The 288,358-nt window shown below is 39.8% G+C and overlaps 1 protein-coding gene and 1 pseudogene across 1 annotated transcript; one reads left to right on the top strand and one right to left on the bottom strand.

Annotated features, from left to right (window-relative positions):
• Nucleotides 1–59,531: 59,531 nt before the first annotated feature.
• Nucleotides 59,532–256,466, top strand: EFHC2 (EF-hand domain containing 2). Its single transcript, XM_027534499.1, has 14 exons — nucleotides 59,532–59,720; nucleotides 115,835–115,985; nucleotides 127,305–127,528; nucleotides 130,481–130,732; nucleotides 133,167–133,280; nucleotides 133,667–133,805; nucleotides 140,385–140,550; nucleotides 154,265–154,407; nucleotides 156,892–157,088; nucleotides 159,824–159,954; nucleotides 218,071–218,268; nucleotides 220,194–220,286; nucleotides 233,530–233,635; nucleotides 256,149–256,466. Exons 1-14 carry the CDS (start codon nucleotides 59,532–59,534, stop codon nucleotides 256,245–256,247), a joined length of 2,202 nt encoding a protein of 733 aa, XP_027390300.1. The 3' UTR covers nucleotides 256,248–256,466.
• Nucleotides 100,956–102,881, bottom strand: LOC113887470 (annotated as a pseudogene).
• Nucleotides 256,467–288,358: the final 31,892 nt, after the last annotated feature.

Here is a 288,358-nt window from a genome sequence, read left to right as displayed (position 1 = left end):
CAGCTCACAGCGTTTTGTGCTTTCCTGGTCTACACTGCTCAGGCTCCAGGTTGCTCTGCAGGGGTACTGCCCAAAGTGGGCCTTGCATTTTGTGCACTTCCCAGGTCTGAGTTGCTCAGATTCAGGTTTTCGGGTACTTCACAAGGACACAGACTCAGTTGGGTGTGCATTTTGTGCTCTTCCCAGGTCCAAGCAGCTCAAGTGACCAGGTGCTTGGCTAGTGTACTGTCCCAGGTGGGCATCTTAATCACCTTCCCAGTCTGGGCCGCTTGGGTTCCAGAGCCAAATACATAAATATTTTTTTAAAAAGTATATGTTGGACCCTTTCATGCTTTTCTACATGCCTCTTTCCTTATCTCTCATTTTATTTCCCAGCTCTTAATGTCTTTGTGTTGCATTCTGGGAAATTTCCTGAGAAATGTCTTTCAAGTCACCAGTCCCTCTTCAAATATATCTAATTCCTTCAATTGTCCATTGAGGTTTTTAATTTTAGTGATAACATTTGTCATTTCTAGAATTCATATTTCAATCATTCCTTATCTGTTTTCTGTAGTATTTCTGTCCTCAAATTTGTATCTTTTTACTTTAAAAATTGCTTTAACACATTTATTTTACAGTGTTTATTTGTGATATGGTTCTAAGATCTGTTCTATTTCCTTGCTTTATCACTCCTATGATTCTCTCACTTAGAGAAGAAAAAAAAGAAAGAAAAGGCAACTCTACATAGAAGGGAAATAAATCAAAGTAATGTTTACACAGGTGGTGCTTGTGATAAAGAACCTGCCTGCCAATGCAGGAGACCTAAGAGACACGGGTTTGATCCCTGGGTTGGAAAGATCCCCTGGAGGAGGGCATGGTAACCCACTCCAATATTCTTGCCTGGAAAATCCCATGGACAGAGCAGCCTGGAGGGCTACAGTCCGTAGAGTCATGAAGAGTGGGATATGTTTGAAGTGACTTAGCATGCATGAATGAGTAAAGTGATGCATAATTTGGTAACTGGGTGGCAAGGGAGAGATTAACTTGCTATAAGAAATGGAGAACTTTTATAAAAATATCAGGAAAGAGGACACTTCTTTGGAATTTCAACAATATCAGGAAAGAGGACATTTCTTTAGAGTGTCAACAAATATGTTTATGTGACTAAGTACTACTTTCTCAGCCTCTGATCTTCCCATTTCTAACACAAGATTTAAAACAAAGTGGCATTCTATTGAACACCCAGTATCTGACTGCTATAATACTAAATACTTCACATATATTTTCATGTAATTATCATGACCATCTATTTTACAGATATGCAGTTTTCCCTGAGAACACCTAGCTAGTGACAGAGCTGGAATTTGAACTCAAGTCTTTCTCTTAATCTTGTCACTTCTATCAAGTCACTTGACAGTGTTAAGATAATAGCAGCAGTAAAAGGGTCTGTTTTCTAAGATTTATTCTTCAGATCTATGCTTTGTATCATTTGTAAACTATCAGAGAACTCATTTTTAGTTTCAACAGCTATTTCTTGGCCACCCAATCAAGTACTCTTACCTGGAAAATCCCATGGACACAGGAGCCTGGTGGGTTACAGTCCATGGGGTCACAAAGAGTCAGACACGACTGAAGCAACTTAGCACGCACACACACAAAGGATTGCACTGTGTATTCTGTCCTTGGTACTAACATATCCTTTAAACTCCCCTGACCATGAATATCAAAGAAGTGGAACTGGACATTGCTTAACAGATAGTAAGAGGTACAGGTGTGTAGCAGTTAAGCACAAAGGCGCTGGATGTGGACAGCAGGGATTTGAATTCTACTTCTATCACTTGACAGCTGAGTAACTTGGACAAGTTGCTCTATATTCTCATTTATGGAGAATGAAGTAAGTTTGCTCTTATATCTCAGACATATAATTTCTACCTCCCCCCTACCTCCCCCTAAAAGCATATGGGGCTTCCCTGGTGGCTCAGTGGTAAAGAATCCACCTGCAATGTGGGAAACATGGGTTCGATCCCTGGGTGGGGAAGATACCCTGGAGAAGGGCATGGTAACCCACTCTAGTATTCTTGCCTGGAGAATTGCCATGGACAGAGGTCCCTGGTGGGCTACAGTTCATGGGGTCACAAAGGGTCAGACACGACTGAGTGACTAAGCACACAAAAGCATACCTTCCCTCTTTGTACCTTACCCCTTAGATTTAGGCACTTTCTTCTACTGCTACTTGTCTCATTGCCCCTGGAGCCCTTCCATGAAGAGTTTTGAATCTAACCGTCTTTTCAGTTCCTCGGCCATCACATTTTATCTCAATCCTGGATTACTTTAAGGCTCCCTCCTTTTTGGCTTTGCTCTCAAGCTTTTTCTCTTTTAATTCACCTGGTCTTTTCTCTGCATAATATAACTTGAATATTTCCTGCAATTTTATGATTCTTTGTTATTACATTTTTTTTCTTTTTGTTTGTTTTATTTTTTTCCTGATGGTAAATAACAAAAAATGCATCCCCTATAGAACAGAGAAAATTAAAGACAGTCAAACTTTCCCTAGGACATAACTAGTATTAACAATTTGGTGCACATTTTATTTAATATTATACATAACTATGATTAAAACTGGGTGCATATTTTATTTAATATTATACATAAGCACTATGAACATGTTTGTGCCTAGTTCCTCTATTAACAATTTGTGTATATTCTATGTAATATATGACACAACCACTATTAACATTTTGGTACACATTTTAGCTAATGTTGTGTATAAGTGTATAAAGGTTTTCAGCATTATCATTTAACCATATATGTTGTTGACATATTTCCATGGTAGTATTATAGATGTATATCAATATTTTTTAAAAATTTGTTTTTTATTAACTACTGATTGAACACAAAAGACTATTTATAAAGCATGCATAAGATAAAAAGAATTTTCATGCAGTGGACACTCATGTTGATATCACTCTGTTTAAGAAACAGAACATTGTCATGTTACCTTTGAATTCCTGTTCCCTTCTTCCTCAGTTGTAACTCTTACCATGTATTTCCTCTTATCATATTCTTACTTTTCAGTCTAGCTTGCATATATGTTTGTATACCTAAGCAATAAGTTGCTTTTGTGTGTTTTTGAAATTGACGTAAAAAGATCATTCTGTACGTTGAAATTTGATTTCCCCCCTCTATTCTATGTCTCTTTTGGGGTTGTTAAGGAGAATTGGCATCTTCATGATATTGAATCTTCCAGCCCATGAACGTAATATATATCTTCATTTATTCAAGTCTTTTTAAAATGTCTTTCAATGTAGTTTATCATTTTCTCCCTAAATGTCTTGCTTATCTTTTGTTAGATTTATTCCTAGATAGATATTACTTTTTGATTTATTCTAAATGGTCTCTTTAGAAGTTAGCTTTCTAGCTCTTTGTTGTTGGTAGATAGAAGTGCAATTGATTTTTTTAAAAAAATGAACTGCTTATTTAACACCTGGAAACAGAAAAGCAACATATTTATTGTTTATGAATACTTATAGCTGTAATGAATTTTTATAAATTTGGTTGGAAAGATGGACACAACCTTCAGGATGTGTTTTTTGGAGAGGCAGAGGGAATGAGATTGAGGAGAGGCAGAAAGAGGACATTAATGGTATCTATAACATTTTATTTCTTTATGAAGGAAATAGAACTAAATATTATGGTTTGTTAAGGCTGCATAGCAGGTGCATGAGTGATTGTTTTATTATTCTTTGTGCCTTTTTGAAATAGGTCATAATTTTTAAAAATTAGATACACAATATTAATTATGTTTTCAAAATAAATCACTTTCATGATGGATGACCTCAGAATCTATTAATTCTATTGATTATTCTAAATTGGACCTTTTTTTAGAGTGGGAGTTGTGAGCTGAACGCAAGCTCCATGTGTGATTGTTTTTTATGCCTTATAATTAAGTAAATCAACCAACAATGAAATGCCAAAGATTTTACATGAGGATCTGGATTTCTGAATTCTCTCAGAAAGTTAGAAAATCTGACAACACTGTGTTTTCAAGCAGTAAATAGCTAATTAGGTATGAATAAGTAGTGGCTGCCTGGTGACTGTTTATTATGAAAAATTTCAAATATTTTCAAGATAGAAAGAAGAGCATAAGAGCTCCCTGATATCCATCATCAAAATTCAACAATTATTGACTCATGGCCAATTTTGTTATATCTATTTTTGCTGATCCATGGGTTATTTTGAAGCAAATCCCAGACACTGTATTATTTCATCCTTAAATACTTTAGTTATTATTGTTGTTTAGTCGCCCAATCATGTCTGACTCTTTTGTGATCCCACAGATTGAGATTTTCCAGGCAAGAATACTGGAGTGGGTTGCCATTTCCATTCTCCAGGGGTCTTCCTAACGTAGGAATTGAACCTGAGTCTCCTGCATTGCAGGTAGATTTTTAGTATTAATCTCTAAAAGATAAGAACTTTAAGAAAATGTAACCATGATTTTATTGTTGTACCTAAAAAATTTAGCAGTAATTCTTTAATATAATCAAATACCCAATCAATATTCAAAATTTCTCCATTTTCTCAGCTTTATTTTACTGTTTGCCCAAATAAGAATTCAATTAAGGTCCTTACACTGCATGTGCTTGATATATTTCTGAAACCTCTGGGAGCTTGTAGTAAAGCTTATATCCACACTGTCCAATAAAATTATCTGTGATAATAAAAAATGTTCTATATCTGTGTATCCAGTGTGGTAGCTACTAGCCATAACATGGCCATTGAGCACTTGAAGTGTGACTAGTACAACTGAGGAAATGAATTTCTAATTTTATTTAAGTTTAAATAATTAAAGATGTTTGCTTATAGTTTATTAAAAGAAAATTCACATACCACAAACTTCACCCTTTGAATTGTAACAATTCAGTGACTTTTAATATAGTCACAAGTTATACATTGATTACCACTAATTCTAGCACATTTGTGTCATCTCTAAAAGAAACCCATTCACAATCACTACCCATTTCCCCTGCCCCCAACCCTCAGCAACCATTAATCTACAGTCTTTCTCTATGGATTTGCCTATTTGGATATTTCATATGAGGAACTTTTACAATATATAGCCTTTTGTATCTAGCATTTTTTACTTCACATAATGTTTTCAAGGTTGATCAACTGATGCATTAATGCATACCAGTTAATTTATGTAATTTGATGGCCATATAATGCTCCATTGTATGCATATACCATAGTTTGCTTATCTTTTCACCAGCTGATGGACATTTGAGTTAGTTCTACTTTTTAACTCATATGAGTAATGTTATGATGAACATTCATTACAAGTTTCTGTGTGGACATATGTTTTCAATTCTCCTGAGCATAATACCTAAAGATAGAATTTCTGGATCATATGGTAACTCTCTGTTTGACTTTTATGAAGTGAAGTCGCTCAGTCGTGTCCGACTCTTTGTGACCCCGTGGACTGTAGCCTGCCAGGCTCCTCTGTCCATGGGATTCTCCAGGCAAGAATACTGGAGTGGGTTACCATTTCCTTCTCCAGGGGACCTTCCTGACCCAGGGATCGAACCCGGGTCTCCCACATTGGAGGCAGACGCTTTAACCTCTGAGCCACCAGGGAAGCCCTAGAAACTGTCAAATAGTTTTCCCCATCAGAAATATATGCAAGTTCCAAATTTTCCACATCTGCATCAACACTTGCTATTGTCCATCTTTTTGAGTGTAACCAATTTAGTGTGTGGTTTTGATGTCCATTTCCCAAACAACTAAAGATAGTGAACATTTTTTCATGTGTTTATGGCCATTTGTATATCTTCTTTGGAGAAATATCTATTCAAATCCTTTGCCCATTTTTAAACTGGGTCACTTTTTTTGGTTGAATTGTACAAGTTCTGTATATATTCTATATATAAGTCCTTTCACAGATATATTATTTTCAGATATTTTCTCCCTTGCTGTGAGTTGTCTTTTCATTTTCTTGATGATGTCCCCTGAAGCATGAAAGTTTTAAAATTTGATGAAAGCAATTTATCTATTTTTGTTGCTTGTGCTTTAGGTGTCATACCAAGAAAACCATTGCCTAAACCAAGTCCAAGCTTTACTCCTATATTTTCATTCAAGAGTTTTATAGTTTTAATTCTTATATATAGTATTTGGTCCATTTCAACTTAATTTTTGTTTATGGTGTGATGACCATGTGTTAGTGTGTAACAGGGGAACGAACTCATTCTTAGGATATGGAGACCCAGGTTTTGCAGCACTATTCATTGAAAAGATTATTCTTTCCCACAATGAATTGTCTTGGCACCCTTGTCAAAAATCAATTGGCCATAAATGTAAGAGTTTATTTCTGGACACCCAATTTTATTCCACTTATCTGTATATGACCTTTATACCAGTGACACACTGCCTTGATTATTGTAATTCTGTAGTAAGTTTTGAGTGACTTCACTTTCACTTTTCACTTTCATGCATTGGAGAAGGAGATGGCAACCCACTCCAGTGTTCTTGCCTGGAGAATCCCAGGGATGGGGGAGCCTGGTGGGCTGCCGTCTATGGGGTCGCACAGAGTTGGACACGACTGAAGCGACTTAGCAGCAGTAAGTTTTGAAATTGGGAAGTGTGAATCTTCCAATTTTGTTCTTCTTTTTTTATTTTATTTTTTAACTTTACAATATTGTATTGGTTTTGCCATATATCAACATGAATCTGCCACAGGTATACACGTGTTCCCCATCCTGAACCCTCCTCCCTCCTCCCTCCCCATACCCTCCCTCTGGGTCGTCCCAGTGCACCAGCCCCAAGCATCCAGTATCGTGCATCAAACCTGGACTGGCGACTCGTTTCATATATGATATTATACATGTTTCAATGCCATTCTCCCAAATCATCGCACCCTCTCCCTCTCCCACAGAGTCCAAAAGACTGTTCTATACATCAGTGTCTCTTTTGCTGTCTTGTATACAGGGTTATTGTTACCATCTTTCTAAATTCCATATACATACGTTAGTATACTGTATTGGTGTTTTTCTTTCTGGCTTACTTCACTCTGTATAATAGGCTCCAGTTTTATCCACCTTATTAGAACTGATTCAAATGTATTCTTTTTAATGGTTGTCCTTTGTGTTTCCATGAGAATTTTCAGATCAAATTTTCTGCAAAAAAAAGCATTTTAAATTGTTAGTGATTGCATTAAATTTTTATATCAATTTGAAGAGCATTGTGATCTTCCAAATCTTAAGCCTTCCAATCCATGAAATTCATATCTTTCCATTTACTCAGGTCTCTTTTAGTTTCTTTCACTGATGTTTTGTAGTTTACATGTCCAAGTCTTGTACTTCTTTGGTTAAATTGATTTCTCAGTATTTCATTCTTTTTGATGCCACTTTAAATGTTAAATTAGCTTTCAAATAGTTCATTGTTAATGTATAGAAATACAATTGATTTCTGTGTGTTGATCATGTATCCCTGAGAGCAATGTTGAATGGAGTGGCAAGAATAAACATTCTTGTCTTGTTTCTGATCTTAGAGAGTGAGCATCTAATATTGCACTGTCAGATATGATGTAGCTCTGTGTGTGTGTGTGTGTGTGTGAGAGAGAGAGAGAGAGAGAGAGAGAGGCTTTTATTAGATTGAGGAAATTCCTTCCTATTCCTAGTTTGTCAAGTGTTTTTATCAAAAAAGGCTGTTGCATTTTGTCAAATGCTTTTTCTGTATCTATTGAGATGCTTATGAAGTTTTTGTTCTTTATTTTATTAAAATGATACGTTACGTCAAATTTCAGATGCTAAACCAACTTTGCATTCTTGGAATAATTCCCACTTGGTCATGATGTATAATCCTTTTTATACATTTACTGGATTTGGTTTGTTAGCATTTTGCTGAGGATTTCTATATCTCTATTCTTAAGGGATATTCATAAATTTTCTTGTGATATCTTTATCTGGTTTTGGTGTCAGGGTAATACTGGCCTAATAGAATGAATTAGGAAGTGTTCCCTTCTCTTCTATGTTTTGGAAGAGTTTATGAAGGATCGGTGCTAATTCTTCCTTTAAATGCTCAGGATGAGGACATGAAATGTGGATATAACCCAAGGGAGCACAAAATAGTGAAAAGCATCAAGCTTTAGGATCTCAGAGCAATGGGGCAGTGCTATTTATGAGGACATCAGGACAAGGGAGACTTGAGAGGCAAGGCTTCAGTGGAGGAGAAAAGGAAGTTCCTGCAGAAATACTGTCAAAGGTACTCCCTCCTGCTGCCAAGGGCTCTTGTGTCTTGTAGAAAGGCTCTAGACTGCACGATGACCTCATTCCTCAAAAGAAATTCTCCAACCAGGTATATCTTTCCTTTTTCACAGGCTAGTTTGGGCTTGCTCAGAAGTGTTAGCTCTGCTGGCCTCCCCTGTGCTTTCTTTATCCATGGGTGTGTGTAACACAGATTCTTTGAACATCAATAGCAGTGCTTCCCCAGGACTGGTCCTGACATGCCCCAAAGTGTTTTCAGTTACTTCAGGGGGATTCTCAGAACTGGTTTACTTTCAGTTTATTTATTTGTTTAAAAAAGATGCATGCCATTTCAGATGTTCCTTTGTGGTAGATGTGTCAGAGGAGGAGGAATTGGAAGCTAGGTGTCATAGAAAGAAAACAAAGCTAGAAGAAAAGTTACAAGTTACAGAAGACTGAGAATCTTTGATCTGAGGTGTTTAGAAGTATTCACTCTGTCCTAATCACTGATTTATCCCAGTGTTTGGAAGAAGTCCTGACACATCAGAGTGGATGCTCAGTAAATATTTGCTAAATGGAAAACTGGTCTTCCTAGGTGGCTCTAGTGGTCAAGAGCCCAACTGGTAATGGAGGAGACCTAAGAGATGCAGGTTTGATCCCTGGGTGAGGAAGGTCCCCTGGAGAAGGGAAAGGCCACCCACTCCAGTATTCTTGCTGGAGAATCCCATGGATGGAGGAGCCTGGAGGGTTACAGCCCATAGGGTTGAAAAGAGTCAGGCTCAGCTGATGCAACTTTGCATGCATGCACACAAATGGAAAACCTTTGAATTAATGAATCTAAGACTCTATGTGTTTATAGGAGACAGTATGTGGGAAGTACCTATAGAAGTACAAAAGTGAAGGAATCAAAATGCTCAGAGGAGATAGCACATGTGAACAACCAGGGCAATAGATGGATGGGTGTGTTAGACTCAGGCCCTAGATTTTTTGGACAGATTTGATTTAAGATATTTTGTTCTGTTACTTCCTTAAGAGAGTCATTCTTATTACACTTGCTTTTCTGTTTGGAAAATATCCTCCCTTAGAAGACAGAGACCATCTGCATGTGGACTGTGTGAGATGTGGTGTATTAAAGAGGACACTGGACTTGGAATCAGAAAGTAAGAGTTCCAGCTCTACTACTTGCCCCACAGAAACATGTGTAAACACACAGGGCAGCAGTCGTCCATGAATAAGAGTCAGCCAACACAGGAAAAAGGGAAAATGAACATCAAAGGGTAGAATTGTTGTTTAAGGACCCTAAACTAAGTATTTTAAAAATAATTAAAGAGAAAATAAGTGAGAGAAATTATAAGAGAAGGATCCCACTTTTAAGAACATATAGATTTAAAGAGAAGAAGGGAAACTTCTAGAAATAAAAGTATATTTATTTAAATGAAAGTTTCCGTGTATTGGTTATAATCACTTTTAAAACATTTAATATTATTTGGTAAAACTGGAGATACTCAGTTGTCTTAAAGAAGTTATAAGTACAAAAGTAAGCACTAGAAAAAAAAATCACAAGTCTTCCTGAACACTAAGAGAATTTATAAATTACAATAGCAAAGAAAACACATAATGAAGGGAAAAAACCAGTTACATGGATATACCTAGAGAGTGTCATACAGAGTGATATAAGTCAGAAAGAGAAAAATGAATATCATATTTTAATGTATATATATGGGACCTGGAAAAATGGTATGTGCTGTGCTGTGCTAAGTTGCCTCAGTTGTTTCCAACTCTTTGTGAACCTGTGGACCATAGCCTGCCCGGCTCCTCTGGCCATGGGATTCTCCAGGCAATAATACTGGAGGGGGTTGCCATGCCTTCCTCCAGAGGATCTTCTGGATGCAGGGATTGAACCCACAGCTCCTGTGGCTCTTGCATCGCAGGCAGATTCTTTACTTCTGAGCCATGGGGGAAGCCCAGAAAAATGGTATAGATAATCCTATTTGCAAAGCAGAAATAGAGATACAGATGTAGAGAACAAATGTATAGATACCAAGGGGGAAAGGGGAAGGATTGGAGGAACTTGGAGATTGGGATTGACATGTATACACTATTGATACTATGTATAAAATAGATAACTAATTAGAACATACTGTACAGCACGGGGAACTCTACTTAATGCACTGTGATGACCTGAGTGGGAAGAAGTCCAAAAGGGAGGGGTTATATGTATATATATGGCTGATTCATTTTGCTGCACAGTAGAAACTAACAACATTGTAAAGAAACTATACGCCAATGAAAACTAATTGACAAAAAGAAAAACAGTAAATATACATGGTACACATGGTGATTACAATATAAACTAGTACATTAGAGTTGAGATAAAAAATATGTCCTATCAATGTGTGAGGGCTTCCCTGGTGGCTCAGCTGACAAAGAATCCGCCTGCAATGCAGGAGACCTGGGTTTGAGACCTGGGTTCAGTCCCTGGGTTGGGAAGATCCCCTGGAGAAGGGAAAGGCTACCCACTCCAGTATCCTGGCCTGGAGAGTTCCATGGACTACAGTCCATGGGGTTGCAAAGAGTTGGACATGACTGAGTGACTTTCACTTTCACTTCATCAATGTGTGAATAGGCTTAGACAGTACATTTGCTTTAAAAAAAAGTGTGAATGGGCTTAACTCACCTACTAAAAGAAAAATATTTTCTTTAAAAAAATAATTTTAGTTATTTATTTTTGGTTGTGCTGAGTCTTTGTTGCTACACGGGCTTTCTCTAGCTGCAGAGAGGGCTACTCTTGGTTTGAGTGTGCAAACTTCTTATTGAGGTGGCTTCTCTCATCGTGGAGCACGGCCTCTAGGGTGCACGCATTTCAGGAGTTGCAGCACGTGAGCTCAGTAATTGCAGCACCCAGGCTCTACAGCAAAGGCTCAACAGTTGTGGCACACGCGCTTAGTTGCTCTGTGGCATGTGGGGTCTTCCAGGACTAGGGATCGAACTGATGTCTTCTGCACTGGCATGGAGCCATCAGGGAAACCTGAAAAATATTTGCAATATGGCTTAAAAGCAAGACTCAAATGTATGGTGTATGGAGATACATCCAAGTTGAGTCATACAGGCTAAAAATAAAGACATGGGCAAACGGAAATAACAAATAAGTGGGGATTTTGATCCTTGATATCAAATAAAGTAGAATTCAGGCCAAAAATAATTAAATGTGACAGAAATAGATAACTTATAATGCAAAAAATCCAATTTCATAATGTTAAGTATAACATTTATAAATCTTTAAAAATCTTTTAAAAGCAGAAACTATAAATGCAAGATGATACAGATAGAAATAGATTGCTAGTAGGAAACTTCAACAGGTCATTCCTAGTGCAGAATAGATCAAGTGGCAGAAACATAAGGATACAGAAAAAGTAAACAACATAATCAATAAAATAGATCTCATTGATCTATAAGGAACTTTAGGACCTAATAATAGTGAGTATGCATGCCTTCCTTCTTAACTGCACATAGAACAGTTACAAAAATCCATCAAATATTAGGTCACAAAGAAAGCTACAGTAGGTTCTATATAATGGAAATATTACAAACAACACTTTATTATCACAGTGAAATAAAACTAGAATAAAAAAGTATGAAAACACTACATATCAGAAGCTATTGGATACATTTAGAGATCAGAGGAAAGATTCATACACTTAAACACTTACATCAATAAAATAACAGTGAATGAATTGTATCAACTTAAAAAGTGAGACAAAGAACAAGAAATGCACTGAAAGAAAGCACAAGGAAGAAAAAAATAAAGGTAAGAGTAGAAAATTAGTGAAGATTAGGATTAGAAACCAATAGGTCAGAGTAATCAAAATTCTGGTTCTTTGAAAAAAGTTACAAAATATATAAACCACTGGCTACATTAATCAAATGGAAATAGGAGAAGCACAACTACAAAATAAGAAAGACAAAGAAGAAATAGACAAGGATGGAGCAAAAAATTTGAGTGTGGGCTACAAATGGGAACAGAACGAAGCAGTTCAGTTCAGTCGTTCAGTCATGTCCAACTCTTCAAGACCCCATGGACTGCAGCACGCCAAGCTTCCCTGTCCTTCACCATCTCCCAGAGTTTGCTCAAACTCATGTCCATTGAGTAGGTGATGCCATCCAACCATCTCATCCTCTGTCATCTCCTTCTCCTGCCTTCAATCTTTCCAGCATCAGGGTCTTTTCTAATTAGTCAGTTCTTTGCATCAGATGGCCAAAGTACTGGAGCTTCAGCTTGAGCATTAGTCCTTTCAATGAATATTCAGGACTGATTTCATTTACAACTGACTGGTTTGATCTCCTTGCAGTCCAAGGAACTCTGAAGAGTCTTCTTCAACACCACAGTTCAAAAGCATCAATTCTTCAGTGCTCAGCTTTCTTTATAGTCCAACTCTCACATCCATACATGACTACTGGAAAAACCATAGCTTTGACCAGACGGACCTTTGTTGGCAAAGGAATGGTCTCCGCTTTTTAATATGCTATCTAGGTTGGACATAACTTTCCTTCCAAGAAGAAAGTGTCTTTTAATTTCATGGCTGCTGTCACTATCTGCAGTGATTTCGGAGTCCAAGAAAATAAAGTCTGTCACTGTTTCCATTGTTTCCCCATCTATTTTCCATGAAGTGATGGGACCAGATGCCATGATCTTTGTTTTTTGAATGTTGAGTTTTAAACCAGCTTTTTCACTCTCTTCTTTCACTTTCATCAAGAGGCTCTTTTGTCCCTCTTCACTTTCTGCCATAAGGGTGATGTCATCTGCATACCTGAGGTTATTGGTATTTGTCTTGGCAATCTTGATTCCAGCTTGTGCTTCATTCAGCCTGGCATTTCACATGATGTACTCTGCATATCGGAGAAGGCAATGGCACTCCACTCCAGTACTCTGCATATAAGTTAAATAAGGAGGGTGACAATATACAACCTTGACGTACTCCTTTCCTAATTTGAAATCAGTCTGTTGTTCCATGTCAGGTTCTAACTGTAGCTTCTTGACCTACATACAGGTTTCTCAGGAGGCAGGTAAGGTGGTCTGGTATTCCCATCTCTATTAAGAATTTTCCACAGTTTGTTGAGATTCACCCAGCCAAAGGCTTTGGCGTAGTCAAAATGAATGAAGCTGACTATTTTTCAAATGAGTAACAAAAGTAACATAATCACTCTAAACAGGGAGGGGAGAATTAAAGTGGGGAAACACCCAAGTTATTTTGGTACACAGTATTTTGACTAAATACATTGAATAAAGGAAAAAAAAAAAAACTGAACGCCTATATTGAACTTTGGTTAGTAAGCTTGTTTTCACAATGATATGAGTTAGCTGTTCTGTAACCATTTTGCGGGGTCTTACTATTTTGAAGGTAATTGGAATCAGACTTCTTACAGTTTGAGAAGGGCGTTATAGATGTGGAAAGGGGAACTCGAACACGTACTCTATTGTGTTGACTGAAACTGGACATATCAGTATAAACTCATGGGTTTTAATATCTATCTGTCTATCCAAAGACAGAAATTGAAATAGATGAAGCTATCTGTGCCTATCTATAGCCCACCAGGCTCCTCTGTCCATGGGGATTCTCCAGGCAAGAATACTGGAGTGGGTTGCCATGCCCTCCTTCAGGGGATCTTCCCAACCCAGGGATTGAACCTAAGTCTCCTGCATTGCTGGTGGATTCTCTACTATCTGAGCCACCAAGGAAGCATATCTACCTATATCTACAGATATCTCAAATATCTTGTAATGGCAGAGTACAAAGAGGTGCTTGAAAAATGGACAAAAGGACAGAAGAGTCAGCTTAGAGGGAGTTTCACTGACTAAATGTAGGACATTTTTTACATCAAAATAAATAATAGTAACATATTATAATACACTGAATAAAACAAGAGTCTATAGAACATTCTGATATAAATGAATGAATAAATAAATAATTAGGAAAAAATTATTGCTTGTATTAGAATGCCAGCTAAAATCTGTAGAAGGAATGGTGGAGTTATATCCTTTGGCCATCACAATAGTAATAAATGATGTGGGCAAAATAATCAATTGACACTAGTAATTTAATGAGTAACTTGGTATTTACATAGTTCCAAATGATCTCCTGACAGAATTCTTACTAATTAAAAAAGGCAAAAAAAAAAAAAAAAAAAAGACACTACAGTGGAGAAACTTGGTATGCAGTACCTTAACCAAGTGACTGAAGTTAACTTCACCATTGATGGTTAAAATACACATTATGCACCTGCTCCTTTGATGACTGAGAAGGACACAGACTTTCTCTTGTGGTGTTCCTGGTAAAATGCCATAAACAAAAAGCTAGTAATTTGTGATGTTAGATGAGATCTCGACCAGATATTTTAAACTATTTTTTAATTTTTGCTAAAAAGAACATTTTGGGGACAGTTGACAATATTTACATTAAATATTTATAGTGAGAAAAAATATTTTATTAATTAATACCAACTTTATAATTTTGATTATTGTACTTTAGTTATATACGAGCATGTTTTGTTATTAGGAAATATAAACTGTAGTATTTAGGGGTAAAAGGTATGATATCTGGTGTTTACTCTAAAATGGAAAACTTGTGTATACAGAGCGAATGATAAAATACATGGTAAAACAAAAAACAATTGGGGAAATTTGGGTGAAGGGTAAACAGGAGTTCTTTGTACTATTCTTCCAACTTTTCTATTGGTTTTGAATTATTTCAAATTTAAAAAGTAAGAAAAAGAAACATTTAAAAATATTTGTAAGAAGATATAGGAGAATAATTTTGTTCTATAGGAATTTTTGAATTCATGTACAAAGCACAAACCATAATGGGAAAGAATTATCTATTTAAGTAGAGTAAAATGACATATTCATGTACAATAAAGAAATCTATAAATGGAGAAACCAAAACGCAAATGATGAGAAAATATTTGCTATGCCTAAGATTCGTATCCAGAAGATAGTTTTAAAATTACAAATGATCAAATAGAAAAATCAGCAAAGGATATGAATGGACGAGTCACAGAAGAAGATAACAAGCCTGTGAAAAGATGACTAGCTGCACTAGGAATTAGGGAGAAACAAATTAAAATAACAGTGGCATACCATTTCATATTTATTCAAATGATTGTTCAAAATGACACAATTTGGTAATAACTTTTGTTGAAAGGATGTAGATGAAAGGGGACTTTCTTAATTGGTTTAAAGATTCTGGAGATCTAGTATAGTTGAATGTGTGAACAATTCCACCTTTAGATATGTAGCCTAGATAATCTCCAAAGAAACAGGAGAGGGTTGCTCTCTCCAGCATTGATAACTAGTGAAAAATTGGAAAAAACCTCATAGTCATCAACAGATGACATCAACAGATGGATCAGTGATTTGTGGTATAATCATACAATTCGTTTAAAATGAATGAAACAGCTACATGTGTTAAGATGTAGAAATCTCAAAAACAAAATCTTAGGTGAAAAAAGCAGGTAGCAGAAATTCATAGGGTGAAATTTATAAAGACAGAAAATCCATAATGTATATTTTTAAGGAATAAGAAGAGAGAGAAGAGAGTTACTGCCCTGGGAGAATTGGTGGGCATTTGAAGAGGGTCAAGTAAAGGCGTGATTACATTGCAGTACCACAAAAGCCACCATTAGAACGGGCAGCTAATAACTGGCGAGTGGAGAAGGTGGAGGAACGCTTCCCGGAAATGGCAAAGCCTTCCACACGTCTCTCCCCCACTGAACCAAGCCCTGAAAGACAAGAAGGGGTTACCCAGGTGAGAGATGGCAAGGAAGGGTGTTTCCAGCAGATAGTGAAATTTGCAAAATCTCAAAGGCCAGAGACTGTAGAGTTTGGTTTAGAAACTGTCAGTGATTCCTCGGAGCTGGAGTAGAGGAACGGGGCAAAGAAAGGGATGGAGGGCGTTCGTGGGCACCTACTGACATAGGCTCTGACCAGGCTAAGGAATTGGCCTGCCTCGTGATAGCTAGAAGAATATTGAAGCTGAAGAGTAACAGGTGCACCATGAATTATATAAGAGGATGGCTCTGGAGGCAAGATTAGTTGTTTTGTTTCTGTTTTAAAAGAAAACCAGACAAGAAATAATAGGGTCTCGACTGAGACAGAGGATGTGGTGGCTGAGAGTTACCCGGAGTGTCCAACCAGTAGAGTAGGACTCGGGGAGGGAGTAGCTGTAGGTGTGGGGAGAGGAGCCGCTGGCTTGGGTATCTTGGGTGCCTGATGGAGTGACAGAGGCCACTTTTTGTGCCACCTGACCCCGCCCTTGGCCACCATGACTGCACCAGGAAGGAGCATCTTAAAAAATGTTTCGTTCAAACGGAAAAAAGTACAGAGGAAGAACTGAGGATGATGGTTACCGCTAAATGGATTTTCTTGGTGGTAGTGGTGGTGGGGGGCGGGATGGGAGACGCTTGGGGTTTGTGTGGCTTGGGATTCATCCGGAACGTTTTAATTACAAAGTAAAAGCTGATGTAAATGTAACGTGCACTGGTGTTACATTTCTGTGAGGACACGGGTGTCATTTTATTTTCTGCACTCTTCTGTATGAACTAAATTTAATAACCAAATGGCGAGAAACAGAAATCTGCAAGAAACAGAGGAGCTTCAGTGCAGGAAGGGCTTTGAGCTCTATCAAAGGGTTAAAACAGCAAGCAGCCGGGGCGGGGAATGGTGCGGTAGACAGCCTTTGTGTGTGCACAACGCTTGTGGAGAGAAAAGCCTCCGGGGAGACCGGTACCCGGCTAAGTGGGTGGGGTGGGCGGGGGGAGGCGCCCGCGCGGAGCTTCCGCCTAGCCCCGCCCCGGTCCCGCCCCGGTCCCGCCCCGAGCCCCCGGCCCGCGGAAGCCCCTCCTCCTTCCGTGACACTGTCTCCGTCTCTAGGTAACGTGGAGTGGGGGTGAGGGGGGGCTCAAACAAAGCGGCCGAAAGGTGGCCGCTGCCTGCTGACTTCTTTTCTCGGACCCTTGACCCTCGGACGCTCGAAGCCATGGCCCTACCGCTGCTGCCTGGCAACAACTTCAACCGTAATGTGAGTAGAGAGGGCACCCGAGGTCAGAGGTCCCAGCCAAAGTTTGGGGTCCAGGTGTGGCCACTACCTTGGCCTCCTAACGCTGCTTCGCCTTCTGTGGATTGGGCACAGCTTGGGTCAAACTTTGTAGGCTCTTGGGCTACCTCCCCTTCCTCTGTCCAGCTGCATCTAGATGCTTTCCCTACATTAGATACAGAAGTAGAGTCCTTATAGATGCTAAGACCCTCGCAGGTAGGGTTGATGATAGTCATCGATGAGCGTTGAAGGTGTGCCAGGGGCTGTGCTTTAAACACCTTACACGGCATTAGATGCTCCCAACAGCCCTTTGTATCAGCTATTTATTTTTATTTTTTTAATATAAATTTATTTTAATTTTTAATTCCTATTTTACAGTCGAAGAAACTGAGGCACAGAGCGATGAGTCAGTCACTCACTGGCCAGAGCTACACAGTCTCAGTGGTGAAGCTGGGTTTCCTCCAGGCAACCGGTCTCCACAGCCCAGGAACCTAATCACTCTCCTTAATACCCTTTGTCAAAGAGTTTGTTATTAAAGTGAAGAAACCTGGCACTCTCAAGGCTGGTAGGGGGCGGATAAGGGTTCCACTGGCCTATAAAGTTTGATCCTAAACGTTACAGAGAGCAGGATCCAAACTTGTAGTTCTTTCTTCATTTAGGATTGGGAATGGTTCATTTCAAAACAAGACTGAAAGTACCAAACAACACAACATTAAAAACCCTGAGCACGCAAGAACTTTTGCCAATAAATACCATCTTCTTTAATCCAGAACAGAAAAATGATTCAGGTTTTTGTTTGCACTGGTCCCTACTCTTTACTTGGGTTTTCCAGATGTATCTGTAAGAAGGGAAATTGATGGAACCACTCAAGGTATTTGTGTAAACCTCTGGTAAGTTTAGAAAACAGGCTGCAGATTGAAGCATTCGACTTTATGGATGCTGAACAGTGTCTGTATCCAAGTTGTTGGCCCTAAGGTGCTAGTTTTCTTGTAGCTTCAGGCCAGTGCATTCTTACCCCTGCAGGTTGGCTGGTCAGTTCAGCTTGTTTCTTGACCACGGGTTTGTGCTTTCTCGGCTGATGGATAGAGGCTGGCCTTCCATCCTAATGTTGCCCTTCGGTAAGATTATTGTTGTTTAGTTGTGTCCAACTCTTTGTGACCCCATGGACTGTAGCCTGCCAGGCTCCTCTGTCCTTAGGATTTCCCAGGGAAGAATACTGGAGTGGGTTGCCATTTCCTACTTCAGGGGATCTTTCTGACCCAGGGGTCCCACCCACGTCTCTTGTGTCTCCTGCATTGGCAGGTGGATTCTTTACCACTGAGCCACCTGGGAAGCCCTTGGTAAGATTAAGCCAGTCACAAATTAAGTAAAACCCCTGAAAGGCAGGGCATGAAAAAGGATTCCAGAAATAAAGAAACATGCTGTGTAAAAGTAATTCTAATCAAAGTTGAATGTAGAGCCCACAGCTTTGGACATAGCAACACTTCAGATCCTCAGCTCTCACATACAGTGATTAAGAGTGGGAAGAACAGTGGTTGGATGAGATATTTTAAAATCTGTAAGGCTGTACTGAGTGTACTTTTGCTTTTTTAAAGTTTTTTTTTATTGTGAAGTATAACACATGTACAGAAAAATGCACAATGAATGCTTATAGAATGGATATCAAGAAGGAAAATATTACCAGGACTCCCAAAACATCAACCTTGACTAGAGGTGCCAGATTTAACAAGTAAAAATACATGTCCCAAATAGTGCATGGGATCTACTTATATTAAAAGATTCTCTGTTGTTTATCTGAAATTCATATTTAACTGAGCAGCTTGTATTTTACATGGCAACCCTACCTATGACCCTTTCTGGTCATTACACCTTCTCTATTCTCCGAAGGCAACTACTCTTCTGGCTGCTATCACCGTAGTTTGGTTTGGCTTGCTTTTGAAATTTGTGTTAATGGAAACGTCTGGTTTTTATTCTTCTGTGGCTGGCTTTTTTTTTAAGCTCAGCATTATGTTTGTGAGATTTGTTCATGTGTCTGTCTGTAGAGATAGTTTGTATGTTTTCACTGCTCTAGAATATTCTACTGTATGGGTGTTGAAAGTGAAAGTGTTAGTCCCTCAGTTGTGTCCAACTCTTTGCAACCCCAAGGACTGTAGCCGGCCAGGCTCCTCTGTCTATGGGATTTCCCAGGCAAGAATACTGAAGTGGGTGGCTATTCCCTTCTCCAGGGGATCTTCCTAACCCAGGAATTGAACCCAGGTCTCCTACATTGCTCCCAAGATTCTTAACCATCTGAGTCACCAGGGAAGCCCTGTATGTATACAGGAAGATACTGTATGGGTATGGCATCATTTATATACAGTTTACTCTTGAGAGATTAGGTTTGTTTGGGGTTATTAAAAATAGTTTGCTGTGACTGTTGTTCATGTCTCTGAGTACAATTGCCAGATCAAATAGTATTCTTTTTTTAAAAGTCAAGTTCTTTTTTTTATATAATTTTAAAATTTCTCACATGGCATTCTTGGGTTCAGATTTGATAGATGCTGTCATAGTGCTTCAGTTCAGTTCAGTCACTCAGTCATGTCCAACTCTTTGTGACTCCATGGACTGCAGCACGCCAGGCTTCCCTGTCCATCACCAACTCCTGGAGCCTACTGAAACTCATGTCCATTGAGTCGGTGATGCCATCCAACCATCTCATCCTCTGTCATCCCCTTCTCCTCCTGCCTTCAATGTTTCCCAGCATCAGGGTCTTTTCAAAAGAGTCAGTTCTTTGCATCAGGTGCCCGAAGTATTGGAGTTTCAGCTTCAGCATCAGCCCTTCCAGTGAATATTCAGGACTGATTTCCTTTAGGATGGACTGGTCATAGTGCTTATATAAATTTAAATTCCCACCAGCATTTTATTTTCCTGTTGGATCACAACAAAGTGTGGAAAATTCTTTAAGAGATGGGAATACCAGACCACCTTACCTGCCTCCTGAGATACCTGTGTGTAGGTCAAGAAGCAACAATCAGAACCAGACATGGAACAACAAACTGGTTCCAAATTGGGAAAGGAGTATGTCAAGGCTGTGTATTGTCACCCTGCTTATTTAATATATATGCAGAACACATCACGTGAAATGCTGGGCTGGACGAAGCACAAGCTGGAATCAAGATTGCTGGGAGAGATATCAATAACGTCAGCTACGTAGATGACACCACCATTATGGCAGAAAGCGAAGAATGAAAAAGCCTCTTGATGAAAGTGAAAGAAGAGAGTGAAAAAGCTGGCTTAAAACTCAACATTCAGAAAACTAAGATCATGGCATCTGGTCCCATCACTTCACGGCAAATAGGGAAACAATGGAAACAGTGACAGATTTATTTTCTTGGACTCCAAAATCACTGCAGATGGTGACTGCGGCCATGAAATTAAAAGACACTTGCTCCTCAGAAGAAAAGCTATGACCAACCTAGACAGCATATTAAAAAGCAGAGGCATTCCTTTGCCAACAAAGGTCCATCTAGTCAAAGCTATGGTTTTTCCAATAGTCATGTTTGGATGTGAGAGTTGAACCATAAAGACAGCTGAGCACCGAAGAATTGATGCTTTTGAACTGTGGTGCTGGAGAAGACTCTTAAGAGTCCCTTGGACTGCAAAGAGATCAAACCAGTCAATCCTAAAGGAAATCAATCCTGAATATTCATTGGAAGGACTGATGTTGAAGCCAAAGCTCCAATACTTTGGCCACCTGATGCAAAGATCTGACTCATTTGAAAAGACCCTGATGCTGGGAAGGATTGAAAGCAGGAGGAGAAGGGGACGACCGACAGAGGATGAGATGGTTGGATGGCATCACTGACTCAATGGACATGAGTTTGAGCAAGCTCTGGGAGTTGGTGATGGACAGGGAAGTCTGGTGTGCTGCAGTGCATGGGGTCGCAAAGAGTCGGACACAGCTGAGCTACTGGACTGAACCATATTCTAACACTCAATTCTGTTAGTCTTTTGAATTTAATTATTATTTATTTGTTTTTAAGGTAATTTTATTTATTTATTGGCTGTGCTGGGTCTTCATTTTTTTGTTGCACATGGGCTTTTCTGTAGTTGCAGTGAGTTGAGGCTATTCTTCAGTTGTAGCGCACAGGCTTCTCATTGCGGTGGCTTCTCTTGTTGCGGAGCACGGGCTCTAGCATGCATGGGCTTAGGTGGTTGCAGCTCTCAGGCTCTGGAGCATGGGCTTAGTTGCCAGGCGGTATGTGGGATCTTCCTGGACCAGGGGTGGAATCGCTGGATGGGTAAGGCAGATTCTTACCCATCAGGGAAGCCCTGAATTTTAGTTATTTTGATCAGTGGGTGTAGTGCAGCTCTCTAATTTTAATCTGTGGTTCTCCAATTCCTAGTGAAATTGAGCACATTTCACACATTTTTTGGTCCTTTGGATAGTTTCTTTCATGTGGTGCCTATTTGTCTTTTGTCTAATTTCTATTGGGCTGCTTGTCTTTTTCTTAGTGATCTGTAGGAGTTCTGTATAGATTTTGGATATGACTCCTTTGTATGTGTTGTAAATATCTTTCAGTCTGTGGTTGGCCTTTTTACTCTCTTAATGGTGTTTTTGATGAAGAATTTGTCCTCAATCAAATTAGTACTTTTTGTTTCCTATTTGAGAAATAGCTCCTTACATGAAGTTCATGATGATATTTGCCTGTGTTATCTTCTGGAAATCTGATTGTTTTTACCTTTCACATTTCGATCTATAATCTAACGTAACACATTTGTAGGTGTGTGTGTGAAAAGAGGTAGGGGTCAGGTTGTATTTTTCTGCATGTAGCTATTCAGTTAACCCAGACCATTTGTTAAAGAACAAAATTATGAGTAAATTTTAAAGAGCTTATTGACTTTATTCAGTGATTCATGAATCAGGCAGATGGAAAGGAGCTCTAAAGAGCTATACAAGGCAAGAGATTTTGGGAAGTTTTACTAGGCAAAAAATTGGATTGGTTATTGTAAGGTTACTTTCCTTATAGGGAATGGCAGGGGTTTATCAGGCAGATTACCTAACTAATGCTGATCAGGAGATTCATGGTTGACTGGTTTAAGATTCTATTTCTAGGAGAGCTGAAACTGTAACAACATTAAATTTCAGTTTGGTGACGGGGGGCTTAGCATAAGCAACTCCATTTGGGTCCTGTTGTCTTTAACACATTTTTGGAAATGGCCAACTTTTTTCCAGTTCTCTGTAGAGCTACATTTCTCATAAATCAAGTATCCAAAATATGTGTGGGTCTGCTTTTAGACTTGTGAATGTATTTTTAAAAAGTATTTATTTACTTTATGCTTTAGACCAATAGGAGTGTGTGTGTGTGTGAACTAGGGAGTGATAGTATACTTACTGGATGTCTTAGGCTGTCCTTCTACAAATCAGTATTTATATATTGAGTATCCTAGTATGTGCCCAAAGCAGGTGGCTACACTGAAAAATTGTTACACTAGCCTTGGGACTAAACGTGCTATGTGTTGCCAAAAAATTAATATTTTTTAAAACTTGCACTTAGATAAAAGGTTGAATGCTGTCTGGCACAGATTGGTCACAGAGTCCTAAAGCCAATTCTGGCCTTTTTATCCCTGCCTCCTTCCTGCCTGTTACAGAGCTCTGCTTGCTGAATTAAATTATTGAGAGAAAAACCTTGGCCTCCTGGAGATAGCATAATTATTGGCTGTTTGGGTTTAAATTATAACACAAGCTAACTAACTTTCACTGCTTTTTCTTAGAAATTGAAAAAAGAACGTACTCCCCATCTTAATTAGTTGCTGGCCTGGAGAATCCCAGGGATGGGGGAGCCTGGTGGGCTTCCGTCTATGAGGTCGCAGAGTCAGACACGACTGAAGCGATTTAGCAGCAGCAGCAGTCAATCATGAGCAATAGATTGATTTCTGTCCACAGCCAGGTGATGTGCAACCTCTCCTTTCATCTCTGAAGGACAAGAAGTATTGTTCTTTCTAAGATACAGGCATTTGTATCACTGATGATGTTCACATTATTTTAAAGTGAATTAATTAATTAAACCTAGGGGAAAGATCACAATTTCTGATACAAAATATCCTTTTTTTTTTCTCCCAAGAATTTACATGCTGGATTTGTATTAAGCTAAGAGAATCTCAGGCATATTGTCAAAAATGATAGGCTATTCAAGTTAAAAGGCACAGTTTCAGTCAGAGCTGAAAATCCCTTCTTATGCATTTTGGACAGATGGTTGTGTAGCTGATCCTGAATGCCTCTAATGAATAATGAGGAGCACACTTTCTGTTTTTCATGAAGATACCCCACCACCATCTTAGGAGAGTTTGTTGTAAATAGTCCATCCTCTATAAATGTTGTAAACAGTTCATCCTCTAATTTATAATGAAGCAACTGTTTCCTTAATAAGAAAAAGGAATTATTTGAATTTACGACAGTAAAATAAAACAAATTTAGAATTTGTCTCTCTTGTAGAAATACCTTGAATATTCTTATCCAGACTAATGCACAGAGAAGGCAACGGCACCCCACTCCAGTACTCTTGCCTGGAAAATCCCATGGACGGAGGAGCCTGGTAGGCTGCAGTCCATGGGATCACTAAGAGTCGGGCACGACTGAGTGATTTCACTTTCACTTTTCACTTTCATGCATTGGAGAAGGAAATGGCAACCCATTCCAGTATTCTTGCCTGAAGAATCCCAGGGACAGAGGAGCCTAGTGGGCTGCTGTCTATGGGGTTGCACAGAGTCGGACATGACTGCAGCGACTTAGCAGCAGCAGTAGCAGCAGCAGACTAATGCAAGCCTCCATATTAACATAGGAAAAATCATTCTCTGGGAAATTGACCAGCAATTTAAATGATAAACAGCTGAGAGAGAAAAACTATGAGTAATACATAGTACACATATTGATTTCATCATGTGGTGTTAGCTAAGTTAATTTAAATTTATCTCAGTGACAAAATCATAAAACAATCACTTTAATCACAAGGTAGAGGGTTTTCCAGCCTAAAATTCTGCCTACAGATTCCTGACTATGTTCTTAGTGGTCAATTCCATGGCCTTAAAATAACCTGCATCAGGTCCAAACCTCTTAACTTGGCACTGCAGGCCATTAGAGTTTGTCACTCATTTTGTGAGATCAGTGTAATGAATTATGACCAGGACTTAGAGAAAAAAGAAAAAGAAAAAAAATAGCGTAGAATAGAATTTTAAAAAATCAGTTTATTATGCTTGGGAAGAGTAAGTATTATTTCATGAACCTTTGTGTCACATGTGTATAAGTGAACTAGCTTGCACTAAAATCTATTTGTTATTGTGGCTGCAGTCAGCGTTTGGAAACCACTCTCATTAGAGCCATCTTCACCAATTTCTTGCCTCTGACTTAAATTCTTATCTTCAACATCCTTCAAGGCCAAATCTAGTCTCTCACCATTCAGGAAGTCTCAGCTGATCCTAGTCAGTCTTTCTTAGTGTTTTTCTTTTGTTTGTTTGTTTTTGATGAAGGTGAAACTCACATAATATAAAATGAGCCATTAACCATTTCAAAATGTACAATTCAGTGGCATTTAGTACATCCACAGTGTTTTGTGACTGTCATCTCTATCTAACTAGTTCCAAGACATTTTCATCCCCTCACAATCTTTTACCCCAGGAGAACCTTTGAAATGATTTTCAGGTCTTGGGGGAACTCCTGCATAAAAATGATTTCTATAGCCCATGGTATGTTAGCAAGATCCATGAGTTGTAGATATAGTGATCCAATAATAATTGTCTCTTTTGAGTAAAGAATAATGGTTTTCTGTGGATTTGTTGATTTTGGCCAAGTAATTCACCTACTCTGTGTGATTTTCTTTTCTCACAAAGGATCTCAACTCGAATGGGAGTGCCCTAGGGGAAACATCAGGGCTTTTTTTTTTTCTTACTGTAAAATTTCCTACTTGATTTTCTCCCCTTTTTTCCTTACCCAAGTAGACCTAAAAATCCTCTCACGGTTTCTACTATAGAGGGTTGCTAGTAAGGTATGAAATGTGGTATGAGCAAGAATAGTTTTCTCCCTCATTTAAAACTAAAAAAAGGACTTTTAGCCAGGTTTTCTTGAGAAACAAACAGGTAGTTAAGCTTAGCTTACCTTTCTTTTCTTTTCATACTTTTAAAAAATTCATAAAGCAGCATGATACATTTCTGGTAAATAACTATTTTAATCCAAGATGGGCTTTACTTTTTCAAAAAAGTAGGCTTAGTTGGTTTAATTTAAATAAAGGTTGTAAGTTCACTTTACTTAATGCTGTTTATAACATGAAAATATAGACAGTGTTAAATAAGCAAAACTCCTAAAATCATACTGACAAAGCAATATGAATAAAAATATAGCCTGAGACATAATTTTATGTGAGACCTAAAAATTGTGTTTTTTTTAATGGCTGATATGATCAGGCTCAAATATTAACAGTTATACAATCATTATAATCTTGATCTCCTTGTAGACCTTTATATACATAAGAAAATAGTTTTTTAAAAAACCAAAAGAATGAAAATTAGATCTTCAGGGTGAAACCTAGGCTTGTATTTTGTCATATAGACATGAAATTCTGAGTCAAATTTGAGATAAGTACATACACATTTCGTTTTCAACTGAGATGGGGTTTCTCACCTTTCTCTTGATACTTGTTAAGCAAGGAAAGCTTTGCTTATATTTGTGAGAAGTTAAAAACTGCAGCACAGTGCTCACTACTTTTGTATGAATGGCAGGACACTTGATTTTCATATAAATTTGGAACTGGTCATATGTGTGTGTTTAATTTTATAAGAAATTGCTGAACTATCTTCCAAAGTGGCTGTACCATTTTGGATTCCCACCAGCAATGAATGAGAGTTCCCGTTATTCCAAATTCTTGAGAGCATTTGGCATTGGCAGTGTTTTGGATTCTAGCCAATCTCATAGGTGTGTAGTTCTTTTTTTTTAACATCATAAATTCATTTTATTTATTTTACAAAACTTTATTTATTTTTTAAATATAAATTCATTTATTTTAATTGGAGGCTAATTACAATATTTTATTGGTTTTGCCATACGTTGACATGAATCCAGCATGGGTGTACATGTGTTCCCCATCCTGAACCCCCTCCCACCTCCCTCCCCATCCCATCCCTCTGGGTCATCCCTGTGCACCAGCCCCAAGCATCCTGTATCATGCATTGAACCTGGACTGGTGATTCATTTCACATATGATAATATACATGTTTCAATGCCATTCTCCCAAATCATCCCACCCTCGCCCTCTCCCACAGAGTCCAAAAGACTGTTCTATACATCTGTGTCTCTTTTGCTGTCTTGCATATAGGGTTATCATTACTATCTTTCTAAATTCCATATATACGTGTTACTATACTGTATTGGTGTTTTTCTTTCTGGCTTGCTTCACTCGTATAATAGGCTCCAGTTTTATCCACATCATTAGAACTGATTTAAATGTATTCTTTTTAATGGCTGAGTAATACTCCATTGTGTATATGTACAACAGCTTTCTTATCCATTCGTCTGCTGATGGACATCTAGGTTGCTTCCATGTCCTGGCTATTATAAACAGTGCTGCGATGAACATTGGAGTACACGTATCTCTTTCAATTCTCATTTCCTTGGTGTGTATGCCCAGCAGTGGGATTGCTGGGTCGTATGGCAGTTCTATTTCCATTTTTTTAAGGAATCACCACACTGTTCTCCATATGGCTGTACTAGTTTGCATTCCCACCAACAGTGTAAGAGGGTTCCCTTTTCTCCACACCCTCTCCAGCATTTATTGCTTGTAGACTTTTGGATAGCAGCCATTTTGACTGGCGTGAAATGGTACCTCATTGTGGTTTTGATTTGCATTTCTCTGATAATGAGTGATGTTGAGTATATTTTCATGTGTTTGTTAGCCATCTGTATGTCTTCTTTGGAGAAATGTCTGTTTAATTCTTTGGCCTATTTTTTGATTGGGTCATTTATTTTTCTGGAAATGAGCTGCATGAGCTGCTTGTATATTTTTGAGATTAATTTTTTGTCAGTTGCTTCGTTTGCTATTATTTTCTCCCATTCTGAAGGCTGTCTTTTCACCTTGCTTATAGTTTCCTTTGTTGTGCAGAAGCTTTTAATTTTAATTGGGTACCATTTGTTTATTTTTGCTTTTATTTCCAATATTCTGGGAGGTGGGTCATAGAGGATCCTGCTGTGATTATGTCGGAGAGTGTTTTGCCTATTTTCTCCTCTAGGAGTTTTATAGTTTCTGGTCTTACATTTAGATCTTTAATCCAAGATCTAAAATCTAAAATCTACACTTTTGAGTTTATTTTTGTGTATGGTGTTAGAAAGTGTTCTAGTTTCATTCTTTTACAAGTGGTTGACCAGTTTTCCCAGCACCACTTGTTAAAGAGATTGTCTTTTCTCCATTGTATATTCTTGCCTCCTTTGTCAAAGATAAGGTGTCCATAAGTGTGTGGATTTATCTCTGGGCTTTCTATTTTGTTCCATTGATCTATACTTCTGTCTCTGTGCCAGTACCATACTGTCTTGATGACTGTGGCTTTGTAGTAGAGCCTGAAGTCAGGCAGGTTGATTCCTCCAGTTCCATTCTTCTTTCTCAAGATTGCTTTGGCTATTCGAGGTTTTTTGTATTTCCATACAAATTGTGAAATTATTTGTTCTAGCTCTGTGAAAAATACTTTTGGTAGCTTGATAGGGATTGCATTGAATCTATAGATTGCTTTGGGTGGTATACTCATTTTCAGTACATTGACTCTTCCGATCCATGAACACGGTATATTTCTCCATCTGTTAGTGTCCTCTTTGATTTCTTTCACCAGTGTTTTATAGGTTTCAATTGCACTCATCTTAACATGCTAGTAAAGTAATGCTCAAAATTCTCCAAGCCAGGCTTCAGCAGTATGTGAACCATGAACTTCCTGATGTTCAAGCCGGTTTTAGAAAAGGCAGAGGAACCAGAGATCAAATTGCCAACATCCGCTGGATCATGGAAAAAGCAAGACAGTTCCAGGAAAACATCTATTTCTACTTTATTGACTATGCCAAAGCCTTTGACTGTGTGGATCACAATAAACTGTGGAAAATTCTGAAAGAGATGGGAATACCAGACCACCTGACCTGCCTCTTGAGAAACCTGTATGCAGGTCAGAAAGCAACAGTTAGAACTGGACATGGAACAACAGACTGGTTCCAAATAGGAAAAGGAGTACATCAAGGCTGTATATTGTCACCCTGTTTATTTAACTTATATGCAGAGTACATCATGAGAAACGCTGGACTGGAAGAAACACAAGCTGGAATCAAGATTGCCGGGAGAAATATCAGTAACCTCAGATATGCAGATGACACCACCCTTATGGCAGAAAGTGAAGAGGAACTAAAAAGCCTCTTGATGAAAGTGAAAGTGGAGAGTGAAAAAGTTGGCTTAAAGCTCAACATTCAGAAAACAAAGATCATGGCATCCGGTCCCACCACTTCATGGGAAATAGATGGGGAAACAGTGGAAACAGTGTCAGACTTTATTTTTCTGGGCTCCAAAATCACTACAGATGGTGACTGCAGCCATGAAATTAAAAGAGGCTTACTCCTTGGAAGGAAAGTTATGACCAACCTAGATAGCATATTCAAAAGCAGAGACATTACTTTGCCAACAACGGTCCGGCTAGTCAAAGCTATGGTTTTTCATGTGGTCATGTATGGATGTGAGTGTTGGACTGTGAAGAAGGCTGAGCACTGAAGAATTGATGCTTTTGAACTGTGGTGTTGGAGAAGACTCTTGAGAGTCCCTTGGACTGCAAGGAGATCCAACCAGTCCATTCTGAAGATCAGCCCTGGGATTTCTTTGGAGGGAATGATGCTAAAGCTGAAACTCTAGTACTTTGGCCAGCTCATGCGAAGAATTGACTCATTGGAAAAGACTCTGATGCTGGGAGCGATTGGGGGCAGGAGGAGAAGGGGACGACAGGGGATGAGATTTCTGGATGGCATCACTGACTCGATGGACGTGAGTCTGAGTGAACTCTGGGAGTTGGTGATGGACAGGGAGGCCCGGCATGCTGCGATTCATGGGGTCGCAAAGAGTCAGACACGACTGAGCGACTGATCTGATCTGATCTGATATATAGGTATTTTGTTTCTTTAGGTAGATGTATTCCTAAGTATTTTATTCTTTTCATTGCAATGGTGAATGGGATTGTTTCCTTAATTTCTCTTTCTGTTTTCTCATTGTTAGTGTATAGGAATGCAAGGGATTTCTGTGTGTTGATTTTATATCCTGCAACTTTACTATATTCATTGATTAGCTCTAGTAATTTTCTGGTGGAGTCTTTAGGGTTTTCTATGTAGAGGATCATGTCATCTGCAAACAGGGAGAATTTTACTTCTTTTCCAGTCTGGATTCCTTTTATTTCTTTTTCTTTTCTGATTGCTGTGGCCAAAACTTCCAAAACTATGTTCAATAGTAGTGGTGAGAGTGGGCACCCTTGTCTTATTCCTGCCTTTAGGGGAAATGCTTTCAATTTTTCACCATTGAGGATAATGTTTGCTGTGAGTGTCAAATATAGCTTTTATTATGTTGAGGTATGTTCCTTCTATGCCTGCTTTCTGGAGAGTTTTTATCATAAATGGATGTTGAATTTTGTCAAAGGCTTTCTCTGCATCTATCGAGATAATCATATGGTTTTTATTTTTCAATTTGTTAATGTGGTGTATTATATTGATTGATTTGCAGATATTGAAGAATCCTTGCATCCCTGGGATAAAGCCCACTTGGTCATGATGTATGATCTTTTTAATGTGTTGTTGGATTCTGTTTGCTAGAATTTTGTTATGGATTTTTGCATCTATGTTCATCAGTGATATTGGCCTGTAGTTTTCTTTTTTTGTGGCATCTTTGTCTGGTTTTGGTATTACGGTGAAGGTGGCCTCATAGAATAAATTTGGAAGTTTACCTTCCTCTGCAATTTTCTGGAAGAGTTTGAGTAGGATAGGTGTTAGCTCTTCTCTAAATTTTTGGTAGAATTCAGCTGTGAAGCCGTCTGGTCCTGGGCTTTTGTTTGTTGGAAGATTTCTGATTACAGTTTCAATTTCTGTGCTTGTGATGGGTCTGTTAAGATTTTCTATTTCTTCCTGGTTCAGTTTTGGAAAGTTGTACTTTTCTAAGAATTTTTCCATTTCTTCCAAGTTGTCCATTTTATTGGCATATAATTGCTGATAGTAGTCTCTTATGAGCCTTTGTATTTCTGTGTTGTCTGTTGTGATCTCTCCATTTTCATTTATAATTTTACTGATTTGATTTTTCTCCCTGTGTTTCTTGATGAGTCTGGCTAATGGTTTGTCAATTTTATTTATCTTTCAAAGAACCAGCTTTTGACTTTGTTGATTTTTGCTATTAGCTCTTTTGTTTCTTTTGCATTTATTTCTGCCCTAATTTTTAAGATTTCTTTCCTTCTACTAACCCTGGGGTTCTTCATTTCTTCCTTTTCTAGTTGCTTTAGGTGTAGAGTTAGGTTATTTATTTGACTTTTTTCTTGTTTCTTGAGGTATGACTGTATTGCTATGAACCTTCCCCTTAGCACTGCTTTTAAAGTGTCCCACAGGTTTTGGGTTGTTGTGTTTTCATTTTCATTCGTTTCTATGCATATTTTGATTTCTTTTTTGATTTCTTCTGTGATTTGTTGGTTATTCAGCAGCGTGTTGTTCAGCCTCCATATGTTGGAATTTTTAATAGTTTTTCTCCTGTAATTGAGATCTAATCTTACTGCATTGTGGTCAGAAAAGATGCTTGGAATGATTTCAGTTTTTTTGAATTTACCAAGGCTAGGTTTATTGCCCAGGATGTAATCTATCCTGGAGAAGGTTCCATGTGCACTTGAGAAAAAGGTGAAATTCATTGTTTTGGGGTGAAATGTCCTATAGATATCAAATAGGTCTAAATGGTCTATTGTATCATTTAAAGTTTGTATTTCCTTGTTAATTTTCTGTTTAGTTGATCTATCCATAGGTGTGAGTGGGGTATTAACATCTCCCACTATTATTGTGTTATTGTTAATTTCCCCTTTCATACTTGTTAGCATTTGTCTTACATATTGTGGTGCTCCTATGTTGGGTGCATATATATTTATAATTGTTATATCTTTTCATGGATTGATCCTTTGATCATTATGTAGTGTCCTTTGTCTCTTTTCACAGCCTTTGTTTTAAAGTTTATTTTATCTGATATGAGTATTGCTACTCCTGCTTTCTTTTGGTCTCTATTTGCATGGAATATCTTTTTCCAGCCCTTCACTTTCAGTCTGTATGTGTCCCTTGTTTTGAGGTGGGTCTCTTGTAGACAGCATATATAGGGGTCTTGTTTTTGTAGCCATTCAACCAGTCTTTGTCTTTTGGTTGGGGCATTCAACCCATTTACATTTAAGGTAATTACTGATAAATATGATCCTGTTGCCATTTACTTTATTGTCTTGGGTTCAAGTTTATACACCCTTTCTGTGTTTCCTGTCTAGAGAAGATCCTTTAGCATTTATTGAAGAGCTGGTTAGGTGGTGCTGAATTCTCTCAGCTTTTGTTTGTCTGTAAAGCTTTTGATTTCTCCTTCATATTTGAATGAGATCCTTGCTGGGTCAGTAATCTGGGCTGTAGTTTATTTTCTTTCATCACTTTAAGTATGTCCTGCCATTCCCTCCTGGCCTGAAGAGTTTCTATTGAAAGATCAGCTGTTATCCTTATGGGAATCCCCTTGTGTGTTATTTCTTGTTTTTCCCTTGCTGCTTTTAATATTTGTTCTTTGTGTTTGATCTTTGTTAATTTGATTAATATGTGTCTTGGGGTGTTTCACCTTGGGTTTATCCTGTTTGGGACTTTCTGGGTTTCTTGGACTTGGGTGGCTATTTCCTTCCCATTTTAGAGAAGTTTTCAACTATTATCTCCTCAGGTATTTTCTCATGGCCTTTCTTTTTGTCTTCTTCTTCTGGGACTCCTATGATTCGAATGTTGGGGTATTTAACATTGTCCCAGAGGTCTCTGAGATTGTCCTCATTTCTTTTAATTCATTTTCTTTTTCCTCTCTGATTCATTTATTTCTACCATTCTATCTTCTACCTCCCTTATCCTATCTTCTGCCTCCGTTATTCTACTGTTGGTTCCCTCCAGAGTGGTTTTGATCTCATTTATTGCATTATTCATTAGATATTGACTCTTTTTTATTTCTTCTAGGTCCTTGTTAAACCTTTCTTGCATCTTCTCGATCCTTGTCTCCAGCCTATTTATCTGTAACTCCATTTTTTTTCAAGATTTTGAATCATTTTCACTATCATTATTTGGAATTCTTTATCAGGTAGATTCCCTATCTCTTCCTCTTTTGTTTGGTTTGGTGGGCATTTATCCTGTTCCTTTGCCTGCTGGGTATTTCTCTGTCTCGTCATCTTGTTTATATTGCTGTGTTTTGGGTGGCCTTTCTGTATTCTGGCAGTTTGTGGAGTTCTCTTTATTGTGGAGTTTCCTCGCTGCGGGTAGGGTTGGGTGGGTGGCTTGTCAAAGTTTCCTGGTTAGGGAAGCTTGTGTTGGTGTTCTGGTGGGTGGAGCTGGATTTCTTCTCTCTGGAGTGCAATGAAGTGTCTAGTAATGAGTTATGAGATGTCAGTGGGTTTGGTGTGACTTTGAGCAGCCTGTATATTGAAGCTCAGGGCTATGTTCCTGTGTTCCTGGAGAATTTGCGTGGTATGTCTTGCTCTGGAACTTTTTGGCCCTTGGGTGGTGCTTGGTTTCAGTGTAGGTATGGAGGCATTTGATGAGCTCCTATCAATTAATGTTCCCTGGAGTCAGGAGTTCTCAGGTGTTCTTAGGATTTGGACTTAAGCCTCCTGCTTCTGGTTTTCATTCTTATTCTTACAGTAGCCTCAAGACCTCTCTACCTGTCACTTCCAGGGTGGTTCCCTCTGTTTTAGCTTCTTCTGTTTGCTGGTCTCTTCAGTGTCTAATTTCCGCCCTGACACAAGGGGGCGGTGGTGGACACTTTTTTAGGCTCACTTGTTCAGTCGTGCTGTGGGGAGGGAGGAACCCTGCAAACAAATAACACTGGTGTCTGTGGGGAGTGCTCGCAGTGTCTTGACCATACTGGTTTTGTCCTCGCTCACGGTGTGTGTGCTTTCCCTGTCTACACTGCTTAGGCTCTAGGTTGCTCTGCCGGGAACTGTCTGAGGCCGGCCCTGGGTTGTATGCACGTCCCAGGTCTAAGCTGCTCAGGTTCAAGTACTCAGGTACTCCACAAAGGCGCAGACTCAGTTGGGCCTGTGTTTTGTGTCCTTCCCATGTTCGAGCAGCTCAGCTAACCAGGTGCTTGGCGGGCGCAGTTGCTACGACTTACCGCCTCCCCATCCCTGCCGCTCAGTTTTCTGGGTGTACAACTGGCACACCTTCTCAGGCGGATGTCAACCATCCAGAATCCCAAGAAGTCTTTGTTGGCAACGAAGCCTGCTTGCAGTTTGGTATAGGATGCCTCTCTGGGGCCGCGATTGCCCCCTTCCAGCTCTGGCTGCCCTCGCCTGCTTGTCTCCAGTGGGGGATGGGCCAGTCTGCAGCCAGCTAGCTCTGCTCAGTCCTTTGTTCTGTGAGCAGGCCTGGAGGTGTCTAGGGTTAGGGCTTTTTGCTGTATAGCTATCCCACAGTCTGGTTTGCTATCTCAAGTTAGTTCCCTCAGATTGCCCTTGGGGCATTCAGGCCCTGTCCTTACTCTAAGCAATGCAGCCTGCGCCTCCCTGCCCAGCTCCTGCTTGCTAGTGGTGGATGCAGGTGTCTGTGCTGCTTCTCCCCTGGGAGTTACCGTTGGGCATGTAATCTGTGGTTTTTAATTATTTATTTATTTTTCCTCCCAGTTTTGATGCCCTCTGAGGTCCAAGGCTCTCCACAGACTCACCAGTGACAGTGTTTCGTGGTGTTTCGAAACTTCTCTCTTTTTTAAGACTCCCTTTCCAGGACAGATCTCTGTCCCTACCTCTTTTGTCTCTATTTTAATCTTTTATATTTTTTCCTACCTTTTTTCGAAGACAATGGGCTGCTTTTCTGGGTGCCTAATGTCCTCTGCCAGCATTCAGAAGTTGTTTTGTGGAATTTACTCAGCGTTCAAATGTTCTTTTGATGAATTTGTGGGGGAGAAAGTGGTCTCCCTGTCCTATTCCTCTGGCATCTTAGGACCGCCACCCTCAGGTGTGTAGTTCTTGATTTAAACTTTTATTTCCTTAGTGGCTTAAGAATGATGTTGAATGTCTTTTTGTGTCCTTATTTGCCATCCATATATCCACTTTGGTGAAATGTCTGTTCATGTTTTTTGCCCATCTTTCATTGGGTCGTTTCCTTACTGTTGAGTTTTGAGAGTTCTTTATATATTCTAGATACAAGTTGATTGTTGGATCAGTTCAGTTCAGTCGCTCAGTCATGTCCAACTCTTTGCGACCCCATGAATTGTAGCACGCCAGGCCTCCCTGTACATCACCAACTCCCGGAGTTCACTCAAACTCATGTCCATCAAGTCAGTGATGCCATCCAGCCATCTCATCCTCTGTCATCCCCTTCTCCACCTGCCCTCAATCCCTCCCAGAATCAGTCTTTTCCAATGAGTCAACTCTTTTCATGAGGTGGCCAAAGTACTGGAGTTTCAGCTTTAGCATCAGTCCTTCCAAAGAAATCCCAGGGCTGATCTCCTTCAGAATGGATTGGTTGGATCTCCTTGAAGTCCAAGGGACTCTCAAGAGTCTTCTCCAACACCACAGTTCAAAAGCATCAATTCTTTGGCACTCAGCTTTCTTCACAGTCCAACTCTCACATCCACACATGACCACTGGAAAAACCATAGCCTTGACTAGATGGACCTTTGTTGGCAAAGTAATGTCTCTGCTTTTGAATATGCCATCTAGGTTGGTCATAACTTTCCTTCCAAGGAGTAAGCCTCTTTTAATTTCATGGCTGCAGTCACCATCTGCAGTGATTTTGGAGCCTAAAAAAAATAAAGTCTGACACTGTTTCCACTGTTTCCCCATCTATTTCCCGTGAAGTGATGGGACCAGATGCCATGATCTTCATTTTCTGAATGTTGAGCTTTAAGCCAACTTTTTCACTCTCCTCTTTCACTTTCATCAAGAGGCTTTTTAGTTCCTCTTCACCTTCTGCCATAAGGGTGATGTCATCTGCATATCTGAGGTTATTGATATTTCTCCCAGCAATCTTGATTCCAGCTTATGCTTCTTCCAGCCCAGCGTTTCTCATGATGTACCCTACATATAAGTTCAATAAGCAGGGTGACTAGATACAGCCTTGACGTACTCCTTTTCCTATTTGGAACCAGTCTGTTGTTCCATGTCCAGTTCTAACTGTTGCTTCCTGATCTGCATACAGGTTTCTCAAGAGGCAGATCAGGTGGTCTGGTATTCCCATCTCTTGAAGAATTTTCCACAGTTTATTGTGATCCACACAGTCAAAGGCTTTGGCATAGTCAATAAAACAGAAAGAGATGTTTTTCTGGAACTCTTGCTTTTTCCATGATCCAGTGGATGTTGGCAATTTGATCTTTGGTTCCTCTGCCTTTTCTAAAACCAGATTGAACATCTGGAAGTTCATGGTTCACGTATTGCTGAAGCCTGGCTTGGAGAATTTTGAGCATTACTTTACTAGCATGTGAGATGAGTGCAATTGTGTGGTAGTTTGAGCATTCTTTGGCATTGCCTTTCTTTGGGATTGGAATAAAAACTGACCCTTTCCAGTCCTGTGGCCACTGCTGAGTTTTCCAAATTTGCTGGTATATTGAGTGCAGCACTTTCACAGCATCATCTTTCAGGATATGAAATAGCTCAACTGGAATTCCATCACCTCCACTAGCTTTGTTCACAGTGATGCTTTCTAAGGCCCACTTGACTTCACATTCCAGGATGTCTGGCTCTAGGTCAGTGATCACACCATCGTGATTATCCGGGTCATGAAGATCTTTTTTGTACAGTTCTTCTGTGTATTCTTGCCACCTCTTCTTAATATCTTCTGCTTCTGTTTGGTCCATACCATTTCTGTCCTTTATCGAGCCCGTCTTTGCATGAAATGTTCCCTTGGTCTCTCTAATTTTCTTGAAGAGATCTCTAGTCTTTCCCATTCTGTTGTTTTCCTCTTTTTCTTTGCATTGATTGCTGAGCAAGGAGAGATAAGAAAGCCTTCCTCAGCGATCAATCCAAAGAAATAGAGTAAAACAACAGAATGGGAAGGACTAGAGATCTCTTCAAGAAAATTAGAGATACCGAGGGAACATTTCATACAAAGATTGTTGGATATGGGGTTTACAAATATTTTCTTCCAGTCTGTGGCTTGAATTTTCATTCCTTAAAACAAGGTTAGAAAATATGTATACATTTTTAAAGATAAAATACCACATGAATGCACACTGATATTTGAAATGCTAATTAAGGATTACAGAAATTTTGTTTAACTTCTTTGATTCTTTACTTACATCGAAAATCTTGACTCATAAAGACATTACCATAATTACTTGCTTTTGTGCATGCATCTGTGTCTGCTTGGTTGTTTCTGACTCTGCGACCCCATGGACTGTAGCCCACCAGACTCCTCTGTCCATGGAGTTTTCCAGGCAAGAATACTGGAGTGGCTTGCCATTTCCTACTTCAGGGGATCTTCCTGACCCAGGGATCGAACCCACATCTCCTATATCTCCTGCATTGCAGGCAGATTCTTTACCACTGAGCTACCTGGGAAGCCCAATTATTTGCTTTATCTGACCATAAATAAGAGGCTTCCCTGGTGGCTCAGACAGTAAGGAATCTGCCCACAATTCAGGAGACCCAGCATCATTAGTCATTCAGTTCAGTTCAGTTCAGTCACTCAGTCGTGTCCGACTCTTTGTGACCCCATGAATCACAGCACGCCAGGCCTCCTTGTCCATCACCAACTCCTGGAGTTCACCCAAACTCATGTGCATCGAGTCGGTGATGCCATCCAGCCATCTCATCCTCTGTCGTCTGCCGGGGTCCAGCCCCGGTGGATCCAGGGAATTCGAAGCAGGGACCAGGAAACAATAGATCAATTAAGTGTTAATTAAAGATATGAAGAGTGGTTAAATAAGGATAGCTCAGCAAAGAAATTCAGTGGAGAAAAGAGGCTGAATAACTTGGTTTACATGGAAAGCCAATAAAATTCCAAGACAAGGAATTTGCGTCACCTACATAGGCCACAGGCGTCCTCCCATTCTCCCAAAGGAGAGGAGACACTAAGGCCTCCCCGGTCAGATCTTAGAAGCCCAGGCATAATTAGTAGGCTTGACGAGCCTCCATGTTCCAGATGGGAATTCAGCCTGAAAGTGAGAGAAAGGACAACATGAGGAGATGAGTCTTTCTAGGAACTGATCCCATTCTTTATTTTCCAGGGTCCGCTTTTATACACAGAGATGTAATACAAAAGTCACGCGGGGTCAGCAGTCCTGACTTTTATCAAAATCAGGTGCTTCATACAAATGTATACAAAGGTCTTAGGGGTGTTACATCATCTTCTGGCCAGGGGGCCTGCTAACAATTTATGACCCTCTCCTTGTGACAGTGGTCAGTCAACCAGAACACTTATTTTTCCAGGGGTGATTATTCTTAAAACAGACGCCACCTTCCGAAGGCACCAGATAAAGTTACATTCCTTATAGGGTGAGGGTGTAGTGGGTTTTAATTAAGGAAAGAATTTGCTTAGCCTAAGGTCTAACGTGATTAATATCAAAGGTTAATACTTATTTCTTCTATATATTCATTAATGTGTATAAGGGGCAAGGGATATGGAGATGTAGCAGCAAATCTTGGCTCAACAATGAAACCCTCCACCAGTATAATTCCTAACTAGCCCACTAATACTATACTAATAATTTTCTAACTTCTCAAAATAATCTGTTTTTAGAAGGTTTAAAGCATCTTGTGCCTCTCACGGTTGGGAGGCTGTGAACAATCACATGTGGCTAGACAAACCTGTCAGGCAGGCTAGAGAACCTTCAGAGGAGTTTATAGGTTGAAACACTCCTGTCACGCCCAGGAATTATTATTAACTGGAGCTGTAAGTTAACTCTTTTTCAGAGAGAGGTAGTGGGGGACAGCCCCCCGTAAAGTCAGAGGTGTAGATGAGAGCACAATGCAGTAAAGTAGGCAGACTCTGGTTTTGGGGGCAGATGCTCGAGAATTTCCAGGGGGACTCCTGAGGCTCGATCACGCCTTTGCGTATGCCGAGCCTCCTTCCTCATGACCTTTGCCATGGGCAGAGTTCCTCACGCTGGCTCCCGGCAGTCGTCCTCTTCTCCTCCTGCCCCCAATCCCTCCCAGCATCAGGGTCTTTTCCAATGAGTCAACTCTTCGCATGAGGTGGCCAAAGTATTGGAGTTTCAACCTCAGCATCAGTCCTTCCAATGAACACCCAGGACTAGTCATTAGAGAAGTGTAAATTAAAACCACCATGAGATATTGCTTCATACCCACAAGTGTAGCTATAACAAAAAAAAGGTAATACCAAGTGTTGATGAGGATATGTAGTAATTAGAACCCTCTTATACAGAAGAGTCTGCAGTTGCACAGAAGTTTAAACATGCAGTTACTATATGATACAACACTCCTAATTATATACCCAAGAGAAAAGAAAGAATTTATTCACAAAAAAATGTGTACATGATTGTTCATAATAGCATTATTCATAGTAGACAAAAAGTAGAAACAACCCCAATGTCTGTCAATGGTAAATGGGTAAACAAATGTGGTATATTAATACAGTAGAATATTATTTAGCCATAAAAAGGAATGAAATACTGATACATGCCACAACATAGATGAACCTCAAAAGTATTATACCACATATGATATGTAAAAGGCTCCATATTATATCACCTTATTTATGTGAAATGTACAGAATAGGCAAATCTATAGTAACAGAAAGATGAATAGTTGCCTAGATGTATGTGTGGATGAAGGGAGGAAGTGGAGAGTGACTGCTAATGGGTATGGGGTTTTTTTTTTTTTTTGATGATGAAATTACTCTGAGATTATGACGAAGATTGCACAATTTTGTAATTATAGTGAACTCCATTGAATTGTATATTTTAAATGGGTAAACTTTACAATAGACATTTATTTTGCTTCCATAGCTTAGCTATTGTAAATAATTCTGCTATGAACATTGAAAAAGTGAAAAGTGAAAATGTTAGTTGCTCAGTTGTGTCTGCTCTTTGTGACCCCATGGACTGCAGCAGCCAGGCTCCTCTGTCCATGGGATTTTCCAGGCAAGAATACTGGAGTGGGTAGCTATTCCCTTTTCTAGGGTATTTTCCTGACCCAGGGATTGAACCTGGGTCTCCTGCACTGCAGGCAGATTCTTTACCATCTGAGCCACTGAACATTAGGGTGCAGGTAATCTCTTTGAATTAGTGTTTACATCTTCTTTGGATATATACCCAGATAAGGAATTAATGTTCAAAATATATAAACAGCTCATATAACTCAATGTATTAAAAAAAAACCCAAATAGTCTGATTTAAAAATGGGCAGAAGCACCTCAGTAGACATTTTTCCAAAGAAGTCATACAGATGGCCAATAAGCACTTGAAAAATATCCTCAACATTGCTAATCATCAGGGAAATGCACATCAAAACCACAATGAGATATCACCTCACATCTGCCAGAATGGCTATCATCAAAAAGACCACAAACAACAAATGTTGGCAAGGATGTAGAGAAAAGGAAACCCTTGTACACTGCTGGTGGGAATGTAAATTGGTTCAGCCACTATGGAAAACAGTATATGGAGGTTCCTCAAAGATGCTAAAAATAGAACTACTATATGACATATAAATTATACCTCATGAAACTGTTTAAAAAAAAAAAACAGCCAAAGAAAGGAGCTGGTGGGGGTGTATTGCTGGACAGTCAAATGATCGGTGTTTACTGTGCCAGATCACAGGATTGTTTTGATTTACTTTTCAGTTACTCGTTCCTGTTAACTTTTGAAATGTCCTTGAAATCACATGATTTCAGACTGAGCCACTTTGTTTGAGAGCATTTTTTTTTTTTTTGCCATGCTGCATGGGTTGTGGGATCTCTGTTCCCTGGCCAGGGATTGAACCTGGGGCATGGCAGTGAAAGCACCTAATCCTAACCACTGGATCACTAGGGAGCTCCAGATTGGGCTACTTCTTGTGACTGCTGTTCATACTTTGGAAATGATGTAAAACTCTTATTGCTATTACTAAATATTAATTTTCATTTCAGAAAGCAAAGTCTCTTTGCCTATTCAGGTATCAAATATGTGATTTTGGTTATTTTTGTATTCTGTCCTGAACTTTATAGTGACTTAATCTAAATTATCTCATATGTTAAGAAGTCTAGAGATGTGACAGTTTTAGGTTTAGACAGTGGATGATGAACGTCATAAATGGTTCAGATTCTTTTTATCTCTCCATTTCACCATCTTCAGAATGTTGGGTTTTCTATCTTAGGCTTGTAACTTCATGGTTGAAATATGGTTGCCTCAGTTCCAGACATCACAACTTCCTATAACCATGTTCAAGACAAACAGGAAGGAGGGATGGGGTAAGGCTCTTATATCAGAAAACAATGTGTTTCCAGGCTGCCAGTAGGTTTCTGCCCTACATCTTATTGTCTAAACTTCAGTCACTTGGCTATCCTTTGCTACAAGGAACATTGGGAACTTGGTTTTTCACCATCTATTTTTGGAGCTGGGAAAGAGAAAAGGGAACAAACAGTGGCTGTTTGGAGCCAGCAAATTTTGTTTGCCACACCAGCCACAGACTCAGTACCTGTGAGTCTAAATGCTCTTCTCAGCCTTAGCATCCCTTTCTTTGAACTTTTTTGTTTTTAAATTATACAGGTATCGTGAGTATATTGGGGCTTCCCAGGTGGCTCAGTGGTAAAGAATCCACCTGACAATGCAGGAGACCCAGCCAGGTTTGATCCCTGGGTTGGGAAGATCCCCTGGAGCAGGAAATGGCAACCCACTCCAGTATTCTTGCCTGGGAAATCCCATGGACAGAGGAGCCTGGCAGGCTAGAGTCCCAGGGGGTTGAGAAAGAGTCATACATGACTTAGTAACTAAACAACAGCATGAATATATTATTAATATCATTTAAAAATTCAAACAATACCATCTTTTCTTAACCATGTTCTTTTTCATAATGAAAAACAAACCTAACACTTCAGTTAAACCGGTGAGCTTACTATCTATGTTTTGAATATATTTTGGATTTTTCCACTCAACTGTTGGTTTATTTGCCCCCTTCCCCAATGACATTCTCGTACCTTTCCTCTTTTCCATCCAGATGCTAGCCTTCCCTTGAAACTTGTCTCTTATCCCCCTTCATTAAAACCTTCCCTGATCATCTCATCAGAAGCCGTCTCTCTGGCTCCATAACTGTGAACACTCATATTGTCCAGACTACTCATTTGCCGCCTTACTGGCTGTGTTGTATTTTGCATTCTTAATGTGTGATTGTAACATCCCTCAGCCAACTGAGAAACCCATTGTTGAGGCCCTTTGGGTTGGTCTTCCTTACCCAGGGCAGGCCCTCAATAGGTGCCTGTCAATTGCCCCTGTCTACCTGTAGCAGCCATGCCTAAAAGGTAGTGAGATAGATGCAGTTTTGGGAGAATCATCTCTGGAATGCTTCTCACCAGTGTCTTCCACTGATGCCGTGTGACAAATGCTTCTTCTTTTAGCAAGAGTGAATATAAAGGAGGAAGAAAGACATTTGCTTTTGTGACATAAATCAGCAATAAGCCTCTCAGGATGCATGGCTTATACAAAGCAGCCAGGACATCACATAGATGTCACCATGCAGGTTGTGACCCAAAGCCTCTCTGCCATGCAGTGGGATGCTCCTTTTTTCTTGTTAGCATCCAGTTTGTTTTTTTCTGGAGGCAGCAGATTTTTCTCTGAACATTCATCAGGCAGTGCCCTGTAGGAGACCAGTCTCCCAAGAACAGGATTCCAGGTACGCAGGAGTGCAAATGTAAAGGGATTTCTTTGTTCATTTCCTGAGGTTTTCCTGTTCCTACCATTGTAGGAAGGGCAGAGTCAACTTTGTAGGGGGGATTCCCTGAAGCAAAAAAGAAAGGAGAGGCAGACATTTTCACTCTCTCATTAACCAAAGCCCCAGAATGCCCAAATTTGACCTGGGAACTCCACTATGACAAAGTGACAAGTTTGGCCAGTTGAAGACCAAACAAATTCTTTGCTTTCCTGACTACATGTTTGGCATTTCAAAGAAGGGAATGGTCACGAACTGCTGGAGTTTTGGGGGCTATCAGGTCAGTTCACATGGCTAAATGGTTAATTTAGACCACCTTCTCTTCTTCACTTGCCTTTGGTATTTGAAACAGAGATGTTTGTTTTGTCATTTATAGGACTGTGTTTCATCTCATTTCTGTGAGACGTCAGTCATTCACTGCTCATCTGTATTCGTGTTCATACTTAGTACCTTATAAAAGGCAGCTGAGTAGAAACTCGCCTTGTTACTGAGGAAAGTAAACCCTCTCTTGCCTTTTATTGTTAATGGAAAATTTTATGGAGATGATTGTAGATTTACATGCAGCTCTCAGAAACAATACAGAGAGATCCTGTGTATACTTTACCCACTTTCCCATTGGTAATATGTTGCAAAACTACTATAGTAGCACAACCAGGATATTAACATTAATATAATCTGTCGATCTTATTCAGATTTTCCCAGTGTTATTAATACTTGTACTCATTTGCATGTGTGCGTTTTATCGCTACAGTTCATCACATGTGTTGGTTACTGTGGCCATCTTGACAGTGAAGGTGCAGAACAGTTTCATTATCACAAGGATCCCTCCTACTATCACAAGGATCTCTCCTATTGCTCTTTTATAACCATACTTCCTTCCTTCCCATCAGCCTCCCCCCACCCCTTACCCCCACTCCTGGTCCTGCTGTTCCCCACGGCTTCCCTAACCCCTGTTCTCCATTTCTAAAATTATATTACTTTGAAATATTACATAAATGAAATCATAAAGTATGTACCCCTGGGGATTATTTTTTTTTCTCACTTGGCATAATTCTCTGGAGCTTTATCCAGGTAGTTGCATGTATCAATTATTCATTTCCATTGCTGAGTAGTACTCTGTGTGTGTACCACAGTTTCTTTAACAGTTTACCTGTTGAAGAAGTTCTTGCCTATTTCCAGCTTTTGGTTGTATGAATAAAGCTTTTACAAATATTCATGTACAGGTTTTTGCGTGGACATGTGTTTTCATTTTCTGGGATAGATGCCTGAGAGTGCAATTGCTGGATCTTATGATAATTGCCTGTTTAGTTTTATTTAAAAAAACCTAGCAAGCTGTTTTTGAGAGCAAATGTACCATTTTACAGTCCAGCAACAGTGCATGAGTGATCTCGTTTCTCTGCATCTTAGTTAGCATTTAGTGTTGTTACTGTTTTTTATTTCAGTTATCTCGATAGGTGTGTAGAGATATCTCATTCTAGGTTGAGTTGTCATTTCTCTGATGGCTAATGAGTTGAATATCTTTTCATGTGCTTATTTGCCATCTGTATATCTACCTTGGTGAAATGTCTTTTTATGTCTTTTGCCTGTTTCTAATTGGATTGTTTTGTTTAACTGTTGAATTTTAAGAATTCTTTATACATTCTAGATACTAGCCCTTTCTCTAAGATGCGGTTTGCACATTTTTTTTTCTCCCAATCTGTGGCTTGTCTTTTTGTCCTCTTAATTGTCTTTTGCAGAGCAAAAAAATTTTCAAGTTTTAATCAACTGTAATTTATCAAATTTTTTCCCTTTATGGCCACGCTTCAGTAGTAAGCCTAAGAGCTCTCTGCTCAGCCCTAGATTCTGAAGTTATTTTCCTAAAATTTTTGTAGTTTAACACTTTCTATGCAAGCCTGTGACCTGTTTTGAACTAATTTTTGTACAAAGTGTGAAATTTAGGTCGAGATTCATTTGTTGAAAAGGCTAGCCTTCCACCATTTAATTGCTTTTACAACTTTGTAAAAAAAATCATTTGAGCATATTTGTGTGGGTTTCATTCTGTTCTCTATTCTGTTCCTTTGAACTATGTCTATCCTTCTACCAATGTCACGCTGTTTTTATTCCTGTAGTAATATGTGTGTGTGTGTGTTAGTCGCTCATTTGTGTCCAACCTTGCTTCCTCATGGACTTTAGCCTGCAAGTCTCCTCTGTCCATGGGATTCTCCCGGCAGGAATACTGGAGTGGGTTGCCATTTCCTCCTCCAGGGGATTTTCCTGACCCAGGGATCCAACCCACATCTCCTGCGTCTCCTGCATGGGCAGGCGGATTATTTACTACTGAGCCATCTGGGAAACCTATATACTTTACGTAAGATTAATAATCTTATTCTGTTTAAAAAGGGCATTAAAGCAAGCTTTTAAAGACTAAGTGCATTAATTTGTAATACTTTATATTGCAAGTAATGGAATACCTGACCAACAGAGGCTTAAACAAGAAGGGGTTTATTTTTTTCACCAAGCAGGGAGTCTGGAGGTAGGTGGCTGCTGGCACACATTTAAAGGCTCTACTTTGAGCCAGTATCTCTGCAGTCCTACCCACCTTCCTGCCATGATCCCAAGATGGCTGCTGTAGCTCCAGACATTATGTATACATCTCAAGGCAAGAAAAAGTGAGCTAGAGGCAGCATCACTTGTATTTGTTCCTCGGCTTAAGAGGACAAAAGCCTTTTCCAGAATCCCAGAACAGAACTCTGAAAAGGAGGCTGAGGAAGCAAGTGGAGTGTTTAGCTTTATCTAGCTTTTAAATGGAGTCCAGCAAGGGAGAAGGAATTTGGGAATGGATGTACTAATCTGCTAGGGACTTCCCAGGTAGCACTAGTGGTAAAGAACCTGCCTGCCAATGCAGGAGACTTAAAAGATGTGGGTTTGATCCCTGGGTTGGGAAGATCCCCTGGAGCACGGCATGACAACCCGCTCCAGTATTCTTGCCTGGAGAATCCCATGGACAGAGGAGCCTGGTGGGCTGCAGTCCATCGGGTGGCAAAAAGTTGGACATGACTGAAGCACACTGATTATGGTTTCAGTGTGTCTGCCCTTGATGGCCTCTCGCAACACCTACGGTCTTACTTGGGTTTCTCTTACCTTGGATGTGGGGTATCTCTTCATGGCTGCTCCAGCAAAGCGCAGCTGCTGCTCCTTACTTTGGACAAGGGGTATTTCCTCACCGCTACCCCTCCTGACCTTGAACGTGGGAGTTGCTCCTTTCAGCTCTCCTGCGCCCGCGCAGCCACCGTTCCTCGGACATGGGGTTGCTCCTCCTGGCCGCTGCCCCTGGCCTCGGGCGTGAGGTAGCTCCTCCCGGCTGCTGCCCCTGGCCTCGGCTGGGGGGTAGCTCCTCTCGGCCGCTCCTGTGCTGTCGCAGCCTGGCACTCTCAGCTGCCACCCCTGACTTCAGATACATGGTAGCTCCTCTCAGCTGCAGCCCCTGACCTTGGACGTGGGGTAGTTCCTCTTGGCCGCCACCCCTGACCTCGGACATGAGGTAGCTCCTCTTGGCCACGCTTCTGCTAGGTCCATCGCAGCCAGCGCCCTTCTGCCACACGGTCTGTCACTTATATCTACTACTACCTACTACTACTACTATCTATGGCACTTATATCTACTACTGTGGGCAGGAATCCCTTAGAAGAAATGGAGTAGCCATCATGGGCAACAAAAGAGTCCAAAATGCAGTACTTGGATGCAATCTCAAAACGACAGAATGATCTCTGTTTGTTTCCAAGGCAAACCATTCAATATCACAGTAATCCAAGTCTATGCCCCAACCAGTAATGCTGAAGAAGCTGAAGTTGAACGGTTCTGTGAAGACCTACAAGACCTTTTAGAACTAACACCCCCAAAAGATGTCCTTTTCATTATAGGGGACTGGAATGCAAAAGTAGGAAGTCAAGAAACACCTGGAGTAACAGGCAAATTTGGCCTTGGAATATGGAATGAAGCAGGGCAAAGGCTAATACAGTTTTGCCAAGAGAACGCACTGGTCATAGCAAACACCCTCTTCCAACAACACAAGAGAAGACTCTACACATGAACATCACCAGATGGTCAACACTGAAATCAGATTGGTTATATTCTTTGCAGCCAAAGATGGAGAAGCTCTATACAGTCAGCAAAAACAAGACTGGGAGCTGACTGTGGCTCAGATCATGAACCCCTTATTGCCAAATTCAGACTTAAATTGAAGAAAGTAGGGAAAACCACTAGACCATTCAGGTATGACCTAAATCAAATCCCTTATGATTATACAGTGGAAGTGAGAAATAGATTTAAGGGCCTAGATCTGATAGATAGAGTGCCTGATGAACTATGGAATGAGGTTCATGACATTGCACAGGAGACAGGGATCAAGACCATCCCCAGGGAAAAGAAATGCAAAAAAGCAAAATGGCTGTCTGGGGAGGCCTTACAAATAGCTGTGAAAAGAAGAGAAGTGAAAAGCAAAGGAGAAAAGGAAAGATATAAGCATCTGAATGCAGAGTTCCAAAGACTAGCAAGAAGAGATAAGAAAGCCTTTCTCAGTGATCAATGCAAAGAAATAGAGGAAAACAACAGAATGGGAAAGACTAGAGATCTCTTCAAGAAAATCAGAGATACCAAGGGAACATTTCATGCAAAGATGGGCTCGATAAAGGACAGAAATGGTATGGACCTAACAGAAGCAGAAGATATTAAGAAGAGGTGGCAAGAATACACAGAGGAACTGTACAAAAAAGATCTTCATGACCAACATAATTACGATGGTGTGATCACTGACCTAGAGCCAGACATCCTGGAATGTGAAGTCAGGTGGGCCTTAGAAAGCATCACTACGAACAAAGCTAGCGGAGGTGATGGAATTCCAGTTGAGCTATTTCAAATCCTGAAAGATGATGCTGTGAAAGTGCTGCACTCAATATGCCAGCAAGTTTGGAAAACTCAGCAGTGGCCACAGGACTGGAAAAGGTCAGTTTTCATTCCAATCCCAAAGAAAGGCAGTGCCAAAGAATGCTCAAACTACTGCACAATTGCACTCATCTCACATGCTAGTAAAGTAATGCTCAAAGTTCTCCAAGCCAGGCTTCAGCAATATGTGAACCATGAACTTCCAGATGTTCAAGTTGGTTTTAGAAAAGGCAGAGGAACCAAAGATCAAATTGCCAACATCCACTGGATCATGGAAAAAGCAAGAGTTCCAGAAAAACATCTCTTTCTGTTTTATTGACTATGCCAAAGCCTTTGACTGTGTGGATCACAATAAACTGTGGAAAATTCTTCAAGAGATGGGAATACCAGATCACCTGACCTGCCTCTTGAGAAATCTATATGTAGGTCAGGAAGCAGTGGTTAGAACTGGACATGGAACAACAGACTGGTTCCAAATAGGAAAAGGAGTACATCAAGGCTGTATATTGTCACCCTGCTTATTGAACTTATATGCAGGGTACATCATGAGAAACGCTGGACTAGAAGAAGCACAAGCTGGAATCAAGATTGCTGGGAGAAATATCAATAACCTCAGATATGCAGATGACACCACCCTTATGGCAGAAAGTGAAGAGGAACACAAAAGCCTCTTGATGAAAGTGAAAGAGGAGAGTGAAAAAGTTGGCTTAAAGCACAACTTTCAGAAAACTAAGATCATGGCATCTGGTCCCATCACTTCATGGGAAATAGATGGGGAAACAGTGGAAACAGTGTCAGACTATTTTTTGGGGGCTCCAAAATCACTGCAGATGGTGATTGCAGCCATGCAATTAAAAGACACTTACTCCTTGGAAGGAAAGTTATGACCAACCTAGATGGCATATTCAAAAGCAGAGACATTACTTTGCCAACAAAGGTCCATCTAGTCAAGGCTATGGTTTTTCCAATGGTCGTGTATGGATGTGAGAGTTGGACTGTGAAGAAAGCTGAGCGCTGAAGAATTGATGCTTTTGAACTGTGGTGTTGGAGAAGACTCTTGAGAGTTCCTTGGACTGCAAGGAGATCTAACCAGTCCATTCTAAAGGAGATCAGTCCTGGGTGTTCTTTGGAAGGAATGATGCTAAAGCTGAAACTCCAGTACTTTGGCCACCTCATGTGAAGAGTTGACTCATTGGAAAAGACTCTGATGCTGGGAGGGATTGGGGGCAGGAGGAAAGGGGGAGGACAGAGGATGAGATGGCTGGATGGCATCACTGACTCGATGGACATGAGTTTGAGTGAACTCCGGGAGTTGGTGATGGACAGGGAGGCCTGGCGTGCTGCAGTGCATGGGGTCACAAAGAGTCAGACACGACTGAGCGACTGAACTGAACTGAACTGAACTGAACTGAACTGAACTGAAGCAACTTAGTGTACACGCATGTACTTATCAGCTACAATGAGCCAGTGATGTTAACTGACTTTGGTGGAAGTCTTTAGAATTCTTTTTATTGTTTGGTGCTCTGAGTTTAATTATTTAGAGGGAAAAAAAAAAACAGTGTTTTCTGAGGAAGGGCTGCACAACTTTCTAGATCTTACGGATTTAAGTTTATTTTTTCCTTAACCGATTTAAATACATTATTAAATATATAAAACCACCCGTATTGTTACATTGAGTTGATGGCTGAGAATCATGAGCAGAACATTTTTCCAAGTTAGGATTGGAAAGAGAAGAAAATTAGTTTAAAAATGTTTGAAGTTTTCTTTGACATGACTTTTTAAAATTTTCACATTTGGGATTTCTTTTTGAGTGATTTAGTTTTATTAATAAGTAATGATAGCTTTCATGCTCCTCTGGTCCTGAGCTCTACCCAAGGCAATTTTGTTATTATTTTCTCTGGGGGGTTCATAGGATTTGCTCAGTTATTTCTTTTTTTCTATAAAAGTACAGAAAAGAAGAAAAGAGAAAATGAATTTCTAAAATAAATATGCTCTGAAGAGAGAGGTAAAAAAATTCTATTCATGGAACAGAAACAAACTAGTCCCAAATCTAGTCAGACAGGACTACCTATGAATGATGTGTGTGTGTGTGTGTATGTGTGTGTTACCCCATGGACTGTGTACCCTGCCAAGCTCCTCTGTCCTTGGGACTTTTCAGGCAAGAATACTGAAGTGGGTTGCCATTTCCTCCTCCAGAGGATCTTCCTGACCCGGAGATTAAACCCACTTCTCTTGTGTCTCCTGCATTGATGAGTGGATTCTTTATCACTGAGCCAGCTGGGAAGTCCACCTAAGAATGATAGTTTTACATATACATTAGCATATGTAAAATAGATAAGCAGTGTGTTTGATGTATGATGCAGGGCACCCAAAGCCAGTGCTCTGTGACAACCTGAAGGGATAGGGTGAGGAGAGAGGTGGGAGGAGGGTTCAGGATGGATGGGGACACATGTATCCTATGGCCAATTCATGTTGATGTATGGCAAAAACCATCCTGATATTGTAAAGTAATTATCCTCCAAATAAAATAAATAAATATAAAAAAGAATCATAGTTTTAGGTAATTTGGTATCAGATTTTCCACCAACCTCAAAAAGTAGTTAGAAAAGTAAGTTTTGTTGACATATATTAAAATATTAAATATTAACTGGCTCTCTTCAGGCCCTGAATTTTTAGTAACTTCTGGTGGCTGTAAACGGGTATCTGCAGTACTCTCTAGTACCTATTCTGCTTTTAAGAGATTGAGTCTAGGTCCAATTATCTGATCTGTTCCCTCCCTCCCACATCATGGTGGTCATTTTTGTTATTACATTTGTCAAAAGCGAAAGTGGTAATTCAACCCTGATGACTTAAGCAAGGGGCGATCTATTCCTTTCTCTAAGAGGGCACACACAATGCAAGGCCTAATATTTGTGGGCTCAGGTATTGAGTTTTCATCCTGGATTCACTATTTATATTAGTTGACTGGCATTGGGCAAATTACTTAAACTCTGTTCCTGAGTATCCCCATCTTTACTCAGAGATTTTTTTCTGATAATCGATTCATGGGGTCGCAAAGAGTCAGACACGACTGAACGACTGAACTGAACTGAACTGATCACTTCTAAAGTACTTAGAGGACTGCTACACATGTCAGCTTTTGGCTATGAGAATGGTATTTACATGTGCAAAGATGTGCTTCTAACTAATGGTGGCCCTAATGACCTGCCAGGTTCTTACCAAACACCTTATTCTTCTTACCTTGGTCATAGCAAGGTTGTCAAGCATCTGGGCTTTGGATGCAGTCTGCTGCTGCTACTGCTGCTAAGTCGCTTCAGTCGTGTCCGACTCTGTGCGACCCCATAGATGGCAGCCCACCAGGCTTCCCCGTCCCTGGGATTCTCCAGGCAAGAACACTGGAGTGGGTTGCCATTTCCTTCTCCAATGCATGAAAGTGAAAAGTGAAAGGGAAGTCGCTCAGTCGTGCCTGACTCTTAGCGACCCCATGGACTGCAGCCTACCAGGCTCCTCCGTCCATGGATTTTCCAGGCAAGAGTACTGGAGTGGGGTGCCATTGCCTTCTCCGGATGCAGTCTAGGTAGAAACAAAGAGATTCTGATGTGCTGGAGCTCTGAAAGAGATTCTACATGCATAAACAACTCCCAATACTGGTGATCATAACCTGCTTCTTAGTTTGGGTTAGCTTTATGGTTTTTATGGTGGTCCTGGCAACTTATGATTATTTACTAATCAATTCAATCATGTGATAAACTGCTCTTCCAATCTCTAGCAACAGAGAAGGGATGGTGGGACCAGTTATTAATGTGATGTGAAACATCAAGGAGAGTCTGGCTTTGGCTGCTCCCTTTCTGGTGGTGGCGCTGTAAGTGTGATGGGACCCAAGGAGTTGAGGTATCAAGGAACACTGGATCTGTGGATAATATGTTCCTGATGTTATCATTCGCTAAGACATTTGCCTAATCTCTTTACACTGAGATTGAGCACCATTTCACAGCTACCATGGCATAGGGCAGGTTGACATCTGATCCTAAGAGATTGTAATGGCAAATCTCAAGCTTGTGTATATGTATGTGTATGTTGGGAGGGGCAAACATTTGAAACAGGTCCCTATGTACTTTTATATCATACCAAACAAATACTCCAAGCAATTAGTTTCTGAGCTATAGAATTTTGAATTGAAATTTCAAGTTAATATTCTGATAGTGCAAAAATGGAATTTTTGCATGCTGTGCTGATGAAAATAATGATGTCAATGAACTTAAGGGAGCATAGGTATATTGTTGTTGATTGGGGTTTGGATGTGTGAATTCACAACTCACAAATCAAGAGTTCTGGAAAGGATTTAGTAATAGTTCCTTTCATGTTGAAAGTATTCAAGAATCTTGTCTGGCTGACTTGATTTTACTTAGCAAAAGATTTGAAAATATTTGACAATATCTAGCTAATAGTCGGAGAAGGCAATGGCACCCCACTCCAGTACTCTTGCCTGGAAAATCCCATGGACGGAGGAGCCTGGTAGGCTGCAGTCCATGGGGTCACTAAGAGTGAGACATGACTGAGCGACTTCACTTTCACTTTTCACTTTCATGCATTGGAGAAGGAAATGGCAACCCACTCCAGTGTTCTTCCCTGGAGAATCCCAGGGACGGGGGAGCCTAGTGAGATGCCGTCTATGGGGTCGCACAGAGTCGGACACGACTGAATCGACTTAGCAGGAGCAGCAGCAGCAGCTAATAGTCTGCATAGAGAAATTGCTCATCAGTTTAGCAGGAACTTGATTGAACTACATTCTGAACTTTACGCATTGTGGTTTCTCTTCAGTTTTCATCGCACTGGTTGTTTAGAAAAAGGCCCCCTTGTATGGTATACTTAGTCATTGTCACTAGCTGGATAGAAATGTATTGACAGGAGTTCATAGCACTTGTGTAGGTGTATGGTGGGGGAAGCCCTTTGCTTCTTCCAGTCTCTGCTCTTTGCCTTGCTGCTGTGATGGTGACCAGGAACAGGAAGGCCAGCCTTGCTGAGAGCTCTTTAGGCTCAATCCAGTGCCTTAGTTTCCTTCAGAAATTTCAGAAATGAGAAACTCAGCCAATGCTGTTACATCCATATTTGGGAGCTGCAGCAATATATAGGCTAAGAAGCCAGGTGATAGAAGTACTTTGTTGTCCTTATTGCTTTTTCTGCTCTCCTTCCTACCCCTTCCCAAGTGGAAGTGAGGCTGGCATGAAACTTGCAAGTCACCTCCCATGTCTCTTTCTTTCTTAACACACCCAGTCACACATGTCAGTTTCTTTACCTGATGTCTACTGTAGTAGTGCTTCTCCAAGTGTGGTGTGTATCTGTGACACTGAGAGTCTTTAGAAACTTCTGTAGCAAATTGACCTTGCCATGATATCTGAGGGTGTGATCAGTGAGCTTGTAAGTTTTTATGTATTTGTTTTTATTTCAAATTTTTATAATTAATTTTATTGTATTCTATAAAAGTACCAGTCTGAGATGATTTGGGAAAATAAACAATCAAACTTGCCATTCCTCAATGAGAGTTTGAAGGTCCTGTCCCATATGATGTCTTTTCCTTCCCATTCCCATTGTCTTTACCCTCTTCAGGCCTTTCTCACCTTGTACCTGCTTAGCTGCACTAGCAGCTAACTTCACCTGCCTACTTCTCACTTCTCATTCAAATCCATCCTTTTTTTTAATGTCAGGTGGAAAGAGGTGAATTAATTATATTTCTTCATTTATGACACAATGCCATCATTGATTTGTGCAAGGTCTCTCTCTTGTTTTATGTATTTTTATTCCTTATCATTCCCAATCCCTGATCTCTTTCCCTTTTGACTTTATATAGGCTTCCATACAGATGTCTTTGATGCACATTTAAAAAAATTAATTTTACTTTTGGCTGTGCTGGGTCCTTGTTGCTGTGTGCTGGCTTTCTCTAGTTGTGGCAGTCGGGGGGCTACTCTTCATTGTGGTGAACAGGCTTCTCATTGCCGTGACTTATCTTGTTGCAAAGCATAGGCTCTAGGCGCCCAGGCTTCAGTAATTGCAGCTCAAGTGCAGGCTCTAGGGTATGTGGCCTTCAGTAGTTGTGGCACACAGGCTTAGTAGGTGTGGCTTGTGGGCTCTAAAGCACAGGCTCAGTGGCTGTGGCATACAGGCTTAGTTGCTTCGTGGCATGTGGGATCTTCCCGGATCAGGGATTGAACCTGTATCCCCTGCAATGGCAGGTGGATTCTTATCCACTGACCACCAGGGAAGTCCTGATGCACATTCTTGAATCTCTGTGTGTTCTTGCAAAATATGTAGCATTGTTTTTTAAAAATGTGCAAATGATATAGTATGCTACAGATACCATTTTTCACTCAACAGTATGTTTTAAGAATCTATGTTGCTATATGTACATCCAGTGCTGTGCTGCTGCTGCTAAGTCGCTTTGGTCGTGTCCAACTCTGTGCAACCCCATAGACGGCAGCCCACCAGGCTCCTCTGTCCACAGGATTCTCCAGGCAAGAACACTGGAGTGCGTTGCCATTTCCTTCTCTCTCCAATGCTATGTGTCCTTCCCAAATCCGTGTGTTGAACCCTAACCCCCCAGTGTGATGGTGTTTAGAAATGAGGTCATTAGGTTTAGATGAGATCATGAGGATGGGACCCCCCATAATGAAATTCAGACCCTTATGAGAAGAGACACCAGAGAGCTTGCTGTCTCTCTCACTGCCCTGTGAGGACACAGGGAGACACTGGCAGTCTTCAAGGCAAGACTAGAACCCTCACTGGGCAACTGAATTGGCCAGCACTCTTGTCTTAGACTTCCCAGGCTCCAGAACTGTGAGAAATTAGTTTCTGTTGTTTCAGCCATGACATCTACGGTCATTTATTATGACAGCCTACATACGTCTGGTTTATTGCTTCAAAGAAGTGAAATGAAATGAAGATCCAACATAGTGTACTTATCCATGAAGCCATATTTTCTTATCCGTTTCATCAACATATTTATCAAGCTTATCTCCAACTTTCCCAAAATACAGTGTGTCCCATATGTACAAACCTTCAAGTTGTGGGCTTTCAAAGATGCGAATGTGTGTTCTACCAACACTAGGCATGAGTGAAATTGTAGCTTAGACTTACAAACTTACTTTGTTGGACTTCCAAATTGGACTTATGAATGTGCTCTTTGAATGGAACTTGTTTGTATGTAGATGACCTACTGTACCTTTACACATTGTCATATATCTCCATTTATTGGCTACTGTGAGAATTTCTCTGAGATACATATCCAGGAGTAAGATTCTTGAATCACAGGGAATACACATCCCTAGTTTTGCCAAGTAGTACCACATTGCTTTCCAGAATGTCCCAACTGTCCCATCAGCAGAGCATTAGGGTTCCTGTTTCCTTCTTCTCCTGTCCAATTCATCCCATTTCTCCAGGCTCAAGACAGTATCCAACTACCTGAAGGACCTCAACACTGTTACTCCAGCCCATCAGTTTATGGCTCAGGGTAGATAGACTTAACCAGAGATTAGGGTCAATGAGCTTAGATTCAGATACAGGCTCCACTATTTACCATATAACCATGGATGTGCTAGTCAACTTGTCTCTGCCTCTGTAAAATGGCTGTAATAATGCCTATCACATAGTTTTGTGATGGCAAAATTTGGTAATGCATATAAAGATTCCCAGGTGGCAGAGTGATAAAGAATCCTCCTGCCAATGCAGGAGACCCAGGAGATGTGGGTTTGGTCCCTGGGTCAGAAATATCCCCTGGAGGAGGAAATGGCAATACACTTCAGTATTCTTGCCTGGAAAATCCCATGGACAGAGGAGCCTGGCAGGCTATAGTCCACGGGGTTGCAAAGAGTTGGAGACGACTGAGCGACTGAACATGTATGCAAATGGTATAGCTCATGGTAAGTGGTCAAAAATGGAAGTCTACTGCTTCCTATTAGTTATCTAAATCTTGACTCCTCGGCCAGATGGTGGGTTTCCTCTTCAAGGCACGGCTGAGTTTTATGCTTATTTTAAATACTATATCTGGCGCAAGGCTTCCCAGGTGGCACTAGCGGTAAAGAACCTGCCTGCCAATGCAGGAGCCACAGGAGACTGGGTTTGATCCTTGGGTCGGGAAGATTCCCTGGAGGAGGGCACAGCAACCCACTCCAGTATTCTTGCCTGGAGAATCCCATGGACAGAGGAGCCTGGTGGGCTACAGTCCATGGGGTTGCAAAGAGTTGGACATGACTAAGTGACTTTGCATGCATGCATGCGTATCTGGCAGAAAGTTAGGAATATAGTAAATGTTTAACAAACATTTGTTGGTTTGACCTGAGATGAGTTTGTGATTACCCAAAATACTTGCTTTGAAAGAGGGACATTATTATAAAATTCAATGTTATTCCACCATTCATTTTAACCAACCCAGCTTTTGCTTTGCTATGGTGATTTGGGACTGACTTATGGTAAACTGAGTGTTGTGTGAGTGTGTGTCAGAGGGGAGTGGGGTGGTGGTGGAGGTTGTGGCAATGGATTCTCTATGGGACAGAGCCAAGCTGCTGGTCACCATCCTAACCACTGTCTCTAGCTTTCCTTCAGCAGCCTTCTGCCTGGGTTGTTTGTCTTCCTGGGGCATCTGTGTGGCCCTGACTTTCCTGAGCAAGGCTACTCAAGCCCTTCCCTGTTCTTCCAGGCTGCCTTCACTATAAGAAAAAATGAGGTCTTGTATTTGCCTTTTAATTTTTGGGTATTTAATTTTTATTAATATTAATTAATTTGTTGTTGTTCAGAGGCTAAGTCATGGCCAACTCTTTGTGACCCCATGGACTGCAGCACACCAGACCTCCTTGTCCTTCACTATCTCCCAGAGTTTGCTCAAACTTATTTCCATTGAGTCGATGATGCCATCCAACCATTTCATCCTCTGCCACCCCCTTCTCTTCCTGCCCTCAGTCTTTCCCAGCATTAGTGTCTTTTCCAGTGAGTTGACTCTTTGCATCAGGTGGCCAAAGTATTGGAGCTTCAGCATCAGTCCTTCAATGAGTATTCAGGATTGATTTCCTTTAGGATTGACTAGTTTGATCTCCTTGCAGTCCAAGAGACTCTCAAGAGTCTTCTCCAGCACCACAGTTCAAAAGCATCAATTCTTCAGTGCTCAGCCTTCTTTATATAACATTATATTAGTTGTAGGTGTAAAATGTAATGATTCCATCTTTGTATATATCGCAAAATGATCACAATAAGTCTGGTTAGCATCTACTATCACACAATAGTTACAAGTTTTTTGTTTTCTGGTGATGAGAATTTTCCAGATTTACTCTATTTGACACTCTAAAATATATACCAATAGTACAGTATTAACTATAGTCACCATGCTGTGTATTACATCCCCATGACTTATTTATTTTATAATTGAACGTTTGTACATTTTGATCACCTTCACCCATTTTGCCCACCCCCACCCTCCACCTCTGGCAACCACCAGTTGGTTCTCTGTATCTATGAATTTGTTTATTTTTTATTCTTTTTAAGATTCCACATATAGGTGCAATCATATAATACTTGTTTTTCTCTGTCTGACATTTCACTTAGTGTTATGCCCTTAGGGTTCATCCATGTTGCTGCAAGTGGCAAGTCTTTTTTATGGCTGAATAATATAATAATATTAATTCATCTGTCAGTAACCACTTTAGGTTGTTTCTCTTTTGGCTATTGTAAATAATGCGACAGATGGACATGGGGTGTACATATCTTTTCAAGTTAGTATTTTTATTTTCTTTGAATAAATACCCAGAAGTAGAATTGCTGAGTCATGTGGTAGTTCTATTTTTAATTTTTAAAGGAACTTCCATACTATTTTCCATAGTGGCTACACCAATATATATTCTCACCACCAGTACAGAAGGGTTCCCTTCTCTCCACATCCTTGCCAGCACTTGTTATTTCTTACCTTTTTGACAAAATAGCCATCCTAACAGGTGTGAGGTGGTATCTCATTATGGATTTGATTTGCATATCCTTGATGATTAGTGATGTTGCACATCTTCTTATGTACCTGTCGGCCAGTTGAATATCTTCTTTGGAAAAATATGTGTTCATATCTTCTGTCCATTTTTTAATCAGATTTTTTGTTATTGAGTTGTATGAGTTCTTTTTATATTTTGGATATTAATTCCTTTTCATGTATATTATTTTCAAATATTTTATCCCATTTCATAGGTTGCCTTGAAACAAAGTATTTTTGAACTTCCTTTCAGACTTCCTGCCAATGCATCATGCTTTGCAAGAGGCTATTGCCCTGGATCTACATAATCCTGGCAAAGTATTCAAGTTCAAGCAGCAAATTCAGGATACTTGTTACCTCTGGAGAGGGAGACAAGGAGCATGAACTCTGAGAGAGGGCTTATATTTATTTTTTTAATATTTTATTTTTATTGGAACATAATTGATTTACAAGACTGTGTTACTTTCAGTTACACAGCGAAGTGATTCAGTTTTACATATATGGTGGGCTTCCTAGGTGGCTCAGTGGTAAAGAATCCACCTGCCAGTGTAGGAGATGCAAGAGATGTGGGTTTGATCCCTGGGTTGGGAAGGTCCCCTGGAGGAGAAAATGACAATCTGCTCCAGTATTCTTGCCTGGAAAATTCCATGGACAGAGGAGCCTGGCGGGCTACAGTCCATTGGGTCACAAAGAGTTGAATATGACCGAGCAGACACACAAACACATACACACACACACATATAGCAAAGTGATTCAGTTATACATATATGATACATATGTTCATTCTTTTTTATATTCTTTTCTCAGATAGGTTACTGCAGAATATCAAGTAGAGTTCCCTGTGTTATACAGTAGGTCCTTGTTGGTTTTCTGTCATATATATAGTAGTGTGTTCATCCACAAATAATCATATGATATCACTCATATGTGGAATCTAGTTTTTAAAAAAATACAAATGAATTCATTTACAAAACAGAAGCAGACTTACAGATATTGAAATCAGGAACGGGATGAGAGACAGCTTTAATTGTATCTGAAATGTTCTATTTTTTTCTACAGGGCTGTGGTGTACATGGATGTTCATAATATGATATATGATACAACAAATATATTAATATATCACATATAAATATCATGTGATATTTATTATATCATGCATCATCATGGATATTATATTAATTTGAATTTGCTGCTTATCATTTATATGCTTACATTATCCATAAACAACCCTGTGTTTTTGAATATTTTCAGACTTCATATAAGATGAAGTGATCAAATTTTGTGTCCTACCTTTTTTTTGCTTGATAGTTTTTGAAATTTGTCCATATTGATGCATATAATTTTAGACCTCTGTATTTATATTCCATTTTATAAAGAGAACACAATTGAGGTATCTTTTCTGCTACTGATAGACATTTAGATTGTTTCCTATTTTTCACTCTTACTAACACTGCTGTAACAAATAATCTGATTTATAGCTCCCCATGCAAAGGGCAGAAGATACTTAGAAGTGGACATGCTAGGTGTCTGGGCAAGCATATGCCTTTCACTTTGCTAGGTATTACCATATCTTTCCTCAGATTGATTTTTCTGCTTTACTTTTCTACTAGCAGTGCATGCACATTGCTGTTGGCCCACATCTTTGCCAGTCCTTGGAAGCATTATCTGGGCTTTGCCCTTTCTGGTCAGATCCTCAGAAAAGATGTGAGGGGAAGTGGGGAAGAGGGAGGGCAAGGTTCTACAGTTAGGAGGACAATGTCAGCTCTGACAAATTTCCTGTGACACTTATTTAATGAGGAAAAGATTTTATTCTCCATTTTGATTAAGATAATATTTCGATTTCTGTGGGAAAACTGTTACATTTTTTACTCTGAAGTAGAGAAGTTTCTTTTTTTCCCCCTGTTTGCATTCTTGGCAAATAAGTGGAATAGACCAATTAGCAAGTTAATGTCCTAAATGTTCACTTGCAGTAACAGTTATTTTGAAATGTTTTAAATAGCATGGAGCATTGGATTTGTTCTTATTGCTTTTCAAGGTTTTGAATTTGTTAAAATGAACTGAATTTAAAATGAGGCACAAGTTTATGGTGAAGATTGATCATAATTATTTGCCACTCTAATTTGCATTTTGTAATGGGAAAAATAAATGATGGGAAATATGTTTACCTTTTAAAGCAAATATGAAAAGGCAGAAAGAATAACTTTGGCCATTTTGGGTTGTCTCTTGTGTTCACAGATGGGAAAAGAGAAATTCCACAAATCTCAACACTGGGGCTTTTGCAACAATGTTAGGATGCTGGTGGGTGAAGATAAACCAGGAATAGGTGGAGAACTGCTTTTCGGACAGAAGATAAAGCCAAAATACAGTGTATTTCCTAAAGGAATGGGAACTGACTCACCATCTTGGGTGGCTTTCGATAAACAGGTAAGTCACGTGACATTGGGAGACATGCAGTCTTAAAATGTTACATGTACCTAAATATTAAGTAGATTTGAGAAAATGAGTCCTCAACGTAAATGTTCATTTGAAATGACATAAAAGTACTCTAAGCAAAGAAAAGTTATCCCTGATTCTGTTTCTGACCAGGCACATTGGTCACAGGATGCCTAATGTTCATCACCTTTCATGGTGAATGCTTATCAACCATTCTCTTATCTCCTGTCCTGGACAGGATAGTGTCCTTCTATAGACAGTAAGGGTCTAGTCAGACTGCCACTTTTGCTTAGCGATTGCCATTAACTAAAGAATTTTGTGTGATTCTGAGTGTGCCATTGAATGCAACAGGAAAATGCCTCCTTGTCTTTTCTCCATACTAATTATGGTTCCCCACCCTTGAAGACCAAGGGTGATAGGCCAGAATTGTGGAAGTGAGGGAAAGAGGTGCCATTATTAGACAGCAGTCTGGAGTTTTTGTGATGTGTGTTTGTGTGCATAACACATGCACATATACTGGCGTATTTACAATTGAAGTAGGCAGTCCATTTGAATCTCTAAAAAGGGACCAAGAGCAAAGGGAGAAAACCCAAAGTGGCCAGTTGTTTCCCACAAGGCAGCTGTGTGGATATGCTCTGTTTTGTCACACAGCCCTGTGTCACCATGGCCCCGCGGTCTGTTTTCCGAGAATTTGTTATTAAATTATTTAGGTCCTATAAATAAAAACTAACTCAGGACTAAAGAATTCAAACATTAGTATGCTAAACTTACCAGGTAGTTTTTAGCAGCCTTAACATGGGGACTAGTTGGCAATGCTTTGATTCCAATTAAAATGTCTTCAGATTTGGCAGAAGTGACATATTCCATGTCATCCAAGTTAGGGTCAATCAGAGCACACACTTCTTTTGAAGTCCAGTTCTGACACTTATGGAGATTTAACAGACCATGGGAAAGCTTCTTTCTTAGGAAACCTTCTCTACTTTGAATGTGGACCAATATTTCACTCTCTCTCTTTTTAAAATTTATTTATTTGCTGTGTGGGATCTTCATTGCATCATGTGGGATCTTGCACAGACTTTCTAGAGGTGGTGTGTGAGCTAAGAAGTTGTAGCACGTGGGTTTAGTTGCTCTATAGTATGCGGGATCTTAGTTCCCCAACCAGGGATTGAACCCTTGTCCCTGGCATTGGCAGGCAGATTCTTAACCTCTGGACCCAACCACCAGTGAAGTCCTCAATATTTCTCTTTTTTGGATTATTTTTAGTATATACCTTGCTTAATGCTGGACCTAGGGTTCAGAAACACTTTCTGGGCTGACTTACTTGAGTGGCTCATGCATAGTTTCCTGTTAATATCAATCTTATAGGTGTTTGCACATCATCATTCTAGAATATTTAACTTGCAAGCATCAAAGAAAAGATTCTATTTTTACTTATGTCAAAAAGAGTGTATTGAGAATAGTTTAATCCTCCAACTGATAAATAATGTAGGCCACAATATATTAAACTATTCTCTTGTATTTAAAGTTGAAAATTCATTTTATTTCATGTTTTTCTCAATATTTAATATGTGCTTTTGAGTCTATTTTACAGTCTTTTAATTACTTATAAAATTGTGTAGAATATTTCATGAAGTTGGAATAATTTTAGCTTCAAACTACTTGAGAAAATGAAGAGCTTGCTCATTTCAGGCCTAACTAAATGTAACATAATTCAGTTATTTTGTTGGTCAACTTCAATTAAATATTCATTGAGCTTTAAATGAGACACTAAGACTATGAAATATTTACATGCTCTGATGAGATTGTGAACTACAGATTGGATCCTGGTTAATACCCAGAGCAAATTATAAAGTGCTTTTGGCATTTGTGGCTTAACAAAACAAGTCAACACCTGTTAATCGTTTTTCTTGAAAATGAGACACTTTTCTAACAGCTTTTAATCATAGCAATATATCTAGGGCTACTTTCTCAAACAATATAAGGTAGAAATAAAGGCAGATTTTTGGAAAGTGCATCATAATTAATATCTGTAGTAAGTGCTTTTGATCCTCCCCACCCCCAACGGGCACCCCACCCCCCACAGCTAGTGCAGCAAGTGCTTTGGCTAACAACTCATTCTTGTAACCCTCCATGGAGTGTTGTCTTGGCTAGTGGACATTGCATCACCCAGAGAGTTCACCTGGGAGGTTACCATGGCCACTTACTTCAGCATAGGATGGGGTAGCAAATGGCTGACTGATTTGTCAACGGTGAAAGGCTGAGCTTCTTTAACATGGAACAATTCTGTGTCATGCTTGATTTAGGCTCATGGCCCCTTGTGCGTTACAAAAGTAAAGTGTTAGTTGCTCAGCTTTGTCCAACTCTTTGCGACCCCATAGATTGTAGCCCACCCTATATGGGCTACATATATGGGCTATATACAGAGAGCCCTCTGTATATGGAATTCTCCAGACAAGAATACTGGAGTGGGTTGCCATGCCTTCCTGCAGGGGATCTTCCTGACCCAGGGATCGAACCCAGCTCTCCTGCATTGCAGATTCTTTACTGTCTGAGCTGTGAGGGAAGCCCTCCTTGTCCATTAAGCCTCGGCAAAATTTCATATGAGAATGCATCCTCCCTTGGATGATTTCCCTTCCCTTGGCTGTTCCTCTCACTCCCTTTCAAGTTTGTCCCAAGAGTATGCCCTTAATAATAAATCAAACATACCTAAACCCCTGTTTCAGACTCTGCTTCTACGGAGCCCAACCTGAGATAATATTCCAGCTTCTGTCCATAATTCTAAAAGTGACCATGAAAACATTCTGCTCAGGCAGACCATCAGATTATAAGCAGAGAAGAGACTATTTGCAGTGATCCTCATGGCAGACATTTCTAGCTCTTTTATCTTTTCTTCACTCTCCCCTTTAATGAGGCCAGTTTTATTCAGGCTGGAGATGTGCCCACTTACATGCGTTTGTGTTCCCAGGCTCCCTACAGCTAAGGCTGGCCACTTGGCTCACTTCTAGCTAATGACACGTGAGTTAAAGCTTATTAGGGTGGTTGTGGTTGTTCAGTCGCTCAGTCCTGTCCGACTCTTTGCAACCTCGTCAGGCTTCACTGTCCATCGCCAACTCCTGGAGCTAGCTCAAACGCATGTTCATTGAGTCAGTAATGCCATCCAACCATTTCATCCTCTGTCATCCCCTCTTCCTCCTGCCTTCAGTCTTTCCCAGCATCAGAGTCTTTTCCAATCAGTCGGCTCTTTGCATCAGGTGGCCAAAGGGTGGGGCTCTTGGGAAAGTGATTTTTCTAATTAAAGGTGTCAGGCTCAGCTGATATGTTTTTACTGCTGTGTTTTCCTGTCTGGAAGTAGGACGTAATTCCTCGGGGCACAGCAGCCATCTTGTGAATGCAGCAGAGATAAAGGAAATCTAGGGCCCTGATGGCATCAAGTGACTACCGTTTCAGGCCTGAGCCATGTCTCTCGGACATCCTATTAAATGAGAAAAATCAATCCCTATTTTAGAGGTCCTCAACCTAGGGAGACCTTTGGAAATGTCTGGAGGTGTTTTGAGTTGTCCCAATGACTGGGAAGAGAACTGGACTATGATAAAACAAGTGAGGCACTTGTCTTGAGTACAGAATTTAAGGGGTGCCCCTAAACTCAGTAATCAGCCAGGTAATATTTTAATGAAATAATTAAAAAATTTTTTGCTTATATTTTTTAAATTATGGAAATATGACAACACATTTACAAGAAACTTGGGAAAATACAGAACAAGTTTACATATACTTCCACTATATATTACAATTATTTTTTAAAGTAGATTAATTAAGATTTTTAGTTGGCGTTTCAATATCAAACTCTCAAAAGCCAATAGATTGAATATACAGAGAAGTAGAAGGATATAGTAGACCTGAAAAGCACTATGAACCAATTCAACATAATTAAGATTTATACAATTTTCACACAACAGTAGGATACAAATTCTATTCAAGTTCCCATGAAGTATCTTTAAAATTAATGCAAAAATTCAGGATGAACAAAATAGCATGTTAAATAAAGACAGGATCAGTAACTGTGTCATGCTGAGCCATATTGGAGCCTGAGGCAAAAGGGAAAATCAGTAGTGCTGATTCTGTCTTTATTTAACATGGTCGTATTTTGTTCATCCTGGATTTTTGGCATTAGTTTTGATGTTTTCAATTGCCTCGCCCTAGGGCCAGACCTGACACAGAAGTGCTGCTGCTATTTGAGTAGCTGGGACCCAGCCTTGTATTTTACATCCTGCAACTTGGGGAGGGGAACCCCCCAACTGAATATTCTACCTAAAATGCAAATACCGTGCCCATTGAGAAACACAGCCCTAATGTGTTTTAAAGCTTCCCTTGTAGCTCAGTTGGTAAAGAACCTGCCTGCAATGCAGGAGACCCAGGTTTGATTTCTGGGTTGGGAAGATCCCCTGGAGAAGAAAATGGCAACAGACTCCAGTATTTTTTTCTGGAGCATCCCATGGACAGAGGAGCCTGGCAGGCTACAGTCTATGAGGTTGTAAGAGTAGGACATGACCTAGCGACTAAACCACCACCAATGTGCTTTTAAAACCCTTGCCAGTGGGAGGATTTATGCAAGTAGCCAAACACAATTTTGCCTGATACTGCACCCACTGCCCAAAGACTAGTTATTTCGTGAATTTGTTTAAATATAAGCAAGTGCATATTCACTCAACAAGTTAGTTCCAGTCAACATCCCAGGAAGAAGCAAACATGGATGACTGTTCTCATTCTTTAAATGAGGAACCACTTGCAAAAAGTGTGGCAGAGATAGTGTTCTGAGGATGCATGTTGGAGGCACTGGAACTAATATCTTTATGATTGTGGCTTTGTCACCTTCCCTCTCTGAGCCTCAGTTTCCTTGACTATGAGGGGGGAACTTGGCTAGATGCTTGCTTAATACCCCCTTACCTTTAGCAGTCTGTGCCTAAGACTTGAGTCTTAGTCTGTGGCATGTAGTCTGTGACTAAAGGCAAACTGATCCTAAAACTAAGCCCAGACCCTGAATCTCCTGGCCTGGGGCTCTTTCTAATTACATCAGGTACCTACTGCTTTATTGTTAATTGAAGTTTGGCATTTAGTAGTTTATAATATGCTGCCATTGCTATTGTTAGCTGCTTTTATAAAAAGTCAGTCTAGTTAGAAATACTCAAATGACTGAATGTTTTTTAATGACTTTTATCTGGATGTTAAGCATCTTTTACATAGACTACAATTATGGTTTCATTTCTCTTCATTTGTCAATAGCTCCTAGTTAGCCTAATTTGTTTGCTGCTTTGCAAATGACTCTATTATAGTAAGTGGCAGGGTAAAGGTTGATCCTATGGGGTATGCATGCATTTAAAATATTATTTTTTCCATCTACTGTGAACATAATGATTATAATCCAAACTACTGACCATAGAATTGGAATTTTAATAACTTTGGATTTGTTTATAAGGGGTTTATGGTGAGCTGATTGTATATGTAGTACTGTGTGGCTCTTTATGCTTTGAACAATATAAAAATAACAATTTAAAATATAACCTCATCTCTTGGGTCACCTTGATGTGTGTTTTTCATTGAGCAAGTTGGTTTGTTACTCATTGCAGTGAGGAAAAACATCTACTATGAGTAACTGTGGGATGTCTAAGTAAGCAAGTGTTAGAAAAGACTTACTATAAGATTTGGGCTCATGTTAGGTAATTTTGGAGAGGATTTAAAGAAGTGAGGCCTTGCTCTAGATTGGGTGCTGTCAGGAAGTGGGGTTACTGCTATGACTGTGTATCTTTTAAATTGAAATATAGTTGTTGTACAGTATATAGGTTACAGGTGTACAATATAGTGGTTCACAATTTTAAAGGTTATACTCTATTTATAGTTATTATAAAATATTGGATATATTCCTTGTGTTGTACAATATATCCTTATAGCTTATTTTATTGTCCATCCCCCTTTTCTCCCTGCACTGGTAACCACTGGTTTGTTCTGTGTATCTGAATTTGCTTCTTTTTGTATATTCACTAATTTATTATATTTTTTAGATTTTCACATGAGTAATATCATACACTATTTGTTTGATTTATATCACTTGTCATAGTACCCTGCAAGGCTATTCATGTTGCTGCAAATTACAAAATTTCATTCTTTTTTATAGCTCAGTAGTAGTCGTATGTGTGTGTGTATATACACATCTTCCTGCAGGGAGATCAAGGAGCGATCAAGTAGGTTAGTATACACACACACACACACACACACACACAAACACACCCCACATCTGTATTCAGTCATCTGTTGATGGACACTTGGGTTGTTTTCATAGGTTGGCAATTGTAAATAATGCCACTGTGAACATTGAGGTACATGCATCTTTTCGAATTAGTGTTTTTTGTTTGTCTTTCAGATGTATATCCAGGAGTAGAATTGCTGGGTCCTATGGTGAAAAAGTGAAATCCAAAGTGAAGTCGCTCAGTCGTGTCTGACTCTTTGCAACCCCCTGGACTGTAGCCCCCAGGCTCCTCCGTCCATGGGATTTTCCAGGCAAGAATACTGGAGTGGGTTGTCATTTCCTTCTCCAGAGGATCTTCCCGACCCAGGGATCGAACCCGGGTCTCCTGCATTGTAGGCAGAGGCTTTATGGTCTGAGCCACCAGGGGTCCTATGGCAGTTCTGTTTATAGTTTTTTGAAAACCCTCCATACTGTTTTCACAGTGGCTGTACTAGTTTACATTCCCACCAACAGCACACAAGGATTCACTTTTCTCCACATCTTCACCAACATTTGTTATTTGTTGTCTTTGTGATCATAGTCATTCTGATAGGTATGAGTTGATATCTTATTGTGGTTTTGCATTTCCCTGATGATTAAGTGATGTTGAATGTCTTTTCATTTGCCTGTTGGCCCTCTGTGTTTCCTCTTTGGAAAAGTGTCTATTCAGTTCTTTTGCTCATTTTTTAAAAAAGATTCTGTATCTTAAGTAATCTCATTTATGGAGAGAGGAGACTAGATGTAAGACTATATCTGTAATTGGGACAGAAGCAGCCCTTACTCCTAGGACAGGGGGATATTTGGCGTTTTGTGGCTTGGACAACATTCATGTTCTGTGTTCAGATGTAGCTATGGTCTGATCTCTCTCTTTTTTTCATCTTGATCCATTGTGTTCACAAAGTGGCCTTGTCTGAAAATAGTATCCTCTGGAAGTTTTCATGTTTAGCAGACCAGCTTGTAGCAGCACCAAAGCCAGCTGATAGTGTCAGGTTGGCTCCTGGATATCAGGGGCTGTTTTTCTCTTTCTTATCCAATACCAGCCAAAATGTTTAATTTTCCTGCAGGGTGATCAAGGAGCCATCAAGTAGGTTAGAATTTCATATGATTGGCAAAGAACAATAAACTACTATAGACACTCAAAGTTTTGCCTAAAGCCAAATCAGGAATCTTACAAAATATAATGAGTATATATAAATTAAATACAATTAAAAATATTATATGTGTCAGACATTATACCTTTAAACCATGCCCAAAATGTCAAATGAAAAATGTTCCATAGGTTTATGTAATTTTCAGGTTATCTGAAACCTATGGGGATCATTTCATAAAAGACAGCAATATATATAACATAATGTAATCACAATAATTGCCATTTAAACCCAAGTTTTAAGTCACAATTACATACTCTTCAGCTATTTAGTTTTAAAGAAGAAATCAAAAGGCTTGCCTGAAATCAAGCACTTCATATCCCAAATTCCCAACTGTATGTTCTGTATTTATCATTAAAACACATAATTACCTTCATTAAATTTGTTAAACTGATAAAATTTCCAGTTTCATCATATATTATGGCTTTCTCTAATCTTTTGAAATTCAAAAGGCACTTTATAAAAATATCTGCAAATTTGGAATAAATGGTTTTAGAATAAAAATAATGAGGTTCATAAATGAGTCTTTTATTGAAGAAGAGTTTTTCCTCCCCTCTTTGCTAAAAACTAGAGTTTAGTTACTAGAAAAATTTTAAGACCTTCCCCTCAGGGTTAAACGTTTTAGCAGTAGTAGGCCTGTGGCTTATTCTTATTAGCTCAAAGTTAAAATTGTCTTTTTGAGCTTAAACCTGAGTAGATACTACTGCACACCCATTAGAATGGCTATAACTTAAAAAGACTGACATACCAAGTGTTGGCAAGGCTGTTAAGAAGCTGAAACTTTTATATATTCCTGAAAGGAATGTAAAATGGTATTGCCATTTTGGAAGACTGGTTGGCAGTTTCTTAAATAGTTAAATATGTGCTCATGACATATTTAACCATTAGTCACGACCACATGACTCAGTTAATTCTACTCCTACATATATTTCTAAGAGAAATTGAAACATACGTAGCCCACAACAGGGAACAACCCAAATGTCCATCAGATGATGAATGGATGAACAAAATGTGGTACAGCCATACAGTGGAAACCATTTGTCAAGAGGAAGAAACTACTGATGTGTAGTATTAATACAATGTGGATCAGCCCCAAAAACTTACTAAGAAATCAGATACAGAAGACTTCATATTGTATGATTCCGTCTATCTGAAATCCTAAAAAAGGCAACTACATCAGAGAAAGCAGATCAATAGTTTGCCTGGGGCTGGCAGTAGGAGAGGGAATTTTGAGGGGGTGATGGAAATGTTTTAAACTAGGTTGTGGTGATGATTACACAACTCTATAGATTTATGAAAAGTCATTGAAGTGTACTTATAAGAGGTAAATTTTATGAAGTATAAATTATAGTTTAATATATTAATCTTCTGGACTGCCATAGCAACATACCATAGATTGAGTGCCTTAAGCCACAGATATTAATTTTCTCACAGTTCTGGAGGTTAGAAGTTCAAGATTACTGTGCTATCAGGGTTGATTTCTCTTAAGGCCTCACTTCTTGGCTTGCAGACCCTCCCTCTTGCTGCTTCTTTGCATGGTTGTTCTCTGTACACCCTGATTTTTTTTTTTTTAACACAAAAACCTTTGTCATGTGTAACACTGTAGCTCACAAATTCAGAACTAATGATTACTATTTGATTTGTTGACTTATATTTTAAAGCTCATTTATATTTTGTTCTGAATTTTTCATCTATAGAGTAATGTTTATGTACTTTCCCCTTCTGAAATCAGACCAGCTGCAGGTTTTTGGAAACATTTAAACAATTATTTACCTTCCTGAATTTTGTTCTTGCAGGATTCTGCCCTGTAGTAAGCTCACCCTTTTTGTAACTCTGATGGTGGGTAATGGTACAAATACGAACTATATAATCCACGTTCTTTTTAAAAAATATTTTTGAAATTATTTTTAACTTATAAGAAATCACAAAAATGGCATAGACTCTTTCCCCAATCTTATCTTAGACAAATGCAGTACATTATCAAAAGCAGGATATTGACATTGGTATAGTACTAAACTTCCAGACCTTAATTGAATGTCACCAGTTTTTACATGCACTCATATTTTCCCATTAGTTTATAGTTCTGCGAAATTTTATCACAGAGATTCATGTAACCACCACCACAATCAGGACACAGAAAACTCTACTCCTTTAGGGTTTTATTGTTTGAGTCTTTATTTTAATCAACTTTATTGAGATACAATTTATTTAGGATAAAATGTACCCACTTTCAGCATACAGTCCTATGAGTTCTACCAGTACACATAGGTAGCCACCATTCTGGACAGCATTTACATCTCTCCCACCACAAAGTCCCCTTATGCCGCCTTCCATTCAGCACTCCTCCATTGCTCTGACTTCCATCACTATAGATTAGTTTTGCCTGTTCTTCACCTTCATATTAGTGGAATCTTACTTCTCTGGAGTCTGTTTGGGATTTAAGATTTGAGGCACAGCTTTGATACTCTGTATGTATATAAACAAAGTGCAGCCAATTCACATGTGATAATTCACCATGGCAGATTTCTGGGTATTTGTGTAATCATTTTTTTCATTCTCTGGATTGATATCCCTTTATTTTTAAACATAGTTTTTTTTTTTTTTTTTTCCCAAATAAGTTACTCTCCTAACTCCCTTCAGAGGTTTTAAAAACATTTAGCATTGCCAATTTCTAAATTTAAACATGTTAGAATCGTTCCTTTCCTTCTGCTTATTTAAATTATGCTCCTCTATTTAAATACCTATTCTGACTATGAAATTCATTGTGCTGTTTAGTGTGGTAATAGTTCTTTCAATAAGGAGGATCCTTCAGGGACACATGTCATTATCATAAACCTTTTATCAGAGGTATAAATAATTGAGAGCACATGACTGTTCATTCTAGGGCATCAGAAATGGGGAGGTGGCAGGGAGGGCATGAATTCCACATTATTGAAGGTGGGGCAGAAATGCTTATCTTCATTTTTTTTTTTTGAATTTTGTCTCATTTTCCTTTTCTTATATCCCATCTCTCAACCTCCTTAATCCTTCCCCTTCCATTCTTTTGACTTCTCTGTTTTTCTCTTTTACTGAACTTTGTCTCTCTCTTCAATCCTCCTCTTTACTTTCATGCGTTATTCATCTTCCATCATGTGTGCCCTATTTAACTTCCTTCCCGTTCTCTACTTCGTCTTTCTCTGTCCCAGGTCTTGTAATTGCTGACTTCTCTTTTTAGGAAAGTAGAATTATTATCATCATCATTATCATGATTATTGCCGGGGTCTTTTCCTTTACCTCTAGGATTGGACCCAGGGTACACTGAACTCAAATGGAGTGTTGTTGGAAATGAACTCTGTACATTAGTTGCGGTAACCCTAAGGACCATTATCCTCCTGCAGTGCCCTGTAATGGGAGGAGGTGTAGTAGAGACTGCAATGGTTTCAGTCAGACAGTTGGATTCAAAACTTGGATTTATCATTTATTATCTATTTCATCTGGGCTATGTTGTTTTTTTTTTTTTTTTTCCCATACTGTGTGGCATGTGGAACTTCTCTGACCAGGAATCAAACCCTTCCTCAAAATGGAAGCATGGAGTCTTAAACACTGGACCACCAGGGAAGTCCTGGACTGTGCTTTTAACTTCTCTTGGTCTTAATTCCTTCATCTGTCAAGTAGGAATAACAAACCTGTCTTAGAGTTACTGGGAGCATCAGATGGACAATGCACATCAAGTGCCTGGCTCATCCTACCTAGTCCTAAAGAATTAACACTCCTCTTTTGCTTAAGACTTGGCTTATTTTCTTACATGGGTTAGGGAGGGCAGTGTTCCCAGGGGAAGTGAAGCTGGGAGTATCCCAGTTACCTCCTGTGCTGCAGGATTCTTGCATTTTTCTTTGGCACAAATTCTGCCATATTTCAGAGGAACCAGTCTGGAGGTGCTGACATTGAGACCAGCAAGTTCTAAAAATGTAGCCATTAAACTACTGATGCATTGCTCTTTCCATTTGTTCCCCAGTGTTCCATTATGCTGTGGGTATTAAGGTGGTTTAAATTTATTTCTATTGTTTAAATAAGAGAGTTTGTCTTGTCTTCTATTTGAGCAAATTCACTTAATGGTCTTTTAGGAGAAAGGTTTGGTAACTACGTTTATTATTGTTTTATTTTTCCCTATTCTGAACTAATAGCAGTCAGCAATAGACTACTACAGTTGTATATACATTCTGATTATTCTAAACTCAAAGATTTTACATCATTATCACCTAGGTTCTAGAAACTTCATGTAGTCCTTTTATGTTTAATCAAAAATTTTACTTCCTTTGTAGTCCACCCTGTTGTTTCCCTCCTTTTTAGCCTAAAATATGAAATCTGTCTTTGAGTGTATTTTATTCTGTCTCTGGTTCTACTTGTTGATTTTTTCATCTAGTATTTCAGGGTACTTTTTTAAAAATTTTAAACTTTTTATTGAAATGTAGTTGATTTACAATATTATATTAATTTCAGGTATATAACAGTGATTTAATGCTTTTATAAATTATATGCCATTTCAGGTTATTATAAAATAAATAATGGCTATATTTTCCTGTGCTGTATAATATATCCTTGTTGCTTACTTATTTTATACGTAAGTGTTTGTATCTCTTAATTATTCCCTATCCCTGTCTTGCCCCCCCTTTCCCCACTCGTGACCAATGCTTCTATCTTTGAGTCTGTCTGTAATATTCATTTATTTTTTAGATTTCACATAGAAATGATAACATGTAACATTTGTCTTCCTCTGACTTATTTCACTAAGTCTAATTATCCTCTAGTTCTATCCACATTGTTGCAAATGGCCAAATTACATTCTTTTGTATGGCTGAGTAGTATTCCATTGTGTGCATGTATATATCACATCCTCTTTATCCATTCATTCATCTGTTGATAAACACTTGGATTGCTTCTATATTTTGGATATTTTAAATGATGATACTGTGAACATTGGAGTGTATATATCTTTTCAAATTAGTGTTTTCATTTTTTCAGATATATATTCAGGAGTGGAATTTCTGGATCATGTGATATTTCTATTTTTAGTTTTTGGTGAACCTCCATACTGTTTTCCATAGTGGTTGCACCAATTTACATTACCACCAGCAGTGTACAAGGGTTCTCCTTTCTCTACATCCTTGCCACATTTATTATGTGTAGACTTTTTGATGATAGCCATTCTGATAGGTATGAGATGATGTCTCACTGGTTTTGGTTTGTGTTTTTCTGATAATTATCGACCTACATTTGTTTTTACATGTATGTTTGAATTTCAAAAATGAAACTATTTTCAGTTCTGGTCTAGTTGGCTTTTATAGTCAGCTTTATTAATTGAAGCTTTGATTCTTACTGATATGTAATGGGGATAATATTATTAACCTATGTTCCCAGCTTTCTCCTTATCCCCATGCCCTGCCTGCTGAACAAAAATTTGTCTTTGCTCATTCTACTTTTCCCCCTCCTCCTGGTGGCTCAGCTGGTAAAGAATCCGCCTGCAATGTGGGAGACCTGGGTTCGATCCCTGGGTTGGGAAGATCTCCTGGAGAAGGAAATGGCAATCCACTCCAGTATTCTTGCTTGGAAAATCACACGGATGGAGGAGCCTGGTAGGCTATAGTCCATGGGGTCACAAAGAGTCGGACATGACTGAGTGACTTCACTTCACTTCATCCTTTAAGGATTCTTCAAATTTTTCAGTCAGATTCTTAGGCTTTGGGGGATGTAAAGGGAGAAGGGCTGGAGAGAGTTGGGGTGAGGAGGGAGAGAGGGAGATGTCTTAGAGGCTGATGGTGAGGAAATGTGAGACTGATAAGACTCAAAAAAGAGGAAAGGCATTTTTTTTTTTTTTTTGAGAAGAGGTGATATGGAGCATAAATTAGATCACCTTCAGAGGGCCACACATACTATGTACTACCATGCTCTTATAACTTTGTACCTGCTGTTCCCTCCATAGAAAATGCCCTTACCCACTTGCCCATGAATCCAGTTCTTTCATTGCTCAGTCTTGAAGAAACATTTCACATGTCACCTCCACTCTAATGCTTTCTTCTTTATGTTCTCAGGTGGTTCAGCACTTCCCCCTCCTACTGGAGCATTTTCAAACCCCTGTTATAATAATCCTGTTACTCTTCTCTGTGTCCTTCACTGAGCTGAAATATGGTGGGAATCTTGTGACAGTTCAGGAGATAATGGTTAATCTGTGGCCTCTGAAGCTAGGCAGTGTGAGTTCTAACCCCAGTTGTCCTACTATTCTTTTACCTTGAGAAAGACCTTGGGTAAATTGTTTAACTTCCTCAACCTTGACTTCTGTAAAACAAGGATAACAATGATACCTATTTTATAACTGTGTTGTAAGGAGTAAATGAGATAGAGTATAAAAGCACTTAACACATTGCCTGACCCAGTGTATTAATAACTAATCAATGTTGGCTATTTCCATTTATCTTTTAATTCTCAGAGTTTAGCACAGTGCCTGACACATCAGTGCTTGGTAATCTATGCTGAATGGCTTTGTAAGAATATTATTAATATTTTGTTTTTCCTAATGGCTTTTCACTTTATCTCTGGTGTCTTATAATTGTTTGGAGGTACCATTCCCTGTTTTGCAATTATTTGCATACAGTCTAATCTCTTTTACTTGACTGCGTAATCTTTGTAGCTGGAGAGATTATTTTACTGAATGTTGTACCCTCCACATAGAGCTTTGAACTTAGCAGCTACTCTGTAACTGGGTTGGTTTGTGTTACTTTGCTTTTGATACAGGAACCTTTCCATATCAAATATCCATTTTGTGAACTCACCTGTTGATGAACTTGTGGGAAGTAAATAACATACTTTGAAACCAATAGGATAATCCAGTGTATAGAGGAGTCCAGCTTACTGAGTAATTATTAGAATTATACAATAGATTCTTTCAATTAGAGAACATAAAAGACAGCTTATCTGAGCATCTTTCTTCTGACTCATTTGGGTAGAATCCAGCAACGTCTCATGGCATGAAAGAGTGTTTTTGCCTCAGTTCTCATTATTACTACCTCTGAATATATATATTATATAATATTTGGTAAACTATATATTTTTCAAAATATTTTTCCTTTGTCTTTTATATCATGGTTGTTATTTGTATCTTTACTACTAAATATATGAATATTCATTTTTCTCTATTCATTTTATGAAACCCCATGATTGGCAATGTGATTTCTGTTGGACAGGGTGACCTGATTCTTCTCAACCTAATTATTTTTTCAGGAAGACGGATTTTTAAGCAGTGGGTCTGAATCACTTCTCTTAGTAATATCAAGTGTTTTTTAAAAATTAATTTATTTTAATTGGAGGCTAATTGTTTACAATATTGTAGTGGTTTTTGCCATACATTGACATGAATCAGCCATGGGTGAACATGTGTTCCCCATCCTGAACCCTCCTCCCACCTCCCTCCCCATCCCATCACTCAGGGGCATCCCAGTGCACCAGCCCTGAGCACCCTGTCTTATGCATCAAACCTGGACTGGCGATCTACTTCATATATGATAATATACATGTTTCAGTGCTATTCTCTCAACTCATCCCACCCTCACCTTCTCTCACAGAGTCCAACAGTCTGTTCTTTATATCTGTGTCTCTTTTGCTGTCTTGCATATAGAGTCATTGTTGCCATCTTTTTAAATTCCATATATACACATTAATATACTGTATTGGTGTTTTTCTTTCTGACTTACTTCACTCTGTATAATGGGCCCCAGTTTCATCCACCTCTTTAGAACTGATTCAAATGCATTCTTTTTAATAGCTGTGTAATATTCCATTGTATATATGTACCACAGCTTTCTTATAAATCATCTACTGATGGACATCTAGGTTGCTTCCATGTCCTGGCTATTGTAAACGGTGCTGCAATGAACATTGGAGTACAGGTATCTCTTTCAATTCTCATTTCCTTGGTGTGTATGCCCAGCAGTGGGATTTCTGGGTCGTATGGCAGTTCTATTTCCAGTTTTTTAAGGAATCTCCACACTGTTCTCCATAGTGGCTGTACTAGTTTGCATTCCCACCAACAGTGTAAGAGGGTTCCCTTTTCTCCATACCCTCTCCAGCATTTATTGTTTGTAGACTTCTGGAAATAGCCATTCTGACCAGCATGAGATGGTATACCTCATTGTGGTTTTGATTTGCATTTCTCTGATAATGAGTGATGTTGAGCATCTTTTCATGTGTTTGTTAGCCATCTGTATGTCTTCTTTGGAGAAATGTCTGTTCAGTTCTTTGGCCCATTTTTTGATTGGGTCATTTATTTTTCTGGAATTGAGCTGCATGAGCTGCTTGTATATTTTTGAGATAAATTCTTTGTCAGTTGCTTTGTTTGCTATTACTTTCTCTCATTCTGAATGCTATCTTTTCACCTTGCTCCTAGTTTCCTTCATTGTGCAAAAGCTTTTAAATTTAATTTGGTCCCATTTGTTTATTTTTGGTTTTATTTCCATTACTCTGGGAGGTGGGTCATAGAGGATCCTGCTGTTATTTATGTCAGAGAGTGTTTTGCCTATGTTTTCCTCTAGGAGTTTTATAGTTTCTGGTCTTACATTTAGATCTTTAATCCATTTTGAGTTTATTTTTGTGTATGGTATTAGAAAATGTTTTAGTTTCCTTCTTTTACAAGTGGTTGACCAGTTTCCCAGCACCACTTGTTAAAGAGATTGTCTTTTCTCCATTGTATATTCTTGCCTCCTTTGTCAAAGATAAGGTGTCCATAGGTGTGTGGATTTATCTCGGGGCTTTCTATTTTGTTCCATTAATCTATATTTCTGTCTTTGTGCCAGTACCATACTGTCTTGATGACTGTAGCTTTGTAGTATAGTCTGAAGTCAGGCAGGTTGATTCCTCTAGTTTCATTCTTCTTTCTCAAGATTGCTTTGGCTATTTGAGTTTATTTGTATTTTCATACAAATTGTGAAATTATTTCTTCTAGTTCTCTGAAAATACTTTTGGTAGCTTGATAGGGATTGCATTGAATCTATGGATTGCTTTGGGTAGTATACTCATTTTCACTATATTGATTCTTCTGATCCATGAACATAGTATATTTCTTCATCTACTTGTGTTCTCTTTGATTTCTTTCAGTGGTGTTTTTATATTTTTCTATATATAGGTCTTTTGTTTCTTTAGGTAGATGTATTCCTAAGTATTTTATTCTTTTTGTCACAATGGGGAATATGATTATTTCCTTAATTTCTCTTTCTGTTTTCTTGTTGTTAGTGTATAGGAACGCAAGGGACTTTTGTGTGTTGATTTTATATCCTGCAACTTTACTATGTTCATTGATTCACTTTAGTAATTTTCTGGTTGGTGTCTTTAGGGTTTCCTATATAGAGGATCATGTCATCTGCAAACAGGGAGAGTTTTACTTCTTCTTTTTCTATCTGGATTCCTTTTATTTCTTTTTCTGTTCTGATAGCTGTGGCTAAAACTTCCAAAACTATGTTGAATAGTAGTGGTGAGAGTGGGTACCCTTGTCTTGTTCCTGCCTTTAGGAGAAATGCTTTCAATTTTTCACCATTAAGGATAATGTTTGCTGTGGGTTTATCATATATGGCTTTTATTATGTTGAGGTATGTTCCTTCTATGCCTGCTTTCTGGAGAGTTTTTATCATAAATGGATGTTGAATTTTGTCAAAGGCCTTCTCTACATCTATTGAGATATGGTTTTTAATCTTTCAATTTGTTAATGTGATGCATCACATTTATTGATTTGTGAATATTGAAGAATCCTTGCATCCCTGGGATAAAGCCCACTTGGTCATGATATATTATCTTTTTAATATCTTGTTGGATTCTGTTTGCTAGAATTTTGTTAAGGATTTTTTCATTTATGTTCATCTGTGATATTGGTGTGTAGTTTTCTTTTTTTGTGGCATCTTTGTCTGGTTTTGGTATTAGGGTGATGGTGACCTCATAGAATGAGTTTGGAAGTTTACCCTCTGCAATTTTCTGGAAAAGTTTGAGTAGTATAGGTGTTTCTTTTCTCTAAATTGTTCATAGAATTTGAAGCCGTCTGGTCCTGGGCTTTTGTTTGTTGGAAGATTTCTGATTATAGTTTCAATTTCTGTGCTTGTGATGGGTCTCTTAAGATTTTGTATTTCTTCCTGGTTCACTTTTGGAAAGTTATACTTTTCTAAGTATTTTTCCATTTCGTCCAAGTTGTCCATTTTATTGGCATATAGTTGCTTATAGTAGTCTCTTATGATCCTTTGTATTTCTGTGTTGTCTGTTGTGATTTGTCCACTTTCATTTCTAATTTTGTTGAATTGATAATTCTCCCTTATTTTCTTGATGAGTCTGGCTAACGGTTTGTCTATTTTATTTATCTTCTCAAAGAACCAGCCTTTAGTTTTGATGATTTTTCCTATAGTCTCCTTTGTTTCTTTTCTTTATTTCTGCCCTAATTTTTATGATTTCTTTCCTTCTACTAACCCTGGGGTTCTTCATTTCTTCTTTTTCTTGTTGCTTTAGGTGTAGAGTTAGGTTATTTGCTTTTACTCTTGTTTCTTGAGGTAAGCTTGTACTGCTATGAACCTTCCCCTTAGCACTGCTTTTCCTGAATCCCATAGGTTTTGGGTTGTCATGTTTTCATTTTCATTTGTTTCTATACATATTTTGATTTCTTTTTTGATTTCTTCTGTGATTTGTTGGTTATTCAGAAGCATGTTTTTTAGCCTCCATATATTTGTATTTTTAGTAGTTTCTTTCCTGTAGTTGACATCTAATCTTACCGCATTGTGATCAGAAAAGAGGCTTGAAATGATTTGAATTTTTTTGAATTTACCAAGGCTAGATTTATGGCCCATGATGTGATCTGTCTTGAAGAATGTTCCGTGTGCACTTGAGAAAAAGGTGAAATTCATTGTTTTGGGGTGAAATGTCCTATAGATACCAGTTAGGTCTAACTGGTCTGTTGTAGCATTTAAAGTTTGTGTTTCCTTGCTAATTTTCTGTTTAGTTGATCTATCCATAGGTATGAATGGGGTATTAAAGTCTCCCAGTATTACGGTGTTGCTGTTAATTTCCCCTTTCATACTTGTTAGCCTTTGCCTTACATATTTTGGTGCTCCTATGTTGGGTGCATACATATTTATAATTGTTATATCTTCTTCGTGGATTAATCCTTTGATCATTATGTAGTGTCCTTCTTTGTCTCTTTCCACAGCCTTTATTTCAAAATCTTTCTTCTGATATGAGTATTGGTACTACTGCTTTCTTTTGGTCTCCATTTGCATGAAATATCTTTTTTCAGACCTTCACTTTCAATCTGTATGTGTCCCTTGGTTTGAGGTGGATCTCTTGTAAACAGCATATATAGGGGTCTTGTTTTTGTATCCATTCAGCCAGTCTTTGTCTTTTGGTTGGGGCATTCAACCCATTTACATTTAAGGTAATTATTGATAAGTATGAACCCATTGCCATTTACTTTGTTGTCTTGGTTTCGAGTTTATACACCCTTTCTGTGTTTCCTGTCTAGAGAAGATCCTTTAGCATTTGTTGAAGAGCTGATTTGGTGGTGTTGAATTCTCCCAGCTTTTGCTTGTCTGTAAAGCTTTTGATTTCTCCTTCATATTTGAATGATATCCTTACTGGGTATGGTAATCTGGGTTGTAGGTTTTTCTCTTTCATCACTTTAAGTATGTCCTGCCATTCTCTTCTGGCCTGAAGAGTTTCTATTGAAAGATCAGCTATTATACTTAAGGGAATCCCCTTGTGTGTTATTTGTTGTTTTTCCCTTGCTGCTTTTAATATTTGTTCTTTGTGTTTGATCTCCATTACTTTGATTAATATGTGTCTTGGGGTGTTTTGCCTTGGGTTTATCCTGTTTGGGACTCTCTGGGTTTCTTGGACTTGGGTGGCTATTTCCTTCCCCATTTTAGAAAAGTTTTCAACTATTATCTCCTCAAGTATTTTCTCATGGTATTTCTTTTTGTCTTCTTCTTTTGGGACTCCTATGATTCAAATGTTGGAGCGTTTAACATCGTCCCAGAGTTCTCTGAGGTTGTGCTCATTTCTTTTAATTATTTTTTTTCCTCTTTGCTTCATTTATTTCAACCATTCTATCTTCCACCTCACTTATCCTATCTTCTGCCTCTGTTATTCTACTGTTCGTTCCCTCCAGAGTGCTTTTGAACTAAGTTATTGCATTATTCATTGTTGATTGACTCTTTTTTATTTCTTCTAGGTCCTTGTTAAACATTTCTTGCATCTTCACAATCCCTGTCTCTAGTCTATTTACCTGTGACTCCATTTTGTTTTCAAGATTTTGGATCATTTTTACCATCATTATTCTGAATTTTTTTCAGGTAGACTCCCTATCTCCTCCTCTTTTGTTTGGTTTGCTGGGCATTTATCATGTTTCCTTCCTGCTGAATATTTCTCTGCCTTTTCATCTTGTTTAGATTGCTGTGTTTGGGGTCGCCTTTCTGTATGTTAGAAGTTTGTGGTTCCTCTTTATTGTGAAGGTTGCTCTCTGTGGGTGGGGTTGGATGAGTGGCTTGTCAAGGTTTATGGTTAGGGAAGCTTGCATCAGTGTTCTGGTGGGTTGAGCTGGATCACTTCTCTCTGGAGTGCAATGAAGAGTCCAGTAGTGAGTTCTGAGGTGTCTATGGGTTTGGTGTGACTTTTGGCTGCCTGTATTTTAATACTCAGGGTTATGTTCCTGTGTTGTTGGAGAATTAGCTTGGTATGTCTTGCTCTGAAATTTGTTAGCTGTTGAGTGTAGTTATGGAGACTTTTAGATGAGCTTTTGTTGATTAATTTTCCCTGGAGTCAGGAGTTTTCTGGTGTTCTCAAGTTTTGTATTTAAGCCTCCTGCCTCTGGCTTTCAGTCGTATTCTTACAGTAGCCTCAAGACTTCTCCATCCATTCTTCTTTATTTGATGATAAAACATCTGGGTTAATGGTGAAAAGATTTTTACAGTGAGTGACACCCAGAAAGGTTCACAGAGTTACATGGAGAAGAGAAGAGGGAGGAGGGAGAAGAGGTGACCAGAAGGAGAAGAGGGGGAATCAAAAGGGGAAAGAGCAATCTAGCCAGTAATCAACTCCATATGTGCTCTCCACAGTCTGGAACACTCAGAGAGGTTCACAGAGTTACACAGAGAAGAGAAGAGGGAGGAAGGAGATAGAGGTGACCAGGAGGAGAAGAGGGGGAGTCAAAAGGAGAGAGGCAGATCTAGCAAGTAATCAGTTCCCTAAGTGTTCTCCACAGCACGGAACATGCAAAGAGATTCAGAGTTAGGTAGAGAAGAGAAGGGGGAGGGAGGAGATAGAGGTGACCTCCTTTCAAAGAGAGTGGGCTGCCTTTCTGGGTGCCTGGTGTCCTTTGCCAATGTTCAGAAACTGTTTTGTGGAATTTGCTCAGCATTCAATTGATCTTTTGATGAATTTGTGGGGGAGAAAGTGATCTCCCTGTCCTATTCCTCCACCATCTTAGGACTGCTCCCCAGTAATATCATGTGTTTTTAACTTGCCTTGCTCAATAGATTCCATAAGGATGTGAAAAGACAATTGTTAGATGTGGTTTTTACAGTATTTTTAAGCTTATAGCTTTGCATCCTATACTGATTTATGTATTATTCAGTATTTTTATATATACATTTTCTCTCCAAAGCACTGTTATCTATATATATTTTTCTTAATCCTTTAAATAGTACTGCACTATCCTGTGGTTTTCTAATTTTTGCTCAAAGTTTAACCAGCAAAGAATTTGAGTTGTTTGCACCAGTTATTTGGTTAATTAGTAATAATACTACAAGAGCAATATTCTAGCTTTTTAGTCACATCTGCCCCCCTTTTATTGAAATTTTAAAAAAAAATTAATTTATTTTTTATTGAAGGTAATTGCTTTATAAAATTTTGCTGTTTTCTGTCACACCTCAACATGAGTTAGCCATAGATATACATATATTCCCTTCGTTTTGAAACTCCCTCCTATCTCTTTCCCCATCCCACCACTCTAGGTTGATACAGAGCCCGTTTGAGTTTCCCAAGCCACAGAGCAAATTCTCGTCTGCCACCTATTCCACACATGGCAACATAAGTCTCCATGTTCCTCCCTCCAGACATCTCACCCCTCCCCCACTCTCCCCATGTCCATAAGTCTGTTCCCTATGTCTGTATCTCCATTGTTGCCCTGTAAATAAATTCTTCAGTACAACTTTTATAGATTCTGTGTATATGCATTAGAACATGGTATTTATCTTTCTCTTTCTGACTCACTTCACTCTGTATAATAGGTTCCAGGTTCATCCACTTCATTAGAACTGACTCAAATGCATTCCTTTTTATGACTAATAGTCCATTGTGAATATATACCACAACTTCCTTATCCACTCATCTGTCGATGGACATCTAGGTTGCTTCCATGTTCTAGCTATTGTATATAGTGCTGCAGTGAACAATGGTATACATGTGTGTCTTTCAGTTTTGGTTTCCTCAGGGTATATGCCTAGGAGTGAGATTGCTGGATCATATGGCAGTTTCATTCCTAGTTTTTTAAGGAATCTCCATACCGTCTTCCATAGTGGCTGTATCAGTTTACATTCCCACCAACAGTGCAAGAGCCTTCCCCTTTCTGCACACCCTCTCTAGCATTTATTGTTTGTAGACTTTTTGAGGCCATTCTGACCAGTGTGAGGTAATATGACATCTTATTGTAGTTTTTATTTTATTTCTCTAATAATGAGCGATATTGAGCATCTTTTATGTGTTTGTTAGCCGTCTATATATCTTCTTTGGAGAAATGTCTGTTTAGGTCTTTTTCCAACTCTTTGATTGGGTTGTTTGTTTTCTGGCATTGAGTTGTATGAGCTGCTTGTATATTTTGAAAATTAATCCTTTGTCAGTTTTTTAATTTGCTATTATTTTCTCCCATCCTGAGGGTTGTCTTTTCACCTTGCTTATAGTTTCCTTTGCTATGCAAAAGCTTTTAAGTTTAATCAGGTCCCACTTGTTTACTTTTGTTTTTATTTCTATTACTCTCGGAGGTGGGTCATAGAGGATCTTGCTTTATGTCATAGAGTGTTCTGCCTATGTTTTCCTCTAAGAGCTTTATAGTTTCTGGTCTTATATTTAGCTCTTTAATCCATTTTTACTTTTCTTTGTGTATGGTGTTAGGAAGTGTTCTAATTTCATTGTTTTACATGTAGCTGTCAAGTTTTCTCAGCACCATTTATTGAAGAGGCTGTCTTTGCCCCATTATATATTCTTGCATCTTGCATTGTATATTCTTGTCAAAAATAAGGTACCTATAGGTGTATGGGTTTATATGTGGGCTTTCTATTTTGTTCCATTGGTCTATATTTCAGTTTTTGTGCCAGTACCATACTGTCTTGATGATTGTAGCTTTGTAGTATAATCTGAAGTCAGGAAGGTTGATTCCTCCAGCTCCATTCACCTTTCTCAAGACTGCTTTGGCTATTCAAGGTCTTTTGTGTTTCCTTATGAATTGTGAAATTTTTGTTCTAGTTCTGTGAAAAATGCCATTGGCAATTTGATAGAGATTGCACTGAATCTATAGCTTGTGTTTGGTAGTATAGGTCATTTTCATGATATTGATTCTTCCTACCCAAGAAGATGAAATATCTCTCCATCTGTTTATGTCATTTTTGATTTCTTTCATCAGTGTCTTATAATTTTCTGTGTACAGTTCTTTGTCTCCTTAGGTAGGTTTATTCTTAGATACTTAACTATTTTTGTTACAATGGTGAATGGGATTGATTCCTTAATTTCTCTTTCTGATTTTTCATTGTTAGTATATAGACATGCAAGTGGTTTCCGTGTATTGGTTTTGTATCCTGCAACTTTACTGAATTCTGATACTATCTTTAGGGTTTTCTATGTACAATATCATGTTATCTGCAAACAGTGAGAGCTTTTCTTCTTTTCCAATCTGGATTCATTTTATTTCTTTCTCTTCTCTGATTGCTGTAGCTAGGATTTCCAGAACTATGTTGAATAATAGTGGCGAAAGTGGATACCCTTGTCTTGTTCCTGATCTTAGGGGGAATGCTTTCAGTTTTTCACCACTGAGAATAATGTTTGCTGTAGGCTTACCACATATGGCCTTTACTATGCTGAGGTAGGTTCCTTCTATGCCCATTTTTTTGGAGAGTTTTAATATAAATGGGTGCTTAATTTTGTCAAAGGCTTTTTCTGCATCTATTGAGATGATCATATGGTTTTTATGATTCAATTTGTTAATACGGTATATCACACTGACTGATTTTTGTATATTGAAGAATCTTTGCATCCTGGAATAGACCCAACTTGATTATGGTATATGAGCCTTTTGATGTGTTGCTGAATTCTGTTTGCTAAAATTTTGTTGAGGATTTTTGCATGTATGTTCATCAGTGATATTGGCCTGTAGTTTTCTTTTTTTGTGTTGTGTTTGTCTGATTTTGGTATTAGGATGATGGTGGCCTCATAGAATGAATTTGGAAGTGTTCCTTCCTCTGCAATTTTTAAAAAGAGTTTTAGAAAGATAGGCATTAGCTCTTCTCTAAATGTTGGATAGCTCCTGTGAAGCCATCTGGTCTTGGGATTTTGTTTTTTTTGGGAGTTTTTTTTTATCATAGCTTCTATTTCAGTGCTTGTAATTGGGTTGTTCATAATTTCTATTTCTTCCTGGTTCAGTCTTGGAAGACTGGAATTTTCTAAGAATCTGTACATTTCTTCCAGGTTATTCATTTTATTGCCATAGGGTTGTTCATAATAGTTTCTTATGATCTTTTGTATTTCTGCATTGTCTGCTGTAACCTCTCCTTTTTCATTTCTAATTTTGTTAATTTGATTTGTCTCTCTTTTGTTCTTGATGAGTCTGACTAAAGGCTTGTCAATTTTATCTTCTCAAAGAACCAGCTTTTAGTTTTATTAATCTTTACTATTGTTTCTTTAATTTCTTTTCATTTATTTCTGCTCAGATCTTTATGATTTCTTTCCTTCTACTAATTTTGGGGGATTTTTGTTCTTCTTTTTCCAGTTGTTTTAGGTGTAAAGTTAGGTTGTTTGATATTTTCTTGTCTCTTGAGGTAGGATTGTATTGCTATAAACTTCCCTTTAGAACTGCTTTTGCTGCATCCTGTAGGTTATGAGTTGTTGTGTTTTCATTGTCATTTGTTTTTAGAATTTTTTATTTCTCTTTTGATTTCTTCAGTAATCTGTTGGTTATTTAGAAATGTGTTGTTTAGTCTTCATGTGTTTGTGTTTCTTACACTTTTTCCCCTTGTAATTGATACCTAGTCTCATAGCATTGTGCTTGGAGAAGATGCTTGATACAATTTCAATTTTCATAAATTTGCTTAGGTTTTGATTTGTGACCTAAGATGTAGTTTATCCTGGAGAATGTCCCATGTGCACTTGAGGAGAATGTATATTCCATCTGCATTTGGATGGAATGTCCTGAAGATATCAATGAGAACCATCTCATCTAATGTATCAGTTAAGACTTGTGTTTCCTTATTTTCTGTTTTGATGATCTGTCCATTGGTGTGAGTGAGGTGTTAAAATCTCCTACTATTATTGTGTTACTGTCAATTTCTCCTTTTATGTCTGTTAGTGTTTGTCTTATGTATTGAGGTGGTCCTATGTTGGGTACATAGATATTTATGATTGTTACGTTTTCCTCTTGGAATGATGCCTTGATTATTATGTAGTGTCCTTCCTTATCTCTTGTAATCTTTATTTTAAGGTCTATTTTATCTGATATGAGGATTGCTACTCTGTCTTTCTTTTGCTTCCCGTTTGCATGGAATATATTTTTCCATCCTCTCACTTTTCAGTCTATATGTGTCTTGAGGTCTGAAGTGGATTTCTTGTAGACAGCATATATATGGGTCTTGTTTTATATCCATTCAGCATCTGTGTCTTTTGGTTGGAGCATTTAATCCATTTACATTTAAAGTAATTATTGATATATATGTTACTATTGCCATTTTCTAATTGTTTGGGGTTGATTTTGTAGGTCTTTTTTCTTCGGTTGTATTTCTTGACTACATATATATCCCTTTAACATTTGTTGTAAAGCTGGTTTGGTGGTACTGAATTCTCTTAACTTTTGCTTGTCTGAAAAGCTTTTTATTTCTTCATCAATTTTGAATGAGATCCTTGCTGGGTACAGTAATCTTGATTGTAGATTTTTCCCTTTCAATACTTTAAATATATCCTGACATTCCCTTCTGGCCTGCAGAGTTTCTGCTGAAAGATCAGCTGTTAAGAGTATGGGGTTTCCTTTGTATGTTACTTGTCGCTTCTCCCTTGCTGCTTTTAATATTCTTTCTTTGTGTTTAGTCTTTGTTAGTTTGATTAGTATGTGTCTTGGCGTGTTTCTCCTTGGGTTATCCTGTATGGGACTCTTTGTGCCTCTTGGACTTGATTGACTATTTCCTTTTCCATATTGGGGAAATTTCAACTATAATCTCTTCAAAAATTTTCTCATACACTTTCTTTTTCTCTTCTTCATCTAGGACCCCTATAATTCAAATGTTGGTGCATTTGATATGGTCCAGAGGTCTCTGAGACTGTCCTGAGCTCTTTTCATTCTTTTTACTTTATTCTGCTCTTCAGAAGTTATTTCCACCATTTTATCTTCCAGCTCACTAATTCATTCTTCTGCTTCAGATATTCTGCTATTGATTCCTTCTAGAGTATTTTTACTTTCAGTAATTGTGTTGTTTGTCTCTGTGTATTTATACTTTAATTCTTCTAGGTCTTTGTTAATTGATTCTTACATTTTCTCCATTTTGTTTTCAAGGTTTTTGATCATCTTTACTATCATTATTCTTAATTCTTTTTCAGGTAATTTGCCTATTTCCTCTTCATTTATTTGGACTTCTGTGTTGCTAGTTTGTTCCTTCACTTGTGTAGTATTTCTCTGCCTTTTCATTATTTGTTTAGTTATTGTGTTTGAGGTCTCCTTTTCCCAAGCTTGGAGGAAAGTTGAATTCTTTCCTTGAAGAAGGTTGAATTCTTTCTTCCTTTTGGTTTCTGCTCTTCAGGTTGGTCCAGTGGTTTGTGTGAGCTTTGTATAGGAAATTTGTGCTGAGTTTTGTTCCTATGTTTGTTTTTCCTCTGATGGGAAAGGCTGAGTGAGGTGGTAATCCTGTCTGCTGATGATTGGGTTTGTATTTTCGTTTTGTTTGTTCTGTAGATGAGGTGTCCTGCACAGGGGCAACTAGTGGCTGGGTGATGCCGGGTCTTGTATTCAAGTGGTTTCCTTTGTGTGAGTTCTCACTATTTGATACTCCCTAGTGTTAGTTCTCTGATAGTCTAGGGTCTTGGAGTCAGTGCTCCCACTCCAAAGGCTCAAGGCTTCATCTCTGGTCAGGAATGAAGATGCCACAAGCGGTTTCTTATGGCATTAAGTGAGATTAAAACAAATATCCAAAAATGAGAAACCAAAGATGAATCCCAGGCCAATGACAGTTACAAAATCAGGCAGATAATAATTAAAATAATGGAATTTACACATTTACATATACACCCATGAGCAAAGTGAAAACAGTCCAACAAAAATAAAGTACAGTATATTGACCCAGCGAACAAAGGAAATAAAAATTATATGTACCAGTTAAGAACAAAACTGACTTAAGCACAAACTGGAAAACAAAACTAAAGCAAGGTGCCAAGTGGAGAATAAAGCAATGAAAACAAATCTAATAAATATGTTGAGAGGAAAGGAAAGAAGGAAAAGAAAGAAAGAATAGATATGTAAAGTTAAATAGAGGTAGATGAAGATTTATACGTTAAAGATTAACTCTCAGGGGAAAAGAACAGTAGGAAAGGTAAACAAAGGAATAAGTGTAGAAAAAAATATAATAGGTTTAAAAAATTAAAATTATAAAAAAGGGAAAAGAAAAAAAAAAAGGAAAAAGAAAGAAAAAAAAGAAAATTCCACAGAACTGCAGAAGCCCAGTGTAGAGGCAGAGGCTTATAACAATAATAGAAAGTGTGACTCAATATACACATATACATGTACACCCCTAGGCAAAATCAAAACAGTCCAACAAATATAAAGTACAATAGATTGACCCAGCGAACAAAGGAAAGCAAAAATTATATCTACCAGGACAAAACTAATTAGAGCACAAACTGGAAAACAAAACTAAAGCAAGGTGCCAATTAGGGAATAAATAATGAAAATAAAACTAACAAATATGTTAGAGAGGAAAGGAGAGAAAGAAAAGAAAGAAAGAACAGACATGCAATTTAAATAGAGGTAGATAAAGTAGATTTATATACATTAAAGATTAACTGCAAAGCGTAAAGAACAGTAGGAAAAAAAACAAACAAAAGAATAAATGTAGAAAAATAATAGGTTTAAACATTAAAAACTAAAATTAAAAAAGAGAAAAGAAAAAATGAGGAAAACTCCACAGAACTGAAAAAGCCCAAAATAGAGGCACAGGTTTATGACAATAAAAATGTGACTGAGGAAAAAAAAAAAAGCTCAAACTTAATTGGATTTCTTCATGCCAATAAAATCTACAACGGGGGGGAAGAAAAGAAAAAAAAATCTGAAAGAATTTACAAAACAAGTAAAAAAATAAGAATAATAAATGTTTTTCTTGAGTTACTGCTGTCAGTCCTTTCCCTCGCTGAGAGTCACAGTCCATCTTAACTCTCTAGGATGCCCTCCAATACTCTGCTGATCTCTGGACCTGCTATGGAGGCAGCTCAGATTCTAATCTGGTCCTACTCCTGTGTGTTCCTGCCTCCATTGTCCACAGTTATCAGGGCTAGTGCATTTTCTTTTGTGGGAACTCTCATTGGCCTTTTATATATTCCATAGACACAGAGTCTGCTTAGTTAATTGTGTGGATTTAATCTGTAGCTTTTACAGCTGGTGGGAAGGTTTTGGGTCTTCTTTCTTAGCCACACTGCCCCTGGGTTTCAATTTCCACCTCTGGATATGGGTCGTCCACTAGGGTTTGCTCCTGGGGCTGCCTTGGAGGACTTGGGTTTGCCCCTGAGGGCCATATTTGGAGGTTGTGCAGCTGCTTGGGTTGTAGGGGTTCTGGTGGAACCAGGTACTCAGGGGGTGTTGGCAGCTAGGGCAGCAGGAAATATAGTGCTCTAGAAGGGTATGGCAACCAGTATTAGCCAATACGCTCCAGTATTCTTTTCCGGAGAACCTCTTTTCTGACACAGAAGTCTGGCAGGCCACAGTCTGCAGGGTTATACAGAGTTGGACTCGACCGAAGTGACCCTACACGCATAGACACAAGACTTTTTTTTGCCTGTGGTAGCTCTGGCCCAGTGAGAGTTGAGCGTGAAGTTGGTACAGCTGTTTGGCTTGTGGGGACCCCGGTGGCTCCAAGTGTGCAGGGACACGGACTGCCTCTGCCACAGGTGTTATGGCCGTATGAGTCTTTTTTCCAGTCTTTTGTAGCTGTTGATCAGAAGGCCTCTTTGGCCAGTCTTTCTCTGTAGCTCTGCCCATTCAGGCACATAGAGGGGGCCCCCCTGGCTGAGGTCCTACTCTGAAGATTGGTGCATCAGGCACTTAAGGGGTCACTCTGGGTGGGGTCCTACTCTGCAGTTCACTGCATCAGGCATTTGATGGGCCAGCCTCTCTATTGTTCAACTGCAGATGCTGTCCTGAGCTGGGGAAGAGAGGCTATGGTGATAGCTCCAACCACTATGCATGACTTAGCAGTATGGCCTTGCCTCCATGGGTGCCTGGCTTTCCTCCACAGGCATTTTCCACCATGATCTCCTCCCTCACATCCCCTCAATCCGTCTCTCTGCAGTCAACAGCAGCCCTTGCCCTGGGATTGTTCCACAATCCCTAAACTCCAGCTCCCAGACACTGCCCCTTCCAGGAGACTTGTATTCCTGTTCTGGGTATGTATGGCTGTGGCAAGGACTGTCTGATTCTCATTCCATTTAGGGTGCCACAGATCAGCTGTTTCACTCTCAGCCTTAAATATTTCTCCTCTGATTCATACAGTTGCCCCAATTTGGGGATTGGACCCCTGCTTCAGTTCCCCCACCCGCTGAGGGCAGGTCCCTTTATACTAACACTCCTGTTTTTCCCCAGTTCCTTCATCCTACCAAGTTTTGGATGGTTCTGTATATTCTTTTCCACTGGTCAGGTACTCTTGTCCGCTCTCAGCTTCTACTCTGCATGCACGTCTGTGTCTGAAGGTGTATTTCTGATATATCTGAGGAGAGAGATGTACTCCACCTCCATCTACTCCTCCACCATCTTTTTCTCCCCTTCCCCCCCCCCGCCTTTATGCACCATAAAATCAGGTCTCAAGAAGATTCCTTAAAAAACTGGAAATAGGAAAAAAAAAAAAAAAAAACTGGAAATAGAACTGCCTTATGATCCAGCAATCCCACTGCTGGGCATACACACTGAGGAAACCAGAAGGGAAAGAGACACGTGTACCCCAATGTTCATCGCAGCACTGTTTATAATAGCCAGGACATGGAAGCAACCTAGATGCCCATCAGCAGATGAATACATAAGAAAGCTGTGGTACATATACACAATGGAGTATTACTCAACCATTAAAAAGAATACATTTGAATCAGTTCTAATGAGATGGATGAAACTGGAACCTATTATACAGCGTGAAGTAAGCCAGAAAGAAAACCACCAATACAGTATACTAACGCATATATATGGAATTTAGAAAGATGGTAACAATAACCCTGTGTACGAGACAGCAAAAGAGACACCGATGTATAGATCAGTCTTATGGACTCTGTGGGAGAGGGAGAGGGTGGGGAGATTTGGGAGAATAGCATTGAAACATGTATAATATCATGTATGAAACGAGTCACCAGTCCAGGTCCGATGCACGGTACTGGATGCTTGGGGCTGGTGCACTGGGACGACCCAGAGGGAGGGTAGGGGAGGGAGGAGGGAGGAGGGTTCAGGATGCGGAACGCGGGTATACCTGTGGCAGATTCATTTCGATAGTTGGCAAAACTAATACAATAGTGTAAAGTTTAAAAATAAAATAAAATTTAAAAAATAAAAATAAAATAAAATAATACTGTGAATGAGGGAAAAAAAAAAAAGAAGAAACAGACAAGTAAAAATAAGTTTGATGAAGGCTTATCCTGTCCATGTAGGTGCATTTCATTTTAAACCCACCCTATATTTAGTCATGAAAATCGGAGCATAGGGCGGTCCTAAGATGGTGGAGGAATAGGACGGGGAGACCACTTTCTCCCCCACAAATTCATCAAAAGAACATTTGAACGCTGAGTAAATTCCACAAAACAACTTCTGAATGCTGGCAGAGGACATCAGGCACCCAGGAAAGCAGCCCACTGTCTTCAAAAGGAGGTAGAAAAAATATAAAAGATAAAAAGAGAGACAAAAGAGGTAGGGACGGAGATCCGTCCTGGGAAGAAAGTCTTAAAAAGAGAGAAGTTTCCAAACACCAGGAAACACTCACTGGCGAGTCTGTGACGAGCCTTGGAATCTCAGAGGGCAGCATAACTGGGAGGAAAAATAATTAAAACCCACAGATTACATGCCCAATGGTAACTCCCACTGGAGAAGCAGCTCAGATGCCCGCATCTGCAACTAGCAGTGCGGGGGCTGGGCAGGGAGCCACAGGCTGCATTGCTTAGAGTAAGGACCAGGCCTGAATGCCCCGAGGGAAATCTGAGGGAACTAACTTGAGATAGCAAACCAGACTGTGGGATAGCTATCCAGTGAAAACCCCTAACCTAAGACACCTCCAGGCCAGCTCACAGAAAAAAGGACTGAGCAGAGCTAGCTGGCTGCAGACTGGCCCATCCCCCACCAGAGACAGGCAGGTGAGGGCAGCCAGAGCCAGAAGGGGGCAGTTGCGGCCCCAGAGAGGCATCCTATACCAAACTGCAAGCAGGCTTCATTGCTAACCAAGACTTCTTGGGATTCTGGACAGTCGACATCCGCCTGAGAAGGTGTGCTGGTTGTACACCCAGAAAACTGAGCAGCAGGGACGGGGGAGGTGATAAATCGCAGTGACTGCGCTCACCAAACACCTGGTCACCTGAGCTGCTCGGACCTGGGAAGGGCACAAAACGCAGGCCCAACCGAGTTTGCACCTTTGAGGCGTACCCGAGAACCTGAACCTGAGTGGCTTAGACCTGGGAAGTGCATACAACCCAGGGCCGGCCTCAGGCAGTTCCCAGCAGAACAACTTAGAGGCTAAACAGTGTAGACAGGGAAAGCACACACGCCGTGAGCAGGGGTAAACCCAGTGTGGCTGAGACACTGTGAGCACTCCCCACACACGCCAGTGATATTTGTTTGCAGTGTTCCTCCCTCCCCACAGCACGACCAAACAAGTGAGCCTAAAAAAGTGTCCACCACCGCCTCCTTGTGTCAGGGCAGAAATTAGACACTAAAGAGACCAGCAAACAGAAGAAGCTAAAATAGAGGGAACCACCCTGGAAGTGACAGATGGAGAAACCTTGAGGCTACTGTAAGAATAAGACTGAAAACCAGAGGCAGGAGGCTTAACTCCAAATCCTGAGACCAGAGAACTCCTGACTCCAGGGAACATTAATCGATAGGAGCTCATCAAATGCCTCCATACCTACACTGAAACCAAGCTCCACCCAAGGGCCAACAAGTTCCAGAGCAAGACATACCACGCAAATTCTCCAGCAACAGAGGAACATAGCCCCGAGCTTCAATATACAGGCTGCCCAAAGTCTCACCAAACCCAATGACATCTCATAACTCATTACTGGACACTTCATTGCACTCTAGAGAGAAGAAATCAGCTCCACCCACCAGAACACCAACACAAGCTTCCCTAACCAGGAAACCTTGACAAGCCACCCGTCCAACCCCACCCACAGTAAGGAAACTCCACAATAAAGAGAACCCCACAAACTGCCAGAATATGGAAAGTGAAAGTGAAGTTGCTCAGTCATGTCTGACTCTTTGCGACCCCATGGACTGTAGCCTATCAGGCTCCTCCATCAGTGGGATTTTCCAGGCAAGAGTGCTGGAGTGGATTGCCATTTCCTTCTCCAGGGGATCTTCCTGACCCAGGAATCGAACCCGGGTCTCCCGCACTGCAGGCAGACACTTTACCATCTGAGCCACCAGGGAAGCCATTGAATACGGAAAGGCCACACCAAACACAGCAATATAAACAAGATGAAGAGGCAGAGAAATACCCAGCAGTTAAAGGAACAGGATAAATGCTCAGCAAACCAAACAAAAGGAAGAGATAGGGAATCTACCTGATAAAGAATTCCAAATAATGATAGTGAAAATGATCCAAAATCTTGAAAACAAAATGGAGTTACAGATAAATAGGCTGGAGACAAGGATTGAGAAGATGCAAGAAAGGTTTAACAAGGACCTAAAAAGTGAAGTGAAGTCGCTCAGTCGTGTTGCTGGATATTTTTGAGATTAATTCTTTGTCACTTGCTTCGTTTGGTATTATTTTCTCCCATTCTGAAGGCTGTCTTTTCACCTTGCTTATAGTTTCCTTTGTTGTGCAGAAGCTTTTAATTTTAATTAGGCCCCATTTGTTTATTTTTGCTTTTATTTCCAAAACTCTGGGAGGTGGGTCATAGGGGATCCTGCTGTGATGTATGTCGGAGAGTGTTTTGCCTATGTTCTCCTCTAGGAGTTTTATAGTTTCTGGTCTTACATTTAGATCTTTAATCCATTTTGAGTTTATTTTTGTGTATGGTGTTAGAAAGTGTTCTAGTTTCATTCTTTTACAAGTGGTTGACCAGTTTTCCCAGCACCACTTGTTAACAATGGAGAAAAGACAATATCTTTAACAAGTGGTGCTGGGAAAACTGGTCAACCACTTGTAAAAGAATGAAACTAGAACACTTTCTAACACCATACACAAAAATAAACTCAAAATGGATTAAAGATCTAAATGTAAGACCAGAAACTATAAAACTCCTAGAGGAGAACATAGGCAAAACACTCTCCGACATACATCACAGCAGGATCCCCTATGACCCACCTCCCAGAGTTTTGGAAATAAAAGCAAAAATAAACAAATGGGGCCTAATTAAAATTAAAAGCTTCTGCACAACAAAGGAAACTATAAGCAAGGTGAAAAGACAGCCTTCAGAATGGGAGAAAATAATACCAAACGAAGCAAGTGACAAAGAATTAATCTCAAAAATATATAAGCAACTCCTGTAGCTCAATTCCAGAAAAATAAATGACCCAATCAAAAAATGGACCAAAGAACTAAACAGACATTTCTCCAAAGAAGACATACAGATGGCTAACAAACACATGAAAAGATGCTCAACATCACTCATTATCAGAGAAATGCAAATCAAAACCACAATGAGGTACCGTTTCACGCCAGTCAGAATGGCTGCTATCCAAAAGTCTACAAGCAATAAATGCTGGAGAGGGTGTGGAGAAAAGGGAACCCTCTTACACTGTTGGTGGGAATGCAAACTAGTACAGCCACTATGGAGAACAGTGTGGAGATTCCTTAAAAAAACTGGAAATAGAATTGCCATATGACCCAGCAATCCCACTGCTGGGCATACACACCAAGGAAACCAGAATTGAAAGAGACACATGTACCCCAATGTTCATCACAGCACTGTTTATAATAGCCAGGACATGGCAGCAACCTAGATGTCCATCAGCAGACGAGTGGATAAGAAAGCTGTTGTACATATACACAATGGAGTATTACTCAGCCATTACAAAGAATACATTTCAATCAGTTCTAATGAGGTGGATGAAACTGGAGCCTATTATACGAGTGAAGTCAGCCAGAAAGAAAAACACCAATACAGTATAATAACGCATATATATTGAATTTAGGAAGATGGTAACGATAACCCTGTATGCAAGATAGCAAAAGACACACAGATGTATAGAACAGTCTTTTGGACTCTGTGGGAGAGGGCAAGGGTGGGATGATTTGGGAGAATGGCATTGAAGCATGTATATTATCATATGTGAAATGAACTGCCAGTCCAGGTTCGATGCATGATACAGGGTGCTCGGGGCTGGTGCACTGAGATGACCCAGAGGGATGGTATGGGGAGGGAGGTGGAAAGGGTGTTCAGGATGGGGAACACATGTACATCCATGGTGGATTCATGTCAATGTATGGCAAAACCAAAAGAATATTGTAAAGTAATTAGCCTCCAATTAAAATAAATAAATTTATATTAAAAAATAAATTCCATCAGACCAAAAAAGAAAAAATTGGAGCATAAATTGATTATATTTTTATAATATAAAAATTTGTAGAAATTATCTTTCTCTAGTTTGTATTTTTATTTAGTTATTGAATTTACCTTTATTGACCATCTCTTATGTTCAGCTAAATGAGATTCAGATTTGTATAACTTGAATTTTCTAAAATAAGATCTGCCTATTTGAACACAGTGTCCATAGGAACATAAATTTATCAAAAAAGAAATGAGGAAAAAATGAGAATTTGGAGTGAGGTTATAACTTGGGCGTTGATATTTAGATGAACATCTCCATCTTCGCAATCCCAAATAAAATGACTGCAAAATTTTTAAATATGGAGAAGTCACACTTCATCTTAGCCAAAAGGCTGACAAGCAGTGGAGAGTCCATAATAGTGTTGAAGGCCAGGGAGAAGTTCCATCTTCATGCTGCAAATGGTGAAGGATTTCAACTGGATACAGTGCAGGTGGTCATTTTTAAGAATTATACCAAAACCAATGTGAAATTTCACTTCCTGAGGAAGTGACAAGAATGGAGTTGGGCGGTTCTGACAATCTGTAGGGACTTCCACTGGGCTTACTTTCATAGCTATTGATGGATTAAGAGTGTTACTAGGAGGCCCCCTCAGTAATAGTCACACTGCGGGAAAAAGCAGTCCCTACATTAGGGCGTTTCTCTGATGTGGCAGGCAATGAACATGAAGGACTGGCTATACAAGCTCTGTTCCCAGAGTGGAAGTCGGTCAATTTATAAAATTTTTTCATGGAAAAACCTGAAGTTTTTCCTGCAGGGACTCTCCATGGCCCCTGCTTCTTTAATAGGCTGTGTATGAATTTCTATCAACCAGCTTCCCACTGACAGGAGGAATTAGAACACTGGAATTGGCAGTGAAGGAAGGAAAGAAGACCTGCCCACCCTAGTTTTAGAAAAACATCAGTCTAGATACACTGCTCTTTATTCAAGAATGAACAAAGAAACCCAAGAGAAGGTTTCTGAAAAGGCTCTGTAACATAAATGGAGAAGAACATAGTATTTAAGGGGCAGAGGAAGACAAATATTTATTTTAAAAAGATGTTTCCCATAAGAAAATGAATATTTTTGATAATTTGCTTTGTGCTTCCTATTAAGTGGAAAGAAGTATATGAAACAAAGTGGTTAAAGCAAACTGAAGTGAAGGTTAGAAGGAGACAAGAGAACAAGAGAATACATTTAAAATATTGCTGAATGAGCCTGTAGGTGAAAAGGCAAAGGGAGTTCACTAAAGAAGGAAAACAATGTGAGGAAACTAAAAAGCACTATATATAGTAAAAAAAAAAAAAAAAAAGAAAAGAAAAAGAAAAGAAAAGAAAGAAAAGAAATGAGAAAATGATATGGAAGAGGCAAACTTGAAAAATTCTCCCAGAATGCAGAGGAAAAGGTTAGATATGAGAGCAGTGAGATAGGTAATGAAAGGCTGGACAAAAGGTGGAGCTCCTATAATATAGACAGTTGCTCCTAAAGAATTAAAAGCTAGATTAAAAGCAATCAAATCAATTAAGCGTGCTATGCTGCTGCTAAGTCGCTTCAGTCGTGTCCAACTCTGTGTGACCTGAGACAGCAGCCGACAAAACCAACTTTCTCAGCTAGACTGAATGCTTAGTGTGTACCAGAGAAAATAATAAAAGAGAAACCAATAAGCAGATATAGTCTGGCATTTTTTAATGTTAATTTCAACGGCAATGCAAAGAAATTACCTAACATCCTGAGAGAAAAAGTAGTTTAACCCTCCAAATAAAGAGAAGTTGACATCAGAATGCTATGCAAATTAAATGCCAGGAGACAGTGAAGCAGTGTCTCTAACTTTTAGAGGAAAATGTATGTGACCCAAAAGTTCTAGACTCAGCCAAGGTATTATTAATGAAAGCAGCAGAAAGATTTTCTCAGATACATGATTTCTCATAAACATGCCATTCACAATCTTTTCCTGAGAAAGTTGCTTGAACTCCAGCCAATCATAAAGCAAATTAAATGGTTCAACCTTGGGGGAAGTCATAAAATGAAAGGGTTAGTGGTAAGCAACGGAAACAAACTTATGAGTAAATTACAAAATATAAATAAAGTTGAAAACAGATTGTAAGCATTTTAAATGTTTATTTAAAGATAAAAGCACAATAAACAGTAAAATGACAAATGCAAGATAGGGATATAAAAAGAAAAAAATACATTATTTTTGTCCATTCGAGGGCATTGTTCCAATAGATGTTAATTTTTGGAATTAACACTTGAACTGACAATTCTTTACAAATTAAAAACAATGAATAGAATTGAAATCTCTCGAACCTGTAAATATTCCTTCTTTAACTCTGCTTAATCAACATATACATGAAATTGTATATAGATTGGTGGTGGGATTTTGTGGCATATAAATCTTCAGTGAGTATGGGCATGAAAACATATGCATTTAAAAATATATATATATAATTTGGCATAATAAGGAAAATACAATTTTTTTTAAAAGTATATGTAATTTGACATAGAATCACAATTATGTTAAGAAAAGACATTAATAAAACAGTGGGTTTTGGGTAGTGGAAATATCCTATACTTCTTTCTGTTCCTATTTTCATATTTGTGTAATGCATATGTATTAATTTTTAGTGGGAAAATAAACATTAAAATAAAAAATCCTATCGATATAGCAGAGTTATAATTAAAGCAAATCTGTGGTATTGAATACTTTTATCTTTTCCCCCCAAATTAAACTTAAGGCATTAGAAAAAAGTACCAAAAAAAAAAAAAAACAGATACCCAAGAACTGAAGGAAAAAACAAACTTAAAAGCAGCATTTTATAAATCAGTAAGCAGAAAAGATTTGAACAAGAGATCAAAGAGTTGAGTCTTAAAAACATACAACAGAATTAACACACTTCTAGTTTGTTGCTCAGGAAAGCAAACCATAATACACAAAATAATGTATTTAAATCACAAACTCAGAGGAAGTAAAATGCACTGCTTATGCTAATTATGATGTGAAATGAGTTTTATAGTAAATACTAATTAGTAAAGCTGACTCAAGGAGTACAATGCTGGAATTGGCCAAAACTATGGAAATGTTAGGGGAAAACCTCTAGAGAGCTACTTCAGTTGTTAAACTGTTTCCTAGTAGTAGGATTTTGAACTTTTTCCCCCTGTTTGTGCTCTTTAGTAGTCTCAAAAATTCCACAATAAGCAGGTACTCATTTTGATGTCAGATACGAATAAAGACCAGCTGAAGAAACAGAATCCTCCCATCTCTCAAGACAAAGTGGGCAATTTGTTCCTTTTGAGCTTTAAAGATAGAATTAACTGCCTTTCTAAAATTTAAGTGAAGCGAAATATTGATGTGCAGTGTGAAAGGACTGCCAAGGTTCAGGGAGCCCAGCCCATTAATGGGCATGAGAGACCTGGTGACTCTGGACTGACTGATGGCCCAGGGACCACATGACAAATTGAAATTCTAGATCCCTGGCTGTCTTCATGGCTCTCTGAACTTCCAGAACAGGACAGTAGACAAACCAAGTGCCATACAAATATGAATGCTAAATAATCTATCTCTACAACTCAATGAACTATCTATGACTTTAGTAGAAAACGACTTACAAACGGCTCAAATTTTGCACATCTGGATCATGATGTTTGTTTTTGTTTTGTGGGTTTTTTTCATTTTTTTTCTTGTTTTCATTATTTTTTTTCTATTAATTTTTAACTAGTAACATTAACAGATAAAGTGTTCTTTACTGCTTTCATGAAATAAGTAAAAGGAAGATTGTGATTTTTGACTTCTGCCACTCTGGATATACTACACTCAGAAAAGACTATTGCTCACTTCCATTCCTAAAGAAATAATGGCAAAGCTCTCACATGTTAGAAACACTGCAGAGTATAGTCTATGCATTTGTCATCAAAAATGTAGAGGGAGACGAGCAGGTTAAGAAAAGTATTTTCTCCATGTAAAAAGATCCTTTTTTTGGAACAGAACTTTAATTTTAATATGTGTATATCCTATTTGTCTTACTGATTTTATGCTTACAAATGTAAACATTCATTTACACTTGTTTTTAAAGTGCCCACTTGGTAATGTCACTTTGCTAGGATCACATTGATGACACTGTGTTCTCCACAGAGCTTATGTTGTGAGAAAGGTAAATGACAGAGGATGTTAGAACGTCATGAGCAGAGATTTGTACAAAGTGTGATAAGGGCATCACAACAGCAAGAGTGTGACTAAGGCTGTGTTTCCCTGTGTTTCTAAAGAACTTGAGCTCACTGAATTGTGCTGTGCATGCATGTGTGCTCAGACACCTGACTATTTGGAATCCCATGGACTATAGCCCACCAGGCTCCTCTGTCCATGGGATTTTCCAGGCAAGAATACTGCAGTGGGCTGCCATTTCGGGATAGGCTACCCACTCCAGTATTCTTGCCTGGAGAATCCCCATGGTCAGAAGAGCCTGGCGCGCTACAGTCCGTGGGGTCACAAAGACACAACGGGCAACTAAACTAAGCACAGCACAACTTTAAGAAACACCGTCTTGAGTATTTGTGGCTCGTGTTGGTATATCACAGAACATGTGAGATAAAAAGAAATCTGAGAAACTTTGTACAACTCATTATTTACCAAATATGTGTGTCCATGGAACCCACTTTCCTAAAATTGTTTATCAAAAGCTCAGGGCTCCAGTGGGTTGAGGGACACACTGTGAACAATGTCTATCTAAAGCATACATTAAATGGAAAAAAAAAAAAAAAAACCTTCCTAACTCAAAACACTGGCTTAATTTTTGAATGTTTTCTGTCTTGCAAAATGTAATTAAATCGCACCTTTAACACTGCATCAACTTCTTTTGTTCTAAGCAAAGCGAAGCTCTTTAGCTACAGCTTTCTTTTTCTCAAATGACTAGATTCCCAGCAAAGAAGAAATCTATGCTATACTCAGTATTATTCATAGGAAATATGAACTGTCAAGTCCCTGGTAGGGCTCGATCTTTTTTATTTATTCCTTTTATTATCGATGACATCTACTGGCAGAGTATACGTGGCTTTTCAACCTTGCCTTGTCTTGTAAATTAACCAGGAGTGCTAGACTAGGATGGCTTAATTTTCTAGTCTCTTACTAGTATCTGCCCCTTTGCTCAGGTATTATCATTTACTGCCAGTTGTTAATAAAGTCAGTTATTCATTCACATTATTCCAAGAAATCTTTGCTGAGTGCCTGCTCTATTCCAGGCACTCTTCTAACATCAGGTGTATATACAGTGTGAAGGAGAATCACAAGCATGTAAACTTACAACCTAGTGGGGAAGATAACCAATGAACACATTATATTAACAATACAATCTCAAACAAGGCTAAGTGCTAGAATGAAATCAAAATAGTAAACCAAGGATTTTTTTCCTCTTAGGTGAGGTGAACACTTACAAACTGGTGGTCAGGGAGGGCTTCTCTGTGGAGGAGACTTCTGAACTGAGAACCAGATGGTGAAGAGCCAGCTGATTTTTCTGGATCCTCATAAACAGGCACAAAGGAAACTAGAGAAGTCTGGAGTATGCTAGGCCTCTTTTCATTGATTTAGTTTTCAAAAGTGATTTTCCATTTTAAAAATGGAATTTCTCATCCAGTAATGGGACTCCTAGACTTAAGTATGTGCTTTGGCTGGCAAAATTAAATTTCCTAATTCAAATGTTTTCCCTAAAATGTGGGTTCATTTTAATTTCTCAAGGAGGACTGCTGTTTGCCAAGTGGGCAGCTGAAGCTCTTCTTTGTTTCTGCCCTTCTGGAGAATGATTTTTCTAAGTGGTATACATTTGCCTTTGTAAAGAATCAGAGCAATTTGAATGAAGAATTGCTATTAAATGCTGGTTATCTGAAGAGCTTTACAGTTATCCAAGTGTTGTGAGGAAGTTCAGTTCAGAATCAAAACCCATCTCAGTGGTTTTAAGATTCCACCAGTTTGGCTCCTGTCATTCTAAGCTACCCGACAGTCCCCCCCACCCTTATTATGACTATTAACTCATTTTTATCTAAACCTATTTCCTCTTAGATGAAACGATACTGTTAGTTTATCTTTAGAAAGAAATTGCAAGTTGAACAGTCACAAATTTAAGAATTTAACAACAACCCATAGGGATTATAGAACTCCTATAATAACAAATAGATTTTGGCAATAAACAGAACAAGTCACCTAGCTTATTTCTAAAATTCAACATTCCTTGCCCTCCCCCCCTTTTTTAAGACAGGAGGGTGACTTTAGTCACCAATTGCTCAAAAACACAGGCTGCAGAGAACAAGGATTTGGATTAGCGAACTTGAACCCTATGGAACTCTATCTTCTTTACGGACTACCCTGGCACAACTGGGCTAGGAGGAAACCCCTAATAACATTAAGGATAGTTCCCTTAGCCCTCCTCCCATCCCACTGCACCCCACCCTACCAGCCAGAAGCAGAAGTCTTACGAAGAGGTTTTGAGGAGAACATCCTGTTCTGGTTTCTTCTGTTCCAATGGGCTTGCCAAACACCTCCTTGACCTGGGACACAGGCAGAGTTCAAACCAAGTCTATGTTTGTGTTGTCAGGATGCTGGTCTTTCTTTTCTGGAAGACTCCTGACTGTGCCCTCTCTGCTTAAATATTGTAGACACGACTAGTGTTCTTTCGTATGGTAACCAAGGTGTGAGAGATCGACTGATCTTTGATTTTGGCAATCTCTTCAATCGTATGCAGGGCCAGACCTGGATGGGAATACCGGCAATACCTTTTAGAAACCCCATTTGGGAGGAAGTAGGGAGAGTTGGTTTCCACAAGGATTCTTTCCAGTGGGATATTTTTCAGAGCATCCCGGGCTTCCCAGGCAGAAGGGTAGGTCAGGACTGCTGTGAAGCCCACGGACATGTTGGGAAAGTAGTTAAGAAGAGGCTCGATGACTCGGTAACTACCAATGAAGCAATGCCTATGGATCTTGTAGTCAGAGGGCACAAATTTTTTCATGATGCCCAGCAGATCACTGTCAGCTTCTCGGCAGTGGAGCACTATGGGCTTCTTTAGAGACACGGCCAGCTGTAGCTGCTTCTTAAATATCTTGTGCTGCTCTGGGATAGGTGTGCTGCACTTATAGGAATAATCCAAGCCAATTTCTCCAAATGCTATAGCCTTGGGGTGCCGTAAGGCTTGCAAAATGTTTCTTTCTTGGATGTCATTGTAGCCACTTGCAAAATGGGGGTGACAGCCAAAGGCCCCCCAAGTCATATTATCTTTCAACATCTCCTCCCATAGACCATTGTTTAGTGTGCGAGGATCAGAGAAATCGGAGATGCAGCCTTGAAATTCCTTAGGGAAGGAGCGACTATAAACTTCTCTGAACCTGCCAAAGGTCCCTCTGAAACACAGCCTGGAAAACAGCATTTCCAGGTGACAGTGGGTATCAATGAAACCCTCTAGGCTTTGTTTCCAATGGTGCTTTTGCAGGTGGGTATCAATGAAACCCACCTCTAGGCTTTGTTCCCACTGGCTCTTTGGCAGGTAATAATATGCATATTCTCCCTGATGATGTGGTGGGATCTCCTCTTGGAGATGCCATCTCCACTCCTTCACCTTGGTTTCTGAACCTCTAGAGAAAAGAAATGAACGAGAACTTGGAGACTGACCTTCTGATGCCATCCACTCTCTGGACCAGTCTGAGGAGGACACTAGAAAACTAGAGGAATAATCACTCCAGTAGCTCTGGCTGCTCCTTCCAGCCAGGTATGTGCTGCTGCTGCTGATGCTATGGCCCATGGAAGAATAGCAAGGAGGCTTGGAACTGCTGGGCCAGTAGCTGGCAGAGTCATGCCAAGGGCCACCGTACCAATTAGGCCAGTAGGTAACCTGCTCAGTTGTGAAGAATGGAGGCTTTGAAGTTTCTGCCAGACTGAGTGAGACTGGCTCTTCCTGAGGGAATCCCAACGTAGGAACCTCACCCAAATCAGACCAGTCACATCCTGAAGAAGGGTGCTCAGTTACCACACCCCAATTTTGATGTTTTGGTATTTCTGAAGAATGGTCATGGCTGTCTGGAAATTTTTGGGCAGAAGAGCCTTTTTCAGAAAAGAATGACTTTGGGTCACCAAGTGGCTTCTGCTCAGGCTGTGTCATCATTCTTTTGTCACAGACGCCTCTAATCTCTCTATTCTCCACTCCAACCTCTGAGGCTGACGTTTTTCCGTGAGGACCAGAGCAGGGGATACAGCTGGCTCCTCTTTCTCCAGGACTGGGCTGCTCTGCTGCACTCCCTTTTGTACTAGTGGCAGCCTCTCCTGGCATTGATGGTTCCGGGACGCCCTGAATTGCCTTCAAGTCGACCACTGATGAGCTTTGGTCTTGCTGACTACCCTGCTTTCTCTGTCCGCCATTTGCTTCCTCAGTCTTAGTATTTTGACCGTCAGCTACGGCTGCAAATTCTGCGTTTGCAGAGTCACAGGAACTGTTTTTGGGATTAACCTTAGCATCCTTTAGAGAAGCCATTTCTTCTAGAAAGCTAGCAGAACAAATGCGGATGGCGCTAAGACGATTCCAAAGATGAGAAGAACCTCAAGTACTCCAAATCAGTAGTCTTTGGAGGCTTTTCTACCCACACTGGAGCGTGAGGAACGGGAAGGGTAGGAGGAGGAATTCCCTGGTAGGATGAGCCCCAGGAAACCTCGGCTTGAAGGCCACAAGAATGTCCTTCTGGACTTTTAGGTCCTCGGGGCTGCTAGACTCCCCGGGACGTAATACAGAGTTCTAAGCTGGCCAGCTGGAGGGGGCCACGTCACTGGGACGCCAGAGGATCCACGTTTGCTGGGGGATCCTACCTTAGCGCTGAACTTGCGCCGCTTCCGCGGCTTCGGGACCGCTCTGCTCTCCTTTCTTTCACTCGCCTGTCCCAGTTCTCAGTGTTCTAGTGATGTCAAGGTCCTTCCACTGAGTTCGTGATCTCAAAGGTATTTGGAAAAGTCACAAAGATCCAAGATTCACCGACAGCCGGGTATGGCGTCCGAACCCCGAAGCCACAGCGTGCCTCACGGATCACGGACCACTTTCCCCCGCCCCTACGGATCTACTTCCGGGCGTCAAAGCACTTCCGGTGACTAGAAAGCGCTTCCGTTTGGTTTGGAATACGAGGCCCTCGAGAGATATCAGAGCCCTCCAAAAGACTGCAAGGTGCTTTAGGGACCCCACAGAGGCGCCCTTGAGCTGGCCTGGTGGCCTAGAAGTCCATTTGGCCGATGGAGTGAAGGAGAGCAGGGCCGAACCCAGTGTGCTGGAGAAGGGTGGGGGAAGGGCACAGATCGTCCTGCCCACCAGCCCTGGCCACCGGAAGCACTCCCCCCAAGCTGGGCTCCACCTTTCTGCCTCTACCTCAGGTCTGTTCCCTCCGCCCAACAGCTGCTCCTCCCCCCACATCCTGTGTCCCAGCCAGCCTGCCTGGAGCTGCCGCCATTGGAGCCATTACTGGCTTTTTGTTTTTCTAACACTTAATTTTTTTAAAAAATAAAAAAAATGTAATTACGGTTTTTAAAAACATAGTCTAAACATACATGACTTTGAAAACGTAGTTATAATCGTAGCCTATTATCATTTCAGTCCTTTTTTTTCCACTCAGTGTTTTTTTGTAGCCTAAGCATTTCTCTTACTGCTGCATCGTTTTTAAAAACATTATACTAGTGCTTTCAGAATATTCCATAGAATACGTAGATGTGCCATAATTCACCAAATCCTTCCCTTCTTGTTAGATCTGTAATTTCCCTGCTCTATTTTTTTCTATAATTAAAAAAGATGCTGCAAATAATATCCTTGCGCCATATGTTTCTCCATATTTTGGTTTGTTTCTTCGGGGCTGCATGCCCAAAAATGGAGTTAGACAAAGTGTAGGAATTTTAAAATGGCTCCTCATAGCGTCACAGTACCTCAGAATAACTTTAATAATTTAAAATCTCGTAGGTAATGAATACGGAGAAGGCAATGGCACGCCACTCCAGTACTCTTGCCTGGAAAATCCCATGGACGGAGGAGCCTGGAAGGCTGCAGTCCATGGGGTCGCTGAGGGTCGGAAACGACTGAGCGACTTGCCTTTCACTTTTCACTTTCAGGCATTGGAGAAGGAAATGGCAACCCACTCCAGTGTTCTTGCCTGGAGAATTCCAGGGACGGCGGAGCCTGGTGGGCTGCCGTCTATGGGGTCGCACAGAGTCGGACACAACTGAAGCGACTTAGCAGTAGCAGCAGCAGCAGGTAATGAATAATCCTACCAGGCTCATTTAATAGAAACAAACAAAACTAGTGCCTCACAAATAATTTGTTCTTTTTTTTTTTTTTAATTTTTTACCGCCCTCGCTGTCTGGTGCCCGGAACATGTCGCCCGCCGCTCCGAGCCACCAGTCCACCGCGCTGTCCTTCCCGCCCGGCCAAATAATTTGTTCTTATCTGATAATTTTTGAGTGAATGTTTTCCTTTTTTAATATTGACCGTGGTACATTTTAAATTGTTTTTCTTTTTTTTTTTAACTTGCGTATTTTAATTAGAGGTTAATTACAATATTGTATTGGTTTTGCCATACATCAACATGAATCCGCCATGGGTCACATGTTTTTATTCCTTTTTAGGATCTTTTAAAAATTAATTAGAAATTTTTAATGAAATAAACTTTTGTCATATTTCCTACAATTTTTAATTTGTATGTTGCTTGTTTTTAATTTGTATTTTAGCCCATTGAAGTAACTTATTTTTGTAGTTAAATTTTAATATTTTTCTGTCATCATTTTCTCTTTTTTTCATAACTGTGAAATGGTCATCCTCTCTTTAAGGGCTTTGACACATACACACTTTTTTTGGAGGGTGAAAGGAACCGATATTTTATATTTAATCTTATAATCTGTCTGGTATTTATTTTGGGTTATAATTTATTTTAGGTGGAGATATACATTGATACTTTACTACGTTAGTACTTTTTAAACTTAGTAATATGACTCCTCTTTCATCATGTGCTAAATTCCTATATGTAAGACATTTCCCTGGTGGCTCAGATGGTAAAGCATCTGCCTGCAATGTGGGAGACCTGGGTTCTATCCCGGGATTGGGAAGATCCCCTGGAGAAGGAAATGGCAATCCACTCCAGTACTCTTGTCTGGAAAATCCCATGGACAGAGGAGCCTGGTAGGCTACAGTCCATGGGGTCGCAAAGTGTCAGACACGACTAAGCGAGTTCACTTTCAACTTCAACTTTTCAATAGAGCCTATTTCCAGACCATCTATTCTTTTCTACACATTAGTATGTCTCTTATTACTCTGGTTTTACACTTTTAATAATCGAGGCATAATAGTAAGGTATAAGATCTGGGAGAGTTATGTCTTTTACATTATGTTTAATTTTCATAATTATCCTTAATAGGCTGACCTGTTTATTTTTATCAGATGAAATTAGAATCATGTTTTCAAGTCCTTGCAAAACACCAATGAAATATCCACTTGAAATATGTTATTTCAGTGTGTTTATCCAGAATATACTTCACCTGTCCTATTTTTTGTCATGTTCTATATATTTTAGTAAATATTTTTAGAGTTATATCTAGGTCACAGAGTTTTCATTAAAACTATTTGTAATTTTTTAATTTTTTATTTATTGTGAACCTATTTTGTCCTTCCACTGTATTTTCAGGCCCTCTATGGGGTCGCACAGAGTCGGACACGACTGAAGTGACTTAGCAGCAGCAGCAGCATTGCTAGTACATAAGGATATTTTTGGTTCAGTTGTGGTTATGTTAAAATCTTTTATTTATCCATAGTTTTTCAGCATTTGCCTGTGCCATTATTATGTCTCCTTATAATGACACCTTTGTGTCTTTCTTGCTAATATTTGTACTTCTTACCTTGTCCAGGATGCCTAAAAAAATATTAAATCATGGTGTTGGTAGGGGCATTTTTGTTTCTGTTTCTGATTGTGGTAGACACATAGTTAAATATAGTACTGAAAGTTTAGGCTATTGTTTTAAAACAGATGCTTTTTAATCCTGTTAAGGAATTGCTCAAATTTTAAAATGTATGTGGTGGGAAACAGTGTGAGATCATTATATATTTGCTCTTACTTCTTTATTTGGAAACATCTTTGCATCTGTGAGGAAAAAGCTGCTTTTTGTGTAGTTGGCTTATAACTCTTATGGACTCCTGAACTTTGTTTGCTTGTATTTTAGTTAGGATCTTTGCTCTATAAATCATTAAGTAGTGAAATTGCTCTGGAGCAGTAGTTTTCAACCTTGGCTTGCACACTGTAATCATTTGGGGAGCTTTAAAATCCCTTATACCTGGGCTCAGTCTGAGGCATCCTGATTTCATTGTGTGTGGGTGTGTATAGATGTGGATGTGGCCCAAACATCACGATTTGATAAAGCTCTACAGGTGATTCTAATGTGAAGCCACGGTGAGAACTGTTGCTCCAGAGTTAACTTTTTTTTTATGGCTTGTCTGTTAGGCATTGAAATTCACCTTTGTGGCTTTCCAGCGTTTTTGTTATCCTAGGGGAGTTATATAAAGTTGTGATTTTCTTTTCTTTGAAAGCTTGAAAGAATCCATTAGTAAATCATCCTGGTTGGAGCCTTTGTTGGGGCAATTTTTTTGTAATTTTTAAATTTCTCACTTGGCTATTGTGTTTTGATACTTCACAATTCTTACAGAAAATCACTTACTGTGGCTTTAAAATTTATTTTCATAAAAGCTTGAATGACATAATAAGATAATGTCTATCTTATAATTTATTACACCTCTCTGTAATACACTATTGCATTTCTGATTTTATGTTATTACATTCTTTCTTTATTATCTTTGCTAGTGCAGGGAGCAAAATTTGCCACCTTTGGCATAAAGTTTATTTTGAGCTGAAAGCAGTCAAGGCCCAAAAGACTCAAGAAGAACCTTTGGCCTTCCCCCAACTGAGTAAAAAAACTTAGATAGAGGACCTATTCCTTGAAGGGAGACAGGGAAAAATCTAGCAAAGTGTTGGTTACAATTCCTCTCTGTGTCCCATTGTTTCTGTATGGCCCAGCAAATGTTTGTTTACAGAACATTTGCTTTTTTCATCTTCTTGTGAATTACCTTCCTCCTCTTTGAAGTCCTAAACCCCTTTGCATGCATGCATACTAAGTTGCTTCAGTCATGTCTGACTCTTTGCAACAATATGGACTGTAGCCCGCCAGGCTCCTCTGTCCATGGGATTCTCCAGGCAAGAATACTGGAGTGGGTTGCCATGTCTTTCTCTAGGGCATCTTCCCAACCCAGGGATTGAACTTGCGTCTCCTGCATTGCAGGTAGATTCTTTTACAGCTGAGCCACAGGGGAAGCCACCTAAACCCCTACATCTTTCTTTCTTTTAGAGGGCATACAAGCTTCAATTGCCTGATGTCCTTGGGCTTTATATTCTTATGAAGCCCCTATATGTACCTAATAAAATTTGTTTTTTTTCCCTGTTAATTTTTCTCATTTCAATTTAATTCTTTAGACCAGTCAGAAGAACCTAGAAGGGTAAAGGAAATTCCCACCCCACCCCCCCCCACACACATCCACACACTAGAATATTACCTATTTATTAAAAAATCTCTTTTGGATTTACTTATTACAGTTGTTTTTTCCTTTTAAATATATCTATTTGTGCTTTTATCCTTTTTTGCTTTATTTTCCTAATGACAAATTTTCAAATATTTTTGTTCAATCCATTGCTCATAGTGAATGCATTTCAGAATTACTTGTAGAGCTTTAAGAAAATACTAATGACCTTTTTAATTGCTTCCAAGATTTCAATTTAATTTATTTAGGCTTGAGTGTGGTGGTTGTTTTTTTTCAGTTCCTAATGAGAAGCTGAGAAGGCTGAGAATCACTGAGTTAGTACATTTACCTGAGTTAGCTGTTTTTAAATTCTCTTAAGGTTATAGGTTTGCTTGTATCTTACAGATTTGTACCTCTAAATTTTATTAAATTTTATACTTATTTTTTGTATTTTAACATTTCTTCACCTCATAATAATTATTAGGGGTGATAATATTTATAGTTACATGATATATTTTTAGTTGTATTGATGATTGATGGCTATGATTTCTGTATTTCAAATTTATTAGAATTTTTCGTAAATGAGCCTGTTCAGGGAAGGAAAATAATTTTCCCTTTACCCTTCTAGGTTCTTGGCTGAGGTGCCTCCTGTAATGAAAGACAGCTTAACTGGAGAAAAACAAACAAGTTTAATAGCATGTTTACCTCCTGTATGGGGCTTCTCAGGTGGCACTAGTGGTAAAGAACCCACCTGCTAATGCAGAAGACCTAAGAGACACGGGTTTGATCCCTGGGTTGAGAAGCTCTCCTGGAGAAGGAAATGGCAACCCACTATCAGTATTCTTCTAGGTTCTTGGCAGAGATGCCTCCTGTAATGAAAGACAGCTTAACTGGAGAAAAACAAACAAGTTTAATAGCATGTTTATCTCCTGTATACATGGGAGATACTAGGAAAACTGAGTGACTCTCCCAAATAGCCCAAGCCACAACCTTAAATACTAGCTCCAGCTAAAGGCAAAAGATGTTGGGGGTGGGGGTGACCTCAGGTGCCCTCACCCTGAAACTGCTTGGAGAAGGGCCTGGGTTCCCAGCCAGAGACTGAGGTTGGATTTGGTGATAAAAGCACCAGATCCCAGCCACTAGACCAGTGGTGAGTAACAAAGGCCCTGGCCCTTTGCCTTTGCAGAATTTCTACAAAGAATTTCCACAGAAACAGAAAATAGTGAAGTAAGTAAAGTATTTATTAGGAGGAAAAAGAGTATAGTACATGTGGGTAGACATGGGCAGATTCAGAGGGAGATTCCCTGAGTTGCACCATGGTGGCAGTTTAAATCACTTTTATGGGGCATTTCTTCCAGGTTTTCTTTGGCCAATCATTTTGATTTGCCTTGTTCACAGTTCATATTTAGTATATCTCAGGATCCTTCCATTTGTGCACATGCATCTCTTAGCCAGGATGGATTTTACCAAAAAGATGAATGGGTAGGCTGGCATTAGTTAGCATCATTCCTCTATGACCTTTAATGAACTTTTCTGCTCATGTGTGGTCTCCTGACTTTAGGAATGAGAGATATGTGGTCCGGGCATGGCCCAGCCTCCTCCCTTAATTATCCTGCTATTCTTGTCTTGGAGTCAATAGAGAATGAATCACCAATTGCTTTACCCTGGGCGGGGCCCATGTCTCCTGCCTCAGGGTGAGCCAGTTATGGGAGGTTATCAGGCAAAGCACAGTAAAGGACATTGCAGTTGTTATGCAGACTTAAGTTCATGCTTTCTCCATTGTTAAGTTTCCAGAGATTTGCCTTTTAGATACAGTCTTTCTTTTCCTGGCACAGACAGAGAGATACCCTTACCAATGGAGATTTCCCTTATCATTGTAAATGTCCCTTGTCAACAACAACAACAAACTATGCATGCTTAGTGGTGTCCAACTCTTTGTGATCCTTTGGACCACAGCCCACCAGGCTCCTTTGTCCATGGGATTTTTCAGGCAAGAATACTAGAGTGAGTTGCCATTTCCTTCTCCAGGGGATCTTCCTGACCCAGGGATCCAACCCTTATCTCAACCTGCATCTCCTGTGTCTCCTGCATTACAGGCAAATTCTTTACCCAGTGAACCATCTGGAAAGCCCCAAATGTCCTTTACAAGAATGACTTTTACTCAGCTTTCAGAGCTTCGCCTTTCTCTTGCTGTTTCTTAAAAATAATAAGCTCAAGATAATTCTTATTCCAAAGAGGCATACTTTAGGGTGATTTATTCTGTTCCCCTTCACATATGATAAACTTCTTTAAATATTGTCCTGTATAAAGGAGCCATCTAATATACACAGTGCAAAATTTGTTACAATTTATTTCCTTAATTCTATGATTCCATAATCACAAGAGAAACCATTGATTTAATAACAGCTTTTTCAGGAAGAATAAACAACACTGCATTAAATGTACACAAATTTTTGTCTACTAACTAACCTCTAATAGCATGCATTGATCCTTATTGTTATACACCTTCTTTAATACCTCTCCATTTAAGTCTGAACATTATTGGTGTTTCTTTCTTTCCTAATATCTCTAAAAACTCAACTGTAAGTTTTAGACAATTAGATGTTTGGTTCCTGAGTAATAGCCTTTATGACTCATGCATTGTTCATACTAACTTCACCATCTTTTAAAATTCTGTAATTTATTCTAAGAGATTATTGTTTTGCCTTATGATTGCATTGCCTAGCACATGATGGACAATCTTCTACACACAATTTTTTTGTGTCAATGCTACATCAGACAGTAATATTTAGAAACACTGTAAGTGAAAATTAGGAATCCAAATTGATGTTGCTGCTGATGCTGCTGCTAAGTCGCTTCAGTCGTGTCCGACTCTGTGCGACCCCATAGATGGCAGCCCACCAGGCTCCCCCGTCCCTGGGATTCTTCAGGCAAGAACACTGGAGTGGGTTGCCATTTCCTTCTCCAATGCAGGAAAGTGAAAAGTGAAAGTGAAGTCGCTCAGTCACGTCTGACTCTTCGCAACCCCATGGACTGCAGCCTACCAGGCTTCTCTGTCCATGGGATTTTCCAGGCAAGAGTACCGGAGTGGGGTGCCATTGCCTTCTCCAAATTGGTGTTAACATCCAGCTATTTGGGATATGCAATGCAAAGCAAAGAGCGAAATTGACAATAAAATAGAATTACTTCCCCACAAGGTTAAATTTATGCCTTCAAGTTGCATCTAGATGCTTTGTTAAATCCTTATTAAAATGCATTCATGATTGCTTTATGTTTCTTTTAGCTTTAATTTAAGAAGACTGTGATTTCAGAAATATTAACATTAAATTTTTTTCCTTTATAAGGAGGAAATATATATCTGTTATTTAAAGCCAATTGATTTCAAATTTTATATCCTCTTGACTAGCATCAAAAATCTGAATGCCTTGGGGATCAGGCACATAACTTTATGTAATACAGGGCTTGTGAAGGCCTGTGGGGAATGGAAGGTCACACACCCTGCCAAATGACATTTACATTCCGTTTTCAAGAAAATTATAGCCAGCCTCTAGGACCTTATTTATCTAGTCTCTGCTTGACATCATAAATTATGATAAAACTTTGCATCATAATTATGTTTCTATAAATTTTCATTTCTTGCAATTTTTATTTTAGAGCTTTCTCTCTGGATTCTCTAGTACATCAAGTTCCATTGCAATTAGTTCTTTCACCTTTGTGAGATCACTTTTAATCTATTTGGCATCTATTTTGCTATAATATTTTACCATTTTCTCTCCATCTTCCTTTTCTATCCTTCAATCTCTACTTCTCTGACTTGCTCTCTACATTTCATTCTGGTGTTCGTCAGTCCTGTATTCTCAAGGGGCCAGAACATGAACTGTCAGTCTATCCCTCTTATAGAAATATTGAAGTCCAACCTAAAATAATATCTTTCTTTCTCTTGGTTTCTGTTGAGCATCTTTATTCTCTTTAAATGCATCATTTATTTGATAAATAATGATAATATATATGACAGTGTTGTCAGCTGATCTCAGGCAGTTTGGTCATGCACAAATTTATACCAGTAATATTCAATACATAGAGGTAGGTGGGATATGAATATGCTCTCTACACTTTCCTACACTTCCTACATTTTCCTCTATACTTTACAAGAAAAGAAAGTTTCAAAGTGAATACTACTATAGGAGTAGATAACTTTTTCTTTCTTCCCTTCTAGATTCTTTCACTGGTTGTTGCTCAGTCTTTTCCAACTCTTTGCAACCCCATGGACTGCAGCATGCCAGGCTTCCCTGTCCTTCACTGTCTCCCGGAGTTTGCTCAAACTCACGTCCATTGAATCAGTGATGCCATCCAATGATCTCATCCCTTCTGCCTTCAATCTTTCCCAGCATCAGGGTCTTTTCCAATGAGTCAGCTCTTTGTATCAGGTAGCCAAAGTATTCAGCTTCAGCATCAGTCCTTCCAATGAATATTCAGGGTTGATTTCCTTTAGGATTGACTGATTTGATCTCCTTGCTGTCCAGGGGACTCTCAAGAATCTTCTCCAACACCACACTGGACTAATAATTAAATTGATATATGAAAGATTAATGGAAGAAGAAGAAATTTTGTACATATGGGAGCCCCATAAAAATATGAGACATGTCAGCAGTTGGGTTCTTGTTGCTTATATACCATTCGGAGCTAAGGAGACTGGGACAGGGGTCTGGGGCTTCAAAGAGAAGGAAAATCATTCACAGGAAAATGAGAAGAGCTAGTGTTTGGTAAACAGCTGTTTGCCCTGCCATGCTGATAAGGCTTTCTGATAGAAAACGTTTTCTCTGGTAATAACTCTCTTCCTGGTGCAGGTTTCATATCTAAATTCTTTTAGACAGTTATTGTTGTTTAGTCACTAAGTCGTGTCCAACTCTTTGTGACCCCCATGGATTGTAGCCCACCAGGCTCCTCTGTCCATGGCATTTTCCAGGCAAGAATACTGGAGAGGGTTGCCATTTCCTTCTCCAGGGGGTCTTCCTAACCCAGGGATTGAACCCACATCTCCTGCTTTGGCAATTGGATTCCTTACCACTGAGCTGCCTGGGAAACTTTATGTACTTAAAGGGGAGGTAAAACGTTCTTCCTGTGTCTGCTGGGCTCTGCTTATCCTTAGTTCAAAATAATCCATGTGCTAAAGTGGCACATTCTAGGGTAGCAGGCATATCTTTCTCCTTCTCACTATCTCTACTGAAAGCTTGATGGAGTCCCAGCTCTTTTGTCCTATTAGGTGTTCCAGCAACATCTTCCTCCCCATACCTTTAAAAATTGATATATAACTCATATAACATTTACTATTTTAGTGTTCAATATAATTCAGCATCTCACATCTTTTTCTAAAAATTGAGGTTAAATTTATATGACATAAAATTAATCATTGGCCATTTTATTTTTTAATTTTTTTTAGGAGACTATAATTCTTATTTTATTTATTAATTTTTTATTATTACTATTTTTTTTCTTACTTTACAATATTGTATTGGTTTTGCCATACATCAACACGCATCCACCATGGGTATACACATGTTCCCCATCCTGAATCCCCTCCCACCTCCCTCCCCATACCATCCCTCTGGGTCATCCCAGTGCACCAGCCCCAAGCTTCCTGTATCCTGCATCAAACCTGGACTGGCGATTCATTTCTTATGATATTGCTGCTGCTAAGTTGCGTCAGTCATGTCCAACTCTGTGCGACCCCATAGACGGCAGCCCAAATAGGCTTCCCCGTCCCTGGGATTCTCCAGGCAAGAACACTGGAGTGGGTTGCCATTTCCTTCTCCAATGCATGAACGTGAAAAGTGAAAGTGAAATCGCTCAGTCCTGTCTGACTCTGTGTGACCCCATGGACTGCAGCCTACCAGGCTCCTCCGTCCATGGGATTCTCCAGGCAAGAGTACTGGAGTGGGGTGCCATTGCCTTCTCTGTCTTATGATATTATACATGTTTTAATGCCATCCCAAATCATCCCCCCTCCCTCTCCCACAGAGTCCAAAAGACTGTTCTGTACATCTGTGTCTCTTTTGCTGTCTCTCCTACAGGGTTGTCATTACCATCTTTCTAAATTCCATATATATGCGGTAGTATACTGTATTGGTGTTTTTCTTTCTGGCTTACTTCACTCTGTATAATAGGCTCCAGTTTCATCCACCTCATTAAAGAGACATGTGTACCCCAATGTTCATCGCAGCACCGTTTATAATAGCCAGGACATGGAAGCAACCTAGATGTCCATCAGCAGATGAATGGATAAGAAAGCTGTGGTACATATACACAATGGAGTATTACTCAGTCATTAAAAAGAATACATTTGAATCAGTTCATTGGCCATTTTAAAGTGTGCAGTTCAGTGGCATCTAATATATTCACAGTGTTGTTCAACCATCACCTCTATTTAATTCCAAGACATTTCCATCATCCCAGAAGGAAACCCTGTACCCACCCAACAACACCTGGAAATGTTCACTCAACACAAATATGACAACCTTTTAGTAGTGGGTTTGGCTAACTTTCTAACTGAAATCAGGCCAGATAAATTCCCTAAGAAAGCAACTGAATGTAGGACCATTTTATAATGAAGCCAAAGGTACCAGTATAGATACCTGAAAGGTATAGATGTCTGGGCTCACTAGATTCCTAAAACCTTATCTGGTAAAGACAGTGCCTGATCAGTAACTGATCCATTCATTTTGAATATGATTATTTCACTAACTAAAACTCATTTCTAATATTCTTTATGGTAGTTAGCAAAGCCTTTTCTGTTGATGAGAGATAAATTACTGAGGCATTTTGTCAGCTACTTCTGAAGTGTGGGCTTCTGATGGAAATTTGCTAAACAGCCCTGGAGCATGTAATCCTAATTAGGGTCACTGATCACCCCTAGAGGTTAGATTGTGCCTCACAGACCCACTCACATATATTGTCTGTGTTGAATTAACTTGGTATTACAACATATGCAGAATTAACTTTTACTCCTTTAATTATAAAAATTGGACAAAAATGAGAGCAAAGGAAGTATTAAAATGGAACTCTGAAGGAGCCTGTGCCCCAGGCCAAGATTGAAATGGTCTGGCATTGAGCTAGGCTTTTTGAGATTCCTGAACACAAGCATAAGGTTGGGTCTCCAGTGCACTGGAAGAATTTAAGCTCTGCCTGTTTGAATTCCCTCAAGGCAAGCCATCAGCAGGACCAGAAATCAGAATAATTTTATCCTTAAAAGCAAGATGTGTGTATATGAAGTTGCTCAGTTGTGTCCGACTCTTGTGACCTCATGGACTGTAGTCTGCCAGTCTCCTCTGTCCATGAAATTCTACAGGCAAGAATACTGGAGTGGGTAGCCATTTCCTTCTCCAAGGGATCTTCCTGACCCAGCGATCAAACCAGGTCTCCTGCATTGCAGATGAATTCTTTACCATGTGAGCCACCAAGGAAACCAAGATAGCTTTCTATTATTTTTAACGAGAGAAAAATAACAAAACTTATATTCATCTTCTTGGAAAGAATATTATTTTTTCTGTAATACATACATACAGAATCACACTGTGAAGTTCCAAGGACAGATTCTAGTTCAATTTATGGTAGAGTTGAATGATGGATTTATTGTTTGAATATCATTTTCTCATTCTAATCGGATGATAATGAAACAGCAACAAACCTAGATTGTATATCCATTCTCATAGCTGATGTGTAGAATGTCTTTCTGCAAAACCTAGATTGTATATCCATTCTCATAGCTGATGTGTAGAATGTCTTTCTGCAAACATTTCCTCAACTGTTTTCTTTACATTAAAAAAAAAAGTAGGCAGTGGCTTTGTTGATTTTAAGCTTGCTCAATTTTTTTTTCATTTCTTAGTTTCTAATTATGATTCCAACAGGTATTATCATTTGATGCCTATTTAGAAGATGAAGTGCCTGATAAAAGTCAAGAAAACTATAGAATAAGACGCTATAAAATCTACTTCTACCTTGAAGATGACACAGTTGAAGTAAATGAACCAGTGTTGCAAAATAGTGGACTGCCTCAAGGTATCTGTTTAAAGCAGAGTTATGGTTCTTTCACTTGTAACTACTGCCTTTATGTACTACTTTCTCTACCTTTTTTAAAGGCCCCATGCTACTGCTTGGGTATCTAACTTGTTGACAATGGTGAATATAAACGTGCTGTTACCAGCTTTCTATGCCTCATACCTCAACACTGGCCATGTCACTCACTTGTCTGTTGTCATCATTGTATCCTTTCACGTGTTGCTCTAGTATGAGCAAACACTCCTCTGTCTTTGTCTCTGTTCTTCAAACTCTTTTTTGTCTTTTTGCTATGACCACATTACGTCCTTCACAACACTCTCAGGGGAACAAAGAAGACTGGTCTCCACTGCCACTTTCAGACTGAGGTTCTCTCTCCTTTTTTAAATTCACTGCCATTTGCTTCAACCACTGTCTCCTCATCTTCATCCCTGTTAAGTACAGGCTTTCATAGTGCTTCAAGAGAAGGCTATTGCTCCTTTGCCCCACATATATCAGTCATCTTTATCCATACTCCACTTCAGCCAGACAAGAATTAGCTTTCTGATGTGAAGAGAAGCTAACTGTTGGTTGCTTTAGTAGAATCATGGCAGAGGTCAAGGGAGGTGACTGATTTCTTCTGAGTGTGGAAGTCCTTGACTTGGGATGATGCCAAGTTCTGGGTGCCTTCAAGGGAGAGCAACCATGATAATGAAAGGACTGAAGATTTGTCATGTGTAAGAGATAATAGTGAAAAGGGATGTTTACCTATAAACAGAAGACTCAAGTATGCCTAATGAATGTCTTAAGGAATCTAAAGGGCTGTCCTGTTGGGGAGGGGTGATCTAGTTTTCTATATCCTCATGGACAGGATGTAGGGGGTCAGAAGAGGACTAATTTCCTCTTCTAGTCAGTAAGAGAAATAATTTTCTGGCAGAGAAGTTCACACATTTAGGACAAGGTACAAGTGGGTCAGAGGGCTACCCTGCATGGAGTAGGCAATGATCCTCTCTCTCTTTCTGTTGTGTCATTTATTTGGAGAATTTATGGCTTAATGATGAATCTTTTAGAAAACATAGAAATGCTTTGATATTTAAAAAAAGATTTTCACAAACTTTTAAGGTTGAAGTGTGACATTTTGTAAAGGGACAAGAGAACTTTATACTTAAAAAAATTGTATTGAAGTATATTTGATTTACAATGTTATGTTAGTTTCAGGTATACAGCAAACCAAATCAGTTACATGTATACATATATCCACTTTTTTTTAAGGATTTTTTTTCCCATATAGGTCATTCAGTTCAGTTCAGTTGCTCAGTTGTGTCCGACTCTTTGCGACCCCATGAATTGCAGCACGCCAGGCCTCCCTGTCCATCACCAACTCCCAGAGTTCATTCAAACTCACGTCCATCGAGTCAGTGATGCCATCCAGCCATCTCATCTTCTGTCATCCCCTTTTCCTCCTACCCCCAAGCCCTCCCAGAATAAGAGTCTTCCAGTGAGTCAACTCTTCACATGAGGTAGCCAAAGTACTGGAGTTTCAGCTTTAGCATCATTCCTTCCAAAGAACACCCAGGACTGATCTCCTTTAGGATGGACTGGTTGGATCTCCTTGCAGTCCAAGGGACTCTCAAGAGTCTTCTCCAACACCACAGTTCAAAAGCATCCATTCTTTGGTGCTCAGCTTTCTTCACAGTCCAATTCTCGCATCCATATATGACCACTGGAAAAACCATAGCCTTGACTAGATGGACCTTTGTTGGCAAAGTTATGTCTTTGCTTTTCAATATGCTATCTAGGTTGGTCATAACTTTCCCTCCAAGGAGTAAGCATCTTTTAATTTCATGGCTGCAGTCACCATCTGCAGAGATTTTGGAACCCCAAAAAATAGTCTGACACTGTTTCCACTGTTTCCCCATCTATTTGCCATGAAGTGATGGGACCAGATGCCATGATCTTCGTTTTCTGAATGTTGAGCTTTAAGCCAACTTTTTCACTCTCCTCTTTCACTTTCATCAAGAGGCTTTTTAGTTCCTCTTCACTTTCTGTCATAAGGGTGGTGTCATCTGCATATCTGAGGTTATTGATATTTCTCCCAGCAATCTTGATTCCAGCTTGTGCTTCTTCCAGCCCAGCGTTTCTCATGATGTACTCTGCATATAAGTTCAATAAGCAGGGTGACAATATACAGCCTTGACGTACTCCTTTTCCTATTTGGAACCAGTCTGTTGTTCCACGTCCAGTTCTAACTGTTGCTTTCTGACCTGCATACAGGTTTCTCAAGAGGCAGGTCAGGTGGTCTGGTATTCCCATCTCTTTCAGAATTTTCCACAGTTGATTGTGATCCACACAGTCAAAGGGTTTGGCATAGTCAATAAAGCAGAAATAGATGTTTTTCTGAAACTGTATTGCTTTTTTGATGATCCAGCAGATGTTGGCAATTTGATCTCTGGTTCCTCTGCCTTTTATAAAACCAGCTTGAACATCTGGAAGTTCATGGTTCACGTATTGCTGAAGCCTGGCTTGGAGAACTTTGAGCATTACTTTACTAGCGTGTGAGATGAGTGCAATTGTGTGGTAGTTTGAACATTCTTTGGCATTGCCTTTCTTTGGGATTGGAATGAAAACTGACCTTTTCCAGTCCTGTGGCCACTGCTGAGTTTTCCAAATTTGCTGGCATATTGAGTGCAGCACTTTCACAGTGTCATCTTTCAGGATTTGAAAGAGCTCAATTGGAATTCCATCACCTCCACTTTGTTCGTAGTGATGCTTTCTAAGGCCCACTTGACTTCCCTTTCCAGGATGTCTGGCTCTAGGTGAGTGATCACAGCATTGTGATTATCTTGGTCGTGAAGATCTTTTTTGTACAGTTCTTCTGTGTATTCTTGCCACCTCTTCTTAATCTTCTGCTTCTGTTAGGTCCATACCTTTTCTGTCCCTTATCGAGCCCATCTTTGCATGAAATGTTCCCTTGGTCTCTCCAATTTTCTTGAAGAGATCTCTAGTCTTTCCCATTCTGTTGTTTTCCTCTATTTCTTTGCATTGATCACTGAGGAAGGCTTTCTTATCTCTCCTTGCTATTCTTTGGAACTCTGCATTCAGATGCTTATGTCTTTCCTTTTTTCCTTTGCTTTTTGCTTCTCTTCTTTTCACAGCTATTTGTAAGGCCTCCCCAGACAGCCATTTTGCTTTTTTTGCATTTCTTTTCCATGGGGATGGTCTTGATCCCTGTCTCCTGTACAGTGTCACGAACCTCAGTCCATAGTTCATCAGGCACTCTATCTATCAGATCTAGTCCCTTAAATCTATAGGTCATTACAGAATATTAGAGTTCCCTGTGCTAAGTATGTTCTTATTAGTTATCTATTTTATGTATAGTAATATGTATATATCAATCTCAATCTCCCAATTTCTCTCTCTCCCCCATGTAGTAACTGTAAGATTGTTTTCTACATCTGTGACTCTACGTCTGTTTTGTAAATAAGTTCATTTGTATTATTTTTTTAGATTCCATATGTAAACAGTATCATATATTTATAGGTCTGTTTATGGTCATTTAAAACATATAAAATGCTGTTCTTAAATACTGACAATAATGTATTAGAAAACATTTAAATAATTACTTCAAAATATTAAGAAAATTTACAGCTTTTCATTTCCATGAACATCTGTTTTGCCTAAGTTCATTGGTTTAAGTAAGTGATGTTATTGTTTCAGTAAAAAAAGTATTTTCTTGTAAATTTTCTCTTAAATGCTTTACTCTGATATTCCCTAACTAAGCTTTGCTTATTATTTTTTATTACCTCCTCACATGACATAAGATTTACACAAGTGATGGACTGGAGCTCATACGACATTCTGAACCTGCATTTGTGACTTGCATTATGTTTTTATTATTACTTTAAGACAAAAATTCATATTATCTGTAGCTCACTGGCCCCTGCCCAGTGAATCTTAGTTTTATTAAACTTCAAGAAGAAAAATGAAATGTAACCTCTATGAGGATCTTGGAAAGACTTTTATTAAGACTTTTTGATTCACTAAGCCTCTTGATTTTAAATCTCACATAGGCAGATTACAAAGGCAAATTGAAGGTAGTTATAATGATTGATTTTGAAAATAATTTTTATGTAATAGGAGGGAATGTTGTTCATAAAGAATCGGAGAGGGGGTGAACCTTAGGAAAAGACAGCTTTCAAGTCTCTTTCAGAATTTCTGATTCCCTCACTCTGATCAGGACATTTCCCTAATTGAGACATATCAAGTGCTATGAACAGAATACATAGTAATCATGATATGTAACAAGGCTGAATTTGTTGGCAAAGTGGAGATACCTAGCGGGCTATCACAAGTCCTGTGGAAAACAAACAGAAATAACTGCTCTATCATCAAGCTTCATTCAGAGACAGAGCAGTCTCTCTTGAAATATTTAATATGATTCTTGTTAAGGAAGGTCTGTTAGGACAAAGGATACTTTGCAAATTCATTGTATGTCTTCTTCAAGCTTTCCTAAATTAAACAATTGGAAAAAAAAAAAAAACAATTGGGAGGGGGGAAATGAGTATACTGAGCCATGGGCTCAAGCTCAGTGGGATGGGTAGGTAGTGTTTCTTTCATCTGCCCTTTCAGTGGCTTGGGACTGCTTTTTTGCACATATGGAACCTTGGAAGAGATTAAGGGTCACATTTAGGTGCTGGGCACTGACAGTGCTCCTGTTACATCCATAGGGTTTTGATATTTTCTGAATCAACTGGGAGGTTAGATGCACCAGTTTTTTTTAGTAGAGCTGACCATTCAGAAATGAGTGCACCTGGATGAATTATAGCCTCCCTTTGTAGCTGCCTCTCTTATGTAATTTTTTTAAGGAGAGGGAACTTTGAAATAAGCCAGAAATAAAAGAGCCATCCCTTAGCACAGTGCCAAAGTAGGCATTCAATTTTGTGAAGCTCCTCATCAGAACAACATATTCACAAATCCTTGTTGGCAGAGAGATGTGTGTGAAAAGTCAAGTCACTGAGGCACGTCAAGACTTGCTTTCATTCCTTGCCAGGGCATCATTCTCTTTGGGTAGATGCATTATATTTACAGAATTTGTTGCTGTTCTGCTGGGGTATATTTAAAACAATGTGATGCCAAGCCAAGAATGTCAGAGGTTAATCCCAATAGTTTTACCTCTGATTGTCTAACAGGACAATTATTTGTCAAATGCTGCCAAGTCCAAACTAATCTAGTGTAAGGAAAGGATAACCATTAGAAATATGCCATGAGTTTCTGGTAGGGTCTGTACGAGTTCTTACGGGAATGCCATCATCAGAATCTCCTGATCCACCCCCAGAATTTCTGATTCAGTAGGCCTGGGGTCAGGGAATAACTTCTACTTGATTCTCAGTGTATCCTTGGTTAAGAATATTGATCTCCACTAATGATTTGTATTGGTTCTTCAACGGGGTAGTATTTCATACGTATATATCTATATATAAAGTATAGATGTACTATAATGTGTACTATATATATTTACATTTTATACTTTAAGACGATCTACCTGAATCAGGCAAATGTAATCACAAAATAGAAGGCATTTATTTATACTGGGCATATGCTGTATCTAAACATACATCCCATAAAGTAGACTGGTAGGGTGATAGTAAGGTTGCCAGATAAAATACAGGATACCTGGTTAAATTTGAAGTTCTTAGTATAACTATGCCCCCCCAATATTGTATGGGACATACCTATACTAAAAATTATTCATTATTTATCTGAAATTCAAGTTTAACCAGGCATCTCATTTTTTTCAGTTTGCTAAATCTGGCAGCCCCAGAGGGTAGACCTTGGGGAGGGAATTGTCACTAAATGTAGCTGAGTAAAATTTAGGAGTGGAGGTAAGCCATTGGTCTGTGAAGATAGGTGCTTGGTGCATGGTGGCTGTTCAGTAAGTTTGATGATGAAAGGAAGAAAGAAAAGGAGGGAGTGAAAAAGGAAAGGAAAAGTGATAGACAATGATAGCACAATGCAGGCATCATGAATTATATGAGGTACTTTGAGGAGTCAGAGGTGGAAATACCAGTATCCATTAGAGCATAAGGCATTTGAGTAGTACCTCAAAAGTTTCTCCAGATAAAGATAGAAGAGGAAGGCATGTTAGTCAGAAGGAACAGCATGAGGTGAAGAGGTAGGAGAGTGGTGAGGACAGTGTTAGTCACTCAGTTGTGGCCAACTCTTTGTGATCCCATAGACTGTAGCCTGCCAGCTTCTCTGTCCATGGAGTTCTCCAGGCAAGAATACTGGAGTGGGTAGCCATTACCTTCTCCAGGGGATATTCCTGACCTAGGGATTGAACCCATGTCCCCTGCATTGCAGGCAAATTCTTTACCATCTGAGCCACAGGGAAGCCCCAGGAGGAGAGAAGTTGGGAGGTATTTGGGAGCAGATATAGAATGTGTGAGGAAAACTAGGCAAGAAAGTGGTAACGCAAGAGGACAGAACACCCAACATGCCATCATTTGGGGCTCATTCAGTGGCTAGGGGGAGATGCATAGGATTATGATCAGAGATACAGAATTCAGAAATTTTTATTCTTTTGCTGTAAGACTAAGTATCAGGCCAACTATATTTAAAAAGTTATTCCCATGAAATCAAACTCCATAAAGATGACGTTTTATAAAATTAAAAGTGGAATGCTAATTTTAGTGAAGGAGTGAACAAAAGAGGAAAAGATACTCTGTCATTTCTGATCACAATGAGTAGTCTTAATATTTTTAGGAGATAAACTTTAGTAGATATGAAAAGTGAAAGTCGCTCAGTCGTGTCTTACTCTTTGCCATCCCATGGACTATGCAGTCCATGGAATTCTCCATGCCAGAATACTGGAGTGGGTAGCCTTTCCTTTCTCCAGGGGATCTTCCCAACCCAGGGATTGAACCCAGATCTCCTGCATTGCGGGCAGATTCTTTACCAGCTGAGCCGGACATGACAAGTGGGAATTCCACTTGTATATTCATTAACATAAGAAATACCTGCCTCTAGACTTGGATGTGCCTTAAGTCTGCAGTGTTACTAAAATGAACTAAACACACTTAAGTTAGAGATAAGAGATTGGAGTCTTAATTCTTGAAGGTGATTTCCTAAAAACTAAATTTAGTAGAATGAGCAAAGATCTAAAGCAATTCCCAACTGAACGAAATGAAAACACATTCAACATAAATGAATATATCATCATTTTGATCTAAACCACAGGGAAATGTTAGAAAGTTAAAGCTTGTAGAATATAATCAGAGAGCAGGACCTTTAAAAAGAAAGACATGTAAAATATGAAGATAAGGAAGAGCTGAAAAGCAGACACCTGATGCCTGGATATTTCCCCAAATTGTCTTTATGGGCCAATTAAGAAAATAAACATCTGAAAATTTCAAGGGCAGATACAGTACTTTTGTTGTTGTTTTTCCATGGGGTCCCAAAAAGTTAGACATGACTGAGTGACTAACACTTCTCACTTTACATTTTGTCATGTTATATACCTTGATCTCAGGTGCTCTTCAACATGTGCCAAAGACATGGCATCCTCCATATTTCTTTGATATTCAGAAGAACCACTTACTGGTGGTTTCTGCCATTTATCATGAAAGACTATAACCATACAAATACCAATAAATAGAAATTTCATTCCCCAAAGGACACAGTTGAGAGATCCTACTAATATTTGTGAAAGCTCTCATGTGTGACTATCTTTCAAATGCCCCACGTTAGTTTTTGATTAACATGGAATTGTGACCTTGGATTTCTTGTTATTAAAATTTTCTTGTTTAGTGTTAGATCTGCCTTCTCTTTTCAACCCATGGATGGTCCAGATTCTCTCTTGTTACCACAAGGAACTACCCTGGCTTCTTTTCTTTTATTATTTTTTTAATATAAATTTATTTATTTTAATTGGAAGCTAATTAATTTACAATATTGTATTGGTTTTGCCATACATCAACATGAATCTGCCACAGGTGTACTGTGAAATGAATCGCCAGTCCCCTGGCTTCTTGTAAGAACCATCTAGGGAGAAGAGTGTGGGACCTAACATAAGAAAGTGTGTGGAGGTCGCAGATACACAGGCTCTGCAAGGAGGGACAGCTGATGCGGTGGTGTTGACTCTGGAGGGGGGAATTGTTGCCACTGACAAATGGGCCCTCTCCAGAAACAAACTCATAGGGAAGAGAGAGGCTGTTCTTTTGCAAGAGCGGCTCCATTATCTCTTTCACGGTGGCTGGCTGCTCTTCTCCACATTTCTAGCCTGTTTTGCCTAAGACATTCCCTCCTCTCCTCCACTTAGGTAACTTGTGGCTGTAGTATAGTGAAATACAGTTCAGTGTAGACTGTGGAGCAATGGCACTTACTTAGGGCTTGAAAAACCCAGGTTCAAGACACTTCTCTGCCATTTGTGAGTGCATAACCTTGGGCACATCACTTAACCATCTTGAGTTTTCTCATCCATAAACTGAGTATTTGTATTTCATACATTATCTGCATCGTGCAATTATTGAAGATTAAATGAGAAGAATATATGAAAGTATATCCTAGGGCCATGATGATGATTATAATGATTATTATTTAAAAGTTTAGTGGGTGGGCCAGTTCTTCCCACTTAGAAAAATATAGGATTCCTATTTGAAGTCTTACTAAAGAGAAATCAGGACGGATTTGCTTATTTTAATTTGTATAATGAAGTACACATGCAAGATAGATGGAATTCCTGAAGAAACTCTTGGCTGTTGAATAAATCTTATATATTTTAAAAGCTGTCAGCTATACTTAAAAATATAAGTATTTTTAAAGAGATACATAATGGTTTGTGGAAGTACCTGGAAGGCCCATGCTTTTATAAGGGTGTTCAAGTATACAATTTGTTCTAAATGTCTAATCTTGAATAATTAAATAATTTGCATACTGTTTTCAGTGGCATGAATTAAGGGCTAATTGAAGTATAATTTTTTGCAGTAAAATTATATCATCTTTTATGTAGTACATTTAAAAATATTCTAGACCAGTTTTAATTTTACAGTTTTTTTATTTTAATTTAATGTAGCAAGTAATTAAAAATTGCTACAAAGAAAAGAAGATGAAAATGATTTTAGTTAATTTCCCCTCAACAGAATGAAAAGATGATTAGTAGAATAATGGAACAGAGCTCAACACAGTTCCTGGCACATAAAGATATTCATTAAATGTTCTTTAATGAATAAGGAATGAATAATTTCTAAGTATTTCTAGACTTTGGGAAAAGACACTATTCTCAGTGCTACAGAAAACATGAGGAAGATTGCTTGACATCTTTATAATAAAATGCCTCCATTATGGTACAGGTTACACAAGCCAATTTTTCTTGAACCATTAGACCCTCAGTTTGCTCTGCTTGCCTTTTCTTCTTTTGTCTTTGCTCCTAGAGTAGATTCCCAGACTTAAGTCAGCTTACAGATATTGAGAGACATTCCTCCATGGTTATCTTGCATTTCTGTGAATCTTGCAAGCAGAGACACTGACTGCTCTTTGTTCTGGATTATCTTTTCAAGGATGTTGATAGAGCACACAGCTTTGGAAGACAAAGATAGTCTCTCCTTCTGGAACAAAAGGCAAGTTTGCTCACAGCCTTGGAAAACAGAGGTGATGTCTCCCTCCAGAATAAAGGGCAGACATGTTTACTGTACAGTCTAGTAAAGATAGGGGACTTCCCAGACAGTAAAGAATCTGCCTGCAATGCAGGAGACATAGGAGACTCGGGTTTGCTCCTTGGGTTGGTAGAATCCCCTAGAGAAGGAAATGGCAACCCATTCCAGTATTCTTGCCTGGAGAATCCCATGGACAGAGAAGCCTGGTGGGTTCTCTGTTCCATTATTCTACAGTCCATGGGGGTCACAAGAATTGAACACAGCTGAGTCATTGAGCATGCACACATTAATAAAGATAATGTCTCCCTCTGAGACAAAAGGCAGGGATGCGTATTGTCCATTACAAAAGATTCAGTTTCCCTCAGCTCAGGGTTCCTGTCCTGTAGTGTAAAGCACTGTGTGTGCAGAAGTTACCTGGCCCTTGTTGTGTCACTCTTTGGAAATCGGGGCTCAGAAAATTGGTACCAAAATATTGATGTTCTGGGTACTGTTATTACTGTGAGTAATAAACTGCCCTTTGTCTGTCACCAAAGCATCTCATATCATCTACCAGCATCCTTGAAATTGTGGCAGGCTAACTTGTCAGCTAGCAAGCAGGATAAAATCTCAATCCCTAAATAATTCTTGACAACAGGTTTCAGCAGTGTTACGGTAAGTTGGCTGGTTATGGTGTGGTATAGTTGATACATTCATCTAGTTAGGGAGCCTTTTTTACCTCCAGTGGCTAGTTACCATTTAGGTGTTCTCAGGGACCCTGGGTCCATACTCTCAAGAAAAAAAGTGAATGGGTATCATAGGGTTGAAAGTAGAAGGTACTATGAAGCCTGTGCTAACTCTCACTTTGTGGGAGTGGTTGGGTGGAGGTGGACAGAGGCTGTAGAGAAAGGCGGAGGGAGAAGAGGTTGGTAGAAGGAACAAGATTCCAAGAAGCTTCAAAGCAACATAGAGTCATCTGTGCTTATGGAAGCTGTAAATCAAGGTGTTGGCATCTACCATAGTGAGGCTTAGTAGTTTTCTTTTTTCAGTCAAGAGTGCATTTTTGTGAGTACTCTGGTTTGGGGTCTTAGTTCCTTGTTTAGCGTACTCACATTGAGTGCTTGTGAGTGAAAAAGTGAGCATGCTTGTTTTGGGAAAAACATGATGGCAGTGTCTGGCACATTGGGTCACCCTGTTTAGTACTCCCTTCTCCTTCCCTCCTTCCATAGTCTTTGTGTGCACACACTAAGTTGCTTCAGTTGTGTCCAACTCTGTGCAACCCTATGAACTGTATGTGGCCAGGTTCTCTGTCCATGGGATTCCCCAGGCAAGAATATTGGAGTGGATTGCCATGCCCTCCTCCAGGGGATCTTCCCGACCCAGGGATCAAACCTGCATCTCTTAAGCCTCCTGCATTGGCAGGCAGGTTCTTTACTACTAGCGCCACCTAGGATTACTTTATAATAGAGTAAGCCCTAGTACCACTTAGGCAACTCTAACAACATACAAGGCTGGTCAAATTAACTCTGAATCTCAGGAGCCCCAGCTCCCTGTGGAACCATCAGAGTTTGAACATTCTGATGCTACTTCTCCAAGAGCCAGTCCTTTGCCCACTTCACCACGGTGAGAAAACATTCAGGGTTGTTATAAAGATGTGCTCTGATCTCTTGCTGGTGAGCCATATGATGAAACAATTGTGTTTTATTTCACACTGTAGGAATTTTTATCCGGCGTCATCGGATTTCTCTCCCACCTCCTAATGAGGATCAGTTTTATACTGTGCATCACTTTAATGTCAACACCGACATTGTCTTTTATGGTCGAACGTTCAAGGTTTATGACTGTGACGCATTCACAAAAAACTTCTTGACGAAAATAGGAGTCAAATTAAATCCCCCAGGACAATGTCCAGAAGATCCTTACATGAAAACACGGAGAGAGGTAAGTTGACTTATCCATGAGCTCTAGTCTTCAAGATGAGAATCCGTTCAGAATCAGTGAATGGTATCAGTACTTCTGATGCCCAGGTGAAAGGACTTGGGGGGCCATGGTCACTGGAGTTGTCCTCTTTTCCTTTGGGCTGGACAGAGGCTGGGGGTTGGCTTCGGTGCAGGAAAGACTCACTCTCTGCCTTCACCCCTACTTCTCTTTACAGAGAGTGGCCCTTCCAGGCAGGGTGAGTCTTCATGAGTTGCCCATATGGGATGGTTTCTAAGAGCCTGGGGTTGGCTTTGTAGTCATTGACACTGAAACAGTTGGGCCCACTCTTACCTGGCTTTTCTTTTCCCATTTTAGTTGCCTAACTCTGGGGAAAATCTTTGCTCCTGTGCTACTGATATACTCAACCAAGCTTTGGGTACACCTTTTTCTTTCTTAAGACTCCCAGCTTCCTTTAAGGTGACATCAGATGCAGAGAGGTTCAAGAATGAGGAGGGCCATGATTTTGATGTGCTCCCATGATAACAGGATGCTTATTGGCAAAGTCTGATCCAAGCCAGTGTAGGGAGGAAAGAATCAGTGTTAGTAGTATTATTATAGTCTTTACAGAGTTTTTTTTTTTTTTTTTTAATGAGACCTTGGCCCAAATTTTATTGTTTTACAGAAAAATCTGAATACCTAAAAGGGCAGGTGTTATTATGTGGAAGGTCACCTACCTCACCAGTCTTCTTGCTAGGACTTGAACTCAAATCTCTTGCTTCTTATCCTGCTTTTAATTATTCTCATTTGTTTCTCTTTTTATTGACGTATGATCATGCACAATAAAATGCACAGAAATTAAATATACAGTTTGATGGGTCTTAACAAATGCATACACCCATGTAATCCACACCCAAAATCACAGTCTAGAACATTTCCATCCTCCTAGAAAGTTCCTGCATGCCTTTTTCCAATCTGTCCTTCCCCCCACCCAGGGATAAGCACTATTCTCATTTCTATCCCTATAGATTAGTTTGGTCTCATTTTTATTGTTTCTAAAACTTGTAATTAACTTCTTTGCAGAAAGATAACATAAAATTTAGAGTAAAAATCTCCTTTGATTCTGCTTTGATCTCTTGTTAAAAGCTGCATGTAGGATCATTCATCTATTCCTGCCTCCTAGCCCCATCAGAATTATCCTTTAATATTGTAGACATAGACCCCTCCTGAGAAATATAGATTGTTGATCCTGGAATATGTAAGGTGAAATCCTTGTGGCAATATTCTTGTGTGTATTGGCATGCAAGGAGATTTATGGTTTGGGTTCATTTCTGTGTTTTTCCAAATGCCCTGGAAGTAAGAGTCTGGATAAATACAAAAGTCTTTAGAACCAGCAGAGAGAAACCGAAAGAAATGGATCTATATGATTTATCACCCTTTGCATCTGGCCACACTCATTCACTAACAGCTTGTATTATATGATAGTGATTGTGAGTGATGATGCATAATATGAAATACATAGGAACAATGTATGGTTTCATAGGTTTATAAGGAAAAAAAATCTTCTGTTCCAGGAATCAAGAATAAATACCAAGAACAGCCAAGAAATGTTTTAAATAATTTCCTTTCAGATTGAGAGAATCATTTTAGGATTTATTCCCTCAGGGAGAAAGCTCTTCAATAAATATAGAAGTCTGTGGAAAATTAGGAGTTTAATAAGAGGCTTTTATATTGACTTTAATTCATTTACTTCTCCAGTGTTTGCTGCCTTGAAATGTAAAGTTAAAATTAAACAATTTAACTTGAACTGAAAAGATCTCCCATGGTATGTAATCAATAATGAATTTCTTAGAGGCCTTATCATGCCAAAGAAAGTTTTCTCTATCAGTGAAAATAGAGATCTTATAATTTCATTTAAATGTTAAAGATAATCAATGAAAGTAGAGATCTCATAATTTCATTTAAATATCAAGGATAAGACTGAAGAGCTTCTGGAGGGCCATCGTGTCTCCTGTGTCTTGGGATGAGTCTGCCCCTAGACTTCCCTAGACAGACACAAAATTTTGAGAATTTACAAATAAGACTACATGACCCAATATGGGACTACATCTCACTTGCTAGTGAGCCCTTCCTTATATAGCCACCCTATTAGGCGACATTAGATAGAACGGGGAGGTGGAGTGCGGTTGCGCTCCACGACAAAACTGAGACTGCAGATAGAAAAGAATTGGGCCAAGAAGACTGCCCAGCTAGTGGTTTCTGGGTTGGGAGCCAGAGCCTGCACAGTAATCCTGTGCAAATTGAGAAGTTCTCCATTTGCTCCGTTCCTGTTTCCGTGACCTTTCAGATCTTTGCTACCTAAACCTTTTGAGCAAAATAAAACTGTGAAGATATTTCTTCTCTTTTTACTTTCACAGAAGTCTGTAGATAAGTAAGAAGCATAAACAGATATGAATTTTCAGTGAAAATAACTTTTTGGTTATTATAATTAACATAGACTTGGATGTACAAATCTTAAGCATACCTGTTGACAATTTTGAAAAATGTATATACAGTTTAATAACCAGCACAGAAATCAAGATAGAGAATATGTCCATCACCCCAGAGAGTTCCCTTGCCCCCCTTTCCAATCAGTCATCTACCCAGAGGCAATAACTATTCTGATTTCTGTCACCATATATTAGTTTTGTCTGCTCTCAAGCAAGAATTTTAAGTCTCAGTTTTCAAAAACATTATAGAAGTATACTTTAGTGTGTTAAAATAATGTTTAATGAAAAGCTTCCTAACACTTGATTGTCTGTATTTCTAAGGTTGAAACTAGTTATATATGTATATCATATATGTTGTTAGTTGAGATTTTTAAAAATATCACAGAATAGTCTATGGAAAAGATACCTTTATGTTTTTTGACTGCTTGCATCCCAGAAGCGATTATGGAAAGACTTCCACTATCATTAACCTTTTCTCCACTGACAGAAGCTAGACTGCATGGAGCCCATATGTCCCTATGAGTCCTTCGACACTCTGAAACAGTTCCTCGAGTATGATAGGAAGGTCTTGCGTTTTTTCTGCGTGTGGGACGACTCAGGCTCAGTGTTTGGGGATCGTAGAGAACTTATCCTGCATTACTTTCTGTCTGATGATACCATCGAGATCAAAGAAGTCTTGCCACATAACTCAGGAAGAGATGCTATGTCATTGTTTCTCCAGAGAAGAAAGCTACCTAAGGTGAGCAGTAGACACGGGACTGCTTTCCGGGTTTGCTTGTGGGCTGAAGACCCTAGTCACTGTCTGGAATGTCGCGTGTTATGACTGTTGGTGACAAGTCACTATGTATTAGTGCTGGTGTTTAGAAAATTTGCACTTTGTGCCCTCTATTAATATACATCTATGAAAGTAATACAGAGGATATGACAAATTGGAATTGGAAAATTCAGGGCTTAAGGCATGTAAAGGGAAAAAGTCAAATGCAAGAGAACTACCTATGTCATTGAGTTTACCGTGAATCTTATGAAAGTAAAGGACTCTCGAGTAAAAGAATTGCTCATGGCCTTGGGAAGAGCAATAGCCTTTGGCCTCTGTAGCCTACTGGGGAGATCCCATTGTATTGGTCTGGGCTGTGAACACACACACACACACACACACACACACACACACACACACACAGAGGAGTGACTCTTCTGCGAGTAGCCACTTGCAGAAGTAGTCACCAACTAGCTACTGGCTAGCAACAGTAATAGCTTTAGCACCTTTACTGTTAAAAAAGAGTTGTCCAAATGATTTCTACACATGTTCATGGCCACTTGAGAGCTAATGTAACCTGGGTGCAGCGGAAACAGCACATAGACAGAAGACCTGGGTTAGAATTGTAGATCTGCCGCTTAATAGCTGTGTGACCTTAGGCCAGTCATTAACCTCTCTGAGCGTATTTCCCTATCTCTAAAATGCTTTTAACTAGGCTTCCCTTCTGAGGTAACTGTAAAGACTGAATGAGATAATATAGTAAAAAGCACTATCTAAGGATCTATAAGAGCTTCCCAGGTGGTATTATTGGTAAAGAACCCGCCTGCCAATACCAGAGATGATAGGAAACCTGGGTTCAATCCCTGGGTCATGAAGATCCCCTGGAGGAGGGCATGGTAACCCACTCCAGTATTCTTGCCTGGAGAATCCTCATGGACAGAGGAGCCTGGGGGGCTATAGTCCATGGGTTCACAAAGAGTCAGACACGACTGAAGCAATTTAGCACGGATGCATGCAAAAACCTATGAACACCTAACTATAAGGCACACGAAAACATCATGGCTTATTCACAGCTCTCTGTTATGTTTTATTTCTTTATTTATTTGGATAATGTTTTTTTAAACTTACTTCTTAGTGCTACTGAAAAGATTACTGTAACACTCATTTCTGATGCGTACAACCACTGGTTATTTGTTTATCACAAGAGACTCTTCCAGATTCTCAAGAGTCTCCCACCAGAAGTCCTGCTATGTAGCTTCTTGGGGCTGGGACTGGGTTTGTCCCAGAGCAAACTCCAGGCATATGCACAGCAGGTGGCCAGGAGGAGCCAGGGAAGCCTGTTTTTAGAATGGCTTTGAAAAATAGGCTAAATATAAAATAATAATGACATACCTGACATTTGCAGTGTTCCTTGACATCAATTGCTTCATTTATTCATTCATTCAACAAATATTTAGTAAGTGTCAGCTGTGTGCTGGCTCTGAGGTTACCATGAGATAGAAAATGGGTTAATTCCTGCTGTATGGTGTTTTCATTCTCGTGGGGGAGAGATCCAAGAGCAATGGGTATTCCCTTGACGCCACATCCTTTGAGAAAGCAAGGAGTAAATACTGTTGCTACTGAAGTTCTGAGAGGATAAATGTCTGGCCCCATGTCCTATAGCTAAGAAGTGGCAATGAGAGAGTTTGCATCAAAAAATGTGTTGTTTTTTTCCTCTGTAACGTGCCTTACTTGCACCCCACAGCTCATAAATTCACACGTTTTAACTTTTAGTTTATGTCACACATATCAGGGATGATTCTGATGTCTCAGCTGAGATAAACCAATTAGTATCAGTTTCCATAAGTTCAGATATTTCCTGCCTGACCACCTCCAGCACGGGTGAAACTGAAGGGTGTCCTTCCTGGCTTGCTTCCAGTCACAGTTTGTGTGAGAGGCTGACCGTACTTCACTGTTCATACTACCTAACCGCACTGCCTCTCTCAGCCAGAAAAATGCCTCCTTGCTCAGGGTCAGGCAGGGTGCTGAGCCAGTCAAGAAAGCAAGGCAGGGTCTCTCCATCAGGGCATCTTGTTGTTTAGTGAAAAGATGACTGCTGATGAAGCAGTTAGAGAGCAATGACAAGTTTAACCCTGAGGTGGGTGCTATAGAAGTTTGGATTGGGCACTGGCCAGCAGGATGGGAGAGGTCAGAAGGAAAAGATGGGGCTTCGTCAAGTCCTTGAAGGATGAGGGGAGTGTAGACCGACCCGCAGAGGGTGGGGAAACATGGGGGAAAGGTGGCTGGAGTCTGTGTCCTGTCTTCCTCGGGATGATAGAGGAGAACCAGATGGTATCACTTGCCACTTGAGCCCCTCACCAGGAGCATGTTTATGTTGAGAGTCCACCTACCACATCTTGATTTGATTTATATCTTCTAGTATGGCCCCCCTGGAGTCTATCAACCAGGCCAGTTAACAGACCAGACAGTTCTCAATGTGTATGGTGGCTACTCAGAGACCCGAGTGTATGGCTTCCTGTTGGATAAATATCAGGTAAGTCATGTTTTATTACTGTTACCAGTATGGCTTCTCTGAAACCTGGAATGTGGGCTGAGTTGGGTATTCTTCTGGGAGACTGGTTGTGAACGACATTGATGACTATATAAATGTATGTGTTGCACTGTTGCATTTATCAATAATAAACATGCTTAAGTGTACATATAAATATATGCATTGCATTGCCATTTGGTAGCACTACCTTGCTAAAAGAGTGTTTTAAAATGTTGATTTTGAGTGGTTGTCTTTTGATTTGATTTAAAAAATTTGGTTATAAGTGATGTAATGGATTTTTTAAAATTTCCTTTTTCCTTTGAGAGGGGGGATGCCAAGATCTTTGGTGGGTCTGTGGTGCCAACATCATGTTCCTTTGTTTTTATTAGCTAGGAAAATTAGACCAAGAGTTTTACAAAGATACTGACCTATCCATAGGAACCACCATCAATGTGTGGGGAAGGAAAGTGCTCCTTTGTGACTGTGATGATTTCACGAAAACTTATTATAGGACTAAATATGGAATTGGTAAGTGATACATCTGTCAATTAGAAAATAATATTTAAACTTGGAGTCTTTGTTCCCTAGTTAAGATTGAGCTGATTTTTGAGTTTCAAATTCTAAGCTTCTAATAGCTGCTACAATTTATTGAGCATTTGCTAACTGCCAGGCATTTGTTGTCTTATTTATTCCCCTAATATCATCCTCATTTTAGAAGTGAAGAGACTGTGGCTTACAAGGGGTTTCCTGGATGAAGGTCATGCATGCAGCAAGTAGAGTGAGCCAAAAACTTAAACTTCTCTGCCTGATGCCAAAGGCTGCCGTTTCCCCATGTAGTCCCCTGCCTCACTGCTGTGGTCAAGCAGTTGAAATGGAAATGCAAAGACTTTTCTTTCTGCTGAATCCTTGCTTACCACAGAGGCTATACTGATTTTTGTTCTCTAGCAAATTGTGCCCATCTGCTCTACCTTTGCTGGTGAGACACAGCCAGGCTGCCAGCTTCTCTCTTCTTAGCTCTTCATTCCATTCAGATTAGGTTAGTTCAGTTCATAATGGAAGCCAGTGACTTATTAAGCACCCACTAGATGTAGGTCATTGCAGTGGACACAGGAGATGCAGAGTTGTGTAAGGAGTTTCTAGGCTGGAAGGGGAGCAGAGATCTACTGTATGTTACATGGTGTTATAACTGTCACAGAAGCAGGGGGAGGATCTGAGATGAAACCTGAAAAACAAGCCCCTCTGTTTGTTAAACCTGCAGGCCAGCCCTACCCCCTTCCCGGGCCCTCTACCCCAGGGTTCAGGTACCTGCTTGTGCTTGGCTAAGTGGGGGTGATAGGAGTTGCCAACCTCCCAGATTGGCGTTGGAGCTCAGTTGGGGGTTGCTTACTCCTTTCTGAACATTGGAGTATTCATATGAGCTCACTTCCCTGAGCCATGAGATGGAAGCCAGAAACAACCACAGCTTTTCCTAAAAGACAGGGTGCTTTGTCTCTAGGATGACACGAGGCCCACCTTACATGTCTTGATGTCCCCACTGTGTAGTATTCCTGGCCTCATGGGAATCATTATATTATGTAAGAAGACACACAGCACACAAAGGGGTTGGAATATAAAAGACTTTCAATTTCTCTCTTTGGTTCACTATGGGAATTTGTTCCACTGCATCTACATGCCAGATTAGTCAAAATGGGGCCAAATTGGTGGCCTCTTCTTATATTATTTTCTAAAATTAGTCCTGTTGGTGGACACAGTTGGGCATATTTGTTTTGGGTACTGAGGACAAGAAGGAGCCAGGAATGTGCAGGTAGTGGCTGCCATAGAGAAGCTGCTAGTGACCCTTAGATAGTTGGGAAGGATAATTTGATTTTTAATAAATGTAAGTACCTGTTCAGAGTTGACAAGTCTTCAGTGTAGAGTTGAAAATTGATAAAAAAGAATGAGTCACTGAAGACATTTACCTATGTCCTACTGAAAGATTATATGCGTGCCTGCTCAGTCATGTCCGATTCTTTGTAGAATTGGAATCCATGGACTGTAGCCCACCAGGCTCCTCTGTCCACGGGATTTCCCAGGCAAGAATACCAGAGGGTGTTGCCATTTCCTACTCCAGGGGATCTTCCTGACCCAGGGATCAAAACCATGTCTCTTGCATCTCCTGCATGGCAGGTGGATTCTTTACCTCTGTTCCACCTGGGAAGCCCACTGAAAGATTACCGTAATACAAAGGATGTGGTGAGGTCATATGATCCCTTAAATGTTAAGTTCAACATTCAGTTGATGTTTGTTAGCTTGATTTAGAGAATATGAAGTTTGTATTTGGGGAAATGAACATAGTGCTGGGAGACCCAGTACATGGTTAGTCTCTTAATGGGTTTACAGGGAACTTTCAGAGGCAGAGGAAATCTACCAGTGTGCTCCGGATCTAGCCATCTTCACCAGATGCATCAACTTCAAATGTCCTGTGGTCAGTTTCAGTTGAGTCCTAGTGCCTAATTTCTTCCTGCTTACTTTTGCTGTCTCTAGAGACTTACTGTATTATATTTTAAAAAGTCATTTGTGCCTTTAAAGCTCATATAATGTGAGCATTATGTCTTTAAAGAGAAAATTATGCAAATGCAAAGTTATGATGCATTTTATAGTCATGCTGACTTTTTATATTTCTTCTAAGATATGTTAAAATATCCCATTTAATAGACACCATTATTACACAACATTTCTTGAGTAACAACAGTATACTTAATGTAACTAATGGCTAGAAATTATATCCATGATTCAGGGAGGAGGGGAGTGAATCAGTATTCTCTGATTATCTTTGCATTTGCTTTTCCTGACTTTTTGGTAACATTAAATTAATAGACTTAATGTTACTTAGATGCAGTTTTTTTGGACATTTACATTTTTTTAATAACTCATCTGGCTCTAAAAATTCATAAGACTAATCACATTTTATACATTATATTTTGGTATTCTTGAACCCCAAACCAGGACAGAGTCCTGGCAGTAATTGTGGTCACATTTCCTTCCTTGCCAATAATCGTGGTCAGTAGAAACCTGGTGTCACCACTCTGCAGCGCCACAGGAAGAAGCTGACAACTGCCAATGACACAGCTAGGGCCCTCCCTAAGAGGAAGCCAGGGGGAGATTTCTAATGCAGTATACAGCCTGGGTGCCTCAGTACCTTCTCTAACCTATTGCCACCCCCAGCATATTTGGGAGGAGAAAAAATGGCAGACGGACCAAGAGGTGAAGTTGACCACAGTCCCAAGAAAGGCACATGAGAAGCTTTCTATTATGTAGAAGCACAGGGCTTGACAGAATCCCAAGAGATATATATGTAAAACCCCTGTGTTAAACCCCATCTGGACTCCTAAAAAGATGAGATTCTTTTGTGCGTTTCAGGATTCTAAAGAGAAGGCAACTTCCTCCACGAAACAGTCCAGTGTGACTGCCCCACTAGGCAGCTTGGCTATCCCGCTGGCCCTGGCTAGCCTGCCGGGCAGGAGCCTGTCACTCCCTCCTTACTTCGTGTGCATGAACACGGACTGGCAGATGGAGGCCTGTCGGACTTTCCTGTAGCATGAAGGTTGGAAGAGGCTCCAGGGGCTCTAGCAGGTGTTTCTTTCACTGAAGGGACATGGATTTGAATGTAAACTGTTCTTACCTAGAATTCCTGCCTTGGGTTATTATTTTTTTGTCCATAAGAGGACTTTGTTACAATCGATTCTTAGTGGTTGGGACAACCAAACTAGTGTGTGTGTGTGTGTGTGTGTGTGCGCGCGCGCATGTGCGCATGCTTAGTAGCTCAGTCATGTCCGACTCTTGCGACCCCATAGACTGTAGCCTGCCAGACTCCTCTGTCCATGGGATTCTCCAGGCAAGAACACTGGAGTGGGTAGCCATTCCCTTTTCCAGGGGATCTTCCTGACCCAGGGATCAAACTTGGTTCTCCTGCATTGCAGGCAGATTCTTTACCATCTGAGCCACCAGGGAAGCCATTAAGGATAAGCAAAAAAACTTAAAGCATATTTAATTTTGTGGAGTCATTTATAGCCATCTCTGAACTCTTGGTGTTAGAAACAGCAGAGCATCTAAGATGAGAGTCTAATGATCATTTGAACAAATGAGCCATCCCAAGATGCAACAGCAGAGGTAGAATTTGCTTCTAGTCTCACAACATGGCTTTGATGGACCTAACAATTTTGCTTTTTTTTTAAACCTCTTGTATGCAGTGAAGAGGGTTGAAAATTAGATGATTTCTAACGGTTTTCTAGCTAGAGCTAGAAAATCATGTGATTATTTGACCCCAAAGTGACCATCCCACTGAAGTCATTTGACCTGCATATGGGGTACAAGCAGAGGTGGATTCAACCTCAAAAATAATGAAGCTTAAGCTTTAGGGTTCTTTTCTTTGCAGGGGCCCCATTCCAAGGCCCTGGGCCTAATTTTATCTCAATTATTTGACATTTTTTTGTCTTACAGAGGTTCTCCCAAATAATAAGCTTCAGGCCTCCCAAAACCTGGGTCCAAATCTCGGTTACTAGCAAATCAGAGGTGAATATCGAGGTAATTGAAGGCTTTTCTCAGAATCATTTCCAAATGAGATGATGAATAGTAAACCACTGTGAGGGAGCATTAAGATACATTCTTTAAAAAAGAGCCTGTCCCCTCTGTGTAAATTTGTTGGAATCTAGTCAATTGTGAATGGACAGTCAATATATATGTTTTTACAAGTCTCTCAGAATTAGAAGCATCGGACTATTTGAAAGGCAGATGTGTTTTAGGATCTATTAGAATGTCAGTATAAGAAGATATTTGGGACCTGTGGCTGATTCATGCTGATATATGGCAGAAACCTGCACAATATTGTAAAGCAATTATCTTCCAATAAAATTTTTTTAAAAAGAAGATATTTGGGAAGATGCTTTGTAAAAAAAAAAAAGTGTATACTTTTTCATTAAATATTTTTTAACACCTAAAACATGCAGGATGGTGGAACAATGGAAAACCAAAGACAGAAATTTATCCAGGCACAATTCCAAACCTTTGTGAATATACACAATTAACCCGTAAAAAATGGAATCTTGAGTCACAGTATCCAGAAAGACTGTATTGTTGAAAAAGTCAGACATGGTGGAATGGAACAGTTCTCGGCATTTATACACTAGATGGCACTGTGGGTGCAGAGGAAAGCTCTAAATTGATTCTTTTGTTACTTAAATCTGTTGCAAAAATGATGTAGTTGAGAAAACAACAGTGTGTTATAAAACCTGTAATTTTGGGGGGAGATGTAGAATGCATTCTTAATTTGAGATTCAGTGTGTGTCCTCTTTTGGTTAGGCTGTTTAGATTATTATATAGAGTTGGAGGCATATGTCCCCTGTTGGAAGAAACCAATCATGCCTGAATTTTCTAATAATCACGTACAGTTCTTCCTGCCATCCCCTATGGTCCTTTTCCTAAAAATGAAGGTACCAGTTAGTGGTGTGTTTCATGTTACAATTAGGAATGATAGGGTCTGCTGTAATTCTGACGAATTCCAATATTTAAACTTGCCTCTTTATTACCAAGGCTTCTCTTTAATTGCCACAAAAATAGCAATAGGAGAGGCTCACCAGTCATTTCCATACCCGAAGTCTGGCCGCCTCCTTTCACTAAGTCAGTGAGAAATATCTGATGGCATTCTCTTTGCTAGTATGTCTTCTGTGAGCAATTTCTGTCAGGGTGGAACAATACTCTTTTGGGGATTATGCTTGAGGAGGTTCCACACAAAGGCTGTTAGGAAGTCTAAGGAAATGTGAAAGTTGAAAATGTTTTCAAATCAGAGTTAGAAACAGCCCCTTAGCCTTTTGATCAATCAGTACAAAAAAAAAAAAAAAAAAGAAACTATCCCTCCATGTTAAGAGGTAGGCTGCCTTGGATGACACATTGGTGCACATTTTCGATTAGAAAGGTATGTACTAAATCTGTTCTCTTCCTTCTGTTAGAACTTTGGCAATGGAAAAGGAAATCTTTTCTTATGCGAGACTCCTTTCAGGCTCTAATGGAAACACCTATGGGATGGTCAACTTTGGGGAAGAGGTAGAAATGAGATTCCATGGGTTGTTTGGTTGCTTTGCTTTCTTTTGCTTTAAGAAAGATCCAGACATCATCTTTGCCATTTGTGATGTGCTAATACTAGTGATTGGGATCTATTGAGTCAACGTGTCATCTACTTCAGAGGGCATACTTGCTTCTCAGAGGTGGTACAGCCTCACGAATGAGTACCTAACAGCTCCCAGGCTATTACAAATATGTCTCCACCTGTCTCTTCATCTCTCCTTCATCACAGATGATAAATGAATTAAGAAGGTCAACCGTATTTACCACTTACCTCTCCCTTTGGCAGTGGTGGTTTTAAAAGTTGTGTTAGTTTGATTTGTGTTTTATTTATTAATTTTTGCAGTATCACATTTCAGTACGATTGCAGTCTTTTCTTGGGCAGTAATAGAGGCAACCTGGAGGGGTTGTTGGTGAGAAGAAATGTTGTTTTTGTTTTTGATCTAGGTAGTGAAGTATCATGGCCTGGAGCTGAGCTAGAGGAAAGGGAGAGGGCTTAAAATGTGGGCTCAGGAGGAAGAGACATCAGATGGGGAAGGTAAAGGCAAAACAGCCAGGAGTCAGTCCTATTTGGAAAGGAATTTAATTAGTGAGTGTTGACTAAAGATAGGAGAGGGCTACATTACAGGTTAAAATATGGAACGGGTAGCATAAAGTTTCAGACTTGAATTTTCATATCATTGGAAAAATCAAGGAAGAACAAAAAATATTCCGAAATGGGGATGTGATGACAAAAGATAAATGTTTACTTATTCGACACACTCAGTCTCTCTCTCTCTCTTTTTTTTCTTTCTTTTGAACCAATGGCGATTATTGAGTGAGTTCTGTGGTTTTTGTAAACATGATTGAAACCTACCCTCTCAGGATTTTGGTGTGTTTTGTTTGAAAGAGTTTAAAATAGTCTACAAAGATCTCCATGTTCATCTTGAAAACATAACAAACCTTTCAAAACATCCATAATCAGGGCAAAAAAAAAATATTGATGTTTCATCTGCCTTTGTTTTGTTATAGAGAACTTTACCTCGATTCCATGCAAGGCCCCATCTCCTCCAAAAATAGAAAGGAAATTTCCACCTTATACCGGCTTTGGTTCTGAAGAGGATTCTCTTCGCTCCTGCATAGGCCTTATGCCCACACCTCATCAGAGGAACTTCAAGAAGTTCATTGAATTTGACAGGTGCTTGAGGGAACTGTTATTTTAATCTGATTTTTCCCAAATGTATGTGGGGTTTGTAATATTGTCCTCATGACAGAACAGATGACAATTTATCTGATTTCAAGTCCAGGGACATGTTGTTATAACTTTAATGAAGATGATTAATATGTAAGTATTAACAGATTCTTACATCAGTGGCTATTTTTTTTACTTTTTTCCCCAGGTTTTTTGAGAAATAATTGACATAAAACATGGCATAAGTTTAAGATATGCAACATAATGATTGGATATATGTATGTATTGAAAAATGATCACCACAAGAAGATTAGTTCACATCCATACCTCACAGTTCAAATTTTTTTTCTTGTGATGAGAATTTTTAAGCTGTACTCTCTTACTTTCAAATATACATTATTATTTACTGTCGTCATCATGCTGTATGTTATGTCCCCAGAACTTATTTGTCTTAGAGCAGAAAGGTAGTTCCTTTTGATCACCTTCACTCAATTATCCCATCCACTACCCACCCCCCTAACTCTGGCAGTCACCAGTCTGATCCCTGTTTCTATGAGTTTGTTTTTTTAGATTCTACATGTAAGTGAGATCATGTAGTATTTGTCTTTCTATTGACTTATTTTACTTAGCATAATGCCCTCAAGGTCCATCCATGCTATTGCAAATGGCAGGATTTCCTTCTTTTTGATGATTGAATAATATTCCACTGTGTGTGTGTGTTCGTGTGTGTGTGTGTGTGTACACATGCACGTGCACTGTGTCCTCAGTTTTGCCTGACTCTCTGCGACCCCATGCACTGTAGCACTCCAGTCTCCTCTGTCCATGGGATTTTCCAGGCAAGAACTGGAGTGGGTTGCCATTTCCAACTCCAGGGGATTTTCCTGACCCAGGGATCGGACTTGTGTCTCTTACATCTCCTGTATTGGCAGGCAGATTCTTTGCCACTATGCCACCTGGGAAGCCCATGTATGTGTGATATGTATGTATGTATTTTTTTACACTTTATCCATATACCTGCTAGTGGACACTTGTGTTGTTTCCCTGTGTTAGCTATTGCAAATAATACTGCATTGAACATGGGGGTGCAGATATCTTTTGGGGACAGTGATTTTGTTTCCTTTGTGTATATATATCCAAAAGTAGAATTACTGTCATATGGTAGTTCTGTTTTTAATTTTTTGAGGTGCCTCCATGCTGTTTTCCACAGTGGCTGCACCAATTTACATTCCCATCAACAGTGCACAAGGGTTCTCTGTTCCCCACATCTTCACATTGAGTGGTTATTTTAATGTGCCATCTGGAAGCCCCTAAAGCCATATTATCCCCAATCTATATTGCCTTTCCATGTATATGTGTGTGTGTGTAAATGTATATATATATATATGTATATATATGTATATATATATGTATATATATGTATGTATATATATATATATATATATATATATATGCTTTTCCATATGTATCTATCTCAAGATAATCCCTAGGAAATGGTGTAGAGTAAGGGTCATCAGACTTTTTCTTAAAAGGTCAGATACAAATATTTTCTGCTTTGCGGACCATACTGCCTCTATCACAGTTGCTTAGCTCTGTCATTGTAGCATGAAAACAGCCATAGACAATCCATAAACAAATGTGTGACTGCATTCCAATAAAACTGTTTATGGACACTGAGAACCCCATGAACAGTATGAAAAGGCAGAAAGATAGGACACTGAAAGATGAACTCCCCAGGTCGGTAGGTGCCCAAAATGCTACTGGAGATCAGTGGAGAAATAACTCCAGGAAGAATGAAGGGATGGAGCCAAAGCAAAAACACCCAGTTGTGAACAGGACTGGTGCATAGGAACCTGGAATGTTAAGTCCATGAATCAAGGCAAATTGGAAGTGGTCAAACAGGAGATAATAAGACAATATTTTAAAGTTTAAAAATAAAATAAAATTTTTTTAAAAAAAGGAGATAACAAGAGTGAACATTGACATTCTAGGAATCAGTGAACTAAGATGGACTGGAATGGGTGAATTTAACTCAGATGACCATTATATCTACTACTGTGGGCAGGAATCCCTTAGAAGAAATGGAGTAGCCATCATAGTCAACAAAAGAGTCTGAAATGCAGTACTTGGATGCAATCTCAAAAATTACAGAATGATCTCTGTTCATTTCCAAGGCAAACCTTTCAATATCATGGTAATCCAAGTCTATGCCCCGACCAGTAACACTGAAGAAGCTGAAGTTGAACAGTTCTATGAAGACCTACAAGACTTTCTAGAACTAACACCCAAAAAGATGTCCTTTTCATTATAGGGGACTGGAATGCAAAAGTGGTAAGTCAAGAAACACCTGGAGTAACAGGCAAATTTGACCTTGGAGTACAGAATGAAGCAGGGCAAAGGCTAATAGAGTTCTGCCAAGAGAACGCACTGGTCATAGCAAACACCCTCTTGCAACAACACAAGAGAAAACTGTACACATGGACATCACCAGATGGTCGACACTGAAATCAGATTGATTATATTCTTTGCAGCCAAAGATGGAGAGGCTCTATACAGTCAGCAAAAACAAGACTGGGAGCTGACTGTGGCTCAGATCAGGAACTCCTTATTGCCAAGTTCAGACAAAAATTGAAGAAAGTAGAGAAACCCACTAGACCATTCAGGTATGACCTAAATCAAATCCCTTATGATTATACAGTGGAAGTGAGAAATAGATTTAAGGGACTAGATCTGATAGATAGAGTGCCTGATGAACTATGGATGGAGGTTCGTGACACTGTACAGGATACAAGACCATCTGCAAGAAAAAGAAATGCAAAAAAGCAAAATGGCTGTCTGGGGAGGCCTTACAAATAGCTGAGAAAAGAAGGGAAGTGAAAAGCAAAGGATAAAAGGAAAGATACACTCATTTGAATGCAGAGTTCCAAAGAATAGCAAGGAGAGATAAGAAAGCCTTCCTCAGCGATCAATGCAAAGAAATAGAGGAAAACAACAGAATGGGAAAGACTAGAGATCTCTTCAAGAAAATTAGAGATACCAAGGGAACATTTCATGCAAAGATGGGCACAATAAAGGACAGAAATGGTAGGGACCTAACAGAAGCAGAAGATATTAAGAAGAGGTGGCAATAAAACACAGAAGAACTGTACAAAAAAGATCTTCACAATCCAGATAATCATGTTGGTGTGATCACTGACCTAGAGCCAGACATCCTGGAATGTGAAGTCAAGTGGGCCTTAGGAAACATCACTACGAACAAAGCTAGTAGAGGTGATGGAATTCCAGTTGAGCTATTTCAAATCCTGAAAGATGACACTGTGAAAGTGCTGCACTCAATATGCCAGCAAATTTGGAAAACTCAGCAGTGGCCACAGGACTGGAAAAGGTCAGTTTTCATTCCAGTCCCATAGAAAGGCAATGCTCAAACTACTGCACAGTTGCACTCATCTCACACGCTAGTAAAGTAATGCTTAAAATTTTCCAAGCCAGGCTTCAGCAATACGTGAACCATGAAATTTCAGATGTTCCAGCTGGTTTTAGAAAAGGCAGAGGAACCAGAGATCAAATTGCCAACATCCGCTGAATCATCGAAAAAGCAAGAGAGTTCTAGAAAAACATCTATTTTTTGCTTTATTGACTATGCCAAAGCCTTTGACTGTGTGGATCACAATCAACTGTGGAAAATTCTGAAAGAGATGGGACTACCAGACCACCTGACCTGCCTCTTGAGAAACCTATATGCAGGTCAGGAAGCAACAGTTAGAACTGGACATGGAACAACAGACTGGTTGCAAATAGGAAAAGGAGCACGTCAAGGCTATATATTGTCACCCTGTTTATTTAACTTCTATGCAGAGTACATCATGAGAAACGCTGGGCTGGAAGAAGCACAAGCTGGAATCAAGATTGCTGGGAGAAATATCAATAACCTCAGATATGCAGATGACACCACCCTTATGTGAAGTTCCGGTGAAGAAGAACTAAAGAGCCTCTTGATGAAAGTGAAAGAGCAGAGTGAAAAAATTGGCTTAAAACTCAGCATTCAGAAAACTAAGATCATGGCATCCGGTCCCATCACTTCATGTCAAATAAATGGGGAAAAAGTGGCAACAGTGGCTGACTTTATTTTTCTGGGCTCCAGAATCACTGCAGATGGTGACTGCAGCCATGAAATTAAGACTCTTACTCCTTGGAAGGAAGGTTTTGACCAACCTAGACAGCATATTAAAAAGCAGAGACATTACTTTGCCAACAAAGGTCCGTCTAGTCAAGGCTATGGTTTTTCCGGTAGTCATGTATGGATGTGAGAGTTGGACTACAAAGAAAGCTGAGCACTGAAGAATTGATGCTTTTGAACTGTGGTGTTGGAGAAGACTCTTGAGAGTCCCTTGCACTGCAAGGAGATCCAGCCAGTCCATCCTAAAGGAGATCAGTCCTGGATGTTCATTGGAAGGACTGATGTTGAAGCTGAAACTCCAATATTTTGGCCACCTGATGCAAAGTGTTGACTCATTGGAAAAGACCCTGATGCTGGGAAAGATTGAGGGCAGGAGGAGAAGGGGACAACAGAGGATGAGATGGTTGGATGGCATCACCAACTCGATGGACATGGGTTTGGGTGAACTCTGGGAGTTGGTGATGGACTAGGAGGCCTGGTGTGCTGCAGTTCATGGGGTCATGAGGAGTCGGACACAACTGAGTGAACTGAACTGAACTGATGGACACTGACATTTGAATATCATATAGTTTTTACATATCACAAAATATTATTCTTTGAGTATTTTCAACCATTTAAAAACGTAAAAACCATTCTTAGCTCACAGGCCATATAGAAACAGGTGACTGGCTGTATTTGGCCCATAGGCTGTAGTGGCTTCCGTGATTTATAACTGTTTTATAGAATGTTAATTGATTTTAATTTAAGAGGCTTGGTTGAGTTCAGTAACCACAGATTGCTTATGTGGTGGAATATGATTTCAAAAGAAGGACTTTCAGAAGTGTTCCTAATACATGTGAGGAAAAATCTGCCCCTCAGTCATGTGTATAAATGTGGTACTGCTCATTGCTACTTTTTGCTTCTGTAGGAAATGGAGCTCCAGAGAAAGAAGTTGTGGTAGGAAGAGGAAGAGGGGTCGGAAAATGTTGCAGAGGCTTGAATAGGATGCAGACTAAACACTGAAGTCTTACATGAGGGGAATAATGGATCAGGAGAACCTGTGGAGAAAAAAGATAAAGAGAACATGGAGTAAGAGCAGGAGAAGGAAAACAACAAGGCATCACCCTGAATTTGATCAAATTCAATGGCATGAGATGCCATTGTAGAATATTTTGAGGTGGAGAGAACAGTTTTGGTATCGTGGTAAACATGGTAAAAATGCATTAAGAATTGTGTAGAGTGTCTGAAAGGCTGTGTTTGCCTTGACATGATGGCCTTAGTCTTTTAAGAAGTAATCTTTTATTTGTAAGGACTTGGGAGTTTTGTTTTTAAGTTTCAGAGTTGATACTGCTCAAAGTGTGGTCCCCACACTTTGTGGTCTGTGTCTCACCCCAGACTTACTGAGGCCCAGTCTCTGGGGGTGGGGCCTGGCTCTGTGTTTTAACAAGACATCCAGGGGTTTCTGGTGATGGGCACCAGGGTTTGAGAACCACTAATTTCAGATCACATAAGAGGGACACCAACTCATACTCCATCCTCCCTTGTAGATAGCAGTATTTATGTGAAGTTCCAGGGCAGGACTTTTGATGGATTGTTGTTGTTGTTCACTCACTAAGTCACGTCTGACTCTTTGTGATCCCATGAACTGCAGCATGCCAGGCTCCCCTGCTTTTCACTGTCTCCTGGAGTTTGTTCAAATTCATGTCCATTGAGTTGGTGATGCTGTCTAACTAACTCATCCTCGGTTGTCCCCTTCTCTTGCCCTCGATCTTTCCCAGCATCAGGGTCTTTTCCAATGAGTGAGCTCTTTGCATCAGGTGACCAAATTATTGGAGCCTCAGCTTCAGCATCAGTCTTTCCAATGAATGTTCAGCTTTGATTTCCTTTAGGATTGACTGGTTTGATCTCCTTGTGGTCCAAGGGACTTTCAAGAGTCTTCTCCAGCACCACAATTTGAAAGCATCAGTTTTTCATTGCTCAGCCTTCTTTATGGTCCCAGCTCTCATATCTGTACATGACTACTGGAAAAACCATGGCTTTGATGGATACTTTTCACTAACTGCTGTTTTTAAGGGCAACCACGTGAAGGAGGTGGGCAGGAAGAATGTCCCTATTGTAAAAGGAGAGGGAATTTTTCTTATAAGTAAACAGGAGGAAACACGATCCAGGGTGTTGCTTCTGGAATCCAGTGGGAACAGTGTTCCTTGTGGGTAGTTGCCTTAGTCTCTCTTTCTGTCTGCACCACATCAACTTGCCCACAGAGCACTGACTATAGACAGCATTCCATGTTCTTGTCATGCTGTTGTGGCTGGAGAACAGTGGTCCAGGCATGAATAGCTCTAATTTCTTTTCTTTTTGTCCATTGCTCATTCTGTGCCAGGAATATGCTTCTTCTCTCAAGCTCCTCCCACACAGTGACCTTGTTTCCATAGAAACTGGCACATTCAGCTGGAGACTTACACATGAGTTTGAATAACCCAAGGTTTTCAAACCGTGAGAACCTTAGGAAGATGATCTCACAAAGCATACAAAGAAAAGTTTCTTAATGCAAATAAATAAACTGTGAATTGAGATGTGCGACACACATGATGTGTATTGATGATATATATTGCTATTAAAATTGTGCTTGTGTTCATTGTTGTATGAGGTTAACAGTCATCTATGGTGAGTCACTGGAGAGAGATAGTTTCAGATCAAAGCATATGAGGTTTTTTTTTTTTGATGGAATGGAGACTTTTATTGTCTGGGTAAAAATTCACTGTGGTGCCTGCTGGGTACATTGTCCAGTCTGACTTGGGAGAACCAGAAAAATATCTTTCTCATTGCACCTGGCTGAATTAGTTATTTTGTTTTCTGTGTGCTCACAATACTCTGCTGATCATACTTATAATAATAATAATAATATTATTACTAGTAAAAAGTAGTTTGTGGTTATGATGTGCTAACTACAATACTTGATCTCATTTAATCCTCAAAACAACCTCATAAAGTAGATAGAAGGAAATGGCAACCCACTCCAGTGTTCTTGCCTGGAGAATCCCAGGGATGGTGGAGCCTGGTGGGGTGCCGTCTAGGGGGTCGCACAGAGTTGGACACGATTGAAGTGACTTAGCAGCAGTATTGTACCCATTCTTCACATGAAGAAACTGAGGCTCAGAGAGTCTATTCAATTTACCTAATCTCACCTAAAAATTTAGCTAATTTTTAGTTCAGGTAGGATTTGAACCCAGGGAAATCAACTCCTGGAGTTCACCTTTCTTGCCCCAGAATCTGTACATATCATAGTGTGTGGCAGTTACTTGTTTATATATAGACTCAGAGCTTCTTGAGGGCAGGGTCTGGCTTTATTGTTTCTCTTAGAGTTAGAACAGTGCTGCTTGTGTACTTGGGATTCAATAAATATTTTGTCCATAAGAGAAGAGGAATGATAAATAAGTGAGTAAATAAAATGAACATTCACCCTTTTAGTTCTTAATGATGGGTAGAAGAGATGGATGGCTTCCTACCAGAAAGGCTGTTATCCCAGACTTTTGCTATTCATAATCATATAGCACCTAAAGATTCACAATTTAATCTTAATCTCTGACTTGTTTCAGATATTGTCCATCTGTTGTCTCCGTCAGTCATTTATTTTCCTCTTTCCCATCGGTAATAATAAGCCTTCATGTCTCTTCTAACCATAAGACTATAGCTATAGCTATCTTTAAGGTTTTTATTATGTATGTAGCCCTGGGTGAGCCAGTCATTTACCCTCAGTGTGCCAGACACTGATATTGGGGCTTGGGATCAAAACAGACACAGAGCCCTGCCTTCATAGAATTTACATTTTAGCTAGGGGAGGTAGATAATAAACAATAAAGATAATACATAAGTACATTCTCTAGTGTATGGAAGGTATTAAAGTGCCACAAAAAAATTAAGAAGGTAGCAATGAAGAGAATAAATGGGAACTTGGAATGTGGGACTTGAGGAGCAACCTGGGTTTCAATTCTTAAAATAGTTTAAATTGGAGGTTAATTGCTTTACAATATTGTGTTGGCTTCTTCCATACAACAAAGTGAATCAGCCACAAGTACACATATGTCCTCTTCCTCCAGGATGCCCCCCCACCCCTCCAGGTTGTCACAAAGCACCTGGTGTTTTGTGACAACCTGTGTTATACAGAAGCTTCCCACTGGCTATCTGTTTTACACACAGTAGTCATGTATGGATTCGACAATTGGACTGTGAAGAATGCTGAGCGCTGAAGAATTGATACTTTTGAACTGTGGTGTTGGAGAAGACTCTTGAGAGTCCCTTGGACTGCAAGGAGATCCAACCAGTCCATTCTGAAGGAGATCAGCCCTGGGATTTCTTTGGAAGGAATGATGCTAAAGCTGAAACTCCAGTACTTTGGCCACCTCATGTGAAGAGTTGACTCATTGGAAAAGACTCTGATGCTGGGAGGGATTGGGGGCAGGAGGAGAAGGGGATGACAGAGGATGAGATGGCTGGATGGCATCACCGACTCGATGGACGTGAGTCTGAGTGAACTTCGGGAGATGGTGATGGACAGGGAGGCCTGGCGTGCTGCGATTCATGGGGTCGCAAAGAGTCAGACACAATTGAGCGACTGAACTGAACTGAACTGAATGTGTATATATGTCAGTGCTACTCTCTGAATTTGTCCCACCCTCTCCTTCCGCTATGTCCAAAGTCTGTTCTCTGTGTCTGTATCTCTATTCCTGCTCTGAAAATAGGTTCATCAGTACCATTTTTCTAGATTCTGTATATATGCATTAATATACAAAATTTTTCTCTTTCTGACTTTACTCTGTATAACAGGCTCTAGGTTTATTCACCTCATTAGAACTGACTCAGATGTGTTCCTTTTTATGGCTGAGTAATATTCCATTGTATTAATATATATGTACCACAACTTCTTTACCCGTTCATCTGCCAGTGGACATCTACCAGAAAGACAAACAACCCAATCAAAAAGTGGGAGGAAGACTTAAGCAGACTTTTCTCCAAACACATGAAAAGATGCTCACCATCACTCATTATTAGAAAAATGCAAATGAAAATACAGTGAGGTATCACCTCACACCAGTCAGGATGTCCATCATCAAAAAATCTACAAACAGTAAATGCTTGTTTCAATTTTAAACAGTGTGGTTTGGATAGACCTTACTGAGGAGAGGAAACATGTACTAGGCAGAAGGAACAGTCAGTGTAAACATGCTGAGTAAGGAGCAGGCTTGGGATGTTCAAAGAATAGGCAGGAGGCTGACAAGGATAGACAAGATGAGTAACAGGCAGGGTAGACAGATTAAGAGAAGTAATGGGCAATCAGATCACATAAGGCCTTGCAGACCGTTGTAAGGATTCTTTTGACTTCAGGTGATAAGGGTACTCATTGGGAGATTTGAGCAGAGAAGTGACTTGATCTGATTTATGTATTCAAAGAATGACTCCAGATGCAGTGTTGAGCATAGAGTGTAGAAGGGCAATGGTGGAAGTAAAGACCAGTTAAAACAAGACTGTAGTAGTCCCAAGAGAAAAGTTATGATGGCTCCATCAGGGTGAGTGCCATGAAAATGATGAGAAATAGCAGATTCTAGAAATATTTTTGAATGTTGAACCAGTAAGATTTCCTGGCAGATTGGATACAACAGGAGATAAAAATGACTCCCAAGATTTCTCCAGCTGGAAAGATGGAGTTGCTATCTATTGAGATGAGAAAGACTGTAGTTAGAGTAGGTTTGTGTCAAGAGCAGAAGTTCAGTTTGAAACAAGTTAAGTTTGAGGTGTCAGATATCAAGTAGAGATATTGAGGTGGCGGCTGGATATGAGTCTGGGATTTGGGAGAGAGTTCTGAGCTAGAGACAGAACTTTGGAAATCATCCACATGTAGATAGTATTTAAAACATGAGACTAGAAGGGATCACTGAAGGAGTGAATATACACAGAGAAGTGGATGACTAAGTTATTCCTTGTTATCCTTGGGACACCCCAAATTAAGATATCGAGGAAAAGAAGAGGAACTATTGAAGGATACTGAAAAGAAGCAAGCAAGGAGGTAGGAGAAAAACCAAGAGAATATAGGATCCTGGAAGCCAAGTGAAGCAAGAGTGTCATGGAAGAAGGAATGATCATTTATACCAACTGCTGCTGATTGGTCAAGTTAGGCACAAAAGTGGACCATTGGAATTGGCATTGTGGAGATCACTGTTGACTTTGACAAGGGTTGTTTAGGCAAAGGTTGTTTAGAACAAACCTAATGGAAGTGGATTTAAGAGAATGGGAGAAGAATTCAAGACAGTGATTATAAGTAACTCTGGGCTGTGTGGAGAAAAGATTAAGACATAGCTGCTGGACTTAGGAATTTATCATTTGTTTTGAGACAGTGGGAACCACCACATTAAAAAAAACAGTCAAGGATACAAGTCTATACAATGCTAAATCAGGTGTTACAGATAATATTTGGTACAGGAGGCATGAGTAGGTGATCAGCTGGGTAGGCAGCCATGGTCACGGAGAGCTCTACTGATTGAGGCCCAAATAGATGGGCAGGATTCTGGACAGGAATAAGAAAGGATGAGAGTGTACCCTGGGGGAGGGGATGACACAAAGCAAAAGGCTGGATATAGAAACAAGCTCAGTGTGGGGCGCTAAGTGAAGTGACTATGTGATTTGAGTAGAGAATGTTATAGGCAGTCATGACAAATAGGTGTGTGTGTGTGTCTGTGTGTGTGTGTATGTCTGAACTAGACCATTAATGGCCCAGAAAGCCAGACTAAGCAGTCTAGGTGGTATGATCGGAAGCAGGGAAAATGCTAAATTTTTTATGAGTGCTGGGTGTATTGTGATAAAAAGAGTGTTTAGAGAACTTTGATAACTAGCTTATTAGTCAAAGAAATATCTGAAGATAACCTGCAAGTGTTTTTTTAAAGCATGCTCTGGGGATGATTTCATCAGAATCTCTTGGGGAGCTTATTAAAAATGTAGGTTTCTGGAGCTGCAAGTGAACTACTGAATCCATATCTCTAGGAGTGGGACTCTGGATTCTGTATATTTAACAAGCTCCCCGTGTGACTTTCACACATGACAACGTTTGTGAATGATCTTGCTTGAGTAGACTGTAGTGTTTAGTTCATTTTAGTCACTCAGTCAGGTCCGACTCTTTGTGACCCCATGGACTGTAACACACCTACAGATTATAGTATAGATAAAGATTTTGCTTGAGTAGATTGTATTCCTGGTTGACAAGCTGTCTAAAACACCAAAATTACGTTTAAAAAGGCATATTAAACATGAAAAATCCATACTTAACATCCACACTTGTAAATTTATGTAAGTTCTAGGAAGCTAAATTTGCAATTGTGTTCATTTGGCCTGACTTTAGACCTCATTCAGTTGTTTCAAGGATATTTCGGGCATCTGTGAAAGTATGGGTCTTTCATGAGGGGGGGGGGCGGTTACCAAATCTGTTTGTTACTTTTAAGTCCAATTATGTACCAGAAAAGATGGTTGAAAAGGTATAGCTGTCCCTTCCCTGTGCTGTACGAGGTCTGTCTGAAGCCTGGGAAACTAGGGACTAAGAAAACAGCTCTGGAGATCTGGCTGTTTTGCCAGGGCTGCCCTGGGGCTAGCCCCCATATTGCTACTTTCCATCTCACTTGAGGCCTCAAGCTGGGAATCGTGGAGCCATGCTTTTTCAATCCTGCCTCCTTGGACAGAGAAAAACACCTTCTGCCTCTGTAAATCAGAAATATATATATATATATTTTTTGGTCTGTTTCTTTATAAATCACTGTGATTGAAAGGAAAGAATGACTTTCGGCATTGGAGACTGAAAGTGAGGACCTCTCTTGTGACAGGGAAGGGATGAAGTACATGGTTTATTTTACTCTGTTCCTGCTTGGGGTATTGATTTTGATTATCAGAGCCTTCCCAAAGAGTTTAGTGTTTGTCATGAATCTGCCTGCAATGCAGGAGATACAAGAGATGCGAGTTTGATCCCCAGGTTGGGAAGATCCCCTGGAGGAGAAAATGGCAACCCACTCCAGTATTCTTGTCTGAAAAATCCCATGGACAGAGTAACCTGGAGGGCTACAGTCTGTGGGGTCGTGAAGAGTTGGAGACGACTGAGTGACTAAGCATAGCACAGCACCACCTTTCACTAGCTAATATCCACAGACATACTTCTGCTGACAGACCATAAATTAATTTATTCCATAACCAGGCAGTCAATTTGGGGAACTTTAGGTTCTAGAATTTGATCTCATCATCAGTCTTCAAGACTATTCTATTCACACATTCAATTCTAAGTGCAAATTCCAATCTACATGGATCTTATAACAACTTTCTACAAACATTTATTAAGTACTTAGAATGCAAAAAAAAATGTTGTATTAGACAACGATTAATAAGATGCAGTCCTTGCCCTCAGAAAAGAGACTTGTAATGGCAACTTATGATATGGGTGATAAGTGTTATGAAAGGTCTGTCATATTTAATATAGCATTTGAAAGGGAAAAGGGAAAAGGGAAATTTTCCCTTGAAGGGAGTTAGGGGGCTGCTGGGGAACTGGGAGAGTGACTTAGCAAGGAGACTATGTGAGGTTGGAAGAAACATAAGGAATGGGCTTGAGAAACTGGGCAGTGAAATGGGGAGGTTGCTTCAGGCACTGGCAAAGCACAGCCTCTTGCCTCCTGGGGCAGCAAGGCCCAGGCGCAGTGCTTCTACTGACATGGTTGCTGTGATTATTGTCCAACCTTGTGAGTAGAGAACATCCATTTAATGCAGATGGTTTGAGCAGTGTGTTTATGACATTTGTTTTGGGTACGTTTTCCCAGTGTGTTACCCTGGACGTTTTCCCACTGTGTTAACCTGGACAAATAGGTGTGTGTGTGTGTGTGTGTGTGTGTGTGTGTATGTGTTTGAACCCAGACTATGAATGGCCCAGAAAGCCAGAATGAACAGTCTCGGTGGTATGATCAGAAGCAGGGAAAATGCTAAATTTTTTGAGTGCTGGGTGTATTGTGATAAAAAGAGTGTTTAGAACTCTTTGAAAGAGAACTTTGAAAGAATAAGAGATATTTTAATAAACTGGGAACATGTCTCTGCATATAGATTTAAAGCCCTAAAAGAAAATGGTTGAACTTTTTCAACCTTTGAGAGTTTATGCCAGTGTCTGAAAACCATAGTGCACTTGGATGGGAGGCGGGTGAAAGGAGTCAAGAGTACACACTTCCAGTTATAAAATAAATAAGTCATAGGAATGTGATATATAGCATGGTGACTGTAGTTAATAATACTACAGTACATATTTCAAAGTTGTTGAGAGAATAGATCTTAAAAGCTATCATCACAAGAAAAAAAATTTTGGTGATGAATGTTAACCAGACTTAACTGTGTTGGTCATCTTGCAATATATACAAATATCAGATCGTTGTGTCATACACCTGAAACTAATATTATATGTCAATAAAAATGGCATATATTTTGCAGGATTTTTTACATATGTAATATGCAAAATATTACTTATATAATGCTATAACCTTCATTTTTTCTTCCATTTAGCTATGGCAACATAAGCAATACACTCCGGTTTTTTGCAAAACTAATCACACATAAATGTGCTGATGTGGAAAGGATGTTTGTTATTTCATATTTTCTCAGTGATGACACAATTTCAGTGTTTGAACCCATAGAGAGAAATTCAGGTAAGAGACATACTACCCATAGCAATTTCCTCAGAACAGTGAACTGTCTCTTCATGTTGAAAGTTATGGAATATAATCTCATTTTTATAGCCTAGATGATCTAAGAGAGTGGCTTTCTTTCTTTTTTTTTAACCACTAAAAGTTCATTTTACAAAGACCTCTTAAATGGGAACTCAGACATATAAAATGGTAAAAGAGGAATAGTTTTGGTTGGCTCAGGACTGGGGGACTCAAGACACCTCCTTTTTGACACTGTCCCCATTTCCTTTGTGGTCTCTAAGGCACCTCTGTGGAATCCAGTGGCTTCAAAATTATGGTCTGGCTGCCACAAATTCTGTGTACAGCTAGCAAGACAAGAATAAAATCTGTATTTGTGATAATATCACTTACAAAATAAGACAAGAATCCCCGATTAACAAATTTAATCTTCAGAGTCTATTTCCCTCTGGCTGTTGAGGCCGGTGCCAAGGTTCCAGCACCAAGGCCCATGGGATGGCCTTGCTGCAGTGCACTGATAGGGTGGCCATTGCTGAGGAAAGCTATTGATTTTGACTTACCAAATTATGGAACTGTAGGGCTCTATCCTTTGTCTCAACATGTTTAAAATTTTTATCAGTGCTGAAGATACACGTTCGGGAAGAATAGTCCATGGTGTACTTGGTTAACCGGCTCTCTGAAAAAAATTTAAAAGCTCTATTTTGTACCATTTGTCAATTTCCATGATGTAAATACCCAAACCATGGCCAGTTTCAAGCAACCAACAGTTTAACAACTGGCTTTCCAAATCCCTGAACATTAAACTATCAGTCCTTATGAGCTGGTAGGAGCCGCTCAGTACACCAATGAATCACGAATAATTTGTATAAGTAAGTCAGGCTCCACTTATACAGATTTGAATAATGGACCAGATCTTAAAATATGAAGTCAAATAGGGATGACTATAAAGTAATGCTCCTGATAGTCAAAAAATCACCTCTGTACATCTAGAATAGGGATGATATGGCTAAACAAATTGCAACATTCATAAAACAGGATGATAGCAGTCAACTAGAAGCTTACTGGTAATAACAGCAGCCCTGGCTGAATACCTTCTGTTATCCTTATAAGACTTTTATGAGGTTAAGTCTTGTGTTAATGTAGGTCCTTAAGAGGCAAAGCCCAAGATGAGGTTAAATGTACAAGAGATTTATTAGGGAGATGGCAGGTGAGGGAAAACATGGCAGGAGCCAGAAGATGCCAAGAGTGCTATCAGACTACAGTGTGTGTGTGACTCCTGTGAAGGACAGAGGAAAGAGGAAAAGGGAAGGTCTTAGACCACAGTGAAAGTCTTAAGAAAATTTTGGCAAGGCTGACTGGGCGTTCTGGAGCCAGAGTCACCAGTGCGAGGAACTCCCATCTTGCCTGCCTTAGTCTGCCTACCTTGCTCAGTCATGTGTTGGTAGCAGCCTGTGGGAAGCATGACCTCGGCACAAATATGAGGATAGATTTCAGAACACAGCAGTTGGGGCCTTCTGTCAACTATGTTCCCCACAGCCAGCAATCTGAGAAGTACATTTTCATAGCCCCCCACAAATATTATTCCCATTTTCCAGCGAGAATTTGGAGGGCCTCAGAGAGATTAAATGACTCCTAAAGATCATCCAGCAAGCAAGCGACAGAACCAGGATGGACTCCAGCTCTCTTTGGCTACAAAGCCTAAGTCTTTCTGCCACTTCTGGTTTCTGAACGTGGTAAAAGCATGAGGAAGCCGCTCCCCAGAGCTCACCTGGTCCCAGGATGTATCCACAGGGTTGGAGATTTCAGTTCAGTATCAGTTAGAAGATAGTGGAGTCCCACGTTTAACTCTGGTCACTGCTTTCCAAAACACAAACAATGCCCAGAAAAGAGCAAAGGAAATGATGAGAATTCTGAGAAGTAAAAAAAAAAGAATGAAGCATTATTTAAATATTTTGCCTGTAGAAACAAAGAGTTAAGGGAACTCCTATTGTTATCTTCAATTAAGTAACGCCTTTCCAGAAATGGGGCATCTTTACATTTCATCTGTATGTCAGAAGATGTATATAAGACATCATCTGGGACAAATAGGTGGAAATAAACTCAGGTGAGAAATTTTCTACCTAATACAGTTCAGGCAGGCTCAGAAGATGTTCCTGTTGTATCAGTTTCCAGGATGCTTCTGGACATAGACCAAGTCCTCACTAAATGTTTATTTAAGTGTTTGGATTGGGAAGGGAGAGGATGGAGGAAAGAAAAGGCTGGAATGCCATACCACTTTTCTTCTTTATACACTCACCTGGAAGTCTCATTTCTTCACCCACTGCCTCATTCTTCTTCCCTTAAAGACTGACTATACGTAGTATGAGTTCACAAGTTCACAGCTAAGTTCTGTGGTCTGTGTTTGAGCATGAAGTATCTCTAAAGGCAAGTTGTCTGGTTCTTTGAGGAACAAAACCTACTCATTAACTTTTTTCTCCTTTTCTACAGGGTATACTGGAGGGATGTTCTTAAAAAGAGTTCGTGTTAAGAAGCCTGGACAAGAAGTCTTTAAAAGTGAATTCTCGGAATATATCAAGGCTGAGGAGCTGTATGTTGGAGCCAAAGTGAACGTGAATGGCTACCTCTTTTTTTTGGTCAATGCTGATGAGTATACCTTGAACTACATGGAGAGGAATTCAGATAAGGTGAACTCACTTGGTATAATTCTTGACTTTGCCCCTCAGCACTCTGCAGTCTGTGTTTTCCTTACTCCAGGCCTTTTCTTCTTTGCCTTGCAACCAATTTTACATTGTGCATTCACACATGTGGGCATGAATAATGGATCTGCATGATTTGGCTGCAGGTCCCATCACAGAGGCCAGGGCCTGGTCTCCTCTGTTTATGTGCTGGGTTTGCTGCTGCCCAGCATCACGGATGCCAGGTGCAGGCAGGAGGCAGGCCCAGGGTTGAATCAAGTTTCCTGGGTTTTCTGCTGATGCTGACAGTGTTTTCAGAAAGAAATTCAGCAATGATCTGAAAGGAAGAAAACCTGGTGCCACACACTGTGCTGTCTCAGTTAATTGGCACAGGCCTGCAAAGAAGGCAAAGACCTGAACAAACAGAAACCCCAAGGGAACCTGATAGTTGCTGGGGTTGCAACTTCCCATAACAGGAGCCACGGGAGGCCTAAATGAGACTCCAAGGACAAATTGGCAACAGTGAGCTCCACAAGTTTTTCCATTTGAAATGAGATGGCACATGGGTACTATTACTGAAAGTACTATTATGATAGTGCTGTTCACTGAAAACATGTTGACAAAACCTTGATTTTAAGTGTGGATGAGTTCCATGTGCCAGCATGTATATTTCAGAACTAAGGCCTACTATTAAAGAATCTATCTAGAAACTATTTTCAAAGTCTGCCTGTAAATAATAATACTTCTGTGCCAATTATATAGATACAGTGCCAGTTCCATTTCATTTCATGTCAAATGCTCAGGGAGATGTCGCTAGGATCAGTCTCTGTGTACAACACATTACCTGGATCAGTTTGGGTCCTCTGAGAAGCAGATCCCAAGACAGAATGATAAAGAGTCGGACACGACTGAGCGACTGAACTGAACAGAACTGAGAAGCAGATCCCAAAACGGAATGATACATGCAAGAGATGTATTGGGGGAAATGTGTATGAAGGATAAAGGAGGGAGCAGGAGTAGGTGGGGAGACTGAGATGTAGATCTGACCCCTGAGAAAGGAGAGGGAAGGAAGGAGGATGGGGGTGAGAAGAACCTCAGACACATTGCAGCCAGGTTCACGGCAAGCCCCAGAGCACACACTATGCATCAGAGAAATCCCATGTCAGGCAGGAATGGCCCAGCTCTGGCGCCTCCGTCCTGCTCAGTCACTGGATGGGAAGAGTCTGGGGAGACTGGCCTCTGGGGGAATCTCTGAAAGCTGCAGTGCTCCAGTGACCTGAAGGTGCAGCAGCAGGGGACTGTCTGCTAATAGAACTTGTCTCTCTTGAGGGTAGGCCAGGGCAGCACCCTCCGGGACTGCCACACCACCTCTCCATTTGCAGCGTTAGGAACTTGAACCAGCACAATACCAGGAATGGGTAGCTCTTTGAAAGCACTGAATTCAGGTGAGGGGCTCAGTAATAGGGCAGTTAAATTTCTGGAGACCAGCAGGCTTGGCCAGGAAACTTGACTCCTTAAAAGCTGAGGGGCCTTAGACATGTGCCTTCCCTTTCCTCATCTTTAAAATGGGAGTACCAATGGTGCCTATTTCAGAGAGTTGCTGTGTAGATGCGGTAATCTGTTTTAAGTGCTTAGCTCTGTGTGGCCCATAGGAGATGGAGTCAGTGTACAGTTTACAATAGCTATCGTAATTAGGGCTCCATTTTTAAACACAGTGCAAACCTGTACTTTAATATAAAATATATATAGCATGAATATGTATGTATGTGTGTGTGTGTGTGTGTGTGTATATATATATATATATATATATATATGTATGTATGTATATATGAGACATTAAGGGCTTTTATCCTTTCCAAAAAAGAAAAGCAAGGTAGGACATTATCTAGTATCAGCATCCCAGGTAAAAACTGTATTTTCTTAACGCTACCTTTAACAAGGACATTCTAAGCAGAGAAAGATTAATGTCAGTCTGAGGGGTCTTTTTGTAAGAGCTAATAGATCCTATCATGGAAATAGATGAAATCAAAAAAAGGGAAGGAATGCCACTGACCTGCTCCCCCGCCTCCCCACAAACCCCCTGGTGGCAGAGGGGGACCTTTACGTTAAGTTACCATCAACGTTTTTATTTCCACAATGAGTCTTTTCTAGCTCTTTGCTCTAATATAATTACTTATATTATAATGTCAGTATTATTACTTATAGCCTTGTGCTTTACTTGATCGAATAAGAAGTATTCTTACAGAGTCAAAAACCAAATCACAGTATAGGAGACAGGTACTGGGGGTCTCCTGGGGGGGTGAATGTAGGGGACCGCAGTGCCTGTAGACCTTTGGCACCCATCCTCTCTCTGCTCAGGGTATTTACCTGGTGGCCGATGATTCCAGGGGTCCCACTCTAAAGTTCTGGAGAAAATGGGGATCCACTTACACAACGTTGAATCCCCATTCTCTCCATTAGGCTCTCCCAACATGGTGGCCCAGAGTCCAAGGGTCAAAGGGAGGAGGCTGAGGTGAAAGTAGCGGTTCTTTTCTGATTCCTGTAACCCGCTGTCCCGTAAGCTCATTTCTCTCAGATCTGGGCCTGTGCTAATGTCACTCGTTGTCCCAGAGCCTTAGCTGAAGAAATACAAATCTAGTCATGTCTTCTTTGAGTTGGTTTCTGTGGAAAGACATAGCCAGCTTTGCTGGCCACCAGAAAGGTTGGGCTCCCTATCTTAAATGTCTGTCTTTTCCTCCTCCTAGTTTCCCCTGAGCAGCATTGAACTTGTCATACAAAAGTTAAAAGAAGAAGAATGCAAATCCAGAGAGCTCAAGCAGGTGTTTACAGCTGCTGATTGTATGCACACAAAGATGGTGGATTTTAATACATTCAGGTAAGCCATAGACTGCTAGCAGTTATCTCATTGTCCAAAGAACAGAAAGGATGTTTTTTTCCCAAGTGTTTCTTCATTAATTTACTACATACTATTTTTTAAAATTAAGAATTGGTATTTCTTTACGTTTTACTTCGTGATCAAGTTTTGCCCATTTCTAGTGAATTTTATATATTTGCATATAAAAGAAATTCCTAGGGGAGAACAGAGAGACAAAAGCAGTGTAAGTCAGTTGGACACAGTGTCTTGTGAGTCATGCAGGGCATTGAAGGACCAGGGGAGTGCCAGGAAGGCTGCATCTGTATGAGAAAGGCTGAACGCAGTGCAGTTCAGAGCACCCCCACCCTTCGAAGTGTGAGGAATGAAGAAGCGACGTCTCCCTAAGAATGCCATCCAGTTGGAAAAGATAGAAGAGACTTCACTGATTATCAGAGAACAGGTGCTGTGCATTCATCTATGTGTATGTATGCTCACAAACACGTTAAGTACTTAGACATGAAAATGTAGAAATTTGAAGGGCAAATATAGGACAGAAGTTAGAAGTACTATAAGAAATCATGAACAATAGAGATTTTTCTCTAAGGTTAAGCTTGAATTTCTAGGACTGTCCAGTGACTGAACTAGGCAAATTTCCAAAGAGCAGAAACACAGGGAAATTCAAATTCAGGGCCTGGTACAATTGTGAGATTTCTTAGCCTGAAAACAAAGTGAATGGAGCGTTTAGAAGAATGTAAATTAAATCATGGATGGAGGACAAAGGGGACTTTCTCTTTAGGCTGAGAATTCTGGCTCCTAAAAACAATAGTGGCTAAAAGCTATATAGGAAACTCGGCTTGATGCAGTCAAGATGCGGCTGAGAAATGAAGATGTGAGCCCGGGGGAGCGTGGCAGGGAGGTCTTTCTGACTCTGTCTGGAGTTGCCTGTTGCATCAATACCTGGTGACCCAAGCCCTCCATGAGGCCCACAGTGTCCCTGGAGCTCATTTGTTCCTTCAACAAAGCTCTTTTGTATCTCCAAAACGTTCTTTTGAGAGCAGCAGTCAGAGGACATATTTTTATTGTTTAGAATTCCCAAGCTTCTGGGATCAATAAGAATTTATCGTTCTTTGTTATTGTTCATGGCAGTACACATGTTCCTGGCCTTTTGGCAAATAAATGAAGGATGGGGTGAAGGGCATAGACAATTACTCAGGCCGAGGACTAATGGATAGCAGTGGAGGGGAAAACAAATTTCCATCAGAAATGAGGGAGTGGTTTTGTTTTATTATTTTGTGTTCTTTACAAAAGCATCCATTCTCCTTGTACTCTAGCAGTGTCTATTGGAAACACTTTAGTGAGTTTATGGGGCTTTGGGGGAAGCACATAGGCCAGGCAGGAGATCCAAGGAGGGTAAGTTGCCCCATGGATGGAGGCCTGACCCTAATTGTGGGTGGAATAAAGGACGGCCATGCCGTGTGATTGGAGGGTGACCTCAAGGCACCCAAAGCTTGGAAAGAACAACTGCGAATATTTAGGGCGTCTCCTAGCCAAAAATTCCTTAGGATGGAAATCATATCAGGCCATACGTGGCTTGAAAAACCCTTCAGTGGCTTGCGCTCGTCCTTACAATAAGATTCAAACGTTTCATTGCAGCCAGCAGGGCCTTGAGCGCCACCACTTTGTATTTCCAGCGTCGCCACTTCTTTTCTTCCCACCCTGTCCTTTGGCCCTGCTGACTGTCACTCACTTTCTCAAGCACATTAAGCTCTTTCTGTTCTCCATACCTCTGCACATGCAGTTCTCTCTGCTGGGAATGTCCATACGCCATCCTTTTCATGGCAGATCCTGGGACTCATTGTAAATGCTGCTTCCTCAGAGGCGCTTTCTTTTTGACTATTCTACCTAAAGTGGATTTTTTCTTAGCCCCGTGTTTATGTTGGGTTGGCCAAAAAGTTTGTTGGCCAACCCAATATTTTTCACTACCTTTGGCACACCTCGTAGTTACTTTATTTAGATAACTGTATTTGGTGTGTGTGTTGTTAAGTGTGTCTTCTCCTCCTAGAGTGTGAGCTTTCTCTAGGAGAAAAGGAGGGGCAGGGTCCTCGACATCCCTCTTCACTGTCCTAAAATCAGCACCTTGCACTGGGCTAACTACATATCATAGTTCCTGAATGGAAGAGTGAGATTCTAGGATTATTTTGGAGGAGGGGTGTTCTAGTTTGGAGGTCAGCCCTCTTGGTTGCTCCTCACGCTCTTTCTGGGCAAAGGCAAAGGAACTACATAGTTGCTATCACACCATCTCCTAATTTAATTCTGTGTTTGGAGCTTTAACTAGCAAATATTTTTCTTTTATTTCCATGTGTATATATACGGATATACTCTGGCTCTTCTCACCAGAACATAACCTCTTTGAAGGCAAGGAACTTCTCTTTCTTGTTTTTTTGCTTTAGGCTCATCACTTTTCACCATGCCTTGTTGAGTGGCTTTGTTTTATCCAGTCTGCCCTGCTTTGCCTGTTAGCTGAAGGTTGAGTTCTCCATTTAGCTCCTCAGGCTCAGACCTTTTTCCTGAATTATAGATCTGGAAATATGAAGGCTTTCAGGACATCTCCCCTTTGGATCTCCCTTAGGCCTTCCAAAACAACTTTCCCTAAATTAACCTCATTTGCAGTTGGGGACCCTATCTTGGTAAAGGCCACCAGACTTGTCCCCAGGGCCTGAGCCAGGGTCTACCTTGTCTTTGCCCTCTCCCCTACCTTGACCTCTCCCACCCTCTTGAAATCATATTTCTTAAACGCCTTCTCTCCATCCCCAGCTTCACTGTTGCAGTTTGGCTTTTCATCTTTTCACTACTCTCTTGAAAGTTGCAAAACTGATCTTCTTTTCTTAATGCTCACCCTCCAAAACTTTGCCAGAATGACCTCCCTAAAGTCTTACCATATTGTTCCTTGGCTCTAGGGCAAATCCCCAACCTGTTAGTGTTTCCTGTGAATTTGGTCATGAGCTGACCCTTGCCAACATCTCTTCCCTTATTTCCATCTCACTCAAAGAATTATTCTTTTGTAGAAGTCACCATTTATCGAGCACTTACCACGGGCCATGCATCATGTTAAATGCTTTTCCTGTATCATCCACTGGTAGCCCCTCTTGAGTTATTTGTTTACTTCCCTGCCTCCACAATTGGCTCCTGCCAAGTACAATAGATGTTTGTTGAATAATTTAATGAAAGGTCCTATTTCTCAAGGAACATTCTATCTAAAGCTTGCAGCAAACAAGTAAATAATTGATTACCTTGTACTGGGAAAGGGAACTCTGTCTCTGACTGTAGGGGTATCAGGGAGATCTAGTCCCAACCCTCACAATTCAAGTGACTTAGGCAACTTGCTTCACCTACTTGCATCTCACTCTTTTGTCCATATAATGATCTCTAAGGCCTCTTTCAGATGCTGACATTCTGAAAACTCTTCAAATGTAGGTTTTATTTTTTTTAATTTTTAATTGGAAGATAATTGCTTTACAATGTTGTGTTGGTTTCTGCTATGCAACAGTGTGAATCAGTCATTATTATATATGTATCCCCTCCTGCTTGCGCCTCCCTCCCTGGTCCCATCCCACCCCTCTAAGGTCATCACAGAGTACCAGGCTGGGCTCCCTGTGTCATACAGCAGCTTCCCACTAGCTATCTCTTATACACATGGTAGTGTATATATGTCAGTGCTACTTTCCCAATTCGTCTCACCCTCTCCATTCCCCGCTGTGCCCACAAATTTGTTCTCTACTTCTGTGTCTCCATTTCTTCCCTGTAAGTAGGTTAATCAGTACTACTTTTCTAGATTCCATATGTATGCGTTAATACATGATATTTGTTTTTCTCTTTCTGACTTACTTTACTCTGTATACAGGCTCTAGGTTCATCCACCTCACTACAACTGACTCAAATTCATTCCTTTTTATGGCTAGATAATATTCCATTGTATATATGTACCACATCTTCTTTATTCATCTGTTGGTGGACATCGAGGTTGCTTCCATGTCCTGGCTATTGTAAACAGTGCTGCAATGAACATTGAGAAATGTGTGTCTTTTTGAATTGTGGTTTTCTCAGGGTATATGCCAAGTTGTGGGATTGCTAGATCATATGGTAGTTTTATTCCTAGTTTTTTAAAGAAATCTACATACTATTTTCCATAGTGGCTATATCAATTTACATTCCCACCAACAGTGCGATAGGGTTCCCTTTTCTCCACATCCTCAAGGAAACTATGAACAAGATGAAAAGACAGCCCTCAGAATGGGAGAAGATAATTATAAATGAATCAACTTGACAAAGGATTAATCTCTAAAATATATGAGCAGCTCATAAAGCTCAATATCAGAAAAACAAATAACCCAATCAAAAAGTGGGTGGAAGACCTTAACAGACATTTCTCCAAAGAAGACATACAGATGGCCAGTAAACACATAAAAATATGGCCAACATTGCTGATGATTAGAGAAATGCAAATCAAAACTACAATGAGGTATCACCTGACACCAATCTGAATGGCCATCATCAAAAACTCTATATAAACAATAAATGTTGGAGAGGATGTGGAAAATGTAGGTTTATAAATACACTTGTAAAATGTTCCCTTTTCATATCTGTATTGAAATGGCAGAGGCAGGAGTGCAGTGTAGGCCTCTGGGCTTCACGTCTGTGGCCCTGCTTCTCTCCCCTACTTTTGTACCTGGCCCTCTGAGTATGTACCTGGGCCTCAGAGCCCAGATGCTCTGGACAGTGGTCCAAGCCTTGGGCATTTCCTTTATTCTCAAGGAAACCGTCCAGGCAGGAGCTGATATCCTATCTCTGCATAAGGTGCCATGGTTAATAGTGGATTAGTGGACTAACCTGTGGGCCTTCCTGAGATAATTTGTCTCAAAATGGACCTGAAGAATACAGGGACAGGTGGAAACAGAAGGCAGTTTGGGCAGGGAGCATTTCTTTTCTCCTCGTGGGATTCACTGGTTCTGCCTCTAGGCTGGAACTATTTCTCTGGGACCCGTTTTTCATGGTCTGCCAGATGGGCCTGTGAGCACTGTCAGTTGTTATTAAGGGAGTGCAGAGAGCTGTTCTCAGAGCCTTGATTCCTTGATTCCTGATGGGCAGATTTTAGCAGGGAGCCAGACAGGGACAAGGCTTAGCAGGCCTAGTGTTTTGTACAATTGGAAACATGGGCAGAGTGAGGCTTCTTGATGTGGGCCCTGGACTCTGAACCCCAGGCAACAGCAGCAAGGAGGGCCCTGTGCCAGGGAAGACATGGCCAGTCCCTCCCTCCAGCCACCTCCCCAAGCCTTGATCTCTCCATCAGAGATGACACCTGCCCCATGTAGCCTGCGTGTATTTTGGATTTCTGCGAGCTCAGTGCTCACTTCTTTTCCCCACCTGGGCTCTAGCCTTAGAGGGCAGGACACATGCCCAGTTCACCCTGGTGTCTTTCCCAAATACTTCCAGCACCCAGTGTCTCAGGCCGCAGTGAATGTAATGAATTATTAAACCATTGTTTCTTAGACTCCTGTTGTCAATTGCAGGACCAAGAGATTTCCTGTGAGTTTCCATGTGATAAATTCCTTCTAAGATTTAGAGCCTCAAGGAAATTTTTGTTCTTGTAAATATAAAATTCTTCCTGAAAGAGGTTATATAATGTAGTAAATAGATCCGATTTTTTACTTGTTTAGTTGCTAAGTCATGTCTGATTCTTTTGCAACCCCATAGACTGTAGCCCACCAGGCTCCTCTGTCCATGGTATTTCCCAGAAAATAATACTTGAATGGGCTGCCATTATCTTCTCCAGGGGATCTCCCTAACCCAGGAATCAAACTCATGTCTCCTGCTTGGCAGGCAGCTTCTTCACCCTAGTGGCTCAGTGGTAAAGAATCAGCCTGCCAGGCAGAAGACCAGGGTTCAATCCCTGCATTGGAAAGATCCACTGGAGAAGGGAATGGCAACCCACTCCAGTATTCTTGCCTGGAAAATCTCATGGATGGAGGAGGCTGGTGGGCTACAGTCCATGGGGTCTCAAGAGTCAGACACATGCATCCAAATCTCAGCTCTGCCATTTTTCATCCTGATGTCCTTGCGTAAGTTGTTGAAGAATGTTTTCACCTACAAAATGGGGATGGTTATAATGTATATTCATATAATGTATGAATAAAGCTGATAACATATATACAATTCTTACTATAGCACTGTAGTGCACTAGAAAGTGCACTGTAGTGGACACTATAAAATGAAAACCCTTTATCTCAAGAGTTGGAATAGTTCAAAATAGTCACTGAAAATAGTAGAAATCTGTGTCCTGTTTGCAGTATTTCTGTAAGTTGTTTATTTACTCTTGATAGAGTCATTGAAAACATTCTTTAATAAATGAGGTTGGAATAAGCCCTTGAAAAACTTGGAGACCATGAAGGTGGAAAATAAAGATTGTTGGTGGACCAAGCTTGGGAAACATTAATCCACTCCATTACTGTCCTTTAACTTCAAGGAAGAAGATTGTAAATTTAGTGCTTAGAGCATTGCGATGATCTCATCCTGATTTATCTCATACAATTATCTCTCCTTTTATGTGGTTTTGATCTTTTTTTAACAGCACTGTGTACATTGTTATTGGTGTTTTTATTGTAAGTCTAACTTCTTTTAAGGAAGCCACTGGTCTATGAATCTATGTGAACAGAAGGAAAAGGCAAATTCCAAAAGCTTTGAAACATGTACTCTTATCTTGAACCAAATAGACTCTTTGACAGCATCCATACCATATATTTGAGATGCCAGCCTCAGCATGCATTTTGAAAACAACATTTTGAACCTTCCTAAAAGCATTAAACATAAACGATGTGATGTCATAGGAAAAAATGCTGGCCTGGGATTCAAAAAGACCGAGATCTTTAATTTCTTTCTGTCACTGCCTGATGGTATTGTTTGTATTGGTGAAGGCAGGCTTAGTGTTTAAAAAAGCAGAATCATCCCTGGCTAGTTAAGCAGGAAAGGAATTAACTAAAAGGATCCTGGGTGGTTCACAGTATCTTTGGAAGGGCTGGAGAAATAAGCTTGAGGCTCTGTTCTAGGAACAATGCCCAGAAGTGGGTTGTAGAACTTGTCTGATGGGAAAATGGCCTCTGTTCCTACTGCACCACCCACACTCATTGCTACATTTGCACTGCTGCCAAGAACTCAGTTTTATCACAGCCATCACTATCACTACTTTTGGCAACCTTGTGTCCGATGCTACCCCTGAAAGTTGGACCCCTGTGACACCAAATGTGGCCCATACTTAGCTGTTACACTTCCAAGTCAGAGTCTCATGTCAGCTCCCCTGACTGGCAGATCCTGGGTCACTGGCATGTTTCTAACTGCAAGGAAGGCTGGGAAATTAAGCTCTGACTTCCATGTTGGGTTGATGGAGAATAGAATGTGGTAATTTCCTCAAATAAAATGGGGGATTTAAAAGGTACCCTTTTCGTTTACCATGATGGCAAATTCAAGCCAAGATGAGCCAAACAGGGGGCATAAAATGTCAGTAATTAGGAACTGAACTCCTTGTTTGTGAACAAACTAAAGAAAACACTTGCCTGGTTTTAGCACTTTGCAAATACTGTTCTGATCCACCCAAGTAGCTAAATGAAATAGAAACTTCTTCCCTATATCCCACTACTTTTGCAATCTCTGACACACCTTTCTGAGTTTAAATTGCCTTGAAGGCATTGGATTACTTTCAAGTTCATAGAGTTTGGTAGCTGGCAGTTGTATTTTGTTTGGCTTGTATTTGTTTTTTTTTTTTTTTTTAATTAAGAGTTTAAAGATAAAAACCTATATTTCTGTCTCCTCTTGAAAAATAGAAAGTGGGCCTACATTTCCCCATGTCAATAATCAGTTAGGGTAAATGGCAGCTGTCCCTCTCAGACTCTGCCTGTTCTTTGCATTTTTCCCCCAATCCCTACAATTCCTTCTTGTCTAATGTGTGTGATGTGTATCCTCAGTTGTGTCCAACCCTTTGGGACCCCATGGACCCACCAGGGGTGGGTAGCCCACCAGGCTCCTCTGCCCATGGGATTTCCCAGGCAAGAATACTAGACTGGGTTGCCATTTCCTCCTCCCCGGGATCTTCGCAACCCAGGGATTGAACCCACCATCTCCTGAATTGACAGGCGGATTCTTTACCACTGCACCACCTGGGAAGCCCTGTTGTCTTATGCCTTCTCCCATTTATCTTATTTTCATATCCAAGAAGGTACTTAACTAGGTGGTCCTTGGACTGGATAATTTTAAGGTCCCTTTGTGCCCTAGGTATAGTGGAAATAGGTAATTAGGGATGACTGTGTAAATAGCTCAAAGTAGAACTGAAGACTGATTTTTAAATTAGAACCCAAAAGTGATTATATATATAAAAGACTCAATTTAAAAATGGTTAGAACTATTCATAATATTCAGGAAAGTAGCTAAATACAAGAAAACTAACATAGAAAGCAATAGTTTTACTTTATACTAATAATAAACACGAGATTTTATGCAATGGGGGATAATATTTGCTATACCAACGAATATTATGAAATACCTGGGTGCAATAAAATTGGAGGAGAAACATGTAAGACTAAAATGAATACAGTGTATACACTTTCTGATAGCTCAGCTGATAAAGAATCTGCCTGTAATCCAGGAGATCCTGGTTCGATTCCTGGGTCAGGAAGACCCACTGGAGAAGGGAAAGGCTACCCACTCCAGTATTCTGGCCTGGAGAATTCCATGGACTGTGTAGTCAATGGGGTTGCAGACTTGGACACTACTGAGTGACTTACACTCACTTCACATACATTAATACTCTCCACCTAACGTGTATGTCATTGTGCCAAAAAGAATTAAAATTTGTTTGACTTCCCTGGTGGCTCAGACAGTAAAGCGTCTGTCTACAATGCAGGAGACCTGGGTTCAATCCCTGGGTTAGGAAGATCTCCTGGAGAAGGAAATGGCAACCCACTCCAGTATTCTTGCCTGGAAAATCCCATGGACGGTGGAACCTGGTAGGCTACAGCCCATGGGGTTGCAAAGAGTCGGACATGACTGAGCAACTTCACTTTCAAAATGAATAGTTTCAAAACTTTATTATCTCTCTGAATAGGAAGACACTATTTAAAAAATTCTACCCTTGAGGTTAGGCTCGCAGCTCCACCAAGAGACAGGAGTCGGGAGCGGGGGTCTGTTTGATTGGGGGCTTCGGCTTCTGTTCCAGGTTGGCCAGCAGCAGCAGCACCCGGGCGCCCCCTGCAGGCAGCAGCGGCCGCAGTCACAGGCGGAACAGAAGTGCGCCCCTGTTCGGTGGAGCTAGGGCTGGAACAGTGGCGTGGCAAGGGGCGCGTGGCCGAGGAGGAAGACTAGGGGTCCGGGGATGGCCGCAGCACCGCAGGCTCTGGCGCAGGGCCTGGTGTGGTGCTGTCACTGGGCGCCTGCTGCCTGGCACTGCTGCAGATATTCTGCTCACAGAAGTTCCCCTGGGACAAGTTGGAGCGGCTGTGCCAGCGCTGCTACTTCCGTCTGAACCGGAAAAGCCTCACGATGCTCATGGCTGTGCTGGTGCTCTTGTGTGCGGCGCGGCTTCCGCTGCAGCTGCCCTACCTAGGCATCCTAGTGGCCACCGTGGGTGTGATCCTTGTCATGGCTGTGCTCTGCAACCGCGCCACCTTCCACCAGGACCACATGGGCCTGGCTTTCTAAGTGCTCATCTCCGTGGTGCTGGCCATCCAGGTGGTGGGCCTGCTTTTGCTCCAGCCGCACAGCGCCTCCAAGGGCATCTGGTGGACTGTGTTCTTCATCAGTACCATCTATACGCTCCTGCCTGTGTGCATGCAGGCTGCGATACTCAGCAGGGTGCTGCTGTCTGTCCTCCATCTGACCATCGCCCTGCACACCAACACCCAGAATCAATTCCTACTCAAGCAGGTAGGGGCCCACCTGGGCACAGGGACTGGATAGTTGGGGTGTGCAGGCCTTGGCCTGACTCCAAAGAGAGGCATCCCACCTTCATCCTTTAGTGAGAAGATCCAGAGAGACATGGATCTGTCAGCTGTGTGGTGTCTTCTAGCCTCTGACCTGCCTCTGAGCCCCAACTTCTTTCTTTCTTCACAAAAAGAGTGCTCTTCTATGTAATGTTCCCGCTGGTAGAAGACAGACCATACCGTGTCCATTATTGTAGGGATGCTAATGAGGAAGGGGGGTTTGGAGAGGTCCCCTTCTCTTCCTTTGCTTCTGTCCCTATATAAGGCCCCTGACTGAAGTGGCTGGACCCTCCAGTCCCTCTCCCAACCTCTCCCTCAGGAGAGCCACTGACAGTTTGTAGTGAACTCAGTTGAGTCCTGGATGGAGGGTTAATGAGGGAAACCCTAGGTACTCTTTGCCCAATCTTAGGAAGGAGAAATGGTAACCCTGCCAGTTGTCTGAGGCTGGGGGTTTGAGAGCTGGAAATATACTTTAAATTGAAGGGCTGACAAGTGTGTTTCATTTGCAAAGTACCAGCAAGCCAAAAAGCTGCCTTCAGAAAAAGTGGGAGCAACCTTTGTGTATGGTGACATTTCCCTCCTGGCCTGAGCAGAAAGCTAGGGTTGTATGTCGGGACCCTTCACATGGGTGCTCCTTGTTATTGCTTTTGGTGGGGGCTTTTTATCACTCCTGGGATGAGTTAGGTGAGCCTTGAATGATAGGATTAGGAGGAAATAAAACTTCTGCCTGGTTAAAAAAAATTCTAATCTGTCCAAATTAATCTAGATTTGAATCGATTCTAATCAGAATTACAATTCTGTTCTTAGATTTGATTTTGTTTTGCAGGGTTGAGGGAGAGAAATTGGCTCATTGATTTTTGAGGTTCCTCAAGAAAAATCAGGGATTGAAAAAAAATTGAAAAGGAAGAATGTGAAAGTGCAGATACTAGAATTTATATAATTGATAGATATTTGAAAACACTGTAATGTACTGATAGAGGATTAACCTATCAGTGAAATAGAGTATAAAGCCCATAAAAGATTCATTATTATGGATTTTATTGTAAGGTACAGAGAAATTCTCAATCAGTGGACAAAGAATAGATTAATAGTAAAGGTTCTAGTGACAGTTGATTAGGAAACATTTAATACATTTTAATTTTGTGGTAGGCAGGGCACAGCTGCCAAAAAAAAGGAAAAATTGACTGTATTCACTACAGGAAAATTTTCTGTTTCTCTATATCAAAAAAGTATTTCTCTATCAACAAACTGAAAAGATAAGGGATAGACTGAGAGAAAATAGTTACAACCAATGTAAGAACCAGGGGACTGACATTAAGGATTTATGAAAACTCCTATAAAATCAGCAGACAAAAATGGCTTAAGGATAGAAATAAACAGTTCTCAGAAGCAATACAAATAGCCTTTAAACCTATGAAAAGAAGCCAAATAATCACACAAGCTGAAACAATAATGAAATAGAGTTTCCGCATATTATATTAGTGACATTTAAAAAGAATAATATAACTGGCTCCAGATGAGTGTGTGGGATAACAGGTACTTTCCTTTTCTATTGGTAGAAGTTTAAATAGGTTCAGCATTTTGGAGGGTAACTGGCAATATCTAATGCTGAGATTCTATTACCTAGTAATTGCATTTTTAGAAACTTTTTACTCTGAAAAACTTTTGACAAGTAGGTTGTAATAGATGTTTGTGTGTGCACTCAAACAATATTTATTGCAGCAAAATTTGTAATAGCAAAAATTTGGAAAAAAATCAAATGTCCAACAGTAGGGAAATAGTTAGATAAATTCTTTTGCTTTGGTTTAAGACTGTACTATTTAGCCATTAGGTCTTACCTAGTGGCTCAGTCAGTAAAGATTCTGCCTTTAAGGTGAGAGACCTGGGTTCAATGTCTGGGTGGGGAAGATCCCCTGGAGAAGGAAATGGCAACCCCCTCCAGTATTGTTGCCTGGAGAATTCCATGGACAAAGAAGCCTGGAGGGCTACAGTCCATGTGGTCACAAAGAATCAGACACGACTAAGTGACTAACACTATTTAGCGTTTAGAAAGGATGCTGCTAAACTGTTGCTGCTGCTAAGTAGCTTCAGTCATGTCCGACTCTGTGCGACCCCATAGACATCAGCCCACCAGGCTTCCCCACCCCTGGGATTCTCCAGGCAAGAACACTGAAGAAGGTTGCCATTTCCTTCTCCAATGCATGAAAGTAAAAAGTGAAAGTGAAGTCGCTCAGTCGTGTCCGACTCTTCGTGACCCCATGGACCGCAGCCTACCAGGCTCCTCCATCCATGGGATTTTCCAAGCAAGAGTACTGGAGTGGGGTGCCATTGCCTTCTCAGTTAGAAAGGATGAGATACGCCAAATATGTGTACTTGAAACAATCTTCAGTGTGTTAGTCAGGACTGGTTAAGTAATGCTGCAGTAACTAACTCCCAGATCTCAAGGAATTAAATCAATAAGGGTTACTCTGTGTGTATCCATTGTTGTCAGATGGAGCCTTGTTCATAATAGTCACTCAGGACTGAAGTTGACAGAACAGCCACTACTTGGAATGTACCAGAGTGAAAATAAAACTTTGGAGGGTCAAGACCAATAAATTTCAGCTGGGAAGAAAAACATAATTTACACTCTCAATCCATTGGCTAGTGAGTCACATGGCTCCACCCATATATTCAGAAGAAAAGAGGGAAACCAGATCCTAGATAAATAGCACTAATGGCTACCATATATATGTCATGCTGTTTTGTAGATAAAGCAAAAATTCAGAAGTCTGTATAATATGATCTTATTTATGCCAAAAATCTAAAGGTTACATGTACAGTATATTTATATAAATATTTCAAAGATTGTGTATCCTTTGAAGAAATCTTAGCAGGCTGCACACCAGTCTGCCTCATTCTTTGATATATTTTTTAAACAATAAGCAATTGTAAAAAAAATTAAAAAGATAAAAACAAATAAAGCTCAAGCAAATAGAACCAAAAAGCCTGGGCAAAGAACAATGAGCATTTTCTGTTTCTTGCTTCAGTTTCCAGAAAGAGCTAATGGCAAATGCTGGCAGAATGTTTTGAGCAAAAGTCAAGAGTCTCAGAATCATAAAGCAGGATATGAGTTGTTCCACTTGATGCTCTACTCTGATTATTGATTTAATTTTAATGTGCTTACTTAAAATTCTTGCATTATGGGCTATAATATTTTTTATGTTTTAAAATCCCGGAGCTTTGAAAGTAAATTTGGGATGGAATAGTTTTTATAACTTTCAAATTCTTATCAAATTAACAACAAAGTCTTACCCCTTTATTTTCCCCACTTAGACTGTATCACTAATATTTTACTGTATTTGCTTTATCTTGCATCTCTTCATTCACACACCCCTCTATCCCCCCATTAATCCATCTAACTTCAATGCATTTCAAAGAAAATTCACAGACATCAGTTATTTCCTTCTAAATATATCAGCATGCTTACCATTTATTTACATTTTTTCCCTTTTGATGTAAAATTTATTGTCAATAAAATGGATAAATCTGAAGTATACATTTGCTTAATTTTGACAAATACACCTGTGTAACCCAAATCCCTGTTAAAACATACAACATTACCATCATCCAGAGAGTTTCCTCACACCCGATCCTAGTCAATCCCTGCCCACACCTCCATCCAAGGAGCAATCACTTTTCTGATTTTTTTCACAGTAAATATATTTTTCCTGTTCTAGAATTTCATATAAATGGACTTACACAGCATGTATTCTTTTGTGGATTCTCTTATTAAGTATGATTTTGAGATTTATCCATATTGTTGAGTGTATCAGTAATTCATTCCTTCATACTGCTCAGTAGTGAATACTACAATTTGTTTATTCTTTCCCCTGCTGATGAATATCTGGGCTATTTCCAATATTGGGCTAATATGAATAAACCTGCTCTAGACATTGTTATGCAAATATTTTTGTGACCATAATTTTTTTCTCTTGGTTATGTAACTATGAATGAAATTGCTGGGACATAGATATGTGTTTAGTTTTTAAAGAAGCTGCCAGACTTATTACCCAAGAGGTTATACCACTTTACATTTCCCCTAACAATGTACAGAGTGTCTAATTACGTCACAACCTTATCAACAATTTGGTATTATTAGGCTTTTTAATGTAAACCATCTGGTAGATATGTAGTAGTGTCCCGTTGTAGTTTAATTTGCATTTTTCTGATAACCCTTGATGTTAAACACTTTTTTCATGTGTTTATTGGCTCTTTGAGAGATACTGACTGTGAGAGATGGTGAGGGACAGGGGGTCACAGAGTTGGATATGACTTGGCATCTGAACAACACTGACTCTGTGTATTTTGTGAAGTCTCTTTTCAGATCCTTTGCCAAATTTTATTGATTGCTTGTTCTATTATTATTGAGGTGTGTTGTGCTATTATATTGGCACCCCACTCCAGTACTCTTGCCTGGAAAATCCCATGGATGGAGGAGCCTGGTAGGCTGCAGTCCATGGGGTCGCTAAGAGTCGGACACAACTGAGTGACTTCACTTTCACATTTCACTTTCATGCATTGGAGAAGGAAATGGCAACCCACTCCAGTATTCTTGCTTGGATAATCCCAGGGACGGGGAGCCTGGTGGGCTGCCATCTATGGGGTCACACAGAGTTGGACACGACTGAAGTGACTTAGCAGCAGCAGCAGCAGCAGCAGCAGCAAAGAGTTGGACACGACTGAGCAACTGAACTGAACTGAATAGCTTTATGATTTTAGCTTTTACTTTTGAGTCTGTGATTCATTTCAAATTATATTTTATATGTGCTGTTGGATAAGCATGAAGGTTTATTATAGTTAAATTCTTAAAATGCTTAGTTGAAAATTTTCTTTTATATGCCAGGATTATTTTATATTAAAGTAAAAAATTCCAGAGCTTTAAAATATAATTTTGAAATGTTTAAAATGTTTTCAAATTCTTATTAGTGACTATCTTACCCTTTCATTTTCTTCTTCTTCTGTGACTTAGTTTTAAAAAATTTTTTTTTGTTGGTGGAAAATTGCTTTACAATGTTATGTTGGTTTTTGCCATGCAACAATTGAATTAGTCCTATTTAGGTACATATATCCCCTCCCTTTTGAACTTCCACCAACCATCCCCACCCCCCACATCCCACCCCTCTAGGTCATCACAGAGTGCCAGACTGAGCTCCCTGTGTTATATAGCAACTTTCCACTAGCTATCTGTTTTAATCTGATAGTGTATATGTATTAATGCTACTTTATCAATTCATCCCACAATCACCTTCGCCCACTGTGTGTGACTTAGTTTTGACTATTAAAATGACAAACTCTCCTTTGAAAAAGAAACTGAAGTGCTGATCTTTCATACTTCCAATAATTTCCTTACATAGTACATTTCCACTTCTTGAGGATTGACATATCCTCGCTACATTAATATCCCAGTTAACTGAGGAATGCCAGCTACCAATGGTCTTGTTAACTGAAGGAAACTGTCTATTACATGTGTGACAAATTGTATTTTCCAAAGATGGCTACAACAGTGTCCCATCCAAAATGTTCATCTACAATGTGAACTTGACAGTTCTTTCATTGACAGATGGGGTCCGGGTCATTTCCCCTTGAATGTTGAGTGGCTTAGTGATTCACTCCTAACCAATAGAATGCAACAGAAGTGATGCTGTGTAATGTCTGAGGCCAGGTCAGAAAAAATGATGCAACTTCTAAATTGTCTGATGTGACACTTGCTTTTGGAGCCCTGTACTACCATGTAAGGAATTCTACCACCTTGAGGCTGCCATGCTATGTAGTCCAAGCTACATGGGGAAACCATGTGTAGATGGTAATTCACGTGACAGCCCAAACAAATCTCAGCTGATGGCTCTTGCTATGCACTTGATTTATGAACATAGATACCTTCACACAGGGCTTCCCTGGTGGCTCAGTGGTGTCAAGATTACGACTGCTGTGCAGGAGACACAGGTTCAATCCCTAGATCAAGAAGATTCCCTGGAGAAGGAAATAGCAACCCACTCCAGTATTCTTGCCTGGGAAATCCCATGGACAGAAAAGCCTGGTGGGCTACAGTCCATGGGGTTGCAAAAGAGTCAGACATGACTTAGCAACTAAACAGACAGACCTTCATATAATTCAAGCCCTCAGTTATAGAATCTTCCAACTTGAAACCCCAGACATTCTTTTGTGCCCTGTCTGAATTCCTGATCCACAGAATCCATGAGCATAACAAAATAGTTGTTTTAAGCTGTTGATTTTTAGAGCAATTTTTAAGCAGCCATATTTACTGAAGCGGCATGCAGCAACACACTTTGAAGAATTAGAATACTGATAATATGCAGCCCTCAAATTATGTATTTGATGTTTAAGTTTTTGAGAGACAGTCTGATATCTTTTAGTGCCTCAGAGTCATGACTTCCCAGTTCTTTAATTGCAGAAGTGGAGAAATCCTGTGCCATGTCTTGGAAGTTACTCTTGTGAAGAGATTTCCACATCAGTTAGAATGCAAAATATGCAAAATATGGTAGGGGAAAAAAAAGTATTGAAATTAACCTTTGTATGTGTACCTTCCATCTGGAAGAATAGTAGTAAAATTTCCTTCTGCCTGAACTGGGCAAGGTGAGGTGGGGATGGGTGCTTTTGTAAAGTTAGGTATGTTTTCCATCCAAAGAAGATGTGGTCTCATTTTCCAAGAACACATTTAATTTTTAAACACTAATTTATTTTTAAATTTACATACACTGAGATTCACTCTTTTTTGGTGCCCAGGGTTCTATGATGGTGATAAATTCCGAGAGTTGTGCCACCACAACCATCACAATAAAGATACAGATCAATCCTACCATAGCTGCCTCCTCACCACCACCCCCCGCCCCCACCCCCCCCCACCCCCGCCAAATTAGAGAAAATGCTTTCTCTTGAGTAAATGCCTAGGAATGAAATGTCTGGATCATATGGTAGGTACATATGTTTAACTTTCTGAGAAACTACAAAACTTGTTGTTGTTGTTTTTTACATCTTTTATTGCACTGATTTCTGTTAGTGTTTTTGAGCTCTACCATTTCTTCTTGATTATTTCTTAGAATTTCTATCTCTGTTACCCATCTATTCTTATATGTTGTCTAATTTTTGAATTAGAGCCTTTACCATGTTACTCATTTGAAATTCATAGACTGATAATTACAATATCCTGCCATATCTGAGTCTAGTTCTGATGTTTGCTCTGTCTCTCCAACCTCTGTTTTTTGCCTTTTAGTATGCCTTTTAATTTTTTGCTGAAAGCCAGACTATGATATACTAGATAAAAGAAACTCTGGTAAGTAAGCCTTTGGTGATATGATGGTAAGGTATGGAGGGAGAAGTGTTTTCCATTGCTATGATTAGGCCTCTATCTTTTTAGTGTGCCCGTGTCCCTCAGCTGTGAATTTCTTAAGGACATTTTAATTTCCTCTCGCACTCCTCTAGGTGTGATAGGATGGCTGGGCGAGCGGGGTGGGGTAGCAGCGGGGGCTAGATATGGGTATTTACCTGCCCTTATGTAGAAAGCTCCATGGGGCTGGAGTTGAGTATTTCCCTTCCCCCAGGTTGGTTAGTCTCTGATAAACCCCAGTAGGTTAGACTCTGGTAAAATAGTTTCCCTTGTTAAGAAGAACAGAAATCAGAGAGGACTTTTCTTTGATATTCACTATGAGAACGTGATTAAGCTCCTGGAGATAAAACTCACAGAAATGTAGGGCTCCCTTGATGACTGGCTTCCCCTGGAATTTTTATCTCTTAGATTTGACCACATGGAGTCTCCAGAAATTCATCAATTACATCAAATTTATCCAAGTCCAGATTTTCCTATCCCGCTACTGGTTCCCACAGAGGCTTCTGCTGGTTTCTGCTTGTGGGTTTCTGCTAAGTCATGATACTCTGTATCTGTGTGTCTATTTGTCTTTTCAATTTGAGAGACAGTGGTTTGCCCAGTGACCTCCCTTCTCAGATGGATCTAAGAACAGTTGTTGATTTTTCAGTTTCTTCAGCTTTTTTACTTCTCAAGTTGTTTTTTAAAGTGATTGTACCATTTTTATTTTTACCAAGAGTCTTTGAGAGTTCCAGTTCTTCTACGTGCTTCCCACACGTGGTATGGTCTGTATGTTTAATTTTAGCCATCCTAACAGAGGAGTAGTAGTATTTCTTTGTAGTTTTTACTTGAATTTTCCTAATGATTAATGATGTTAAACATGTTTTCGTGAACTTCTTTGCCATCCATAAATCTTCTTTGGTGAAGCCAGAGGAGATTTCAGGTCTTTTTCCCAAACATTTTTTGAGTTTCTTGTTTTCTTGTTCCTATTTTGTGAGTTCTTTATTTATTCTGGATACAAGTCCTTTATCAGATATATGATTTCCAAATATATTTGTCTGTGGCTTGTGATTTATTTCTTTAAAAAACTGTCTTTTGAAGAGAAAAAGTTGTAAATTCTGATTAAGTCCTATTTATCAGTTTTTGCTTTTGTGGATCATGATTTTGGTATTACATCTAAGAAATTTTTGACTAATCCAAAGTCAGAAACGTTTTCTATGTTTTCTTCTAGAGGCGTTGCAGTTTTAAATGAGATCTACGATGCACTTTAATTTTTTGTTTGTGGTGTGAAATAAGGATTGAAGTTTTATTTGTTTTTCTTTTTTTTTTTTTTAGATCTAAGGTTTAGATTTTATTTTTTTTAATTTATTTATTTTAATTGGAGGCTAATTACAATATTATAGTGGTTTTGTCATACATTGACATGAATCAGCCATGGGTGTACATGTTGTTTTTATGTAGATATGCATTTTTTCAGCACCATTTGTTGAGGAAAAAAACTATCATTTCTCCATCAGATTTCCTTTGAATTGTTTTTGTAAATCAGTGTCCATGTATGATGGGCCTTTTTCTGTTATATTCTGTCAATCTGTCCACCTTGTCACTGATACCACACTTTCTTGATTACTGTATCTTTATAATAAATGTTGAAGTCAGATAGTATTCATTCTCCAACTTTGTTCTTCTCTTTCAAAGTTATTTTGGCTATATTAGGTCATTGTATTTCCTTTGGAACTTTAATCAGCCTGTCAATTTTTAAATTTTATTTCTTAAGTAATTAATTAATTTTAATTGGAGGCTAATTACTTTACAATATTGTGGTGTTTTTTGCCATACCTCAACATGAATCAGCCATGGGTGTACATGTGTCCCACCATCCTGAACCCCCCTCCCACCTCCCTCCCCTCCCCACCCCATCCCTCTGGATTGGCCCAGAGCACCAGCTTTGGGTGCCCTGCTTCATGCATCGAATTTGTAGCCTGTCAATTTATACAGCAAACCCTATTGGGATTTTGACTGCAGTTGCATTAAATCTTTAGATAAATTTGTGGACAACATTGAGTCTTCTGACTCATGAACATAGTGTATTGCTTCATTTATTTGTGATTTAATTTGTTTCAGACATACTTTATAATAGTGTTCAGTGTACAGGTCTTCTTCCACATCTCTTGTCAGATTTATCCATGAATGTTTCATATTTGGAAATTGTATTGTTTTTCATTTTGATTTCCAATTGTATATTGCTAGTGTATATAAATATTGTTATTTGTGTATTGATCTTATATCCTGATACATTGCTAAATCACCTATTTGTCCTAATAGCTTTCTTTTTTATTCTGTTGAGTTTTTTGGCAGTCATGTCATCTGTAAATAAAGGCAGTTTTACTTCTTTATTTCCAAATTGCATTCATTTGGTTTCTTTTTCTTTTTTCTTTTTTTTTTTTTGCTTTTTTGCACTGGCTAGAAGTTCCAGTACTATCAATATATTGAATAGAAGAGGTGAAAGAGAACAACATTCTCTTGTTCCTAAAATTAAGGGGTAGGCATATACTCTTTTAACATTAACTGTAATGTCACTGAAGAGTTTTTGGTAAATCAGGTTGTGAAAGTTCCTTGTTATTCCTTTGTTGTTGGGTGTTAGATTTTGTCAAGTCATTTATTGAAATGATCAAATTTTGTTAATATAATGACTTACATTGATTGATTTTCAAATGTGAAAACTTGCATTCTGGGATAAACTTTATTTGGCCATGATGTTGTTTTCCCTTTTCTTTTGTTGTTGACTTGCTCAGTCATGTCAACTCTTTGTGACCGCATGGACTGCAGCATGCAAGGCTTCCCTGTCCTTCACTATCTCCCAGAGTTTGCTCAAACTCACATCCATTGAGTCGATGATGCCATCCAACCATCTCATCCTCTGTTGCCTCCTTCTCTTCCTGCCCTCAGTCTTTCCCAGCATGAGGGTCTTTTTCAGTGAATCAGCTCTTTGCATCAGGTGGCCGAAGTATTGGAGCTTCAGCATCATTCCTTCCAATGGATATTCAGGATTAATTTCCTTTAGGTTTGACTGGCTTGATCTCCTTACTGTCCAAGGGACTCTCAAGTCTTCTGCAACACCACAGTTTGAAAGCATCAATTCTTCAGCACTCAGCCTTCTTTATGGTCCAGCTCTCACATCCATACATGACTACTGGAAAAACCATAGCTTTGACTATACAGACCTTTGTTGGCAAAGTGATGTCTCTGCTTTTTAATACACTGTATAGGTTTGCCATAGCTTTTCTTCCAAGGAACAAGCATCTTTTAATTTCATGGTTCCAGTCTCTGTCCACCGTGATTTTGGAACCTAGGAAAATAAAGTCTATCTCTGTTTCCATTATTTCTCCATCTATTTGCCATGAAGTGATGGGACCAAATGCCATGATTTTAGTTTTTTTTAATTAATTTATTTTAAATGAAACAAAGATGAATATTTTTAATGATAAAAGGTGCAATTCACAAGGAAGATAGACATCATAAACCATTAGACACCTTAACAACAAAGCAACAAAGGTACAAAAAGCAAAAATCAGAAGAAATATAAATATGAAATCATAGTGAGACATATTAACATTTCTCTGAGAATATTTTATGGAGTGCAGAAAAATAAGAACAGGAGCATCTTGAATGATGCCATTAATAATTTAGATATAATAGATTTATACTCAATTTATATTAATCATATCCTACACATATATGATTAATATCCTACACATATCCTATATTTAAAACTTTGTATTTTGTATGTTGTTATTAGATGTCCATAGGACGTTTAGAAAAACTGGCAAAAAAATGTTACTAAATTTCAAAAAGTAGAATTCTTTTGTGTGTGTGTGATTCGGTTTTAGATATACACATATATTATTTTTGAAATTATTTTCCATTATAGATTATTGCAGTATATTGGCTGTAGTTTCCTGTGCTATAGAGTAAACCTTTGTTGTTGTTGCATGTCTATTTTTTAAAATTAGAAGTCTAGCATTCTATTCATACTAAGTCAAACAAGTACAAAGTGTCATAAATTTTTTAGCTAGGCAAAAATTCATATGTTTTCTAAAATATATATATTAAACATATTATATATATATATATGTATACAAAAGCTTTTCTCCTATGCTTGATAAAGGCTTTAGAAAGAGCATAAAAAAAGAGATGGAGAAATTGGAAAACATAAACTAAATGAAATGGGAGCAGTGAATATGAAATAAAAAAAGTGAAACAATTTAGATAAAACATCCTCTGTAGTCCAGTTGTTTTTAAACATGACTGCTCATTAGAAACATACCTGGAACTCTGACCAAAAAAAGCAATACCTGGCATTTGTATTTTTCCAAAAATTCCAAAATAATTTTGATATGCATATGAATTTTAAAAAGTGATTACAGGTTTTTCTATTAAATGGTAGTTTTTGTGATATAGAATTCTATAATTTTTCTGTTGACCAATCATGATACAGTGGTATTTAGTGAGTAATAGTTATATAATCACAATAGTAAAAGATGTTTATCAATTTTCACAATCAATAGCCAGACAAAAAGTAAAAGATAATTACTATTGCAAGCCATAAAGGGAATATGATTAACCTAACAATATAAAATAATTACATACAATTTGGGGTGTCAAGCAGAGTGAAGTGGTAAGTAGAAGTGTGTACATACACATGTTTTCATCTGCTCAGCCAATCTATGTCTTTTGGTTGTTGCATTTAATTCATTTACATTTAAGGTAATTATTGATGTGTATGATCTTATTAGAAAGTGAAAGTCCCTCAGTTGTGTCCGACTCTTTGCGACCCCATAGACTTCTCCAGGCCAGAATACCGAGTGGATAGCCTTTCCCTTCTCCAGGGGATCTTCCCAACCCAGGAATTGAACCCACGTCTCTCACATTGCAGGCGGATTCTTTACCAGGTGAGCCACAAGGGAAGCCCAAGAACACTGGAGTGGGTAGCCTATCCTTTCTCCAGCGAATCTTCCTAACCTGGAATCAAACTGGGGTCTCCTGCATTGCAGGTGGATTCTTTACCAACTGATCTATGAGGGAAGCACTTATGATCCTATTACCATTTTCTTTATTGTTTTGGGTTTATTTTCTGTAGGTCTTGTCCTTCACTTGTTTCCTGCCTAGAGAAGTTCCTTTAACATTTGTTGTAAAGCTGGTTTGGTGGTGCTGAATTCTCTTAACTTTTGCTTGTCTGGAAAACTTTTGATTTCTCCATCAAATCTTAGGAGAGTCTTGCTGGGTAGAGTATTCTTGGTTGTAGGTTATTCCCTTTCATCACTTTAAATATATCATACCATTCCCTTCTGGCTTGTAGAGTTTCTGTTGAGAAATCAGCTGATAGCCTGATGGGAGTTCCCTTGTATGTTATTTGTTGTTATTTTCCTTGTTGCTTTTAATATTTTATCTGTCTTTAATTTTCTGTCAGTTTGATTACTGTGTGTCTCGGTGTATTCCTCCTTGAGTTTATCCTGCCTGGGACTCTCTGTGCTTCCTGGACTTGGTTGCTTATTTCCTTTCCCATGTTAGGGAAGTTTTCAGCTATTATCTTTTCAAATATTTTCTCAAGTTCTTTCTCTCTCTTTTCTCTCTCTGGGACCCCTATAATGCAAATGTTGGTGTGTTTAATGTTATCCCAGAGATCTCTTAGGCTGTCTTCATTTCTTTTCATTCTTTTTTCCATATTCTGTTCTGCAGCTGTAATTTCTGCCATTCTGTCCTCCAGGTTATTTATCCATGCTTCTGCCTCAGTTATTCTACTGTGGATTCCTTGTAGCATATTATTCTTCTCTGTTTGTTTGTTCTTTAGTTCTTGTAGGTCTTTGGTAAACATTTCTTGCATCTTCTCAATCTTTGCCTACACTCTTTTTCTGAGATCCTGAGTCATATTCACTATCATTATTCTGATTTCTTTTTCTGGAAGGTTTCCTGTCTCCAATTCATTTAGTTGTTTTTCTGGGATTTTATCTTGTCCCTTCATCTGGGATGTAACTGTCTGCTTTTTCATGCTGATTAACTTTCTGTAATGTGGTTTTGTTTTAGTCCCTGTGTGATTGTGGTTCTTCTTGCTTCTTCTGTCTGCCTTCTGATGAAGGAGGCTAAGAGGCTTGTGTCAGCTTCCTGATGGGAAGGACTAGATTACAGTATTAGTCTTCAGTCATGTCCCACTCTTTGTGACCCGGTGGATGGGGAGGGACTGGTGGTGGGAAAATCTGGCTTTTGCTCTGGTGGGCAGGGCCTTGCTCAGTAAAGCTTTAATTCAATTATCTGCTGATGGATGGGGCTGTGCTCCATCCATGGTAGTTTTTTGGCCTGAGGTGACCCAGCCCTCAGGTCTGTGGGCTCTATGGTTAGTTTAATGGTGACTCCAAGAGTGTTAACACCAAAGGGACTGTCCAGACAGCTGCTGCCAGTCCCCCTATCCCTGTGGTGAGCCTCTGCTAACTCACCTCTACAGGAGACCCTCTAACACTAGCAGGTAGTTTTGGTTCAGTTTCCTGTAGAGTCACTGCTCCTTTCCTCCAAGTCTTGGTATGCACAAGGTTTTGTTTGTGCCCTCCAAGACTGGAGTCTCCCTTTCCCCTGATCTTGTGGAAGTCTTGTAATCAAATCCCACTGTCCTTCAAGGTCAGATTCTCTAGGGAAGCCCAGTCCTTTTGTCAGGTCCCCAGGCTGGGAAGTCTGATGTGGGGTTCTGAACCTTCACAACAATGGGAGAACTTCTTTGGTATTATTCTTCAGTTTGTAGGTCACCCACCCCACGGATATGGGATTTAATTTTTTCATGATTGTACCCTCCTACCATCTTGCTGCAGGTTCTTCTTTGTCTTTGGACATGGGGTACATTTTTTTGGTAAGTTCCAGCATCCTCCTGTTGATGGTGGTTCAACAGCTAGCTGTGATTTTGGTGCTCTCACAGGAAGAGATGAGCAGATGAGAAGTAAAATCCTACTCCACCATCTTGAACTGGATGTCCATGACCTTAGTTTTTTAATGTTGAGTTTGAATCCACCTTTTTCACTCTCCTCTTTCACCCTCATTAAGAGGCTCTTTATTTCCTCTTTGCTTTCTGCCATTAACATGGTATCATCTGCATATCTGAGGTTATTGATATTTCTCCCACCAATCTAGATTCCAGCTTGTTCTTCATCTAGCCCAGCGTTTCACATGATGTACTCCACATGTAATTTAATGTGTGAAAATTTTGTTTTGAGTTTTTGCCTCTATTTTCATGAAACTTCATAAAATGAGTTGTCTGCCTATAATGGTGACCTGGTCACTTTACCTGTTGGGATTTTATTTCCTTACTTGTAAAAGGAAGAGGCTGGATTGATGATCTATCTATTATTTTCCATTGTAATGGTCTTTTCTATTATTCATATTTATTTTCCCATGACTTACATTTATCTTCATTTAATCCCTTAAATTATTTTATATATGTTTTATTATATATAAAAGTACAATAACTTAAGCATATTATTACTATGTGGTAAATATATTGAGAGTGACTACTCAAAAATTTTTTAACAAAGTGGTGTTCTTGATTAAGCAGTTTTGGAAACAATGCCATGCATAATTCTCTTGGGCATCAGGACTAGGTTTTCTCATAGGCCTCAGTCTTTTCCCCCCTGGGACACTTTGCTCTTAGTCTTTGAGGTTGTATTAGACAATTATATAAAACTCATCTCATTCTTAAAATAACCCTGCAAGGCAAAGTCATTATCAGCTCAAGGTCCCAGGGCAGAACTGGGGTTCAGACCTAAGTCTGTTTGATTCCAAATGTTCTATTTCAAAACCTAAATGAAAGTGTCATTATTAAAATTTTAAATATACCAAAATGTGCTGAAAGGCACTATATACCTACTACCCAGAACTAACAAAAGAACATTTTTCTACATTTTCTTTTTATCTCTTTTTAAAAATTAAGAAGTGATTATAGAACTAATGCCTGCTCTCTCAACATCTCTTTGCCTTACCAGTTTCAAGATGGGTATGTAATCCCCATGCTTAATTATTTCCACGTATATATGTATCCATAAACAATTTATAATATTGTTTGTACATTTAAAAATGTACACAGTGGTAAACACTCTTTATATCCTTTTGTGACCTGCCATTTTCAGTCCACATATGATATTGAGTTATTTCCATGTTGAAACATGTAGCCCTAGTTCATTTATTCTCATTGTTTTATGTGTATGTGAATCACTCAGTCATGTCTGACTCTTTGCAACCCCATGGACTGTAGCCCACCAGGCTCCTCTGTCCATCGGATTCTCCAGGCAAGAATACTGAAGTGGATTGCCATTTTCTTCTCCAGGGAATCTTCCCAACCCAGGGATCGAACCTGGGTCTCCTGCATTGTGGGTAGATTCTTTACCATTTGAACTATCCCCATTGTCTTATAATATGTCATTTTATGAATAAATTGCAGTTTACCAGTTTCTTACTTATTATCTTAGTTTTCTGTGGCTACAGAAATAAAAAAAACAAAAAAAAAAAACAAAACAAAAAATTATTTTTGTAATAAAAAACAAACTAGGTGACTTAAAACAACAGAAATTTATTCTCTCACAGTTCTAGGGGCCAGAAGTCCCAGAGTATCTCTGGGAAATCAAGGAGCTGGCAGGATGATGTTCCCTCTGGGAAAATCTGATTATTGCTTCTTCAGTTTCTGTGCTGGCAGTCCTAGGTTTGTGGTATTACTCCAGTCTCTGCCTTTAACTTTATATTGCTTTCTCCTCATGTGTGTGTGTGTGTGTGTGTGTGTGTGAAAGAGAGAGAGAGAGAGAGAGAGAGAGAGAGAGATTGCAGTCTTTTGCTGTCTCTTGTAAGGATACATGTGATGGCAGTTTGGGTCCATCAGGATAATCCAGGATAATCTTAAATTAATCACATTGGCAAAGATGCTTTTTCCAAATAAAGCCACCTCCACAGGTACCAGAGACTAGAACCTGATATCTTTGGGGATCATTCTTCAGTCTCCTGTACTTGTGAACAGCTATTTTGTTGTTACAAACAGCTGCAAGAGAACATCCTTATACATGTCTATTGATATGTGCTAATTTCTCTAGAATAGGAACCTAGAAGTGGAATTGCTAGGCTATAGGCTGTATCTTCAACTTCACTAAAGATTGTTAAGTTTTTCTTAGAAAGTGGAGCCATCAATTTATATTTTCATCTTTTGCATATTGCTCATTTTTCTGTTAAGATTTAAATCTTTCTTAACGTTTTTGTTCTTGCTACATTTTGTATGCCAGTCCTCTGTTGGTATGTGGATCACAGGTGTATTCTGTGTCTGGTTTCTCTTTTCACTTCCCGTATTGTGTTTTTTGACATGTGGAAGTTTAAATTTTTAATTAAAGATGAGTTTATGGACTTTTTTCCTTTATGGTTTGTAAATTTTACATCCTCTTTAAGAAATTATGACTAACACATGAATTCCCAATTGTTCCAGCACCAGGCATTAAGTCTATCCTTTTTTCCCCAGAGGTTTGTATTGAAACATCTGACATATTTCATGGTCCAATATCCATATGAATCTGTTTCTAAGCTCTCTATTTTGTTAAATTTGTCGACTTGTCTATTTATATTTGTTACTATAGAATCGTGATAAGTTGTGATATATATAGCAGGGTTCTAATTTTTCTTTTTCTGACTAATCTTAGGCTTTAATTTTCCTTATTAATTTTATAACTACTTTCTAGCTCTTTAAAAAGCCTGACTGGATTTTGACTGAAATTGTATTGAATTTATAGATTAATTAGTGGTAGAATTGCTGTCACTATGAAATAGAGATCTCCCATCTGTGAATATGATATATGTTGTTTTATAATATTTGTTGTCATTGCAAATACTGCCTTTTAATTTTAAAACTACATTTTCTAGTTGGTTATTGCTGGTGTATGTGAATGCTGTTGATTTTAGTATTTTACTTTTTGTATGCAGATCTCATTTTCTTTTTTGAGTTCTCAGAGTATGTAGAGTCTTTTGGATTTTATTTTGGACCACTTCATATAAACTATAAATTATGACATCCCTGCTTCTTCCCTTCTAATCTATATGATTTCTTTCTATTTTTTAAATTATATTGGCTAAAAGCTGCAATGTAGTATGTATAGTAAGTAGAAAAAGCACATATCCTTATATTTTCCTGATTTTGAAAGAAATATTTCTAATATTTCACCATTAAGGTCATAGGCTTTTGGTAGATGTAGAAATTTTATTTACAATTTTCACATCTTTGTTCTTACAGGAAATAGGCCTATCCTTTTTCTTTCTCATACTGTCTTTGTCCTGTTGAAATGTCAGTATTTTATAATAGTCTCATAAAATAAGTTTCAGAGCATTCATTCTCTGTAAAATTTAGGTATTATTAGTTTTCTGAAGGTTTTGTAGAAGTTGCATGTAAAACCATATAGTCATTTCATTTTTTTCCTGTGAGTGGATTTTAAACTAATGATTTACTTTGTCTAAGGAGTACATGTTATTCTAGATTTCTGTTTTTTCTTGAATTGATTTTGAAAAACATATATTTTCTAGAAAGTTTTCCATTTTGTCTAATTTTTAAAATGTATCACCTTTAAACCCTATTAGTTTGTGCCTTTTCTGTTTTTTTTTTAAAATCAATTTTACTAGTTATTTGATTAATTTGAAAAAGAACCAGATTTCAATTTGTTAATCTTTTTTACCTTTAGCTTCTATTTTATAAATTCCTACTCTTATTTTTATTATGTTCTCCTTTCTATTTTTTTTAATTTCTAATTTTTAAAATTTCTAATTAAATTTTTTAATTTCTAATTTCTAATTGAGTTGGGCATTTGTTTCACTTCAGACATTTATTTCACTGATTATCAGTCTTTGTATTCTGAGAAATGCACTTGAGGCTATGCAATGCCTCGTAAGTACTACTTTGGCTTTAGTGTTTTTAGTTCAGTGTTTATTGTCCTTCATGTGCAAATATTTCCTAAAAACAGCCAATTATTTGTTTGCTTTTAAATTTCCAAATGTGTGTGATGTTAGCTTTATAGTGCATTTTACTCTTTTTGTTACATATACTTGGAGAATATGGTTTGCATGATACCAATTCTTTGATGTTTATTGAGACTTGCTTAGTAACTCTAGGAACAAATAAACTTAGTTTCTAAAATGTATCTATTTTTTCTCTTTTGAAGTTTAACTTGGTAAATAATTCTAGATTTATAGTTATTTTCCTTTGATCTTTTGAATATATTATTCTGTTGTCTTCTGCCCTCCCTTGTGGTTGTTGGTAAGTCTCCTATTAATGTAATTATTCCTTTGTAGTCATATCCCTTTTTCCCCTCTGACTACCTTTCTCTTTGTTTTTGGTGTTCTTTGGTGTCATTACACTGTATCTTCAGACTATTTGTAATTCTTCAATTTAAGAATTATTCTCAGCCATTATCTCTTCAAATGTCATCTCTTGTCCATTCTGTTTTTCTTCTCAAACTCACAAGCTGTTTTCTGTTTTCCTAACTACTTATCAAATTTCTTTCTCTTTTCCATGTATTTTAACCTCTTATTCATCCTTTTCATTGATTGTTTAATTCTGTGCTGCATTCTTGGAATTTTCCTTATATCTGTCATCATGTTCATTGATTCAGTGACTTTACCTTCCAGTTCTTAAATGCTATTTAGTTGTGTGTATGTCTGTGTATGTGTGCATGCACTCATATGTGTTTTAAATATTTCTGTTTTTTCCCATGGTATCTTGTTCCTTTCTTATGGTTTCTCTATTTTTTAATCTGTTTTGTATTTTTAAACACAATGATTTCATAGTCCATTGCTGACTTTTGTTCTGTTGTTCCAAATTTACGGGAGTACCAGTCTTTCTGTGCAGAGAAGACAATGGCAACCCACTCCAGTACTCTTGCCTGGAAAATCCCATGGACAGAGGAGCCTGGTAGGCTGCTGTCTATGGGGTCGCATAGAGTCGAACACAACTGAGCGACTTCACTTTCACTTTTCATTTTTCATGCATTGGAGAAGGAAATGGCAACCCACTACAGTGTTCTTGCCTGGAGAATCCCAGGGAGGGCGGAGCCTGGTGGGCTGCCGTCTATGGGGTCACACAGAGTCGGACACGACTAAAGCACCTTAGCAGCAATAGCAGTCTTTCTGTTGCATCTGCTGACTCTTACTCATGGTGGATTGTTTCCTTTTGCTCATCTTAAGCTGAACTTTCCTCCCCTACCACAGTGTTCCTTTGGTAATGAATTGGCCTTTCAGAGTAGTTTTTGTTTTGTTTTGTTTCAAACCCTTTTATTTTGAACTAATTGTACACTTCTAGAACAGTACTCTTGCCTGGAAAATCCCATGGACCGGAGGGGCCTGGTGGGCTGCAGTCCATGGGGTCGCTAGGAGTTGGACACGACTGAGCGACTTCATTTTTTCACTTTCATGCATTGGAGAAGGAAATGGCAACCCACTCCAGTGTTCTTGCCTGGAGAATCCCAGGGACGGGGGAGCCTGGTGGACTGCCGTCTCTGGGGTCGCACAGAGTCGGACACGACTGAAGCGACTTAGCAGCAGCAGCAGCAGCAGAACAATTCCAAAATTGTATGAAGAGTTGTCATGTCTCTTACCTCACCCAGTTGAGGGTGAAACACCTCACCCAGTTTCTCCTAGTGTTAGCCTCTTGTCATAGTGCTATTATCAAAACTAGGAAACTTAACATTAGGACAATACCACAAACGTGTCTTTTTCCCCCACAGGATCTATCTTACATGGAATTACTTGTTGTTTCTTCTTAGTCTTCTGTGATCTATAACAGTTCTTCAGTCTTTATTTTTGAGTACATTTTTTGAATCCATTATTTTGTACAATGTCCCTCAGTTTGTATTTTTCTGATGTTTTCTCATTGTTGGACTAAGTTTATGCATTTTGGGCAAGAATTCTACAGAAATAAATCAACCTTCGTAGTGCATCACATCAAGGAGCTCTTGATATCAATATATCATTATAGTGATATTGACCTTATTTTCTATTAAGATGGTGTTTGTCAGATTTCTCCATTGTAAAGTTACTATCCTTCCTTTTGTAGTGAATAATTATCTTGAGAGAGATACTTTGAGACTATGCAAATCCTGCTTTTCTTCAAGCTTTCACCACTAATTTTGTCATCCAGAAGTAGAACTTTCAGAGTATTGATTTTACCTCTCCAGGCTGGCTTATAAACTGAACTCAATCTTAATTTTGATCTAATTTATTGACTTGAAACTTTCTATAGTTAGTGGGTAAAATAAATCTGTACTATAGATTCTTATTAGGCAGAATATTGGCTTTAAGTTCTATCATGTAATCTATCTATGTTCCTTTGTCCTCCCGCTTTGTATACAGAGACTCAGAGGAAAGGTCCATTGCTGTCTAAGACAATGGTTAGAGTTATCAATCCTCCTTTCACTTCAATTGCAGCCTTTTACAGTTCTAGCTTTATGCATAGCTTTCATATGTAGGAGTTTCAAATTGCTACTCCCTTTGGCCAGAGACCTTGTTTATTGTGCCTGAGTGAGCATTAAAATCCATGTTCTTACTTGTTAATAGTGTTTGATTCCCACTTTCCCCAGGTGCCACCCTCTTGACTTGTACACCTCTCTCTCTGACTGTACCAGATACCTCTTTGCTTTGGTACCTAGGACATTTCCTCTCCTTTTTTCACAAGCTCAGCTGGAAGTTTGAGTTTTAATTGCTATCTCATCTACCATTTTGCCACACATAATCTCTTTACCATGCTATATGGACTCTCTAAAATTACACTGGAGAAAATACAGACTGCACACATTATTGGGGATATGACATCATTATTAATACCTAAGCTGAAGTGGGTTTGGCTTCACTCATGTAGACCTACTTAAAATCAGCTCCACTATTTAAAAATCTTAATAACTCTCAGGCTTTTCTCTATTTTTGAAGCATATCCATTCTTACAGCCTTGAGTTTTATGGGATGCTAGAAAAAATTCTTGGCATTTTAGAATAAACAAACCATATAGTGCTGTGCCAAAGCAGATAGGCTATTTTTTATGTTTCTAAAGAGTGGAAAAAGGACCAACTCTTTCTGAGGTTTTATATATACATATATATTTATACTGTGTTTCTTTTATTTCTTTTTCCATGATTATATTCTTGTGGGAGTGGGTAAGTCATTAACAGTGAAACTACTATTTCATCCAAAATACAATGTTCTAATGGTTTCTATTCTAAATGAAGTTTCTATGAATAAAAGCAAGGCAACTGTGTGACCATTAGTTGCTAACAAATGACCAAGTTAGTGCCACCCAGGCTGTCTTCTTTAATTAGAGTCCCAGTTTGGTTTTAAAAAATGAGAACAGTAGCTATATGCTAATTTTTAGTTCCTAAGAGGGAGAATTATGCTGTAAAATGAGAGAATACTACAGAGCAGGAGGGCAATGACACTTGAGCTACTCTAGGGTAAGCCCTTCCTGGCTGTTTTTCATTCGAGTAAGTTTTGCAACCCCAAGTACTGGATATGGAGGGTGTGCCTCTCAGTGTGGTGTTTAACCATGTTCATTTATCATGCATTCAATAAATATATGCTAGGTACCTACTCTGTGTCAGGTCCCATGGTGGGTGATGGAGGTTCAGAGATGAATAAGCTGCCCTTGGAAGATGCCAGCCTTATCTCTTAACCTTGATCAGCTACCATAGGACCAGGCATTGCTGTTTCTGGGCCACCCAATTTATGTCATTCTTTTTTCATACCATTTTGGAAGGGATCTCTCCTTTACTGTCGAGCTTTCTCTTATTTGTGAAGATATTCAAGTTTACATTTCTTAAGATGTTCCTGACCACCCCAGCTCACAGTGATCCCTGCCTTTTTGATCTCATTGTATTTATGGCTGGTATCACTCTCAGCACATCTTTTTATTCCCTCATGCATGTGTGTTGAAGAATAAGTGAAAGAATACATGCATGAACAAAGGCAATGACCTTTGTTTGGATTCAACTTTCATTCACATATAGAAAGGGAATTCTTAACTGATTTTGACATTTCTTGAAGGACAGTTCATTGTACCACCTACTGATAATTTTAATAATAGCTAATGCCTAAGTTTGGAGACTGAATCAAGATGGCAGAGTAGGAGGACATGGAACTCACCTCCCTGCACAAACAAAAAAATACATGTACATGTGGAACAGTTCTCACTGAAAACTGAAAACTAGCAGAAAGACTCCTGTACAATCATGGCTTTAATAAAGATCTGCACAAAACTGGGTAGGAAGGGAACAGAAGCAATCAGGTTGGGCCCTGAGTTCCTGGAAGGGGACTCAGAGGAAAAGGGAGATTACACTGGGTAATCCTCCTTAGGAAAGGAGCAATTTGAGCCACATATTGGGCGCTTCAGCCCTGCGGCCTGATGAGAAGATAAGCCCTCTTGGCTAGGTAGAGGGCCAGTGGGGCTAATAGGAAGGCTGTAGGAGGCATGGATTCTACCCATGAGGAGTGCATTAATGCTTGCTGGCTCCTGAAGCACAGGGTGGAATGGGTGATTGAAACTACACAAGTGGCTGATTGCTTTCCTGTGACTGCCTCGGCATATCCCCCAGCCTGAGCTGAGAGAACATTTCAGCATGGCTTGCCTTGCATTGCAGCTCCACGCTGGAGTGAGGGCTGCTATGACTGAGGAAAAAGTCTGGGTAAGAGATGCTGAGGTGGCTCAAATCCTAAGCAGAGTCTGAGCAAGGAGGGAATAGCCACTTCTGGTGATCACACAGGTGGTTAGGGTTAGGTAGTCTGGATCTCTGGCAGTAACCAGGCTGCCACAGCCCATGCCCTGACCCTAACCAAATACCCACACCAGCCCTTCTTGCTCCAGCACTGCTCCCCTCTTGGGTAAGGGTGCTGGTGCTGGGAGGCAGAACAGCACACACTGAAAGGGAACTGAGCCCCGACCCTCAGGGCTTCTGCTTCAATAATTAGGGACCTGACTCTACCGCTGATGGCCACTGAGCAGAGGAGAATACCCCCTTGCACCTTGCTTGGCTCTAGCCCCTCCTTCTCCAGTCCCATGTCCTACTAAGATGATACCTGTCAGCACACCCTGAGGAAAGACATGAACTGTGTTCATGTCAAATCCAGCTCTCTCACCAAAACCATTAGACACATAGAGACTGTATAAGGATGCTCCTACAGAAAGATGCCTCTTCAAGACATCTTCAAGAAATAGGTAACTGTTTCACCTAATTTCATTGAGACAGAGAAAGAGAAGCTAAATGAGAAGACAGGAATTTGTCTCAATTGGAAACAAGAGAAAACCTCTGAAAAAAACAAAAACAACTCCTGAAACAGAAATAAACAATTTACCAGATAAAGAATCAAAGAATGAGTAATAAGACTGCTAAATGGGTTAGGGGAAAAACAGATGAACACAATGGGAATTTTAACTAGGAAGTAGAATGTATAGTCAAAAAGAACACAAATAACAAGTGTGGCTGAGGATGTGAGGAAAAGGGAACCCTCATACATTGTTGGTGGGAATGGAAATTGGTGTAGCTGCTGTGGAGAACAGTACAGATGTTCTTGAAAAAACTAAAAATAGAACTACTGTATGACCCAGCAATTCCACTCCTAGTATATATCTGAAAAACAAAGCAAAACACTAATTTGAAAAGTCACGTGCACCCCAGTATTCATAGAAGCATTATTTACAATTCCCAAGATATGGAAGCAACCTAAGTGTCCATCAAGAGATAAGTAGATGAAGAAGGTGTGCTATATATATATTTATATATATCAGATCAGATCAGATCAGATTAGTCGCTCAGTCGTGTCCGACTCTTTGCGACCCCATGAACCACAGCACGCTAGGCCTCCCTGTCCATCACCAACTCCCGGAGTTCACTGAGACTCAAGTCCATCGAGTCGGTGATGCCATCCAGCCATCTCATCCTCTGTTGTCCCCTTCTCCTCCTGCCCCCAATCCCTCCCAGCATCAGAGTCTTTTCCAATGAGTCAACTCTTCTCATGAGGTGGCCAAAGTACTGGAGTTTCAGCTCTAGCATCATTCCTTCCAAAGAAATCCCAGGGCTGATCTCCTTCAGAATGGACTGGTTGGATCTCCTTGCAGTCCAAGGGACTCTCAAGAGTCTTCTCCAACACCACAGTTCAAAAGCATCAATTCTTCGGTGCTCAGCCTTCTTCACAGTCCAACTCTCACATCCATACATGACCACAGGAAAAACCATAGCCTTGACTAGACGAACCTTTGTTGGCAAAGTAATGTCTCTGCTTTTGAATATGCTATCTAGGTTGGTCATAACTTTCCTTCCAAGGAGTAAGCGTCTTTTAATTTCATGGCTGCAGTCACCATCTGTAGTGATTTGGAGCCCAGAAAAATAAAGTCTGACACTGTTTCCACTGTTTCCCCATCTATTTCCCATGAAGTGGTGGGACCGGATGCCATGATCTTCATTTTCTGAATGTTGAGCTTTAAGCCAACTTTTTCACTCTCCACTTTCACTTTCATCAAGAGGCTTTTGAGTTCCTCTTCACTTTCTGCCATAAGGGTGGTGTCATCTGCATATCTGAGGTTATTGATATTTCTCCCGGCAATCTTGATTCCAGTTTGTGTTTCTTCCAGTCCAGTGTTTCTCATGATGTACTCTGCATATAAGTTAAATAAACAGGGTGACAATATACAGCCTTGACGTACTCCTTTTCCTATTTGGAACCAGTCTGTTGTTCCATGTCCAGTTCTAACTGTTGCTTCCTGACCTGCATACAAATTTCTCAAGAGGCAGGTCAGGTGGTCTGGTATTCCCATCTCTTTCAGAATTTTCCACAGTTTATTGTGATCCACATAGTCAAAGGCTTTGGCATAGTCAATAAAGCAGAAATAGATGTTTTTCTGGAACTCTCTTGCTTTTTCTATGATCCAGCGGATGTTGGCAATTTGATCTCTGGTCCCTTTGCCTTTTCTAAAACCAGCTTGTACATCAGGAAGTTCACGGTTCACGTATTGCTGAAGCCTGTCTTGGAGAATTTTGAGCATTACTTTACTAGCGTGTGAGATGAGTGCAATTGTGTGGTAGTTTGAGCATTCTTTGGCATTGCCTTTCTTTGGGATTGGAATGAAAAATGACCTTTTCCAGTCCTGTGGCCACTGCTGAGTTTTCCAAATATACTGGCATATTGAGTGCAGCACTTTCACAGCATCATCTTTCAGGATTTGGAATAGCTCAACTGGAATTCCATCACCTCCACTAGCTTTGTTCGTAGTGATGCTTTCTAAGGCCCACTTGACCTCACATTCCAGGATGTCTGGCTCTAGGTCAGTGATCACACCATTGTGATTATCTGGGTCATGAAGATCTTTTTTGTACAGTCCTTCTGTGTATTCTTGCCATCTCTTCTTAGTATCTTCTGCTTCTGTTAGGTCCATATCATTTCTGTCCTTTATCGAGCCCATCTTTGCATGAAATGTTCTCTTGGTATCTCTAATTTTCTTGAAGAGATCTCTAGTCTTTCCCATTCTGTTGTTTTCCTCTATTTCTTTGCATTGATCGCTGAAGAAGACTTTCTTATCTCTTGTTGCTATTCTCTGGAACTCTGCATTCAGACACTTATGTCTTTCCTTTTCTCCTTTGCTTTTCACTTCTCTTCTTTTCACAACTATTTGTAAGGCCTCTCCAGACAGCCATTTTGCTTTTTTGCATTTCTTTTCTATGGGAGTGGTCTTGATCCCTGTCTCCTGTACAGTGTCATGAACCTCATTCCATAGTTCATCAGGCAGTCTGTCTATCAGATCTAGGCCCTTAAATCTATTTCTCACTTCCACTGTATAATCATAAGGGATTTGATTTAGGTCATACCTGAATGGTCTAGTGGTTTTCCCTACTTTCTTCAATTTTTTTTTTTTAATTTTATTTTATTTTTAAACTTTACATAATTGTATTAGTTTTGACAAATATCAAAATGAATCCACCACAGGTATACATGTGTTCCCCATCCTGAACCCTCCTCCCTCCTCCCTCCCCATACCATCCCTCTGGGTCGTCCCAGTGCATTAGCCCCAAGCATCCAGTATCGTGGATCGAACCTGGACTGGCAACTCATTTCTTACATGATATTTTACATGTTACAATGTCATTCTCCCAAATCTTCCCACCCTCTCCCTCTCCCACACCTATATATAGAAAACTATAAAACACTGGTGAAAGAAATCAAAGAGGACACTAATAGATGGAGAAATATACCATGTTCATGGATTGGAAGAATCAATATAGTGAAAATGAGTATACTACCCAAAGCAATTTATAGATTCAACGCAATCCCTATCAAGCTACCAACAGTATTCTTCACAGAGCTAGAACAAATAATTTCACAATTTGTATGGAAATACAAAAAACCTCGAATAGCCAAAGCGATCTTGAGAAAGAAGAATGGAACTGGAGGAATCAACCTACCTGACTTCAGGCTCTACTACAAAGCCACAGTTATCAAGACAGTATGGTACTGGCACAAAGACAGAAATATTGATCAATGGAATAAAATAGAAAGCCCAGAGATAAATCCACGCACATATGGACACCTTATCTTCGACAAAGGAGGCAAGAATATACAATGGATTAAAGACAATCTCTTTAACAAGTGGTGCTGGGAAATCTGGTCAACCACTTGTAAAAGAATGAAACTGGACCACTTTCTAACACCATACACAAAAATAAACTCAAAATGGATTAAAGATCTAAACGTAAGACCAGAAACTATAAAACTCCTAGAGGAGAACATAGGCAAAACACTCTCCGACATACATCACAGCAGGATCCTCTATGACCCACCTCCCAGAATATTGGAAATAAAAACAAAAATAAACAAATGGGACCTAATTAACCTTAAAAGCTTCTGCACATCAAAGGAAACTATTAGCAAGGTGAAAAGACAGCCTTCAGAATGGGAGAAAATAATAGCAAATGAAGCAACTGACAAACAACTAATCTCAAAAATATACAAGCAACTCCTACTTTCTTCAATTTAAGTCTGAATTTGGAAATAAGGGGTTCATGGTCTGAGCCACAATCAGCTCCTGGTCTTGTTTTTGCTGACTGTATAGAGCTTCTCCATCTTTGGCTGCAAAGAATATAATCTGTCTGATTTTGGTGTTGACCATCTGGTGATGTCCATGTATAGAGTCTTCTCTTGTGTTGTTGGAAGAGGGTGTTTGTTATGACCAGTGCATTTTCTTGGCAAAACTCTTATCAGTCTTTGCCCTGCTTCATTCCATATTCCAAGGCCAAATTTGCCTGTTACTCCAGGTTTTTCTTGACTTCCTACTTTTGCATTCCAGTCCCCTATAATGAAAAGGACATCTTTTTTGAGTGTTAGTTCTAAAAGGTCTTGTAGGTTTTCATAGAACCATTCAACTTCAGCTTCTTCAGCATTACGGTTGGGGCATTGACTTGGATTACTGTGACATTGAATGGTTTGCCTTGGAAATGAACGGAGATCATTCTGTCATTTTTGAGATTGCATCCAAGTACTGCATTTTGGACTCTTTTGTTGACCATGATGGCCACTCCATTTCTTCTGAGGGATTCCTGCCCGCAGTAGTAGATATAATGGTCATCTGAGTTAAATTCACCCATTCCAGTCCATTTCAGTTCGCTGATTCCTAGAATGTCGACATTCATTCTTGCCATCTCTTGTTTGACCACTTCCAATTTGCTTTGATTCATGGACCTGACATTCCAGTTTCCTATGCAATATTGCTCTTTACAGCATCGGACCTTGCTTCTATCACCAGTCACATCCACAGCTGGGTATTGTTTTTGCTTTGGCTCCATCCCTTCATTCTTTCTGGAGTTATTTCTCCACTGATCTCCAGTAGCATATTGTGTGTATTTATATATATATACACACACACATATAGATATATACATTAACATATATTAACCCCATGGTAACCACAAATCTAAAACCTACAGTAGATATACATAAACAAGGAAGAAAGGAATATAAGCATACCACTAAAGAAAATAATCAAGTCACAAAGGAAGAAAAGAAAGAATAGAACAGGGAAGAATACAAAAACAACCAGAAAACGGGTAGTCACATATTGATTTGAGAGTTGAAACATAAAGAAGGCTGAGCACCGAAGAACTGATGCTTTTGAACTGTGGTGTTGGAAAAGACTCTTGAGAGTCCCTTGGACTGTAAGGAAATTAAACCAGTCAATCCTAAAGGAAATCAATCCTGAATATTCATTGGAAAGACTGATGCTGAAACTCCAATACTTTGGCCACCTGATGCAAAAAGCCGACTCATTAGGAAAGACCCTGATGCTGGGAAAGATTGAAGGCAAAAGAAGAGAATGACAGAGGATGAAATGGTTGGATGGCATCACTGACTCAATGGACATAAGTTTGAGCAAGCTCAAGGAGATAGTATCAGACAGGGAAGCCTGGCATGCTACAGTCCATGGGGTCACAAAGAGTCGGACACGACTGAGAGACTAAACAACAAATATGTTTGGTACAGTTCCCTTGTGAAGCTCTCAGGTCCTGAACTTTTATTTCCTGGAAGTTTTTATTATCAAAAATTTAATTTCACTACTAGTGTTTGGCCTGTTCAGATTGTCCGTTTGTTCCTGATTCAGTCTTGGAATGAATGTTGTATGTTTCTAGAAATTTGTCCATTTCTTCTAGCTTCTCTTCTTTTCTCAGCTATTTGTAAGGCCTCCTCAGACAACCATTTTGCCTTTTTGCATTTCTTTTTCTTGGGGTTGGTTTTGATCACTGCCTCCTGTACAATGTTACAAATCCCCATCCATAGTTCTTCAGGCACTCTGTCCATCAGATCTAATCCCTTGAATCTATTTGTCACTTCTACTGTATAATCATAAGGTGTTTGATTTAGATCATACCTGAATGACCTAGTGGTTTTCCCTACTTTCTTCAAGAGCTAATACCTATCCTTCTCAAACTATTACAAAAAACTAAAGAGGATGGAACACTCCCAAGTTCATTTTATGAGGCCACTGTTACCCTGATACCAAAATCAGACAAAGACACTACAAAAAAAGTTACATGCCAACATTTCTAATGAATATAGATGGAAAAATCCTCAACAAAATATTAGCAATGGAATTCAGCAATATATAAAAAGTATCATACACCATGGGCCTGTCTGGAGCAGCTCTGTTCCACGTTCCTCATTCCCCTCCAGGAAGCAGTGAGTGCACTTGAGCGTGTAATTTTTAGGGTGATGGCAGAAGTACAGTCAGGAAATAAGAAACATGGAAGACCTCTTCATGCTTCTGCTCAGAACTGGCACACCTTGACTTCCATATTATCATACTGGCCAGAGCATTTCCTGTGGTAGTCAAGGAGCAGGAAAGAAACTGTTCCCTTTTGGAAGGTGGAATAACAGAGGCACATGGGAAGGGGTACAGGTACAGGGAGAAATGGAGAATTGAGGATAGTAATACAGTATCCCACAGAGGAGATGGAAGTGACTGTGGGAACAGCTCATTACCCCTTTGAGCCATGGGGCCCTTCCCTGTTTTTTTTTTCCTTTAAGTTGAGTATAGTTGATTTACAGTGTTGTGTTAATTTCAGGTGTATATCACAGTGATTCAGTGATTTATATATATTTGTATGTGCCAATGTGCTGTGTGCTCAGTCATGCCATTTCCTTCTCCAGATAATCTTGCTAACCCAGGGAAGCCCAATATATACATATGTGTGTGTGTGTGTATACATATATATTAATATATGTGTGTGCGTATGTATTTAAATATATGTATATAGATTATTACAAAATACTGAGTATAATTCCCTGTGCTATATATATAGTAGGTCCTTGTTTGTTATCTATTTTTTATATACTAGTATGTTAATTTTAATCCTAAGGTCCTAATTTATGCCTCCTCTCCCCTTTCCCCTTTGGTAAGCATAGTTTGTTTTCAATGTCTGTGTGTCTTTTTCTGTTTTGTAAATAAGTTCGTTTTTTTTTCTTTTAGATTCCACATATAAATGATATCATATAATATTCATCTTTCTCTGTCTGGCTTACTTCACTTAGTATGATAATGTCTAGGTTCATCCGTGTTGCTGCAAGTTGCCTTGTTTCATTCTTTTTTATGACTGACTAATATTCTGATGTGTGTGTGTGCACATGTGTGTGTGCATATATATGTATGATTGCACACACACACAGACCACATCTTCTTTATCCATTCATCTGTCAATGGGCATTTAGATTGCTTCCATGTCCAAATTCACTTGGGCAAACTTGGGAAATGGTGAAGGATAGGGAGGCCTGGCATGCTGCATTCCATGGGATCATAAAGAGTCGCACACGACTTAGTGACTGAACAACAAACAACATGTCTTGTCTATTGTAAACAGTGCTGCTATGAACATTAGGGTGTGTGTCTCTCTTCGATTTAGAGTTTTCTGTGGCTGTGAGGCCCTTCTTCCGTGTTCTGGTTGTACCTGTTGCCATCATGTGGGTTAATTCGGCCTGCAGGAGACTTAGGCATGAAGTCACTCTGACCCTAGCTTGTCACTGTTGCTGCACATTATCTCTGGGGGAACTTGACCCTGGGAGGGACCACTCTGTGTCTTCACAGGGACTATGTTCTGGCACCTGCTGGAGACGCTTCCTCCTGCCCGTAGTGGAGAACGTGGCTTCTGAAGTGGCAGGGAAGTTAGATTTATGACTGACAACTAGCTTCCCTATTTTGTTTTATCTTAAATGATTCCTGCTCATTTTTCTTTATTTTTTATAGAAATGTCAAACTCTTAACAGATGAACATATTTGTTTTTTATTTAGATCCTTTATGCTTTATAGATGAGATTTCTTACAGGGCAGCAATGGAGAAACAGACATAGACAATAGACTTGTGGACATGGGGAGAGGGGAGGAGAGGGTGAGATGTATGTATTTATTATATTACTTTTAAAACTGCTATTTTTAGACTTGATGTTCTGTGGTTACACATTAAGATTCATTACATAATTTAAGCACAGGGTGTTTAAAACAAGGAACCAGAAACAAGTTCTCATTAATATTATCTGGACGGAAAATGATTTCTTACTGACACCGCAAAGTTTAATAGTTCCAGCCACTGTCAAAATAGTCCAGTCAATTGCCTAGGTTGTGTTTATGACTTGTGATTCAGATCAGTGATCTAATTATCATTTCAGTGCTGCCCTCTCCCAAGCTCAGAATTCTTCATCGAAGACCAGAACAAATTTTAAAGAAATAGGCCACAACAATGAGATATAAGAAATTTTCCTACTTCAGATTCTGATAAGAAAGTAAATCACTGTATTCATCGATGGACTTAGATATTTCTTCCTTTTCTGACCTATTTCCTGGTATAGGAGACCCACTTGCCTTAATGACAATCTGTCAGTTGAGCATAAGCCAAAGAGTCTTTCCTGGGGCTTCAATGTCATTAGGTTTTCCTAGGGAAGGGCCACTGTAAGGGTTGTACAGATGGTGAACTGCACAGCTCTGGAAACACCAAGCATGGAGAGGCTCTTTAGAGTCCCTCTATCAGCCATTGGGATATTGAGACAAGCTCCCAGCTTTTTCTCTGGTACTTAGTCTTTCTTTCCCTACCAGTTCCCCACCCTAAATTTGGCTTCTTGGTCTCCAAATCAAAAGCTTGTCTTCCTCCCTCTTTCATGATGGCTTAAGCACATTTATTGAGGATGGACATGACTAGATACCTCCTTTCCTGAATTCCTCCCCCCATCACAGAGACACATATGCCCCATCTGTGACAGAACCTGTGGAATTTGGTTAAAGGCAGCCCCCCACCAATGCCCAGACTGCTCTGGAAATCTCTTTGTAAGGTTGTACACAGAGACTTCCCTGGTGGCTCAGATGGTAAAGCATCTGTCTACAATGTGGGAGACCTGGGTTCGATCCCTGGGTTGGGAAGTTCCCTGGAGAAGGAAATGGCAACCTACTCCAGTACTCTTGCCTAGAAAAGCCCATGGACGGAGGAGCCTGGTGTCCATGGGGTCGCAAAGAGTCGGACACAACTGAGTGACTTCACTCAAGGTTGTACACAGAGAGTCTAAATGGTGCAGTGTAGAAGAATCCATGCAGATTCTAAAAGTGATTTATTATATGAGAAATTTGTTTCTGTTTATTTTAGTTTCTAGAACCTAGTTATGGTCACAACCAGATGTTTGATGGTCTTAGCAAGAGCAGACCATTTTGAGAAGCACACAGACCAAAATAGGGAAAGAGTTGTATTAAAATGGACAAAACACATATTTTCTGAATTAAACATTAAGCAGGAGGCACTAAAAGGAGACTGGATACTGCAGAAGACTCAGAGAACTATCTTTAGAAACAACCCTCCAACAGAGCAAAATAAGATTAAAATGGTGAGAAAGAAGAGAGTAGTAACGGAGGTAGAAAGGGAACTGAACAACTGGAAGTACAGTAATAATCAATGACAGTTTTTAAAGGAAAATCCTTTTCTAAGTGAAAAAAAAAATATGTCTGGAAACTGAGAGATTTCACTCTGTTCCAAACAAAATATATGAAAAAGGGATCACAAAATATATGAAAAAGGGATACCTTGGTAAAATGTTAGAGGTCACATATGAAGAAACAATCTTATAAGGAGCATCAAAGCAAAACATACACAAAATAAAGCTTGAAAATACCACCCAGCAGCAGCAGAACCAATGACCTAAATGGCTTAGGTAATGCAAGGGGAAAATGGATCAAGTCTTCAGTGCTTTGAGAATAAACAAATTGGAGATAAGTTGTTTTTTGTACATAGAGACAATAGAAATGTTTTCAAATCTTCAAGAAAACAGACTATAATATAGTTTCTTTAATACATTACTCAAAGTACTATATTACTTTAATAAACAGCTCCAAAACATGAACAGAAAATAAGAATTAAGAACTCAAGGAGAGCGTCTTATCTTGAAAGATTACAACAGCATTGAACACTAAACAGGTTTCATACACACACACACACACGCACACACACACACAGAGTTACTCAGCTAAATTCAAGGATAAAACATTATTTCAAGAAGTGAATATTGTTAGAAAAATTAAAATGGAAGATGACATGGTTTATACCACAGATAAAAATAGCCAAATAGAGCTGGGAAAAAAACTAAGGGCTAAATTCCTCATATTTCATCTTGAGAGTAAAATCATATTTCAAGTTTATCTTTGAAAATCAGGTAGTTATAAATTTAAAATATTTTAGGGCAACTTCAACTTAACCAGGATTAAATTCCAAATAGACTTGCAGAATCTAATTATAATCTCACAGTGTACTTATGTAAATCAAATCATCACATTGTACACTTTAAATATATATAATTTTCTCATTTATATGTCAAATAAAGCTGAGTGAAGAAATAATTCTGAGGAGTGGGATTGGAGCTTGAGGTGGTGAGGAGATTCATTATATAACTTTTTATATTTTTTGAATTTGATATATCATTTTATTTAAAAATCTACCACTAAGAAACAAAGTCAAGCATAGGACATAGTGTTCCTTTTTAGGAAAAAAATTGCAGAACCTAAGAGCAAACCTAGTATAGTCTTTATGGCAAAAGACAAGTAGCAGTAAAAGGTAATGGCAATAATACATAAAAAACTGAAAATATAAAACAAGAAGATACGCAGGGTGGTGGGGAGTCCTGGGAGAAGTCTCTACCGTAAATGTGAACTCGCTGATCGCCCCTGGAGCCATTATGACACATTCCATCTTCTTGAGGTTGGCATATGATCACCTCTCTTTTATTTTCCCATTTAATTCTTGAGCTCCCATGGGCCATATTATCAGGAATGATCAATATATTCTTTTTGAAGCCTCTTCCCTTTCACTTTCCCTTTAGTTGTCCAGGAACCCCAGGAGGGTGACTTGTCCAGAGAGGGTGGTCAGATCACTACCCAACACCACTGCTGTGGCTCCTTGCTGTCCTGAGGCTGCTGTGGGAGCCTGGTTCTGCCTGGCTGGTGGATGCCACTGGGATGGCTTAGCTGGCTAGAAGATTAATGACTAGGTTTTACCATTTGTTTTAAAGATGCAGGAGACATGAACATGTCTATAAGCCGAAGAGAAAGGATCAATTGGGACCAAGAAATCGAAGGCACAGATGACAAATTGGACAGTTGATGAATCATTGGGCAATTACAGATGAAGAAGCAGTTAGAGATGGATCAAGGCGTAGTTATGCCTTTTCCCATTCTCCACAGTGAATGGTTCAAATTTTCTCACTCTTAAGTTCCTAACCTCACTGTTTCCCTCCCACTCACCACAGAAAACCTCATCTCCAAGTTTACAGAGAGTGTACAGGTCCTGAGATACAAACCTCCCCTACATCCCTGTATCCAGAACTCTGCATTCCTCCTTTCTCACCTTAGTACAAAAGGTGTCCCATCTGCTATCCAAGGGGATAGGATGTCCCTGTTTCTCAGACATCGAACAAAAAGAGAGACCTAGGTCCCATCCTCAGTCAAGCATACTCAACCCTAGTAGATGCTTCTCAGCTCATCCTCTTACCCTGTTTCCTCTGGCCATCAGCCCTCACTGGCATGCCTGTGCTCTCATTGCTTCCTGAGTGCTCTGACATGCAACTCTATTCATAGTGTTCTTTTGCTTATAAACACTTCAAGAGATTCCCTTCACCTGTGGAAGAAAACCCAGACACCCCATGATTGGGGTGATACCCCTTTCATGGTGAAAGACACCCCTTTCATGATTGGGCCCCACCTGCCATTTCTCTAATTTATCTCTTGTTCCATTTCCCAATGTTCCAGTCATCCTAAGAATCCTGACCATCCTGGGTTCAAATCTTGGCTCTATCACATATTAGCTATGTGCCCTTCAGCAATTTGCTCGAGCTCTCTTAACTTTAGTTCTTCATCTATAAAATGGGGATAACCAATATTCCTACTTAAAGGGCTGTTATGGAGTTAAATGAGTTCACACCTGTGAAGCAGTTAGATCAATGTCTGGCGTACACTAAGCACATGGTAAATGATAGCTCTTATTCTTAGTACTTTGTACAGCTCCTAAAATGTACCAACCTCTTGCTCTCCTTGAATTGGGTTGGCCAAAAATTTCATTCAGGTTCTTCTATAAAATTGTATGGAAAAATCCAAACTAACTCTTTGGCCAACCCGATATCTTGAGGATATGTTTTTTTTTTTTTTCCCCATTCCTCCCAACCTCATTCCCCTCCCCACCCTACCTTTCTGACTAGCAAATTGTCTTTCATCTGCAGAAAGGTGGCTCTGTTGTCACCTCTGTTATGGAGCCTTCCTAGATTTTCCCCTTGAGGTGTATACATGCCAGACTGGATGAGGGGTACTTTTTCTGAACTGGACATATCTTTATTAGAGCCCCTTTTCTACTTTGTTGATTTGGCTTTGCTTTTGGTCTATGATTTACTCAAGGGTGCAGGCCTTGAGGGTTGGAGGTCAAATCTAGTCCATTCTTCTCTTATTCTCTATCTGTTGATGTGGCCTGAGATGGAGTAAGGACTTACTGAGTGTATGTTGAATGAATGAATATGTAGGTAAGGGTGTGCTGACAGAATGCTAGAGAAGAAACATAATTTACAAGCAAATAAGACATATTCAAGTTTATTAGTACTTAAATCATTGTTGATTAAAATAAGACATCATTTTTACCTAATGAATTAGGAAACACCTTTAAAAAGGGTAATATCTATTGCTATGGCCCCTCTCTTGTGGCTGGTGGAATGGTAAAAGTAATTTAACACCATGTATCAAGATCCTTTAAATGTATTTTTCTTTTGTCCACCTAATTTTACTTCTGAGATACTAACAGAAATAATTTTAAATACAGACAAATGTTTCTACATAAATATGTACATTATGACATTATTTATGTAAAATTTTGAGAAAAGCCCATGAAATACCCAATAATAGAAGAATGGATTAGCATTCTGGTTTCAGAAAAATATGTGATAATAAGTGTATTAGTTAAAGGGAAAAAAAAGCAGACTATAAAATATGTTCACAACTATTAAGAAAAAAAGACAGATACTCATGCATAGAAAAGAGGAAATATACCAGAATGAGGAAATATACCAGAATGATTACTTGGTTATATTTGTATGGTGTAAGTGTATATGATTTTTCTTTCTTCCTTTTATATGTTATTCAAATTCTCTATATTTAGAAATGTGTTCCTTTTATAATGGAGTAAAGCCAAGAAAATTTATATTTTAAAGTGCATGCCCAGAAAGAATTAAGAATCTGATTATATTTTGTTTGCTATGTTTTAACATGAGTAAGTCTTGAATTGGGAGGTGAAGTACTGGGGGGCACAGACCTGGTCTTGTGTTCAGCTGATCATGTAACCAGTAAATAGCTGTCAGCTTATATGAGGCTGCCCTCCATTAAGGCCCCCTAATTGTCACAGGGATTAGCATGGCCTCTAAAGCATCTCATCTGGCAACCAATGAGAAAGAGTTTTTTTTTTTTTTTAAAAAAAAAAGGCCAAACAAGGTTTGGTGGTGATGGTGGTTTAATCACTAAGTCGTGTTCAACTCTTATGACCCCATGGACTGTAGCCCTTCAGGATCCTCTGTCCATGGGGTTTCTCAGGCAGGAATTCTGGAGTGGGTTGCCATTTCCTTCTCCAGGGGAGCAAACCCAGGTCTCCTGCACTGTAGGCAGATTCTTTACTGACTGAACCACCAGGGAAGCTTCAAGTGAGGTTTGCTTGGAGACAAATAATCCCTGAACACAGGATGGGTGCTAATGAAAAGGAAATGGTAGAAAACAAATCACTTTGCTTGTAAATGAAATGCATATTCACTCTTATCTACCCAAATCTCAAGTGAACCACCATCATCCATTTGCTGCTACCAAAAAATCTTGACCTGATTTAAAAAACAAAAAAACCCACTGTGTCTTTTAACAGTGGTTAAAAGTTTTATCACTTCAGGCCTAAATCCTGAAATGCAATTAAGCATTTACTTAAATGCATATTGTACCAAATTGTAGCAGAATTCTAGATGAGCTTTTCTAAAATTGTACCTCTTTGAAGAATATTTTTAATAATATATAGCAATTGCTGTTAACTGCGTGAGAAGATTTCATTTTGTTTGGCTGCACTTAAATAGCCCCAAAGTCGAGTGCACCAAGACATACTGGATTTCAAACTAAATAAATCAAAATTATCATGTACATTCCACTGCATGTCAAAACAGGAAAAGCCATAGAATTTGATGTGAAATAAAGATTAGAGCAGTAATAGAGAGAAAGCTAAAAGCTGCTTACATTTATTTGGAATGAGAAAACAAGGTCAATGATTTTCAATGCAGATGTACTTCTCTTTGAGAAAATACATCAAAAAATCAGTTTACAAAGCAGAGAAATTTGGCAGTAATTATTATACTGTCAAAAGGTTCTTTAGTTTCCAAAGAACTTATTTCAGAGTTCAGTGTGCTTGCTTGTCGTTAACAACTTGACAGAAATTAAAGGAATTTGAAGCTAAGGTGTTTGGTGCCATTGCCAATTAAAAATAACCAAGATGAAGATAGAGCATCTTTAAATGTAATGGAGAGTGGAAGGGAACATGTAATTTGAATTCTAAGAATTAAGCATTTGTGCAGCTTCTCAAATATATTCAATTATATAAAGGGAGGCACACCTGGAGCTTATTGCTTTATCACTTCAGACTTAAATCCTGAATTTGACTATTTAAAACAAGTGTACCATCTTCCCTTTATAGTCTGCGATAAATTCTAAGATTTCACCCATCAAAGACATTTCACATTTTTCCAAGATGAACTTGCTTAAAGGAAGTAGCTCTTTCAGTTTAATGCAACATGAAACTGTCTCCATTGTGAGATGATGAGAACAATAAAAATTGCTATCATTTATTGAGCATTCATATAGTTCTATAGTAGAGAAGGAAATGGCAACTGACTCCAGTATCCTTGCCTGGAAAATCCCATGGACAAGAGGAGCCTGGTGAGCTACAAGCCATGAGATTACAAAAGAGTTGGAGATGACTTAGCAACTAAAACAACATAGTGCTGTAGAAAGCTAAATGCTTTTCATACTTTGCTAACTTAACCCTCATTTTTCATTTGTTCAGAGAACTATTTAATATAAAGTGCTTACTAGGTGCCAGGGGCTGTTGAAGGTGTTGAGCATTCAGCAATGAGCAAAATATAGACAAATAGCCCGACCCTTTGTGGAACTTAGGTTCTAGCTGGGGGATAAAGATGATATAGAGAATAAGAAAATAAATTATATACTAGGTTGGCGTATGATGAGTGCTACTGAGGATAAAAAAGCAGAGAAGGGGTTTGGGAATGCCAGGCTTCTAGGGGGAGGGTTCACACTTTTGAAAAGGATGGTCAGAGAAGGCCTTATGGAGAAGATGACACCAGAGTAAATGAAGATGCTCTTCAGGAAGTGAAGGACCGAACTGTGTAACTGTCTTGGGGAAGAGCATTCCAGGTAGAGGGAATGGCAGGTGCAAAGGCCCTGAAGTTGGAATTTGCCTGCCTTGTTTGAGGAAACAAGGTCTGGTGGTGCAGAGAGACAGAGAGGGGACGAGGTCTGAGAGAGAGAGCAGTAGAGGGGACATACCATGTCAGGCCTGCTAGGCCATCATGAGGCTTTTGGCTTCGACTTCAGGAGAGAGGGCAAGTCCTTAGAGGGTTTGAACAGAGGCATAATGTGATCTGACTTACATTTTCACAGGATCATCCTGGCTCCTGTGGTAAAATAAAATTCTGTGAAACAAGCAGTCTTGTCCAATTTCACGGATAAGGAACAGAGCCTCAGAAAAGTTAACAGTTTACCAGTGTTTCCATTTTCTAGCAAATTCACAGGGCTGAAATTTTAATCCAGGTCTGTGTAATTTGAAAGCTCACATTTTTCCCTCTGAGCCACACTACCTCCCACTTGTGGTGACCTTTTTTTCCCCCTTTTGTCTGGAATTCTTTGGCTTCTCCAGTGAGGCCACCATGTCATACAACTCCAGGGGACACCATTTATACCATAAGTGTATAAAGGTTCTCCCTGGAGGTGGGCAGTACCCAGCCAACATGGCCGAATGTAATGGCTTTGTTCCCCCGTGAGACTGAAGAGCTCTATAAATGCTTTTGAACTATAGTTAGGCTGGTAGCAAAATCTGGTCAGACATTTGTACTGGCCCCATTTGATCTATCTTTCCATTTCTTCTTCCACTGACACATATTCTACCAGCTGTCTCTACTACTCTCTGCTGCCTGGCAGCACACTAGTCCAATCATGTGCCTGGCTGGAACATAAGTTATGGGAAGGCTGGGTTTTCTGCTCACTATAGGCAGCTTAGGCCCATAAGTAACAGAATACCTGAAGCAATGTAGGATGTGAGCAGCTGTGCCAGGCTTCTGATTAGAGAAACTGAAACCCATTTTATTTGTTGAATATCAAATTGAAGGAGATGATAAAGAGTGCTAAACAATTGTCATTAAAATTGCTTCTTGGTTTAATTTAGGCTCAACTAGATTTTCTTATAAGCCTTAGGACACAAAACTTCATCTCTTAAGTCCTTGTTTACATTGAAACTGATTTTTATTTTTGTTTGAAAGACATTGCTTAGACTTTTAACAATATGTAACAAAATACCCTTAGATTCAGAGCTTTAAAATGAAGTTTTGATTCACCATTATGACTGGATGACTTTAATGGAATTATGTCTTGTAAAACCGTTTAGCATTTCATGTTTCAGAATTCTGCCTAGTTAACGTCAATACCCTAGAGCAGTTTGGCTTTTTTTGTTTTTTAGGCTTTAATTACAAAAATGGAGAGAAAAGCATGGCAGCATCCTTTATAAGATTAACTAAATACTGTGATAATCTGTATAAAATATTAGTGCCAGGGGCATAGTGCAATGTTGAGTAAAGGCAAAGGTGATTGCCACTTGAGTCTCTAAGATGAACAACAGTACTCACAGAATACTAGATCAATACAATTACAGCTTCTTTTTAAAGTGCATTTTTGTTTTTCTTAAATGATGGGCCAGGAAGTACCAAGATGAGGCTTTGCTCTCAGATGATATTTGAGGTTCACTTTGGAGGTTTTAGAGAAGGAAATGGCAACCCACTCCAATATTCTTGCCTGGGAAATCCCATGGACAGAGGAGCCTGGTGGGCTACAGTCCATGGGGTCACAAAGAGTTGGACATGACTGAGCAACTAGCACAACTTGAAGGTTTAAGTGAGAAAGGGGTGTATCTGGTGGGCTACAGTCCATGGGGTCACAAAGAGTTGGACATGACTGAGCAACTAGCACAACTTGAAGGTTTAAGTGAGAAAGGGGTGTATCTGATGGAAGTTGGACCTTCATTTTTATGACTGTGGCTCACAAAAGTGGAGTATGCAGAAAGCAGTTTGATGGATCCTCAATAATTTAAACATAAAATTACTATATGACCCAGTGATTCTACTCATAGGTAAAAATACCTAAAGAATTGAAAACAGATGTTCAAAGAAAAACTTGTAGCAATGCTAATTACCGTAACCAAAAGGGGGAAACAACCCAGATATCCACTGACGCATGAATAGATAAGCAAAATGTGGTACATTTGTACAATGGACTAGTATTCAGGCATAAAAAGGAATGAAGTACTGATACCTGCTGCAACATGTACGAACATGAAAACACTATGATAAATGAGCAAAAGCAGACACAAGAAACCATACTGCATGACTCCATTTATATGAAGTATCCAGATTGGTAGTCTGCAGAGAAAGAAAGCAGATTAGTGATGATCAGGCAGAGAGAGACTGGGGTTGAGGGGAGGAAGAAACTGGAATGATTGCTTCTTTGTGGTGATGAAAATATTTTGAAACAAATAGACATGGTGGTTGCACGACATTATGAATGCAGTAAATGCCATGAATGGTAAATTTTGTGTTATGTGTATTTCACCATAGTAAAAAGAAAAGGAATGTGTAAGTTTTGAAAAGATTCCTCATTCTTGGTGCAGCCCATTAACATTTGACAGGGCGGGGTGGGTTCTAAAGAGGGACATGTGATAAACAGGGCAAAACCTTAGCATGACAAGGCTTGCACTGCCTGGCTGGGATCCCTGATGCCAGGACCTGGCTCATGTGGGTGCAGCAGCCACTGGGGCAGCTGCTCAGGGGCTCCTGATGTCCTGCACGACTGAAGGCAGTTTTAATTTGGGGGTAGCTTGTTTGGAATCCTCACATGGAGACAAGAAAAGCAATGGAGTACCAAGCTGTTTATAACCCAGGGAGACAGAAACCCACCAAATATAAAGTTTCACTGCAATGAGGCCAGGATAATTTCAGTTTATCCAATGAAAAGGAAAATAAACTTTTATGACCTGGTCGGGCTAGAGTAGTTTTAGTTAAAGGTGTGTGGAAAGTTTCTAGTTATTGCTGCACATGCTCTGTTCCCTCATTCTTGGGAGCGTGCCACTTCTTCATGTCATTTTCTACCCACAAAAGGAAAAATATTTCAAATAGGTTTTTTTTTTTTTTTTACAATGAAAGTAATATTTGATTATTATAAAATTTCAAACAGGAGACATTTTATGTATAGGTATTTGTTGTTGTTCAGTAGTTAAGTTGTGTCTGACTGTTTGCGACCCCATGGACTGTAGCATAGCAGGTTACAGTCCTGTACACGCCTTTCCTTCAATGTCTCCCTGAGTTTACTCAAACTCATCTGCATTGAATCAGTGATGCCATCCAGCCATCTCATCCCCTGTTAACCCCTTCTCTCCCTGCCCTCAATTTTCCCCAGCATTAGAATCTTTTCAAATGAGTCAGCTCTTTGCATCAGGTGGGCAAACTGTTGGAGCTTCAGCTTCAGCATCAGTCCCTCCAATGAATATTCAGCGTTGATTTCCCTTAGGATTGACTGGCTTGATCTTGCAGTCCAAGGGACTTTCAAGAGTCTTCTCCAGTATCACAATTCAAAAACATCAGTTCTTCAGCACTCAGCCTTCCTTATTGTCCAACTCTCACATCCGTACATGACTACTGGAAAAACCATAGCTTTGACTATATGGACCTGTGTTGGCAAAGTGATGTCTCTGCTTTTTAATATGCTGTCTAGGTTGGTCATAGCTTTCCTTCCAAGGAGCATGTGTCTTAATTTCATGGCTGCAGTCACTGTCTGCAGTGATTTTGGAGCCCAAGAAAATGAACTCTGTCACTGCTTCCTTTTTTTCTCCCTTCTATTTACCATGAAGTGGTGGGACCGGATGCCATGATCTTAGTTTTTTGAATGTTGAGTTTTAAGCCAGCATTTTCACTGTCCTCCGTGACCCTCATCAAGAGGCTCTTTAGTTCCTCTTGGCTTTCTGCCATAAGAGTCGTATCATCTGCATATCTGAGGCTGTTGATATTTCTGCCAAAGATCTTGATTCCAGTTTGTGAGTCATCCAGCCAGGCATTTAGCATGATGTACTCTGCATATAAGTTAAATAAGCAGCATGACAATATATAGCCTTGACATACTCCTTTCCCCATTTGGAACCAGTCCGTTGTTCCATGTCCAGTTCTAACTGTTGCTTCTTGACCTGCATACAGATTTCTCAGGAGGTAGGTAAGGTGGTCTGGTATTCCCATCTCTTTAAGAATTTTCCACAGGTTGTTGTGATCCACACAGTAAAAGACTTCAACGTAGTCAATGAAGGAGAGTAGATGTTTTTTCTAGAACTCCCTTGCTTTCTCTGTGATCCAGCAAATGTTGGCAATTTGATCTACGGTTCATCTGTCTTTTCTAAACCCAGCTTGTACATCTGGAAGTTCTTAGTTCACATACTGCTAAAGCCTAGCTTGAAGGATTTTGAGCATAGCCTTACTAGCATGTAATGTGAGGGCAATTTTATGATAGTTTGAACATTCTTTGGCATTGCCGTTCTTTGGAATTGGAATAAAAACTGACCTTTTCCAGTCCTGTGGCCACTGCTGAGTTTTCCAAATTTCCTGGCATATTGAGTGTAGCACTTTAACAACATCATCTTTTATGATTTGAAATAGTTCAGCTGCAATTCCATAACCTCCACTAGCTTGGTCCGTAGTGATGCTTCCTAAAGCCCACTTGACTTCACACTCCAGGATGTCTGGCTCTAGGTGAGTGACCATGCCATCATGGTTATCCAGGTCATTAAGACCTTTTTTGTACAGTTCTTCCATGTATTCTTGCCATCTTTTAATTTCTTCTGCTTCTGTTAGGTCCTTATATCTTCTATCTCTTTTTGTGCCCATCTTTACATGAAATATTCCCTTGCTTTCTCTAATTTTCTTGAAGAGATCTCTAGTCTTTCCCATTCTATTGTTAAGAGAGATTGAGGTGGAACCACTCCAAGGAAAGCCCCTCACTCATTTACAACACTGGTCACGGAATGACCAGTTGTGACACATGAACGAAATGGAACACCATGCAACTGTGAAAAGTAGGCTGTTGATTGGCATTTATGGGTATGAAAGATGTCCATGCTATGTTAATAAATGTTGTATGATCCCAATGAAACTAAGGATACCAGTACATATATATTGACAGAAAAATGACTGCAAGGATACATGCCAAAACATCTGTTATGTTATTCCTGATTGCTGAACCCCTGGCCAATGTTACTGATTGATGGTCTAACCCAATCTGACTTGCTACAATGGTGGGGTCCTCTTGGTTGAATTTGGTCTTCATTTCCCATTAAAAAGACACAAACAAAGCAAAATAAAAAACCCAGAGATCCTAATAAGTGTATGTAGGTAAAATATAGTTCCTTTAGGTAGGTTAACATCATAGATGTGGGATTTCCTACAGTCTGTCTTAGGAAATTCTTGACCAGAAGAACCTGTAGATTTGTTAAATGATAGTGAAAATGACAAGAAATATATAAAAGAACTAAAAGCCATTATTACAAAAGATGAGTCTATAGCAGAATAAATAAAATCTTGTATTTCCTCATTTATTTGGACTTCTTGGAAACTGAATTATTGGGTTGGCCAAAAAGTGTTTTCAGGCTTTCCAATAAGATGTTATTGAAAACCCAAACGAACTTTTTGGCCAAGGCAATATTTCCAGTAAGTGGATTTTCTAGATGGTGGAAGCTTATTTGGTTAAGTGCCATGTAAGTTTGCATTTTAACCATTTCAATGAAATTCTTTCTAATGCCTGGTAAATGGTTTATGGCTTTCCCGTAGAGAATGTATTGAAAATATGTCAACCAATTTGTTAGGCTTTGAGGTCTCATATGAATATGTTGTCATTTGTTTTCTTTTTGCTCTATGAAACATCTATTTCTGTTCTATTGACTATGCCAAAGCCTTTCACTGTGTGGATCACTGCAACTGTGGGAAATTCTTAAACAGATGAGAATACCAGACCCCCTGACCTGCCTCTTGAGAAACCTGTATACAGGTCAGGAAGCCACAGTTAGAACTGGACATGGAACAACAGACTGGTTCCAAATTGGGAAAGGAGTACGACAAGGCTGTATATTGTCACCCTGCTTATTTAACTTACATGCAGAGTACATCATGAGAAATGCTGGGCTGGATGAAGCACAAGCTGGAATCAAGATTGCTGGGAGAAATATCAATAACCTCAGATATGCAGATGATACCACTCTTATGGCAGAAAGTGAAGAGGAACTAAAAAGCCTCTTGATGAAAGTGAAAGAGGAGAGTGAAAAAGTTGGATTAAATCTCAACATTCAGAAAACTAAGATCATGGTCCCATGGCATGATGGGCATCTGGTCCCATCAGTTCAGTTCAGTTCAGTCACTCAGTCGTGTCCAACTCTTTGCAACCCTATGAACCGCAGCACACAGGCCTCCCTGTCCATCACCAACTTGCAGAGTCCACCCAAACCCATGTCCATTGAGTCGTTAATGCCATCCATCCATCTCATCTTCTGTCGTCCCCTTCTCCTCCTGCCACCAATCCCTCCCAGCATCAGGGTCTTTTCCAATGAGTCAGCTCTTCACATCAGGTGGCCAAAATATTGGAGTTTCAGCTTCAACATCAGTCCTTCTAATGAACGCCCAGGACTTATCTCCTTTAGGATGGACTGGTTGGATCTCTTTGTAGTCCAAGGGATTCTCAAGAGTCATCTCCAACACCACAGTTCACAAGCATCAATTCTGCGGCACTCAGCTTTATTTATAGTCCAACTCTCACATCCATACGTGCCCACTGGAAAAACCATAGCCTTGACTAGATGGACCTTTGTTGGCAAAGTAACGTCTCTGCTTTTTAATATGCTATCTAGGTTGGTCATAACTTTCCTTCCAAGGAGTAAGCATCTTTTAATTTCATGGCTGCAGTCACCATCTGCAGTGATTTTGGAGCCCAGAAAAATAAAGTCAGCCACTGTTTCCGCTGTTTCCCCATCTATTTGCCATGAAGTGATGTACTCTGCATATAAGTTAAATAATTAGGGTGACAATATACAGCCTTGACGTATTCCTTTTCCTATTTGGAACCAGTCTGTTGTTCCATGTCCAGTTCTAACTGTTGCTTCCTGACCTGCATACAGATTTATCAAGAGGCAGATGGGGTGGTCTGGTATTTTCCACAGTTTGTGATCCACACAGTCAAAGGCTTTGGCATAGTCAATAAAGCAGAAATAGATGTTTTTCTGGAACTCTCTTGCTTTTTCGATGATCCAGTGAATGTTGGCAATTTGATCTCTGGTTCCTCTGCCTTTTCTAAATCCAGCTTGACCATCTGGAAGTTCATGGTTCACGTATTGCTGAAGCTTGGCTTGGAGGATTTTACGCATTACTTTACTAGTGTGTGAGATGAGTGCAATTGTGTGGTAGTTTGAGCATTCTTTGGCATTGCCTTTCTTTGGGATTGGAATGAAAAATGACCTTTTCCAGTCCTGTGGCCACTGCTGAGCTTTCCAAATTTGCTGGCATATTGAGTGCAGCACTTTCACAGTGTCATCTTTCAGGATTTGAAATAGCTCAACTGGAATTCCATCACCTGCACTAGCTCTGTTCGTAGTGATGCTTCACTTGACTTCACATTCCAGGATGTCTGGCTCTAGGTCAGTGATCACACCATTGTGATTATCTGGGTCATGAAGATCTTTTTGGTATAGTTCTTCTGTGTATTCTTGCCACCTCTTCTTAATATCATCTGCTTCTGTTAGGTCCCTGCCATTTCTGTCCTTTATCGAGCCCATCTTTGCATAAAATGTTCCCTTGGTATCGCTAATTTTTTGAAGAGATCTTTAGTCTTTCCCTTTCTATTGTTTTCCTCTATTTCTTTGCGTTGATCACTGAGGAAGGCTTTCTTATCTCTCCTTGCTATTCTCTGGTCCCATCACTTCATGGCAAATAGATGGAGAAACTCTGGAAACAGTGACAGACTTTATTTTTGGGGGCTCCAAAATCACTGCAGATGGTGACTGCACCCATGAAATCAAAAGATGCTTGCTCCTTGGAAGAAAAGTTATGACCAACCTAGACAGCATATTAAAAAGCAGAGACATTACTTTGCCAACAAAAGTCCATCTAGTCAAAGCTGTGGTTTTTCCAGTAGTCATGGATGAATGAGAAAGTTGGACTATAAAGAAAGCTGAGCACCAAAGAAGTGACACTTTTGAACTGTGGTGTTGAAGAAGACTCTTGAGAGTCCCTTGGACTGCAAGGAGATCCGACCAGTCCATCCTAAAGGATATCAGTCCTGGGTATTCATTGTAAGGACTGATGTTGAAGCTGAAACTGCAATACTTTGGCCACCTGATGTGAAGAACTGACTCATTTGAAAAGACTCTGATGCTGGGAGGGATTGGTGGCAGGAGGAGAAGGGGACGACAGAGGATGAGATGGTTGGATGGCATCACCGACTCAATGGACAAGAGTTTGAGTGAACGCTGGGAGTTGGTGATGGACAGGGAGGCCTGATGTGCTACAATCCACGGGGTTGCAAAGAGTCAAACAATACTGAGCAACTGAACTAAACTGAACTGAACTGCTCTGCCAAATGATATCAATGCCATTTGCCTTCTAAAGACTCAGACGACTGTACCTTTACACAGCTGTTTATACTTTTTTCTCTCATGGGTAGGAGGTGATGGTGGTGGTTTAGTCACTCAGTCATGTCTGACTCTTGCGACCCCCTGGACTGTAGCCCGCTAGGCTCCTCTGTCCATGGGATTTCCCGAGCAAGAATATTGGAGTGAGTTGCCACTTCTTTCTCCACTTATGGGTAGGATGTGTCAATTTTTACTTTTTACCAGAGAAATATGCTTAATCACTTTCCCCATCTCAAAACATCTTTCTAACTTACTGATTTATAAGTTTCATACCCTGGGAAATCAGAACCCCAAGTCTGTTACTGTTTTGTATAAAGTAAGATTAATAGGCATTGAATGAACTCATGTATTTAGTCCCAGGATTTTTGACCATTCAAGAACTTTAAGAATTTACTTCCTGGTTGTAGGCTATTATCTGATAGAAGTTTGACTCTGGGCAAAGTGCCATTTTATTTATAATCTGCTGTGCTTATGGTTTTCCATTCTAGCACAAGTACCTTCCTGGTTGCTCATAGTAGAGAAATAAAAAAATAAATAAATAAAAAAAACCTGTCTGTAGGCTGTTGGTAAAGTTTTGTAAAACGGAATTTGGGTGTGTTTTTAATAGAAAGGTAAAATAATCTTAGATATAATTTCTTGAGTGCTTCCCATTTTTTTTAAACAGAGAAATAATGATGAATCTAACTGTCGGGAAACTCACAGACCAAGAAGTTATAACCATTGCACGTCGTTACCGGGTGCCTGAGGACCCCTGTCCACATAGGAATGTCCTAGTTGCACAGGCCCATGAACAACTCAAGAAAAATGCTTTTGAGAATTTTGAAAGACTCATTGCTATGTGTGTATACGAAGATCGGGAAAAGTAAGCTTTTATTTTATTGATTCTAAGAAATCATTTATGTTTCTGTGAAGCTGAGTGATGAAGGAATTTGTATTGTATCAAAAATGGCAAAAAGAAAATTGGGAAGTCTCCTCATACTCCACTAGGTAGCAAAGCCACCTTAAATCATTTCTGGAGATTATCTGGGTACACATATTTCATAGTGATGGATGGTGAGTTTTGCTTGTTGATGGAATAGGGGAAGTTCTGTGTCTTCAAAAGAATAGGATGGCCCCTTTGCATTTTCTAATTGGTTTCTAGAAGCTTTCAATTGAAGCAGTAAATCAGTGTTAGAAGATTTAATTCTGAGATGGCATCTCTTTACACTATTTTATTAATAAGTGGGATTTATAAATATGAGTTTTATAATATACCGGACAGGGGATTTGCAAGTAAACTTTCTATAAAATCTCTTTGAAATTATTTCTTCTCAAAAACAATGATGCTCCAAATAATGTGTTTCTAATACATTTATCATGTTTGCCTTTGAACTTTATTCAGTCATTGTTACAAACAACTGGAGCCCCATCTTGGTATATTTTGGTGTTCATCTTACCCACAGATCTGATATACTGGTGGGGGAGCATATTCATCTGGAGTTAGAAAATCTTAGGTCTAACTCTAGCCACTGGTTTTGTTACTTCGGACCACTGTCATCTCTTTACCCCATTACTACTTCCTTCATCCCCAAACCTGTACCCTAAATATCTTAGAAGGACCCATGGTTTTTCTTAATTTGTTGTTGTTGTAGTCACTAAGTTATGTCGAGCTCTTTGCTACCCCCATGGACTGTAGCCCACCAGGCTCCTCTGTCTGTGGGAGTCTCCAGGCAAGAATAGTGGAGTTGGGTTGTCATTTCCTTCTGCAGGGGATCTTTCCAACTCAGGGATCCAACCTGTGTCTCCTGAATTCACAGGCAAGTTCTTTACCACTAGTGCTACTTGGAGTGCCCCCAGTTTATCTTACTAGGGAACATTTTTTTTCCTAATCCATAATACACCCTTGTTGAATTGTTATAAAATGGTATTCTTCCTTGAATCTTTAAGCTTCTCTGAGCCTTCTGGAAGACGTATTACCTGAGCTTTGTATGACTCTGGCCTTGCCTTCCAGCCTGGTGGTATCCCTCTCCAGGGTGAGAAGTGTGACCCTCTTTGATTAAAGGAATACCTGTTGGGAAAAAAGGGGCTAGTTGATGAGACAACTCTTGAGGTTCTTCCAGATCCAACAAGTTCCAATTCTAGACATAAAGATTCTCTTACCATTTTATAACCTACTGCTAAGAAAGAAGCCCACTTTCTTTCTTGTTAGTTCTAATTTTGCCTGATGCCTGGAAGAACACTGGCGGGGTGAGAACATTAGACAGGCATTTCTGTGCCCCAGCAGGCTGGGGAAAATGACTGTTGGGCTGCTCTGAGAAAAAAAAAAAATTAGGTGAATGTTAAGGTCCCAGTTGGGGCTTCTAGGTTATACGATTTGGGTCCAAGGAAAAGACTAGAAAAACACCCTCTGGTCATATAATACTTGGATGGAGGCTCTAGATGCCTGTCAAATTAAGAGATGTTTTCAAATATCAGAACCATTTTTGACTAGTGGTCAAGAATGCAGATCGATTACTTAGAGCAACACTCGTGGCTGCAGCCTTAACAGGCTGTACTATCACCAACCAAGAATCTGAACCCTGATGGAACGGCCTTTGTAAGGACAGAATCTAATGACTTCTGAAATGGAAACAAGCTGGTGAAATACAATAAGACTGTTTTTCCTTACCGCGATTCCAGTACCAGCTTTCATATTTATTTCCATGTGCACGCTTTTAGGACACATCTATGTTTTCTTTCCTTTAGCATGTAATTATTACTCAAGAGACATGAAGTATAGAAAAGCTCATTGACTGTGTTTTAATGCAGGAAAAAAGTGTTACCCAGCAAAGACATCAAAAGGCTGTGCAAGTCCTCCAGATTACCTTTGAATGAAGATCTTCTAGGATCCTTACTGTCCGGGTAGGTGAGATCTCCACCCTCATGGACCATGTCCTGCATGTTTTTGTTTTGGAGACAGTTCCTGGTTTTACATCTGCCTTTACTGCCCTTGATTTACCCTTTACCTCAGTATTGTCTCACTGATGATACATCTCTATTTAATTGTTACAAAAGGAAAAGTTAGTCATGATTGTGAATGTCACAGAGCCTCTAATGAATTATTGTTTGATCTTTTTAACATGAAGATGCACTTAAGTGCACACGGATTCATGGGACAAAATGAAAATGAACTGCTTCTTTGGTTGTGAGCGTCTTAGATCTAAAATTTAGGACAGGTTTTTCAGAACAGTAGTTTCTAATGGCTAAAGACATGCAATTAGAGGACCTCATGTTATTAGCACAGAGCAAGAGTGCCAGATGTCAAGTGCAGAGGTTAGGATGTTGCCAAAGGAAAGCACAGTGAACTGCTTTCTAAATCACCTCTCTTCTTGTACCAAACCTGACTTTTTGACTGCCTGGCACCACCCTCCTAGCCATCCACACTCTGGTCATCTTTTATGCTTCCCATGGCATGACGCCAGCCCCTCCTCTGACTGACTTATCTTGATAATGTTGACATCTGGGACTGTGTTCTAGGCATTGTTATCATTGCTTTGAGTACATTACCTCATTGACTTCGTGAGAACAGCTTGGTGAGGTCAGAGCTATTATCCTCCTATCTTACATGAGGATGCTGAGGTCTAGAGAGATAAGATTTTGCCCAAAGTCACATAGTCTAGAAGAAGAACTGTGACTTAACCTCTGAACCTTTAAAATGCACATCTTCTGCTTCAAACCGTTTTGAATTATTGTCTACAAATAGCCAGTAGATTAGAATGTTCTGCCTGTTCTGCCTCCTACTTCTGCTGCTTGCATGTTCTCTCTCCCCTCTATTCCCACCACCTCCACTCTTGTTCTGACCTACTTTTCTTCTTGATTGTTGCAGGGCCCCCACATTGGCCTTTCTTCCACCAGCCTCTAAATTTTTAAATCCATCTTTACATCTAGCAGCTAAGTACCTTCTAAGAGCAAGAATATCCTAGTGTCGCTTTTCTACTCACAAGCCTTCTGTACCATTTCTTTGTTCTCTAAGGAATGACCAGCTTCCTCAGCTTTGAGCTCCTCTTCCGCCTTCTCCATTGTGGGGCTTAGGGTTGTCATTAGAGCATTATTCTCAAGCAGGGGTTGGAGTGGGCAGTCGTCATCTGAGACAGAAAAAAAAAAAGGAAGCAGACAAAAACTAAATCCCACATGGGAAAGCTAGGGTCCTTCTGCTCCTAGTATCAGGAGCAGAATCAAGAAGAGGCCAATCTAGGTGGCTGTGTGTGTGTGTGTGCATTGGATAACCTGGGGTTGTCTTCTAGACTTTCAGCTCTATTTGCTTTTATTTTCTAGCAGCAGTATGAGGGATAAATAGGCCATCCCAGTACAAAGGACCTGAGATGAAGTGCAGGCTTAGGAGTCTGGTTTCTCCACAGTTACCACATTCTCAAAGCTCCTCTTCCCATTCCCAGTAGTCCAGCCAGATGGCCCATTTAGCTTTTCACTTGTATACCTCCTGCCTTCCCACTTTTTTGCCTTTTCTCTTGCTGTTTCTTCAGTAGGAACTAGCTTTGAGTTTTCTTCACCTGCTGAAATCTTGTTCTTCACTTGAGACCTGTTTTGCATAGCACTGTATCCATGAAGCCCTCTTGGATTTGGTTGGCTGGTGTGATTATCTCCTGGCTAAGAATTCTCACAGCACTATTTATGTTTCTTTTTCTTTCTTTTTTTTTTTTGTCTCTTACCTTGTAATGAAGATTTGTGAGTAGACATCTGATCCACTCAGATACCGAGACCTACTTCTAACCTGTTTGATTTACTGCCTAAAAATAAGCAGCAGGTTGTCACAGCTTGACAATTTTGCCCCTTACCTTGTCTCCTGTATTCTTTGAATCTACTTGCTAGCTGTGTAATCTTGTGCAAGTTTTTTGACCTGCCTGAACCTCAGATTCCATATCTCTAGAATGAGATAACAATACCTGCTTCCTCGTGGTTCTTGGGGCGAATTGAGATAACATGTATAAACTCCCCAGTGCCATAGCATCTGGTACTAAGTCCTGATTGGAGACTAGGAGAGAAGTGTTCATCAGACACCATAGACCACACGCTCTGACTTAGAAATGAACTGGAAGAGACCTGTGTCCTACATTGAGGAAGCCTTGTTTTTAAACAGTTGGATCTGAATGCCTTTCACACATTAAGCTGTCTTCTAGTCAGGAAGCTGCAGATGTTTATTAAATTATCTCTTGATGGCCTCGGGATGAGTTGTCCTGGAAAGTCCAGTAATGTGGGAGCCTGGCCTCTGGGGGACCTAGATGTTTCTTATCCAGCACTGAGGCCACCAAGTCATCATCCTCTCATTCTCTCAGCAGACTGTTTTGTCTTTGCCTTGACGATTTGACATGAAAGGCAGAAAGATGATTCCCCAACTTGCCGTGAAGCCGGCTCAGTCTCAGATCACATCCGCCTCCGAGCCCCAGCTTAGCTCCAAGGAGGTCATCCCTCTGAACCACTAAGCAGACCATGTTCAGTCTAACTTTGCTTCTAATTGTGCACTGACCCTTCTCCACACTCAGGGGAAACTTCAGACTAATCAGATTAGAAAATGTCTCATTCCCATTCCCCTTTCCCTCCAATATGCCCTGCCACGATTTGGGTCACATGCTTGATGTTTTGCATCATCTCCGCAGATTCCTTTCAAAGACGGCCCTAATTCCTAACGGGCCCATCAGCCTGCAGCTTACATTTATATTCTGCATTCTTATTGTTCCCCATAGACTCCACAGGGCTTTCCAGAGCCTTGACCAGACTCTCTTTCTGCACAGCCCTCCTGTGGCACGCTAAACCAGAGCCCCTCTGACGTCTACAGTCTCCCGTGGGAGACAGGCCCAGAGTTTGTTGACTTGGTTCAGCACACACTCTGCCCAGGGGCAGTTTTACCTGCCTTGGGATGGAGCTGGGCAGTTGGTGAGCAGGTGTAGAGCCCCTTTGAATTCAGATCAGGAGATGAAAAACTATATGGCTAAAGATTCCAATGATTTCTTTCACCCGGGGAATGTTACTTGTATATTTCTCCTGACCCTGCATTTGGGTACTAAGATTTCCCTTCTACTCCATTTCTATTTTTCTTCTGATTCAGTTAGGTCTTTTCCTTATTAGCACAACTCATGCTGGAATCAGGACCTCAAAATCTTTTCACATCTGGTTACCCCAGCCCCCATCAGTTTGTGCTGTGGAAACCGGTATGACGGTCAAGAGTCCGCCTGCAATGCAGGAGACCTGGGTTCTATCCCTGGGTCAGGAAGATCCCCTGGAGAAGGGAATGGCTACCCACTCCAGTATTCTTGCGGGGAGAATCCCATGGACAGAGGAGCCAGGTGGGCTACAGTCCATGGGGTCACAAAGAGTCTGATGCACCTGAGCAACTAACACATATACGCAGCCGGTATGAGGTCACCTTCCTTACCAAACAATCATTTCACTAATGCACAGAACATCAGATGTCAGTGTTTGATGTGGTGATAGCTATTACCCATAATAGGAGTGGCATTCTGTATTGAAACAGTGCCTAGGGCCCTGGAATATTTTGTAAATCCTTGAGCACATTTAAAGGTACATTTTCATTGATGATAGGCATGATACCTCTTTTCTTGAGGCGGCTGTCTCACTAAATAAATGTACTTCAGCCCCAGATGGAATTAGAATAACAACCCCCTAAGATACCCTCAACCTTTGTTTCTATCTCAGGCCCTAGGGGTAGAGATGATATCTCATTCAACCCTGCAGTCCCGGAGATGTGTCCCATGCTATTACACGGGGCAGTGGGGAGAAACACATGGGCTTTATACCTATCAGAGCTGCCTCTGAAGTCCAACCCTACTGCCTTCTGCCCAAGTGATCCCTGTAAATGGAATAAATCCCACTGAGCCTTCATTTGGATGTTAAGGTTTCCTCAGAACTAATAAGCAAGAAATGCTGGTTCTCAAACCATAAGAGATGGGGAGAATTGTGAGGTCATTCTGTTCTCTGTTCCCGGTGGGCCTGGGGAGTGAAGAGGCACCCTCCTCCCCTGACTGTGGCCTTCCGAAGCGGGACTTAGAAGTCAGGTGTGACTCTTTGCCCAGCAGCTCTGCCCCAAGCTAGTCTTTTACAGTTGGCTTTGGGTTCCACAGAATGCCTCAGGACTGGCTTCCCGGGAGAGCTGGTGCCTCATCCAGAAGTACCAGTTAAAATAGAAAAAGTTAACAGGGCTTTCAAATCATCTCATTATGCTCTACCCAGCCTCTCCCCCTGTTCCCCTTGCAGAGGCATGGTTGGGGCTTAAGTAATTTCACCAACAGTACCTGGCCATGAAGCTGAGGGGCAGGGGTGGAACCATGTGCTTGTTCACGTTGCAAAGTGTTCGGTGCCCTGGGAAGTTTTGAGAAACCCCCTTCTCTCCCTGTTCATTTCTTCTCCCTCTCTTCTCTCTCACCCCAACCCTGACCATACACACAGATGGTTTCTACTTTTTCAAATATAAGGCGATTTGGTCCCTAAGGAGATCTGTGCTGGGATCACAATTGGAATTTAGAAGCCTGGTGATTTGAGATCATGGAACTTAACTCACTGGCACCCTGGGCAGTGCCTTCTTGCCAGCTCCTAAGTTGTGACCAACTAGCTACAGCGGCCCAAAGCTTCACTTTTTTCCCCCTCGAGTGTCTGGTCTTTAAGACTCCCACCAGATGTTTCAGTGTGCACCCTGGGGTTTGTCGGGTAATGAACTGAAACCAAACCCAAGCAAGTGAGTCAAATGTGTCTTCACTACCCTCACTCTCTTTCAGCCCTGGCCATGCCGCCAGCCCTCTCTCCTAAGTTATGAGATGGTCTTTGTGGCAGAGGGGAACCCAAGTTACTCTGGCACAGAATACAGCTGCTGCTGTGCCTATTACCTCCACAGATGGGGGAAATAAAGCATATCAGTATTATTCCCCGTGGCAAGGAGATAGATGGCTGCTGTGGTTTGCAAGCCATTCATCATTTTTGGAAGGGGGGAGCAAGAGTACCCGTCAAATGACACATTAGACTCACTTCTGAGAACTCCCACCTAGCAAGGCATCAGGAAGCCTACTTGGAGGTCATTATGATCGAGAGGGGAACCAGAGAAATGGCTTTGCCCTCCCTCTTCTTCCACAAACATGTCCTTTAGTTTGTGTAGGGAAGGAAATGGTGGCTTGCCTGAGTATCAAAGGGAAAGAAGAATTTATGGAGGCTTTAGGAAAACACTTCAGCACTGTGAGGTAGGACTTTAAAGTAAGCAGGCTGACTTTTTAACAAGCTTAGGCACACTTAAAAGCCAGAATTAGCATTGCCCTTTAGGGCAGTCACCCTGGAAGGCTGTGCACTCATTCCAACAATGTCGCCATACAAAGCTCTTCTTTGGAATTGCCTTCACAGCCTTTTCAAAGGAATTTCCTCCAGAGTGGCAAATCTTCATCCTTTGACTGTGAATCAGAGTCTTAGCAAGAGTCAAATGTCGTTTGGCAAGGAGAGAAGTAGTGGATTCAGGTGGAGAAAGAGGATGCTCACATTTTTGAACAGAAGCACAGTGTGACCCTGATAAGAGAGATCCATCTTCTATATGACTCATAGGCTTTCCCAAAATATTTTGAAAGGATGGATAGGATTTGGTGAATGATGACCTGCAGTGGTCAGGAGACAGGGAGGACCGCTGGGGAGATAATATTCAGGGGAAATTGACCTACTTGTCCTTACTCCCTAAGAGTTGAGCCTGCGTCCATCTCTAAACTGCTCCTCCTCGTCTCCTTCTCCTCCAACCTGGAGTGCTCCTTTGTATCCTATTCTTGTCTCTCTGACAGCCTCATCTGACAGTAGCATATAGTAGATATAGGGTATAGTAGCAAATGGAGCAAATGTGAAAAATCTCACGCTGTCAGTGGTGCGGGCGAGGAAGCTCTGTGCTGAGTTTTGGAACTGGGAGAAAGACCAGGAGACGATTCCCTTATCAGTGTGCCCAAATGAGGGTGCTCATGCCTTTCCAAGTCTGATGCATGAATTGACCACCTGGGAAAGCACTCTGCACTGTCTCTCATCTGCTTTTCACACTTCTTATATTTTCATTTATGCCTAACGGATACATGCTTATAGTAAAGAAAATAAATAATTCTAAAAAAACTTACTCTGACAAGAGCAGTTTCCAGCCACATCTCTCCCCACCTCCCAGACCCATTCTCAAAAAACAGCCTTTCAGTCTTTCTAGTTGTTTCTACAGAACTTAAAATAGCATGTACATTCTGCTATTTCTGGATTTCTCATTTTTAGATACTAGTACTAATTTCCTGTTATGATGCTTGAGAATTTAGTATAATATTGATTCCCATTACTGGTGTTCTTTCTAGATGCTCTTAGAATCATGTCTTTATTCCTGATGTTCTGGAAATTCACGATGGGGCCTTGTCGAGTGTGTGTGGGGGGGGGCGGCGGGGCACACGCCTATATATAGATTGTGCTTAACAGTTTATGGGCCCTTCCAGTCTGGAGACTCTGTCCTTTGGCTCAGAGAAATTTTCCATTAATTTTTAAATTATTTCCTCCCATCCTTTTTCATTTTTGTCTTGTGAGAACTCCTATCATTAAGATTTTGGCTCTCGAGCCAAATTGAATTAGAATTCAAATTCAATTCAAATTGAATTGAATTCGAATCCAAATTGAATCTGGATTAAGTTTTTCTTTGTCATTAGGATGTCCTTACCAAGGGGTTTCCTCAGCTTTACATTCCACCCTTTCTACCGCATCTTTTTACTACTATCATATTTTTTATTCCAAGAGCACACTTTTGGTTCCTTTTTTGTAGTCTTCTGTTCTTTCTTCATGGGTGTAACATATCTTCTTAAGTCACATCTTTCCTTCTGCTACCTGAATTTTCTTTGTCCCCTGATAGTTTTTTTCCCCTGTTCCTGCTTTGACTTCTGTCCTTAATGTTGGAAGCTTTTGGGGGTGGGTCTTCTTGGTTAGTGGGTTCACTGCATGAGTCATCTCCTAGCCTACATTTTCATTAGGGAATCCCCAGAAGCCACAATCTGGAGATCTCTCAGGGCCACTCAGAGCATCGAGAGAAGAATCCTGTCTTCTCCTGAAGGGTTAGGAGGGAAGTGGGTTAAGGAAAAGGAGGAGAAATTAAGCACAGTCACTGATGTTCTGAAAACAGGAAAGGGGAAGGAAGGGGTCTGAGAGACCCAAGTTGAGTGGGTAATGTTCTTCTTAACCCTCCATTGTGCTTCATCTACCCAAGACTAGAGCTTCTTTAGTTGAATTTCTCTGGGGAACAAGCCCCAGTCCCCTACAGTGAAGAGTCCAGTGTACAAGGACAGATTCTTGAGGGTCCAGCTGCTCTTGCTGTTTTCAGGCTTTCAAACAGCCCTTGTTTTCAGTACCCCACCTTATCCCTGGGGCTTCCCTCATAGCTCAATCAGTAAAGAGTCTGCCTGAAATGCAGGAGACCTGGGTTTGATTCCTGGGTCAGGAAGGAGAAGGAAATGGCAATCCACTCCAGTATTCTTGCCTGAAGAATCCCATGGATGGAGGAGCCTGGCAGGCTACATTCAATGGGGTCACAAGAGTCAGGCACAACTTAGTGACTAAACCACTACCACCTTATCCCTGGGCTTCCCTGGTGGCTCAGTCAGTGAAGAATCTACCTGCAATGCGGGAGACCTGGGTTTGATCCTTGGGTTGGAAAAATCCCCTGGAGGAGGACATGGCAACCCACTCCAATATTCTTGCCTGGAGAATCCCCATGGATAGAGGAGCCTGGCAGGCTGCAGTCCATGGGGTTGCAAGGAGTTGGACATGACTGACTGAGCAACTAAGCACAGCACCTTATCCCTGCCTTTATTGGCACCTGGAGTCTACAGTCACTCAGCCTCTCAGCAGTTTTGTGGGCCACATTGCCTAATCTCTTAAGTGCCCTCCCTGTCTCTGCCACAGACATTTGGAGTTCAGCTTCCTTTCCTCTGCTGTGCCAAGTCAGTTATCCTAGTCTGATTTCCATCTTGCAAAAGATTTTGAAATTTCTTATTCAGTGTTGCCTTTTTTCCGCCAGCTATCTTTGTCATTGCAGGATACTATCTACTTTTATTTATCTATTGTCATTGGGTGAGATTTTGGTGGGAAAAGGAGATAAGTATTTGTGAGTGACCCATTGTGATTTACTGCCATCCTACCCACTTCCCAAGAACAAAGGAATCTCCCAGGAAGCATTGCATAATTTTATCCTTTTTCATTGAAAGATTCTTTGTTCTTTTTCTGTCTTGCTCCTTTTTGGGGGGATTCCCACCTCCAGTGAAATCCTCACAGACAAAACTGAAAAGAGAAACTTGGAGTATTTTACCACATTGTGCTTAGTCTCTCAGTTGTGTCTGACTATAGCCCACCAGGCTCCTCTGTCCATGAAGATTCTCCAGACAAGAATATTGAAGTGGGTTGCCATGCCCTCCTCCAGGGGATCTTCCCAACCCAGAGATCGAATCCAGGTCTCCCACATTGCAGACGAATTCTTTCCCATCTGGGCTGCCAGGGAAGCCCAAGAATACTAGAGTGGGTAGCCTATACATTCTCCAGGGGATCTTCCTGACCCAGGAATTGAACTGGAGTCTCCTGCATTGCAGGCAGATTCTTTACTAGCTAAGCTGTTTTATCACGTTGAAGTAAAGTGAAGGGAAAGTCACTCAGTCAAGTCCGACTCTTTGTGACCCCACAGACTATATAGTCCATGGAATTCTCCAGGCCACAATACTGGATTGGGTCACCGTTCCCTTCTCCAGGGGATCCTTCCCAACCCAGGGATGGAACCCAGGTCTTTTGCATTGCAGGCAGATTCTTTACCAGCTGAGCTGTTTTATCACGTTGAAGTGAAGTGAAGGGAAAGTCACTCAGTCGTGTCCGACTCTTTGCGACCCCACGGACTATAGTCCACGGAATTCTCCAGGCCAGAATACTGGATTGGGTCGCTGTTCCCTTCTCCAGGGGATCCTTCCCAACCCAGGGATGGAACCCAGGTCTCTCACATTGCAGGTGGATTCTTTACCAGCTGAGCCACCAGGGAACCCCAAGAATACTGGAGTGGGTAGCCTATCCCCTCTCCAGTGGATCTTTCTGACTGAGGAATTGAACTGGGGTTTTCTGTACTGCAGGGAGATTCTTTACCAGCTGAGCCACTAGGGAAGCCCAAGAATACTGGAGTGAGTAGCCTATCCCCTCTCTAGTGGATCTTTCTGACTGAGGAATCAAACTGGGGTTTCCTGCACTGCAGGGAGATTCTTTACCAACTCAGCCATCAGGGAAGCCCATTTTATCACGTCAGCTCAGCTCTTTCCTGAGGCTTGGCTTTGGACTTTGGAAAGATTAAATCTTTAAACATTTTTCCTCAAAAAGGTTTTAGACATCATTATTAAGCTGTGTATGTATTCTTTGATTAACACCATTTGATCCTTCCTGAATATTATTTGAGTCAAGAATAGCTTCCCAAATATCTTTTGAGATGGGTGAATGGTTAGATTGTGTTGAGTCAGACATTATCATGAGTTGGGCAGGGAAAAGTGCTAGGGGAAAAGTGCTAGGGTTGACAAGTGATCATAAGCAAATATCAGACAGATTGGTAAGGAAGTCTGATAATAGGACTTCAGTGGTGACTTCCAGAAGTTTTCCTGTACCATCCAGTGCCATCATATGGAACAAATATAGACTGACTTAGGCATGGGGACTCGGTTTAAAAAGTGGAAGCAGAAAGGCCTTTCTAAGGAAGTAACATTTGAATGGAGACTTTCCAGACAAAGGGCCCAGAACGTGCAAATGCCTTGCGTTGCTGGGAACAGTCTTGTTATGATCAGAGAGCATGAAGAAAGCAAGTGTACCTGGAAGATGGTGAAGAGGGAGAGAGAGTTCAGATGAGATCAGAGAAGTTAGTGGGGGACCAGATTATATGTGGCTTTATAAACCCTGGTAAGGAGTTCAGCTTGTGTTCTAAGTGGATTGGAAAGTCACCAGAGAGTTGTCAGCGAGGAAGTAACTAATCCAATCTGTGTTTTAGAAAGACCATTCTGGTGGAGGATGTAAGAGTAGAAGCAGCAAGACCATGATACAAATGCTATTCCTGTAACCCAGGTCAGAGATGATGGTGGCTTATTAGAATAGAAAAGATGGAGAAAAATAGACTTGTGATATGCTTAGGTGTTAGAGCCTACAGAACTGGTTAGTAGACTGTATATGAGGGGTGAAGTCAGACCTGATTCTAAATCTGTTTCATAGTCTTTTGACTGGTTTCCAAATCACTGGGATATTATACTTCTGAAACCTCTAGGATTCAATACATGCCTCCTGTCATGATGTGATGGGAATTTAGCAACAATTAGATTCTGTATTGTAGGAATAGACAGAGAAACTTCTTTCATTGGTGATCTCATTCAATCTTCCAGGCGGGTGGCTTTAAATACAATCTGTATGCTAATGACTGCCCCATTTTGATCTCTAACTCAAACCTATTCCCTGAACTTCAGACTCATATACCCAACTGCACACTTCCCATCAAAATGTAACACATCCAAAACCAAACTCCAGTTGCTCAAGCAAAACCCTGGAAGTTGTCCTGAATCCATTCCTATTCATTCTCCCCCTCACCTCCCCTATACACTATAAAATCTTTCAGGAATCCTACGCTCAAAATATATTCAGGCTTTACCGTTCCTCCCTGCTCTCCACTGCCACCACTGTCATCAAAGCTGCCATTACCTCTTGCCCGGATTACTGCAGAAGACTGCTAAGTACCCTTGCCACTGTGGCCTTGCCCCTACATTGTACCTGCAATATATCAACTAGTGTGATCTTCAGAAAATATAACATAGATCTCCTAACTGTTCTGCACAACGTACTCCAATGGCTCTTAGCTGTCCTTAGTATGAAAGTCAAAGGCCCTCCATGATCTCATTCTCTGATCTCAGCTCCTACTCAGAGTATTACGGAATATTTTTCTTCGAGGTACCATGCTAAAGGAAAGCTTCTTACAAAACATCTTTCATTGATTGAGTTTTAGTTCATCTCCCCAAAAACAGGCAAATAAAAGACATAATGGTCCTGCATTTTGGCTACAAACTATTCCATAAACAGATCATGTCCTTTCAAGGAGTTCAAATGACGAGTGAGCCAGAATTCACAGGATAAACAGTGGTAGGGGGCAACATGTTGGAGCTGTCTCCCAGAATCCTTGGCCAAAGAAAATGTACACAAAAAAATGACTGAATTCCCTTTCCCCTCTTCTGATCTCTCTGTTTATTCTACTTTATGTTGATGAGTCTATGTAACTTCATCATGTAACATTTCATTTATTGCTGCTAATTTTTATTAGTTTATAAATGTGAGCTATTCTTTTCTTAATGCTTGGAAAAAAAGCCTTTTGACTGATTATGAGTTATTTTTTTCCTGCTTCTGTTATCACCAAGTTTTCTTATAGTTAATTATCCTCTGTTCATCCTTGCAATAGTAACTTGCACACCTCACTTGCTGGTTGGGAGCGGGGGGCAGAGCCTGTTGAGTTAGAGGTGCTGAGAGAAGGGCAGGAACCTGGAGCAGGGTGCTTGGAACAATGCCTTAGTGACCACCTTTGTTTTTTTTTTTTCTTCCAAAAATCATGTTACATAACCAGTATATATTTAGCCTTAGAAATTGGCAGAATGTGGTCAAATTCAGATTAGAAAACATTGAGGTATTACAATAAGAGGTACTTTGTGTTGGGGACATTGTAGCAATTGCCTTGAAAATTTGAGGTCTTAATGGCCAAAACTCTATTATGGTTAAGAATAAACTTATGACATGGCACCCCACTCTAGTACTCTTGCCTGGAAAATCCCATGGACGGAGGAGCCTGGTAGGCTGCAGTCCATGGGGTCGCTAAGAGTCGGACACAACTGAGTGACTTCACTTTCACTTTTCACTTTCATGCATTGGAGGGGGAAATGGCAACCCACTCCGGTGTTCTTGCCTGGAGAATCCCAGGGACGGCGGGACCTGGTGGGCTGCCGTCTATGGGGTCGCACAGAGTCGGACATGACTGAAGCGACTTAGCAGTAGCAGTAGCAGCAGTCAACTAGATTAGTTTATTTTTGACCTATAACTTTATGATACAGGTTAATCATTTGTGTTTTTTTTTTGTTTTCAAAATGAAAATGGGCTTAAGTTTTCCTGATTATAAATTTAAAAGAATTCAGATGATACAGAAAGTCTAAAGAAAAAGCAACAATTATAATCTCTCTGCCAAAGATAGCTATTCTTAATACTTCTGTGTATTGTTACTGGACTTTTTAAATGCTGTTTTGTACAAATATAAACCTAAAGTGAGATCATAACTCTGCATTCTATTTTATAACCTCTTTCCACTCAACAATACATTATTAACATATTTCCATGGTAACATGTATGGAACTATTGTTGTTAAGTCATGTCCGACTCTTTGCAACCCCATGGACTGCAGCACGCCAAGCTTTCCTGTCCTTCACCGTCTTCCAGAGTTTGCTCAAACTTATGTCCATGGAGTCGGTGATACCATCCAACCATCTCATCCTCTGTCACCCCCTTCTCCTGCCTTCAATCTTTCCCAGCATCAGAGTCTTTTCCAGTGAGTCAGCCCTTCGCATCAGGTGGCCAAAGTATTGGAGTTTCTGCATCAGTCCTTCCAATGAATATTCAGGGTTGATTTCCTTTAGGATTGACTGGTTTGAGCTCCTTTCAGTCCAAGGGACTCTCAAGAGTCTTCTCCAACACCACGATTTGAAAGCATCAGTTCTTCAGCGCTCAGCCTTCCTTATGGTCCAACTCTCACATCCATACATGACTACTGGAAAAACCATAGCTTTGACTTGATGGACCTTTGTCAGCAAAGAATGTCTCTGCTTTTTAATATGCTATCTAGGTTGGTCATAGGTCCTGGGGATACTTTGGTGAATTAGATGTGTGAAGTCTCTGCTCTCAAAGAATTTACAGCCTGGAGCATTAGAAACAAAATATAAAGTAATAAGAAATAAGAAAAATATCAATATTGAAGCACTTCTAATATTATGTTTTCATGGTGGATTTAAGCTGACATTTTGGTCCTGAATTGTACAGATCGACTCAAATCATATAATTATATTTTTAGGTTTGAAGACAGTGAAAAACAAATAAATTATGAGTCATTTTTCTGTGCCCTGAACTGGAGAGTGAATCCAGTGCCTGTATTGGAAGTGGCATCATACATTAAAGAGGTAAAATTAACAATAATACCTGTTATAAAAACAAGCCATAGCTACCTGCCTTGCATTTTTAACATCCTTTATCTTGAAATTATTTTTCAATGTAGAATATTAACATCAGTGCTTTTGGAAAGAGCACTGTGTATTTCTGAGTATTTGTGTTAAAGGCTAATTCACTTTCCATGCTGAGCGAACATCTGCTGTATAAGAGCGTGGTTTTTCTTATGCAGCTGAATGTTTTTTAACCTAAGTCGCACCCAATTATATGGAAAATAGGATAATAGGTTACAGTTATAAATAGATATAAACACTGTTATCAGGGGATTCTGGTAATATCATCATAAGCCACAAGAGCAAACCTCAAATGGTGCATATGTCAAGAATCCCCAGTGTGTCTGACGCGGTGCACACAGGTTTGCCTTGGGTGAAGCAGTATTGTGTGGAGACGCATATTTCCTAGTGGGGCCAAATTTGAAATAGAAATTCAGTAGAAAAATGCTTGGTTAGGGAAAACAAAGTTCTTGTGATCAGATGATGCTCTCAACATTGTGGAATTGTCTGAATTCTCTAAGATCTCTTTGGACCAATTGTCTTTAAGGAGTGGATGGGTGGGTGGTGGTTTGTTTATGTTTTAACATGCTCCAGAAATTGATTTTCTTGGGAAAGTCCCTTGATAAAGCAAATGTCATGTGGTCAGTACTCTCAGAAAGGAGGCATTTATTCCTCCTGGTCTCTGCTGACCAGCTCATTCTGGCCTGAACTGGTCTAGTGCCCTTGGGGAGTTCCCTCAGGCATGCAGCTCTTCTGGAGTGTCAGGCAGCCTTAGAACCTCCAGATGATGGGGAAACACTGGTGGCCTTTGGAGTTAAACAGAGCTGGGCTTGAATTCTGGCCCTGCCGCTTGCTTAGCTCAGTGACTTCGGGGATAGTTACTTAACTCATTAATTTATTAATTTAATTCTCAGACAAGTCACATTTAAGTATCCACTCTCAGCAGTTTTGGTGCTATGTCCTGGGGTCTAGAGACAGTCATTTTTGCTATCTTGAGGAGGGTCAGGGGGACAAGAAGTCTTAGGAGGTGACACTGGAAATTTCGATGATGAATAGTAAGAGTTGGATAGGAAGAGTGGCATGTTATGCCCAGTGGCATTCCCAACAGAGGCTCCAGGGCAAGGGGCAGCATGACTCTTGGTCAGAACCAGGAAGAATCGGTGTGGCTGGGATGAAGGCACAAAGCGGGAGGAGAGGAGAGGGATGAGGCTGGAGATAACCTCATGGGTGAGGTTTGCATATCATCCTGCAAAGTCTGGAGACCATGAACAAATGTCCAGGAAGAGAGTGACATGATTAGGTATGCCCTTTAAAGGGCCCTTGCTCTGGTTGGGTGGTGGGTAGATTGGAGAGAAGACAAGGAGACAAGTAGACCCCTTAAGAGGCTCTTTGATGATCCATCGTCACCATAGCAACAGCACACACTTAAACCATTTACTGTGTGTCAAGCTCTCTTCTAAGACCTCAAAATCTATTTGCTCATTTAATCCTCAGAGCAACTTTCTGAGGGTAGATACTTTTATCATTCCCATTTTAGAGATGAAGAAGTTAGAAGAACAGCCATTGTATGGGAGAGTGAGAATTTTAACTCAGATCTGTTTTACCACAAAGAATGAAAAAGGAACAAATCATTTAAATATAATTATTATTGAAGATACTGGATTTAATTCACTAAAGTTCAAGATAGTGTCACAAAAACAAGTTAATACTGTCATTTGGTAATCTTTTAAGTGTTAACTGCTCATTTGTGTCCGATTGTTTGCAACCTCATGGACTATAGCCTGCCAGGCTCCTCTGTCCATGGAATTTTCCAGACAAGAAAACTGGAGTGGGTTGCCATTTCCTCCTCCAGGGGATCTTCCTGATCCAGGGATTGAACCCGCATCTCCTGCATTACAGGCAGATTCTTTATCATCTGAGCCACGAGGGAAGTCTCTTTTAATTTCTTAGCCACACAAATATGTAATTTTTACATGTAAAAGGAACAATGATGGATAGAGTTTATGTTCTGCCTTTTCATTTAATGTTACAGTATTCTGTTTTGGATAGAATGCATTTGTCCCATTGGGACTTTGCTCCAACCCCGTCTACCCTGCTCTGAGTCCTAGGCAGCTGATCTTTGTAAGCTTCATCAGTGAGTCCCCTAGCCCTCTGGCCTCCAGTTGGGGGAGCCATTGGGATGCACCAGCAGGAGAGTGGAGGGTGGGAAGAGAAAAAAGTCATCTCCCTCCCTGACTGCCTCCTCCTCCAAGGTCCACAGCACCTGTCTGGAGTTTCTCTCGATGTAGCTGCAACCACTCTCACGTGCCCCTTGAGCCTCAAGTGGTGGTAATGGCTCCTTGAGGGTCTGGAGGATCCCTTGTTGGTTTTCCTGAACACTTCCCACAACTTTGTAAATAGTCATTTTATTAAGCTTTTCTCAATTTGCACAGTCCACATATATCCTCTATTTCTTTTGTGATCCTGAGTGATACACATACTTATTTTTGCTAGTTAGCAACTACCTTTGTTGTTTTTCTCCTCACTTTCTCCTTCTCTCCTTTTCTATTCCACCCAATCCATCACCCAAATGTTTACCTATGCTTTGAGGTTTCATCATTTTAATGCACAGAAATATAATTGTACCACATGCATTTTATCTGCTGTGTATTTTTCTTAATTGTACACCATGGGACATTTCTCTAGTTTAATATGTGTAGACTTCCCTGGTGGCTCAGATGGTAAAGCATCTGCCTACAATGTGGGAGACCTGGGTTCAATCCCTGGGTTGGGAAGATCCCCTGGAGAAGGAAATGGCAACCCACTCCAGTACTCTTGCCTGGAAAATCCTATGGACAGAGGAGCTTGGTAGGCTACCGTCCACAGGGTCACAAAGAGTCGGACATGACCGAGGAACTTCACTCACATCACTAAGCCATTGTTTAATACTGTAGTATGAGTATGGAATAATTTATTCATCCATTTCTCTATCACTAGGCATTCACGTTATTTTTACATTTTTGCCTCTGAAAATATGTGGTATCTTATTGCTTTAATTTTTATTTTCCTGATGATTATTGAGTTTGAATGAAATTTAATTGCCTTTTGGTACTACAACCTACAGTAAGAAAGACATTTTTCCATAGCAACCCAGCATGCACATATACAATAGAACAAACGTTTCATGAAACAATATTATTCTAACTACATGCAATGATGTATGATCTTTCTTTTCTTTCCTCCCTATTTCCTTTCTTTCTCCCCACCTTCTTTCTTTCTTTTGAATATAGTCCATTACCCATTAAATTGATTTAAGGACCTGCAAAAGGATCACCACCTGCATTGGAAGGAGAGTCAGTGTGCAAAGGCCAAAAATCTACTTTCCCTTTAGCCACCCCTCCCCCATTTCATCTTTTACCTACTCTATCTGCTGGGATAGTTATTGAGCAGTGGGCCTCAGGTTCTTTAGAGAGAGCGTGTGAAACAGAAGGTCTGGAATCATAGGAAGCTGAACTCAAATCCTTAGCTCTAAGATTGACTAACTGGGTCACTTCATGTAAGTGAGTCAACCTTTCAAGTTTCCCCATCTCAAAAATGGAGGTAAAAGTAGTGCTTATGTCAGTACACATGAGACAGTTACCACAATACCTACCCCACAGTAACGGCTTACACGGTGGTTGTTACTATTGTTTCTAAAATGGCAATGTCTTAAGTCTTGAAGTCAGGGGGCTGGGCCCTGAGCTGTCAAGTTCGAAAGCTAAGATCAGTGATTCTATCCTTAAAGGTAAGAGTTAGAACAGCTACAGAACAGGCATGTAGCATCAGAAAGGGCCTGTGCTTCAGCAGTAAGTAGACTCTTCCAGTTGTTAACTCATTTATGGTGAGAAGAACTTTACTCTTAGAGTCTCTTATCATCCCAGAGGAACAAGCCTGGAAACAGTTCAGTCTTCAGGAGACATTTGGAAGGGGCCGTTCTTTTTCAGCCAGTTTAGAAATAAAAGGAAGAACATAGATATAAAATGGCACCTGACCGATTTAACCTTTAGTGAGAATTTAACTAAACTGCAGAGTCTGAAGCACTCTGGTACTCCTAAGCTTGTTATCATTTCATTAAAGAGGATATTCGATAGCCTGGGAATGTTACCAGTGAGTCTGTAATCTATATGAAAAGATGTACTGTGAATGGGTTGCCCATAATATTGCATAGTTCAGACAGCAGAATGAGCCATGAAAAGTGTAGTATCAAAAAAGAAAAAAAGAAAAGTGTAGTATCTCCTGAACCATACAAGTGTACATAAATGTTAATATCTAATAATGCCCTGAGACACAATGGGTCAGAGCTATGTCACAGGTTGGCTTCTCCAGGAAGCAGATGGAGTTTAATGTGCAGGATGTTTATTTGGAAATGTCCTTGGTATCAATACCTATGGGAGGGAGAGGGGGGACATTGGAGTGCACAGAGGGAGAATTGAGCTTTGATGCAGATCCAAAGGCAGCCTTTGCTGGTCCACAGGGAACTCTGGAGCTAGAATGGCTTCTCAGAGCCATCCTGAGTTAGTTAGGCCAAAATGACCTGGACTTTATCCCTGTGCATTGGTTTAGAAAGGGTAAGTGAAGTTCAGTCACTCAGTCGTGTCTGACTCTTTGCAACCCCATGGACTGCAGCACACCCTGTCTATCACCAACTCCCAGAGCTTGCTCAAACTCATGTCCATCGAGCCACTGATGCCATCCAACCATCTCATTCTCTGTCATCCGCTTCTCCTCCTGCCGCCTTCAATCTTTCCTAGCATCAGGGTCTTTTCCAATGAGTCAAAAATGAGTTAGAAATTAGTTAGAAAGGGTAGAGTTGCTCTTTGCAGTCAGGACAGCTCTGTAGCTGAAGCAATCCCCAAAGGGTCTTCTAGAGGCTGGACCACCAAGTCCTTACTCAAGAGCATTCTAGATGGATCATGTCTTGGCAGCCAACCACTCTTGATTATTCTTGGTATGAACTGGGGCCCTGGCCTGTGGCACAGTCTTCTCCATGCTCCTGATCTTCTGTTACTCTCTGAGCTTTCACACATGGCAGGGAACTGACATGCTAGAAGATGCCATGGTTATGGAAGAGGAAGTGGTTATGCTTGAGGAGTTGGACCAGATGTGTAGGTCTGTGGGGCCCACTCAGGCAAAGAAAGCCTCTCACTTAGAGCTTTGGGGATTGCCAATACTTAGAGAGTCTGCTGTAGCCAAAACACTGAATGTGGGACTTTAGGACAAGATCCACCAGGTTGTGAAAGTGACCCAGCCTTGATTGTGATGTGACAGATTAAAATTCTGTTGAGAACAAGGAATGGCAGGCTGAGCTCCTGTGTGGAAGTGTGGCCCTGGTGGAGGCCAGCAGTGGGGCAGCTGCATGCTTCCCCCAGTGTATGAGCTGGACGAGTCAGCTCTGGCTGAAGTTCCAGAGGTATCATGAACACCTCTCTAGAAGTTACTGGCACCAGCCACCACTCGAAACCTGGGTGGGTAACTATACTCTTGGGCTGATCACTGTACACTTAGCAGGGTGTCTTCCCTGAAATGGGGATCTTACTGAGAAATGAAAAGAGACTGTGAAGCTGATGAAAGCTAGGCAGGTCCCAGTACTAGATTCAGTACCAGTTCTGTTTGCATCAGCATGAACGGATAGGGTGGATGGTAGGGGTGGGGATTTGGGACACCTTCCCAAGCTTGATTAACTGCAGTGAATGGGAGCAGTGAGGGGCCAAAAAAAGAGGAAGAGGACCATGAGCTTTAGCCAACCAGAAGCTGAGTAGGGGAGTGGTCTGCTACACAAGACTAGGGGTTAGAGGGGCAGCATATCAGGGAGCTCTAGCAGGGAGGCTCCCCAGAACAGGGAGCACAGTGCTGGGGAATCCAGGGGTTAGGACTGTTGAGCAACCAGAGGGGGCCCGTCAGCAGGCTTGAACGAAAACCTTCAGCCCTGGCCAGGGGAAAGAGCAGGCTAAGTCCCTATACCACTGAGGTTCTAGCTCGAGACTCACAGCTCTCATAGAGGAGTCGGGGTATGGATTTAATACAGGGGCTATTGACAGAGGAGTGTGTAAGGTCAAGGGAACCAATTTGGGCAGTGAAGTGCTCAGGGCCTAGCTGGAGTGGGAAGCCTTTACCCTCCCTAGGTCTGGAGAAGCAGGGAGGGACTGGTCTTATTGGAGCCCAGTAGAAGTGCTGTAGCAGTGGCAGCAGGTAGGGAGAGAGCAGGGAGAGAGGAAGTAGAATCCATACCCCTATCTCTCACTGCTTCCCATTGGCTGGACCCACCCGGAAGGTAGAGAACAAGGAAGCTCAAGAAGTGGTGTAATCTGTAGAGGTCAGCCTCCTAGGGCAGAGAGCTTGGTGTGAAGGGCAGAAGATGGGTCTTGGGGGACAAATGGAGAAAGAGCCAGCACAGTCTGTTACCAGAGTAAAGACTTGTGCTCTGGTGAGCAAATGTCACAGCCGATGTTTAAGGCCAAGTCGAGACTAACAGCTCCTGAAGCTTGGTCTGCTGGATGTCAGGACTGGTTCCTCTGACTCCAGTAGGACTCACCTATGTGTGATCCTCACATAGCGTCAGCTGATAGAACTGGGGACCAACAACAAAAAAGCAGAATTCTCAGAGAGGACCGTGGTAAGTAGCTAGCCCAGCTTTGATTTGGTGAGAACTTTCCCTGTGTGGATGGGTGGAAACTTATTGTCACCCACCAGGGCTGCTGAGTGTGGCCTGTAGCCTGGATTCTCAGGAGCTGCCTTAGCTGGGCCTCTGCCTGGCCCCACCTCAGCCATTGGAGTAATTTAATTCTCACTCCATTGTGTGACTATCTATGGTCTCAGCATGTTGCCTAGAGCTGTCACGGCCTAGAGACCCCAGTTCCATTCTATTGTGCTTGCTCACAGATGGTAACTGTAAAACTGGCAAAAGAGGTCCCACTGTTTAGAGCCTGCCTGGTTAATCTCAGAAGTCACGTTTTAAAAAATAACGCTAAATCGGATCTCATATAAACTTTATAATTCACACTGTGTGACTGGCATCTTATCTTTGGACATTTCTGAGAAAAATTGGATGTGGCTTCTTTTTATGAGCACTGGCATTGCAGAAACATTAGCAATTGGCTCTGAAGTTTTCTATTGTCACGACAGGATGATATATAGCCTTGGTATTGTAGAATAAGGAACAGTTGGGTACACCTTGGTATCTATCTTTGGACACCCGACTTGAAGATCTTTTGGTATTTAGAGGGTGGAATACCCTGTGGCATTTTATTTTCCCAACCGTATTGTGGCAATAAGTATCATTACCAATTTATAAATAGGAAGCTAAGACTCAAAGGCATTCCTAAAGGTCTAGATTATGTAGTCAAGGGCTAGTGCCAACTCTTTAAGCAAAGTTATGTCTAATATTTCAGGTTGAATTTAACAGTTGAAATAAAAGATTATTAACCTTTCTCATTGATCTTACCTGGTGTTGCAGATGGTAAAGAATCCGCCTGCAATGCAGGAGACCCAGGTTCAATCCCTGGGTCGGGAAGATCCCCTGGAGAAGGGAACAGATACCCACTCCAGTATTCTTGCCCGGAGAATCCCCATGGACAGAAGAGAAGAGCTTGGTGGGTGCAGTCCATGGGGTCACAAAGAGTCAGACATGATTGAGCAGCTAACACTTTCAGTCATTCTCATTAGATTTGAAAAATACCTGGTAAACACATACTGATTACGTAACACAAAGCAATGACCTAGTAGGGAACAATACTGCCAGAATCCACTGTCATTTAAAAGGTTTGGTGATGTCTACTTGAATTGTATAAATAAGCTTATCACTAAAACTAAAAAAATTCGTGTCTCCTTGAAAACTTTACTTGCCCTGTAATGCAATTTCAAGGAAAGGTTTTCTTGTTTAAAAGTAACAACTTTTAGCTATACTCACACAGCTGAAAACTCTACTGGAGCTTGGTGTAGGGCAAAGAAATGCAGTTGTGAAATATTGGCATTATAGTAAAGACAGAAATGGCTAGAAACATAAACAGGTCTCCTGGTTTTATATATGAGATTTTCCTTATGTCATCAGAATGCTCTTGATTATCTTAGCAAGTATTTGCAAAATTTCTTCCTCAAATTAATTTCAATTTAATTTACTGAAATTTAATTGTTTTTATGATTTCTGTCAGCTTAATTTGATTATTTCCGAGGTCATGTCAACCTAGTAGAAGAAAGAAAATCCAAGAAAGCAGCAATTTCAGTTCATACAGCACTGGATTTTTCTACAAATTCATAGATAAAAAGCATCCTTTTTTTTTTTTTTATTGAGCGAAGGGGGAGTAATAGAGTGAAATCACTAACATGACTCTAGCAGCCTTACATTTGGGAGGAATAAAAATAACCTTGTTTCAGTGAAGCGTGGAATTTAATTGGCTCCTGATCTTTTTCCCATATGCATCTGGTGGCCAGTACTACAGTAGAAAATTTTAAGCTAGAAGGAGACATAATCCAATTAAATTTCCTTTTAAAAATGTCAAAGCAAATAAATCCAGGGCCTATGAGCTCACACACAGCTTTGCTGTTCTCACTGGGCAGCTGCTGTTTACTGGGTTTCTATCCAGTGCCATCTTTGCTTCCCATTTCAAGGATATGTGGTTTTACAGATTGGCAGCTATGTTTTTTTTTTTTTCACCATTGATGAACAAGTAATTTATTGCCAACTTCTCTGACATCTTAAGTAGCTCCAGTGACAGCCAGATTGAAAGATGTCATGGGGCCCTCTTGCAGACAATGATTTCCAGCCATTTTAGAGTCATGATTTTGTATTACTGTTGAATTTCACTCTGCATCTCGTAGTTCTTCCTTCTTCCAGAAAATGCTATGTGCCACATACTGTTTACGCTCCAGATTACACTGAATTTTGCTTTGAGATTTAGGTACTGTCTCTAGAGTTATCTGGCAGTCACACTGGAGACTCTGGATCCATCCACAGTTTGTCAAGAAGTTGCTTTGTTCCAAGCTGTTCCGGGACTTTCATAGACATTCTATTAATTTTGATAAATACAAAATTGCATACTATCTTTGTTTGACTTCCTCTGGAAGCTGACTCAGAGACAACAGATTTGCATGTAAATAGTTTTTTGGACAAAGTGAAGGGAATGCTAGCAAGGGAGCGGGGAAGTGAGAAATGGAAGAGCAGAAATATAAGGCATATTATCAAACCAGTAAAAATGGGAATGACTGGGACTTAATGTCTGTGGGAAACACAGGGATCCAGTAACCTGATATGTACATCAGGGTTATCCCCTCCATCAACTCCTGTCAGTCATCGTTTGACAGCTGCTGCTGAAGTGGGGGGAAATAATGAATTCCCAGGCACTTGTGGCACATCACGTGTGCATGCAAGTCACTGCAATCCTGTCCAACTCTTTGTGACCCCATGGACTGTAGCCTGCCAGGCTCCTCTATCCATGGGATTCTTTAGGCAAGAATACTGGAGTGGGTTGCTGTACCCTCCCTCCAGGGGATCTTCCCAACCCAGGGATCAAACCCACATCTCTTGTGTCTCCTGCATTGACAAGAGGGTTCTTTACCACTAGCGCCACCTGGGAAGTCCCCGTGGCATGTCACAGGGACAACCAAAGCAGGCCCCAGAGGCCAAAGGGGAGCTCTCGGGCAGAGGAAGGCAGGTGCTGATGGTTGGAGGTTAGGTTGGTGTGCACCAAAGTTGAAAGGGGGAGAGGAACAGGAGGGATAATGGCAGAACATCTGATACATACAGGTATTTAAGATTCTGATCCTGCACCTTTAGGGAGGCTGTTTTACAGAAACACAAGCAGGCTTATCCTCATCCAGAATAGGAGGGATTGACTGCTGCAGATGAACTGTCCTGTTGTAAAATCACCATGCAGTTATTTCCACTTAAAACTTGTGTGGTGCTGGGAAACAATATAATCTGAAGTTTTCTTCGAATTTTATAGCGTGGGATGAATAGAAGGTCAGTGAGGACAAAGAATATTTTTAACTCACTGCCCAGTCATAAATATTATGTAATGATTGGAACATTTGCAGATTTATTAGAACAATTAGGCAATGGTAGTGAGGGGATTTCTCATGTTACCAAGTGAAAGAAAATGAAGTCGCTCAGTCATGTCTGACTCTTTGCGACCCCATGGACTGTATAGCCTACCAGGCTCCTCCATCCATGGGATTTTCCAAGAGTACTGGAGTGGGTTACCATGTTACCAAAGACCTCTAAAAGTGATTGGCCACGTGATTCCTTTCAGTTCAGTTCAGCTGCTCAGTCGTGTCCAACTCTTTGTGACCCCATGGACTGCAGCACACCAGGCTTCCCTGTCCATCATGACTCCCAGAGCTTACTCAACCCCTGTCCCTAGAGTCGGTGATGTCATCCAACCATCTCATCCTCTGTCATTCCCATCTCCTCCTGCCTTCAATCTTTCCCAGCATCAGGGTCTTTTCCAATGAGTCAGTTCTTCGCATCAAGTGGCCAAAGTATTGGCATTTCAGCTTGAACATTAGTCCCTTTGGTGAATATTCAGGACTGATTTCCTTTACAACTGACTGGTTGGATCTCCTTGCTGTCCAAGGGATTCTCAAGAGTCTTCTCCAACACCACAGTTCAAAAGCATCAATTCTTCATCGCTCAGCTTTGTTTATAGTCTAGCTCTCACATCCATACTGACTACTGGAAAAACCATAGCTTTGACTACACAGACTTTTGTTGGCAAAGTAATATCTTTGCTTTTTAATATACTGTCTAGGTTGGTCATAGCTTTTCTTCCAAGGAGCAAGCGTCTTTTAATTTCATGGCTGTACTCACCATCTGCAGTGATTTTGGATCCCCAGAAATAAAGTCTGTCACTGTTTCCACTGTTTCCCCATCTATTTGCCATGAAGTGATGGGACCGGATGCCATGATCTTACTTTTCTGAATGTTGAGTTTTAAGCCAACTTTTTCACTCCCCTCTTTCACTTTCATCAAGAGGCTCTTTAGTTCTTCTTAGCTTTCTGCCATAAGGATGGTGTCATCTGCATATCTGAGGTTATTGATATTTTTTCCCGGCAATCTTGACTCTAGCTTGTGCTTCATTCAGCCTGGCACTTCAAAAGATGTACTCTGCATATGCAGGTCAAGAAGCAGCAGTTAGAACTGGACATGGAACAACAGACTGGTTCCAAATCAGGAAAGGAGTACATCAAGGCTGTATATTGTCACCCTGCTTATTTAACTTATATGCAGAGTGATTCCTTTAGGTGGACCCAATTACAGACAAAATTATGAAGAAGATACCTTTGCCCTCTACTTTATTAATGCCCCATTCCCCTGAATTTCTTAAATCTTATGTCCTGCTTCCTTCATCTTTTGGATCCTAACTTGATTACTGTTAGTCCATTTAAACTAGTACTGTGAACATCTGTCTGAAATTGGGGGTTAGTTGCAATTCTGGTACCAATTCCAATGTGTGTTTTCCCCCATAGCAAGCAGTTCTTAGCAACAGCTGAGTCTCCTACAGGTCAGCTCAATTCTAATTGGAGATAGTATCAGATCCCACAGGCTAAGGGCTCAGTCCTACAGGACTACCTCTCTTCCTTCAGATGTCATTCACAAGTCCAAGTTGTCACCTGTGCTTCCGAACAAAGGCCTGTGGATTGGAGGTTCCCATGTCCTCCTCCTTAAGTGAAGTCGCTCAGTTGTGTCCGACTCTGCAATTCCATGGGTGTAGCCTACCAGGCTTCTCCATCAATGGGATTTCCCAGGCAAGAATACTGGAGTGGGTTGCCATTTCTTTCTCCAGGGAATCTTCCCAACCCAGGGATCGAACCCAGGTCTCCTGCATTGTAGACAGATGCTTTACCATCTGAGCCATACTTGACTCGTTGTCCTCCTCCTTGGGTTTGAGTAATTTGCTTGAGCTGCTCACATAACTCAGAAAAAACAACTTACTTACTAGATAACCTCATGTACGGATGTGAGTTGGACTGTGAAGAAAGCTGAGTGCTGAAGAATTGATGCTTTGAACTGTGGTGTTGGAGAAGACTCTTGAGAGTCCCTTGGACTGCAAGGAGGTCCAACCAGTCCATCCTAAAGGAGATCAGTCCTGGGTGTTCATTGGAAGGACTGATGCTAAAGCTGAAACTCCAATATTTTGGCCAGCTCATGCGAAGAGTTGACTCATTGGAAAAGACCCTGATGCTGGGAGGGATTGGTGGCAGGAGAAGGGGACGACAGAGGATGAGATGGCTGGATGGCATCACCGACTCAATGGACATGAGTTTGAGTAGACTCCAGGAGTTGGTGATGGACAGGGAGGCCTGGTGTGCTGTGATTCGTGGGGTCACAAAGAGTCAGACACGACTGAGTGACTGAACTGAACTGAACTAATATTCTTCAAAAATCCCTTTTAAGAAAATTACAACATTTTCCAACATATGGTAAAATCAGGGATCTGTTGATTGGTTAACTCTCTCCTTCATGCAGGGTACAAAGAAGAGCCTGGTAGATGAAAGAATAGGTATTTAAAAATCAGACTGACTTCAGCTCCAGCCTCAATACTTTGGGAGTTTGCATAAGTGATTTAAAGACTCTGGATGTCAGATTCCTTTCCTGTAATTTGGTATACTATTAATATCCACTGGGAATTATGCTGGGATACACTGACTCGATGGACGTGAGTCTCAGTGAACTCCGGGAGTTGGTGATGGACAGGGAGGCCTGGCGTGCTGCGATTCATGGGGTCGCAAAGAGTCAGACACGACTGAGCGACTGATCTGATCTGATCTGATAGTGTCTAGACCAGCACTGTCCAGTAGCATTTTCTGTAATGATGGAAATGCTCTGTATTTTCATTGTCCAATACAGTGGCCACCAGACTAGTGCAAAATATGGCTAATGTGAATGTGGAACTAGGCTTTTTATTTCAATTAATTAATTTTTTAATATGGCAAATAGTTGGGAAAATAATGGAAACAGACTTTATTTTCTTGGGTTTGAAAATCACTACAGATGGTGACTTGCAGCCATGAAATTAAAAGATGCTTGCTCCTTAGAAGAAAAGCTATGACCAACCTATTCAGCATATTAAAAAGCAGAGATATTACTTTGCCAACAAAGGTCTCTCTAGTCAAAGTTATGGTTTTTCCAGTAGTCATGTATGAATGTGAGAGCTGGACCATACAGAAAGCTGAGTGCCTAAGAATTGATGCTTTTGAACTGTGATGTTGGAGAAGACTCTTGAGAGTTCCTTGGACTGCAAGGAGATCCAACCAGTCCATCCTAAAGGAAATCAGTCCTGAATATTCATTGGAAGGACTGATACTGAAGTTCAGGCTCCAGTACTTTGGCCACCTGATGCAAATAACTGACTCATTGGAAAAGACCCTGATGCTGGAAAAGATTGAAGGCGGGAGGAGAAGGGGACGACAGAGGATGAAATGGTCAGATGGCATCACCGACTTGATGGACATGAGTTTGAGTAGGCTCCCAGAGTTGATGATGGACAGGAAAGCCTGACGTGCTGCAATCCATGGGGTCGCAAAGAGTCAGACACGACTGAGCAGCTGAACTGAACTGAACTGAACTGAACCTGTTTATTATGAAAGGATATAAATCAGGAATGGCTTCCCGGGTAGCTCAGTGGTAAAGAATATGCCTGCAATGCAGGAGACTCGGGTTCAATCCCTGGGTTGGGAAGATCCCCTGGAGAAGTAAATGGCAACCCACTCCAGTGTTCCTGCCTGGGAAATCCTGTGGACAGAGGAGCCTGGTGGGCTACAGTCCATAGGGTCTCAAACAGTTGGACACAACTGAAGCAACTAAACATCATAAGTCAGGAACAGGTAGATGGAGGAAACAGGCATGAAGCACAGTGTGGGGCAAGGGCCCAGAGTTTCCATTCAACTCTGGGCTCAACTACTCTCCCCACACCTCTACATGTTCACCAACCTGGAAACTCTCCAAACCCTGTACATTTGGTGTTTTATGGAGGTTTCATTAAAAAGGCATGATTGAGTAAATCATTGGCTGTTGGTGAATGAAGTCACTTTTCAGCCCCTTGCCCCCGCCCTAGAGGTATGGGGTGGGGAGTGGAGGTGGGGCACTGAAAGTTCCAACCTTCTAATCATGTGGCTGGCTCCTTTGGCAACCAGCCCCCATCATTAAGGTGCTTTTCAAAAATGTCACATTAACATAAGAAACGAGACCCTATGACTGTCATCACTTAGGACATTCCAAGAGTTTTAAGCTAGTGGAGGTGATAGAATTCCAGTTGAGCTATTTCAAATCCTAAAAGATGATGCTGTTAAAGTGCTGCACTCAATATACTAGGAAATTTGGAAAACTCAGCAGTGGCTTCAGGACTGGAAAAAGTCAGTTTTCATTCCAGTCCCAAAGAAAGGCCGTGCCAAAGAATGTTCAAACTACCGCACAACTGCACTCATCTCACACACTTGCAAAGTAATGCTCAAAATCCTCCAAGCCAGCCTTCAGTAGTATGTGAACTGTGAACTTCCAGATGTTCAAGCTGGTTTTAGAAAAGGCAGAGGAACCAGAGATCAAATTGCCAACATCCGTTGGATCATCGAAAAAACAAAAGAGTTCCAGAAAAACATCTACTTCTGCTTTATTGACTGTGCCAAAGCCTTTGACTGTGTGGATCACAACAAACTGTGGGAAATTCTTAAAGAGGTAAGAACACCAGACCACATCACCTGCCTCCTGAGAAATCTGTATGCAGGTCAAGAAGCAACAGTTAGAACTGGACATGGAACAACAGACTGGTTCCAAATTGGGAAAGGAGTACATCAAGGCTGTATATCATCACCTTGCTTATTTAACTTATATGAAGAGTACAGCATGAGAATGCTGGGCTGGATGAAGCACAAGCTTGAATCAAGATTGTTGGGAGAAATATCAATAACCTCAGATATGCAGATGACACCACGCTTATGGCAGAAAGCTAAGAAGAACTAAAGAGCCTCTTGATGAAAGTGAAAGAGGAGAGTGAAAAAGTTGGCTTAAAACTCAACATTCAGAAAAATAAGATCATGGCATCTGGTCCCATCACTTCATGGCAAATAGATGGGGAAACAGTGGAAACAGTGATAGACTTTATTTTCTTGGGCTCCAGAATCCCTGCAGATGGTGACTGCAGCCATGAAATTAAAACTCTTGCTCCTTGGAAGAAAAGTTATGACCAACCTAGACAGCATATTAAAAAGCAGAGACATTACTTTGCCAACGAAAGTCCATCTAATCAAAGCTATGCTCTTTCCAGTAGTCACGTATGGATGTGAGAGTTGGACTATAAAGAAAGCTGAGTGCTGAAGAATTGATGCTTTTGAACTGTGGTGTTGGAGAAGACTCTTGAGAGTCCCTTGAACTGCAAGGAGATCCAACCATTCCATCCTAAAGGAAATCAGTGAATATTCATTGGATGGACCGATTCTGAAGCTGAAATGCCAATACTTTGGCCACTTGATGTGAAGAACGGACTCATTTAAAAAGACCGTGATGCTGGGAATGATTGAAGGCCGGAGGAGAAGGGCATGACAGAGGATGAGATGGTTGGATGGCATCACTGACTTGGTGGACATGAGTTTGAATAAGCTCCGTGAGTTGGTGATAGACAGGGAGGCCTGGTGTGCTGCAATCCATGGGGTCGCAAAGATTTGGACAAGACTGAGTGACTGAACTGAAGAGTTTTAAGAGCTCTGTGCCAGAAATGGGGACAAAGCCAAATATACATTTCTTACTATAAATCACCAGATCATATTGCCAATGTATAAATATTAGGTTCCTCAGGCACTACAAACTCAGATATTTAGGCAGAAAACATCATTTCCATCTAGAACCTGGAGAAAAGTGACAAAGGGAAATAAACTTGAGGGAAGTGGTATTGATTTTAGAGAAGGGGCATAGCGGAGCTGGAGCTGTCAGGAAAGCATTGTGTGAGCCACAGGATTTAAAGTGGTCAGAATTAAAAGAAATGGACTATTTTTGTTGGGGGTGGGAAATCATTTCCTCCCACCCTTCTAGGTTCTTTTGGCTGGTTTAATAGTTAAAATGAGTTTAAGATGGATTAACAGGAGAAAGAAAAATTGCTTATATATGGGGAATCCATATATAAGAGATTCCAAAGACAGGTAAAATGAGTTATAGATGTCATTCTTGACTAAAGGACCGAGGAGAAGGGGTTAGGGGTCTGGGACTGCAAAAGGAAAGGGAAGGAAGCAATTCCCAGGAAGATGAAAAGAGCAAATGTTTGGTAAAGAAATCTTTTCTGGGCCATGCAGAAACAATGGAACACAGAAATTTGAATAAGCAGACTTTGCTCAGTTCCTCCCTGTCTACTTCACATGTAGTTATCTACTCTCTTGGAACAAACCCTTTATCTAAATTCTTTTAGGCAGTTAAGGGGGAGGTAAAAGCTCTTCCTGAGTCTTTTGTTTCTTAAAAATAATCAACTTAAAATAATCCTCATGCCAGAGAGGCACATTTTGGGGTGGCAGATTTTGCTCCCATACATTATTTTTTCATCTTAAATTGTCCTTAACTTCAAATCTCAGGGCATTTTCCTTGAGTTTCGTTTATCCAGGTTTGGCTTTTTGCTAATAAATTTCTCATCTCCAAACTCTTGAGTTATCATTATTCCAATACAAGTTCTTCTCTTTCTTTTTCTCTTGTTGTTAGGATTTAAATCATGATTTTTTGCTCAAAAATCAAACAAAAATTAAACCAAACAGTTCAAAAATTTTGCTGCCAAATAAAGAATGAAGATCTTCTAATACTGACCTGTTTCATGAGAGAAGATAATTTCATTGTAATGTTATATGTTATATAATGTGTTTCTTTTTGTATTGAAAACTTCTGTTTAAAAAAAAACCTATCAGGAAATAGTGATTGTGAATGTACATATTTGTACAATGTTCTTCTATAACATGGTAAAATTAAGAAATACAGTCAGCTCTCCATATCCACAGATTCACCCAACCATGGATCAACAGTATTTCCGAAAAAAAGATCTGGAGAATTCCAAATAGCAAAGCTTAAATCTGCCACACACCAACTATTTGCATAGTGTTTACATTGTATTTACAGCTATTTCCATGACATTTACATAGTATTAGGTATTTTAAGTAATCTAGAGATGATTTAAAATAAACAGGAGGATATGCATAGATTATATGTGAATACTCCACCATTTTATGTAAGGGACGTGAGCATCCTTAGATTTTAGTATCTGCAGGAGATCCTAGAGCCAAGATACTGAGGAACTACTGTATTACTTAAGAGTGAAAATTGCTTAAAGTCTTATAATGAAATTTTTGAGGACATGTTGAATAGTTGAATTGAATGACTTGATCTTAGCCTTCATTGATTAAAAAGATATATATACACATACACACATATAAAATACACACACATTTTGTATATGCACATTCAGACACACAGTGATTTACTACTTTAGGGCATAGGAAAGACATTTCTTGAAGTTCCATGTAGTATGAATTACACAGAACACACCCTAGGAGTTGATTTAGCCATCATCCATCTGAATAGTCATTTCCTTCTTTACACAGCTGGTTGGGTAGTCTGGGCTCAACCTACAGCATCCAACAGGAGGCATCCTTGAAAGAGAAGTATAGTGTCCCTTCAAGAATCACAGCTTTTTCTACTTAATTATTCTTGTTGAAAATGATGGGACTAAATGTAGCCATGTAGGATGAGAGCCAGCTGCTTCTGAACAGGCCCGCTCCTTCCCTGGGATTTGGGGGATAGCCCAGCAGATAAGCAGAGCTCTGGAGCCCTCAGACTGGGGTTACGGTCCAGACTCCTCCACTTACTGGCAGTTTGACTTTAGACAAGCTACTTAACCCTTCTCTTGCCTCAGTTTCCTTTTCTGTAGGTGAGTATCATAATAATACCTACCTCTTAGGGTTTTCTGCTGTTGTTCAGTTCAGTTCAGTTCAGTCACTCAGTCATGTCCAACTCTGCAACACCATGGACTGCAGCATGCCAAGCTTCCCTGTCTGTCACAAACTCCCAGAGTTTACTCAGACTCATGTCCATTGAGTCAGTGATGCCATCCAACCATCTCATCCTCTGTTGTCCCCTTCTCCTCCCGCCTTCAATCATTCCCAGCATCACTGTCTTTTTAAATGAGTCCGTTCTTCACATCAAGTGGCCAAAGTATTGGCATTTCAGTTTCAGCATCAGTCCTTCCAATGAATATTCAGGACTGATTTCCTTTAGGATGGAATGGTTGGATCTCCTTGCAGTTCAAGGGACTCTCAAGAGTCTTCTCCAACACCACAGTTCAAAAGCATCAATTCTTCAGCACTCAGCTTTCTTTATAGTCCAACTCTCACATCCATACGTGACTACTGGAAAGAGCATAGCTTTGACTAGATGGACTTTCGTTGGCAAAGTAATGTCTCTGCTTTTTAATATGCTGTCTAGGTTGGTCATAACTTTTCTTCCAAGGAGCAAAAGTTTTAATTTCATGGCTGCAGTCACCATCTGCAGGGATTCTGGAGCCCAAGAAAATAAAGTCTGTCACTGTTTCCACTGTTTCCCCATCTATTTGCCATGAAGTGATGGGACCAGATGCCATGATCTTATTTTCTGAATGTTGAGTTTTAAGCCAACTTTTTCACTCTCCTCTTTCACTTTCATCAAGAGGCTCTTTAGTTCTTTTTAGCTTTCTGCCATAAGGATAGTGTCATCTGCGTATCTGAGGTTATTGATATTTCTCCCAACAATCTTGATTCAAGCTTGTGCTTCATCCAGCCCAGCATTCTCATGCTGTACTCTGCATATAAGTTAAATAAGCAGGGTGACTAGATACAGCCTTGACGTACTCCTTTCCTGATTTGGAACCAGTCTGTTGTCCATGTCCAGTTCTAACTGTTGCTTCTTGACCTGCATACAGATTTCTCAGGAGGCAGGTGATGTGGTCTGGTGTTCTTACCTCTTTAAGAATTTCCCACAGTTTGTTGTGATCCACACAGTCAAAGGCTTTGGCATAGTCAATAAAGCAGAAGTAGATGTTTTTCTGGAACTCTTTTGTTTTTTCGATGATCCAACGGATGTTGGCAATTTGATTTCTGGTGCCTTTTCTAAATTCAGGTGTTGACTTAAAATCAGATAGATTGCTGGATACTTCTCCAGCGAAGATGAATTTATTTGCAACCATCAGAGAATTGCCATGGGGCCCCAAAGAGTCAGACACGACTTGGCGATTAAACAACAACAGGAAGAGAAGTGCATTTTGGGGGTCTGCAGCCATGGTAAGCCATGTACAAGTTCCTTCATGGGAAGGGAAGGAGAACACTTGAGAGGAAAAGGAAATTGGAAAAGTGGTAGCAAACAAAGGGTCCATGTCTTTTCATTGGCTGTGTCCTTACCAGCAAAGAAGAGGAGTTGCTCCTTTTCTCTTGTGTTCTGCTTATAATGAAGGGCATGGAGGCTTCCCCTTCTGGTCTCCTGACTCTATTTAACTGAAGTTTCTGTTTATTAATTTTTTAAGCTGCAGCAATTAAATAGCTCAGTATATCACTTAAAAGAATACCTGTCATATAGTGAATAACCAGTAAATTTATAATCATTGTCATCATCAATCATCTCTTAAACTAAGAATTTATGCTTCAGTTAGAGATGCCAGTTCCTGATGCTCTTTGGATTTTGATTCTACATCATCATTATTAATTATCACACTTTTACATGTAACCCGTGTTTCAGTGACTTCCACTTCTGTGCCCATTTCTGGAGTTTAGGTCTGTGCTATACAGAACCCTGTTTCCAGATATTTACCAGAATCTTTACCTTGCTGTCTTAGGGGTACCTCAAATTAAAATGTCCCAAACTGAGCTTAGTTTCTCCCCATGATCATTATTTCCCAGTTAAAAATGTTTAAAACTTATCTTCTTTGTGCTTTTTCATTTTCTTTACCATGTTGCCCCCCCCCTCCACCACCACATCACTCAATTCTTGTCTACCCAAAACCTCAGAATGTGAATTTATTTGGAAATGGGATCTTTGCAGATACAATTAAAACACCTACTAAAAGTTAAAATGAGCTCATACTGGATTAGAGTGGCCCCTAAATCCAGTAATTGTTGTCATAAGAAGGCTATGTGATGACAGAGACACACACAGACACACGGAGAACAAGATAGAGGCAGAGAATGGAGTGATGTATCTACAAGCCAAGGAACTCAAGGGATAGCCATCAACTCCCAGAAGCTAGGAGAGGGGCATGGGACAGTCTCCCTTAGAGTGTCCAGGAAGAACCAGCCCTGACAGCACCTGGGTTTTGGACATCTGGTCTCTTCACGGTGACAGAATGCATTTTGTGGCTTTAAGCCTCTCAGTTTGTGGTAATTTGGTACAGAAGCCCTAGGAAACTAATACAGACATCATCAGCTGTTACCAAATTTAGAAGTCTTAGAACCATCCTTATCTGTATTAGTTTATAAGATCACTGAGCATATTGAATTAGGGGGCCTAACCTACTCCAGGATGACTGCATCAAGCTAATTACATCTGCAATTCTGAAATATCAGAGGGTTAGGACTCCAACATGTCTTTTTTGAGGGGACACAATTCAACCTATAACTTGACCTCTTTCTTTTATCACCACTTCCCATCAATCACCTTCCAGGTATTGTATGTTCTACTGCGGCAGAGTCTTTCAGATTTAGTTCTTATTCACCCCAGGCTCAGCTGCACTGGTTATGGCATAGTCATCTCTCCCTAGGATTATTGCAGTAACCTCCAAAGTGATTGTCCTCCTTCCTTTCATTCTTCATACATCCAGTGAGTTACCTAATAAACTTCTAATCCAGTTTCACTGAGATCCACCGTTGACTTTCCCTAGCCATAGCATAAAGCATAAACTAGCACAGAAGGCCTCAAGTTTGGCCCCGCCTTTTCCTTCCAACTGCCTCTCTTCTCGCTTTGTACTGTGTACCCCAGACCAACCAGGATACTCACCCTTTCTTGAAAATAGATTTTTTTTAGGTCTCCAGGCCTTTGCTTATACTATTCTCTATGCCTGGAATAGCCTTCATCACTTTAATCCCTTGCTTAACTGCTTGCTGCTCAAGACTTCCCTGGTGGCTCAATGGTAAAGAATCTGCCTGCAATGCAGGAGATGCCGGTCCTTGGATTGGGAAGATCCCCTGGAGATGTAAATGGCAACCCACTCCAGTATTCTTGCCTGGGAAATCCCATGGACAGAGAAGCCTGAAGGGCTACAGTCCATGGGGTCACAAAGAGCTGGACACAACTTAGTAGCTAAACAACACATCAACAAACTGTTCCTCATCCTATAAAGCCCAAGTGAAATATCACTTTCAGGTTGCTTCCACATCACATAGAATTATGGAGCCCTTACCTGTATTTCTGTGGTACCTTGTGACTCCAGATACTAATTTGGCACTAGGAAAGATTTAACAGCTCTTATATACAACGATTAACCTTGACAATAGAAAAAGAGGTAGATGTAGTTATGGAATCACCCCCCCCCCCGCCATTGATAATAATATTAATTAGCCATTGCAGCATAAATAAAAGTATGTGTATATAGATTTATATATACAAGATTTTTGAAATCTCCTTGACATGTTTATTATTACATAATTGCATTTTGTTACAAGCCACCGTAGCCAAATAATTCTTAAACCTCCTTAGAGTGAAGTTGTTTAACAAATATATATACACATATATGTATCACATAATATGTGTGTGTGTGTGTGTGTGTACACGCATGCACGCAGTCAGTCATGTCCAACTCTTTGCGAGTCCATGCACTGTAGCCCAGTAGGCTCCTCTGTCCTTGGAATTTTCCAGGCAAGAATACTGGAGTTGGTTGCCATTTCCTTCTCCGGGGGATCTTCCCCACCCACAGATGGAAGCCAGGTCTTCTGCATTGGCAAATGGATTATTTACCACCGAGCCACCTGGGAAGCCCGTGATGTATCGTGCATGCATGTGTGGGGGCTTTCTCCACCTGTGTGGTTCTGGGACCAGCAGCATCTTGGGCCATGTTCTTCTCATGGTGATGGCAGAGGTACAAAGGCCAAGCCAAACCATTCTAGCACATTAGGGCCTCTGTCTGTGGTATATCTGCTAGGATGACATAGGCCAAAGCCAGTCATGTGGCCAAATTCATGTCAAAGGGAAAAAGGACTCCTTAGGAAACAGGATGCCATAGGAGGTTTGGGAAATTCACATGGCAAAGAGCATAGTACATATAATTCTAATACAGGGAAGGACAAAGGATCGAGTATAAGAATGCAATCTATTGCAGAGTCCTGATGATCTGAAAGTCAATTAAATGTCTGCTTGGAAAATAAACTACTTAGCCAAGAGCTTATATAAATGACAAGGAACAAACAATTTGATGTTGCATTTATAAAACTGCGGTTTCAAATGTAGTTCTAATTATATCCTTCTTTGTGTTTTTTTTCCCAGAGATGTGAAGATGAGTGGCTTGGAATGCCATCACCTATTCCTGTGAAATACATTTACTATTTAAACCTTTTAAAGGATGTGTTTGGCGTAGATGAGTAGTAACCATGCAGTTTTGGTTAACTTTCTTTGATTTTCTAATTTCCTGCTTTAATTTTTGCCAAGTTTATTTCAGTAGATATAATTCCATTAAACAAAAGAGACAAGGTTCATATTGAATTAAAATCCATATTCCAAAATTAATCTCCTTTTGTCATTTCAGGTTTTCAGAACCTCATATTGCTGATGTACCTGCACTATTAAAAATGCCATTTAAAGAAACATTGAGCATTTTTATTATATGTGTGATTTATTAATACCAAGAATCTTACAGGAATTTTCTATCCAATGTAATTTGATTCATTACAGCACAAAAAGAAAATGTCTTTTGACAGCTATATAAGACAATATAAAATCAAATTATATCAGAACAATAAGTTGTGATTCTATTAAACATTTTTTGAAATCTTTTTGACAGACACTTATTACTTACATAATTAAACTTTGTAGCAACTCACCTTTTCAAAATAATCCTTAAACCTCTGTAGAGTGAAGGTATTTATTTTTTCTGAAATTAACAAAGCTACAAGAAGAAAAAAGACCCCTCCCCTACAACATACAAACACACACACACACACAATTTGAGAAAGTAAAATATATGCAGTTATTCTTTTTAAACTTACACAATTTAGGATATATTGTTGTTGTTTAGTCACTAAGTTGTATCTGACTCTTTAGCAACCCCACAGACTGGAGCCCACAAAGCTCTTCTATCCATGGGATTTCCCAGGCAAGAATACTGGAGTGGGTTGATGCATGTGTATGTAATTATAGTATGACCAAAACTGTATTATGTCTGAAGTATTTAAGGATGTGAATGTTGAGGACCCTGAGAGGTTTTTTTTGGTTCATTATGTACACATACATAACCACCCAGAAGTTTTAATATTCTAAGACTGTAACATGTTTCCCTTTTGTTTTTCTCTAGTTCTCTTTTTCTTCTAGGACTATACATTATGAGTCTCAGCAGAACTTTTGTCATGTAGTATACATTTGATTACACCTCATAATCACAGACCTCTTGGAATTCACTGTGAGAAGTTTGTCTCAATCTACCCCATTCTTCAGTGTTGGGTGCTGAGTATCATAAAACCAGTTGCCTGGTGTTTTTAGAGATGATGGAAGCCTGTGGAGAAGGGTCTCTCACACTGACCCAGGGACTGCTCTGAGAGGAGGAAGAGGAACTGACGGCATCTCAAGGGCCCCTTCTATCTTCTTATTCTTTCACTCTACGTTTGCAGTGTTTTGCCTAGAAATGAGCTGGCTTCTTGACACTCAGATGTGCCACTTTGCTCAACAACAATGACTGCTTCATTTTTAAAATTTGAAGTTCATCAGTAAACCATTTCTATATATAAACCTAGGATAGTTCTCCATGTGCCATTGTTAAAATAGATCTCATAGGATTTTCCAATAAACTCGAATACTCAATTTATATACTAGAACCATTTACCCATAAAGTCTAATTTTGACTTCTTGATTTTTGTCCCAGGTTTTTTTTTTTTTAAGACAGCTGACAGTGCCAAGCTATTTTGTCACTTTGAGATTTTCCATACCCCAGAGAGCAAGCTTTTAGAAGGATGACACTTTCCTGGAACTTTTCAGGCTGACACATTTGTCACTTACCTATTCAACTCTTCAGTCAGTTGTCTTTCCCTCAAGATTTTAAATGTGTAGATAATTTAGCCCTGGTACAGGCTTGTAATAAAGTTCATTTGAGAAGTGGGAGGAGAAAAGGGAAGGAAGCAAGCCAGTGATATGCTCCTGAGTTTGTAGGATGACAGCTGCTTGTTCTGATACATACATGTGTGTGTCACTGCCCTGATTATTCACAGAACAAGTCCACAATTAGCAATTAAATGGCCATTATAAGAGTCATGTGGATAAACATGATACATTGTAGTCATACAGACACTTTATATAATTATTCTTTTTATAACAGCCATATACTGAAGGAGATTTATAATTTAGAGATAATATGCCCATTAGTAAAGTTTATGACCCAATAAACAGCCCCCATTAGTTAATAAATGCCAAAGCCATAAAAACAAAGATTATTAATAGAATTTTTGTACCTCCCTCTTTTGCTGGTGGTCTCAAGACACTGAAGGGAAATGCTATCTTAGGAAAAACATTTATTCTCGTTATGTAAATATCAGTGAATTGTCTTACAATCCATCTGGAAATCTCCCAGCCCCCACCTCCTTGGTCCCAGGTGGTCCTGAAATGCTGACGCAGTCTGCTTAGGTTTCAAGCTGTTGATAACTCTAGTTTTCAACACAAATAAACCCTGTGACTCAAATCTTTGGGAGGTGTGGGAAAGATGGCTGTAATTTTGGTCTTTACCCTCTGAAAAAGGGAAATCCCAACTATTGCCATTAATCCAGAGTGTGTGTGTTCATCACTAAGTCATGTCTGATTCTGCGACCCCATGGACTGCAGCACACCAGGCTTCCCTGTCCTTCACTATCTCCCAGAGTTTGCTCATTTCATGTACATTGAGTCAGTGATGCTATCTAACCATCTCATCCTTTACCACCCTCTTCATTTGCCTTCAGTCTTTCCTAGTATCCCATGGTCTTTTCCAGTGAGTTGATTCTTTGCATCAGGTGGCCAAAGAATTTGAGCTTCAGCATCAGTCCTTCCAATTAATATTCGGGGTTGATTTCCTTTAGGATTGACTGGTTTGATCTCCTTGCTGTCCAAGGGACTCGCAAGAGTCTTCTCCAGCACCACAATTTGAAAGCATCAACATTCCATAGTAATACCTTTTAAAAGTTTCACCGCCTTTGCACACACTTAGATTATTAGCTGCTTCTTTCCTTTCCTCTGAAGAAGAAAAATCACAACTATTGTCATAGTTCGTGGGTAATAATATTTTAAAGAAGTTTTGCTACCTCTGCATATACTTATATTTTTAGCTGCTAATATTTCTCATTTTGATAGAAAAGCTGGTGCTGCCTCTTGTTGTCTGGGTGAGTTGAAGGTTAATATAGGCAAACCTTTTGTACTAAGAACTAATTTTTTTTTAGTATTCCTGGAACTGTGGAAATGATTGATAAAGTCATTTGAAAGCCCAAATTGAATCATGTATTTTCATAAGAAACTGATTAAAAGCTGTTGCAGTTCACTTTAAATGGTTTGCTGAATCATTGTTGTAAAGTATGGATGTTGTCAGCAGATGACTAATTTTCAGTGTTTATTTGCCTTTTTCCCCCCTTTTTAACCTAACTAAACCATTTGGACCCAACTGAAGAGCCTTGTGGCTATGTTTACTGGTTGATTTATTTATTTATTGAACTATAGTTGATTTACAATGTTGTGTTAATTTCTGGTGTATAGCACAGTGATTCAGTTACACACATATATATTCTTTTTTATATTATTTTCCATTATGGTTTACCACAGTATATTGAATATAGTTCCCTGTGCTATACAGTACAACCTTATTGTTTACCCATTCTTCATATAATGGTTTGCATCTGCTAACTTCCAAACTCCCAGTCCATCCCTCCCCTACCGTGCCTCCCCCTTGGCACCCACAAATCTATTCTCTATGTCTGTGATTCTATTTCTGCTTTGTAGATCAGTTCATTTGTGTCATATTTTAGATTCCACATATAAGTGATCTTATATGGTATTTGTCTTTCTCTTTCTGACTTACTTCACTTAGTATAATAAGCTCTAGGTCCATCCATGTTGCTGCAAATGACATTATGTTATTCTTTTTCATGGCTGAGTAGTATTCCATTGTGTATATATTGAATGTTTCACATATTCTTTATCCAGTCATCTGTTGGTGGACATTTAGATTGTTTCCATGTCTTGGCTATTGTAAATAGTGCTGCTATGAACATGGGGCCTTTTTGAATTGCAGTTTTGTCCTGATATATGCCTAGGAGTGAGATTGCTGGATCATATGGCAACTCTATTTTTCGTTTTTTGAGGAATCTCCATGTTATTTTCCATAGTGGCTGCATCTATTGGTTGACTGATGCTTACTAAAATAAATAAAATTTTAAACAGAGAGATGAAGAACATTGTAACTTTTAAGTATTACAGTAGTTTAACAGTTTGCCTACTTTAGTGTGTGCATTGCCTCTGATCCAATTAATGTCAAACACACCATTCTCGGTCTTATTTTGAAGTCGGTTTGTGGGGAGGTTATATTGCTTCCAGGCTTTAAGGATACCTCAGTCGTGAGTTTGGGATATTTACATTGCCCTTCCTTCTTTCAAATAGTAGGGAATTATTGAACAAGATGATATCCAGATTTTTTTTAAAAAAACCTTGCCTTTCCAACTTCAGTTTATTTAACTTAATTTGAGTGAGGATTGCTTCATCATAGCCTTTTCCACTTGTTCCTCATTTTGTCCACTCCTTCTTCCATATAATATGATTTTGCTCTAAGTTTGGCAGTTGGCATCTTCACTAGTAGCTTAATGAAAAGTAGGGTTTTTCACAAAATATTTATGATGCTGAATAGTGCAGAATCCATGGAATAATGAATAGTCATGTTCCCAATTATCTGTATATTGCTTTTGGTTAAGAATATAGATTCCTGAATTTTTAATACCCTGCAGAATTGGTCTGTAAATGATCTTTCAAACAGCTTCCAAATGATGGTGTTAAACATATACTCAAGTGATGAGTCTCTGCCCTGATATTTGTTTGAGCCACATTTGTGTTGCTTCCAGTTGAAAGCAGGTTAAGACTTTTCAAAAATAAGTCTCTTGAAGTTGACAGCATCTGGAAACACAGTACTTTTTTTAATTCCCAAGAGAATGTGATGTATAAAAATGGAAAACCAACTGAGGCAAGATCAATGAAGCTATTTAACAAATAAACCTGGAGTGATAATGGAGCAAACATTATTACAAAGGGTAGCGCTGACTGTGCAACTAGTTTAAACGAAATTGTAATTCACACCCCCTCACATTCTTCTACCAGGTTATATATTGGTTTAAATAAACATCTTCATTTAAAATTCAATTAAGTTCCCCCAAACTAAGAGTTCTAATGCGAGGATGTACATCTTCTTTGCGTTTATTCCTGGCCCCCAGTGAAATTCCTTCCAAGGGAACTTTCGAGCCCATTGTGTGTCTCGTGCATGGCACAGGAAGCCAAGGGTCAGCACTGCTGCTCAGAAGCAACTGGAAACAGCTGAAAAATGTGGCTGATGAAAAACTCCACAGTGGCTCTGCAAGCGGAGAATTAATGACTGGCTAGAATCAGTAGGAGCCTTTACTTCTAAATACTCATTAGTTTAAGCAGTGAGGCCTGATGTTATGCAAGTTATAGAGGGAAAAGGGGACCGCCACTCCCCATTGTCTATTTTGAACAGAATATGCACATTTAACTCAAAGTGGTGAATGGTTCAAACACATCAAACCAGCTATTCATCAATCTCCCAGCTTCCTGAGCACCGCTTTGCTTCTGTGTAAACCCAACAATAGAGGAAATGCTTGTTATGACCCCACTATAATATTAAAATCCAGAGGGGCTGATGGCTTGGTGAAAAACAAAATACATTCTCCTTTATAAAGAGTTCCACCAAAGTCATCTTTGTGTTTCCTTTTTCCTACTTTGCCTGTCCAAGAACAGCTGACTGAAATAGGAACTTGATTAAATTACTTTTGCCTGCCTTTTTTCTCCCTTGCTGTGAAGCCACTCACTGAATACAGAACCGGAGCTGACAAGCCATTTCAGACTGCTGCAGATAGCCCCAGTTTCAACCATGACCAGAATGGAGAGAAAGAAGGGAAATGGCAAGACATACGACCATTGCAGAGAGGAGCCAAATGAGAATAGGGACCACTTTTTGTGTGTAACTCACATTAAAGAGTTGGAACTTCATCCTAAGGGCACGAGAAGTTACTGAAAAGATTTGAAATCTGGAGAATGAAAAGATCACGTCTGTATTTAAAAATCTCTGGCTGCTCTCTGTGTGTGAACTACGAGAGTGAGCTTGGCAGTGAGAAGGCCGACTAGGAGGCTGTTGCCAGAGCAGTGATGGCTGGTTTGAGGTTGCTAAAAAGTGAATAGATTCCAAACACATTCAGGATGTTGAAGATGAGGGAGAAGCTGAAATCAAAATTAGGGTTGAGTCATTTTGGCAGCTGGGTAGGTGGAGTTGCCAATCATTGTGCTGGGATATACCGGGAAAAAATCAGGTTTGAGGGGGAGTCAAGAATTCTGCCTTGGGCATAGGAAATTAGAGTGCCTGTGGAACAGAGAAGTGGAGATGTTGATAAGGTAACTGGATGAACAGGGCTGCAGAATGACCAGGGCTGGAGTTGGCACATTTGAGGGTCATTGTGAGTGCAGGTAAGATTGGCTAGAGAATCACAGTGTCTAGTGTATTACTTACTGATGTTTTTTAAAGAGCTTTTATTGTCATTCAATGAACTGTACATATTAAAGTGTACAATTTGATAAACTCACACATATGTATACCAGTGAAACGTCAACCCAATCAAGATAATGAACTTCTTCCCTCCAAATTTCCTCACACTCCTTTGAAATCCCTCCTCTTGTGGGGCAGGAAAAATAATTTACTCTCCACCATTCTGAGCTCTCGGGTGGGACCCAATATAATAAAAGACAGATTAACCAGAGGAAAAACCCCAGAAAGTAGATGTGGGAGATAACCAGAAAATATTAGTAACTCTACAGGGTGGTCCTACGTGCATCCCCGGTGGTGCTAGTGGTAAAGAATGCAATACAAAGAGACACAGTTTGATCACTGGGTCGGGAAGATCCCTTGGAGGAGGAAATGGCAACCCACTCCAGTATTCTTGCCTGGGAAATCCAACTGACAGAGGAGCCTAGCGATGGGGACACAAAAGGTCGAACATGACTGAGAACACACACATACACACACACTGTGACCTAAGCTACTACTTTAGATACCACCTTCAGCTAAAGATAGAATAAAGGTGTGTGTTGTGGGGAGGAGAGCCCTTATGGAAGATTACCAGGAAAAGCAAGGTAAACAAGGGTAATATTTGTTTTGCAGATAGAAATCAATGCCTTCTTCATTATTAGGAGTTTTTTGTGATTTTGAGCCATCCTCGCTTCCTGGTACAGAGAGGAAGACATCCTTACAAATGGAGATTTCCATTATAGATATAAATGTCTCTACAGAAGGATAGCTCGTTTTCAGAATGTCTCCTGTGTCTGCTGTGATTGTTTCTCAAAATAGTCAGCTCAAAATAATTCTTATGCCAAACAGGAATATTTAGGGGTGATATATTCTGCTACTCTTCACCCTCCTCCATACCACTTACCTGCTTTCTGTCACTATAGAAAAGTTAGCATTCTCTAGAATTTTATATAGATGGAATTATACAGTATGTACTTTTTTGGGGTCTGGTTTCTTTCACTCAGCATAATTATTTTGAGATTCATCCACATTTTTGAATATACCAGTATTTCATTTCATTTTATTGCTGAGTCCATTGTATAGATATGCCAAAGTTTAATTCATTCACATTTCGATGGAAATTTGGGTAATTTCAGTTAACTACCTATTACAAATAAAGCTGTTGTGAACCTTGGTGTACAGGTTTATGTGTGACTATATGCTTTCATTTCTCTTAGATAAATACCTAAGAGTAGAATGTGTGCTTAGTTGCTGAGTCACGTCTGACTCTTTGTGATCCCATGGACTGTAGCCCATCAGGCTCCTCTGTCCATGGGGCTTCTCCAGGCAAGAATAGTGGAGTGGGTTGCCATGCCCTCCTCCAGGAGATCTTCCCAACGCAAGGATCAAACCCAGGTCTCCTGCCTTGCAGGCGGATTCTTTACCAACTGAGTCACTAAGGAAACCAGAGTAGAATGGCTGGAATAGAATGGAACCAGAGTAGAATGCAGAGTAGAATGGCTGGATCCAATGGTTGATATATATTGTTAAATAACAAAATTTTGACAAAATAACAAAATTTTTGACAAAAAATAACAAAAATTTGACAAAAATGAGTATATTTAAAGACCCAATTGACTTTATTAAATGACTCGTGAATGGGGCAGCATCTCATCTAGCACATAGGAGCTCTGCTGAGCTACAGAAAGGGTAAAGTTTTTAAAGGTGGAAAGGGAGCTGAGAAAATAAATTATTAGCAAAGAGTGCATTGTTTCAGGGAAGGTCACCCTCCTAAGGGGAACAGAAGGGGCCTATTCTGGGGGTAAGGAGAGATTACCTCATCAGGGCTGACTAGATAATTCCAGGTTGACTGGCTAAATGTTAACATTCCTGGCGGGGGGGGGGGGGGGTGGGTCAAGACTGCAGTTAGGTTAGGTATTAAGTCTTGGTTTCTCTGACATAGGGTTTAGCACATTATTTTGTACCTGCTTTCTCCTTTTTCAGTTCAGTTCAGTCGCTCAGTCATGTCCGACTCTTTGTGACCCCATGAATCGCAGCACACCAGGCCTCCCTGTCCATCACTAACTCCCGGAGTTCACTCAGACTCATGTCGATCGAGTCAGTGATGCCATCCAGCCATCTCATCCTCTGTTGTCCCCTTCTCCTCCCGCCCCCAATACCTCCCAGCATCAGGGTCTTTTCCAATGAGTCAACTCTTCGCATGAAGTGGCCAAAGTATTGAAGTTTCAGCTTTAGGATCATTCCTTCCAAAGAGCACCCAGGACTGATCTCCTTCAGAATGGACTGGTTGGATCTCCTTGCAGTCCAAGGGACTCTTAAGAGTCTTCTCCAACACCACAGTTCAAAAGCATCAATTCTTCAGTGCTCAGCTTTCTTCACAGTCCAACTCTCACATCCATACATGACCACTGGAAAAACCATAACCTTGACTAGATGGACCTTTGTTGACAAAGTAACATCTCTGCTTTTGAATATACTATCTGGGTTGGTCCTAACTTTCCTTCCAAGGAGTAAGTGTCTTTTAATTTCATGGGTGCAATCATGATCTGCAGTGATTTTGGAGCCCCCAAAAATAAAGTCTGACACTGTTTCCACTGTTTCCCCATCTGTTTCCCATGAAGTGATGGGACCAGATGGCATGATCTTCGTTTTCTGAATGTTGAGCTTTAAGCCAACTTTTTCACTCTCCTCTTTCACTTTCATCAAGAGGCTTTTTAGTTCCTCTTCACTTTCTGCCATAAGAGTGGTGTCGTCTGCATATCTGAGGTTATTGATATCTCTCCCGGCAATCTTGATTCCAGCTTGTGCTTCCTCCAGCTCAGCATTTCTTATGATGTTCTCCTTTTTTAACAATGTTTAACTTTTTCAGTAACTGACAAACTATTTTCCAAAGTGATCGTACAATTTTGCTTTCCTTTCCAGCATTGTAGGGAGTTCTAGTTCCTCCATGTTTCTTCAAATACTTGGTATGGCCAATCCTTTTAATTTTAACCATTCTAATAGATATGTAGCAGTAGCTTGTTATGAGTGTGTATTTTCTTATTATTGAATTTTGAGAGTACTTTATATGTTCTAGATACAAGACCTTCATCAGATATATGATTTCCAAATATTTTCTCCCAATCTGTGGTGGTCTTTTCATTCTCTTGACAGGGTGTTTAGGAGGGCAAAAGTTTTAAAGTCTGATTAAATCTATTTTATCAATTTATTTTTTATGGGTTGTGCTATTGGTGTTATACCTAACGAATCTTTGCTAGACCAAGATCCCAAGGGTTTTCTTTTATATTTCTTCTAGAAATTTTATAGTTTTAGGTTTTCCACTTAGTTTTGTAATCCATTTCTAGTTAACTTTTGTTATGATGTGAGATATGGCTCCAAGGTTTTTTTTTTTTTTTTTGGCATATGGATGTCCAATTGTTACAGTACCATTTGTTGAAAAGATTATCATTTCTCCATTGAATTGCTTTTGTACCTTTGCTGAAAGTTGGTTTTTGATATATGTGGAGATCTATGTCTGGACTTCTATTCTGTTCCATTAATTTACGTGTCTATATTAATATCACACTGTGTTGATTACTGTAGCTTTATAATAAGTCTTGAAATTAATGGTTTTAGTTCTCTAGTTTTGTTCTTCTTTGCTCAGTTTACTGTGTACAGCATATTAACTTGATACATTTATATATTGCAGAATGATTACCATTGTAGTATTAGGTAACACCTCCATCATATCACATAATTACCATTCCTTTGTTGCAGAGAAAACATTTAAGATCTACTCTTAGAAAATTAAAAAATTAAAAAAAAACCTTTAAGTATATATAATACAATGTTTTTAACTGTAATTACCATGCTGTACATTAGATTCCTTAGAACTTACTTATCTGATAGCTAAAAGTTTGTACCCCTTGACCAACATTTCACCATTTCCCATCCCAAGCCCCTGGTAACCATTTCTCCACTATCTGTTTTTCTGAGTTTGACCTTCTTAGATTCCACATATAAATGAGATTATACAGTATTTGCTTTCTCTGTCTGACTTATTTCATTTAGCATAATACCTTCAAGGCTCATCCATATTGTTGCAAAATGGCAGCCTTTATAGCCTCAGATTATTGCCGTGAAAAAGTTTCTGGCCTATGGCACAAGAAAAGGGAATCCAAATAGAATATGATGTCCTCTCTGACTAGAAGAGATGGAGCCGAGAGTCTAGAAATACCAAGTTTGCTAGAGTTCAGAAGGAATATTACCTGAGAGAAGAGACTGCACAGAAACGGAACTTAAGAGATCTTCAGATGGTTCCTTGAGTATTCAGCTGAGTACTGAGCAACACATGTGTCTGAGGAAACTACCCAAGACTGGGGAGCAGAGAATGGTGCTTAGTGTTCACACAAAGCTGATAATAGTGCCTCTTCTCAAAAACCTGACTGTGAAGTCTCAACATTCATGGAGAATTGTACTCAGAAGTTTCTTTCCCCAATAATGAGGAATAATGAACTTTAGATTAAAATTAACACATTTTAAAAGCAACACCTAAAAGGGTCAAACAATTTCCAAGTAATTTAACTATGTCTCAGAAAAAAAAGCTGGACTATTTATGTGTGTGCTTAGTCACTTAGCTGACTCTTTGAAGCCCCATGGACTATATAGCCTACTAGGCTCCTCTGTCCATGGAATTTTCCAGGCAAGAATACTGGAGTGAGGTGCCATTTCCTACTGCAGGGTAAGAGTTTTGATAGAAATATATAAATAGTCACCACCCAAGAAAGGTAAAATTCACAAGGTCTTGCCTCCAATAAAGATTACCAGGCATACCACAAAAGGGAAGTTCACAATGAGGAAAAAAGAAATCAATAGATACTGATCCAGATTGACATAGATGTTATAGTTAGCAGAAATGGAGACTCAAACAACTATTAATCTGTTTCCATGTAATTAAAAAGTTAGGGAGAGACATGGAAGATTAAAAAAGACCCAACTCAAACTTCTATTGATAAAAGGTACAATGGATGAGGTGAGATGAAAAATATAATGAATGGGTTAAAGATGGATTAGGCTTTGCAGAAAAAAAAAGATTCATGAACTTGAGGACATACTAATAGAAATTATCCAAAATGAAACACAAAGAGTAAAAATATTGGGGAAAAAATGAACAGTTCATTGGTGAGTTGCAGGACAACTTAAAGCACTCTAATATGCAATTATAATAGTGGAGCGAGAAGAAAGGAAAATAATGGCCTAAAATTTTCTGAATTTTTTGAAAATAAGTAATATATGGATGTAAGGATCTCAGATAACCCAAGTGCAAGAAATATGAAGAAAACAACACCAAACAACATCATAAACAGCAGCTAGATATAGAGTGAAAATCTTAAAACCACCCACAGAAAAATGATCTGTTATGCACAGAGGGACAAAAATAAGGATTTCAGCAGATTTTTTCACCAGGAAAAGTGTAAGGAAGAAGATAGTGGACTGGCATCTTTAAAGTACTGAAATAGTAAACTGATAATGTAGAATTCTATGCCCAGTGAACATATCTTTCAAAAATGAAGGCAGAACAGGTACTCAAACAAATATTTATACACACTGTTCATAGTAGCATTATTCACAATAGCTAAAAAATGAAAACAACTCAAATGTTTATCAACAGATGAATGGATAAACAAATTGTGGTGTTAACATGCAGTGGAATATTATTAATATTTAGCCATTAAAAGAAATGAGATACTAATGTATGCTACACCATTGATGAACCTCAAAACCATTATGCTACATGAAAGAAGGCAGATAGGAAAAGTCACATATGATTTCATTTGTATGAAATATCCAGAATAGGTAGATCTATAGAGACAGAATGCAGAGCACTTGAAGGAGAGAGGATTGGGGAGCAGTTGCTTAATGGATAGTGTTTCATTTTGGGTCAATGGAAATGTTTTGAAACTAGAGAGAGGTGATGGTTGTATAAAATTGTGAATGTACTGAATGCCACTGAAATTACACTTTTAAATAGTGTTCCATGAATTTCACTTCAATAAAAATATATCAGTTGAGCATGGACTGGAAAACTCAAAATACTAAAGGTGTGAATTCTCCCAAATTGGTATACGGATTTAATGCAATTCCTATCAAAATTTCAGCATGAATTTTTGGAGCTATAGACAACATTATTCTGAAATTTATATGGAAAAAGAAAAGAACTAGAATAGCTATAGCAATTTTGAAAAAGGACAAAGTAGGAAGAATCAGTCTATCTGATTTAAAGATTTATTATATACCTATAATCATCTGGACTGTCATTGGTGGAATGATAGACACATCAATCAATGAGAAGGAGAACAGAACCCAATAATAGACCCAAACAAATGGTACCAAACTGATCTCTGACAAATGAACAAAACTAAGTCAGTGGAGGAAGGACAGCCTTTCAACAAATGATGCTGAAGTAACTGAACAGCTTTAAGCCAAAAAAAAAAGAATCAAAACTTTGAATTAAACTTCACACTTTATATGAATATCACCTCAAGATAGATCATGGACTTAAATCTAACATGTTAAGCCATAAAACTTCCAGAAAAAAATACCCAGGAGAAAATATTCAGGCTAAGGGACAAGTGATGAGTTCTTAGACTTGATATCAAAAACATGCTACATAAAAGAAAAAGTAAGATAAATTGAAATTGATCAAATTTAAATATTTGCTTTGAAAAAGACCCTGTTAAGAGGATGAGAAGACAAGGGTACAGACCAAGAAAATCTTTGCAAAACATATATCCAGCAAAAGATATATGTAAAGAAATCTCACTCAATTCCAAAAAGCAAAAGACATAAACAGAGATTTCACCAAAAAGAACATACAAGCACACAAAACTAAGCACACAAAAAGATGCTCAATATGATTTATTCATTAAGGAAAAACAAACCAGTCACAGTGCAATATTAATACACATCTCTCAGAGTCCCTAAAAAAATAGTGATAATAACAATTACTGGATGTCGCGAAGCTGAATCTCTTGCACTTTGCTGATGGGGATATGACCATTTCATATGCCACTCTGTAAAACAACTTGGCAGTTTCTTAAAAACTGTATCTTTCATATGACCCGGCAACTTAACCCATGGGCATTTAATCCAGAGAAATGTAAACATATATTCCTACAAAAACCTATATACGGATATCTGTGCTGTGCTGTGCTTAGTTGCTCAGTTGTGGCTGTCTCTTTGTGACCCCATGGACTGTAGCCCACCAGGCTCCTCTATCCATAGGCATTCTCCAGGCAAGAATAGTGGAGTGGGTTGCCATTCCGTCCTCCAGGGGATCTTCCTGACCCAGGGATTGAACTCAGGTCTCCCACATTGCAGGCAGATTCTTTACTGTCTGAGCCACCAGGGAAGCCCAAGAATACTGGAGTGGGTAACCTGTCCCTTCTCCATGGGATTTTCCTGACCCAGGAATTGAACTTGGGTCTCCCACATTGCAGGCGGATTCTTTACCAGCTGTGCTACTAGGGAAGTCCATATGGATATTTATAGCATCTTTATTCATAATAGTCCCAAAGTGGAAACAACCCAGCTAAACTTCAATGGGTTAGTCCTTAGCAATGATTTGTTTGTAACTACAGTCTCAGTGCTGTAGAATACCACTCAGCAATAAAAATTGAAATGAACTATCCATTCAATGCAACAAGTTGGGTAAGTCTACAGAAATTTATGTTGCCTGAAAAAAAGTCAATCCCAAAAGGTTACATAGTGTATTATTCCATTTACACAATGCTTTTGAAATGAAAAATTGTGTCAATAGAAATGAAGAACAGGTCAATGGTTGTCAGGGGTTAGAGGGGTAGTGTGGAGGGTGAGAGGAAGAGAAATGGATTGTGGCTATGAAAAGGCAACATGAGAAATCCTTGTGATGATGAAAACGTTTTGTTTCTTGATTTTATTAATGTCAATATCCTGGTTGTGATACAGCACTATTGTTTTTCAAGATGTTACTATTAGTGAAACTGGGTATAAGACATGTGGGATTTCTCTGTGTTGTTCCTTACAATTACATTTGGATCTACTACTATGTAAAAATAAAAGGTTTAATGAAAACTTTTGTAAAGGGAGACAAAATACTTTGTCAGATATAAAGAAAGATGACAGTGTCCATCACAAGCAGTTCTCTCCAAATTGATGTATAGTTTCAGCGCAATCCTAATCACAATGAGAGCAAACATTTTTGTAGAAACTGACAAACTGATTCTACAATTCATATGAAATGCAAAGGTAGTCCTTCTGGTAAAAGGAAAATGGCATCACTGGGGAGTTGTACCAAACATTTAATGAAGAAATAATACTGGTTCTACATAAACTATTCCAGAAATTTGAAAAGAAAGAAATACTTCCCAACTCATTCTAAGAGTTGAGCATTACTCCAAAGTTAAAAAAAGAAAGAAAATGAGACTCAAAGGAAAAGAGACTGCAAATCAATATCCTTCATGAATATCGATGCAAAGTTTCTTAACAAAATTTTAGAAAAATAAACCCAGTAATTATAAAAATGACAATACATCAGGACCAAATAGAGTTTACCTCAGGATTATAAAGTTGCTTTATCAATGCCATTAATGTAAAAGATTAAAAAGGAAAAATTAGATGATCATTTAAATCGAATCAGATCAGATCAGATCAGTCGCTCAGTCGTGTCCGACTCTTTGCGACCCCATGAACCGCAGCACGCCAGGCCTCCCTGTCCATCACTAACTCCCGGAGTTCACTCAGACTCATGTCCATCGAGTCAGTGATGCCATCCAGCCATCTCATCCTCTGTCGTCCCCTTCTCCTCTTGCCCCCAATCCCTCCCAGCATCAGAGTCCTTTCCAATGAGTCAACTCTTCTCATGAGGTGGCCAAAGTACTGGAGTTTCAGCTTTAGCTTCAGTCCTTCCAAAGAAATCCAAGGGCTGATCTCCTTCAGAATGGACTGGTTGTATCTCCTTGCAGTCCAAGGGACTCTCAAGAGTCTTCTCTGACACTGCAGTTCAAAAGCATCAATTCTTCGGCGCTCAGCTTTCTTCACAGTCCAACTCTCACATCCATACATGACCACAGGAAAAACCATAGCCTTGACTAGACGGACCTTTGTTGGCAAAGTAATGTCTCTGCTTTTGAATATGCCATCTAGGTTGGTCATAACTTTCCTTCCAAGGAGTAAGCGTCTTTTAATTTCATGGCTGCAGTCACCATCTGTAGTGATTTTGGAGCCCAGAAAAATAAAGTCTGACACTGTTTCCACTGTTTCCCCATCTATTTCCCAAGAAGTGCTGGGACCGGATGCCATGATCTTCGTTTTCTGAATGTTGAGCTTTAAGCCAACTTTTTCCCTCTCGACTTTCACCTTCATCAAGAGGCTTTTGAGTTCCTCTTCACTTTCTGCCATAAGGGTGATGTCATCTGCATGTCTGAGGTTATTGATATTTCTCCTGGCCATCTTGATTCCAGTTTGTGCTTCTTCCAGTCCAGCGTTTCTCATGATGTACTCTGCATATAAGTTAAATAAACAGGGTGACAATATACAGCGTTGACATACTCATTTTCCTATTTGGAACCAGTCTGTTGGTCCATGTCCAGTTCTAACTGTTGCTTCCTGACCTGCATACAAATTTCTCAAGAGGCAGATCAGGTGGTCTGGTATTCCCATCTCTTTCAGAATTTTCCACAGTTTATTGTGATCCACACAGTCAAAGGCTTTGGCATAGTCAGTAAAGCAGAAATAGATGTTTTTCTGGAACTCTCTTGCTTTTTCCATAATCGAGCAGATGTTGACAATTTGATCTCTGGTTCCTCTGCCTTTTCTAAAACCAGCTTGAACATCAGGAAGTTCACAGTTCACGTATTGCTGAAGCCTGGCTTGGAGAATTTTAAGTATTACTTTACTAGCGTGTGAGATGAGTGCAATTGTGCGGTAGTTTGAGCATTCTTTGGCATTGCCTTTCTTTGGGATTGGAATGAAAACTGACCTTTTCCAGTCCTGTGGCCACTGCTGAGTTTTCCAAATTTGCTGGTATATTGAGTGCAGCACTTAATTTAAATAGATTTAGGAAAAGAACTGGAGAAGATCCAACATCTAGTCCTGGTATAAAACTCCCACCAAAGTAAGAGTAGAAGGAGATTTCTTCAATGCCTATGATAAAATAATTCTTATTTTCAGATGGTAAGATAGTCTACCTAGAAAATCCAAGAGAATAATTTTTAAAGATCATCTTAGAATTAATGAGACAATTCATAAAAGTGTTGGATATAGGATAAATATATAGAAATCAACAGCTTTCTGGTAAACAAGCAATACACACTTAGAAAACACAATGAAAAAAAAAACACTTTTATAATAATGATAATATCCTCTAAAAGACCCAGGAAGAATAATATTAATTTGAAACATGTAGTAACCATTTGAAACACACTGCAAATTAGCAATAAAAAAAATGAGGACGTGTGGAGAAAAAGGAAATTTGAATATGGTTAAGATGTCAGATGTAGGCTTAACATAAATAAAAGTCCCAATGGGGTTTAAGGAGAGAACTTAATAAAATGATTATGATGTATTTGCAATATAAAAATAGTTTCAAGACATTGGAAAAGTTAATGAACAGAAGCTCTTCCTAAATTTTATATTTATAATAATTGAAGTAGTATGATAGTAACATAATAAATTGCAGATCTATGAAATATTAATAACAGATGTGTGTGTGTATGTGTGTGTCTATAAAGGAAACATTAACCATTAGGAAAGAGACTTCAGTTTCCCTGGTCACGATGGACTAAAAGTCCAAATTTACCCTTTTACCTTAGACAACTAAAAATCTAGAAAACCCAGTGATGAAGCAATGATTTTCAGATATGGATCAATAAAGAGGGCAGGACTGTGATTCCTAAGGCTAAGGAACTGAGAGAGGTGAGAACTATGACAGTCCCTCCTTACTATCTTGAGGCAGTTTTCATACCACAGTAGAGGGAGGAGGAATCCAAAGAGAGCCTGGTGGTCCCATTAAGTTGAGAAGACAAGGGTTGGCGCTCAGGAGAACCAAGGAGTCTAGAGTGTGTGGGGAGAGTACTAGAGATGAGGGAGCTGCAAGAGAGAGCTGTTCATCTGTAGAGGGATCAACTCTAGTCTTTGGCTTTGGCTGAGTACTGATCTTCCCATGGATGAGAAAAAGTTACCCAAGTCTGGGGCAAGAATCACTGGACAGCAGTAGGCCAAAGAATTCCCAGAGATCCTCAAAGGCTAGAATAATTTGGCTTTCCTCTATCCAGAGTAGAAAGACCTTGTCACAGGTGGAGGACTTGGTTAGAGTCCTCAGAGATATTGCTGTATTAGTAAGGCTAAATTACCTCTAGACTGATTCTGAACCAAAGACTGTTCTAGATCTGTCCTAATGAAGTCTAAAAGTAAGACACCAAATGATACAGCTGACTCCAAGTAACTTAATGGTACACCAGAACAAAGTTCAATACAACTTAAAGGAATTTTAAAAAGCATAGCACTCAACAAAGTAAAATTCAAATTGTCTAGCATCCAATTAAAACTTAGGCATCCAAGGAGGCAAGAAAATATGGTCCATAACCAGGGGAAATTTAACCAATAGAAATGAAGCCAGATATAATAGTGATGGTGGAACTAGGAAAAAAGATTACTAAGATAGCTAGTATAAATATGTCTATTATATTCAAGAAAACAGGAAAACATGAACGTGATGGGGAGATAGAAAGATATTACAAAGGCTAGCATGGGATTTCTAGAGGTGAAAAACAAACTGGATGGGATTAAAAGCAAGTTAGACACTGCAGAAGAAAAAGATTAGTGAATTTGAAACAGAGGAAAAGTGATTAATTTAATTTGATCAAACTGTTAAAACTTCTGTTCTTCAAAAGCTATAGTTAAGAAAATTAAAAGGAAAGCCACAGACAAGGAGAAATATTTGTAAATTGCATATCCAGCAAAAGACTGGTATCCAGGTATATAAAGAACTTTCAAAACTCAAGATTAGGAAAACAAACAACCCAATTAAAAAAAAAAATGGTCCAAAGACTTGAAGAGATACCTCACCAAAGAAAGTATTCAAATGGCAAATAAACACACAAAAAGATGTTCAACATTATTTGCTGTTAAGGGAATGCAAATTAAAGCCACAGTGTGTCACCATTACACACCCATTAGAACAGCTAATATTTTTAAAAAGAATATTAATAATGCTGGCTAGGGTGTAAAGCAGTTGGTGAAAATGCAAAATGGTCCAATCACTTTGCAAAATAGTTTGGGAGTCTCTTATAAAGTTAAACGTATTTACCACATGAACCATTGATCCCATGCCTAAGTATATACCCCAGAGAAATGAGAATATATGTCCACACAAAGGCTTGTATTCAAATATTCATAGCAGTTTTGTATGCTATGAATAATAGCCCCAAATTGCAAAGACTCCAGGGAAGTCCAGTGGTTAGGTTTCTGTGCTTCCATTGTAGGGGGCACAGGTTTGATCCCTGATCAGGAAACTAAGATCCCATAAGCCATGCAGTGCATCCAAAAAAAGAATGAAAGAAAAACAGGAAAAAAAAAAAGACTCCAAATGTCAGTCAACTGGTAAATGAATAAACAAACTATGTTCCACTCATACAACTGAGTACTACTCACCAAAGGAAAGGTACAAACTATTGATACATGCAACAGCATGGATGAATCCCAAAACATTATGTTAAGGGAAAGAAGACAGACAAGAAAAGTCTGTATGATATATTCATATGACATTGTAGAAAAGTCAAAACTATAGTAACAGAGAGCAGATCAGTGGATGCCAGGAGTGTGGGCAGAAGACTGATCACCAAGAGCTACAGGGGAGTCTTTTGGGATATTGCAGGTGTTGTAAATCATGATTGAAGTGGTGGTTACATGACCATATGTTTGTCAATATCCATTCAATTGTACCCTTACAACTGGCTAATTTTAGTGCATGTACATTATATGTTGATTAAGCTGATTTTAAAAAATCAATAGGAGTCTCCTGATGTGATGCTCTGAGAAGGATACAATACCACCTATGAAGTTTTTCTAACAAAAAAAATTCAACTAGGATCTACTTGTGAATAAACTCTCAGACCAGCCAGACTGTGAGACATTCTGTAAGACAACTGGCCTGAAATCTTGAAAAACTGTCAGTATCATGAGAAACAAGAAAAGGAGGTGAAAGGACCACAATAACTAAATACAATGCATAATCCTTGATTGAATTCTATATTAGGAAAAATAAAACTATAAAGAAATGGAGAAATTGGGGAAATTTAAATATGGACAATTTATTCAATAATAGTAGTGTGTGAATGTTATTTCCTAAGTATTTTGTTTATGTAATAAGATGCTCTTGTTTTTAGAGATACATAGTGAAGATTTGGGGGTGAAGTTCAAGTGTCAAAATGATAGCATCTATCAAGTGGTTCAGGAAAACAAAACAAAAGAGAGGGAGGAGGGGATGGGAAGGGAGGGAGAACAGATAGAGTTAAAGGAAATATTAACAACTGGTAAAAAAAAATAAGTAGTGAATATACATGAAGAGTATATGGGTGTTCATTGTATTATTATTTTAATTTTTATTTAATTTTGAAATTTTTCAAAATTAAAAGTTGAGAAGTAAACGTGTTTTAAGACTTTAAGATTGCAAGTTTTAAATCAAGATTTTTTTTAAATGATGCATACTTAGTCATATGCTCTCACTAGAAATATTAATAAACTGACAAAAGTGTTTTTGTACCTTTAACAAACAAAAGTTTTCAATGTAAAAAAATTCAGTGGGAGAACACATGCGTTATTTAATATATCAATTAGAAAAACAGCTCTTGGGAAAATAAACCTATGTAGCCCCGCTGTGCTGTGCTGTGCTCAGTCATGTTCGACTCTCTGAGACCCCATGGACTGTAGCCCGCCAGGCTCCTTTGTCCTTGGGATTCCCCAGGCAAGAATACTGAAGTGGGTTGCCATTCACTTTTTTTTTTTCTTCTTTTTTTTTTTTCTAATTTTATTTTATTTTTAAACTTTACATAATTGTATTAGTTTTGCCAAATATCAGAATGAATCTGCCACAGGTATACATGTGTTCCCCATCCTGAACCCTCCTCCCTCCTCCCTCCCCATACCATCCCTCTGGGTCGTCCCAGTGCACTAGCCCCAAGCATCCAGTATCGTGCATTGAACCTGGACTGGCATCTCGTTTCATACATGATATTTTACATGTTTCAATGCCATTCTCCCAAATCTTCCCACCCTCTCCCTCTCCCACAGAGTCCATAAGACTGTTCTATACATCAGTGTCTCTTTTGCTGTCTTGTACACCGGGTTATTGTTACCATCTTTCTAAATTCCATATATATGCGTTAGTATACTGTATTTATGTTTTTCCTTCTGGCTTTCTTCACTCTGTATAATAGGCTCCAGTTTCATCCACCTCATTAGAACTGATTCAAATGTATTCTTTTTAATGGCTGAGTAGTACTCCATTGTGTATATGTACCACGGCTTTCTTATCCATTCATCTGCTGATGGGCATCTAGGTTGCTTCCATGTCCTGGCTATTAAAAACAGTGCTGCGATGAACATTGGAGTACATGTGTCTCTTTCCCTTCTGGTTTCCTCAGTGTGTATGCCCAGCAGTGGGGTTGCTGGATCATAAGGCAGTTCTATTTCCAGTTTTACACCAGTCAGAATGGCTGCGATCCAAAAGTCTACAAATAATAAATGCTGGAGAGGGTGTGGAGAAAAGGGAACCCTCTTACACTGTTGGTGGGAATGCAAACTAGTACAGCCACTATGGAGAACAGTGTGGAGATTCCTTAAAAAACTGGAAATAGAACTGCCATTCACTTCTCCAGGGGATCTTCCTGACCCAGGGATCGAACCTGCATCTCTTATATTGGCAGGCTGATTCTGTATCACTGAGCCACCAGGGAAGCCTACCTGAACATTAATTATAAGTGGATGAAAGTTCACTGTCAAAAATCAAACCATAAAAGTTGAACATTTATTAAGTATACTCTGAATGGAGAAGACTTTCCAAGTGTAAAAGAAATTAAAGGCAGAAGAAAATGATTAATAGATTTGATAATGCAGTTAAAACTTTGGAACATCGAAAATGTAACATTAGATAATAAATCTTTTTAACAGATACAAGAAATTATGGCTTATCAGATTTACCTCCTGTAAAAAGAATATTATACACATTTGGTAAGGAATATTCTAGGACTAATGAAAAATAAGCAGAGAACTCAGTCACAAAAAAGAAATAAAAATGGTTAATAAAACTAAAATTGTATTTCACCTTGAGTGGAATCAAAGAAATATAAATGAACTACTATAGTAAGATTCTATTAATATTTCTATGAAACCAAATGTTATAAAATTTTTAAAGTGGCAATTTCCCTATTGCTGAGGACAATGGGGAATCCATACTTACTCTCATTTCTGGTGGTACAATTTTTCTAAAAAGCAGTTGGAGAATATCTATTAATATTTAGAGCCTTAAAATATTCATGCTCTAGTAAGGCATCCTAAGGAAATAATCAGATACGCAGACCAAGATTTTTGCACTAAGTTAATTTTTGTAATATTATGTAAAATAGTGAGGATATGGAAATAGCAGAAATAGCCTGTGATTAGGGGCTGATTCGGAGAAGGCAATGGCACCCCACTCCAGTACTCCTGCCTGGAAAATCCCATGGAAGGCGGAGCCTGGTAGGCTGCAATCCATGGGGTCGCCGAGGGTCGGACACGACTGAGCGACTTCACTTTCACTTTTCACTTTCATGCATTGGAGAAGGAAATGGCAACCCACTCCAGTGTTCTTGCCTGGAGAATCTCAGGGATGGGGGAGCCTGGTGGGCTGCCGTCTATGGGGTCACAGAGAGTTGGACAGGACTGAAGTGACTTAGCAGTAGCAGCAGGGGTTGATTAAATCCATTTCAGTACATACAAGAAAACAATATGATGCAGCCATTAAGAAGTATTAGGAAACATTTTTAATAACATGAGGAATTACTTAAGATACAAATACTAGGAGAAAAAAATACTAAGAGAAAAAACAGAGTTCAAAATTTGTATAAAAAATTTTCAACCATTTAAAAATATGTGCTTAGAAGAGTTTGAAGGAAATAGTCTATAATGTTCACAGCAGTTATTTCTGGATAATAGGAATTAATTTATTAATTAATTTCTTTTTATTTTTATTATTTTTTATTTTTATTAATTAATTTTTCACTTTGCATTTTTATAAATTGATAATTTCTTCAGAATGTATGTTTGACCTATATTAGAAACATTGACAACCTTATTAATAAGAATGAGATATGGTCTTTTCTCTCAATTGTGGAAGGTAAGACTATACTTAAACAGGCAGCCCTGGGGCCAACTTGTCCAACTGTCGCACTCAGGATTTCCTTCTGTGATGCCGCTGCCCAGTGCTCCTTCATCTGCCACGCAACATTTCTAGGGCTGGGGATGGTGGGGCAGGCAGTGATATTTTCAGGCAACCCACTTACTGCATAGACAATTCTGATTGTTTGGAAGTTCCTCTTTATTGAGCTAAAATTATCATCTTCTACATGTATAGTGTCCCCTCACTATACACTATACTGGCCCCCGTGGGCCAGCTAAGGGTAAGTGGACTTCTCTTCACCCCAAATATCCAAATCCAACCACAGAGGTCTCCACCACAACTATTTTTCCTGTGTCTCAGTTTTCAGACCCTTCATGATCACAGACACCGTAACCACATTACTCAAAGCAGGGTCTGTGGCCCAACAGTATGGCCATCACTTGGGAGCTTGTAGGAAGTTAGACTCCTGAATGAAATCTGCATCTTAACAAGATCCTTAAATGGTTTGTGGGCACATTAGACTTTAAGAAGCACTGGCCTCAGGGAAGACACATTCTCATTTCTCAGCATTTCATTTAGTAGGTGCTCTCCAGACAGAAGAATATTCCAATATTATTGAGGTATACAAGGTGGTTATTAGTGCTTCTTTTTTTTCCCCCAAGAATAGTAACTATTAAAATTTTAATGCATTTAGTTCCAGGACTTTATATGCATAGTATTCATCACGGTTGAGAGAAACGACACATCTAATTTCATATTCTATTCTTTTTTAATTATTATTTTTTAACACCAAAAACATTTTGTATTGGAGTATAGTAAATAAACGATGTTGTGGTAGTTTTAGGTGAACAGTAAAGGGACTCAGCCATACATATACATGTATCCATTCTTCTGATATATCCATTCATCATGGAAACCAGTATTTATGGAACTTGTAGCTATATGCAAGCTACTGTTGTCAAGCACTGTTAAGTGGAAGACGGATGTGAAAAATGAAATCACCACAGAGGTCTGAGAGTTTCAGGCCCCAGTGGAAGAGTTGTCATGAGACATAAGTGATAAATGGATGATAAGATTATATGGACAATGATGGCTATTGAGACTAAGGAAGAGATCATCTGAGAACAGGGAGGTTCCAGAAAAGTCAGCTTGTAACTGGGCTTGTCACAATGAAATGCCCTAGTAGGGGCCGTGCTGTGCTCATCTCTGGATATAGGCATCTGGATTTGTGCTCTAGGGCAGGGTTTCTCCAATTTTGAGGAGTATCAGCCTCATTTGGAGGGCTTGTTAAGACACAAATTGCTGAGCTTTTGACATTGAGTTCTCATCCAGTGGAGCTGGAGCAAGGCCTGAGAATGTGCTGCTGGTCCAGGGAACCACACATTTGAGAACGACTAATTGAACTGTGGTGTTGGAGAAGACTCTTGAGAGTCCCTTGGACTGCAAGGAGATCAAACCAGTCAATCCTAAAGGAAATCAGTCCTGAATATTCATTAGAAGGACTGGTGCTGAAGCTGAAACTCCAATACTCTGGCCACCTGATGAGAAGAACTGACTCACTGGAAAAGACCAGGATGCTGGGAGAGATTGAAGACAGGAGAAAAACAGGATGACAGAGGATAAGATGGTTGGATGACATCTCTGACTCAATGGACATGAGTTTGAGTGAACTCCGGGAGTTGGTGATGGACAGAGAAGTTTTGCATTCTGCAGTCCATGGGATTGCAAAGAGTCGGACATGATTGAGTGACTGAACTGAACTGACCTGAATTTGGAGAAAATAGCACGGGTCTTGGAGCCAGTTTTGGTTCTGCTACTTAATTTGGCAAGTCACTTTTTCTTTTTGAGGTTTCTCTTCAAGGACTAGAGAATTATAATGACAATTTTACAAGTGTTTGGGACTAGTAGATGAAATAAAGGTCTATGAACGCACTTTAGTACACTGCCTGGTATATTGTAGGTATTAATACTACTAGTGTGACATAGTTTCCATTGCCTTCTCCAAAGTAATCTTAATTGACAGTGTGAATTGCAACATCTTTGGGAGCGAAGGAATAGTATTTTGGGTGTGATGGGCACCTGAGAGTGGGCATAGGCCCTGTTTGGAGAACCTAAGGGGTGAGCCTTCATACCATTGGCACAAATCAGCTAGTGTCCTTTGTGTGGCTGTTTCGGCCATTTATTTTTCTGATGACATTCATATTGCCTGTCAGTGGGTCAAAAGAAAGATACCTCAAGGCTTAGAGAGATTGGTGCCATTCCAGGTATACTGCCTAAAAGAATGATTTGAGAAATTGGAAACTGGAACTTAAATTTCACCAGAAAAAGATAAAAATTTATTTCCAATTTACTAGAACTGAAAAATTCTAAGATAACTTCCTTAGACTTATATTTAAAGAAATTCAAGCAAGCCTATATAGTTGGAAGAATGTGAAAGTGGACCTTTCTCCTTTCTCTAATAGGGATCTTCAAATGTCAACACCATGAACAAAATAATTTGACAACTGAACCTATTCATCCCCACAACTTCTTTGGGAAGTATGAGAATGCTTAAAACACTGAGGCATTTTTATTTGGGTGTATTTATTCACTTCAATTTTAGTTTTCATAGTAACAGGATGCATTAAGAAAAAGAAGACCTCCCTATGGGATCCCCAAATTTACATGAGAAATTGATGTAGTCTCCTCATGCCACCATTAGTTCTTGACTCTTTATGGGGACTCTGTGTCTTAGATTATAGATGATAGCTAATTAAGCACAAAGCAAACTTTTGAAGATTAAGACATAGAACAGGTGCATTTTGGTGGATATGGAGGAAAGACAGGATTGTTCTAAAGCAGAAGTCATCACCCAGTTGAGTTTGGAACACTTCGGGGTTATCTTCAGGACATCTGAAGGAAGGACATCAGGCAAAAGGACGAGACAGGAAAGGGGGAAAAGTTTTTCACTCTGTGGTCTCACTTGAGACTTGCCTGCAGCCTGTTCTTATTTCTTTACCCTTTCAATAGCTGAATTTTAACAGAGAAAACATGTCACCTCCCAGATAATGTGTCTTTATTGGCTCCACTGTTTGTCTTCTGGATCATATTTAAACTGCCAGTTTCTAGAGCAGCCAGGATCCCTTCACTCCAGTGGCGCACTGTATAAATAGCCATCATGGGCAATTAGTGTCTCTGATTTTCTTCTTTCTAAATAATGTGGTTAAATGATGTTTAATATATTTCAGTTTTTCTCTCCCCAAATCACGTCAAGTAAATTATGTTTTCTTATGCCTTGCAAAGTTCATGCATATATCACTTCAACTGTGATTAAAAAGGATGAAGGGATTAAAAAATAGGATATGAACCAGTCACTCACTAACATTTCATGAGCTTGAGACTGTTTTTTTCAGAAGATTTCCTTAGGAAAAAAATTTCTATGTTTTTTATTTTTCTTTTTAGAGGAGACTTTTTTTTTTAATATAGTAAATATTAAGTATCTAAGTACTATTAAATGGGAATTTTTGATTGTTTATTGTCCTTGTCTTTCTTGCCCACCCCTACATATCAATGTTACACACCCTTGTTGTCCCAAATCACTTTAAGCCATCATAACTGCACTCCTAGAACCCTGACAGCAGATCAAGAAGTCTGTCTGAAAATCAAGGGAGAGAATATTCTCGACTTGTTGAGCTCTCACGAAATTAACAATTTCTGAGGCTCAGTACCTGAGGCAAAGACTGACTGAGAAGGAGAGGGTTCTAATAGCACTTGGGAGGGGGCAGCATGTCACCTAAGTGCCAGGGTAGGAGGTCAGAGTAATCACATCCATGAGTGCTGTGCAAGCTCTTCTCTAAGAGTTGCCATTTGGGCAATAGGATAATGTAATTCTACTACTTCCTCTTGCATTTCATAGTATTTCACAATCACTGCACAGCAGGTGGCCACCACTGACCTAAAGTCAAATGGCTCAAAATTTGTCCCAAAGGATGTCTTCAAAAGACTGCCTGTGTAGGGAGCCCAGCCTGGTGCTCCGTGATGACCTAGAGGGGTGGGTTTGAGGGGAGAGGGAAGGGAGGTTCAAGAAGTAGGTAATAGAGGTATAATTATGGCTGATTTGTGTTGTTGTTGGACAGAAACCAACACAGCACTGTAAAACAATATTCCTCCAATTGAAAAAAAAAAAAAAAAGACTGCCTGCAAACAGTCCTCAGCTGCTTTGTCAGCACCCCACGCCACCACCCTACCCTGCAGAGTGGCCCTCGTGGTTCTCCTGTTTCTGTTCATCACTTGCCCTGGGCTCTTTAACTTCATCTGGTCACACCGACTTGAGTGCACTGAGCTGAGGAACACGCAGCCGGCTGCCCACCCAAGCCCTAAAAAATCAGTTCTGCTGCTAAGTCATTTCAGTCGTGTCCAACTCTGTGCGACCCCATAGACGGCAGCCCACCAGGCTCCCCCGTCCCTGGGATTCTCCAGGCAAGAACACTGGAGTGGGTTGCCGTTTCCTTCTCCAATTCATGAAAGTGAAAAGTTAAAGTGAATCAGTTCAGCCCCATCCAAAATTCTATCAGAGAGCCAGAGCAGGAGAAGACAGGCATGGATGTTTCTGCACAGGAGAGGTGTGAAAGAGCTGGATGTGAAGAGGACTTGTAGAGTAGATGCTGATAGTGGCTCATCAAAGAGCCCTCAGAACTCAACATTCGTATGTACTTTGACCTGATGGCTTCCTGCTTCAAGTGCCTAGGGCTCTGCCTGAGTTCTTTCTCTGGCCTCCACAGCGAGCTAGACTTGTACAGGGGCACACCAGAAGTGATGATTAGTTAATGTGGACACACTGGAAGTGACGGGCAATTAATGGGTCTAGAGGTAGCTCTTAACCAAAGGCTGGCAGAAATTGGTGGATAATTCCCCAGGTCCTTCAGCTCTTGGGCAGGATAACTCTGAGGTGTTCTCTGTGCTGTCCTCCAGAGGCTCCCAGTGAGACTGAGCCCCAGTTATCTATAGCAGTAATCTTCTTTTTAACTAACTGTATTAGTTTCCTTTGTTCTCGTCTTAATTAATGCCTTATATACTATTGCTTCCTGACATTACCCTTCAAATCCTTATCTTTAGGTTTGCTTCTGAACCCAGGCTAAAAGCTAAAACATGGTATGTGTGAGGTTGTGACTGCACACATCAGCTGGGAACATGTTGAAAGTGAGAGTGTTAGTCGCTCATTTGTGTCTGACTCTTGCAACCCCATGGACTGGGGCCTGCCAGATTCCTCTGCCCATGGAACTCTCCAGGCAAGAATACTGGAGTGGGTTGCCATTCATTTCTCCAGGGGATCTTCCCGACCCAGGAATCAAACCTGAATCTTCCATACTACAGACAGATTCTTTACTGTCTGAGCCACCAGGGAAGCCCAGGACCACGTTGGGGAGGTCCTCAATGTCATGTTGAGGTGAGATGTTACTCCATGGTGACTGAATGGTGAGTACTTGATTAGACTCCTATGCTAGAGGATCATTCTGAAAACAGGGAGAAGAATGGATTAGAGCACTGCTCCTCAAAGTATAGTCCTTGGACCATGAATATAAGAATCATCTGGAAACTTAATAATGCAAATTCTTGTCTCCACCTCAGACCTGCTGAATCAGACAATCTGGGGGTGAGGCCCCAAAACCTGTGCTTTAATAATCACCTGCCCCCAGGTAAATCTGATGCCCCTAAAATTTGAGAACAACTGGATTAGAGAATGCAGGAGAAGCTAGCAGCATGAAGATCATTTATTAGGCTCTAGGCCTGAACTATAAGTTTTGATTCCCTTCTCCCCATTCTTTTTGCCTTGGACTTTGTTCGGCATTCAGAATGTGCTTAATAAATAATTTGGCCTGATGTCTCCAATCCCATTATTAAATAAGTGGGAGTGGCAATGAGAGGGGCAGGGATGGAGAGAGGTCATGTAATTCATATGAGGTTCAGCCACCACTGACCACATGGCATTTCCAGCATTATGTCTTTCTTGGTTCCAGCAGCTACTCCCTCCTCAGAAATCAAGATCCCATGACTTCTGTGTATGGAATCTGAGAAGTATTGTAAATCCAAGTAAGAGATTCCCATAAACTGGGCAATAAAAGCTTTTTAACAGAAATTACTTCCTGAAAAAGGGAACATTGTGTGTGGACAATGGGGAGGGATAGAGTCTGGGAAGATGAACGGGAGGTTTCCTGAATAAGTGGCCCTGAAATTCCAAATTAGTTTGTGTTAGTTTGAGTCATAATCCATATTATTATTATTATTATCTGTTATTGCTTGAAAACATTTTCTTTTTTATTTTCCTAGTCAGCTTGACCAAGGTCTTTATAAGTCATGAGTTTCAAAACCCCATAATTATGCCCTGCAACCTTGTCTGATGGCATCCTAGACCTTCAGTGCCTGCTTATGAAGCTGTGGGAACTCAAAGTCCCCCAATAGTCCCCAGGGCTGGGGTGGGTGAGGGAGACGTGGTTGGCAACAGCCCATCCTGCTGGGGTACCAGCTCCCAGAACAACAAGGCCTTTGACTGAAGCCTTCACTGGAAACTGGATGACATTCTTTGGGCCAAAAGGAGCAATTGGAAAGGTAGTTTTGTGGGTTGGAGTCTAAGCCAGAGTTGAAACAAGGCTATAGCAAGGCTGAAAGAAACCTGGCAGAGGAGGAAAAGGCCCTCCCTGTGCCAGGAACTGCATAAACCCAAGACCAATCAAACAGAACCAGCGTGTGGGGAAATACTTCTGACTGGCAAAGATGGCTCCACTGTCTAGTGATTTACTGTAAGTGGTGACGGCCAACGTCCTGCTTGGTGGAGTGTGGCCTGTTGAAGGAGAGCCTGGCTGGAAGGATTGCTGTGTTATTTCTCCTTGACCTGGAAAAAAAGTATGCCTTTTCAAGAGGAACTAAACAGGGGGAATCTTTTGTGATTATAAAACCTTAAAAGGGCATTGTATGTTCTTTGTAACCAGACAGATTGAGTTACTGCTTGACCTATTTTGCATAAAATTAATGAAAATAAAGGTGTACGTGGACAAGAATTTACTAGGCATATGCATACTTTTTCATAAACAATGAAAAATAATTAGCTCACAAAGAGCAGGCTATGGTTCGCTCCACCAAGGGGTTTTTCAGGGTTGCTTTGTAAATTAAATACAAAGCTGTTGTAGAATGAGTAAATACAAAATCCATATCAGATAGAAAGACTAATGGGCCCAGTGTTGGCTCTGGGCTGGAAAGAACAAATCCACAGTGCCAACTTGGCCCTTTTAAAGCTCCCATAGCAGAAGGGCCACTGGTCGTGACCATTTATCTCCACTGAGTCCTTGGCTTTTGCAGCATTGTTTCTGGTTGTCATAACAACCAGCTGTGGACCAATCCATCTGGATACTGAGTGGACTACTCAATTCAGTCATTAAAAACTAACTCATATTTTAACTATTTGAATGAGTTTCATGATGGATATGGCTGCCATTGGCATGATTGCTTAGTTATCAACAGGACGGGGTGGTCAAAGAACCACCAATCCAACTTGTTTTTTTCCAGAACCAAGGCCTAGAGGTGGGGAAGTAACACCCAAATCACCCGGCTAGTATAAGGTAGAAACAGAATGAAACTCCCAAGCCAGAGTTCCCCACATCTTTCTACCATCTGGTCAACCCAAAGCACCTATTATTTATTCACAGAAATAAAACAAAGCTATTTTTTTTAATCTGCTTTTTTTTCCAACAGAAGTTAATCCCCCAAAGACACATATTAATTAAGGTAGCATAAGAAAAATTGCAGCAGTAACTATAAAAATGATGGAAGATAAATATTGGCATTCTTTGCAGCTTAATTTATTATGGCTTATAAAGAGTTGCAAGGGCTCATCTTGCTTCTTTGAAACATGGTGCATTTTTGCAATACCCCTCAGTTATAAATTAATATAGGCCATTAGGGATGAGACTAATGGTGGATAAAGACTATCTCATGGGGAATATACAACACCTGAGAAAATGAATAGCTATGGTGTATGGACCCCCAAACAATCCTACAAATGACACAACTTGTCACAAAGCTAGTCCCCATAGAGGCATATTAATTTCTAATAAATAAACCCAGCCACTTAAAAATTTTGCTTTCCTCTATAAGCACGTTCCCATGTTGCTTTATCCAGAGGAGTTTTGATATAGGTGTCAAGGAACTATATAGGCCCATCTTTAGCCAACCTGGGTGAATGCTCTGTCCTGACATTTGGCTCCTCCCTCTTGGAAAGTCTGAATTCCCAGCTGAGATTATGTGCTGATGAGAAGGAAAGCTAACATATTTGCAGGCTGGTTACCCATGATGAATATACCTCAAAGATTCCCTTTCAGAAATAAAAGAAGGCATCAGAATCCTTCTAATTCTCAGTGCAACAAGGTAAAATCCAGGGAGCTTTCTGAGAAATAAGGATTAGTTGAAACAACATTATCAGTGCTTTTCCTCTTCCTACAGTCATACAAGATTGCTGAGAGAGGCTTGAGGGAGCTTCAGTTCAGTTCAGTTCAGTTGCTCAGTTGGATCCGACTCTTTGCAAGCCCATGGATTGCAGCACACCAGGCCTCCCTGTCCATCACCAACTCCCGGAGTTCACTCACACTCATGTACATTGAGTCAGTGATGCCATACAACCATCTCATCCTCTGTCGTCCCCTTCTCCTCCTGCCTTCAATCTTGCCCAGCATCAAGGTCTTTTCAAATGAGTCAGCTCTTCGCATGAGGTGGCCAAAGTATTGGAGTTTCAGCTTCAACATCAGTCCTTCCAATGAACATTCAGGACTGATTTCCTTTAGGATGGACTGGTTGAATCTCCTTGCAGTCCAAGGGACTCTCAAGAGTCTTCTCCAACACCACAGTTCAAGAGCATCAGTTCTTCAGTGCTCAGCTTTCTTCACAGTCCAACTCTCACATCCATACATCACTACTGGAGAAACCATAGCTTTGACTAGATGGACATTTGTTGGCAAAGTAATGTCTCTGCTTTTTAACATGCTGTCTAGGTTGGTCATAGCTTTTCTTCCAAGGAGTAAGAGTCTTTTAATTTCATGGCTGCAGTCACCATCTGCAGTGATTTTGGAGCCCAGAAAAATAAAGTCTGACACTGTTTCCACTGTTTCTCCATCTATTTGCTATGAAGTAATGGGACTGGATGCCATGATCTTAGTTTTCTGAATGTTGAGTTTTAAGCCAACTTTTTCACTCTCTTTCACTTCCATCAAGAGGCTCTTTAATTCTTCTTCACTTTCTGCCATAAGGGTGGTGCCATCTGCATATCTGAGGTTATTGATATTTCTCCCGGCAATCTTGATTCCAGCTTGT

The sequence above is a fragment of the Bos indicus x Bos taurus genome, chromosome X (genome assembly GCF_003369695.1).
Source record: "Bos indicus x Bos taurus breed Angus x Brahman F1 hybrid chromosome X, Bos_hybrid_MaternalHap_v2.0, whole genome shotgun sequence".
Lineage (NCBI taxonomy): Eukaryota > Metazoa > Chordata > Mammalia > Artiodactyla > Bovidae > Bos > Bos indicus x Bos taurus.
The sequence above is the reverse complement of the archived record's forward strand: the minus strand, read 5'-3'. Positions and strand labels throughout refer to the sequence as shown.

Excerpts from the sequence above, each read along its gene's own strand:
- EFHC2 (XM_027534499.1), top strand. The coding sequence starts at position 59,532 with ATGGGAAAAGAGAAATTCCACAAATCTCAACACTGGGGCTTTTGCAAC. Across the intron at positions 59,721-115,834 it reads GGGTGGCTTTCGATAAACAG|GTATTATCATTTGATGCCTA; the intron begins GTAAGTCACGTG and ends TGATTCCAACAG. Across the intron at positions 140,551-154,264 it reads AAGTTCATTGAATTTGACAG|CTATGGCAACATAAGCAATA; the intron begins GTGCTTGAGGGA and ends TCTTCCATTTAG.